The sequence below is a fragment of the Girardinichthys multiradiatus genome, chromosome 4 (assembly GCF_021462225.1).
Source record: "Girardinichthys multiradiatus isolate DD_20200921_A chromosome 4, DD_fGirMul_XY1, whole genome shotgun sequence".
Lineage (NCBI taxonomy): Eukaryota > Metazoa > Chordata > Actinopteri > Cyprinodontiformes > Goodeidae > Girardinichthys > Girardinichthys multiradiatus.
The window spans coordinates 31,646,983-31,935,340 of NC_061797.1; the positions used below are offsets into that span (position 1 = coordinate 31,646,983).

At 39.6% G+C, this 288,358-nt stretch overlaps 10 protein-coding genes across 21 annotated transcripts in view; 3 read left to right on the forward strand and 7 right to left on the reverse strand.

Annotated features, from left to right (window-relative positions):
- Positions 1 to 2,536: 2,536 nt before the first annotated feature.
- On the reverse strand, positions 2,537 to 88,091 carry kiaa1549lb (KIAA1549-like b). 2 transcript variants are annotated; one of them, XM_047362214.1, is made up of 22 exons: positions 87,379 to 88,091; positions 53,135 to 53,500; positions 49,792 to 50,268; positions 49,602 to 49,717; positions 38,123 to 38,342; positions 37,755 to 37,888; positions 36,063 to 36,231; positions 25,690 to 25,749; positions 21,887 to 22,038; positions 21,308 to 21,479; positions 20,635 to 20,798; positions 19,300 to 19,335; positions 17,708 to 17,898; positions 14,736 to 14,863; positions 13,655 to 13,779; positions 12,360 to 12,592; positions 9,545 to 9,677; positions 7,136 to 7,510; positions 6,956 to 7,050; positions 6,256 to 6,404; positions 5,993 to 6,144; positions 2,537 to 3,781 (listed from the first exon to the last, which is right to left on the reverse strand). In XM_047362214.1, the coding sequence occupies exons 1-22, from the start codon at positions 87,608 to 87,610 to the stop codon at positions 3,515 to 3,517; spliced, it is 4,146 nt and encodes a 1,381-aa protein (XP_047218170.1). In that variant the 5' UTR covers positions 87,611 to 88,091; the 3' UTR covers positions 2,537 to 3,514. The 2 variants fall into 2 exon arrangements, with proteins under 2 accessions (XP_047218170.1, XP_047218169.1); XM_047362213.1 differs by having other exon boundaries at positions 14,736 to 14,866; positions 87,379 to 88,090.
- A 911-nt stretch (positions 88,092 to 89,002) lies between these two features.
- Positions 89,003 to 133,306, reverse strand: hipk3b (homeodomain interacting protein kinase 3b). The gene is made up of 16 exons (XM_047362806.1): positions 133,234 to 133,306; positions 121,537 to 122,845; positions 112,385 to 112,508; positions 106,144 to 106,263; positions 105,588 to 105,674; positions 104,310 to 104,494; positions 104,070 to 104,229; positions 102,675 to 102,798; positions 102,454 to 102,575; positions 101,711 to 101,835; positions 101,324 to 101,491; positions 100,904 to 101,236; positions 100,674 to 100,820; positions 100,323 to 100,582; positions 98,206 to 98,339; positions 89,003 to 94,844 (listed from the first exon to the last, which is right to left on the reverse strand). The coding sequence occupies exons 1-16, from the start codon at positions 133,304 to 133,306 to the stop codon at positions 94,374 to 94,376; spliced, it is 3,942 nt and encodes a 1,313-aa protein (XP_047218762.1). The 3' UTR covers positions 89,003 to 94,373.
- A 2,822-nt stretch (positions 133,307 to 136,128) lies between these two features.
- cstf3 (cleavage stimulation factor, 3' pre-RNA, subunit 3) lies at positions 136,129 to 146,748 on the forward strand. The gene is made up of 20 exons (XM_047363280.1): positions 136,129 to 136,369; positions 136,944 to 137,048; positions 137,230 to 137,325; positions 141,181 to 141,213; positions 141,720 to 141,817; positions 141,896 to 141,962; positions 142,050 to 142,084; positions 142,196 to 142,322; positions 142,619 to 142,696; positions 142,784 to 142,946; positions 143,728 to 143,837; positions 143,923 to 144,039; positions 144,126 to 144,344; positions 144,449 to 144,551; positions 144,641 to 144,710; positions 144,804 to 144,999; positions 145,114 to 145,264; positions 145,404 to 145,498; positions 145,597 to 145,657; positions 146,203 to 146,748. The coding sequence occupies exons 1-20, from the start codon at positions 136,343 to 136,345 to the stop codon at positions 146,400 to 146,402; spliced, it is 2,151 nt and encodes a 716-aa protein (XP_047219236.1). The 5' UTR covers positions 136,129 to 136,342; the 3' UTR covers positions 146,403 to 146,748.
- Positions 146,749 to 147,160: 412 nt separating this feature from the next.
- Positions 147,161 to 158,656, reverse strand: depdc7a (DEP domain containing 7, paralog a). The gene is made up of 9 exons (XM_047363281.1): positions 158,505 to 158,656; positions 152,319 to 152,775; positions 151,258 to 151,388; positions 150,953 to 151,145; positions 149,585 to 149,805; positions 148,681 to 148,823; positions 148,481 to 148,606; positions 148,315 to 148,393; positions 147,161 to 148,222 (listed from the first exon to the last, which is right to left on the reverse strand). The coding sequence occupies exons 1-9, from the start codon at positions 158,641 to 158,643 to the stop codon at positions 147,999 to 148,001; spliced, it is 1,713 nt and encodes a 570-aa protein (XP_047219237.1). The 5' UTR covers positions 158,644 to 158,656; the 3' UTR covers positions 147,161 to 147,998.
- Positions 158,657 to 166,298: 7,642 nt separating this feature from the next.
- Positions 166,299 to 178,865, reverse strand: qser1 (glutamine and serine rich 1). The gene is made up of 13 exons (XM_047362757.1): positions 178,433 to 178,865; positions 176,477 to 176,586; positions 176,204 to 176,341; positions 172,824 to 176,036; positions 172,216 to 172,529; positions 170,620 to 170,736; positions 170,402 to 170,535; positions 170,158 to 170,330; positions 169,901 to 170,032; positions 169,728 to 169,825; positions 169,479 to 169,625; positions 167,436 to 167,531; positions 166,299 to 167,292 (listed from the first exon to the last, which is right to left on the reverse strand). The coding sequence occupies exons 1-13, from the start codon at positions 178,540 to 178,542 to the stop codon at positions 167,152 to 167,154; spliced, it is 4,923 nt and encodes a 1,640-aa protein (XP_047218713.1). The 5' UTR covers positions 178,543 to 178,865; the 3' UTR covers positions 166,299 to 167,151.
- A 1,242-nt stretch (positions 178,866 to 180,107) lies between these two features.
- On the reverse strand, positions 180,108 to 191,309 carry prrg4 (proline rich Gla (G-carboxyglutamic acid) 4 (transmembrane)). Its single transcript, XM_047362758.1, has 6 exons — positions 190,782 to 191,309; positions 190,524 to 190,687; positions 190,408 to 190,435; positions 186,615 to 186,756; positions 181,767 to 181,961; positions 180,108 to 181,672 (listed from the first exon to the last, which is right to left on the reverse strand). Exons 1-6 carry the CDS (start codon positions 190,885 to 190,887, stop codon positions 181,636 to 181,638), a joined length of 672 nt encoding a protein of 223 aa, XP_047218714.1. The 5' UTR covers positions 190,888 to 191,309; the 3' UTR covers positions 180,108 to 181,635.
- A 4,783-nt stretch (positions 191,310 to 196,092) lies between these two features.
- Positions 196,093 to 201,982, reverse strand: eif3m (eukaryotic translation initiation factor 3, subunit M). The gene is made up of 11 exons (XM_047364056.1): positions 201,826 to 201,982; positions 200,943 to 201,075; positions 200,665 to 200,803; positions 200,445 to 200,568; positions 200,266 to 200,360; positions 199,695 to 199,778; positions 199,514 to 199,613; positions 199,257 to 199,338; positions 198,756 to 198,899; positions 197,405 to 197,465; positions 196,093 to 196,309 (listed from the first exon to the last, which is right to left on the reverse strand). Exons 1-11 carry the CDS (start codon positions 201,865 to 201,867, stop codon positions 196,186 to 196,188), a joined length of 1,128 nt encoding a protein of 375 aa, XP_047220012.1. The 5' UTR covers positions 201,868 to 201,982; the 3' UTR covers positions 196,093 to 196,185.
- Positions 201,983 to 224,426: 22,444 nt separating this feature from the next.
- wt1b (WT1 transcription factor b) lies at positions 224,427 to 232,805 on the forward strand. 2 transcript variants are annotated; one of them, XM_047363917.1, is made up of 9 exons: positions 224,427 to 225,177; positions 226,213 to 226,335; positions 228,766 to 228,865; positions 229,967 to 230,047; positions 230,496 to 230,598; positions 230,693 to 230,840; positions 230,932 to 231,021; positions 231,890 to 231,973; positions 232,107 to 232,805. In XM_047363917.1, exons 1-9 carry the CDS (start codon positions 224,769 to 224,771, stop codon positions 232,226 to 232,228), a joined length of 1,260 nt encoding a protein of 419 aa, XP_047219873.1. In that variant the 5' UTR covers positions 224,427 to 224,768; the 3' UTR covers positions 232,229 to 232,805. The 2 variants fall into 2 exon arrangements, with proteins under 2 accessions (XP_047219873.1, XP_047219871.1); XM_047363915.1 differs by having other exon boundaries at positions 224,428 to 225,177; positions 231,890 to 231,982.
- Positions 232,806 to 246,582: 13,777 nt separating this feature from the next.
- Positions 246,583 to 251,870, reverse strand: rcn1 (reticulocalbin 1, EF-hand calcium binding domain). The gene is made up of 6 exons (XM_047363465.1): positions 251,377 to 251,870; positions 250,316 to 250,509; positions 249,623 to 249,801; positions 247,906 to 247,966; positions 247,103 to 247,302; positions 246,583 to 247,027 (listed from the first exon to the last, which is right to left on the reverse strand). Exons 1-6 carry the CDS (start codon positions 251,604 to 251,606, stop codon positions 246,920 to 246,922), a joined length of 972 nt encoding a protein of 323 aa, XP_047219421.1. The 5' UTR covers positions 251,607 to 251,870; the 3' UTR covers positions 246,583 to 246,919.
- A 23,187-nt stretch (positions 251,871 to 275,057) lies between these two features.
- pax6b (paired box 6b) overlaps positions 275,058 to 288,358 on the forward strand; it is a 20,269-nt gene continuing 6,968 nt past the window's right edge. The window contains exons 1-9 of one of the 10 annotated variants that reach the window (XM_047363448.1): positions 275,066 to 275,224; positions 280,463 to 280,649; positions 283,187 to 283,260; positions 283,535 to 283,588; positions 284,348 to 284,371; positions 286,659 to 286,789; positions 287,065 to 287,100; positions 287,185 to 287,400; positions 287,614 to 287,779. In XM_047363448.1, the coding sequence (XP_047219404.1) occupies positions 283,576 to 283,588; positions 284,348 to 284,371; positions 286,659 to 286,789; positions 287,065 to 287,100; positions 287,185 to 287,400; positions 287,614 to 287,779 (586 nt within the window). In that variant the 5' untranslated portion in view covers positions 275,066 to 275,224; positions 280,463 to 280,649; positions 283,187 to 283,260; positions 283,535 to 283,575. Of the gene's footprint in view, positions 275,225 to 279,888; positions 280,650 to 283,186; positions 283,261 to 283,534; positions 283,589 to 284,347; positions 284,372 to 286,658; positions 286,790 to 287,064; positions 287,101 to 287,184; positions 287,401 to 287,613; positions 287,780 to 288,358 lie in introns of those variants that run through there. The other 9 variants (XM_047363451.1, XM_047363443.1, XM_047363450.1 and 6 more) reach the window with 9 other exon arrangements.

Genomic DNA, 288,358 nt, shown 5'->3' on the forward strand with positions numbered 1-288,358 from the left:
AGAGCTCTTGATGAGACAAGGAAGCTTTATGTATCTACTTACACATGGAGTCTTATGAAGAAATAAACATTTACAGGAGTTCATCAAGGATTTGTTCAACAGTTAAAAGGCTAACTTTATCCAAGACTGCTAAAGAAGCAGCTTGCTGTTCTGTGAACAAAAAATATCCAAACTTTACTCATATATATCTCTCTGGTGTCACAGCTGACAACTTCCCAGCAATGATTATATAATAATCCATATTTTTAAGGTTCTTCGAAGTCATACAGTACAAGTTGGCAATCTCAGTGTAAAAGCAAATGAGACAACTCCTGCTACAGGCCTACACTGCGTGCACTTTTTTTGCAGTACATTTCTGAGGTTTTTCCAAAACTGAAATATTTTCATACACACACACACAAATACATCATGTTTGTATTGACTTTCTTATCTGTGCCTTACTTTACTTGAATAATTTCTGCAGCTGATTTGGGTCCCCATATTGTAACTTTATACTGGTTTGATGTCCAAGTCATAAAAAGAGGTTATCAAGGTCCTTCAGTGGACTTCTAAAAAAAGCTGACCTTCTTCCTCTGTGTCCCTGCTGAAAATGTTATGACCTCTAAAGAGCCTCTTTTATTTTCTAGGGAGAGAACTTGATCTTTAACAAAACATGAACTACAAGGACATTACACTAGAGAAAAATTGCACTCTGTCCAGTATTTTATGACTGGTAGTGAATCATTTTGTTTTCAGGTTTATGTCTGTCGCTTCTTATTAAATCTAGTGTTACATTTATGTTTTGGTGACCAGATAGGCCAAAGCTTCTGCTTAAAAAAAGATTTCAAGTACAGTTTTAAACAAATTCTAAATACAAACATTTTACTTTTCTTTGTAACTTCCAAACATATGCTCATTTCAAACATTAAGGGTTTAATACAAGTGTGTTAATTCTGCTCATAAAATAAAAGAAAATCCCCCGAACACAAAAGGCTCTTGAGAAACAGCAGCATATCACGATTTGAGTCAAATAAAGTGTTCCAACTTTTTACTGTACAGATGCATCTCTATAAATTAGAACATCAATAGTTAATTTATTATTTATTATTTAGTTATTTTGGTAATTCAGTCCAAAAAGTGAAACTCAGATATTATATCAAATTATTACATGCAGTCCAATAAATTAAGTTTATTTTTATGATTTGACTAACAGCAAATGAAAAACCTGAGTTCGGTTGTCAGAAGATTAAGGGTATCATATAAGACCAATAATAAAGAAATTTGTTTTATAACAGAGATCTGATTAGGGCTTATACAATATTAGGAAATATTTGAGAGTTGTCCAGCAGACAGTCTTTGACACCCTTCATATGGTGGATAAGCCACCAATGGTCATTGCTATAGAGGCTGGCTGTTTACAAAGTTCTGCATACAAGCATATTAATGGAAAGTTGAGTGGAAGTAAAAGTGTGAGTATTGAGTTCCAAAGTCCTCTTTACAGATAAAAAAAATTGCATCTGAAAGTCAAGGTCCCAGAGTCTGGGGAAAGAATGGAGAGTCACAGAGTGGCGTTCCAGTGTGAAGTTTTTACAGTCAGTGATGAATAAAGGAGTTATGTCATCTGCTCCTCATCTACTGAGTTGTATCAAGTTCAAAGTCAAGCCAGCTGTCTACTAGGACCTTTTCAGAACTTCATGCTTCTCTCTTCTGACCCACTTTATGGAGATGAAGATTTCATTTTACAGCCTTTCTTTTCATTTTATGGTAAATGGTAAATGAGCAATCTGGGCTTGCTGAGTAAATCAAAAGAGCCACAGGCTAAAAATCTCAATGTCATGCATTACGATATGCAAAGGGAGCCCAATCAAACATAAGTGCACGTACTGTACAGTACATGGACTTACTTTTCAGTAGGCTGAAATTTCTGCATTGAAAATATGTTTTTGTTATTGGACTCGTGATAATCAAACTTTCTGAGAAAAAAAATTGGGTTTTCAATAGCTGTAAGCTATATTCTTCAAACATTAAAGGCAAAAAAAAAAAAAAACACTTTAATCACTTTGTTTGTTATGAATTTAGAATGTATTAGTTTTGCTTTTTCAAATGAATTACTGAAATAAATTAATTTTCCAATGACTTTCTAATCTAAAGATCCACCTGTACATCTCACAAAGAATAATTTATTAGGTCAATATTTTATATGTTGTGTAGAATTGAGTTCTTGTGGCTATTACCATTTAGCAAATGTCTGACTTTACTATAAAGTGGCTGTAAAGATTAAATTGATGCATTCTAAAATCAGCAAGTAAAGCTAGTGACAAGGTTAAACTTGTAACAATACAATGCTTGACATAGTAAACCTAAATCCTAGTATTCCTTTGATCCCATTCTACAACCCAATGGGCCAGAAGGTTCTGCTGCAAGTCCAGGTACCAGACAACTCAACAAAGCCCAATAGGTTCTTTGTTTATACATTTGCTGATCAGAGGTGTTTAAATTTAGCACGTAGTCACAGAGTTATGATTGTGAGTAAAATAAATGCACTACAACCAGCATAGAAAAGGACTGGAATTTTTATTATTTTGGAGCTGTTTGCACACAAATCCTTTGCACTCCAAGAGGAGTAATTAAACAGCTGAACTGTGATGTACACCTTGCTGCTGATATAAGCTTACTGGAAGCTTTCTTGAAGTATTTGAACATTTAACATCTATCAGAATACTGTATTGTGTTGTATTCTGCATTCAAAGTATTGTATATTCACCAAATCTGCATTCTTTGTGCAGACCATAATAATTCATTTATAAATAGATAACCAAACCTTCCATCTAGACCTTACATTAAAAAATATAAATCTAAATAAGTCATGTTAGGTTGATTTTAACAGAAATAAAACATACATTTAAATTGTCCATTAGTTAATTCCCACTTTCTAAATCTTTAAAATAAAACCATCGGATTATCAAGGAGATGTAAACAAACAAACAAAAAGGATCACCAAAAATGGATGTGTTATTTTGTTCTGAGATGAATGTCAAAAAGAGCTGATCCTGATCTTGCCCATCTTGTTTAAGCTGATGCTTAATAATAGGCTTGGTTAGATACATGATGTCCTTAAACTGTACATGCTCATATACACTGTGAGTTATACTTACCCATCTGACAGGAAGAATTTGGTCCCATCAGTACAGGCTATTATGTAAATGTATTTTCTCTTGTCAGTCACATAAAAAGTCCTAATCTGGTACAGGAAAAATTATATATTTGACCTTTAGTTGCATCCTATTGACATATCTACATAGACATGTGCATAATTACCTGGGTCATAATCAACAGAGAATTGAATAATTGTTTTCTAAAATTAGATCTTTTCAGTTCCTTTAATTCACAAGCTGAAATACACCAGTTGTGTGCAAAACGAGGTGAATAATCAGCAGATAAAGATCAGTCTGTTGGACAGTACAAATATTAAAAATGGAGTTGAATAAGTGTCATCTTTGTGTGCCTCTGTTGAAGACCCAAGCACATCTGTTTATTAAAACTCAAATATGTCATTCTGTTTCTTCGCCAGCTTGGCCACCTCCTGTCTTATAGCCTGCACCAGTGCAGAGGTGGAGAGGCTGCTCAGAGGCATGCTGTCCATCTCCTTCAGCACCTGGGGCAGACTTTGCTCAGATAGTGTGCAGGGGGCAGTGGGTGGCGGCGGCTCCAGTGTCTGGCTATACTGCAGAGCAAGCCTGGTGGGACTTGCCTGTGGGTAACGAGGATTAGGGAAAGCTTCTGCATACCCAGGCAAGGGCACCTAAAAAAACGTAAGGCACGGGAATAAAAAGAAAAACCTTAATCTTTATAGGAAAGTAGTAGCACATACATAAATGTCCAAAGTAATGTATAATTGTAAATTTAAATAAAAACAATACAGGGTTTGAATATTTTACCAAGGATAATCTGTCGCATGCATTTGTATGCAGACACTTTACCATTAAATAAAATCCAGAGCAACCAACTGTCTTTAGAAATCACCTAATTAGTAAACGTAGTCATCTTGAATGTCATTTAGTCTCACTATAAATAAAGCTGTTCTGTAAAGGCCTCGGAGGTTTTTTAGAGCACATTAGTGCTGTCCACCTAATCTGACAGGCCAGCAGTCAGATTTTCCATGGTAACTTTGGAGGAGCTGCACCAAAGCTCATGTTTCTATTCTATTCTCCAAAAATCTATCCATTATGGAATAGTGGCAAGAAGAACGATTTTCTTCATCAGGGAAAAGGAAGCTCATCAGAAAAGGTGGGTAGATAAATGGAATGAAATATTGGGCACTTTGGAAGAAAACCAGTTAGAAGCTGCAAAATACATGAGGCTAAGGTGGAGATTCAACTTCCAACAGGACCAATACACCAAACAAACAGCCAGAGCTATACTATAATGGTTTGTATCAAAGTATATTCAGGTGTTAAGATGTCAAAGTCCAGACCTAAATTCAACTAAGAATCCTTAGCAAGACTTTAAAAAGTGTTTATAGGTGCTCTCTGTTTACTCTAACTGAACATGAACTATTTTGTTAAGAAGTATGTGCAAACGTATCAGTCTCTCGATGGGCAAAACGTGTAGAGACACTCAAAAGATTAGTCGCTATAATTGCAGCAAAAGGGGATGTTAATTCAGTGGGGACTGAATACATAAAAAAAGTCGCCACCTGGATTTAACTAAGCAAATAGGTACGAGCTTCCCATTGGATAATTACTGCATGGGCAATTATGTTTCACCTGGCAACATGTTATTTAACCCCAACTGGTGCAATGAGTAGCTTCTCATTTCTTAAACAACCATGTTGTGGTCGTGGAAAAGATGTCAGTCTGTTTCAGAAGGGTCAAATCATTGGCATGTTTCAAGCAGAGAAAACATCTACGGAGATTGCAGAAACCAAAATAGTGTTTAGAACTGTCCAACACATAATTAAAAACTGGAAGAATATTGGGGACCCATAGCCTTCAAGGAAGAAATGTGGCCAGAACAAAATCCTAAATGATCGTGATCGACGATAACTTAAACGTTTGATGAAATCAAAACGAAGAAAAACAACAGTAGAACTCTGGGTTATGTTTAATAGTGAAAGTAAGAGCACTTCCACACACATAATGCAAAGGGAACTCAAGGGATTGGGACTTAACAGCTGTGTAGCCTTAAGAAAACCACTAATCAGTGAGGCTAACTGGAAAAAAAAGGCTTTAATTTGTTAGGGAGCATAAAGATTGGACTCTGGAGCAATGGAAGAAGGTCATATGGTATGATGAGTCCAGATTTACCCTGTTCCAGAGTGATGGGCGAATCAGGGTTAGAAGAGAGGCAGGTGAAGTGATGCACCCATCATGCCTAGTGCCTACTGTACAATCCTGTGGGGGCAGTGCTATGGTCTGGGGTTGCTGCAGTTGGTCAGGTCTGGGTTCAGCAACAGTATGTGTTCAAAGAAGGAGGTCAGCTGACTACATGAATATAATGAATGACCAGTTTATTCCATCAATGGATTTTTTCTTCCCTGATGGCACGAGCATATTCCAAGATGACAATGCCAGAATTCATCGGGCTCAAATTGTGAAAGAGTGGTTCAGGGAGCATGAGACATCATTCTCACACATGGATTGGCCATCACAGAGTCAAGACTTTAAACCCATTGAGAATCTTTGGGATGTGCTGGAGAAGACTTTGTGCAGCAGTCAGACTCAATCATCACCATAATCAATGAAAAATCTTGGTTAAAAATTAATGCAACACTGGGTGGAAATAAATCTTGTGACATTGCAGAAGCTTATCGAAACAATGTCACAACGAATGCGTGTCGTAATCAAAGCTAAAGGCGGTCCAACGAAATATTAGAGTGTGTGACCTTTTTTTTCAGTGGCAACTTTTCTTTTGTCCTGACAGTGTACATTTTCAACATCTGATCATTTTATTCTTTCAATAGATCTTTTCTGAGCCTTGTTGCCACATAAACAGAATTAATTTGTTTCCTTACACAGTCTGTCCACTGCGGTTGGACATCCTCTGGTTCTGGTGGGTAGGACATCCAAGAGGGACTGTGATAGGATTTAGGGGATGTGGGAACAAAATACTCTGAGTACCCTGGCCTGGCGGCGGGGATGGCGTAGACAGCAGTTATAGGGTTTCCTATTTAAAAAAAGACAGTGATTTTCATTGTTTGTTTTTTTTTGTCAAAAGGTTCATTAAAAAAAATGAATGCAATCTTTTAAATGCTTAACCATCTCCTCATGTGCTTACCTGAGTAGTTTGGCACAGGCTGTTCTGCAGTGATAGATGGAAGTGCTGCTCTTGTGGTTGGCCCATATGGGTTCTTCTCACGTTTACTCCGCATTTCAGTGACAGATGTTTCTGAGCTCCTTCCCTTAGGCCCCAAGTCCGAAGTGGAACTAAGTCGAACAGAGATAGGAGAGGCATAAACAACAAGCTGCTGCAGCACGGCACCACTAGATGGCACACAGACTCCATGTGGAAAAGTGAACACCTCATTAGCATTCTTGCCATTCCTATATACACTAGTTCATTATAAAATTTTATACAAGACCTTAAATCACCCTCACCACAACGTATCTTCTTGTAGTCCCTGAATATGAATGTTAATGTGATTTTAAAAAAAGGAATACCAAAAGGTTTGCAAACAAGAGTATGGCCATCTGTCTCCACCAGTGTCTGGTTTTCTGTTACCCTTATTGCTAATTTTATATGTCTCTTAGCTCCAGTCTTCTTCTTCCAATTCTCATTAAGTGCTTCTTTAATGAAGGAGTGTCATGTTTTCTTTTTTAAAGGATGCCATAATTGACTTATCTGTAATTTGGTACATGCTATTCTTTAAGTTTCAAATGTCCATTTCATTATCTTTTTTATCAGCAAAGCATTTTCAAATTCTAGAAAGGAAATTTATTTTCCTTTCCTCTGCATTTATGAGTGTCTGCAGTTTTACCGTCTTAAGGAGGGTCTAGGAGGAGGTCCAGTGCGAGGTGGTAAAGGAGGCGGAGAACCCATGGCCATCTCAGGAAGCTGGGTGAAGCGAAAGGCCTTAGAAGATATTAAAAGCTCTTTTAATTTAAGAACTTGTTTTTGGATAGGTCACTTGAAAAGACCCAAAACCTTTCCAACTTACAGGTTTAGGCAGGCTGCACTGATAAATGTCCGCTCCATATGATGGTACCCAGTGCAGTCTAGCCCGCCCAGAGCTCATAGTGCCTGGAACACTGCTGACCACATCTGCATATGGGAGGGGAGGCGGTGCAGGGCTGTATTGGTCAGAAGGGGACTGCTGGTGGTGGCCGTGCCTTCCAGATGTGGACTGCCCCCCAGAAGCCAGGCTGAATGCCTCCTCCAGCAGCAGGTGCATCTGCTGTCGCACTTCATCAATGGATGGCTGTGAGCTCAGAGTGGATGTCTCTGAGTGGTTTTTGAGGCCCCGACCAAACACGTATCTTCGCTGCCCCAGAAGGTGATCAACATTTGTCTCCTCGATTAGCTCCGGCTCGGTCTGTAACACATGACACAAAACATGACAGAGACACTTTTCTTAGGTTAGACTCAAATGACTCTTTAAAGTGATGAGAACTAATTTAACAACATCAAATGTTACTGGAAAGGAAACATGGAATGGTTGCAAATAGAAAAACTGTGAAAAGGAAAGAAAAATTAAGCATATTTTTTTGTTGCATGTTCCTTTAGTTTTGGAGAACTTATTGTATGCTTTTGTCTCAAACGCTTTTTACCAACTGTAATCTATATACAGTGGATCCTAAAAGTATACACACTCCTGTTCAAATATTGTAAACTATAATGAATAACTTAGCCAGGACTGAGTGGTTTATTGGTATATTATGTTATGTTATGTATTACAGAATAAAATGCTTCTGTATTGTAACCGTACTTCTTTGTCTAGACAAAAAAGGGGATTGTATAAAACCCCCTCCAGTGCCCCACCAGTGCTAAGACGAAATTCCTGCAGTTCTTTCAGTGTTGCTGTCAGGCTCTTGGCAGCCTCTGTGAGCAATTTATGTATTCCTCCTCCTGACTGATACCTTTGTACAATTATTTCATTTTCTATTTCTTTTAAACCTCTTTGCAAACTTTGGATTCAACCAAACAGGCAAATGTCAGAAAGATTTTACTAGGTCTAGAACTTCATTTCTGATATAGCTGATTTACTAACTGGTGACAGATATGAACTCATGAAGACTTAATCTTTAAAATTAGTGAAGAAAAATGTGGCTCAGCAAAGTATTAGTTAAAGGGTGTGCACATGATATTTATTTATGTTCTTTTTGTTCCAAAATATTTGTTTCTTTTTAGGCTAAATGTCAAATTATAAGTGCAAAACATTTCGAAAAGATTCATCATGGTCTCATTTTGTTTACATAACAAAAACATTGCATTTTTAACAAGGGGTGTGTAAACATTTAAGAGCAGAATTTGTTCTCCTAATCAGTTTTTTATCTTTTAACATAAAATATTACCACCTTGTCCATCTATTCAGTAGTCCAGTACAGTGACAAAATTATACAATTTGAGGCTGCCCTACTTCCTGTGTGAAAAGAGGACAGCCACATTAGAGCCAGCACAGAGCACCTCATAAATCAGCCCTCCTGGAAAAGGGAAAAGAGACTTGAATCTGCAGCCATACCAGTTCCTTTTGTATTCAACAAGGCCAGGATTTATGCTTTTCCTTCAGGAACAGGAATTTAGAAAGATATTTCTAATTCCCACCCTTTGAGGCCTAAAATATTCTGACTTTAAGACCATAAAAGCTGTAAACAGAACCATAATGGAGGAATAACAAATTAAGAGATAATTCATCCATCTCCAGGAGTATTATATATCATACTGCAGAGCTTCGTAAATCTTTACTTTTAATTACAAGTGCCCCATTTATCTGCTGAATATATGCTGAACCACACCTGAGCAGAGGAGATTTGATGTATAGCTCTGCTTGTACACTGAGTCTCACAGTAAGAAGTGAGATGTATTTCACACAGAGTGCTCATAATCCTTATATCCCAGTTTCTGTTTAATTACTTATGTTATGATTGTGGAACCTACTTTCTTTAGTGTTGCTCAGTTAATTCATTTGTGAAATATGGTCAAAAAACAACAAAACTTGTACTTCATAATATCTATCAGCAATAAGAGTCTGCATTCACTAAACACTTTGGTATTTTCCATAGTTGCTGTATAATTGATCCAAAGTCCACCTGTTAGCTGTACCTCTGGACACATTTCTGTGCACACATCTTGAACAAAATGCAAACGTAAACACCAGCCTTTTAACCTAAATTGCCAGAGTGTTATTGTACAGTGGGCTTGGGGGAGGGTTAGACCTAGTGAGCAGAACTCCCCTATAGTTGGACCTCACATTGCCCATTAAAAAACTAATTTCTTTAATGTGATTTTTTTATCACCACCTGAGTTCTCCCTTAAACTGTAGCTCTTTAAAAAAAGAGATGTCTTTCAGTTGCTAACTGGCTGATTTGTTTGGGCTGAAATGGTTGGTGGGTGTTGACATGTGACTCACATCGTAGCCACTGTTACGGATGCCTCTTCTGGGCCTCTCTCTCATTACAAGGAGGTCCATCTCTGTTCCTCCGGGACTTGGACTGCTTAGGCTTTGTCTGCTGCGATAGGCCATCTGTCCGACCTGGGAATGTCTGCCAAATAGAGTAAATAAAGTGAGTGCAATACAAATCATATCTGCAGCAAAGCAATTCTTTATTCAAAGTATCCAGATTATTCGTTCAGTGTTTCTTGCACCCGCAGCAAAAAAGGTAGATGGAAAATCTGGTACAGTAAACCTTATTGATCCTTTACGTCCAGCGTGATGTACAAGGTAAGGAAAATAATTTGATTCTTTTTTAAAGGGCTTCTGGAAGTGGTGCAGACAACATAGGTGTTTCATTTCAAATGGACAAAAGATAAAACTAAAGAAGCGTTCACAAACTCCTGTTTCCAACTACATTATTCCTTTGGTGTCTTAACATCATCATCATCATTATACATTATAGTAAAACACCATGCTAAGGAAAATATTATTAACAGATGACAAGACACATGTATGTGAACACTTTAGCTATAGAAAGCGGCAATAATTTTCTGTCAGTAAAAAACTTCTTTTGATCATTAGGGTGGAATATGGTTTAAAAGTAATCCAACCTTCAACACACAGGTTAACATGCAAAACTTGATTTTCATCTAAAATCCACTTTGATCACATGGAACTCGGAGCGCACAGAACTAATTCAGATCATAGGAACTTCTTTTATGTGTTTGTTTGATCTTAATCTGGATTTAGTGTTTTGTTTTCCTGTCATACCAACTAATTTCCTCTTGGCTTCAAATGGCTCACTGCATGCTAAAGATCTCATCTTGGGCATATCAATCATCTGCAAACATCAAGCAATCAATGTGACGAAGCTACAGTGCCATGAAAACTACCCACGCATTGCAATACCACAACCACAATTATCAATGTATTTTGTTGGGATCTTCTGTCAAATACCAACACTATCGTTATGAAGTGGAAGAAACAGAAACCTAAATAGTGTCTTGTGCATTTGTATTCATCCCTCCAAGTCAATACTTTGCAGAAAAAACACAACTGCAAGCATTTTGGGAAATGTCTCAATAAGCTTTGCATATCTAGAAAAGGATGGTGTCTGTGAACATCCATTTTAAAGTCTTACCTGAAATTCTCAATTGGATTTGCATCCAGTATTTGACTGGGCCATTGAAACACAGGAATATACTTTAATCTTAACACCTTGCCAAAAACAATTATTTGCATGTAGGTCGAAAAGTTACATTTTGGTCTCATCTGACCAGGGCACCTTCATCCACATGTTCGAAGGTGGCTTTCCTCAGTCAACATTCTAATCTAACCCAGCTTCAAACTTCTTCACAAGTTTCTCCCTGACGTGTCTGGTGTGTTTCTTGTTCTTAATGATGCTGTTAATGATGATTGTTCACTAAAATTTGCTAACAGAAGGTTAAGACCTTCACAGAACAGCTGGATTTACACTGAGAATAAATGCACTCACTAATGAGCTGTGACTTCTAAGGGCACATGTTTACAATGATTTTATCTTATAGTAAAGGGTTTACAAATCTTTGTAAAAAGAATTGTGACAGCATTGTATAATTTTCATTCCAACACACAAACATGAGGCCATTGTGTTGGTCTATCATACAACATCCCAATAAAATCATTAAAGTCTGCAGCTGTAATGTGATAAATTGTGAAAAATGTTTAAGGGGCAAATAACCGTAGTTGCAGTTTTTCACCATTTGATCATGACTATAAACAATATGAACAGAATCCTTGTTGGCAGAGTTCATCAACCACCAGAACCAGTTTTGGCTCTGGTCGAAAAGGGATTGAATGGCCCAAAGCAAGGTCCCAATGCGCCACACATCCATTTCAGCAGTAAACTGGACAACTGGAAAGGATAGCAATTGCCTTTCCCAAGTTCAAAAAGCACAGAACACAACAGAAAGAATCCACTGATGCAGAAACTACAATTCAACCACTGTGCCAAACTGATGATGGTGAAGTGAAATTTGGTGTTTTATCTATAATATCATTATTAAGGTAAAAAATACTATAGGCAAGGTAATTTTTGCAAGTCCTGATGAGAGTCCACTCAAGAAAGAGTAAGGGAAGGTGCAAACAAGGTTTCTGAGTGAAAAAAGGAAAGTTTTAACAACAACAACAATATTTCTGGGAAAAAAAAACACGAGTAGGCTCAGGATAAGGATTTTGTATTCCCAGAAAGATAAACTGAATATTCAAGACAAATCCCTATTTAACCTGGTTGAACATATCTCTGCTCAGAAAAATGGAAAACATGCCTAGTTGAAGGTGCACAATTGTAGGATCATTTCGTGGGGGAAAGATATAAATACTTGTGAAAGTATAGCTCATTTGGAATGTATTTTTTGGAAAAATACTGATGTATTCTTAAAAAGCTTTTTTTTCCTCTCTGAATAATTGTGCGAAGATTAATGAAGCCCTTTGACATACACAGCTGGGTCTAGAAACATTCTGTCAACAACAGATATGAATCAAGCAATGTTAAAAGACATTCTAGAAATCTCTAGAATGTAACTATGGACTGTGCAAAGGAAACTCTGAGCAATAACTAAAACAATCTGAAATTCAAAACCATCCATAAAGACAGGAGAATATCAGAATAGAAACGGTAGTAAGAGTAAATACTGAGGTATGGGTAAAAATCATTATCAGCCCATCACCTACAGCACTTTGCAGCTGTGTATGGTAAGTCTCTCCAAACCCCTTTGGGAATTTCTCGTTCTGTTTTTATTTTTGCACTTACCTTCTGTGAGACTTAACAAATGTGGACCCTCGCTCATCGTCTGGCTCCAGAGGTCTGCCATCCTCACTGGCTTCCCTGTCGTAGTCGCATCGCTTTTTCTGCACCAGGGCTCGACCTCCGCCACTGCTGCCATCGGTGGATGGAAAATCATAATAACCTTTCTTCTTAGCTTTTAGCCTCAGCTTGTTTCTGTAGTGCTCAATGTCTGATTTCTGCTTCAGTGCCAAGTTGACCTGCAGAGCGGACATGCCAACAAATGCAACTAATGTATGCATAATGTAATGCATAACCCAAGTTTCCCTGAGCTGAAAGTCACAAACTGATGGTCAGACATAAACCTTAAGGGTTTTCTGCAAAAAAGGAGAATTTATGGTTCTAACAATTATGACAAATCTTCTGAATCATGAAGCTGTAAAGCAGCCCCAGATCATTCCAACACCACCACCACCATGTTTGACTGTCAGCATGATTTTAATTTTCTAAAATACTGTGTTGGGTTTATGAAAGATATGACACGGACGCCTTCCAAAATGTTTCCTGTGTGTCTCGTCAGTTAACAGAATATTTTCTCCAAAGGGATCATCAAAAGGTCTTTTGGCAAATGTGAGACTGGCCGTTGTGTTCCTTTAGGTCATCAGTGATTTTACCTTGGGACTCTTGCATAGATGCCACTTTTACCAAGTTTTTTTTAATTTTTATTATTGTTGAAACACTTTCCTCAACTGAGGCAAGTGAGGTCAGCAGTTCTTTAAATGTTGTTCCTGTTCTTTTGTGACTTCTTGGAAGAGTCATTAATGCACCATTGAATTGATTTTGATCCAGTCATGGGAAGGTTTGACACTTTATTTGTGGATAATCTTTCTTACTAGAGTTCAAAATACTTAAAAATGGCTTTGTAACCCTATCCAGGCTAACAGACTTCAATCACATGATGTATTACTTTTGCAATGTTTTAGCCTACTTCATGCCAGTCAGGCAGGTTCTACTTAAGTGGTTTCCTGATTTTTTAAGTGTGTCAGTAATCAGAACTGGCAGTGACCATTGATGCTAAACTAAAAAATATGGTTAACTACGGTTAATCATTCGATGGTGGAAGTGATTACTTTTTTCTATTAAATCAGGTTTTTGTATGATTTTAAAACCTTTCTGATGATCTGAAACAATTAAGTGTAACAAAAAGAAAAGGAAAAATCTGTAGGGTGGCAAGTACTGCTTTACAGCACTGTACCTGCAATTAACAGTCTTGCACAATGAAAACCAACATCTGTTTAAGTGCACATGTGGTTGTACCTCACCTCTCCATTGACGATGGCAGAGTCCTGGCTACGGTTGGAGGACGCAGGGTGGGAGCATTTAGTCTGTGCAGTTACAGGCTTTATGGAAATTAGCTGCAGAGAGCCAGAAGATGTGTCGTATGGATCTGAAGAATAGAGGAGTTCCCACACAAAGAGACAACAAATACCAATAATCATAACAGTATCAATCAAAGGGGGAAAAGTTGTCACCCTGCTTTTCTGTCTGAATGCAAACCACACCCCACTCCACCAAACAATGTCAACCACCAGTTTCAGGATTGTGTCAACTAAAAGTCTTCTGTCTCAGTAAATGAAGTTGTAGACAGAGACAATAGATCACAAGGACAGCTTTGGCTTCCAGTGTTGTGGCAATGCATCTGTGTGATGAATGAAAGAAACTGACTCTGCGCTTTTATTCTTTATCCAGCATCAGACAAAACTGGATTTAGTTCCAGTTTCACCAACTCAGCTGATGAATTATTCAAATCTAGCCGTTAGGAAAATCAGAATCTGACAATTTTTATCAAATTTACAAGCCGAGAGACAGAACTGGAGGAATTTAACTCACACCCACCACATTAACAGCAATTAGCCTCAGAAGATGGAACAGAACAAGATATTATTCAACATACTACAACATTTTGTGGGACACGAGTAGCGAGACTTCATAAGGTCTTTCTGCACTTTTAATGTTGAGTATAAGAGCATGTGTGTATGTGTGTGTGTAGGCATGTGTGTGTGTGTGTGTGTGTGTTTGTGTGTGCTCGTGGCACTTTATCACAGCACTGAGCAGTCTAACACACCGTATCATCTCAGCAAAGCGTCTGTATCATGCATATTAATGCGGTCCATCTCCAGCTACTGCTGGGAGTGGGGTTACCTTTATGACTACAAAAAAGCTGCAGTGCCAGTGTACTCATTTTAACTGACCCACTGTGTAATGGAAAACCTTAGACAGTGCAAGCATCTTAATGCAAAAATGAAAAGATATATATTTTTGGCTTTTGTGAGGCTCTTGACCTTGCAAACAAAGAAGATGTAGAATGAGTCATTTGTGTTTGCATCTACGTGCGACTCTCACCGTCCCTTCTGCGGGTCTCCTCCTTTGTCAGTTTCTGCTGCGCTGTGACTTTCAGCACCGTCAGGCCCCTCTTAGAATTCAGCTTCTCTGATTCGTCGCTGATGACGGAACCATCTTCACTTGGCAACCTGCTGCAAGTAACCATAGCAACAGGAAAGGCGGTAAGCTCTCAGGAAGCTGGGCTGGCAGCCAGGTTATGTCATCCATTCCTTTTTACAACCTCACCTTTTCCCTCCTATCCACTAAAGCTTGTTTTCATTAACTATGTCTTTAACCAAATTAAATGAATTACAAAGCTATTACCCCCGTCACTGCTTGTTTGAATAATAAGCATTGCATAGCCAAGTTCTGTCACTGGATTAGAGCTAAATAATAGTACTCAACAAGAAAATTCTGTTATTACACAACACACTTGTATGTTTGTTTGAAATCACGCTGTTGAAGCAAAATATAACTTCACTTGTTTCAGATTAATTTATTTTTATTTATGCTTTTACAAATGCAATGACAGAAACCTAAGCAAACTGCAGGAGAGCACCATTAGAAAATTGCAAAACAAGACAATTTATGATAAACACAAAACTGTTTTCATCAATAAAGGTGATTATTTTTAAACTTTTGTGGCCTTCATCAACACTTGTCAGGCAGGAAGCTGGTAAAGACAGAGAAGTGGGGATGCAGCAAAGGTCCTGAGGTCGGTATTCAAACCCTGGACGGCTGCTTGAGAACCATTAGCTTCTGTATGTGGGTCGCCCGCTCTATTTCTAAACCACACATGACCCCGAAGTGGCTTTTTAAAATGGAATGATTCATGCATTCATGCCACACAGCTGAAAGAAAAATCCTGGAATAAAAAATAGACGAAAAAGGTGCTAATTTCCAAAGAATTTTAGAAACCAAATTAAAGCGACTTCAAACTTTTCCCAAACCACAATATACGCATTATGTAGTAAATGGTAGAGCATGCATCCAGTATGTTTCAAACAATGTGCTTTCATGTCCAAAGTACAGTTTTTGTACAACCAGCTCCAGTGACTTGAAACACTGTACTGTTTGCTGGAATTAGAGCTGATCAGTCCGCAGCTCAGAGGCTGACTGTGAGATCAAAGAATCATGGTCTATCTCCTAATAGTCTGCTATAATTGATAACAGCAAAGAAAGACTCTAAAGCAGGCAGTGCTACAGAGAGACAGACACAAATACGTGTGATGAGTTTAAACTAATGGAGGTGTGTAGCTCACTTTCGCTGTATGAAATTAGAAAATGGGACAAGAAATGTGTAATTAGAAGAAAAATTAGAAGTGCATTGTATGCACTAAGCTTGAATATATAGATTTTTTACTAGTGGGTATCCAGGATTGCAGCCAAAATTCATTGTAATATTAAATAAAGTTAGAAAAAAGAGATTAATAAACTTTACAGTATCATCCCTGCAATTGTTTTATCTGGTATTTATCAACAGCTGTTTGAGAAACAGAAAATTGATAAGTATTGACTACAGAAGTCACTAAACACTTTTTATCTTTTAATAGGAATCAAAATAAATAAATAACTGTCTTATCTTTCTCTCAAGGTACCAAAGGGATCTAGTAGCTTCCATTTATTTCTGACTGAAAAAATATTGTGGTTTTAACAAATACTGAGCTCTCATTTTTATTACTAATCTTAAACAGGGGTGCCCCCTGTTGGAGGGTATTTACCAGCTGTATAAATTTGCTTAATCTACTTGGCCCACAAAACCTTTTTATTTGTTTATTTGTTCGTTCATGTCTAGATGCTTTAATTTCTCCTCTTTCATAGCACTCCTTTTCGGATATCTGTCACTCACTGCTAGCTTCTCCCAACAATACCAGAATCACATATTTAGGTCAAAGAATTAGGAGGCATGGAATATGTTCATGGAATATCATGAACATGAGATTTTGGGAGCCTCAAAGCATCTCTCAACTTATTTCAAGTTTGGTACCTGAAAACATGAACTTATACAAAATTCAGGTTTAAAATATCTTAGACAGGATCAACATTGTTTTTCATCAAACATAGATTTTACGTTGTAACGTTTGACTAAATGGCTTTTGACTTTAGTATGTCACCACAAGAATATTACAGACCCCCACCCCTAAAAGGCTGAATAACAAAATCCTAAACCTCCTACTCTTTAGTGCAAGATCCATGCATGTTGGTGTGTCTGCCTTTGTAGCTGTAGTTACAAGCATGCTATTCATAAAAGTATGTTGAATATTTTGATAGAAAACTCATGCAATTAATATGCATTTGTAAAGTTTTTGTACTGTTATGTTTTCTGGCCAGTATACTGTTGCAAAATATATATTTGTTTTTAATGAAGGTTTTCCACTGTAAATTAAAAACACTTGTCATACAAACATGTCATGCTTTCAATTTAATTTGATTGTCATGAAATAACACCATCCATCCATCCATCCATCCATCCATCCATCCATTTTCTATATACGCTTCTTCAATAATGGGCCACAGGGGAGTTGGTGCCTATCTCCAGCAGTCTACGGGCGAGAGGCGGGATACACAGGCCAACAGAGACACACAGGACAAAGAACCATGCACACACCCATTTACACTGAAGGGCAATTTAGAAAGACCAATTAACCTAACAGTCATGTTTTTGGACTGTGGGAGGAAGCGGGAGTACCCAGAGAGAACCCGGGAAGAACATGCAAACTCCATACAGAAAGATCCCTGGCTAGGAGTCAAACCCAGGACCTTCTTGCTGCAAGGCAACAGTGCTACCAACTGTTCCACCGTGCAGCCCATGAAATAACACAGATACATAATGTTATCTACTAGACCAGGGTATAGCTTTATCATTTTTGCATGAAGACAACGCAAAAGCTGTTCATATAAGATCCAACATTAGAGCTTTGTCACAGCTTTGAAAAAAGAAAACAGGTAACAAAGATCCTATCATGAAGAGGGTAACGGTAGGAGTATCTTACCTTTTGTGTTTGTCAGCAGTGAGACTTTTCTTGTTGGCTGTCCCGTCTTGTTTCAGTGCCTTTTCTAGTGACAGTGATGTGTCCCGAATTTGTCGGGACATCACTAAAGTATCCTGACTGACAGGCAGCGTCTCCTCATCTCCTCCCTGCTGGCCCAGGTGCTGCTTGGCATAGTCAAATCCCTGGACTGGCTGGTGGACATGTTAAGTAGGAATAGAGAGTGACAGAAGAGAGTGTTTAAAACTAATTTTGTCCTTCTTACTCAGAAAATGTAACTCAATATAAAAAAATGCAAAGATATGTATTAGTCTGGCAGAACATCCGTGCAGACAAGGATCTCAGCATAGTTACAAAGTGCATCTTCAAAGTTAGGAGGATTTAAAGAGCAGAACTGGGATTACTGCACTGTCATGCCTTTAAATAGATAAGCACAGATTTAAATGTGACTCGTCTTCATGTTCTTCCTGTTTCAGGTCAAATAAATGCCAAATGCAGATGAGATACACCAGTCTTTGTGAAAACTCAGTTTGTTAAGCAGAATACAATATAAGATAAAAGTGTTAAACCAAGTTTGTGTAAAATGCTATATCAGTATGCTTATAAGTAGAAGATCACTCACACAAGTATATGCTGAAAAATTCACGACTGCTGTCATCTCAGAGACATAAATTGTCTGACACACATCGCTGCTCGAGATCAGCTGGGCCAAACTGCAAAATCAATGTGTTATACTCCCCTAAACGTTTATCTTCTTTAGCAGGCACACACACTGAGGGAGTTTTATTGAAAGTGCTGCTACTGCTAGTCTTTAAAGAGGAGGCACTAACAAGTACGTATGATTAAACAGTTTGGTTTGCGCACGGTTAGTATTGCGGAGGAAAAAATGTGAGGGTCTTAATAAAAAATTTTAGGAGTCACTATTTTGAGCATTCCAAGCGCTTTCCTTTGCTTTTACATTACTCATTAGCAGGTTTTGTCAGTATACTACATAAAATATTATGTGTGGTCTTCTAGGACATTTAACATATTTCATATTCGATGAAAATGAGTTTACAAAATGAGATAGCAGAATCTTTGTCTCTGTGTGGTAACTGCTCTGTTGGTAGAACCTGAGTGCCTATTCAGTTTAATGCATAAGATTTTATTGCACGCTCTCTAATTAATGACTCAATAGATGAAGTGATGGGGTGTGTGGGAAGTTACACATTTTAATGGGTCAGCTCTGATGTATGCAATCAAAAAACAACATAAACAAGCATATCATTTCAAAATTTAAAAAATTTAAAAGCATGTTTCAGTCTTAGCTGTACGTAATAAGTATCTGCATGTACACAGGCAGAAGTGCACTTTTTGCTTTAAAAGTGCTGTATAACAACCTTCCTTTATCAGGCCTAATCACTTGCCAGAATATTACTTATTGCAAGCTTTGTTGCTGTTATATCCTTAGTTTTCCTTAGCACAGCTGGGTTTATTGAAATATATCAGCAGTGTTCTTTGCACAGAATCCCATTCAAATCCCATGAGTGGCTCAGCAGAGCCTTGGAAATGAAAACACAGATTACTAATGAGAGGAAATACAGAGCACTAGATACCTGGTGATAGTAGCTCACATCCCTCCGATACGCCATCTGAAAACACATAGGAATGTTTTTAAAAAATTGAATGCGGGATTTAAGTTTGTCTTCCAGATCACCTGAGATTTTTCAATAAAAAACAGAAGAAACGGTACAGTTTAGAAGGTGCACAAAAAAACCAAACTCCGAGAAGTACTGACTAATGATCTCTGCATTATACCCTGTCTTTCGTTTGTGTTTGGGTTTTTGGTTCAGAATATTTATATTAATGTTCATGTCTGACATGGAGAAATTCTAAAGGAAAAATTCTGAATGAAAAAAGCCAGAAAAATGCGGCGGATAATTCAACCAAAAGTTGCAGAAGAGGGATGACATTACATTTGGAACAGCAAACTGGTCATCAGTACATAACACAATGTCCACCCATGACATAATGAGTGATAGCAAAGTCACCAATTTGAGTTCATACAGTGAAAATGTATATGATGATTCATCAAGTGAGGAGGACAAAATCAGAAGAAATGTTGTGTGAGAGCAGTAGGAGACTTAACAAACTGCTACAGAGAGATTTATAAACATTCTGTGGTGAGCCCAGTCTGCTCATAATTGACAAAAAACTGACCAGCATTGTTTCTCTGATGTGCACGGCTGTCAGTATTGTCATTTTTTGCAGTTACTGTGCCATCAGAATAGCCTACATTATATTGAAGGATCATGGAGTGATTGTGCAGCTCAAACTTAGAATTTGAGCCTAAAAAGTCTCTTCAAACTAATGCTACACATGATGTGGATAGAGGGGAAGGTAAATTTGCATCTGCAGTCAAATGTTCTGCCTGTCATTTAGCTCAGACACAGAGGAAAAAATGACTCACTACCTTAGGTATTCATTGTTGGAAGGTTTGGAGAGATCAGTAAATGATCTGGCAATATGTATTTTTAACAGAAAGACGAGTTGCTTGTAAAAGATAAAATATTTATTCAACTTATTCCCGTAATATGGTCATTTTACAAGAAAATGAACATGAATGTAGTTCTAAACTTTTACAACTGTATTTTAACACTGCCCAGTTGCTTTGAAAAAACTACAAAAAATAAACATTGTGTTTCATACTTCCGAATGTTTAGGTTTTCTGGGTTTATATAATTATATTTGGCCTTTACTGCAATAAAATTCAAGATAAAATTGTGTATTGTACTATAACTATAAAATTGCTGCAAACTACAACAATTACTTTTAAGCAGAAAATTATATCAAACTAATAGTAACATTTTATTGTTTAGAAAGCATAAAAATTGTTGAAGCTCATCACATTACTAAAAATGTTACAGACTGATAAATAGAGGTACATTTACCTTGGCTCTGGGATTAAGGTTACCAATGGCATCAGCTTTAAAGTCGTTCTTGTTCTTTCTGCACAGCACAGCTGTGATGATGATAATAATGAGTGTTACCACTGAGATTGGGGCCAAGACTGCAGCGATTATCCAGAGGTTATTAGGAGGATTCTTGACCACAGCTGAAAAAAATAAAAAGAAACATTTCTTAATGAACCCACATTAAGACTTTTAAAATTTGGTGAAAACATTTAGTCCACAAGTGGATTAGTTGCAAAGACAATACAATGGTGGAGATGTTGAAGCAATAAGAAAAGACAGCATACTAAAACATGCAGAATCGTTAGTTACCCACGCCAAGTGACATTGTGCACAGCTCAGTCTGATATACAGGGGCCCTGATTCAGCTACTGTAGGCAACAATCTATAAGAAAATGCTGTGTGTGTTCAGGCTTTCTCCCTGTCTCTTTCCCTCTTAGCAGTGAGCAGGTCCACAGCCTAAACAAACACTGTCCTACTGGGAGCATTTCAGAGAGATTACAGAGCAACCCCTTTTTCTTGGGCCCTCTACTCCAACACCGGCTTTTCTTTCCAAACCGAAGGTGAATCGTGTGTTTTCATCTTTCTTACAGTGAGGTGTTTGTAAAAAAAATCTTTATGGTCAAGCACAGGAGAAAGAAGAATTGCTTACGTTCTGCTTGCACCTGAACAAAGTAGCCCAGGGTGAGTGCCATAGTTTGAGAGTCCACTGTGTTCAAGACCTTGGCAGCTGAAGTGCCCGACAGAGGAATGCCATTGTGCTGGACGTAGTAGGTCATCTCTGCTGGATTCTTTAATCCAGGCACTCTGTGTATGCTCACCATCTGGATGAATACAACAAGTCACAGTTTGTGTTTACCCACATGATCCTCAGAAATAATGTAGTGGGTTAAGGAGTAAATTACATTTTGGTGTAATTCTGCATAAAGAACCAAGCTGAACTGTTGAGGGCACTTGTTTAGTAAAGGGTCTTCGGCTTGTTTTGATGGGTAATTAGCAAATGATGAGTTGAGAAGCTCCTTTATAATGAGGGGCAGACTGCTTGTCATCATCCCAAGTGTTGCAAAAGTGTTTATCAAAGTGTACATCTTACGACATATTCATAACAATTGACAGAAGCCAGCATAAACAATTTCACTTTACTGACTTTTCATTAGCATGCAAGGGCAGTCTGATAAAAACCCGGAGAAAATAAATAATATGATAGTCTTCAAGGCTGCTGTTTGTGTACCTGGACAGTGAAGCTACCCACAGTAGTGGCTCGTCTGAAACGGGTGCCCTGCTGCCCCGCCAACACAAACAACTCTGCCAGCCGCTGCTCCATTAGACTGGCAAAGCTTTGGTACTGTCCCTCCAGGCTGGCATTATCGACATCCTGGATCACTACAAGTTCAGTCACAAGACCGAGGAAAGATGGTTGTTAAGACAGATAACAAACTGTTTTCATAGGAAAAAAGGAACAAAGAGAGGTAAGAAATGTGTATGCGTCTTTCACATTTATATCAAATGTGTAGAGAAAACCTCAAGGGAATCTTTTCAAATCTGTTGAGTGTTTTTATGTTTGGGAAATAAAACTGATTCTAAAAATGTTATGGCCCTGACAATTTACAATATTTAAACAATAATGTCACTGCAAAGAACCTATGAATTAGGAAATATGGCTGCTTCATAAAATTCTTCATCCCCACATTACGGAAGACAACAGCAAAACCCCTAACAGGTGTTCGGCTGGAAAACGAACAACCACCTTGAACCCCACACATAAAAGACTCCTTAATCCTCCCCAAAACACTGCCTATAAAGTGTCCTGTGAAATACTGCCAGTTTTTCACATAAAAGCTCCTGTCAGTGAAGGAAGGATACCTGTAGCCTCAAATTTTAACAGGCCAGGTTAACAGGTAGACTTGCCTTGCAAGTAGGACAAGGTTGGACCTAATTTTGCCTTCAGAGTTGCTTAGCTTCTTTGTTAGAAACATTCCTCAAAGATTTTGCTCCATATTGACATTATGCTATCAGAATTGGTGCAGATATGCCAGATACATATCTATGATACATTCCCATTCTATCATTTCCCAAAGGTGATATATTGCGGTGAGATCTGGTGACTGTGGAGGCCATTAGAGTACAGTGAACTTGTCATGCACAAAAAAACAGTTTGAGGTGGTTTGAAATTTGTTACATAGTACATTATCCTGCTGGAAGTAGCCATTTGAAGATGGGTACACTGTGGCCATAAAGGGATGGATATGATCAGAAACAATACTCAGGTTGACCGAGGCATTTAGATGCTCAATGCCTACTGTAGAGTCCATGGTGTGTCTGGAAAACATCCCCTGCAACATTACACCACAACCATCAGACTGAACTATAGATACAAGGAAGGATGGATCCACATTTTCATGTTATACCTGTGCATATTGTAACCTCAATATCCCATTATTAGCTGATAGGAGGGGCACCCAGTGTGAGCTACTGCTGCTGAAATCCATCTGCAGGTTTGACACTATGTGTATTTAGAGATGGTATACTGTCATGTATTGGTTGTAACGAGTGGTTATTGAAACTACCGTTGCCTTTTCTGAATCTCGCTCCAGTCATCTTCCTTTGACATCAACAGAGCATTTTGGTCCACACAAGTGCTGCTCCCTGGATATTTTCTCATATTCAGATTATTCAGTGTTGTGTGCCAAAATCCCCGCAGAGCATCAATTTTCAAAATAATCACACCAGTCGGTCTGGACTCACTGAGTTGGGGGAATCTAGTTAGCTGCAAGGCTCAGTTTGGCTGATCTAACAAGATGAAGCAGGATGTGACTTTCAGATGAAGACAGTCAGAGGCTAGACATATTCCTCTCGAACACCAGCTTAAACAGACTTCCTAGAGACAATGTTTTGGAGAAGAAACATAAAGCTTGGGAGTCCGGACACCGATAGTGGGGTGGGGTAGCGTGCTGACAATAAAACCACCTAAATCCCTTTTCTAATTTTGTTCCGTGGTGCAGTCGGGGCGCGGGTGAGATGGGGGTCATGCTATGGAATAACATTGGTCATCCACCCCAGTGACCCCCACCCACCACCACCCCCCCACCCCAATTGTGGCGAGTTGTTGGTTTAACAACTGAAGCTGAGTTGTCCACGTGTCAGTGAACACACCTGCCTTTTGTTCATGTAGTCATACTTTTAAGTGTGCAATGTATACTTTTAAATTTGTTTTAACTGTGTGATTGAAATTTGTCATAATGATTATTATTTTTAGTGTACACATTTTAAATCATTTTCTAAAATGAAACATATTATGTTATTTTAAAGAATAAAGACTTTTCAAGTTCATAAAACTTCAAATGCTAATTTCCAGTCAGTCTGAAATATAAATTTGTAAAAACAAAACAAAAGACAAATGGTCTATGAAAGGATTTTCTGCAGTCCCCCTTCAGGAGGTTTTTAATGGCCACATGTGAAAAATTTCTAAGGGCGCCACTAGTTCTGGTTCCCCATTCTAATGTTCAGTTGAACTTCAACAAGTCGTCTTGACCATGTTTAGATGATAATTGGCCCGGTGGCAACGATTGTATGGCAGCCCCCTTCTGTTAGTACATTGTAGTCTACCACTGTCAGTGTGTGAATGGGTGGATGACTGATTGTAGTGTAAAGCGCTTTGGGATCCTTGGACTTGATAAAGCACAATAAAAGTGCAGGCCATTTAAATTCAATCAAGGAGTTATACAGTAATTGAAAAAAATCCTTGAACCTGATTTCCATAGACCTTTAAGGCATCTACCATCATATTCTCCCAGACTCTCATACAGCAGCAAGTTTAAACAAATTTAAATTGGTGTAGACACTTACCATAATTAGAGTATGAATTTTAAAGTTATGAGCAAACATACAGTATATTTTGAGAGAATCAATTTTGATCTAATCTAATCCTTGAGTCCAAATAAGTCTGTTATGGGTAATGAATTTAAGGTGACCCTTACAGAGGTAGAAAAGGACAAGCTGGCACAGAAAAACAGTCCTTTGTTTTGCCTACCTACTAGTGATGAACAAATGGAAGAAAAAAATCTTCCACGCAAGTGCTTTACTTTATGGAGACCTGAAAAAGCATTTTTGCTGGTTGTATGTCTTGTGTAGTGGGAATAAATTTCATTATGAAAGAGCTGACCTTGTATTGACTCAGCCTTACATTGCAGCATGTGCAGGGTTAAGAGCCACAAAGTCTGCAAGACCCATGCCCACAGTCTAACTTCAAAGATGCATTCAAACATTGAGATTTATTCTGCGTTCAGCAAACAGTGTCATTGTAAAAGCTCATACAACAAAGAATTGCTACACAATTACAGTTATGCACAAATATGTTCCTAACCCTTGCAGATTTAGATTTAAATTTATTTATTTTTAACCAAGAAGTTTGTTTTTTACAGGAAATTAGACAGCCCTCACTCAGAAAATAAAAACACAATATCAAATAAGTAGCAATTTTGAAAAAAGTAATTTAGATGACTTTATTCACATTTTATAAAGAAACAAATAATATTAATAGAAATAATATTTTGGGGATTACAGCAATCAAGCCCTTCTTATTATTTCTAATCAGTTTTTGTATGCTCCCACTGGCAGTTTCATTAGCTTTGAGGTAGGTGGCTCTTAGAGGTAGGAGCATATCCCTGCCATCACCCTAATCTTTAGCTTCCACATATTCTCTATCACATTCAAGTCAGGATTCTGGTTGGGCCCCTCCAAACTTTTCATATTAGTTCCAGTAGGAAGAAACATGTTGGTAAAGTAAAATATTACTTTAAACCTAAATCTGCCACAGGTATAAATAATTATGGGCTTAACTGTAAGTGCTGATTTGAAAGATAAGCAGTTAAGATGAGAAACACAAGCAGACATTTTAAAGTTTCTACTTTAAAATGTGCTCTAATTCTATCAGATAATTACTGTAAATGCATCCCTGATAAAATGTGCATGCTTCAGAAAGTTTCAGTAGAAGATTTTATTTTCTTTAACCAATTAGAGCAATGACATCCCTACCTGTGACAACCCAGAAGTCTCTGGTTTCAACCGACGTGTTCAGATTGTGGTATTCAAGTGCTGCAAAGAAAGAAAAAATTGCAACAAAAATGTCACATACTCTTTTCAAACTGTAATCTTGTGCATGAGCCTTAACAAAGTTAGTTTTTTTTTTTATTTCAGAGTGAAACCTCTTTGATTTTAGAGATTAAAAAGAAACATTTTAAAAGCAATTTAAATGGTTTAGATTACTCTGTCTCTCAGCTGAGTTCTAGGCTGACACATATGGTGTTTTTCAAAAACAGGTTTTTTGTCAAAATGTGCAGAAACATCACAAGGGCAGGCAACAGTTTACAGTTTTTAACCTGTTTTCTTTTTTTGTGGTTGAGATCTCATTATCTCTGAATCTCAGACAAATGCAGAAGACACTATCGGCTTAAAGCTCTCTGAGTTCTGGTTGTCTCTGTATTCTCTTACATCTACTTCCTGCCTGATTAAGCTCCTGTGGCAGGGGCGTAGCAGCGTTTGAGGGGGATGCTGCATCAGTGGCCTGTGAAAGCCGACTTGCAGAAGTGTACACTCAGGCATGTCGGGGGGAGATGGGTGGGTGGCGAAAGGGTGAGAGGAAGAGCAATGGTAATAGATAGGTCAGAAACACTGCCAGCAAAATCTGCTTTAGACAGTCTTAGATTGAATCATGTGGTAAAGAAATCAGAAGGAAGGATTCAAGGGAACCTCTTGATAGTTTACAATAAGCGCCAGGTGAATAACCCATCAAAGCGATTTGGACAATTAAAAAAAGTTAAATAAATATAATTGGGCTCCATAAATATATTTTTTCTGTCTTATGTTTTTTGAGTGCAGTGTAAAATGTTTCGCACAGCTTCACTTATGTTCCACCTGAGAGAAATGGTTGAAGTCCAGTGGGGGAGTAAAGGAGCTGAACACTGCAGTCCAGCCTACACAAGAGCCACACAACAACACAGAGCTGCAAGCAGGCACTTTGGACCCGTGTTAGATCCCGGGTCTGTTCTGTAGGACCAGTGCCCAGGATGGTGGAAAATCACTAACTGTTATTTGTTTACTGCAATTATTGCTTTTGAAGTGAGGAAGCAATATCTTCTAGCTTATGCTTGCACCACCCATGTAAAGTATAATATTGTGAACAGTGAGGGTACAGCAAAAGCAGAAAAAAATGTCAGCTGCCTATAATATCTGAGGGTAGTATTTCACTCGTGTTTCAGTTTCTTCCTGTGTCAGTTTCTGCTCTTCTTTCAGGGGAATTTGCTTTCATCTCTTTCCTTGGAAAACAAATGGAATCTGCAGTTAAACAGATTTTCTAGCTTAATTTAATAAATAAAGTACAAAAAGAAATAAAAGAGACTTTATATTTGGGGTTTGCTTTCAGACATCCAATTTATCTTTATGCAAACAGCAAATAAACCTGCTTCTCAGCCATCCGCGAATACGTGACATATCTGCAGTGATGAAGAAGACACCACCAAGCCAGTAAATTGTCGTTTTTTAGTTAGATACTTTAAAGAATCGTACTAGTAATTAAGTAGAAATTTTTCTGCCAAGTACACACTAGAGCTAAATTAAGAAGTTACATGGTTTCAGGTAAACAGATTTTATTTAACCTAACAGTAGTTGAATAAAAATAAACTCTTGCTTCTCAATTCTGACAACTATTGTCTATCATTGTGCACTGTTGACTGTTACAGTAGATTATTAAACAGTACACAGAATAGTTTATGCTAGAAAAGTGAGATGTTTATACAATGAATCATTGGTTCTTTTAACTCAAATGATCCATATGTAAAGGTTTCATATTTTGCTTCCAATCTCTCCTAAAAGAGACTTACAGAGGCCTTAATATCCACAAAAACCTTTTTCATTATGACAGCAGTTCTTCTCACCTTCTATTTGAAACAACTACAGAATAAATTCATAAAGCCACTTGTTAGTCCTTGTTAGAGTTTATTAGTCCTTCTAATCCTGAAAGCCAGAGACAGATCTTCTCCTAAAATAGCCCAACCGAGCAAATGGCATAATAATAATGTAATAATGTACAAATTTGGGGGAAAGTCTACCAAGATTTCTGTATATTTATGTGACTTACAGACAGAACAAACATTTGCATTCTTAAAGAGCAGAGTTGTTCGCAATATGCATATTGTGCAAATTTAACTTTTCTTTTTTTATTGAAAATTACAGGATGTATTTTGATGAGTTTTATTGTTATTCTGATGTATGTAGTACATTTGTAAATCAAATTAATGCTTTTTATCTCCAAATTATTAAACTTCAAACCATTGAAATGGACACATTATGCAACAGTCCTTTATAATGTGCAGCATCACTATGTTGGAGTCATCCATTTTGGTCGCGCATTTTGACATGCGCAGCTCAACAGACGTCGCTGCTCTGAGGTCACCCGAGATTATAAATCAAAAAAATAATTGTTTCGTGGCCATTTCCCGCTTGTCTCACAGGACGACGCATCGGGGGCGCATATGTGGAGAGACAAAAGCTCGCAGGCAAACATTTGCTCCACAAGGCCATTCCCGGAAGAGCTTGAAAGCTGGAAATCTGTCTGATACAAGAAGGTCAGAAGATTAATACACCGATCGAAGACCACGCCGACACCCGGCGCAGGTGAAAAACCACAGAGGTTTTATTTCCAAGGAGATGAGTTTCCTCCTTGCTGATTCAGTCAACTAACAGTTCTTCATATTTTCCCCTCCTGGACGGATGAGAAGTTTACCGTTTTTTTTCTTTTTTCTTGAGGTGATCAGGGACGCGTGATTCCCCTCCCGCCTAATTTTTCTTCAGACCTGATCCATCCTCAACCAGAGAAGAGGAGGAATCAGCGTCAAAGTAATTTCGTTCTTTTTATAAACCGGATAGGTGCATTTAGAGGTCTGGGCAGGATGAAGCATAGTGAAGGTGATTTAGAATCACCAGTAGTTACTCTAAGGTGTTAACTTGTTGCATGCAATACTGATTTAAGTATTTTATGCTGAGCTGTGTTTTGATTTGCTGCGCAAGCGCTGCTGAATTGTGCATGTTCATGTTTTGCTCGGCTGATCCCAAATCAGCCAGGAGTTAAAAGTTGGACTTTTAAAAGTTTTCCTTTCAGAGCAACTGCGGTCTGTACCTCGTGGTCTGACCACTCTTTGTTCCAGTTTTATTGCTGGAGATTTTCCACTGAGAGCAGACCAGGAGGATTTCTCTTTCCATTTACCGTATTTTCCGCACTATAAGGCACACTTAAAAACCTTTAATTTTTTCAAAAAATGACAGTGCGCCTTGTAATCCGGAGCGCCTTATATATGGATCAATTGGTTAATTGATGGATCCATACTGGTTGTACACGGCGCTCTGTCAAATGTTTCAGGACGACTGGTAAACTACAAAGCCGCACCACTTGCAGCATTACGGCTACCGTAGTCAGGGGTGTCGCCAAAGTAATAGCGGTAAACACCTGTACTGTGCTTACTCCTAGTCCAACACCACTTGTGTGTATAACGTTTGAATGTACTGTTACAGGAATTGCCTGAACTATATGTGATTAGAAGCTCAGTGTGTGGGGTGTATGTTTCGTGTGTGTGTATGGAAGATGTTGACATTACTCCTCCGGACAGAGGTGGCGCTGTGTGCTGCCGTAGCTGAGAATCAAGACTGAAGGAGTGACTTCAGTATTATTGTGTGTGTGGGGTGGGTAGAGACGGCGACCGGAGCAGCGGTGTATGAGTCTGTAAGCCCTGTGTTTTTACGTGCTGCAAAGTCATTAAAAAGAACCCCGAATCTCGTCAACAACTCAGTGTTTTGATGCAGTTTCTTCATGCTCAACTCAGCAACGTATGAGTGAGGGAGTTAACCCTGAGGAAACTAGTAACTTCGGCCCTGGAGAAAGCGTCTCCCCTGTGTCATCAGACTACGGTCAGGGGACAGAAACAGGAAAGGTTAACAGTACTAACGTTTGATTTAGTGCATCAAACTGTTTCTTTTACGTGTTTACTGAATCAGGGAAAAGTTCCCTTTCACGTTTTAACTAACGTTTGATTTCAACTTCAACTTCATAGACTCCAATGCATTCCTAACGTGCGGTTGGCTCTATTCAATAGAATTCTATGTAGAGGAAACCTTACCATGAGAGTGAATGGAGTTATCAGAACGCTGGTTAAACCCCAGTCAAACGTTTGACTGCAGTAGCTTCTATTCTATGCGCCTTATAATCCGGTGCGCCCTATATATGAAAAAAGTTCGAAAATAGGCCATTCATTGAAGGTGCGCCTTATAATCCGGTGCGCCTTATAGTGCGGAAAATATGGTAACCCAAATTGCACATTTTGTCCATAAAACTGGTTTGATCTTCATAGACACTAAATGCATATATATATTTATTTTATTATTATTGTTAGGTAGTCATTTTTATTCCCTTTGGGTACAATAGTGCTTGTTAGTTAGGTAAAGGTTTTTGGACCAGAATAATGGTATATCAGAATTATTTGGCTTCAATAGATCTACATATATACAGGTCCTTCTCAAAATATTAGCATATTGTGATAAAGTTCATTATTTTCCATAATGTCATGATGAAAATTTAACATTCATATATTTTAGATTCATTGCACACTAACTGAAATATTGCAGGTCTTTTATTGTCTTAATACGGATGATTTTGGCATACAGCTCATGAAAACCCAAAATTCCTATCTCACAAAATTAGCATATCATTAAAAGGGTCTCTAAACGAGCTATGAACCTAATCATCTGAATCAACGAGTTAACTCTAAACACCTGCAAAAGATTCCTGAGGCCTTTAAAACTCCCAGCCTGGTTCTTCACTCAAAACCCCAATCATGGGTAAGACTGCCGACCTGACTGCTGTCCAGAAGGCCACTATTGTCACCCTCAAGCAAGAGGGTAAGACACAGAAAGAAATTTCTGAATGAATAGGTTGTTCCCAGAGTGCTGTATCAAGGCACCTCAGTGGGAAGTCTGTGGGAAGGAAAAAGTGTGGCAGAAAACGCTGCACAACGAGAAGAGGTGACCGGACCCTGAGGAGGATTGTGGAGAAGGGCCGATTCTAGACCTTGGGGGACCTGAGGAAGCAGTGGACTGAGTCTGGAGTAGAAACATTCAGAGCCACCGTGCACAGGCGTGTGCAGGAAATGGGCTACAGGTGCCGCATTCCCCAGGTCAAGCCACTTTTGAACCAGAAACAGCGGCAGAAGCGCCTGACCTGGGCTACAGAGAAGCAGCACTGGACTGTTGCTCAGTGGTCCAAAGTACTTTTTTCGGATGAAAGCAAATTCTGCATGTCATTCGGTAATCAAGGTGCCAGAGTCTGGAGGAAGACTGGGCAGAAGGAAATGCCAGAAGTCCAGTGTCAAGTACCCACAGTCAGTGATGGTCTGGGGTGCCGTGTCAGCTGCTGGTGTTGGTCCACTGTGTTTTATCAAGGGCAGGGTCAATGCAGCTAGCTATCAGGAGATTTTGGAGCACTTCATGCTTCCATCTGCTGAAAAGCTTTATGGAGATGAAGATTTCATTTTTCAGCACGACCTGGCACCTGCTCACAGTGCCAAAACCACTGGTAAATGGTTTACTGACCATGGTATCACTGTGCTCAATTGGCCTGCCAACTCTCCTGACCTGAACCCCATAGAGAATCTGTGGGATATTGTGAAGAGAACGTTGAGAGACTCAAGACCCAACACTCTGGATGAGCTAAAGGCCGCTATCGAAGCATCCTGGGCCTCCATAAGACCTCAGCAGTGCCACAGGCTGATTGCCTCCATGCCACGCCGCATTGAAGCAGTCATTTCTGCAAAAGGATTCCCGACCAAGTATTGAGTGCATAACTGTACATGATTATTTGAAGGTTGATGTTTTTCGTATTAAAAACACTTTTCTTTTATTGGTTGGATGAAATATGCTAATTTTGTGAGATAGGAATTTTGGGTTTTCATGAGCTGTATGCCACAATCATCCGTATTAAGACAATAAAAGACCTGAAATATTTCAGTTAGTGTGCAATGAATCTAAAATATATGAATGTTAAATTTTCATCATTACATTATGGAAAATAATGAACTTTATCACAATATGCTAATAATTTGAGAAGGACCTGTACATCAGTCAGTCAGTCATTTTCTATCGCTTATTCCATAGTGGGTCACGGGGGAGCTGGTGCCTATCTCCAGCATATATATATATATATATATATATATAATTAAGAGAAGCGTTTGTGTTTATTTTGTGCAAGAGTAATTTATCTGTTAAAACAAGGTCGAACTTCCGAAGGTGGGGCGGTTGAATAAACAGTGACACTTTGTGGTTTTGGTTAATAATTTATCAATTATTAATGATGAATAGCTCATTTTAATTATTAAAAAGCTTTGAGCCCATAATCACAACACCAGAGGACATCTCTGATTTCTATTCGTAAGTAATGATTTTTGATTAAGAAATTAATTTTTTCAAATTATGATTTTAAATTATAATTCTTGATAAATATTAATTAATCAATAATCATAATTCTTACAAGTAACTGCGTAAAATATATGATTCCAACAGGCAGATGTCCTTCAAAATCTGCAGTCCTGTGTTACTTAAAGAAATGATTAACATGTTTTTAAAAAACATTCACTGACTCTGCCTTGGTGGCTCAAGAGAGAACCGGATGTAAGGAATATGAGCTGGACTTGACTTGACTGATTCTGCATGTATTAAGAGCAATCTGTTTTGTGAATCCAGAGCAAAGAAAGCAAATAGCTTGTGCAAAAAAGAAAACTCAGCCTAAAGTATTTCAATTTTACATTCTTTAATTGCAGGATAATGTTGGTCTAGTATAGAAACTCTTTAATTTATTTTAGTGTTTGTAGAAGTTGCATCCAGAATTTTTCTTGTTCTGCTCTGAGGCACAAAGTTTCAAAGACTTTTTTATAGATTTTCTGCCTGGAGGCGAAATCAAGCATAAAAAGACAGGATCAGCTGTACATACAGAAACAGTTCTCCTTCAACCGAAGATTGTTGCAAGCCAATATCTGGCATTTACATCATGGTGAGTGTGAAGTGGGAAAAAAACTTAAGCGTTAAAAATTCTGATGTCGCAGATGTGTTTGCCCTTGACCTGACAAACAATTGGAGTGTTCACGGTTTCCTCCTGTTAGATGTTAACAACTTTGTTTTAACTGGACATAATTCAGAAGTTAAAGTGCATTATTTACAAATCTGTTCATGAGACCAAGTGAAATTGAGTCTCAGTTTTAAAGAAATAATTTTAGGGAATTTTTGAAATATCACATCTGTCACATTGCTTTTAGTGTTGGTTCCTGTCAGCAGCTGAAAATATGCTCTCAGGGTGTGTAGCCGCAAAGTATAACAGGAAAGCTAGTATAGGTTGTGACTCATGCGACTCAAATGTTTCAAGCATCAGGTCCTTCCTGATTTTGAGCTTTATTCTACATGAAGCAAAGGCCCAGTTTTATCAAGTACAATCTAGAGAAATACAGAAACAGTGGTAGCAGCAAGCTATTCTAAAACAAAACATTAAAAGCCACATAGACCTCTAGTCACTTACATTGTATCTTTACAACTCTATATTCTCTTGGGATATGTTTAAGTTTATTAGGAAAGCTTGTAAATACAGGATCACATTTTACAGGACACCAAGGCAATTGTGCATAAAATTGGAAAACTAACCACAAAACCACCTAAAACCAGAGAATGTCGATGGGTACACATTTTGGAGACAAAATGAGAAAACGAACAGCTGAAAAATGTGGTCAGTCCCGGTCAGTGTCACCATGCCAGTGTGCTTTCTATCTGGAAGTGTTTTCTTCCACTTTATCTATGCCTTTTGAGTAAATGCGCTGGGTTCAAGCTAGTTGAAGAAGCATATTAAAAAAAATGTATTTTATGTAGAGGATATAAACCTGTAAAGTCATATTTCTGTTACTATGAACCGGCTGTAATGACTGTGCTGAGTTAAATGGTATTTATGGAAAGCTCTGTATCAAGAAATGACATTTTCCCAACATGGTTGGATAATTTAGATGATTATGAAGGGTTTACTTACAGTAAACCTGCATTAAACCTTACATTTTGAATGTAACTGCATCGGTAAGGTTGGAAGAACCACAGCATGAAAGCATAGCTACAACAATCCACCTTCCACTAGACCAAAGTAGAAGTTCCTGCACATCATGATATTACTAATCATACAGGACCTTCTCAAAATATTAGCATAGTGTGATAAAGTTCATTATTTTCCATAATGTAATGATGAAAATTTAACATTCATATATTTTAGATTCATTGCACACTAACTGAAATATTTCAGGTCTTTTATTGTCTTAATACGGATGATTTTGGCATACAGCTCATGAAAACCCAAAATTCCTATCTCACAAAATTAGCATATTTCATCCGACCAATAAAAGAAATGTGTTTTTAATACAAAAAACGTCAACCTTCAAATAATCATGTACAGTTATGCATTCAATACTTGGTCGGGAATCCTTTAGCAGAAATGACTGCTTCAATGCGGCGTGGCATGGAGGCAATCAGCCTGTGGCACTGCTGAGGTCTTATGGAGGCCCAGGATGCTTCGATAGCGGCCTTTAGCTCATCCAGAGTGTTGGGTCTTGAGTCTCTCAACGTTCTCTTCACAATATCCCACAGATTCTCTATGGGGTTCAGGTCAGGAGAGTTGGCAGGCCAATTGAGCACAGTGATACCATGGTCAGTAAACCATTTACCAGTGGTTTTGGCACTGTGAGCAGGTGCCAGGTTGTGCTGAAAAATGAAATCTTCATCTCCATAAAGCTTTTCAGCAGATGGAAGCATGAAGTGCTCCAAAATCTCCTGATAGCTAGCTGCATTGACCCTGCCCTTGATAAAACACAGTGGACCAACAACAGCAGCTGACACGGCACCCCAGACCATCACTGACTGTGGGTACTTGACACTGGACTTCTGGCATTTTGGCATTTTTCCTTCTGCCCAGTCTTCCTCCAGACTCTGGCACCTTGATTTCCGAATGACATGCAGAATTTGCTTTCATCCGAAAAAAGTACTTTGGACCACTGAGCAACAGTCCAGTGCTGCTTCTCTGTAGCCCAGGTCAGGCGCTTCTGCCGCTGTTTCTGGTTCAAAAGAGGCTTGACCTGGGGAATGCGGCACCTGTAGCCCATTTCCTGCACACGCCTGTGCACGGTGGCTCTGGATGTTTCTACTCCAGACTCAGTCCACTGCTTCTGCAGGTCCCCCAAGGTCTGAAATCGGCCCTTCTCCACAATCTTCCTCAGGGTCCGGTCACTTCTTCTCGTTGTGCAGTGTTTTCTGCCACACTTTTTCCTTCCCACAGACTTCCCACTGAGGTGCCTTGATACAGCACTCTGGGAACAGCCTATTCGTTCAGAAATTTCTTTCTGTGTCTTACCCTCTTGCTTGAGGGTGTCAATAGTGGCCTTCTGGACAGCAGTCAGGTCGGCAGTCTTACCCATGATTGGGGTTTTGAGTGATGAACCAGGCTGGGAGTTTTAAAGGCCTCAGGAATCTTTTGCAGGTGTTTAGAGTTAACTCGTTGATTCAGATGATTAGGTTCATAGCTCGTTTAGAGACCCTTTTAATGATATGCTAATTTTGTGAGATAGGAATTTTGGGTTTTCATGAGCTTTATGCCAAAATCATCTGTATTAAGACAATAAAAGACCTGAAATATTTCAGTTAGTGTGCAATGAATCTAAAATATATGAATGTTAAATTTTCATCATGACATTATGGAAAATAATTAACTTTATCACAATATGCTAATATTTTGAGAAGGACCTGTATATGTTTATAAACTCACTCATCAAGCAAAATTTATTTAAATTGAATAACTTTTATTAATTTGTCAAACACTATTTGATACAAATGTGAACAATTGCAATGAATTCATTGCAAAGCCTCTAAATAATTAGATCTACTTTTTATCGCATACCACCACTACATGCTCTTTTTCTCTTAGTGTTTTGTCTTTCATATTTCTTTTTTGCAGAGACACAATGGACTCCCACTGGGACTGCTGTTTAGACTCCTACTAATTAATTTGCACATGTTATATACAGATGAAGGCTGAATATTTCTTCAAAACCTGCAGAACAGTTAGAAACATCAGATTACTTAGAGCATGGCTGTCATTTAGGCTGACAGTACCTTTACAATATGGACTCAGTGGCTTCATGTGTCCCAAAGCTCAGAAAAAAACTTTCTCTAAATTACTACAACAGAATCAATGCTCCCAAAGAAACGCTCACTAATGAAACACAAACTCTCTTTATAGCGACTGTTCTGTATTACCGCATGCATTTCAAACTATAAAAAATGTGACTTACGCTCAGCAATGACGAGGGGAGGATAGAAGAGGAAGTAGCCCACCAACTCAGCAGAGAGCTGACCGAGGAGGTTGGAGGCAACTGTTCCATTAAGAAACACAGTCCCATTCTTTACAGTGTAGACCAAAGACACAGCAGGAGAGCTTGGTGCCTGAGAGACACTCAGAATCTAGGGAAAGACAAAAAAACACAGAGATCAGTGTAGCAAGAAAACTGGATGCAGACATAAAAAACTACAAAACAGTTAGCTATAAAGGTGTTTAAAAAACTGCAGCATAAATGTGTAATTGTCAAATAGGCTTTAATACATGGTGCACTTTAATGTGGCAACTCATTAAAATTAATACAAACAGAGGCTCACTGGAATAATTACCTTGCATCTGAAAAGCAGCTCCTCAACAAAAGAAACACCCCAACTCACAAGGGGACAATTTTGCACAAATGCTGCAAAATTTGCATCTGTTTAAGGCTGCCAAATCTTTTAAATCGCCAGATGCCAATGATGTCAAAAAAGGATGGAGATTGATTTAAGTATGTTCTTATATGCTGCAAACACTATTTAGTAAACTTACTCCGAATCTCTGTTTTGATTCTGTCCAAAAAAGTAATAAAAAAATGTATTTAATGCACTTAAACAGGAACTAAACTTCAAATCAACTTTTTTTGCAGAAAGACTATCAATTGGGGGCTGCACATGGCGCAGTTGGTAGCACTGTTGCCTTGCAGCAAGAAGGTCCTGGGTTCAATTACCGGCCGGGGGTCTTTCTGCATGGAGTTTGCATGTTCTCCCCGTGCATGGGTGGGTTCTCACCAGGTACTCCAGCTTCCTCCCACAGTCCAAAAACATGACTGTTAGGTTAATTGGTCACTCTAAATTGCCCTTAGGTATGAATGAGTGTGTGCATGGTTGTTTGTGTGTTGCCCTGCAATGGACTGGCGACCTGTCCAGGGTGTACCCCGCCTCTTGCCCATAGACTGCTGGAGATAGGCACCAGCTCCCCCACTACCCACTATGGAATAAGCGGTAGAAAATGACTGACTGACTATCAATTGGGCCTTTAGGTGCCATCTTTATGTTACTGTGCAATTTTTTAAATTTTCATGTAAACTTGTTTAATTCTGCAATGTTTGTCCTAAAACCGTCTTGGTGCTGCCCTCTTTGGGTTTAGTGGTGGCTGCTGCAGTTGAATTTTGTTGAATTCTGTTGGTTCAAACAGTACAGTTTGGTACATCTCTTCGTCACATCCCCACATTCGGGTATTAAGCCATCTCACTCAGACACGCCCCAATTCTGTCCTCCACTGCCTCGGCTGAAGTCAGTGCCTTGAGCAAGTGGCTCAAACTGAAATGGCTAAGGGCCTTAACCTCCAGTATTGTGGGGGGGGGGGGGAATCCTCCCCCTCAAAATAAACTATAAGCGTCGCGCTGCTCACTCTCCATTTTTCAGTATGTCAAAAAAAGCTAGCTAGCTGCCACTTTCCCTCGTCCTCCTGACCACACCCACGATTAAACACCTTCGCTCATCCCCACACTTGGCCATGCCCCTTGATGTCTCTTGGCACTGCTCACTTTGGTGGCATCGTTCAAAATTTGTCTGGGGGCAAGCTTATGCTTTTATACCAGGTTTAGTTACATTTGAAATGCATTGATCCTGTCTGCTTCAGTTACAGAGATCAAAGATCATCACATTACCTGAACTGTGAGTGGGCTTTTAGTATTGAGAACTTTGGCCTGCGCCTCAGAAAAAACTTTCTCAAGCCTCTGCTCCATCATTTGTAAGAAGCGACAGGATCTGGGATCATCACCTGCCCCCACAAACTGCAACACTGCAAAAAAACAAGGGGCGAAGAACCAAGTCTTTATAGGCTGCAAGAGTTTGGTTTAGGTATAACATGTATGGTTACAAACTTTACAGTACGCACATGTCATGTGTCATTGATGTGGTGTGACAAACATGCATTTTTCTCTTTTGCAGCACAAAGTCAGCAGGGACAAACACCATCAAGTCTTAAGCTGATCTGTGACATGCCTGTTTTCACCCTGAATGAGAGTTGGCTGACCTGTTTTCAGCTGGAAGCCAGTGGCAGGGCTGGATCGCCACAAAGCACCCGGAAGAGGCAGAGCTGTCACCATGGGGAGGTACTGTCGCAGGTCTGCAATCAGCTTATCACGTCCGTAGGAATTCAAGCCCTCCACTACTACATACGGAGGGTAAACTGTATCCCCTCCTGTAACGTGATAAGCCACCGTCATGTTGGGGGAGCCAAAAACCGTCTCCACCTGAGAGGGTTGGGTAAAATAACAGGAAATAGATCGTTTACAGATATCTACCAGACACAATTCATGGCTCTACATAAAGCAAGTTATGTAAGCAATATGAGTTGGTGGAGAGTCCTTTGCTAAGGTTGAACAATAGCTCAGTAGTTAAGAAAATGCTTTGGCAGTATAGAAGGCATAACTGTGATCCAAACCTAAAATACTTCTTCTCTTACTGCTATCCATTATAGACATATTATGTTATTAAATGTAATTTGTCTCATGTTCTTCTTCTAGGTCAGTAAAATAGCTTAGAGGAAAGACCCGTAGGGAGAAAAAACTATTTTGATATTACTAAAACATACTAACAGACATCCAGCAGACAGCCAAGTAATGTCTTCAAAAGATTTTCCTGGGAATTGTGATTGTCTCCGGCAACTCATTAAATGCAAGTTGAGTACGATTTAAATTTTTTGAAAATATTATTATTTACAGTTCGATAATAATATACAAAAGGCTTTGTCAATTTCTTTTTAATAAAAATAAATGGACAGCTAAATAAAATCATGGACAAAAAAATTAAAATAGAAGAAAATAAAAATCAATAAGGTTATTAAAAAATGAATACATTAAAACATTATAAAACTGTTAAAAGAATGTTGAAGCAAAGTGACTGGTATTTTTAACTATTCATAATTTCATCAATCCCAACGAAAACCATAGCTTAATCTGAAGAAAAGAGTCTAGATCATGATGCAACTACTATCATCACTTGCTGTAGATATGCTGTTCCTTTGGTGACCCTCAGTGTGTTTTTACTACCAAATATACCACTTGGAATTATGGCTCAAAGGTTTACGTTGGGTTCTGAACTAAAACACATTCTCCCAATTGATTTACAAAGATTTTAGCCAGGTCCGGGTTTTTCATTTGGAAAAACCCAGACCTGAGAGATGTGTCTTGCAACTCTGCTCCTTAGGGTTGCAGGACAAATGAAGAATTCAGCACATAGTTGTCACATGTCATCCAACAATTTCTACAGTTATTGATGACTGTCTTCATTGCATACTTGTATGTTTCTAATGCTGAGGAATTTATTGTGTATCTTCTCCTGACTGATACTGATTCTGATTATTTTGCGACCAGGCTATTGCATATTTCAATTTGTACATTTGTTTTCTATGATAAATTTACTTGTTTTTCACTTAAATTCTTTTGAATTTGAATGATTTATCAAAACCTTGAGACTCCATTGTATTCTGCTGGTCTAATCTATATTTGCTTTAATTGTTAAGGGTTGTTGCCTATGTTGTGCAGTCTATATTATCATATGTTGTTTTTGAAGCTAATGCCAATTTTGGTTTGAAATAAATTGTTTCCTTTGAGAAAAAAACTTAATAATTCGTGAGATTTCTTATGCACGGACTTACATTTTGTGAATGCAGATACAGTTGGAAAATCATGGGTGTGACAAAATGAAATCGGGCCAAGTTTGCTGCTACACTAAAATGTATGCTTAATCTAATTTAAGACAGAAAATGGGAACACAAACCAAATCAAGCCTCCTAAATGTTAGCTAGTCCCAGTATGAATGTGTTTACCCGCAGTACTGCTGGCCCCTCTATTAATAACAAAATTCAGTTTTTATGCTAAGATACAAGCTCTAGTCAAATCAAAAACAAATGTAAATAAAAGCAAAAGCAGTTAGGTACAATAGCTAAAAATGATCAAATCTAATAAAAAGACAAAGATCTATTGAAAGACTATTCACTGATGGTCACAAATGATCACACAAGGAGAAGAGAGTAGATCTGGAATACATATATGTAACGAGACCCTATAGGAAGTGAGGGCCTGCAGAGAAGAGGAAACAGAACAAAACAAAAAAAACGATGAGGGAGAGACTGTTATTTCTGTAGGTTTTGCAGAGAAGGCTTTGTTAGGAAAACAGGTATCTCTATGTTGATGTTCTAAATGAAAATTAAATGACAAATTTGTGTGTTTTAACCTTTGTGCCTCCAGACACAAAAGAATGCATATGCTTTTAATCAGGAAGAGTTTGACTTTTTCCTGAATTTCTGATAAAAGCTGGGCTAGGAATGATGATGGAACTAGGTGTTTGTTTAGGAGAGGTGAAACGATTCAGATCTGTTATCGAAACCAAACCAAAGAGTCTGCACTGACGGCCAGGCCAAAACACTGAAAGCCTCTTGCCGCTACACAATTCAGCCTTGTTACGAGCTATGTGAATAGAGCTCTTTATTATCACTTCATCCTCTCAGCATCAACCCATGTGAAGGTGTTATTAAGAACAAACCTATTACTTCTATCTGGCATACAAAACTTCACAAATCGTTTTTTTCAAAATGCTTTTAGTCTTTAGTCTTGTGTCATTAAGTCTATTCATAATCATCTTTTCAGCATCAGTGTGGAAAATTTCCCTCCTCCCAACCTTTTTTGCCTATAATTAAATGCAAAGGCAATTTCCCTAGCTATCAGCTTGCTTCCCATTGGATGAAAAAGAAGTGCTGCTATAAAGGACCCATGCATTGTTGAAATGGGTGACCAAAGTGCACTGAAGCAAAATGCCTTTCAAGACTACTGAGAGACACTGAGGATGAACATAAGCTGCACATAGTCAGGAGCCAAAACAGGTAGCACTATTTGTTACTTTTAGGGTAAGAAATGCAAAATGAGGAGACATTACAACACTGCCCACACACTAACTGGAATTTACTGGAGATGGAGAGATACTGTTTTTACAGTTAACCCTGTTCCTTATTATATAAAGAATAAACTGTAGCAGTTATATTAAAGCTCAGTCTGTAGGTAAAATTGTTGGATAACAACATAAATATCCAATGGAAATGCAATGACACTCAGCCACTCATATCCCTGATGCTTAATGAAACCAGTCTACTAGTTAGATGTCAAGAAAGTCTTGAAGGCAAAAAGGCCAGAATGACTTTCAAATATTTGCTTATACAGGTCCTTCTCAAAATATTAGCATATTGTGATAAAGTTCATTATTTTCCATAATGTCATGATGAAAATTTAACATTCATATATGTTAGATTCATTACACACTAACTGAAATATTTCAGGTCTTTTATTGTCTTAATACGGATGATTTTGGCATACAGCTCATGAAAACCCAAAATTCCTATCTCACAAAATTAGCATATTTCATCCGACCAATAAAAGAAAAGTGCTTTTAATACAAAAAACGTCAACCTTCAAATAATCATGTACAGTTATGCACTCAATACTTGGTCGGGAATCCTTTGGCAGAAATTACTGCTTCAATGCGGCGTGGCATGGAGGCAATCAGCCTGTGGCACTGCTGAGGTCTTATGGAGGCCCAGGATGCTTCGAAAGCGGCCTTTAGCTCATCCAGAGTGTTGGGTCTTGAGTCTCTCAACGTTCTCTTCACAATATCCCACAGATTCTCTATGGGGTTCAGGTCAGGAGAGTTGGCAGGCCAATTGAGCACAGTGATACCATGGTCAGTAAACCATTTACCAGTGGTTGTGGCATTGTGAGCAGGTGCCAGGTCGTGCTAAAAAATGAAATCTTCATCTCCATAAAGCTTTTCAGCAGATGGAAGCATGAAGTGCTCCAAAATCTCCTGATAGCTAGCTGCATTGACCCTGCCCTTGATAAAACACAGTGGACCAACACCAGCAGCTGACACGGCACCCCAGACCATCACTGACTGTGGGAACTTGAAACTGGACTTCTGGCATTTCCTTCTCCCCAGTCTTCCTTCAGACTCTGGCACCTTGATTTCCGAATGACATGCAGAATTTGTTTCATCCGAAAAAAGTACTTTGGACCACTGAGCAACAGTCCAGTGCTGCTTCTCTGTAGCCCAGGTCAGGCGCTTCTGCCGCTGTTTCTGGTTCAAAAGAGGCTTGACCTGGGGAATGCGGCACCTGTAGCCCATTTCCTGCACACGCCTGTGCACGGTGGCTCTGGATGTTTCTACTCCAGACTCAGTCCACTGCTTCCGCAGGTCCCCCAAGGTCTGGAATCGGCCCTTCTCCACAATCTTCCTCAGGGTCCGGTCACCTCTTCTCGTTGTGCAGCATTTTCTGCCACACTTTTTCCTTCCCACAGACTTCCCACTGAGGTGCCTTGATACAGCACTCTGGGAACAGCCTATTTGTTCAGAAATTTCTTTCTGTGTCTTACCCTCTTGCTTGAGGGTGTCAATAGTGGCCTTCTGGACAGCAGTCAAGTCGCAGTCTTACCCATGATTGGGGTTTTGAGTGATGAACCAGGCTGGGAGTTTTAAAGGCCTCAGGAATCTTTTGCAGGTGTTTAGAGTTAACTCGTTGATTCAGATGATTAGGTTCATGGCTCGTTTAGAGACCCTTTTAATGATATGCTAATTTTGTGAGATAGGAATTTTGGGTTTTCATGAGCTGTATGCCAAAATCATCCGTATTAAGACAATAAAAGACCTGAAATATTTCAGTTAGTGTGCAATGAATCTAAAATATATGAATGTTAAATTTTCATCATGACATTATGGAAAATAATGAACTTTATCACAATATGCTAATATTTTGAGAAGGACTTGTGCATACAAACAAGACTGAGGTTGTTGTTTTTAGGCTTTAATGCCATAAAAAAACACAAGACTTCCCATTTTTTTTACTGTGGAAGGTATTATGTTGACCAATCACTGATTTGTGTATGTCATTTAAATATCAAATTAAGCCTGTTTCAATTGTTTCTCGTCCTCTACTAGCAAAACATCCCCAAACGTTTGAAGCATCCCCATTGATGCATTTGCATTGATATGGTCTGTATATTTGTTAGTTCTAAGAAAGACAAATATAATTCTTTATTTTCTGAATTATGAAAAAAAAAATCCCTGAAAAGCATAAAGCTCCATGAAAGTTTGGTAAAAAAAATTATTGGCATTCTGAGGTATTTTAACCTTTTAATACAAACCAACTGTGATGTAAAGCTAATTAGGACCAACCATACCATAAATCAGCTATTTAAGCTCTTTAATATTTGCTTAAACAGTTACAACTTAAAACGGAAGAATAGTGCCGAAAACATAAGGAACTTCTTGCAAAAACTAAAGAGGATGACAGTGAAACACCAATTTGCTTGTGCTCTTGTATATTGATGTTCTTGTTCCATGTTTAAAAATTTGTGGGATTTGATGATTGATATGACTAGGCTTAATTGCTATTAGCATTACAAGCTAAAAACAAAACTATACATGTAACATGTATCGTACTGTGTGTTATTGTGATACAGATTGTCAGCAGTGCAAATAAACACTTTTTCTACTGCAGATGTCATTGAATTTTAGGCAGCCAGATTGAATTTTGAGGTCAAGGTTCCTTAGAAATCTCACTTTCTCACCTGGACTTCCAACTTCAGGAGATCTTTCTGTTAATCTTTTTACATGAAACTTGAAAATCTTGTGAGTAAAAATGCAACACATAATTAAACTGGACCTTTCAAACAGTCATGCAGGGTATTCTTTTTCATTTTTCTTCCCCGTTTTTCTTTTTTGCTCTGTTTTGTTTGGTTCTTCGGGACACAACAGGACAAGCTGATAAAGAACAATTCCTGAATTACCAGAAGATATACTTTTTCAGTTTTAGCATCTCTAAATTACCTTTCTGTAAAATCTGGACTTTAGAAACATTCCCCTCAACATAAAGTTGTTGACTGCTTCATATTTTCCAGACTAGGAACTTTGTGTCCAGGTTACAAGAGTACATATAGTTACAGAATTGTGCATAAGAAAGACAAGAGTTTTTAGCTTTTGTGACCCACCCTTGTGAACCGCTAGACATCATCTCAAGTTCTGAGTAATAGGCCGAGGTCTTTTCTTATCTCTCAAAGAAAATAATTTAATAATAATTTAACAGGACCCCTCCTTGAACCGCCACCTTAACGTGGTGGAGGGGTTTGAGTGCTCGAATGATCCTTGAGGCTATGTTGTCTGGGGCTGAAATGCCCCTGGTTAGGGTCTCCCATGGCAAACAGGCTCTAGGTGATGGGTCAGACAAAGAGCGGTTCAAGAATCCTTCATGAGGACTAGTAGATCGAGGCACGTGACGTCGCCTGGTACCGCGGAGCCGGGGTCCCACACTAGAGCCAGGCCTGGGGTCGGGATTTGCCGGAGAGCGCCTGGTGGTCGGGTTGCTCCTCACGGGACCCGGCCGGTTCAAGCCCGAACGAGAGACGCGAGGCCATCACCCAGTGGGCCCACCACCTGCAGGGGGAACCGTGAGGGACCGGTGAAAAGAGGATTGGGCGGCGGACGAAGGTGGAGACCTCAGCGGCCCAATCCCCGGATGCTTAGGCTGCCTCTAGGGACGTGGAATGTCACCTCGTTGGGAGGGAAGGAGCCTGAGCTTATGGGAGAGGTTGAGAGATATTGACTAGAAATAGTCGGGCTCGCCTCCAAGCACAGTGTGGGCTCTGGAACCCATCTCCTCGAGAGGGGCTGGACTCTCTTCTCCTCTGGAGTGGCCCACGGGGAGAGGCGGCGGGCTGGGGTGGGTTTGCTTGTTCCCCCTCAGCTCAGGCGTCTTGTGTTGGGGTTTACCTCAGTGGGTGAGTGGGTCACATCCCTGCACTTTCGGGTTGGGGACAGGTCTCTGACTGTCGTTTCGGCCTACGGGCCAAGCGGTAGTGCGGAGTACCCAGTCTTCTTGGCGTCCCTGTTGGGGATGCTGGATAGTGTCCCTCCTGGGGACTCCATTATTCTGCTGGGGGACTTCAACGCCCACATGGGAAACAGTGCCTCTGGACTGGCAGACTGGGGTGTGGTCCCCCTTCATAAGAAGGGTGACTGGAGGGTGGGTTCCAACTACAGGGGGATCACACTACTCAGCCTCCCTGATAAGGCCTACCCCAGGGTATTGGAGAGGAGAGTCCGGCCAACAGTCGAACCTCGGCTTCAGGAGGAGCAGTGTGGTTTTCGTCCTGGCCGTGGAACACTGGACCAGCTCTATACACTCTACAGGGTACTTGAGGGTTCATGTGTGTTTTATGGACCTGGAGAAAGCATTCGACTGTGTCCCTCGTGATGCCCTGTGGGGGATGCTCCAGGAGTATGGAATCGGGGGCCCTTTATTAAGGGCCATCCAGTCCCTGTACAAGCGGAGCAGGAGTTTGGTCCGCATTGCCGGCACTAAGTCGGACCTGTTCCAGGTGCATGTTGGACTCCGGCAGGGCTGCCCTTTGTCACCAGTCCTGTTCATAACTTTTATGGACAGGATTTCTAGGCACAGCCAAGGGCCGGAGGGGTCTGGTTTGGGAACCAGTGGATTTCGTCTCTTCTTTTTGCAGATGATGTGGTCCTGCTGGCCCCCTCTAGCCAAGACCTACAGCATGCACTGGGGCGGTTCGCAGCCTAGTTTGAAGCTGCTGGGATGAAGATCAGCTCCTCCAAGTCCGAGGCCATGGTACTCGACCGGAAAAGGGTGGCTTGTCCTCTTCGGGTTGGAGGGGAGTTCCTGCCTCAAGTGGAGGAGTTCAAGTATCTCGGGGTCTTGTTCACGAGTGAGGGAAGAATGGAGCGGGAGATTGACAGACGGATCGGTGCGGCTGCCGCAGTAATGGGGGCACTGTGCTGGTCCGTTGTGGTGAAGAGAGAACTGAGCTGAAAAGCGAAGCTCTCAATTTATCGGTCGGTCTACGTTCCTACCCTCACCTATGGCCATGAACTTTGGGTCATGACCGAAAGAACGAGATCCCGGATACAAGTGGCTGGAATGAGCTTCCTCCGTAGGGTGGCCAGGCACTCCCTTAGAGACAGGAGCTCGGCCATCTAGGAGGGGCTCGGAGTAGAGCCGCTGCTCCTCCACATCGAGAGGAGCCAGTTGAGGTGGCTCGGGCATCTATACCGGATGCCTCCTGGACGCCTTCCTTGGGAGGTGTTCCAGGCACGTCGCAGGCCTGGGCCATCCCCTGGGCCTCCCCAGGGGACAGCACAGGACACGCTGGAGGGACTATGTCTCTCGGCTGGCCTGGGAACGCCTTGGGCTCCCCCCGGAGGACCTGGAGGAGGTGTCTGGGGAGAGGGTCGTCTGGGTGTCTCTGCTGAGTCTGCTGAGTCTGCTGCCCTTGCGACCCGGTCCCGGATAAAGCGGAAGACAACGAGTATGAGTATGAGTACGAGTACAAGTACGAATTTTACAGGACTACATATAAATAGATTTTAATTGAACCCTTACAATGTGTATTGTTAGCCTCATAGCAACAATATGCCGAAGTCTTATTTTTGGCTTACTGTTAAAAAATACAATGTGCTTGCTGAAAAATGTGTTTCTTTTCTTGTTTTCAGAAAACGTTCAAATATGACTTAGGCAATTATACTATGAGGCTAATGATATGTACAGCATTCTGAAGTGTCTTCACTTGTAAACTGGCACTACATAAATAAAAAAATGAATCATACTGATCTGCAAGAATATTTATGTCCTGTGAATGTACAAAAAAAAAACAAAAAAGAAAGAACCACTCTACGCCTATTGCAGAGTTTAGCTCTGCCTTTTCCAAATAATTTCTCACATGCTTCTGCCTGGCTGTGTTCAATAATAACCTCGCCTAGCCAAGAGGTGCTCTTAATATAAATTCACATCGAGTGGAGGTATTAGCAGGCTGCTGCAGAGAGGGGAGATAGGATGCTTTTTGGCACAATGGGAAACATGATTCCCTCCACAAAAAGCTAATCCGAACACACAAAGGTCATTTTGTACATGCATTGGATTTGTTTATTGGGGAATTGCTGAGAATGGCTCCATTGAAACTATTTTTTTCCTTTTTAACCAGATCCGATGTATCCAAAATGTTGCTGCAATAACAGCAATGTTGCTGCAGGTTGTCCATAAAGATGTGACTCTGGTCATCCATAAACCACATCATCTTCAATATTGGTGCAGTTTCTCAAATATGTGACACCACGCTGTGTCTTCTGGGACCCAGTCAGTCAACCTAATTTCTATATTGGTCCTTATCTCTTCTGTAATAGCCTACATGAGGGTACTTGGTTTGATTACACACATCCAGTTTTCTGGCGACTGCAAAATAAGGAACTATTCACCACTGATAAAAATTGCCTCATTGTACTACTGTTTCTAAAATAGTGAAAAAAGGTGTCAGTATAAGTTGATTTATTGATACATGCAAAGAACCTAAATAGGCTACATCATTAAAAATGACCCCATCAATCAGTATATAAACCTCCCTTTGCCAGTCCATGGAAGCTGTTTCTTTTCTATTAATTCAGCTGGTAAATCTCATGCATAGCTTTTTAGGTTGTTTCATCCTGTTGACCTTTGCTTCTACCTCCAGAGGTCACTGTTTAACCCCCTCCCATTCATCCCTGCTGCTCCCCCACAAATCTGCCTTAATCAGTGTCATATACATTAGTTATGTTGCTCTATCTGCTATTTAATGTTTTGTGGTGGTGGTGGAGGGGGGTTGTCTTCCTGCAGCTCTCCCTACCTCAGGCATTTACATTTGCATGCAGAAGGTCAGGGAGGTCCCTAAACAGGCTATCACCAAAAATAAAAAGCACTGTGGATGCACGAGGCTGGTGCAAGCACATAAGAATGCATGATAATAATGTAGGGGAAACAAATTATTTGTTTGATCATTTGTTTGATCATTTAATCAAATCACAGGTTCTTCCAATTCTTGTGTTGTCATTGAATGTGACAAATCTCTAAATGTCTGCAAACAAAGAATGTGAGGACGTTATGCAGTTTTCCACGTTGGGCAGTATTGTGCACTAACAAGTCCCGGATATCTGTTTTTTTACATGATGAACTAGAACTGAGCGCACCTCTTTGGCATCAATAAATGGTGCTCTATTTGGGAGAGAATGAAAGTTGCCACATGAGAAACTTTAACGACAAAGAAACTAATTTTTAGAGAAAAGAGTTGTTATATATACACTTAAAGGTGAGAGCTTGGTGACTGTTGTGTTTTTGTGCATGGGAAGAAGCGTGATTCATGGGCGAAATACACAATCAGAAATATAAAGCTGCAGCTTAATGCATTCTGTCACTTCTAACTTTCCTTTCTCTGACCATGATAGTGACAAATATAGCTGAAACACAGCTTTTGTCATTAAATTCCATCCGAGATTGGGTTGCAGAGGCAGCAGGTCCATGAAGGAACCCCAGACATCTCTCTCCCCAGCGACGTCCTCCAGTGAGAAAAGTTAAAAAACGTATCACTAAAGGGAACTACTTTTTATTAAAAATTCTAACTTTTTTATAAAGATTGAATGAAAAATAGTAGACTTAATGAGGCAAAAAGAGGAAATGGACCTCATTGTGGAAACTGTAATAGTTTTACCGAAAGACAGTGGTTTTTATGTAAGATAAACAGCTCTTAAATAAAGTGTTCACAAACTGATGGCTAGACATTCTCTTAGGATTTTCTGGTGGAAAGCTGAATTCATGGTCACAGCAGTTAGAGCTAGTCATCCAGGTCCCGAAGCAGCAAAACAACCCCAGACCATCACATTGCCACCGTCATGGCTGACTAAATTGCATTCCAAACTGATACTGATATCAATCACTAAGTTTCTCATCTGTTACTGAATTTCTTTAGATTGCAGTGTGAGGTATTGATTTTGAGATCTTTCAACTTACTTCATGGTATCAGACCGGTTCTGTTTGAGAGATGTCTTGTTTCTAAATGTCAGGCAGTATTTTCCCAAAAATGTGGTCACCCTTTATTCATGATATAACAAGAGTGGCAGTTACTTTATCACATAGTCTGTTTGGTTAAGATTACTTTTTTCAACCCTAATTAAATCATCATTGATAACTGCTTTTTGTTTTTCCTCAGGTTATCTTTCTCTCATATTAACATGTTTTCAATGATCTTAAACATTTAATTGTGACAAAAAATTGAAGAAATCTCTAAATGGTCAAATATCATTTTACAGCACTGTATATGCTGGACAGAATTACAGAGATGTCAGCAGATTTAATTCACAGTAGTTATGCCTGAGGTATCTCTTCTGTAGACAGTGTTTCAAGTTTGGATAGGCTGCTTGGTTTGTCCTCTCTTATCCATGCATGGACATCTGCTACTGAGTTTACATGTACCCTGTTCCTTAGATGATCACAAATTGCAGCTTATGTCATTGACCATGTGTTGTGAATCATTAAACATTAAAAATTAGGTTACTTTAATGCTGCCACCTCTTGCAGACACTTTTTTACACACACACATGCATGCACATTGTTACAGTATATACTGTAGAATAAGCATTCTGACCTGTGCTTGGGCCGATGTGTCATTCAAAGCTTTTCTAAGGCCTTGACTCAATCCCCTTCGCAGGTTCTGCCTCTGGATGCTATCCAGCCTATTCCGTCTAACGTAGATTGAAACAACTAAAGCAGACCAAAAAAGACATGTAGGAAACAAAGCATGGCAGAAAAGAATACACCTCATCTTCGTGGTTTACCTGTTTTCACCCATAACCTCTCAGTGATGTTGCACTGTGGCTGTGGAGCCTCTGTGGTCATGGTGAAAGGTGAAACGAAGACGGAAGGGATGCCCCTCGGGGAGCTTGCTTTCTGGTTGGGTGACGGTCTTCTGCTGGTGTAAGTCCTGATTGTTGTTGTGGTTCTTCTGGTAACAGGTTGGGGCTGTGGAGTGGCTGTGGTAGTTGAGTGAGTCGTTACTCTTAGAGAAAGCGTACTAGTGGTAGTGGTGGGGGTTTTTGTAGTTGACGATACAGTTGTTGCAGTGAGCTTCACAGAGGCGGTCGTGGTGTTGTGTTGCAGGGTCAGCAGTGATACCTGAGATGTGTTCTCGATGGGCCCAGCAGAAAGGATTATCCTGTCTGACTGAGAAGAGCTTAGACTAGCCTCTTTTTCTTTGGGGAAAGTGGACAGAACTGATTTAGATGTTCCGGTAGTAAGATCATTCATCTCTGGCTCTGCAAGAACAAATGCCTCAGTCACTTGTGAGTGATCAGAATCTAGTGTTAAGGTCAAAGATGGTGAAAACCAAGGGAATGATGCTTTATATGGATGTAAGGTTGGTCATGTTGACAACATATTAGTTTAATATAACACTGAAGAGGTCAGTTTCAATAATAATGACGACAACTAAGAGAATGAAGGTGATAAAAAAGTTACTGACTGCAATTAGGAATGAAATGAGAATAGCTACATCAGGTTAGCTTTTAAAGCTGACCTCTTTGGTTCAGCATTAAAGGTAATGTCTGAAAGTGTGACATCTGAGTCAAATGCACATTCAGACTAAAGATCAGCCAGAGGTGGTACATATATGCTCTTATACCCCAATGCAAGAGGAGTAGCTTGGGAGGATATTTCAGAGTCTGTAGTTATATAAGAGAGGGGCAGAGACACATCTGACTCTAAGACAGATGTAACAGCAGTTCTTAAAGTAACTCCTGGCAGTCCACTGTCAGATACATCAGATCTAGGATGTAAATAAGGATTTTGCTCATTATAGTTCAAATTCTTTTTAACAAAGGTAAAGAATGGATACTCCCCAAAGGTCAGATACTCTGGAAACAGACCACTGGTGACAACTATTGACTCATAGGAATTTAATAAACGTGCATTATGCTCTTGTCTGTCTTCCAGTTTTTGATGTGCATTTGATGAGCCATCTGCTGCTAAATTAGATTTTGCACTGTCAAAGCTGCTAGATGCACTTCCTGATTTAAAAGCACTGCTTTAAACCAGAATGGGCTTGGTGGCTTTCCACTTTGTATACAGAGCCATTAGTTTTGTGCCAAAGCTGAAAATAGCACTTGACGTCTCCACGCTGTTCTGTCCGTCACTAAAGGAGGTAGTTACTGCAGAGGGAGCGGCTGAGGCAATGTTTTTTTGCTGGCCCAAAATTGAATTTATTCATCTCTACTCACTGTAGCGATTGATCTCACAGCAGAGAAACTTGGCCTTCGTGTCAGCAGGGTTTCTGCTATAGAGGAAGGAGTAGAACTGGCATAGAGTTTGTGTGAAGGGATTCTAACAGGTTTTAACACACCATCAAAAGTTTCAGGAGAAGGAAATTTGGTAGAAGTCTTTTTGCTAGAACCTTTATTAAAACAAAAGTGCCTTTTGAAGACATAAAGGATGGGAGGTAGGCTGTGAGCTGCCCTGGTAAAATGCTTTATCTCTGATAAGGATAGACACTTTGATTGAAAAAAGAAGAAGGAACATAACTACTTTTGGTATTTTAGCAGAAATCTTTTGAAGACTGGTTTACATGTGACAGGCCTGACATTATGTGGTTTTCTGAACTTGTTTAGAAGTCAGCTTCTTCCTCTGATCTTTTAGAAGCAGATGTTTTTAGCAGGTGTATAAAATTTGTGTGGGATACTAAAAAAGGACCTTGTCTAAGGAGCTCTTTCTGAGGATGTTCACTGTGCTCCAGAATTACCCTCTCCACTTACATATATCTCAGTTAAATCAGTGTTATTCTGATTTTTTGAGTTATTTCTCCAAGTAATACTTTGATTTTCAGTTATATAGGTCGTTTTCTCTGCATCCACTCACTGCTCTAAAAGAGATTTTGGCCTAGTGTTGGAGGTAAATATCATTTCAGAGCTGTCCAGCCTGTGTGGGCTACATCCTTGAAAGTGCCAGTTAGTGTTACAAATTCCTCAACATCTCTGGGCGCATCTGACTTTGATCTGGACAAGGCTGCGGGGGCGGAAGCTCAGGTCTCAGCTGTGTAAGTGAAAGTGTGTTATTCAGGTGAGGTGGTGTGTAAGCAGATCCCAGCTCAGCTCCCAATATCTCTCCCTAGTTGTAATTTATATTGATAGCAGGAAGTCTGGCACTGCTTTGACTTGCTGCCATCAGTAAATCACCAGGGTTGGAAGCATCCTCTAAGGAGGCTTGGCGACTGTGGTTTGAGAGGCAGGCATTTGATCTGATGAAGGCTCGAAGGTGTAAAAAACAACTTGATGGTTGTGAAGGTTGTTGCTGGTGTTATAGCTGGATTACCAAAAATGTGAAATGACTGGTGACACGCCTACCTGCTTCTATGACCTAAAGTGTGACTATCAGCCATGGTCTTGTCTTGGTTTTTAATATACACTGTTCGGTGTAACATCTGCTGTCGGACTTGACTAGAAGGTGAATAGCCTTTACCACAGGCAGACAGCAGTGCTGATGTGGGATTATGTGAAGCTCCCTGCTGCCTCTGAACTGCGTGGCTTCTTTGATTGGATGAAATTGGAGAGCTGCTTTTAAGATTATCGGCAGATACAGAGTTTAAGCTTGTGTTCTGATTTTGATTGAGTCCATATAAAATAACTAAACGATTCAGACCATTGTTTATAGCATAATACAGAACAAAAGGGCTGGTTGCTGGGCCCAGCAAAATATTTAAGACTTTTGCCATTTTGTTGATATTTTCTCTAGTGGGTTTACTTGGAAAGTTTGATTGCTCGATTCTAGCATTTTGTGTTTACCATGTAATAACATGTAGGTCGCCAATTCATTGAGAGGTGGATTTTGCAAACCTAAGACAGTCTGTCTAACCCTGAGACTCAGCAGGTAATAATGTTGATGCCTCTATCTGAGAGGCAAGGTTGGAAGCACTCCCCTGACCCTGAGATGTAACAGGTTTGTATATCTGCTCAGTAGAAGATGACTGGGAAAAAAAAGATAACAAGGATTATGGTACAGAAGAGGTGGATTTTGCTGAAGTTGACATTGATGTCAGTGATAACAACTAAAATGATTTCCATCTATAAATGACACGTGATAACTTGGAGGCACAGTATATAGGGTATTTCTTAGAACTACTAAAAATCAGACCTGAGTGCGCTCTGAAGTTGTCTCCCACTGATGATGATGAGGAGGACATGTCTGAGCCTTGGCTGGAACTATGTGAAGGCCATTGGGTGGTGAGTGAATCATCCCTGCTGATAGCTGGCAAGGTTCTACTTTGATCAAGGCTCACTGGATGTTTGACAGTTCCTGCCATCACAGTTAGAATGGAGGAAAAGGCAGGCTGCCCCGATAAACCTTCACCCTCGGCGTCTGAGTCTCTGTCCGTAGGAAACACTTGAAAAGGCACCACCCCCGTAGCTGACAGCTCAGCCATTGGTTGAATAGGAGCACCTGTGAACGCGGAGCTCCTCGGTAAAGGTGAAGAGCCAGAGGCATCGTAGGTGGATTTTTCTGCAAAAAGAAGACAAAGAGATTACAGTTTATTTTTACATTCATATTGGGCCCATTTAGATGCCATTCATCTATTGAATGTTCTTGTCAATTATGGGTTAGCTTATCCACCACCAACACAAATGCATATGAAACAAGAATAGTAATCAGCAGAAATTACAGGTCCTTCTCAAAAAATTAGCATATTGTGATAAAGTTCATTATTTTCTATAATGTAATGATGAAAATTTAACATTCATATATTTTAGATTCATTGCACACTAACTGAAATATTTCAGGTCCTTTATTGTCTTAATACGGATTATTTTGGCATACAGCTCATGAAAACCCAAAATTCCTATCTCACAAAATTAGCCTATTTCATCTGACTAATGAAAGAAAAGTGTTTTTAATACAAAAAACGTCAACCTTCAATTAATCATGTACAGTTATGCACTCAATACTTGGTCGGGAATCCTTTGGCAGAAATGACTGCTTCAATGCGGCGTGGCATGGAGGCAATCAGCCTGTGGCACTGCTGAGGTCTTATGGAGGCCCAGGATGCTTCGATAGCGGCCTTTAGCTCATCCAGAGTGTTGGGTCTTGAGTCTCTCAACGTTCTCTTCACAATATCCCACAGATTCTCTATGGGGTTCAGGTCAGGAGAGTTGGCAGGCCAATTGAGCACAGTGATACCATGGTCAGTAAACCATTTACCAGTGGTTTTAGCACTGTGAGCAGGTGCCAGGTCGTGCTGAAAAATGAAATCTTCATCTTCATAAAGCTTTTCAGCAGATGGAAGCATGAAGTGCTCCAAAATCTCCTGATAGCTAGCTGCATTGACCCTGCCCTTGATAAAACACAGTGGACCAACACCAGCAGCTGACACGGCACCCCAGACCATCACTGACTGTGGGTACTTGACACTGGACTTCTGGCATTTTGGCATTTCCTTCTCCCTAGTCTTCCTCCAGACTCTGGCACCTTGATTTCCGAATGACATGCAGAATTTGCTTTCATCCGAAAAAAGTACTTTGGACCACTGAGCAACAGTCCAGTGCTGCTTCTCTGTAGCCCAGGTCAGGCGCTTCTGCCGCTGTTTCTGGTTCAAAAGTGGCTTGACCTGGGGAATGCGGCACCTGTACCTCATTTCCTGCACACGCCTGTGCACGGTGGCTCTGGATGTTTCTACTCCAGACTCAGTCCACTGCTTCCGCAGGTCCCCCAAGGTCTGGAATCGGCCCTTCTCCACTATCTTCCTCAGGGTCCGGTCACCTCTTCTCGTTGTGCAGCGTTTTCTGCCACACTTTTTCCTTCCCACAGACTTCCCACTGAGGTGCCTTGATACAGCACTCTGGGAACAGCCTATTCGTTCAGAAATTTCTTTCTGTGTCTTACCCTCTTGCTTGAGGGTGTCAATAGTGGCCTTCTGGACAGCAGTCAGGTCGGCAGTCTTACCCATGATTGGGGTTTTGAGTGATGAACCAGGCTGGGAGGTTTAAAGGCCTCAGGAATCTTTTGCAGGTGTTTAGAGTTAACTCGTTGATTCAGATGATTAGGTTCATAGCTCATTTAGAGACCCTTTTAATAATATGCTAATTTTGTGAGATAGGAATTTTGGGTTTTCATGAGCTGTATGCCAAAATCATCCTTATTAAGACAATAAAAGACCTGAAATATTTCAGTTAGTGTGCAATGAATCTAAAATATATGAATGTTAAATTTTCATCATGACATTATGGAAAATAATGAACTTTATCACAATATGCTAATTTCTTGAGAAGGACCTGTATTTCTACTTTAGTTAACAGATTTTTATAACTTCTGATTGCTAACGTAGGGTGCTGGATATTTTGAGTCTTCCTCGTTTATGCCATTGCAGTGTTTTGCATCAACTATTTTGGATACAAAAAGGACCTCTCTACTACGAGACTTTTTGCGCTGATTTATACCCACCAGAGAGGTTGTTTTCAACTTGCTTTTATAGCCAACAATGCAAAGTAATTTTCATTTGTTTATAGTTTATAGTAAACTGGCAGGAAATGTGGTTAGATGAATCTAATAAACAATACTTGGAGGTCCCTCCTTCTTGTTGAGTTATTTTGGTTTGATCAGAAGTTGTACTCTATGGTATTTCATAGGGGTCACCTGGCCCAAAACTGGATTGAAGCCATGGATAAATGCAAATGCGGTGTAATACAAAGTTTTCAAAAAATAATATATGATTGTATTAAATTAGAGATCAGATCTCAACATTTATATAACTGCTTATCTTCATGATTTGTGAAAATACTTAGACAGAATTTACAAAAAGATTACATGCAATTGTTTAGATATATATGTACCAAATGGTTTGTTTTGTGTTGCATGAAATGGAAATAAGAGGGGGCAAAATGACATCTTTTCTTTGGCCTGTAAATACATCAACAACAACATGGTCTTTGATGGACTTTTGAGTTTAGTAAAACTCAAATAAAGACGAGAAACATATATTTTGGTATGTTAATTGGAATAATATTGTAGTTCCCTCAAACAATTTTTCTCAATAACGTGAATTTTGAGCAGGATAAAAGCTAATCAAATTTAGTCTGTTTTTGTCATAGTCTTCAGAAAGAAAATCAGACTCGGCAGGTTAGACCTCAGAGAAAAAAGAAAATCACTATCCACCAGTAGATGCCTGATTGATATAACCTTCTTGATTATGGCAGCATAAAAGTTTATTTACATATATACCCACCATTTTGCCTAATATGATTTTCAGAGTAAGAGCAAGGGTTTCTGTATTACAGTGTCAGTGTGGAAAAAGCAAAAGCAGTTAATCCATACCCCTCCACAAACCCACCCATCCACCCACACAAACACACACATAAGCAGTGTACTGTGTAAAGCACATAATATGTTACTTGAGGCTAGGTATTTTGCTCAACCACTTCTATGATGAGGGAGGATTTGTGGTTTGACCAAGAACTAAAGCAACCACGAACAACTGAAATATTATTAATTTCACTGTGTTTTCTTCTATTAAGTATTATTTTCACTTTGTTACTCTATGTAGTTTTCTCTGGCGAACAATACAATCCAAATAAAACATTTTCCTTGTGCCAATGTTAAAACCTTTCAGAAACACCACTTAATACCATAGCCCTATTTTGGGGTGTAAATGCATTTTTCTGACATTCCCCGACAGCATACCAAGGGCAGACAGCGGTGCATTGCCAAAAGGAAAGAAAAAAGAGGCAATTCTCAAAGTAGAACAAATGGAATTATTCAGGAGATAGCAGCCATATGCTGACCTGAAATCTGACTTTCTTAAAAACACCAAAAGGACTCCCAGGGCTGTGCTGTTTGCTTTCGCTAAAATCACAGCTTAGAAAAAAGTAGAGAGATGGATGTGGATAGCAGTAACTATTAACAAGGTGAATGTGAAAAACACACTGAATTTGGCTGACGTGAATTTGTCTCTCATCCACTTCAGTCCTCTTAGCTGGCCTTATTGGTGGCTCTACCATACTGGGGTTCATTCTTCAATTTTTAAAACTTAGCAGTCCTGTCACATCTGCCGCCCCCTCAGCAAGTTTCCACCACTTAACTGCAGCAGCTCACACACTCATGTACGACTTTGCCATTGTTGGGTAGACATGAGAAAAGGTATTTGAGGGCACCTTGCAATGTTAATCATTAGCGCATCAGTTTGAGTCACTTTCTTTGTTTGACCCTTTTGTTTAGGTTAAAAGATACTTTCAAATTTTTCAACATCTTGTAAATTCTGGAGAAATGTGAGGATTCCAAGCAGGGGCGCAGTGCACCCTCCTGCGCAGCTGCTGTCATCAGTACTAGTACTACCACAATATTTATTGCTCGTTGTATGCAACAGTCTGCATACAGTTTGCAAGCCCTGATTTTTTTCTTAAATATGCCATCTGACAGCTATCACCGCCCTTGCTCAACCTGGCTCACAAAGGGTCCAGCGCTGAGCCCTGTTGCTAGCAAATTCATTGATCAAATCTTAGAAGTCTAGCTTTTTCTCTCACCATTTTAAAAAAACCTGATTTTATTATTTTTATGGGCAGCATGGTCATCACTGTCATTCTTCACTTCTGGGGAGTGGGGTCATTTAACTTTTACTGCCAAAAACAAGTAAAAACAAAGACATCCTTAACTTTATTATATGTGTGTACATATGCTTGATGATGCTTATTAATCTTAACCTATATTTGGGGCCACTGATTACAAATCAAAACTTTCTGAATTAAACTGTATTTTACTATTATAATTAACACAGATCATGACATTATATTTAAAATAATGTCCAAGTTGTGCACCATATGTTTAATTTGCTTCCTAAATGTTTGCAAGAGTTAGCCCAATGTTTTTAATAGTTTGTTTCCAAGGGATTTAATCATTGAATTTCATTAAGACCCTGTGAATGGGTTTTTGTTTTCACTTCATAATCCAATTTTATTTAATTTCTTTTGTAAATCCTTAATTAGCTAAAATGTAAGAAGCTAAATTTCTGCACAGAAATATTAAATATGTTACTGTTGATACAGAGAGAAATTACACTCCTGCACTCACAAAATCACTCCTAACTTACAAAGGACATGCATCCTGCTTCAAGGCCGCTAAGAGGTCATCGAGAGCTTCCACAGCCAATTAGTAAGCCCAGTGGTGACATAAGTGTGACTGTATGTAATTGATGCTAGTGCAAGTGGAGGTGTAGGGTTCACGTGTGGTTTGCCACCTACTCTGATGGGGCAGAGCATATGGGAAGATTTTCACCAATGTACAATAAAGGACAAGGTGTGCAGATGAATGGAGAAAGGAGAAGGTAAAGGATGAGCTGAGTTGTAGAGAATCATAGAGAACAAATTAAGGAGTGACATATGAATGAACTCTTGATCATTCAGGAAAAAAACATTTCCTCCAAGTTTGCAGGTAAGACAGATGAACACACAAGTTTAAAAAAACAGTGCACAACTACAAACTTAAATGAATGTTATTGAAGAGTATGAGACAACTACAAAACCACAAAGACATGGCTATCCACACAAAACATTAGGTTGGGCAAAGAGAGGATTAAAGCATCTGCTGACAGGACATCTATTAGTTGCAAATTCCATAAATCTCACCTTTATGGACAAGTGGTAAGATAAATCTCTTCATGAAGGAATGATAAAAGAAGTCCACAACCAATGTTGGGGACACAGCAACCATGGCAGGGAAGGTGTTATGTTCATATGATTCCAAAACTGAACTTTGTGCCCCACAGGCAAAAAGCAACTGTATGTGTGGTGGAAAACTAATAAAGCAAATCAACCTGAATGCACCATTTCTATGCCGAAACATGGTGAATTAATAACTTTCTAAGGAGCCATAAAGCTGAACTTTACAGTCACCTGCCCAGGATGCATTGAGATGAGTAAACATGGAACTAGAGCAGTTAAAGATTCAATGAGAATACAATTTAAAGATTTAATAAATTTTTTATGCACATAAAAACTAAAATTTGCTTACAGTAGTGCTTGCCTAGTGTTTAGTTTCGCACCAAATTCAAAGACTTTTTATGTAAACTGGTGATCATTGAAAAGTTTAATGAAACCTAAACGTAAAGTTTAAGTTTAATTTGCGCAGAGGCACATAAACTGTCTTTAGTTTTGATTTAATAATGCCTCTAAATGTCTTCTGTCAATCTTTCTTTTGAATATCAGCGGCACCCATTATGAAGTGTGTCAACATTTATCACAGTTTATCATAGTTTGAGCATTCAATTAAGCACAAACAATACCTATTTTGTCATTAGAAGGAAGAGTTGTAATATGCAGAAAATATTGGTCACCCTAAAATACAAGGATTTTTCCAACACCCAAGACAATGGGCTGCTAAAAAAAAATTAGTATCTGTTCAATGGGTCATTTATTCATTATAAAACATTTGATTTTAGTGTACTTTTTAAAATAAAAAGAAAGCTCTGTGATCCTTAAAAACCTTTTTCAACCAGTGGACCCAAAGCACAGACCTAATTTCCACACTGATTTTTTCCCCCTCTGCAGCCAACATTATCTTTGCGCTGCCAGGGCGCAGACGTAGCACTAGCGGGGCCTGCACTGCTCCACTCTTATTATACACATACTTTCTTCTTGCTTTGAGCTGTTTTTGTTCTCTCATGTGCAGAAAACAGTAAACAAGACAGTATAATTCAAATGGTAGCCTAACAGCACCCTGGGAGCATAGAAACACGTAGAAGAGGCCAGGCTGTTTCGGGTTTTTTTTTTTAAGGAAGTGCCTCAAAAGTGTCTTTTACACTTTGGCTGTTTATATAAAAGCTGTTGCACACACAACTGCTTTGAGCTGTTGTTCTTTTGAAATTCTAAACTAACGCTGCTGAACGTATGCATTTTCCTTTGTTTACTGGAGTGACAGGATAGATGTAAAGTCTGAAATTTTAAATTTTTTTGCTTATGTTTTTACAAATACCCTGTCAGTTTCAAAAAACCTGACAGTTGCTCCTTGAGACATTCACAACCTCGTGGAGAATTATGTTTCTGACCCATGCTTATTTTCGGTTGAAAGAAGAACAGTGTCTTGCAAAAGTATTCATACCCCAAAAACATTTCCACATTTTGTAACCTGAGTGAATTTTAATGAGATTTTATCTGATCGGTCAACACAAAGTAGAACATAATTGTAAAGAAGAAAGAAAATGACACATGCTTTTCTTATTTTCACAAATGAAAATCTGGAAAGTGTGTATTTTTATTCATCCTTTTTAGGACTACTTGTGTGATATGTCACTACCAGCTTTACACATCTAGAGACTGAAATACGTCCCCGTTATCCTTTGCCAAACAGTTCATTCTCAATATATTGCATAGACATCTATATGAATAGACTCTGACTGGGTCATTCTGACACAAAAATACAATTTGATTTAAACAAATCCAGTGTGACTTGGGCTGTGTTTAGGCTTGTTGTCCTGTTGCAAGGCGAGCATCGACCTAGGTCTCAAGTCTTTTGCAGTCTAAAACAAGTTTTCTTAAAGGTTTTCCTTGTTTTTAGCTCCATCCATCTTTACATCAAGAATTACCAACTTCCCTGTCTAATTTGAAGAAAAATATCAACCCAAATCTTTATTTTTCTGCCAATATGTTTCATCATGGGCATGGTGTGCTCAGGGTAATATGTTGTGTTGGTTTTCCTCTAAGCATTTGACATGTTGGTCAAAAAGTTGTTTTTGGTTTTATCTGACCAGAGCATCTTCTTCCACATGTTTGCTGGGTGAGACATTCAAGGCTTATGACATTGTTTTATAACCTAACCCTGCTTTAAACCTCTCCAGAACTGTAAGCCTGTTCTGCCTGCTGTGTTCCTTGGTCTTCATGATGTTGTTTGTTCAATAATGCTTAGCTCTGCTAAGGCCTTCTCAGCAGAGCTGGATTTGAACTGAAATATAATTACACACTCTATTTACTAATTTGGTGACTTCTCAGAGCAATTTTGCAAAGGATTTTGTTAAGGTATCAGAGTAAACAGTTTTCAATATGAATGCACACCACATTTTCATCAGAATTTTAATTAACTATCTATAATGTTCCTGCTACTTCACATGTTATATCTTGTCTTGGTGGTTCACAAAAAATCCCAGTAAAATACATTAAGGTTTGTGGTTGTAGCGTAAAAAAATTCAAAATGTTTCAGGGGTTTGAATACTTTTGTAAGGCACTGTACCAGCTTTTCCTTTTCTGAGCAAACATTTCATTTAATTTAGAAGCTAAGTGTCATACATTCAATGATTCAGCTAATACACTGTTACTTCATTTGGTATGACAGCTAATATGTAGCAGATAAAACGTAGCAAAGAAAAACATTTGGTCTGTAACTCATTGCTCCTTGCTCATGCTAAAGTGCATTTATGATTAAAACGTTCAATGCCCAGAACAAAGGCACAATACTGACTTGCTTTTAGTTATATCACAGAACAAAAGAATTATCACCAATGAAAGTGTACATAGAAAATGTAAATGTGTCTGTCTCTGTCTAACATTAACATATTTTGGATGGATTATTTTTATATATAAATGAAGGGATATAAGAAAAACACTGGTAGCAAACAGAACAGTGACTCAGAGGAAGCTGCTCTCACCATATTTCACTCTTTCTCCTGCCCCGTCTCCCTTTCCCTCCAGATGAACATGCAGCCACTATTTCAGTCTGACAAGTCAACAGAGTGACTCCTGTGCTGAAGCAGCTCAGAACACTGTAGTTATTAAAGCTTATATTGTTGCCCTCATGTCCACTCATATTACAGCTTATGTTATCTGCTGCCTATGTTTCAGTGTTACAACTAGGATTATTTTGGTTTGAGTGAAAAAATATTGCATCCTTGTCAGATTATGAACAACTCTACTTAGATATTTCAATAAAAGGAACCAAGTACCTGTTCTGGTTATGTAAAAAAATAACCATCTTAGCAGCCATAGTCATTTTAAGCAGGATGAGCCTGGTCATGAAATTATGGATGGTACATTGTGCTCTCTAAACTAAATGTTACAATCATTTCCTCTTATATTTGCACCTCTGAATGGTGCATTAGACCAATCATCCCATTGAGTGTCTCTTTTTGTTTGTCACTGCCGGAACTGGCTAAGCACAGAATACTCCTAGTGCCCTAATTCATGGCTTTTAGCAAGCTTTTTTGGAAACGACAGCATCCACATTCTCTCCGCTCTCAGATAAGCAATCACATATCAGCTTGCTCAGACTGTTTGGCAAATTCAGAGGAACAGAGGTCAGTACAAAGAGATGCCATTCCACAATCTCAGTCACCTGTCTAAAACCTAAAAACGAAATCAAACTGTTGTTTTTGTCTTTGTTGATGTTGTGTTTACAATTGTCTTATCTGAACAGTAGAAAAATCTTCTAAGCTGCTTATTTTTTTGTAACTTAACAGGCAGGGAGAGCATAGTCAAAGGGAAAGCCAGGTAAACGTCGATGCATCTGCCTCAAGCAATGTAGCACCACCTACAGATCAGAGTCTTCAACTAATGAGGTTGGAGTTAAATTAAGATCAGTTCAGCGCATGCAGCAATGGGAAATTTTAACCAAAGTAGATTTTATTTTTACAAAAAGGGAGTGAAACATCTACGTATTTTCACAAATCAAACCCAACCTAAGACAAAGCGTAGGAAAATTCAGTTTTTACATGGCATTACAGTTTTTATTTTTAAAATACTTGTGTTTTTCTTGTCTTTTGGTAGTGGTTACCTGAATCAATGTATTCTCTTGCCTGTCAGGGCTTCCTGGATCCACAGATGGTCAATAAAAATTATATATTATAGACTCAAATGAAAGGATTACTGATTGTTGCACATAGAGCGCTAATACTGTGTCTCTCAAAAACATACACATTAGTGGTAAAATGGTTTTTGTGATGAGATAACATGAATCATCTTAAACATGTTCTAAATGTATAATTCAAAGGAAACATACATGTATTTATTAGAGGAAAAACCTACAAAATAAAGGCAAAAATAGCTTAGCTGCATAAATATGCACACCCAAAAACTAATACTTTGTTAAAGCAGCTTTTGACTAGTTTCAGCGTTGTCTTCTTGAGTTCACTCCTTCTATCAATTAGAATGAATATAATTAACCACACATAAAGTACAGTAAGGAGTTTCCTAATTTTTGCATCATTTCGCTAAAGCAGAGATGATAAAAATTATTAAAAGGTTCATACTGTAAATCAGTCAGCGGAAGGGTGAAAAAAAAGCCTTATTGCACAGCATTATTTATGCACCATTGAACAGTGAAGACAGTCACTAATATAGAGAAAATAAGAGACAACAGCGACTGGGCCTGTACAATATCAGTAAAACATGCAGAATGTTGATGAATGTCTTGATAATGATATGATATAATTAAAAAATGTTAATGTCTTTCTGCTTTGGGTTAAATAAAAATATAATCCAGGTAGTAGTCTAGCCAGCCAATGGAAAAAAGGAATTCATTATTCCGCCGTCTCAAACAACAAGGTTTCATTGAAAATATTGCTTCTGGCTGGAGTCTGCCTTTTATGCAATTAAATAATTTTATTGATGATTCTTAATGACTTAACTACTTTGCCACCTCTTTATGAAATATTTTACGCTGCATTAAACAACAAGTGTACCCAAACATATTACTGACAGATAGAACCTGAATGCATGGTATTAAATAATTAGCCAACACTTAGCCAACACATATATTGTGCAGTCCTAAGTGTGCCATTACAAAAACTAAAGAATCCTTAAAAACTGATGAAAAGACAAGACAGAAACTGGTTTTGGAGGTTGCCAGAAGTCTGAGAGCAACATTTAAAGGAATTGAAGGAATTTTCAACAAGTGCCACTTTTCTTCTACGTGTGACAACCAGCTCCTGTATTCTCCGAATGTCTATATTAAGTAAGAGGGTTACAAGACAAAATGTACATTTTGTAAAGAAGACATCCAGGCCTGGCAAAAATCTCATAAAACTAGAGGCTAGAATGTGTTTTGGTCAGAACGAACCAAAATGGGAAATTTGGGAAATAATTCCTAAATGCAAAAGACATACTGGACATCACTGCAAGAATACCTTACTCAGTAAAATATGGAGGTCGCAGCATAATGTTCTGGATTTATTTATTTTCAGACAGAACTAAGATTTTGTGAAGGTGGGCTAGGGATAAAAACTTAATTAAACAGCTGACTACTAGTTGTAAAATATCCATATATTCTGTGCCTTTGTGCCATCATCCTTCAAGTCTATTTTCATAATAATTTTAGACGTATCTGAATGAACCTAGGAGGTGATACTACCTTTAGAGAACTCTTTAGTCTTCTGCTCTTAAAATACTTTAGATGACAGTCACCAACTGCATCGTATTGGTTAATACACATAGGAAATAGATTCTTCCATTGTTGTGTAAGGTTAATATAAAAGGCAGATGAACCTACAACAACTAGTTTCACTTTGGTTGTTTGTTCAACAGCTTGAGTAAACAGTTACGCAATCAAAGCCATGTGGGTAGTGTATCTCAGAGACCTCTGCTAAGCATCAACTTTGTTCCACCAGTGAAAGGTCCAGTCCTCGAGGACTAGGAACAATCCATCCCTGACAGTTTGTTTTAATTTCTGTAAAAACTCCCTGCTACTTTATGTGTGTAAGATGCTGTGTATCATCATGCATAGTATTAGACTGGAAACAGGAGCCTGAAATCTGCTCATGTAAAATCTATGAGGATAAAATTACTCCTCATCAATGAAATAAAAAGCTGGCTAGTTGCGGTGAATAAAACAAGCTGTGTCACTACAACACTCTGATCTGTGCAGATTTACAGTATATAAAGATGTAGGATTATGTCAGAGCTGAATATTCTTTTGATGGCTGAAGGGATCCAAAGGATCCTGCTGAACCAGACATGATGACTGAAAGTCAGAGGCCTCAGAGAGCTTCTTCAGGCAACTGCAGACCAGTAGAGATAAGCTTTCTGTACTTCCTACACCATGCCCAGAGGCAAACCTGGCCTATGAACCGAGAGATAAAAGGAAAGGTAGCAACTCACCAAGGAAATCTCACAAAAATGAAATCTATGCATTATACTTTCAGGTGTTCTTTGTGTTATCTAAATATCCTAATTCTAGTCCATTGCATGAAAAAGATGAACAAGCATAACAAATTTGTTCACAAAATGGGCTCCAAAGTAGATAGAAGATGTGTTTAATTGGTCAGCAGGATTTCCACATTCCCTAGAAATATTTTCTGAAATTCTTTGATAAACGGACAGAGTGGAGGCTGTATCAAACCAGGGCTGAGGGCCTTCTAATGGAGACATACGTATCAGAGCGAACAGGCGACAAGTGTAGAAGTGTTGCTACATGCTTGGGGCTATGATGGGCTGGGAAATTACAGCAGCCATTTCACATGCCAGGCTGTTGAGAACAGGCAACAGATAGTGAAAACAAATGATGAATAAGGCCAACACAAATTGCCCTTACTATAAACTACATTTTTGAATTTCTTATCCTAGAAAATTTGTATTATTGTGGTACCAGTAGAAGGAAAAATCTGAAAGACCAAAAAGTTAATATACTTGGATAAATAAAAACAGATCACTACAATGAACATGTGACAACTGTGTTGCTCTGTACAGTCTCATCGTATCAACCTGGCCTACATAGCAGGCACAGTTGTGACTGGTTTGGCCTCGGTGAGGACACGTGAAAGTGTGTTTAAACAGGGGGAGGTCCAGATTCATTCTGCCAGTAAACGTAGCATGAACTCTCAGATTTATTCGCTTCTCAGACCTACTGCTCAAATAAAATAAAGCCAAACTGTTGTAAAAAAAAAATGGGTTAATCTAAAAAAAAATGGGTCAGAGCCATTTCTTAGTTTTGCAAAAACTTTAAGCTGATAAAATATTTATATCAGTAACATATTTTCTAAAAAGTTTTAATTTGGCCTTTTCATCTACATTTGTTTAAGTTTTTGTCATAAACATATTTTTTATTGCATACTAGTATTAACATTATAATAAACTAACTGAAAAAAACATTAGAATGGTAGGAAATAGGAACAAAGCCCAATGACTGATATCCCGCAAAATGAAGACATTTGTGCTGCACAAAATACTTTAATTTTGATAAAATCAGCCAGGTAACCTAAACTTTTTCCTGAGTGGAAAGATAACTGAAGAAAATGCAGAACATACCCTAAATCAGTTGTCTCACCATGCTTCCTATGAATGTTGGAAATTTTAAGGTTTTATGCAGAGTTTTTACCGATCCTCACAGGTTTTAGTCTGATCATAGGCATTGATTTTGAGACTACTGAAAAACATGTGGCTCTTGATATGTCCTCACCTATGCTGTTTCTTCATATATAAGCTACATATTGACTGCTAAAAGGTGTTGGTTGATCTGGATTTTCCTTTTTTTTTTGCAACAGTTTTTTGCTAGTGAATAAATTGTTGAAATCTTACAAAACACATTTTGCTTGAGGGCTCTTAAATGCTGTTTATTTGGCAGAAAAAAAACGTTCACAGTAAAAACAAAAAGAATTCATGGCATCAATCAATAAGTTTAGATAAAAAACAGTGTTTGTAAAATATTTTTAATATTCATTTTAACAGCAGTGATCAGTTGCCACAGCATCTCGTTCAGAATTCAGTCCAGACTTTTAACGCTGTGCTTGAGCTTGAGGGCATAAAGTGACGGTCAAAGTTTTTGGATCAGGATTTTCTGCTAGAGGGCAAATTTTATGGTTAAATCAGCTACAGCAAGTCATCAGAATCCTGTAGCAGCAAAGCAACCCCAGACAGCGACACTGCCTCCACCCCATATAAGTACTGGTATGATGTTCTTTTCCAGAATTGCTTTAATAGTTTTCCACCAGATGTAACGGTACACCGTCCAAATAGTGGATTAGGACTCGGAACTATATCCCATGAATGGTATATTTGGTAGACCCTTTCTTATAATTGAATTGTGAACACTGACTTTAACTGAGGCAGGTGAGGCATGTGATGCTTTAGGACTTCTTCTTGGTTCTTTTATAACCTCCTATATGAGTCAAGGATGTGCTCTTAGAGTAAATTGGATAGGCCAGTCACCCTTGGGAAGGTTCACATCTGTTCAATATTTTCTCTGTTTGTGGATAATGGCTCTCACTCTGATTCACTGGAGTCCAAAAGCCTTGGTATTTTTTGTGACCCTTCCCAGACTGATATATGTCAACAAATCTGTTTCTCTTTAGTTCTTGAATTGAAGACTGGGGCATGACATGTTGTTATTTTAGCTGTTTTAGCCTACTTCATGTTGTCAGACATGTTCTAATAATGTGATTTCTTAACTCTACAGGTATGGCAATAATCAGGCCTGGGTGTGGTTGGTGAAATTGAATTCAGCATTCCAAATAATTGTGCTCTATAAGACTTAATTCATGATTTAACACAGGGGCAGTTACTTTTTCACATTGGTTGCTTTGGGTCATTTTTTGAACTCAATAAAAAGAATCATTATGTGAAATTGTTCTTTGTTTTAAATCAGGTTACCTTTGTCTAATATTAAAATTTCAGTGTGGGAGTGTGAGATATTTTGATTTGATTTAAAGTAAAACTGACAAATTGTATTTTAAAAACTATAACTCCAACTAAGAAGTTAGCTATTCCAAAATGTTTTATTGGGGAATATAAGAGATGTGATATTCAAATTAGACATGTTTTTTTAGGTTATATTTATTTATTAGAGGGGCACACTATAGATACCTCCTTACCCCTCACTCAAGGAAACCTAAGACAGACGAAAGACTCAACCAAGTCCTCTGTATTAAACAACTTAATCAAAACAAAGAATGCCTTCAGGTGACAGCCGAGAGATGTCAACGCATGAGTGCATCATCATAGCAGGTGGAGCTCAGCATGGTCAGCCTCTACTTCTCCTTTCTACTGTCACTGGTGAGAGGTTCCCCAGCTCCTGCGTCTGACCGTTTAATTGGGCCCTCGGAGAGTCTTCAAAGGAAATCAAAGCTCATCCATTGGTGTGGCAGAATGCTGACTGTACCTGTTGTGTTTGCATGCTCTGCACTGATCTCCCGTCTCTGTCCCTGTCAGACCAGTTGTGCTTCAGTGATGTAATCACACCGAGCTACAACTCTCTAAAACCCATTTTAAAGAGCATTGTTTATTTTAGTTAAATGTTGGTTAATATTATGACCTAATGATCCACCTCACTATTGTCGACAAGTGATTGTGACAATAAATGAAAATTAACATCTTTCAACTTTATATTTCTGCTTTGCTTTAATTTACAGGTAATTTTATTAGAAATTTTTTTCTTCTTTTTTAGCTAATGCAACCAAATCATTCATGCTAAATGTGCAAACATGGCACTTAGTTTATGTAGATTTAAAAAACCCACGCTGACAATTTACAAGCTAGTTAATAATGAAAATAAAGTGACTGTGCCTATTTTCTGAATGAATAATTAAAAATGGTATGTTTGTTTTCAATTCCGGTGGTGGATCCACTGAAAGCCCAAAGCAGTGATTATAAATGTTGAGACGGTTTCATACAGCAACATGCCAGCAGACATCAATCAGCACCTCACAAGCAAAAGCACAACAAACAAAGAAGTTGACAACCTAAAAAGAGAGATAAAATATTAATGATTTTCAAATCAACGAAGCACGGAACCTCACAACTGACTCACTATGGCTCCTATGTTGAAAACTATTAATGTGTGAGGGATGTTAAAACTGTGATCTTATTTATTGCCTGACAGTGTAGCAAAGAATAATGAGTCTGAGGCCTATAGAAGAAGGAGGACAACCATGACGGATAACAAGGTGGGATAAGTCTGTTAAGCCTCCAGGATCCCCCCCTGAACTCAACACTTGTGTCAAGCACAAGAATGTCAAAATCAGCTTGATACTGTCACAGCTTTGTAATCTGGGGTCACTACAGCAAAGGGCCACAAAGTAGCTTACGTCTGGCTAGGATTCGCAGGGATTTAGGCATCACAGTTTCCAAATTTCATCGATGGATTACACGTGACACCATACAGTGCCTTGCATAAGTATTACCACTTTGACTTTGTTTGATAGTCAAAGCAGTGCATAATTGTGAAGTGGAAGGAAATTATTCAGTACAGGCCTCGGAGGTTTCAGAACATTAATGAACAAAAAGCACCACAAAGAACAAGGAAAACACTTGTTTGCTACAAGTCATGTATGGGCCACAATAAACATGTGCAAGAAGGTGCTGTGGGTTTCCTTAGACAGAAAAACTTTTTATCCAATTTGAATAAATAACTCTGACTGTACTGTTCAATGGTTAGGACTAATTGGAATGTATGTACCTGACTGTTGTGAAGTGCCTTGAGACAACATGTGTTGTGAATTGGCGTTATATAAATAAAACTGAATTGAATTGAATTGAAATAAAACCAGAACTTTTTGGCCTATGTGCAAAATGTTGTTTGTAAAACACCAACACAGCATCATGATGTGGGTATTTTTACAGCAAGAACATGGAAGCTGGTCAGAGTTGATGGAAAAAAGGATGAAACTGAATACAGGCCAATCCTGGAGAAAAAATTTTAAAAGCTGCACAAACCTTTAAGTCAGACAATTGTTATAGAGATTATGTTGAGTATTTTTTAATGACAGACTATAAGAAGCCACCCTGGTATAGACAGATGAACACAATGTATCAGCTATACTGAGCCTTGGTTCTTTAAATACCTAAAGACTCAGGCATGACATGTGATGCGGTGAAAGTGAGGCTGCATTTATATCAGAAAAGAAACCCTACATAATTGTTTACAGACACAATGATACTGAGAGCAACATTTTACAACTACAGCAGTGATAATAAAAACATGAGAAGTTGCATTATTTAAACAATAGGTCAGGACTGTCTTCCAGGTCAAGCAACATGTTTGTGACACAACACAGACATCGCTCATGCTTCACATCAAAGTGATCCAACATTCAACCTGACCACCCTAAACAGACAAACCCAACAAAGAGATCACCACTCCTTCCAGCAGGCAGTGTGATAGATGAGTTCTCAGGGAAACACATCCTGAATTCAGCACATCACTGCAGGACAAACAATGTCACACTCCAGCAGCCACTGAGGATGCTGTGACAAAAAATAAGATCCCTTAAAAATGTTCAAAAAGCAAGTGTGGACCCGAATTTTGCAAATATTCACTGTGCCACAGAGTTGGGGAGAAATGTGCTTTGAATAGATAATCATGATTGCAGGGTCCCCTGTATTTGGAATGCACTCATTATTATAAGCTAATGCTTTTACTGCTACAACACATCAGCACTCGCACTGTGAAAAAGGTATTAATTTATTTCCCAGTGGTTATGAAAACCACTTGCTTGGAGGGCCTCTGTTAGTACATTCATACTGTTGCTGCAATACAATGCAGCTGTAATTGTAGATTTAAAACTGACATGCAATTAAATGACTTCGAATTCTGTAAGACTGCTTCAGCCTCCTAAACAACAAACAGTTAATTAAAAGCTCATTAATCATAAACACAGCCTAGAAAACAAAGGGCTTTTAAACAGCATATTGCAGAATTTAAAACCATAAATTTCCAATTTTTTGGCCTGTCACATCAGTTGCAAAACATGTTTCATGTAACTTGAACTGCGAAAGGTCTCATAATTACGCAGCATGAGGAAAGACAATTTTCAATCAACGGGTTTCTAGGATTTGTGTGAATTGCTATGGCAATATTGGTAGCAACTATCCAGTTTTTTTGTTACTTTTCTCTTTTCAATTGGTCCTCACAATGTTCCCATCGCTTTCTGTGACCTTTAGCATCTCGACCTCTATTATCTTCATCGGGTGGACATTAAGGGCACAGAGCGTTTGCAACTGTGATATTGCACACTCTGGTATTGTGATGACGTGCTGTGCAGATGTAGCTGCGTTCTATTTACCTTAGAAATCAGAACTCAGATGTAGCATTGACTTCTCATCCCATTTTATGCAAGTCAGAAGACCAATGGCTTATTCTCATGCTCAGTAACCAACACTTATTCGCAATATAGGTTTATACCAGTATATTTCTTAGCATATTATCCATTTAAACACTGTTGGGATTCTTACAACAGAAGATATTCAAGTTAAAATTGCCTACTATGAATTAATGCAGAATAAATAAATGCAGAATTACTCAAAATAATAAATGAACAGGTCATAAATTATGAGATTTTTCTTCTTTAAAGTAAAAAATTTACTTCTGATTTGATTGTTTATTTTTTAAAAAAAAAAAAAAAAAAAAACATATTTAAAAGTATTCATATCCAATGTATTTGTTTCTGACAGGAGATGACACCAGCATGTACAAAAGGTTTCATTTTTCAAAACAATAATTTATTTGTTTCTGTTTACATTGTAACAGAGAAAGGCATGCCCATAAATCATTTATACCCTTCTCAAACAGAAATGGAAAAACCTTTATTAGCGCTACTGCATCAGATGCGTCTCACAGTTGTTGACAAGCCTTTAGCATACCTCCACTGAATTAATCTTTTACAATCAACCTCAGGTTTTAATGTTGGAAGCCGTCTTTGCCATCCCCCCTATCTTAAGCTCCAATCAAAGATTATCTATCACATTTCAGTTGGCTCAGCCTCTCCAAAATGTTAACATTACTTCCAGCAAGAAGAAATATACATACTTTATATCTAAACCTGCCAGGGGTATAAATAATTTTTGGATTAACTGTATCTTCTTTAAAGTTGGACTTTCTTGCAGGATGTTTTCGGATGTCTGTGCATTGTGAGTTATGAGTGGTTTTGGTGCAGATAATTTTTAAAACTTGGGCTATGAGGCAGTAGAGCAGCATGGAAATGTGTAGCCATCATGCTGTTGTCATATTGGCAGCATGCAACATAACGACACTTGCTAGCAGCTGCTTTTTATGCTAACCAGCTCACTCAATGTGTTTTGATGTTTTGAAGAGACTTAAGGGAATGTTCAAAGTTTCCAGCCTTTTTCTGCCTATCCTTGGAAAACAAAATTTTTTGATAATGTGATTTTTCAACTACACAGTGTCTCTGTGTAAAAACACATTAGCTGTTTTTTTTTTACAGTTGTGAAGTAAATTTGATGTGGATTTTTGAAATCATATTTCACCTCAGAAGCGGGTCGACTTGGAGTTAATAAACTGGAATATGTATCACACACTGCAGAGCAGGTTATATTACACATGGTCCCAACAGAGTGAAAAGTAGTAAATCTACCATATCCTAAACTTGTCAAACTTAATCAAAAGAGAACATAAAGTTTTCTACACACTTAAAAAAACTTCTTTTTTTTCCCTATGTCTGTCATTTACATCTAGTCTTATAGAGAACTTCAAATTATACTTTAAAAGTGTGTCTGGAAATCTAACTATTATTTGCTTGTTTTCTTTCATAAGAAAACAGCATTTTTGGAAAGTAAAGACTTGAGTTTATCATAAAAAAGGTTGTAAATATAGACAAATGTCTCTACAAAAAATGTGCAATAAATTTAGATTTTACTTAATATACCTAATATAGGAGGATCATACCAAGTGTAATATGGTTGCTCTTTACAATTACCCTCAGTTTTTAAGAAAAGACTGGAATAGTGCTAAAAGGTGCTTTTAAAATCCAGACACCAAAAATGTGTGATTAAACCATCTAATGTAATTTTTGGCATCATCTTTATATCATCTTACAAAATCTTAGTGATTCCCATTTTGATTTTTTGCAGCACTAGTGGCCTTTGTTTTTCCCAGTATTTTTTGACAGTAGTTAGACAGGAAATGAGGGCAGAGAAAGAGGAAGACATGCGGCAAATATCACCGGGGTTCGAACCTGGGACCAACATTGCCTGCCCATTTTGATTCTTGACAAGATTTACACATACAGACTGTAGAATAGTTAGAAGGACAGATGCCTCCGTGGAATTCAGGGTGGTTTATTTAGCTCGGCTAAGATGTGTCTTTTGAACATGGTCCTTTCAGAATTAGAAATGGGACAGATCCGCAGGAGAATGGATATGTACCTACTGCATTATATAAATGCTGGTGCAAGCGCATAAAGGCAAAACTGTATGACCTGAGCCACTGAGATTTGTTTTGTTTATATGTAATGTATGATGAACATTTTTATAAAATAGGAAAAACATGATGCTTTGATTTTCCATTGATAAAGCAAACAACAGTCTTCCTCTGTCAGTTTGACTCTACTTTTAACCTTGAAATCCATAAATATTAAGCTGCAATCATTTGTCTTCTTTCACTACAAACACAATTTAAACTATGAATTTTATCTGATTGCATTTGTGCTCTTCCCAATGCCACCTGTAGTGCATTTACTATCCACATCCTACTGGATGTTGTCCATGTCTTATAATGGTGTCTGTTGACTCGGAGAAGCCTTTGAAAATAAAATTAGTGTGAATAAACCTGTTTCATGATCTTATCCTGAGGAGAGCTGCTTCACCTTCAATGATCGTCTAAAATGGTGCAGTGCTGCAGGCAGCAAAGACACATGGAGTACGAAGCACACAGTAGCCCTTTGAACAGAATCCTGTTCCTAATTGTTGGAAAAATTTATATAAGTTATCATTGCTTAGTTTAAACTATGTTTATGTTTGAAGTTCTACTATAATGAAGATGATTCCTGTGATTGGTTTTAGTGTGGAAAAAGAGTTTGTGGAAAGTTAAGGAATGTGGTCTGGAGTGGATCAATCCCTGGACATGACATGCTTATACCATATATGGGAATGACCACTCTTCTAACTTGAAATCTCTATAAGAATTGGCTGAACCAATTTACGCTTTTTGCTTGTTGGAATGTTGGTTGTAAATAAAAGGCTGCTGCAAGGATTTTCTCTTAGTGAGAAGGAAGTCGCTGTTTAGCAGAGGACTGTCTCTCCCTTGCTAGTCAAACTTACGTGGTCCATTTCTGCCTTATTTTTACACTTGTCTGTATTTATCAGCTTTCTAACTCTAACACTACTATACAGTAAACTGTTTGTTTCACGTCTGTGAAATTGTTATGGTGCTATAGGCCTCCTGAGCATGATATTAGATCACGTGCTGTGCTTTACCTTTAAACACACCGAGGAAATACAGGTAATATCAAGAAACTCAGGGAGAAGGTACTGACTATTCTCTGTTTCACTCAAATATCCATGAAGAAAAGAAGCAAACACATTTAAAAGCCTGCTAATTCTCAGACAAAGTTAAACAGTTTATCTTGTTAAAGGCAAATAATGTACTGTGGCATTCATATGGACGCCCAAATGGTGCTTGGACTTTCTTACAGAAGTAGAACTCGCTTCAAACAGGACAAATATAGGCTAGGCAAAAACTGCAATACTCAACTAAGACTCTGTTTGGAACCCATACTGAACAGGGCTCCAAACTCCATAGATGCCAGTGTGGTCTAATTGTAAATGTGGGAGGCAATTGCAATTGCAACCCAGAAAGATATTGACCCACTAAGTCATAGAGCTCAAAGGTTTGTCATGAAGTCCTTGTACAAGTTAAATTCAAAACACCCTAGGAAGTTCTTGGTTAATAAAGTGAGTGATCAGAGGTGCTTTATTGCCATAACATATTCAGAATTATTTCACAAGCACATGTACATTCTTTTCATTATTCCTTTTAAATTATGCAATAATGTATTCTCTCGTAGAGCTTAGTCAAAATTAAAACTTTCTAAAGAGTGCAAGGCTTTCAAAAGACATCCTATTCACCTATGTCTTTTTGCGCTGCAGATAACCTGATGACAATGCTGAACACGACTCCTCCTCTACAGTGGTGCTGAAACTGATAGTGGAGGTGCAGAAGCCTCCCATGCATACGGGTTAGTTCTGCAGATTGTGACAAGGTCATGGAAACAAACTAGTCAAGATGTGATACCTGTGACTGTAGATCATATAGCACCTGACCTAGTTTTATACATTTTAGATGTACCAGGGCCTAGGGCATGTTGCTTCAATGGATACATACATCAAACTAATATTGGGATAAGTGCTGCTGACATATAGAGTGTGTGCAGTATTTGGCAAATACTAAGAATGTAGCAGCACTATGACTGCCTTCACACTTAAAACAATTTTCCAAATTAGGTGCTGTTCAGTCACAACCTAATGGGTTATGTTGGTGGTATGTAGCACAAGTAAATGTGAAGGTCTTTTAGGTGTGCACATGCAGAAGGTAAATTCTCCAGAGGCAGCACAGCTACACACTCCTGGATTTTGTGAGCAGTGATTTGATTAAATGCCTCATGGAGAACAGCCTGTCTCATTTTAAGAATTAAAGAATGGCTCCACAGCTCTAAAGTGAGATATAAATCCATCAACTGCACCACAGATTAAAAAGTGCACTTAAGCATGGTTAAATTAAATGTGTTTGAGATAGTTGGTTGTGTTAAGGATTTAAAGAAGAATTGCAAGGAGTTTTTAAGTGTGTGACTTCTAAAGCCAGTATTAATTTTAAGTTCTAATAGGGTTTCATTGCTGAGTATGAATTTAATAATGTTCTAATATTCTTTTAATGCTCCTTGAGTTTAATTTACTCATTGATGCTGACATCTTTGTAGCAGGAAGACTGCCTTCAACCTGTTTTACTAAAGCTAAAAATCAGACGGAGTTATCTGAATCAGAGATTTGAGTGAGGTTCAGTATCAAAGGCTTTTCTATAAGCAGCAAATGAGAAACACTAATTTATTCAAAGCCAGAACCAGGGGCATTTCTTCTAATGAACATTAGACATTGGCTCACATCAGGTGGTGAATGATCTGTGTATATTCTCTTCAAATGTTAACGTTTTTAGCTATGACTGCCATCACATACCTGGGATTTGTTTGTGAAATCTAAAGGTTAAAAAATGCTTCTAAGGTCAAACAAAATCTAAAAACATATTACTACAATTAATATATTTCAAAGTTTTAGTTGGCTGGTTCTCTTTATTCTATAAGGTCCCTTTACGTTATAAAACACAAGACTTGCGCCTTGTACCACGATGTAATAATGTCAATGGTTGATTATCATGCCATTAAACCCGCAATTCTTTATAAACCAATTAGAGGACACAAAAGATTAAACAAAAGAACAAATTTACATTTACATGACAATACCAAAAAAATACGCTGATGGGTTGAGCCAACAAAAATTCCCAGCACCAAAAAGGGGTCACCAAGTAAGAATAAAGAACTGATTGATTATTTTCTAGAACAACTCTTAACGGGAAAATGTCAGCAAACCTTGGAGTGCTGTTTTACCTTCCTTTCCTTTTCTCAGTTCCTTGACTTTTTATGTGGGAAGTATTTCATGTTGCCTTTAATGTTTTTCTGTTTATTTCAAAGCATGTAAAATGTTGAATACATGATGTATAATAAAGTATTTATACCATTGTCAAGTATGCAAATGGTTTCCAACTACTGTTCTTTGACTGATACAGAAAACAATATATGATCCTCAAAACTCTGATTGAGTCAACTAGAAAATAATGTTAAATAATGTTTGAGTGTTTAGCCACTGCCAATACCATTTTATAGCATTTATCCATCATTACATACAGTATATAGTGCGAGTAATGTTCTATTTATCTGTTGTTTTATTCCTTCTGAAGGTACATTTGAAGGAGTTAATGTTTTAATACTATGAACTATGTTAAACAATGCTAATGTACAGGGGTTGGACAATGAAACTGAAACACCTGGTTTTAGACCACAATAATTTATTAGTATGTTGTAGGGCCTCCTTTTGCAGCCAATACAGCATCAATTTGTCTTGGGAATGACATACACAAGTCCTACACAGTGGTCAGAGGGATTTTAAGCCATTCTTCTTGCAGGATAGTGGCCAGGTCACTACGTGATACTGGTGGAGGAAAACGTTTCCTGACTCGCTCCTCCAAAACACCCCAAAGTGGCTCAATAATATTTAGATCTGGTGACTGTGCAGGCCATGGGAGATGTTCAACTTCACTTTCATGTTCATCAAACCAAGCTTTCACCAGTCTTGCTGTGTGTATTGGTGCACCGCCTTCAGGATACAATGTTTATACCATTGGATGCACATGGTCCTCAAGAATGGTTCGGTAGTCCTTGGCATTGACGTGCCCATCTAGCACAAGTATTGGGCCAAAGGAATGCCATGATATGGCGGCCCAAACCATCACTGATCCACCCCCATGCTTCACTCTGGGCATGCAACAGTCTGGGTGGTACGCTTCTTTGGGGCTTCTCCACAACATAACTCTCCCTGATGTGGGGAAAACAGTAAAGGTGGACTCATCAGAGAATAATACATGTTTTACCTTGTCCACATCCCAAGATTTGCGCTCCTTGCACCATTGAAACCAACGTTTGGCATGAGTGACCAAAGGTTTGGCTATAGCAGCCCGGCCGTGTATATTCACCCTGTGGAGCTCCTGACGGACAGTTCTGGTGGAAACAGGAGAGTTGAGGTGCACATTTAATTCTGCCGTGATTTGGGCAGCCATGGTTTTATGTTTTTTGGATACAATCCGGGTTAGCACCCGAACATCCCTTTCAGACAGCTTCCTCTTGCGTCCACAGTTAATCCTGTTGGATGTGGTTCATCCTTCTTGGTGGTATGCTGACATTACCCTGGATACCGTGGCTCTTGATACATCACAAAGACTTGCTGTCTTGGTCACAGATGCACCAGCAAGACGTGCACCAACAATTTGTCCTCTTTTGAACTCTGGTATGTCACTCAAATGTTGTGTGCATTTCAATATTTTGAGCAAAACTGTGCTCTTACCCTGCTAATTGAACCTTCACACTCTGCTCTTACTGGTGCAATGTGCAATCAATGAAGACTGGCTACCAGGCTGGTCCAATTTAGCCATGAAACCTCCCACACTAAAATGACAGGTGTTTCAGTTTCATTGTCCAACCCCTGTACATAACCTCTTAAACTTCTGACTGTTCAATTTTTCCCTATCAAAAATTTAAAGAAGCAAGAATATTCTGTATATTTCTCAGATTAATATTTAATTTACATCAATTAAACTAATTACACTAACATGTATTTCCTAATTATTTAATTAGGTAAAAAGAAACAAAAGCACAGATAAAGATAAAAACAAAAATACTAAGAGGAAGTCTACAGGCTACTCTGCAACCTACTACTATGGCTAAGCGGGGGAGATTTTATGAACAGAGAATATAACATAAATGTAATCTATGTTCATCAAAGTCTAACACTTAGCAAAGGTTTACTGGTCATTCTGGGTTTTAAAGAAAATAGTTTCATCTCCCAACCCCAACAGTGGTTGTGCCCACAGGTCACTCCTAAAAGGGCAAGAGTTGCTGGTCTCTCCAGGTACTGGCTCTATAAACGTCCAGCAGCTCCTCGCTTTGGGTCCGGAATCGAGTAACGCACATAAAGACATTTACTCCTGATTAAAAACACGTCCAAATTTTTACACAAATTAGATTGAAATAGTAAAACGGTTCAGTGCAAACAAATCACAGCCAAATCTAGCAGTTTTACTATTTTGTGCAGGTAGAACATCTTGTTTATTCTGGTTCTTGAAAGCATTGCAGGTTTCTGCCACATTTTTTAAATCATTTAGAGTTTAAAACATATTATTCTGTTAATTAAAGAATCTAATTCACTTCAGAGTTTCTGACATTATTCCATTTTAAAGTTAATTAATTGTGGATTATTTTAAGATTTCAGAATGGTTATGTAAGCAACAAAGATCATTCATAGAAAATATACTTTTATTGGCAAAGATTCACAACACACTGAAGTCATAAAAAATAAAAACATACTTTGAAGATCCAAGAGTGTGGGATAAAAGCTTAAGACTAATCTAAAAGATCCAACAAGGACATTTTAAAGGGCATTGAATCAGAGCAGTTAAAGTAAGTTAAAGGTCAGATAGGTTGTGTTTTGTTAGCAATGTGTACAATATTTTACAACTAAGTTGTTTTTACTTTGTTCACAAAAACATACAATATTTTTTAAAACCCCTGAATATTCTGCCAAATATAGTTTATCTCATCTAGTGTTTGCTGTTAGCAGTCAGTAGCCCTGAGACACTACACAGCTGCCTTCTGACCGTACTAAACTGTAAAAAGAAATAAATTGTATGGTTTAACTTTTAGTCTATTCCTAATTTGGTCAACATTACATAGAAGCAGTTGTGTTATAAAATCACGAAGGGGTTAGGTAATAAAGTGTCGTGTGAGCTAAAAACAAAGCAGACTAAAGTTATTAAGAACAGAGTGAAAAAAGTGAATGTTGAACATGAGTTTTTGAGGCTGACCACGACTTGAGGAAACATTAGGAAAAGGCTGTTTCACACCTGCTTGATTAACACCTAACAAGGCATTTTTAGGTCAAAACAACATTAATAAGGCATGTCAGTGTGTTATAGATGTTTCTCCTCCTTTCATTATAAATGTTATGCAGGCTGATTCTGTTGGAGCTTAAAATAAGAACAAAGTAGGTTTTTCTGGTAAGGGGACAAGGTACTAACAGTCTGCTCAAGATTACTTCTTTTCATAATGGTTGATGATTGTACTGCAACAAAAATGCCCTATATTCTGAATACATTCTTCAACCAATGCTACAATGATAAAACACTTCTTGTTTATAGAAACTACATTTTTCTACTTTTACTCTTAAAATCTGGATTGGTTTAGGAATGTATTTAAATTAGTTTTACCCATCAGGCCAGCAATTTACAAAAGGATCCAGTTCCTCCCAAGACATCCATGGTATTGCCTCCCATTTGCCTGCTAATAAATCTGTAACATTTTGAATGAATGTGTGATGAATCTGCTTGTATGTCTTACTAATCTCACATTCCCTCCTCCAGTGGTTCAAAGGGATTTGGTTAAATGCCAATGTCCACAGAGGCATCTGTGCTGAAATGCAAAGCAAAGCCTTTCACTACACTTAGTGCTTTCCATTTCTAATAGGCACGGCTTCCCATTAAAATTACTCAATAACTATGTCACTAACCACTTGTCCCTTTTGTTTTTGGACATTAAACATCTAAAATCTGGTCGGATCAAGCGAAAAAGGGCTTTAAATCTTTAATATCTGCAGCATCTGATTTCAGAAAGGAAGCTTAATGTTACACAATCAAGAACTGTTTTTAGAGATATATTCTTTTAATTTCATTTTTTAAAATAAGAATTAAATTATTATTCTCCCAGGTACTGAGATAAAATTTGAAAAGTTTGAAAACTACTGGGATTTATATTTAAACACAGTAGGAAAGTTTTAAGCAAGAATATAAAATTGGCAAAAGCTAAAGAAAAATCCTAGTCCTAAAGTTGATGTGCGTTTTGTGTAGAAAGTTAAGTCATTCATGCTCTTCTGCTTTTTATTAAGTGTCAGAAGAATCTGTCTGATGATGTCAACCAGTAGAGGAGTGGTTTAAAGGCAAAGGAAGTGTCTTCAGACCTTCGAGTCTGGATTATGTCAAAGTATAAATTTGGGGAAAGATACAAAAACCTTTCAGCAGCACTAAAGCACTGAGGTGTCCATTCTTTGGAGAAACAAAATACTCTGCACTGATAAAAGCAAAACAGTCAGTTTGGGTCAGTTTTGTCTAATACTGACCAAGAGCAGTGTCCTTGAGTCCTAAAAATGCCAACTTTTACTAAAGTGATAGGCCAGGGTTGATGCAGGTGTTGAGATATTTTGTTTGTTGTCATTTATTCACCCACAAAAAGGAAGGCAACTTATTACACTTTCTTTTTCAATTATGTTCTTAAGTCCTTGGGATCTTCTGCAGTAGTTCTGTGTGATGCTATGTGATTCACGACAGCTCTGTGCAGAGCAGCCTGCTGTAATATACGGTGTCCCAGTAAATCAGCCAGTCTGCTGCCCTTTCTCAACCAGCAGCAGTGCCAAGCCCTTCATCTGCCATCAGCCTCCGCCAAACAGGGGAACAAAAGAACGCAGAGGCTCAAAGGTACAGAGGGAAACATGGAGATAACCCATCGCACAATAACAATATTCCCTGATTGCACCAAACTATACATGGGATAATGCAAGGCAGATGGTACATGATGCTAATTAGGAGCCTTTCCTATCTTTACATCGATGTGTAGTAGAACTGCTGTCCGCTTTGTATATAGTCGTGTGGAAGATAAAATGCCTCCTGCTTTGACTTTTTACAACAGAAACTAACAGAGCCATGGGAGTGACATATAGCCAGAACGATAACATATGTCCTTAGACTCTCTGAATGATTGCCAACACAATTTTTTTATCATTTGATCATCTTGTTTATTCAGTGTTTCCCTTTCTTGCACTCAAATTTTTCCACAATGTTGAACAGAAGCCACATTGTCTTCCTCTCAAAACAAGTGTGTCCTATAAAGCAAAATAAACAGATAAAATAAAATGTGTATTTTAGGCACATCTTTTTATGAAAAAAGTATTGTTGGGCGTTATATTAACTTCTCAGTTTGAAAAGTCTTCACTAAGACAAATGTTTAAGCCTCCAGCGAATGCCAAATCAAACCCGCACAGCTGAATTCAAACCTGTGGGGGAAAAGGGGAAAAATCACAGACATACACAAGAGCCAGCACATACATCTCAATCAATAAGCTGAAACCAGCAAAACTAAACATTAAAACATCTTCAGGCAGGCAGGTCATCTGAGTGAGTAATGATTTTCTTGTTTTACTTGAACTTTAACTTTCTTGTGAGCCCTGAAATGTCTTATCTTCACATGGGAAAGGAAAAGCGAAACAGTAATGCTCTGCACAAACTCAGAAAAAAGCCCAGGCAGAGGTTTTAAAAGGAGACAAACCACAGAGCATGTCACAAACCACTTGATGCATTAACTGTCAATTCACAAGTAAGAAAGAGTAAAAAGTCCAGCTTGGCAGGGAAACAACTACTTCCAGTGAATCTCTGGACAGAAAGTGTTGATTTGCAACAACTCAGAGATGTTTTAAACCGAGTGATCTATGAGGTCATTCCCCGCCAAAGCTGTCAGCATTCATCAGAAACTGCAAGGTTCTGGTTATAAGAAATGGGCAGCCCCAACATCAGAGGAAGTTAGATAGCTTTCTCTGCTTCAAGTCGTCAAGCTGTTACTGAGCCTTATTCGGCCAACTTTGTGTGCGAGTAAGCCGTGTAAGGTGCAAATCAGTTTAACATCATTCATCCATTTTCTATACCCGCTTCTTCCATACAGGCTCGCTGGGGAGCTGGTGCCTATCTCCACCTCTACGGGCGAGGGACCGAGTTCACCTTGGATAGGTCGCAAGCCCATTGCACAGTAACACGAGACACACAGGACAAACAACCATGCATAAACCCATTCGCACCTAAGGGCAATTTAGAGAGACCAATAGGGGGGATATTCCTACCTCATAGCTCCAGTGGCTTGTTTTCACCAAGATGTAAGCAACTACTGTTCAATAGCTGCAACAGCAACCATTTTTTTACCGCACAAAACAAATTATGCAATGCAAACCAAAGTACAGGGGTTGGACAATGAAACTGAAACACCAGTCATTTTAGTGTGGGAGGTTTCATGGCTAAATTGGACCAGCCTGGTAGCCAGTCTTCATTGATTGCACATTGCACCAGTAAGAGCAGAGTGTTAAGGTTCAATTAGCAGGGTAAGAGCACAGTTTTGCTCAAAATATTGAAATGCACACAACATTATGGGTGACATACCAGAGTTCAAAAGAGGACAAATTGTTGGTGCACATCTTGCTGGCGCATCTGTGACCAAGACAGCATGTCTTTGTGATATATCAAGAGCCACGGTATCCAGGGTAATGTCAGCATACCACCAAGAAGGACGAACCACATCCAACAGGATTAACTGTGGACGCAAGAGGAAGCTGTCTGAAAGGGATGTTCGGGTGCTAACCTGGATTGTATCCAAAAAACATAAAACCACGGCTGCCCAAATCACGGCAGAATTAAATGTGCACCTCAACTCTCCTGTTTCCACCAAAACTGTCCGTTGGGAGCTCCACAGGATCATTATACACGGCCGGGCTGCTATAGCCAAACCTTTGGTCACTCATGCCAATGCCAAACGTCGGTTTCAATGGTGCAAGGAGCGCAAATCTTGGGCTGTGGACAATGTGAAACATGTATTATTCTCTGATGAGTCCACCTTTACTGTTTTCCCCACATCCAGGAGAGTTACGGTGTGGAGAAGACCCAAAGACGCGTACCACCCAGACTGTTGCATGCCCAGAGTGAAGCATGGGGGTGGATCAGTGATGGTTTGGGCTGCCATATCATGGCATTTCCTTGGCCCAATACTTGTGCTAGATGGGCGCGTCACTGCCAAGGACTACTGAACCATTCTTGAGGACCATGTGCATCTAATGGTTCAAACATTGTATCCTGAAGGCGGTGCCGTGTATCAGGATGACAATGCACCAATACACACAGCAAGACTGGTGAAAGATTGGTTTGATGAACATGAAAGTGAAGTTGAACATCTCCCATGGCCTGCGCAGTCACCAGATCTAAATATTATTGAGCCACTTTGGGTTGTTTTGGAGGAGCGAGTCAGGAAACGTTTTCCTCCACCAGTATCACGTAGTGACCTGGTCACTATCCTGCAAGAAGAATGGCTTAAAATCCCTCTGACCACTGTGCAGGACTTGTATATGTCATTCCCAAGATGAATTGACGCTGTATTGGCCGCAAAAGGAGGCCCTACACCATACTAATAAATGATTGTGGTCTAAAACCAGGTGTTTCAGTTTCATTGTCCAACCCCTGTATGTGAAAAGCTTTAATGTATTTGTGTTTGACGAACAAACCATGTAAAGAAGGTTTTAATGTTTTAATTTGCACTATAATGCCAAAAGTGTTGGGTCTCCCCTCCAAATAAATGAATTTAGGTGTTCCAACCTCTTCAGTGAGCACATGTGTATGAAATCAAGCACCTAAGCAGTTTCTAAAAAAAGTTAGGAATGAATGGATCGTTTTCAGGAGCTCACAGAAATCCACCCTTGCAGTAAGTACATCGTGACATTTCCTCACTACTAAATATTCCACAGTCAGCTGTTAGAGCCATAATAACTGAACCACGAAGTTGTGGGCCATGATTAGTCAAAGAGTGGTGTTAGGGGATGATGAGAAGCATCTTGTGCATAGGTTGCTAACTTTCTGCAGAGTTGATAACTATAGACCTCCAAACTTCATGCAACCTTCAGATTAGCTTAGGAACAGTTCACAGAGAGCTTCATGGAAAGAGTTTTCATGGCCAAGCAGCTGCATCCAAGCCTTACAGCACTAAGCACAATGCAAAGTGTTGGGTGCAGTGGTGTAAAGCATGCTGGGACTGGACTCTCAAGCAGTAGACGTGTTCTCTGTAAAGCTTAATCATGCCTCTCTGTTTGACAATCCAGTGCAAGACAGGTTTTGGCGGATGCAAAAAACTTGCTGCCTGTATTGTGTCATGTGTGATGGTTGGTGCAGAGCTGTGTGGGGCTGTTTTTTAGGGGTTGGGCTTGGCACTTTTTGTGAAAGGAACTCTTAATCCAGCAGCATGTCTATACATTTTGGACAGTTCCATGCTCCTGACTTCATGGGAACAGTTGGGGGGTGGGTCCTCCAGTGTCAACAGAACTGCGCACCAGCACACAAAGCACAGACCATAAGGACATGAATAAATGACTTTGGTGTGAAGAATTTGACTGATCTGCACAGAGTCCGTACCTCAACATAGCATAACTGTTATGGGATGAATTAGAGCAAAGACAAGCCTTCTCATCACTGCCTGACCTCACAAATGCGCTCCTGGAAGAATAGACAATAATTATCATAAACCTACATCTAAACCTTGCACACAACCTTCACAGAAGAGCTAAAGCTGTTATAACTGCAAAGGGTGGCCCTATAAAAGTATTTGTAATAAGAATCGGATGTCATCAAAGTTCATCAGTTTATAAAGGCAAGTGACAGAAACCATTGGAAAAATAGATTATATTTAATGTAGTTAAACTAATCTTGCAATTTCCTAAAGTATTTAGGCATCACCTTACAGCATTTGCAATTTTGGATGTTTATGATTAGATCTACAAGCTCTGCTTTCCTGGACAGTTTCATTCCTCTCTTCAAGGGAGGCTCTTCAGTCTTTACCGGACTGGATAAAGCATCTGTGAGCTGCCCCCTTCACACTTTTCTGTAGATGTTTAAGCCTGGTGTTTTTTCATCAGATCAGAAGGTAAATGTTTAGGTAAATGTATATTCTTTCTTCGGTTTTAGTCGCTGTACAGTTACTTACAGGCATGGCATTTTAATACTTTTTTTGAGAATGGCTTAAATTCTCAAAAAAACAGTACCTGGAAAAAAAACTTGAAACTGAGATGAGGAGGAGTTCAAGTAACTTGGTGATGAGTGATGGTAGGATGGAGCATGAGGAGGACAGAAGGACTACGGCCTTGCCTTCAATTAGGTGGGTAGTAATGTGAGCGCTGCTATGCTCTTTAGTTGTAAATGATAAACTTACCTGTTGCTTTTCTAGTTAAACTAACCACAAAAAGCTATTTCACACTTGAGCCACATTCATCCAGCCAGACTCACAAGTGCACACAGATACACTGACATGCAGATTGGTAGGCAACATGGAGGTAGGCATTCTGCCCAAGGTGCCCAGAATGCTGCTCCTCTGCATCAAAAATAGTCAGTTAAGGTGGTTTGGCCATTTCTTGAGGAGCACAACCCATTGGGAGGAGTCCCACCCAGGACAGACCCAGAACTCCATGGAGGGAATATATTTACCTTTTAGCCTGGGAACACATGTAATATAATACAAGTGGCAAAAAAGAGACCAAATATGAGTTGCAAAGAAAAACATAGAATATGTAGGAAAATCTTAGGTTTTGAGTACCTTCTCGTTTTTTCACCGGTAGACCTAGACTACCTGGCACACTTCAAGAAATGGATCTGTTACAGATCCACGAGAAACAAAAAATAAAAAAAGATTCTCAATGAGTCCTGATTTAATTAAATTTTTCAACTAAAGGAAATGTTTTTGTGTGCTTCTTGATGATGGCTTTGTTTTTCATCAACGTGAAAATTTCAATAATGCCTTTTTTTTTATTTGTTGCACAGACTCATACATCCTTGAATCTGAGTTAGGTGAATATAAAAAGGGCTTGTATGCTACTGTCACCAAATATTTAGCAGCTCAGGTGATGCTGCACTTGTGTTTAAGAATGGATGTGCTGACTGCAAGGAGGAGGAAGAGAAGGAAGTGGGAGGAGGAGGAGACTGTGCTACTGTAGCAGTGCTTCAGCAAGAGGTGAGTCTACAGCCCCGACAACACAGTGTGCAGCCCAGAGAAGGGTAAGAGAGCCACTGTTTGCTTAGCACCTGCAAACGAGCATCTTGTTTCGTTCTCCTTTCAGCTGTGGCTGCACACAGAGACCTTCAGGCCATCTGTGCTGAAGTGGCAGAAAGAATTGCATGAGCAAGGTGGAATACTGCCAAATCAGTGCACATGCACAGAGGAATTGTCTTTCACAGGAAAATATTTGCATAAAATGCTTAAGGATGAAGGGCAACAAAGTCTGCCTGACTTACCTCAGCTGTCTTGCGTGCTCAGTGAGACAAACAAACCCACTAAGGGCTTCAGTATGTGTGTCATTAGTGATGTCCCAGATGCTCTGAAAACAGACTCTGTAAACCCTGTAAATACACTGCCTTTCCAGAATAACTCTCTGCAGCTTATTACAAACAATGATACTGCCTAATAACCCCTGTAGTGGAAATGTAACTTCAATGGAAGTGGAACAAAAGTACAATGAGGTGGTGAAGTTGGACTGGGGTACAGTGATGAGGCTGAAATGGTTCTTACTGAGTGCAGCTTCTGGAGCTCTGTGCAGTGCAATCAGATCAGTGAGACAAAGGAGTTAAATGGCTGCAGGCGCAGGTGTAGGAGAGCTAGGCAGAATCAGAACCGAATCACCACAATCTGAAATATTATGTCATGTCTGTGTCGTTAGGATATTTTACCCAGCCAATAGGTCAGTCAGTGGCTGGAATAATTTTCAATGCAACAGCATCTTACAGCGTCTACTGAGATAGTTACATGGTAGAAGTTTTTTTTCTTTTTCTTTCCTATATAAAAAAATAATTTACCAAGCTATTCATCCAGTCGCAGCTCCATCCGCACATCCAGGGAATCATGCACCCTGCAGTAGATTACAAAACGCTGCCTGTGTAAAACAAAAGATCCATTTTCCACCCAGTATGCTCTTTTTTTCACCCCTTCACAGTAGATGGCCCATGCAGGGCAGGTTTAATGCAGAAATACGTTAGTGCAACAGATCAGCATGTGCCTCTGCGTGTTAGAGCGCATAGCTCGGCGGCGAGCTTACCCTCTGCGGCCACAGCGCACCGGACAAGGAGTGAAAGCAGAGCCACAGACAGCAGGCTGTTTTCGAGCATCCCCGCTGCTCCGACTCGCAATCCGCTCCTCAAACACCTCCTCCCCCTGTCTCCTCCGGCTATCCTCCTGCGCGGCGAGCATCCATCATCGGCGTCTCCCCCGCAGGCTCCCGGTACTTCGGGATGACCCACCCGCCCATCACTCCTCAAACCGGTAGCCATATCCGGTGGATAAGTTGCTGAAGTTTCGCTCGTAAATAATACATTGGATCAATCCTCGTGCGTGAACGGGGGGAGACACGGCCGTCACTGGGTCACGTCGTGTGTCCAGGGCTGAATAGATGGACTGGGGGGGAGGGGGAGACACGGCGTTGGGGGAAATTAAGGAATGCGCCCTTATCGCTCCGCTGCGTTTGGTCCACCCATCATCACCGTGTGGCGCAGAGTGGCGCTCTCACTTTCCCCAAAGGTTTGACATTTAGCCGCTGGAGGTGAAGTTGGTCCTTCAGACCTGCTGCTGATGGACGACGGTCACTGAGCTGCGTGCAGGGGACATTAAGTCACCGATGTAAGCATGTTTCCACGGAGCTGGGTAAGCGAGTGGATCATTTAGGTCGGCCACTCTTCTGGTCAGGCTGGAACAAAATAGCATCTGTATAAGGTCAATGCTGACCTGTCTGAAGTGCGCCCTCTGCTGGCTGTGTGTGAATTAAACAGCCAATTTATTTATTCACTGATTTCATTAATGGCCTCGTTCATTTATACAGTGAACCACTGACACAAAAGCCACATTTCTAGTAAAGAGGGCATTTTACAGTTTAGCTACTGTTAAACTTAAAGTTTACTGTTGGCATAATGAGAAGGTTCATATCACTGGCTGCTGTACCTCTTCAACTCCACAAGATGGCACCCTTTTGCCACGACGCGAGGTGCTTAAGTAATTTTGAAATAAAATTATTCTTTCTAAATACAAATATTACTACCACTTATTACAACTAATATTTTTTTCAAACAATTTATAATATTTACTAATATTACTACGATTGTATTGTATAAATAATAATTACTAATCAATGTCCAGGGATAGGGGACATTATAATAATTATAGTAATTAGTATTATTAATCATATATCTTTAATGCCATAATTTCAAACAATATTATTTTGAAAATAAGATAATACATTACTAACATTAGAAAGATTACTAACATTGTATACAAATAGAATTATGTGAATATTATTAAAGTACAATAATTTTAATTAGAAATTATTGCATATAGTTACCAAAGCTATCTGTTTTTGAGTCTTTCTTAAAATCCAAAGTAATTCACTTTGCTGGTGAAATCCTACTTCAAGTTTTATTAAAGCACTTGTACAGTGCTTTCTTGAGGGTTTAGTTCTAAACACTCATCCATGTGTACCTGTCTAAACTAAAAGTATACTTTGTAGATATTTTGATTCTTAACAAGGATAGAAATGCACTTCTCTGCCTCATCATACAAAAACAATTTAAATATATGAACAATTATATGATTTGTCTGGTCAACTTTATTGCTCCTAATAAAAGAAACCATGAAAGTGGGTGATGGAGTAACAATCAGGAGACAGAAAGAGGTGCATCAATAGATTTTTTTAATTCAAAGTGAATCTTAACAATAATACACCATAAAGTCTTATTTTGACACTCACCAAAAGAGTCACCTGGAAAACCCGCTTAATGTGACAAAGTAGAGAAGGCTTGGTCACACCTAAATCACTGAGAACTAGAGGAAACACTATCGCAAACTGTATAAGAGACATCACATCCATAGGGTTAGTTTTCCCAGTCCTCATACTGTAAATATTGCACAGTGCAATTGCTACATGGCAAACTAGTGTAGCACAAAATTAGGATAAGGAAAGAAAAAAAAAGCAAACAAAACATAAAAACAAAGCCACAAAAAAATCTACAGGTATTAAAACAGTAACAGTTCAGGTTTCATAATTGATGAGCGATCTAAACAGGTGATTCCATAACTTGCAGTGTGAATTAACTCTGAAATTGACAGAGATAACCAGAAGACTGAAAAGAACTTGAGGAAAACAACCATTTTTCTAACAAATCACAGATTTAGATTAATAAAAGACCCCAAAGAAAGATTTCTAAAGGACAATAACGCCAATATCAAAATCAGTAATTTTAACAACTGGAATTTTACAGATAGCTGTTGAATCTGCTGAACGTTAATAGAATCCTCCACAATTCGTAAACAAAGATTTCAATCATTTGAAATAAAATGCAAAAGAGTTTAGAGATTTCTCTCCTCTTGCATCGATTCTTTTGCGTGACAAATACGGGAGAGTTGATGCAGGCGTGTTGCTGGTGAAAAAGCTCTGAGGGAGTCAAAACACAGATTACATTTCACATGCTGATTATTGGGGACCTATCTCAAGCACTAATGTGTCAGGTTCATGCCTCATCCTCGTAAGATTTCTTTCCCAAAGTGACATTTGAATGTGGTCAGTAAAACATGCAGCTGAGAAAATAACAAATAGCTCCTAAAACATAAAGTTTTAGTCAGCATCGTTGAGAGGTTTCCATCAACACAAAATCAACACTTAGAAACAAAATCGCTCCTCTGATTTTAAAACACCAGTGCTGTCAGCTGTGCACTGGTTGCTCCAATTTAGCCCCAATCTGCATAACAGAAGCCAGACGTGAAGCAAAGTGAGCATGTATTCATGCAAGGTGATGTAAAGCGTGGAGATTATCTAAGAACACTTTGTGGTGCAATGACCGCACAATGGAAAGTATTGCATCTGCTGTTCAGCCAGAGTGACTATCTGAAGATCACCGTGCATCATATCATTCAAAGTCTAACTGTGGGTTTCTATCAGCCTGTTGTCACACAGAGGCTTTGTTGAAGACTTTCTGAGAGAGGAGCCGATTAGGAGTCAAATTCTCCGGAAAATGACTCCACAATGAAGCCCTACTTTGAATTTTTTTTCCCCTTCCTCTTCTGTGAAGCGGCCGCTAAAATAAAGACTGCCTACATGATCGTGGAGTTGGGTTCTCTGCCCTCTTCGTTTATTCACTTTCTGGATCTCAAGGCACAAACACAGTGCTGCTTACACTGTCTCAGTTTCAGTAAAGGACACATAACAACGGCCACCGCCTCACACTGACAAAACACTTTGATATGAGTCACTGATAAAGGGGAGAGCGATCTGAACGCAAGGCAGGTTAGAAGGTCAAACTGAAATTCTAGGCAGATAGAACATTGAACAGAGAAAAAAGGTCGCAGTAAATACTTGTAATCATTGTTGACAATAAAACGTGAAAACTGCTTTGGAACAAAAAGAGTGGGGGTAAAAATTTTAAGTTTCTTACTTTAGTCAAACATTTCCAAGCCTCACTTGCTGTGTAGGTGCTTAGCAAGAAGTGCGTTTGTGTGTCCAATGTGAACGGGGCACATTGGATTCATTTTTTGTTGTTGTTTGTTTTTTTGTGTTGTTTGTTTTCTGGCATCTCACAGTGCTCCCAAAAACTCACCAAAGTGAACTGCCAATACAAGGTGTTTGTGCAATGAGAAAGTTAAATCAATCCTGCAAGCTACAGCTTCAGATGTGTACAAAACATCGATATGAAAACATACAAAACTTAACTTACATCGATACATCATTTATATGCAGTGACGAGCCCGAGAGGTTAATAAGGATAAAATACTGATGCAGAAAAAACACGCACCCGAGGAACAACAAATGCAACTAATGTTCATCATCAGCAAATACAGTAGTTACAGCGACACTCCGAATATGAACGCAAACACGGAAATCAAAACCACTTCTATTTCAGATAATTAGACCTATACAAAACGCTAAGTTTAAACTCAGAGAGAAATCACCTAATTTCACAGCTATTGAAGTGGCAATTATCATATAGCAGCTTATCTATGATACATTCAAGAAAGAAATGATACGACTCGTTAATTGCCAAATAAGCTAGACAAAGCATCAGCTGTTTTTTCTTTTTTAAATATAAGGTTGTTGTTTTTTTTTAATCTTTGAAACAAGCCTCGTACTACCACTACAGTATAACCGAGGTCAATGCAAACAGAATAGCTACTTTGTTCAATAAACAAATTACAGTCTTTGGTGCTGCACAAGCAACTTCATTTAAAACAACAAAAGACTGAAGGAGAAAAAAAGTACACACAACAAATTAGTACATTGGCTCCCAAAAGAGTGTACATGTTAAAATGACAGGTTTTTGTGATGTAAGGATATATAAAGTGACATTTATGCCATACAATTCAATAAAAAAAAAACAACCGGCTTGCCTAAGTATCCACAACCTTGGACGAATATTTTGTTGAAACATCTTTGGATTCAATTTCAGCATTCAGTCTCTCTTTGTCCACAATACACCACATGTTGAATAAGCAATATATGCCCACTCTAGCATGCATAATCTCTCAGATTATGAAAACAACTCTTGTCCGCAGCCCTCTTCAGCTGACCTTCACAGATTATCTGTTAAACTTAGTTTTGTGTTCTGCACTAGGCCATTTTAAAATGCTATTTTTGTTCGGGGAAAGTCATTATTTTGTAATTGGATGTATGCTTGTGCTCACTCTGGTGCTCTTCATCTTTAGCTTCATCTTTAGCTTTCTGGCAGACAGCTGAATGTTTTGGGATTTTTATCCATGTATAATTTGATTCACTTTGCCAAAAACATCAGTTCCATCTATTGAGAAGTAACCCTAGAGCATGATGTTGCTACCCCGCTCTTTACTTTGGATACAGTGTGCTTTTGATGTCCTTGCTGTACCAAAAATACCGCCTAAGAGTTGAAGTTAAGTTTCATCAAACTATAACCTCCAACAAGGTATTGGAAGAATCCCTGCAGTTCCTTCAGTGTTGTTTGTTAGTCTCTTGACAGAGGCCAGTTGCAGTCTCTTCTTTAGGAGAATTTTCCAGTTTTTGTCATGTTCTCATTGTCCTATCTGTTCTCCAACCATTGGTGAGCACCTTCACAATGGTGAATATGGCGTATATATCATGCTCTGGAAATGTTTTGTAACCTACTCTGATCTGATACCTCTCTGCAAACTAAGGCTTTACCTAATGAATGCAAATGACCAAATACAAGGAAAATCAGACAGCTGAACTATTTTAGTATAATCCAATTCACCTGTGTAAACTAAGGAAGGCCGAACTCTGAAAATGACTCAAACGGTGCTTCAACAAAGTGTTAATTAAGGGGTGTGCACATCTATGCAACCGAGTTACAACAGTCTTTTCATCTGTCTTTCCTCACATACATTTGCCTGTTTTTCACTGTAACAGCACAGAATAAATGTCACATTAAAGGTGGTAAATGCTTAGAAGTTCTATATATATATATATATATATATATATATATATATATATAAAACCATCACACATATATGTATATATATCCTCCCTGACGGAATGTGTAAAATAAGTAGTTGACACTGATCAGCATTAAGCCTTCAACAGATGGTATTAATGTAAAGGGGAAAAGTTAACTTTGCCACACATGCATAAATGAGAGAATTGCACACAATTACCTCACACCTTAACAAGCATCTGTACTTAATATTCTAGCTCTATAATATATGTCATATATGTGTGTATATCAAATACTGCATGGTTTGCTCAGGCTTAGAAGATTCCATACCGTAAAATTAATTTGCTTTTTTTTTTTTAAATCTTACCTAATTCAAAGCCATGCCCGTCACACTTCTAAACATCTAAAAACAAAGTAAAAACACTCCAAATAAAATTAGAAAGACAAAAAAAAAAGTTATATATAATCGACAACTATTTAGATTGTATTGCAGTTTTTAAACAGTACAAACACTGTTAGTAGTAAGAGTTTCACTAAATAGAAAGTGATTATCAAATGTTAAGCAATACTCAGTACTTGCACTTTGTACACTAGTTCATTCGGAAACAGAGAGGAAAAAAAAAAATCAAACATTTTTAGGAAAACAGCAGGCATTCGCAACAGCAAAGCATGCCGTTCTTCTTGAACGAACAGAAAAAGGAACTCACTACACACTGAAATATACATAAACTCCGAAAAATAAGTACCGCTATCCGCGATATATCACATCCATGCAAGCTATGCATGAACATATACACATGTGCATATACATACTCACACATAGGATGCATCGACTGATTGGAATTTCAAGTGCTGCAGTCCAGTACATTAATATTCATGTATATAGTCATATATAAGTAGTAACATTAACAACCTCAAATATGTAAGGCACTATGGCTGGGGACAGTTATACAATGCAGCGGGTCTTGTGACACAAACAATAAGAGCAACGTCTATGCATCTTTCCGTTTACATTTTTGCTCATGCAAGACCACACATGCAGCGTGATGAACAACCCTATTAAAATTGGATAACTGACTTGACATTGCGAACACCAAAGACACCGAAACGGTACAAATACTTCAAACGCAGTACAACATACACCGTGGACAACATGTGCATCTGCCGACCTAGAGCTAGAGACTGGGATGGCTTTACAAATATGGATGTGTCTTGCACACATAAGAAGGCAATGTAGAAAAATAGCTGGGACCAGGGGGTTTCTAACTATTCAACAACACCCCAATTATTTACCTGTCTTGAGGAGTATTCGTAGAAGATCCAATGCAAAGATATATCAAATGTGCAAAACACATTAAGTGTGAGTTTAACTACTCATTCATTCTATCAGTCAATCATTCATACATTATTTCCTTCTTAATTTTTGCCAAATATTCTCCACCATTGGAACTCTTTTTTTTTTCTCTTTTTTTAAAGCTTAGAGTTCAATTACAACCAAGTCTAAGTTATTCAAAAAATAGCTTGTTTTCTCTGTGGTTGTGCCATGGTTTTTTATTAGAAATAAAAACCATGTTGTTTGTGGTTTAGGACTCTGCTTAGCCTCCAGGTGGCATGAAAGGTACCAGAGCCACACTTACATGTAGGGGTACTGGTTTAGTTTGGTAGGGCTGAGGGGGAAACTGCCATAAGCGGGCGAGGCAATGTAGGAGTGCGGGGGAAAGAGAGGTTTGAACTGGCCCTGGGGGTGCAAAGTGGGAGAGGGGAGCAGGCGGGGGTTGATGCCCACGGCCACTTGATGCACGATGCCTGCCGGGTGGGATATGCCATAGGTGGGCTGGAGGACGGGGCGGGAGGCGCCAGGGGAAGGCAGGAGGTGGGCCACGGGGGCCGCTGTAACCAGAGGACCAGACGGAGGGTATGACAGTAAGGTGGGCTGAGAGGGCGGATGCCCGCCAAGGTGGGGGTGGGGCCCCGTTGTGTGGTTTGGGCTGCTGTGAGAGAGTGTGAATGTGTGCCCGTGCATGGTGGGAGGGATGTAGGCCTGTGGTCGCCGGTTGGCAAAGTTCCCGTTCCATTCTTGGTGGCATGAACTGAAATGCTGGACCTGAAGGAGAGAAGAACAAACCTTAAGTCTTGCGCAAATACCCTTGACTTCTTTTTATCGTGTATGCTGATGACCTGGTGGTTTTCAATCCTAAAAGGGACAATTTTAAGGCAGCTCTTTAATATACAGTACAGACCAAAGGTTTGGACACACCTTCTCATTCAAAGAGTTTTCTTTATTTTCATGACTATGAATATTGTAGCTTCACACTGAAGGCATCAATACTATGAATTAACACATGTGGAATTATATACTGAACAAAAAAGTGTGAAACAACTGAAAATATGTCTTATATTCTAGGTTCTTCAAAGTAGCACCTTTTGCTTTGATTACTGCTCTGCACACTCTTGGCATTCTGTTGATGAGCTTCAAGAGGTAGTCACCTGAAATGGTTTTCCAACAGTCTTGAAGGAGTTCCCAGAGATACTTAGCACTTGTTGGCCCTTTCGCCTTCACTCTGCGTTCCAGCTCACCCCAAACCATCTCGATGGGGTTCAGGTCCAGTGACTGTGGAGGCCAGGTCTTGGCGCAGCACCCCATCACTCTCCTTCTTGGTCAGATAGCCCTTACACAGTCTGGAGGTGTGTTTGGGGTCATTTTCCTGTTGAAAAATAAATGATGGTCCAACTAAACAAAAACCGGATGGAATAGCATGCCGCTGCAAGATGCTGTGGTAGCCATGCTGGTTCAGTATGTCTTCAATTTTGAATAAATCCCCAACAGTGTCACCAGCAAAGCACCCCCACACCATCACACCTCCTCCTCCATGCTTCACGGTGGGAACCAGGCATGTAGAGTCCATCCGTTCACCTCTTCTGCGCCGCACAAAGACACGGTGGTTGGAACCAAAGATCTCAAACTTGGACTCATCAGACCAAAGCACAGATTTCCACTGGTCTAACATCCATTCCTTGTGTTCTTTAGCCTAAACAAGTCTCTTCTGCTTGTTGCCTGTCCTCGCAGTGGTTTCCTAGCAGCTATTTTACCATGAAGGCCTGATTCACACAGTCTCCTCTTAACAGTTGTTCTAGAGATGTGTCTGCTGCTAGAACTCTGTGTGGCATTGACCTGTTCTCTAATCTGAGCTGCTGTTAACCTGCGATTTCTGAGGCTGGAGACTCGGATGAACTTATTGTCCGCAGTAGAGGTGACTCTTGGTCATCCTTTCCTGGGGCGGTCCTCATGTGAGACAGTTTCTTTGTAGCGCTTGATGGTTTTTGCGACTGCACTTGGAGACACTTTGAAAGTTTTCCCAATTGTTCGGACTGACTGACCTTCATTTCTTAAAGTAATGATGGCCACTTGTTTTTCTTTACTTAGCTGCTTTTTTCTTGCCATTATACAAATTATAACAGTCTATTCAGTTGGACTATCAGCTGTGTACTGTATCCACCTCCTGCACAACACAACTGATGGTCCCAACCCCATTTATAAGTCTTGAAATCCCACTTATTATACCTGACAGGGCACACCTGTGAAGTGAAAACCATTTCAGGTGACTACCTCTTGAAGCTCATCAACAGAATGCCAAGAGTGTTCAGAGCAGTAATCAAAGCAAAAGGTGAAGAACCTAGAATATAAGACATATTTTCAGTTGTTTCACACTTTTTTGTTCAGTATATAATTCCACATGTGTTAATTCATAGTTTTGATGCCTTCAGTGTGAAGCTACAATATTCATAGTCATGAAAATAAAGAAAACTTTTGGTCTGTACTTTATGTATTGAAATTGTGTACAAATTGAAATAAAAGATAAGGCAATATGTAGAACCAAGCAGGACAAATGGGTACAATTTCCTGTGATCATTTTATAAATGATCAAATAAATAAATAAATAAATAAATAATGATGATGTATACAAACAATGTTGTAAGCTCTATGCTCAAGCAAATGACATTGCACATTAATTGACCTTCTGTTCAGTTCGAGTAAAGTTGCTTTGTTTAAAGCTTATTACGCATTACACTATATGGTTCAACTGTGGACATCTAAAACATACAGCATGCAAAAGTTGCTTTCTTACACTGAGGTAATGAGGACCTTCCTTAAAATACCCCGAGGGGGTCCTGCCAGCCAGATGTTTGTCACTGCAGGTGTTTGCATATATAAAGTTCTTTATAAAACATTTGATTTGTGCTGCAAACAGCATTATTGTAGTGATCACAAATCCTGCAACGCGTCCAGTTTGAGGATGCACTGTTTGTGTTTGTTTTTAAATGAATCACTTAAAATTATGCAACTGTGCTTATAAAGTTTGATTGGTGTATCATTGTAATGTTCTACTTTACAGGCTTTTGCCACTGATCCAAGATTCCAGTTTTTCTTTAAAGGTCTGACCTGCCAAATTTGACCAATACTGACCGATTTTTAAGGACACATTCATGAGCAAAAATGTGCAGAGCTTTGATTTCAGCAGAAAATGAAGGATTTACAGTATTACATGATATCACTATTTGTGTATTAAAGCAAATGTCAATAACCTTTATCTGACCTTTACTCAACTAAAAAAAGGTTAAATGAACAAAACAGTTTAATAGTCCATCAAAACACATGGATTTGGTTTTTGTGTTTTTAGACCAAAAATAGAAGGAGTTTTTGATGCATATAATGAACATTTAGAGTTTTCAATTTTTGACCTTATGATCACAGATAGCAAGGGAAAATTCACTTATTCCGTTGTCTGGTTAATTGATGTGTACATATCCACTAGTTTGCACTTAAAATAAACAAGAAACGGTGCTATACAGTGAAAATGTTCAGTAACTAGGAGTGCAGACGTAAGAACAGTTACTATGGTGGATAAAGTTCCAGATACAACATGACGTTGACCACTAATCACACGTGCTGCCATGCCACCAAAAGGAAACATTTGCAAATCAAATTTGGTCCTTATCACTCGATTCCCCAAATGTAGTCACAACTACCCGAGTATCTTTAGAAGTCACCCCTCATTACAAATTGACAGCTTCTTGTCAGGGTCAACGCTCCCCCTCAAGAAAACAGATGCTAAATGTAATACCCTAACTGGCAGCGGTATAAAAAAAGATACACGACAAGCAAAAATAAGCAGCACTTCTGCCAGGAACCAAAGCTGCTTTTGTGAGTGAGAGTATGTGTAACCCTCTCTTTGATCTCGTTAAGAAGGTGAAATATGCTTTCCTACCAAGAGATAATGAGCCCATCATAACAAAATTGTACGCAATTAAATCAAATTAACTCAGATCAGACGAATGCGTATGTTGCAAAATTACGCTTGACTGATGAAGCGCAAGATTTTGTGCATTCAATAACCCTTCAATTATGCAGAAGTGCAACAGTTACTCGCCTTTTGTATACTGATTTTCTTTGTGAGTTTACTCACCTGCCCAAAGCCTATAGGCTGCTGTTGCTGGGGCTGAAACATGGGGGGGATTTTCTGCGGTCTGTTGAGGAGCGGTGTGGAGTGGTGATGTTGTCGCCCAGGAATGCCTCGCCCTCTGGAGTGGCACGAAGACTCTTAAATTGAGGGAGGTCATGTAACAGGAGACAGAGATAGGGGTAACATGTGAATACAGAAATACTGGTGCCCAGGTCTTGCTGTCAGTCTGAATATAAAACAAGCAAACAGGTCTTGAGCTGGAGCATGTATCTAACTGCAACAACTGCAAATGCAGAACATATCTCTGTACCCACTTGGAAACATTTGCAGCTCTGTGGGCTTATCGGAGATTTCAGCTGTGTGGGATCAGTTCCAAAGTTTAAAACATAGATGGGTATAAATAGAAATATTATGAAAAGGAGGAGGTTTTTAACTAAGCTTGATCGTAAAGCCTATGGTGGGGTCAGATCATTTTCTATAAATAAATCTTTCAGCACTAAAATAGGAAGCTGTGGCCTTTTATGTTGGGCCTCAGTTGTAGTAGTTTGAAGGCGGGGGAGAGAGATGCCACTGGCATGAAGGATTTAAAGCTAAACCCTCCACTTTCTAAAGACATTTAAAAAAAGTCCTTCCTAAATGTTGGAACTAGTGTCCACTGATCACAGCAGTTACAAAGCCCACATAGATCATGCGTAACACCACATAATCCATATTTCAGACATTAGTTTGTTTAAGGTAGCCAGAAAACACAATTTTTCTGGTCAGTAGGTATTTCTTTAGCTATTTTGTTCAAAGCATTGAACATTTGATGGAATTACGCATGTAATATGCAGCTTTAAGAAGTGCAGATCCACACAGTTTTAGCAGATCTCAAATTTAGAGAAATATACTCCATGCAAGGGTTCACATCACAAATCAAAGCAGATTCATCAGCGCAGGAAACCCATAATCACCTGTGAGAGCCTCTGTGGCCAACTAACACTGCATAATCCCAGGCCATGTGACCTGTGGAGCAGACAGCAGCAGTGTTGACCGGACCTTTGAGCTGGCATAACATGCTTAAGCACTTGTTAGCTGTCTGACTGGATAACCCCACCAGAAACAACACAGCAACAAAAAAAGTCCTGCTATTTCACTTTTTGTCAGCTCTAACATATACTAGAGGGAAGGTATGTTTCTATCGTATTAGACTGATGCCTTCTGACAGTTTTAGAAGTTACAATTGAACCCTAATTCACATCACTGGACAAAGCCAAATTTAAAGGACATATATTGAATTTTATCCAGCAACCTAAAACTCTTGAAAGTATGAAACATAAATAAATAAAATTTACTTTTCCATAGGTTTTCAAAGCTTATAAAAAATGTTAAAGACACATTTTTCTAAAACAAGCAGAATCATGCCCCATAAAATATATGGGTTTGCGTTTTTGGATTCTGACATGTTGTCTGGGAAGGTTTCATGGAAGAAAACAAAAGTTGGGAGGATGGATTTATCTTTACCTAGCCAAAACCAGTCTCCTGGTTAAAAACACTTTTTGTCCAAGGATTCTAAAACAATTGGAATCTTGGATTTAATGGAAGAAACAACCCAAAGCTAATCAATGAAGATACTACAAAGTTTAACCCAGGACTACAAATGATAAGCAGAGTCAGCATCCGAATCACCAAGGGATTTAAAACTATAGGTTTATCAGCAAATTATTAGTTCAAGAAGCATCTTTTTCTTCGTCTGTGTCTGAGCCAAATGAAGGAGAGAACGTTTGACTGCAGATGCAGTTTGAGAACATCCAAAAGATGTGTCGCATTAGTCTCAAGGACCAAACAGCCAGCTGTTGGTAAGCTACCTGCAGACAGTCTTACAGAGTTTGAATGCTCTGACAGATGGCGTCCTTGGAATAATGTTTTAACAGCTCCATTACTGTGGTGTAGGAAAACCCTCATGTGGAAAAAAGTGAGACTTGCACAATTACTGATGACATTGTTCTTTGGAGAAATGGGCAGGCCAATGCCCTTGGGGATAAGAGTAACAATGCAGGTCAATGGTAAAGTGCAGAAAGATCAACCATAAAACATTAAAATGCATTTCTGTTTCAAAAGCCTTAAATTTCCATGTTTACCTGTGTTTCCATGTGTTTCAATGACAGAACAGTTGTTGTTATTGTTCTGCACCCGCATCGGAGGCACCACAACAGTGCGTACTGGTGGCTTGCTGGGCTCAGTCTCAGGGGCAACGCACGCCACACGCGGCTCACAGTTCTGGTTGCTGTCAGCAATGTAGCGCCGCTCTGTAAAGGGACTGTTGCTGTGGCCGGAGTTGTGCGAGGCAGGCGAGCTCTCCACCGTGTCACAACCACTCTCCTGTTCATCATCCGACATGCTGGAACAGGTTAACAAACCAAGTGGTTCTGTTAAATTCAAGAGCTGTAAATGCTCTGGCTGTGATTACATAGTCAAAATTAGTGCATTACCTGTTGGCCTGTTTGCATGGGGAGTTGTTGGACTGGGCTGAAGCTGAAGAGCTGGTGCTGAGCGTACTCTCTGGACTGCTGAGAGAACATACTCTCTCCATACTGACAGTGCTCTGACATGCTTCACAATTTGCAGTGCCCTTACACCTGTGTTTGAATACAGAAGAAAAATGAGATGGAAAACTTTTACAATGAAATATGTAAGATTGATCCTGATGCTCAGTACTTACTCCCCCATTGAGTGAATTTGTGCATCCTCCTCTTCATCACTACTGATACTGATAACACTAACAGTCGGGCTGGCAAGGCCAGAGATCACCATTTCTTGCCGCTGTTCCTGTGAAACCGAGAGCTCCTCGCAGTCTGGCTGCACTTTACAGCAGCTCTCCTCTTCGTCCTCCTCGACCTGATCTACTGCTTGCCCTTTTCCTATGGAGCGTCCTTTTTCTTGACATCTGGCTCCCTCCTCCTCAATGTCTTGCACATTCTTTGCTGTATCGGCCATCTTTGGGGACTGGCATGCCACATATTGGATGGTTGTGTTTTGGGAGGTGCTGCTGCCCCTGCAAAACAAACAGGGAGCAGGTTGTCACTTTCCCAAAGGTGTACATTTTTATGTATTTCTTGAGGATAAAAGCCATGTGAAGTACCTGTTCACACAAGGCTTTGCTCGCTTGTTTGCCGCTGGCTGTGGCCACACCACATGTGCGATGCCTATGTTGACTGGCTGGTGGGTGGACATGGTCATTTGGTTGGTTAAGAATGGCTGAGGGTGTGCAATCATGGAGGTGAAATGGTTACCATGGGGACGCACTTTCCTGCAATAAGACAGCACAATGACGAAAGCCTTCAGTACAAATTGTGAATGTCAAAGGACGTATTTGAGTCAGGGATCGTTAACATTTAAGGGGGAAAACAATACAGCTTCAGCCCACTACAGCCATTCCTGAAGTATAGCAACCAAAAGTAATAAATGTTACAGCTAAAAATAAAGTATGATACATCAAGAACATGTTATCCTATAATAGCATTCTCACCCCCAGTCACTCAATCTCTGTGTGCCAGTCACAGTGTCAGATGCCAATGTGGTTGGTGGCGGGGGCACAGATGTGACCTGCTGCCAAGTGGGCACCAAGATCTGTTGTGCATGGCTCGACCAGGCCTGTCAGTGTGTAAGAAAAAGCCTTTTAACACTTTGTCAGATCAACCATAAACCTCAATATTTTATATGAAGATTTTATGTGACAGACCAACACAAAGCAGCACACAACTAGGAAGTGGAAGGAAAAAGATGCCCTTCTGTAAATAAACGTCTGAGTTTGTGGCATGCACATCAGTCCAGCCTCTTTTAATTTAGTGTCTCTAAATAAAATTCAGTGCAAGGAAATGCCTTCAGACCTCACTTAATTGCAAAAATAGAGTCTGTGTTTAAGTTAACCACAGCATAAATATAGCTGTTCAGAGCATTACTGAACAGCTGGTAATGGCAAGCCTCAAAATATTTGAAGCTGCAGCTAATGGTAGTTCCACAAAGCTTTGACTCAGGGGAGCTGAATACATAATCATGGCACACTACTCAGATTTTATTTGCAAAAGAAATATTTTTAACTATCTATCCATGCCTTTCACTTTACAATTATGTATTACTTTACATTGTTATATTACAGTAAATAAAATGACATAGATACATGTCATGGCTTTTAATATGGTAAAAAAAAAAAGAAAACGTTAAGGGGTATGAATACTTTTGACATCAGTGTAATCTTCTTCAGGCCCCTACCTGTGTGATAACTCCAGGTCTGATCTGTAAGGGCTGGATTGATGGTGCTTGAGTAACCAGAGGTACAGAGGCCTCCATATGGACAGAGTAGCCAGCTGGTTTAGCGGTATTAGTAGGGATACCTGCAGATGCAATGCACAGGAAATCTGACCTCAAGAGAGTTGCCAAAAAAAGAAAACCTATTCAGAAAGTAAAATCAAGAATGACAGCCCACGTCCTACCTGGTATTGTCGGGGGACACAGAATGAGAGCCTGCTGAAATGACTCATTGCATCCAAACTGACCACTTCCTGTCTGCATTTGTATCCCAGGGTGCATCACTGACGGTGCAGATGGAACTAACCCCTTCAAAAAAGGGTAAAAGCAACATGATTGGTTTTTTGTCTACCAGTAGGTGGCGACAGCTCTTTGAACAGCACTTGTTTTTCAGTTGAACAGAATTAAGGAGAACATGTGGGAATTCGAATCCATGATGACTATAAAATCATTATTTTGACAAACTCATGGGTCAGACTAAAAACGCACCCAGGGCCCACTTCCTCAGAATGTAATTATAAAGTTAAGACTCTGCATTTTCTGTTGAGTCGTCATTGCATGCAATGCCAATTTATATGACCAAGCTAAAAAAAGGACCTGCAAATGACAGGCTGACAGTCTTTTTATGGGATTGATTTATCCAGGCTGGCCATCCGAGGTCACACTCGTTTGTTGAACCTGGATGCTTAACAGAAGAGCCAACCAGGCTGAACAGAAACAGGTCAGACCCTTTAAATAGTGAAGCATGTGCTTTTGCTTCTCTGCTAACCCAGCTCTCATGCCTGAGTATAATCACATTTAAAGGATAACGAGAACTAGGGCTATATTGTTCTGCTATTGCTACTGCATGTAGCCCAGCCCCCCATACATATGACAGTGAACACAAAGCAGTCGTATAAATGGGTGTTCTAAATCAGCCACGACCTACTCCTGTAAACGTCTTCTCAGCAGTAGTAGATACTGCTTGAATCGTAAATGATCAAGTCTATTCTGTAAAGCATGTCAACTGCAACATGAGAGACTCCTAACATTTTTAGCTGCAACCACTAATACGTAAATGTTTGCATTTTTCCAGTTTTGATCCTCAGCATGACTGCTTTCAGGTAGAGATGTTTAGAACTATAAAAATCCAAAACAAAACAGGTTGGGGGCCTTGTCTCATCCTTTCTTTTCAGCAACAACTCTGATTTGTACTGTTGCCATGACCTCAGAAACATGACGTGATTTTGTTGCCATGACAGCAGTGCTAGGACGCAATAAGATGGCAAGTCAGCATACAAAATGAACAATAAAAGCAAGAAATCAGTCTCTGTTGGAACAAATGAAAGGAACAGAACACTGGATGTCATGAATCTGCAGCATCTGTTATTCTGTTTCCCAGAATTGTTTTTTTTTTACTGATTTTTATGATCTACAAAAAAAATCAGGGGTCTTCTGAAAACATACTCAGGTTATTTATGTGGTTTATTTGTTGACATGCTTGTTGGCTGATCTAATAATTATTTTGCATGGGTATGGAAAACTCAAATGTGCATGCGCAAAAGTGTAAGATACTAGTACAAACACTCTGAACAACTTACTTGAGTATGAACAGCTGAGATCTTACTGAAGGGGAGGTTGGCTGAGGCAGCACTGGTTGTAGTTACAGGTCTAACGAAAGGACCTTTATTTCGATTGGCGGCCTCATACCCAGCGGGGCGAGTCCAACAAACGTCCATGATGTGGAAACATGACTTCACACTACAGACAAGAAAGTGGTATGTGAAACGTTCATAACAATCTGCAAACATGTCTTAAAATCTAAGACACGGGCGACGTACTGGTTGCTGTGGGGAAAGTCAAGCTGGTGCTGCATTGTCACAAAAGGGTGGATGAGAGCTTCGGCAGGGGAAATCCTCTGTTCTGCGTCGATCAACAACATCTTCTTCAGCAGGCCCACAAACTCCCAGCGGTCTGCCTTCTCCGCTAACAAGTCACAACCTTCCAGATTCATCATCAAGTTCACCTGCAATAAAAGGTTTTGTTATAAAGACCAAAATGGTGTTCATCACATGATTTATAAAAGGCTTTTTCTAGATTTTTTTGTTCTTATCCAATCTCAGGAAATTGGCTAATCATCGTAGCTGATTGTGGTTTCTATTAAAGAACACAATTTTAACAACAAACACAACGTTTTTTCAAAATACGTATTTTCTGCCTAGAAGAAGAGGTGATGTCAAACAGTGTGTGTAAAAAAGCAAATACTGTAAAACTGTGTTTTACAATTATTTTAAAACCTGTGTGTATTACCAGGAGTATACAGACCTCCGTCGTAACCAAATCTTTTTTTCAAAAGCTGCCAATATTTCAAAATCCGGATTTTTCCAGGACAGAAGTAGAAAGCTCAAACGGTTAAAAGAGCTCAACTTTAGTGTAAGTTCAGCCTTCCTGTTATGTGCTGAAAAGCTTACTCTCTCTTGCAGCATGAATGACACATGCTCAACATGTCAATAAAAATACAATGTCATTTCTCTGTCCTTTCTCTGACATTATTTTAAAAAAATTACTGATACTGGAAATAGTCTTGTTTGACTTTAAGTCTTGCTCACTCAGGCCATAGAGTGTTGGCAGTGTGAAATGGTAGAGCCTGGAATTGAGGCGCTCACTGATCTAAATAGGATCAGATTTTTGAGTTTCTAACCCACCAGTTATGGTTTAGGGCATAATTATGTTAAAAATCATGGGATTCTAGTCACCAGCTGATTCTTGGCTGATCTCTAGTAAGAATGTAACATTAAAATATGTTTTATGATGTGGAAGAATTTTAATAGAACCCCTTTTTTAAAATTTTACAAAATTCTCCTCTGACTCAGAAAAAAGCACACAAGTGAATAAGTGGGGGAATTTCCCTTTTCTATTTTTAGTGAGTACACTTCAATCTTAAGTTATAAACTTCAAACTTGGAATTTCACAGGGGAGAAGTGGTGGAAATTACCTCAAAAGTTTTGTTTTGTTGTTCCTTCAAAGTGATATCACCTGTTTTTTTTTCAATTATTTTCTTGATACTAACTAGCAGGAAATGTTACAATGGAAATTTCTTGCCAAATAGCTAAACGTACGTGCGCTATGTCATCCAAACAGCTGAAGATGTACTTCCTTGCTTCCTTTGATTTCATTGCCGTCTCCGTCTCGTGCTCGTCTGTTGACTGCGGAACAAGAAAGCATTAAGTGAGGACAACAGCTAATGTTAAAGTGGTGAAACAGTTCCATGCTTCTGGAAAATTTTGCATTTCATGTCCCCGTAAAATAGTATATTCTGAAGATAAAAAAATATATGTCTATTCACAATGAGCATCGTTGATTCAGACTAACAGAGATGATTTCAGACATGTCACTGCCGAATCCAAAACCAATAGGCAGCAATTGTGACAGACTGTGAACAAATGTTTCCTTAAAAAAAACGTATTTATGACTTGTATCTTGATGCCATAAAGTCCTTTTTTGTTGGAACTGCAAGTATTATTTGCCTATAGAAAGTAGAGTACAAGTGTAAAAGGAGGTAAAGTTTAACCTATGATATTTATGTTTAGTTTGACGTGTGAAGCAAACTGTGATCTGGTGCTTTGACTAAGAAATTATATTTTTCCATGTTTTGGCATGTGTGGCACTCCTCACCTTCAGTCTCCATGCTGCGTAAGGTGAGTCTGACTCTTTGCAAAAGAACCGTGCTGTCTTTGTCCCTGCATTCAACAAATGTTCTCCTGGTAAACCTTGCGTCTGAGAGATGTAGCGAATCTACACGACACAGAGAGAAGACAATCAAAGAAAATCTGCACAAAAAAAATTTGAAAGACCAAACATTTGGCAAAAAAGAACCATTAAATCACTTTGTTTGAGGTTTGATAGTGTTCATAGTAAACAATTAAGGTTTTTGTCATGGGTGTACTTTACAAACTCAAATACAGTGTCACCTATCTTTACACCCCCTTTGGGTTACTCTGAAGGGATGTTAGCATAGTAGAAATAACAAGACCTTTAAGATGCCCTTCTCCTGTGAAGAGTCTAAACCTTTCACGCAAAAAAAAACACCGCGGTAGTGACTGCAGCTTGTGCCGATAATAACTGAAAAATGTCAGGCAAACTCTGACATCAAGGCTCCCACAGTTTGAGTGCTTTCCAGAGCAACGACAGATAGCAGTCAGATGCTGTGGTGCAAGAATGTCACACGCAGATTTTTCAGATGAGAGTGGCGAAGAGCCTGGCTGACGTCAATCACACCCAAGTGTAGAGAACAACAATCATTAGAGATTCAGTGAAGCTTATTAGCAAGGAGACCAGAAGCACTTAAGAGAATTATGAAGGGTAGGAAAAAAGTCCTGTAAAACCCAATAATTCAAACTCAATTGACATTGAACATATGTGGGTTTTCATTTTACAAATGTTTCCTCATTAAAAATGTTGATTTGGCATCATTTAAAGTGTTGTTCTGTCACGCCTGCTGTACTGATTTCATGTCAGAATTTTCACTTTGCTGCAGAGGTATTAATACTGCAATGTGTTTTTGTATGGGTGGGGCAGTTTGTTCAGGTTGGTTTGTTGCAAACACGCTATATTACCAAAAGTATTGGGTCACTGCCCTTTACACCTTTAGGAACATTGCTGACATCCTGTAAAAAGGCTTTTGTATGGCTTTAATAAAGTGCTGGTCCACCCTTCACAGCTAAAACAATTTCAACACTTCTGGATGGCCTGTCAACAAGGTTTAGAAGTGTGTTTATGGGAATATCTGGCTATTCTTTCAGGAGTGAATTTGTGAGGTGAGACACTGATGTTGGATGAGAAGGTCTGTCTCTGCTATATGATACTAGGGCTGCGAAATATTAAGCAAACATGTGATAATGTTGGTGACTGTCGTGACAACAATCTGACTTTCTGCTTTGGGTTCATAACATAGATCCAAGAAAATATGTAGTCTGGCTAGCTACTGGGAAAAAATAATTATTATTTTCATCAACAGGGTTTTATTGAAAGAGCTGCTTCAGACACAAGTCTGCTGGTTTGCCAACAAACAGCTGAACTTTCTTTTTTTAGGGATTTTACCACCTCATCACCACTTTACCTTCCAAAACACATTCATGCTGCACAAAGGTATTCACCAACACTGTGACAGCCTAAACAAATCTCAGTTTCGAGGAAACTGTGATGGGATAGTGGAAATCCCCAGACTTCTAATGAACACTAACACTACATTTAACATTTTTTGCAAATTCCCATTTTTCATAATTTCCTCCAACAGAAGAGAATTTAAAACCAAAACTCAAGTCTTCCTTTTCACTTTCTGCACCACATATTATTTACTTCTATTGATTAAAAAAACCAACAAAAGAAAACAGAAACAAAGTATCCTTTTTATCACACATGATAGCTGCACAACAGCATTCAACTTGCTACAACAGCAACAACAGAAGATGGACGGTTGTGGATGGAAACTCTTGCGACAGGAAAACCCCAATTTTTCTTCGAAGGCCTATTTGCTCAGAAAGCTCACAGTTAAGTGAAATCATGGCACCAGGTTTCGACTTCACAAACCAGCTATCTGTTGGGCTTGGCCTGCTGCAAAACAGACAGTGAGCGCAGTCTTTACCTTTTGACTGTACAGACAGCAGTACATGCTAAATATATGCATTTGTAAGCACTTGTCCACAGAAAAGTATTATAATCGCAAACAGAGAATCACACAGCCGCTGTCCTTTACATGTCTGTTGTCAAACACATACATCATATGTGTAACATCAAGAGACAACTGTGACAGCCTCCAAAGAGGATAATTCCTTCTACAGCCTTTACACTCCTAACCCAGGTTACCCTAAATCTTTATGTTCACAAGATGAGTAGTGCCAAAGGCAAAATAAATAATTAGCTGCCACAGCTATGCCACTTGCTGTTTATCTTTTTAAGCTACGAGACAGAAAAGAGATCATGTCAAAGAAACAAGAAGCCTTGTATCCTTGTAAAGTATAAGATAGTGAGACTAGGAAATGAGGTAACCAGAGGTGGAGCGAAAGCAGGGGAAGAGCAAGTTATAAATACAATATGCTGCGTGGGATGGAACGAGACCCCGTAATGAAAGATTAGAAGAAAGGGGGAAGACATGTTGCAGCAACTTTATGAGTTACAGCCGAATCATCCGGTGACCCTGGGATGACACTTTGCACCAGCAGTCAGCTGCTTAGCAAATTAAAAGAAGAGGCAATTAATTATCATTCCTATGTTCATTCTTTTAGGATCATTTTATCACACTTAAAGAAGCACATACACAGTGCATTGAAAAGGTATTAACCCCCTTGATTTTTTTTTCGCACCTCATCAAACAAATGCCAATATAATACAAACATAACCTGGGTAAATACAAAATGCAGATTTCAAATTAAGGCCTGATCACCCCAAAAGAACCTGTCTGACAACACGAAGTAGGGAAAAAGGTTTTAAAAAGCAACACATCATGTCCGGATCGATAGAAATTAAACAACAAATGAGAAACAAAAATCATAAGACATCTGTTAGTCTGAAAAGGTTACAAAGCGTTCCACAGATGAAAAAAACACGAAACAGTCCTAAACCCTTTCAGGAGTCACTGGCCTACCACCATTACACCACAAGGTCTCATCCAGGAGCTTACTGCAGGCTTTATGTACCTCAATTAAGGTCAGTGCTCAGGATTCAACAATAAAAAAAAGAAAAATGCAAAAATGGCAGAGTTCCTAGATTAAAACAACTGCTGACCAATAAGAATACTAATGTTCCACCTTGATAATCCCCAAGACTTTTGGGAAAATATTCTGTGGACTGACAAGACAAATTGGAATTTTCAATTCAATTTAATTCAAATTCAAAAATACTTTATTAGTCCCAAAGGGAAATTAAATATTGTTATAGCTCATATTATGTAGGTTTCTTCAAAGAGCCGTTGTAGATGCTGATGGCTGTGGGCAGGAAGGATCTCCTGTAGCGCTCCGTCTTACAGCAGATCTGAAAAAGCCTCTGACTGAAGACACTCTGTTGTTGTAGGACAGTCTCATGAAGAGGATGCTCAGGGTTCTCCATAATGTTCTTCATTTTATGAAGAATCCGTCTTTCCACAATGATCTTCAGATGTTCCAGAGGAGTCCCCAGAAACGAGCCAGCCTTTTTTATCAACTTGTTGAGCTTTTTTAAGTCCCTGGCTCTGATGCTGCTTCCCCAGCAGATGATGGCAGAAGAGATCACACTCTCCACAACAGACTTATAGAAGATATGCAGCATCTTGCTTCAAACACCAAAGGACCTAAGCTTCCTCAAGAAGTACAGTCTGCTCTGTCCCTTCTTGTAGATGGCTTCACAGTTGCATCTCCACTCTAGTCTGCTCATGAGGGTCTGGTCCCATTACACCTGGTGTAAAACTAACATTATTTTAGAAAAACAACATTATAACTAGAGTCAAACATGGTGGTAATGGGATAGTCCGGGGCCGATTTGATTCTTAAAGACCTGGACAACTTGCCATCATTGATGGAACCATGAATTCTGAAGAAGAATGTCCAGCCATCAATTTCTGACCAAAGGTTCAAGCTAACTTGGGTTATGCAGAATGATAATGATCAGCAGCACACCAGCAAGTCAGTGTTTGAATGTTCCACAACATTAAGGTTCTAGAGAGGCCTATTCAAAGCCCAGAACTCGATCTGACTGTTACAATGTGACATGACTTTACAAGGGCCTCGTGGCAGTTGGCCATGGGCCAATTGTTGCTGCCAGTGGTGGCCCAATTGGTTGTTATTAATATTATTCTTTTTTGAACATTTATGTGACAAAAAAAGCAAAAACGAATGAAATCGAAATGTATAGTTCGTGATAACATTTAGAGATAACTGCTGGCTGGTTGTTACTTTGTAAATGCCCAGATTATGCCCGGTATGCGTGTGTTTAGAACTGATTGTAAACTTTTGCTGTTGGTTTTTAAATCTCTCAACGACCTCATACTGTATTTTTCTGAACTTTTAAGTGTTTGAGTGCCTGGCAGGTCCTTGAGGTCATCCAGTCAGCTTTTACTGGATGTTCCAAGGACTAAGACCAGACCTTTCAGTGATGGCACCCACACTCTGGAGCAAGCTTTCTTTAAATCTTCGTGCTATCACCGAACTGGGCCTTTTTAAAAGCAGATTTAAGATGCGTTTGTTCAGAAGAGCTTTTAATGTTTCTTAGCATAATTCTTTTTAGATAAATATTTTCGTTTTCTGTTTTAAAGTGCTTTATAAATCAATAAATGTATGAATGAATGCTTATCTCAATACCTTTCTTTTCAAAAGTGCAGGATCTTTTTGCAGCCTAACATTTGTCACTGAGAAATTGACCATGCGCAAAGATTGAATTTAAAAAACCATTTTGGTCTTTGATGGCTTTGACTGACCATTCCGTGCATATTTCCATAACCATTTACTGACCCTGCTTCATGATTGCAGTCAGGACTTGTGTCGCAGAGTTCATTACAGAACATTTCAACAAAAAAGGATAACAAGTAAGCTCACTGAAACCATGTCTCCAGTTTAAAATACACTGCAGCTTTCAAATGCTGCCAATGATCTACATATGATGGCCTTTGAGCTCTATCTTATAGATTTACACATTCCTTTCTCTAACTTCTATTACTTTCAGAGTCATTGTCTCTTACTGTCGCTCTATATTCCAGCTTCGTTGTAGAATTTTTTGATCACTCCTCATCTTATCAATTCCAGACAGTCCCATATTAAACTAAGAAGGTCCCCCACCGAGATATTTCCAAAGCAGCTTTGCCATCAGATTGACTTGTTCTTCCAAAAACAGATTAATCATCTTTAGACTTAGGTGCTGCTGTGCTCAAATCAAATCTCTTTTCGGAGATGTTGAGTTATATCTTCTGTCACGGTTCTGTGGCGGATGAAAAATGCTGCCGGGGCATAAAAATACATTGCTATGAGCGCAGTGTGGTGTCGTAATATAGGGTGCTGCAAGAGACAGAAGAGGATCTAACCGAGACTCTATTGGCAGGTTGTGAGTACACAGGGCTCTGCAGCAGGGGGGGAAAGCCGCCCAACATAAGCCCCGATCTGTCTAGTCCGAGGAAGATAGGATCAGGGCTCCAATGAGAGGGGGAGGCATCCAACAGCTACCAGTAGACATACCATCATTCACAAGAATGTGCTCTTCTGCTCACTGTAACAGACACCTGCTGACATATTCAGTTGGGTAGGTATGTCATCAAGAAACATGTTTACACTGTGCTTTATTTTTCCTACTGTAAGTCACATGATCAAAGGGTATTTTCTTTGCTTTATTAATCTATCACCAGGTTTGTTTTACAATAATTTCCTTGAGAAATAAATCAATATCTCACAGTGATTCTAGCATCTAAACTCTATAATGATCATTGTATAACATTTTAATGGCAACATGTTCTTTGGAAAGTGTAGCAGATGTATACAAGTATTTAATGGAGACTAGAAAACTTCAACAGAGAAAAAACGATGTAATTGGAAAGCTGCTTTGAAAGTGAACGCCTTCTTCTGTAGGTGAAAAGAAGGGATGAAAAAGTGAGAGAGGGGAGATGATGGACACTTCAGCTTCGCCTGTTCCAGGGTGGAATAGAAGGAGAGGCTGCAGATATGGGCGTAGCTTCAAAGGAAAGAAAGTCCACCTAAAAACATTAAAGCCCAGGAGAAAACAGAACTCAAAAGGAGACTGAGTCATGAAAGATGGATGCAAAAAAAGTAGAAAATGCTGAATGAGTCATATAACAACATACGCTCTGTGCAGAGATGACAAAAAACTAAAATCCTGAAAAATATTGTGGACAAAAGCTGTTTGGTGATGTGAGGTTACAGGTGAGAAGAAGGTTGTTTACCTGGTCATACTCCAGGGCCCCGGGGTAAAGTGGCCAACCCAGAAAAAGCTCCGCTATCACACAGCCTAGGGACCACATGTCTATGGCTTCACAAAACGGCAATCCCAAAATGATCTCTGGAGCCCTGTGGAACAAATAATACACACAACATTTAATCATAAAAATATCTACATGTTAAAAACCATGACAAATACAGTTATACATGTTTTTTTTTTTGGGAGAAAAACATTGTAGCCTGTTGTATTTGTGCCCGTTTTAACAAAACTGTGTGATTCCCGATGACGTCCGCTTTAATGGGATTGTCGTACAAGTGTAACAGAGCTAAATGACCCATAAGTCGGTGTGTGTGACAGAGCCAAGTCGGGGCCTGCAATGGCAGTGGGTTAGCAGGTCAGTCACAGTGGGATATAACTTTGACAGGCCTTCCTAACTGTCCTAGTCTGACAAAAAGGAAACAGAGTAAATACTTATGTGGCACCACAGTGTGACTTCGTAGTACATCGTTATATTACTTCACAGGAATGCAAGAAGCAGGCTCTTAGCACCAGTAAGATATGTATGCAAAGGTCACCCAACACCACTAATAAATACTAGAATAATGTTGGTTTTGCTAAATCATAATTACAAAAAAAGAGCAACACAGATATATTTATTTCAACTTCAGTATTTCTTTCTCATCTACACAATTGACAGTAATAGACAGAATAAGTGAGAAACTTGAGTGATGGAGATATGTTTAACTTCTGTTCCACACATAAACATGGCAAAGCCATAAACCCATTTACCAGCAAGAAACTATCCAGAGGGCATGAATGATCCAAAGAGCGATCCTGGATCTTCTGTTACTTCCTGTGTTTGATGTTCCACAAAGTTCAGCATCCCAACCAGGACAATCCTGCACTATCGTGTAAAATATTTAAAGAGATCCAGGAAATACCTCCTCCATGACGTCGTAGGGGCCCTATGGGGTTGAAGCATGCGAGGCATGCACACCAACAGCTAGCCTGAGGCCTGCTAAATAGGTTTTAGATAATTTTATCACACAAGGCCAAATGCAAGCAACAGTTGCCATGTTAGCTAACGCTGCTTCAGAAAAGCATTCAGGAAGTTATGCCAATGATTTCAGTCTTACAAGCATGTTTTCAATAAAGGAAAAGATGTTGTTTGAGAACAATCTTGTCATTTTAATTTTATAAAATGTCTCCTTGACAGTTCAGCTTGGCGTCACAAAGTACTTTTTCACATCATGATAAAATGAACATGTAGCATGTGTGTGGAAAAAATGTCAGTTGTCTTAACCATTTGCTAAGGATGACATCCCTTATCACACATTCAGGACTGTTTCTTAATCCCACTCCTGCTCAGTTTCTGACCCCTACCCTTCTTTGGCAGAGTGTACGTTCTTCTGCCTTCACCCACAAACACTAATTAAAACATCACCACATTATTTTAGAAGCAAGGAGGTCAAACTTGCAACAAAATAGGGAATGTGATATTATAAAAGACAGTCACAACAGTACACAGGTAATAAAGCTAATGAGGTCATAATAAATGTTGATAAAATGTTAATATGTAGTATTTGATGAGAGCTGCTGAGCCTTTTTAGTGAATGTATACTGTAGTGACAGATGTTTTGTAATCAGTTCCTAACATTGATTGTATTGCACTTTCCTCATTTCCTTATTGGAAAATCATGTCTGACTGAGAATGAATTGATCCACTTTTCTATGGTATGGTATAAAGCCGTGCTTAATCTTGAATTTATTTGCATTATTTTGTTCCTACCTCTCCAAGCTGAATGCACAGACTTAGTGTGACACTAAAACCAAAACTGAAACAAAAAAAATAACTAAATAGAAAACAGCACATGTCTGTTGTGCAGCCTGGAGGGATAAATGGATGTTGCCATGGTCGCAAGGATCCATCCAAATCAACCCAAGAAAGGCCTTGTCACACTCCTTTGAAACCAAACCTGTTTTTCATTCTAAGAATATGACGCAAAACCCCAGGAGCCAATGAGTGGCTAGAGGAGCAGAAACCTTGTGATGTTTCCACCACAGGCAAAAACCACAGAAAAGACAGATGCGTACAGCATCAAATGCCATTGTATCTTGTCTTTCTCAGGTGCTTCACAGAGTTATGTCATGTCAGATAATATAGTAGGAAAAAAAAAGAACACATAAGAATGGCTTCAACAGAGCTAGAAGATCCCTCGAAGCGACATCTAAAGGACGACTGATTCGACCCTCTGAAGGTTTGTAGACCAATAACACAAAAAACCGATGGATTAAATATCAAAACACTTTCACAGTCTCTTTCTTACAGTCAGGCTTATTCTATTGCTTTAGAGCGCAGCAAAATTACTAAGGCTTTACTAAATGAAAGGATGCATCCAATCAGGTCTGCTGACTAACATTACTGCAAGGGTTGACAATAATAAGAACCCGACATTAGTTCTCAGCAATGTTACTTTTTCCTGATGACCACAAAGGTTTCCGTCCAGCCTCGTGTGTTACATAAGAAACACTTTCAGCACCAATAAACAGCAATAATGTTTTTAAAGTCAGCAGTAAGCCCAGATCCAGTTCATGGTCTTTACGCAAGTATGATGCCAATCCCAAAATGAAACTAAAACAGTCTCAATTAACGGTAGCATGCTTTTGTTTCTCTTGGCAAAAACACAAAGTAGCTGAAAAAACTCCCTGGAAACACACCGTCTCCCCCCTGCTCGGTTCTTCCTGCATCAAACTGCTGCTACCCTACCATCTCCCTGCTCAGTTACAACGAGTAGGGAAATGTTTAGTTTGTAACACAATGCACTAAATGACTGACTGTGAAGTTTGGAGGAACAGATAAAATAATGTAAATGAGTCAGCTCCTCAATCCCAATATCCTGCCTCAGTACTCAGACATGTCTGCTGGCCTTAGTCTGCCTTTCTATGTCTTTATTAATAATACATTTATGTCTGATGAAGTCCAATATCTCATGTGGCTTTAGAGCAACATAGATAGGCTCTAAAACAAATTAGATTTGGTTGGATAAAAATCTGAGCAAAAAAATATATACCTCAAACTTTACTTGTTGAGCCAAGCAGATGAAACAAATGTGCCTTACTTTTTATGAAGTAAAGAAAAAACTTCGTCAGCATTAGCAGCCATGTTAGTGGACATAAATTAACTATCATCATTTTTTATTCATGGCCATTATATCAAAGTCCAGAAATAGCACTGTAACCCACCCTGTTCTGTCCTCAAAGGGAAGGGCAGAGTATAAACTGCCCACAGAACAGCAAACATGGCTGGCCACACCTTCAGAGCGGATCGGTGTTACTTTGTGCTCACACAGGTCTTTAGACGAAGCTGAGAATCAGAGAAACATAGCGTGCCCAGACACAAATATGGTTCCAAGCTCAGTCACAAAGAGAAACCGACAACATGGCTGCTTCATAATGAGAGAGCGGAGGCTTAAAGCATGCTTCTTCCAGGAACTGTAATTCCACACACTCTCGGGGCATCCTGCATTATTAAGTGTAACACAAAGGCAGCTTTGCAAATGGAGGAAGAGGCACATGCACTCTGATCCGCCCAGACGTTAGATTACAGACACCAAACTGTAGACACGTTGTACAGATTGAGAGCAAGCGATGGAGCAAGGGTATAAACTCGGCTCTGTTGTTTTGATGGTTAAGACAATTAACAGTTGAAGGCTTATTATACTAATTCTATTATTCAGGTCAATCTAAAGTAGAAAAGAGGTGAAAGAACATTCAATAATTTGTTTTCTTTGAGGCATGGAAATTGCTGCAAGGAGTGAACTTTGAATCTTCATATAATATGGAGATTTCCTGTATTTATAGTAGTTAAGCTGACATCTAGTGAAGGCAATAACAATAAAGTTATCTTAAAATTGATTTCCTTGAATGTAAAAGTATTATGGCCTCAGTCACAAAAGACACCATTGCAGATCATTTTATCTAATAACCTATAATGTCTGGAATGCATAGGAGAAGGCCCATTTTAATCTCTGAAAGCTGCGTTCATTTCTCTGTTTGTTATACTACCAGTTTCAAAAGGCTTTTTGAAAAGATTAGCTTTGATTGTAAAATAGCAGTTTAATAGCACTTAATGTTCTTGGACCTCAGCTTGCTGCTGTAATAATATCAATAAGAAATTGAAGTTTTCATTGAGCTCATATTTGTTCATTTTTAATTAAATTTAACATCCTACTTCTAGTTCCCAACAGCTGTCCAGGTTTTTATAAATTGACAACTTAAATTTTCTGTTATTTTACCAGTTAATGCACTTTTTTTTTTTTTACTGCAGCAGCACCATTAAATGGCATGCACAGAACTTCACTGTTTCCACAATACCAGCAGAGACATCTGTAGCTGGAATGATGAAGTAGGGAATGTGACATCAGCTGGCTGCTCAAAGCAATAAGAGAGCAATAAAATTCACAACAAACATATGCGCAAATAATCAAAGTGTTATACAAGCATTTGTTTCATCTCTTTTCCAAGTTCTGAACTATGCGCAGGAGTTTTAAATCAATCATACAAAAAGAGAGCAGTAAATGGTTTAGAAAATGCTTCTGTACTCTGTAAATTAACCAAAACACAAAACAAGTTTGTGAAACTGCCTGAAGAACTACTCAAACACAGACCTATTTTGCAAGGAAAGGTTTGACCAGTTGCAGAGCCAATACTTTCACAAATATCCAGATAAACACACTGATATCATCTTATTTTTTGAAAATAACATGAGCATATTCTAAATCAAAGAATACAGCATGCACTGATCCCAAAAAACAGGCAGTGTTTCCCCTGTCGTTATATTAGAGGGGCACACCACCGCTTCAACAATCCGCTAATAAACCCCTGGTTTTCATTCTCTAGATGTATCCTTTGTTTATTTAATACAAGTGAATTTCTTGCCCTTTTATTTTTCCTAGCCCTTTCACGTCTTTAATATGACCACCCAAATATATTAAAAACATGTTTTTTCCCCTAAAAAATATGTCATTTTTAAAATAATTTTACTGTCGTTTTAATTCTTACAGACTGATATACATTTTTTCACCAACAGATTTCCCTGAGTCCATTTATTTCCATCTTTCTTTTTTACATTCTCAGTCACTGTATTGTCTTTTACCATATTAATAATATTGTTAAAGTAAACTGTCAATCAAAGGTGATTTCTGTCTTGATTAAGAGTTCAGTGTTGATAAATGTCAATGTTTTGCTCATGTTTCATGTGGGATTTTTAAACTAAAGCTTCATAAACAAAGGACCTAAATCAGCATATTTTTAATAAACTCTTGAAAACAAAACTGATAATTTGACTTAGTACTAGAAATAAATTTGATCATCAGTCTGGGGTGTTTTATTTTTAGACTTCTAAGGGGAGAGTGATTTGGCCCTCTGAACTGTAGAAATTCCAATCTATCTAAAAATGAAAAATTAATATATTTTATGTATTTCTTTTCTGTCAACTAAAGCTCCTAGAAATAAATCGGAATTGTCCCAAATGTAAAAAAATACAAAAAACAAAAATATAAAACAAAAAATATATATAAGCACTACAAAGAACTAAATTATAACATAGGAAAATTAAACACAACAATATATTTAAATTAATGACAAAATGCAACATCATGCAAGGGGGAATTATGAATAAAATAAAACCAGATGAATCTGTTGAGCTGGTTGACCTTGAGCTAGTAAGTGGGAGCTCTCTAATGTTTCAAGCTGTCCGTTTTAGACCTTGGACACCGATGTGTTTCACCATCTATAGAAGTCAAAGAGCACTGGCCAGCAGCCCATAAACTATTTTAAGTCATCCTCTCCTCTCGGCCTCAGCAATGCTGTTCCTTCACGGTATGCTTTGCATATTCTTGCCAATAAAGTACAAGTTACACGGCAGCAAGTGTATTTGGTTTTGAGTCATTACTGCTACTGTGTCCTGACCTCGTCAAGTCAAGCCAAGATACATGCTATTCATAAAATCCATAATCTGTAAAAACATATGTTATTGTTGCTTAAATAGATCACTGATATATCAATGCTAGTCAAAAAGATTTTGTAAAAAATAATTAGTTCAGACATGAGTGTGGCAGATATGCACCAAACTGACTGGCAGATCATTGTTTGAGCTGAATACAAATCAAAAAAGGGCTGGCATACATAAAATAGCATAATCTTGTAATTGTATCCCATTCTGTTGGATTTAAAACCACTACCTACATCAAAAAAACTGCAGTTCCCTTATATGTGTTAAAGTCCTAAAAAAAAGGCTAATCTGAATCTGCAGGTCAGACTTCTATAATAATCATATCTTTATAATCATTATATGCACCTTAATAAGACAACCGCTGAGAAAAACAGAACTTTTACACAGTATTTCACAGTTTCTCAGAAGGTCTTGTTGTCCTACATTAGCAAGATGCATGTATGTAAACGACACACATGGTTCCCAAATAAGAACCCAGTAGTCTATAGAAGGGTTATAGAGATAGTTTTGCTTCTACGGACATTCAGACGGGTAGCAGCGCCAGCCACAACTGCTTTAAATCAATACTGAAAGAATCGTGTGTGAGATGAAGTCGTTTTAGCCGTAAAGTTTACTAAGCCATAAAAACTGGAATGCTGTTTTCCAGAAAAACGCTAATTGAAATGGCCTGTTTCTGATTAATTTTTACATAACATGGCACAATACAATACAATCTTTATGTTTTTAACCACGTCACAGTGGTGGCACATGCACGACTTACAGCAGGAAATTACTATCTCATCTGTGTGCGCATAATGTCTGCATGCCTAATGAATATATGAGAATGTTTGCTAACATGGAGTCTGAATTTACAGTTCTTTTTTTGCTCTCTGTTGACTGGAGGTAATCTCTGCAGCTGTTAGTGGTGATCATCACTACCAAACGTTTAAATTTATTTGTACAAAAAAGCTTGTCGCGAAATCATTCAGTCTTTGCTTCCTACTCGTAATTTGCTTTGAATCGAAAACATAGAAAAGCTGAATGATTTCTTACTACAGCGCATTTAGAGGCGGCTAGCGCCTGCAGTGGGAAATGCGCCAGGGAAGACGTGGGATGGTTTGAATTGTGTCGTACAGCATCACGTCATAAACAGCCAGCAGTAAATTAATTAGCAAAGCCTTGGCAACTCTTGTGTTGATCACATGGATTGGGTTTTTCCTGTCAAGCATAATCAGACAGAACATTCATCGACCTCAAACGGTTTCTATAAACTGTCAAATATCTCATCCTTTCGCAAATGTTTAGTCTTGCAATTACTTCTGTAAATTTTAACACTGGTTACCATGCGTATAAACAGCCACATCGCCTATGCAGCCCTTTTTATTTTATGTCAAACAAACTTCTGCACATCTCTTCGAGAACTTTCTCCGTGGATAAACGCTACAGTCCATCATTCAAAGAAAAGTTAAATAATATTTTTATGAGCATGTTTCCACTGCACATTATTGAACTCCAGTGAAGTCAGAAAGACCCCTGACTGCCAATATTAACAGGTCAATCAGAGGTATTGATGCATCAAAATACAGCGCCTCGCAAGATGTGTGAAAAACTGAGGCCCAAGGCTTGAGGTTGACAGCGCTGACAGAGCTGTTCACTTCCTCCGACCACAAAAGCACTGAAAAGTATGACAGCTCTATTTTGGGCGACCTCCTGAAATAAAGAACATTCACAACAACGCTAATAGCTTTCATAGAAACAGCTCGTTGAGTGAGAAAGGATTAACAATAATGTACCCGAGAAACATTTTTCCACACTTCACGTGTAACTGGTGCTCAATGAAAGTATTGTCTGCTCAGTTTGAACAATGAGAAAATCAACAGGAGATGCAAATGCAGACAGACATCAACTGCTTTCCGCATCGATTTTCATTGATAGTCTGAATTTCCAGCAAAGCATGCCGATTCGCTCCCTTAATGTGGAAGCAATGAAAATTATTCAATTATGTAAATGATGCTCACAATGACAGCTAGCACTATATGCCACTGTCTTCTTCCCAGGCTCAGAACCCACCAACCATATGTCAACGTAAAATGAACTTTCCACCACTGTCTCCAAGTTAGTGGAGGAGACCATACAATGTCACTGAGGACAGGTCTGATAGTACCTCACTAAGTTTAAATCTCTAGTGATCATAAAACATCCTACTGCATGCCAACTATCGATTATAGTTGTTTCCACTCAGTAAATAATCAATAATTCCCATGGCTACAAAGCCATAGAAATGGCATTTTACCATTAAGAAACAATACAATAGAATCCACTACCTGAATTTAAAATTTTATATAAAATTAAATGTAATGACATTTAAACAGAGTCTAAAGCTGTTTTTCTATTAGTCTGATTCTACATATCCGGAGTAAAGGTGCTTTAGTTTGTGTATTTCTTCGAAATCACAATACAACCACACAACCTGTTGACTTATTGACAAAAAAGCACAGAGGGATACGAGCAGTGATGCACTGGACAAACCAGAAAGCAACTGTGGTCTTTTTAAGTTGTGTCTTACACAGTATGACATGTTTATGTCTCCTTTACCTGAAAAACCTCCAGCTGTTTCATATGGGTGCATTTAAACATACTTCATACGTGGATTATTACAGCTCTGGTAGTGTTAAATGTTCAATCCAGCATGTTTCTATTTTTCACTCTTGTTTAGACTAACTAAAATGTGTGTAAGAGATGCATATCCTTCTTTGGTTCGATCCATGACGTGAGCAATAAGCATGAAGCAGACTGACACTTCTAACAGGTGTCTAAAACATAACTCACTTCAATAGACAGTTTGTATCTAACAGGACAGAAATTTAGCAACTATCCGAATGAGTTTTGTGCTTAATCATTGTTTAGCTGGTAAATTACAGCATAATTTCTATAAAGCCGACCGCCAACAGAAGAATGCATGAAAATGTTCACAAAATCTGTCAAGTAGGATTATTATTTTCATGAGACCCAGGGACATCAGAAATCAGTCACATATTTCTAGTCCAAGGCAGGCGTCTCCTAAATATGCAGGATGTTGTAAAGTGCATGGAAGGCATTTCCTTGGAGAGAACTGTGGAAATCTCCAAGTCTGAAATGTATTTCATCTTTATCCTTGTACTCACCTATAGTACCGAGACTGGAGGTACGTTGAACACACTGCTTTGGACACGTGACTCGCTGAGCCAAAATCTATGACCTTCACCCTGTAGGGCTGCCTCACTGGGTCCACCAGCATTATGTTCTCTGGCTTTAAGTCTGCATGAATCAGACCCATACTCTTCAGCTTTTTCAGAGCTGTAGCTACCTGCTCAAGCACCGGTCTGATCACCTTCAATGGGAGCGGGCTGAACTTATTCTGCTTCAGGAAATCATACAGATTCTGTTCGAGCATTTCAAATACGAGGCAAGTGTGGTTGCGGTGCTGGAAGCATTCAAAGGCCCGCACCAGGTTGTGCTCATCAGCGTTCTCCCCACTCAGGCGAGCGAGGATGCCTACTTCAATCTGACCCTGCCGTGCGTATGAAGGGTGGTTCTTCAGGATCTTCACAGCCACCACTTCACCGGTGCCCCTCTTCCAGCATTTTACGACCTGTCCGAATGTGCCGCGCCCCAAGAAATCCAGCACTTCATAAGTATTCTTCATGGAACACAGGACTTCGTGCTGTACTACCTGATAGTCCCCATCCGCTCCTCCTGTCCCTCCAGTTGCACATACACCTCCATGCCCTACACCCTGTTTGGAGGGGCCTCCTCCAGCCCCAACAGCTGTCGGCGCTGTAACGGCTGCATTCCCCACATTCGTCGTTTGCAACATGGCAGGCAACATTGACAGTTCCTCCACAATCTGCATGGTGCTCCCTCGGTTTTCCAGCTCCTCACTTTTACGTTTCAGCCCACATCGCTGAGAGCTGTCGGCTGAGTTCAAACCTCCACAGTTCTCTTCTCTGTCACCCTCCTCCTCTCCTCCTCCCTCGACTCCTCCACTGCAGCCCTCTCCCCTTCCTCCTCCTCCTGCCCTTGTTGCTCCACTGCTGCTCCTACTTTCTTCAACCGCCTGATGCTGCTGCTCCTTGCCCTGTGAGTGGACGACCCCTGCCTCCTGTTGCTGCTGGGCCGCAAGCGGGCCTGGTCCCGGTCTTCTAATACCAGGCTGCTGTCTTTGTACGCCACGAACCACAACCGTCTGCACCGGGTACTGCTGGCCTCCACGTGCTCTCAGGCCCACTACTAAGTCTCGGTTCACAAACGAGTGGGCTTGTTTGGTCGGGTGCACAATACCAAGGGTCCTGCTGTTCAGAAAAGTCCGTGGATGTGCCCCCTCATGGTACACACAGCTGCTGGGCTCAACTTTGAGTTTCTTCACACTGCTAAAGGCACTTGTCCGGGTTTGATAAATGTGTGGTGGGTAGACCAAGACTTGTGAGGCCATACCTGAAACAGAGAACAAAGCAACAGGTCATTAGTCCAGAATGTCATTAAAACACACCCAAAAACAAGCAACAGCATATGAAGGGTAATATATAATGCAAGAATTGAGTTACTGTTTTCAGGATGTAAAGGTCTCTTAGTTTCATTTTCTGTGTTTGTTTAATCAAGTTCAAATGTGAGTTTTGTTTCCAGTTCAGTCCTATCATATTTGGCGTATTAAACACTCAGGGTTGTTGGCTGTAGATGCAGACATAAATAATAACAGCCTTATCTATTTGTTCGTGCCGCAGTTGGCACTTTAAACATTTATGTCATACTTATTTCATTGAAGGAGTGCTTGTAGAGGAGAGCATGACACCTTCAGCAGTATGCCGTACCGACTGTATTCCCACCAACACCTCCACACAGCAGATGACTAACTTCACAAAGGTTTGTCTGACCTAATCCTGCCATTTTTCATGCATCCTACAACAGGTTTCTAGGCAACCGATGATGAGAGCATAAGAGGTAGACAAAGAGACTAATACAAACTTAAAATCATCATTAGGCCCACATGTCTAATTACATGAGGCATGCTTTATTCTTATACTCTTTTTTATAATCTGAGTGTGTGTGTGTGTGTTCTTGTACTTGTTGATGAGTGAGAACCAGTTTTCGTATTTGTATCGCAAAGTGAGGACATTTTGACAAAGTGAGGACATTTTCCTGGTCCTCACTTTTTCAAATTCCGTTCTTGGGACAGGGGTTAGGTTTAGGACTAGGGTATGAATTGAGTTATTGTTAGGGTTAGGGTTAGGTATTAACTGGTTAGGGTTAGGGTTAGACACTAAAAATCAAGGAAAATGAATGGAAGTCAATGGAAGTAACCGAAAAGTCCTCATGAAGACAGTAAAACACGGATGTGTGTGTGTGTGTGTGTGTGTGTTTGATCGAATAAAAAGCTCAATCTCAAATGTTATAAGAGCCAAGTTCAGGTTTGTGGGCAAACATGCACACATTCTACTGTCTTTCCTCAAAGGTTATACAAACACTGCGTCTGCGGTGACAGGTTCTCATTTATTGTTCAGCTCATTCAGCCCTTTTGTGGACACAGTAAAACTGACACAACTCTAAGTGTACTCGTATATAAAAGACAAACTCCTACAGAAGATGGACGAATGTATTTTTTGTTTTACTTTTAGAATACTTTATTTGTGACCCTCACCAATCCTGTTGAAGGTTTTACAATTTTGTTGGTTTAAAATCACCACTGAAAATGAACCAATCATGCGTTTCGTGACTGATATTGATTTCCATCTATTTTATTTTTTTTAAGTATAATCTGCTGATTGATTGATTTTGAAGTACTGCGACACATAAAAAGGAATCCCTAACCTTTCTATGATTTATTAAAAATGCTCAGGGTTGTTGTGTTTATAGACCAAAAATGGTGGGAGCCCTTAGTTTTGATACAAGGAATAAGGAAAAAAATTATTTAATATTTGACTTTCCAGTAACTAATCACAGCTGATCTACTGTACTTTGACAAACATCACCAACTTAAGCAAGTCGGGCCAGTTTGTTTGAAGCACCAGAATAATTTCCCTCAAACAAAATGTAAACTTGTGAATACATTTGGGGCTTAGGTCCTCATCAAGCACCCCCAGTAAATTGTAGGAAAAACATATGGCTGGTGGGGGCTGATGGGAAGGAATAAACACATGCTGATGAACGGTTTTAAACAGAATGCACCATTCTGATAGCATGTGCGAACTCTGCTTACATTTCATTGGTAATCAGCGAGCAGAAGTAGACTTGTTTAACAGTATAACTCCTTTTTTGGACTTTGTTGCACAAAGGAATAAAGTCATTACCCTTTCTTGTGAGCTCAGCTCCCCACAGTAGTTTTGAGCAATGACTGAATCTAATAGCACAGATACGTTTACAACTTGCTGCCAAAGAATAATGAGATCTTCAACCCTTTACTAAATATAAAGGTACTCAAGTAAGGCCTAAGAGTTTCCTGGCAGTACTGCAGCTATTATTATAAGAAGCAAAGAAGGGTAGTAAAGTTATTTACCAAGTTTCATGATAATAGTCTGGTTTGAAAATCGTATTTAAAAGAAGCAGCATTACTTTAATAAGCATCCTCTATGCGCTGTGCTGCACTGACCTACTTTCATCTGTGTGTGTGTGTGTGGGGAGGGGTTCAATTATACACAAGCTGCAGGGCTTCAGAAGCTTCCAAACTTTAATCAATACTATATTTACAGATCTATTTTTACTTTTCTCTTAGTCTTTCTGTAGAGTATCCTAAAATAAACCCATCAAGGAGGGCCCACTAGAGTTGTTAAAATGCACTGTGAACTATCTCTTTCACTCCATTCTGAGGAGTTTTGATAAGATACTGTCTGAACAGCACCGAGCGAAATGCACTAAACACTTCAAGTTATCCCAGGCACAGCTCAGGAAGGCAATCCAAAGAGACAAAATGATGATCCTGATTTCAGATGCTGACAGAGAAAGCCAATCAGCATCACAAATGTTTTTATTTATTTTACCATACAGTCTGAAGATGCTTTCTAAAATGCTTCTGATGTGATGGCAGGTTTATAGATTATAGCCTAGCAGAACCGGGTCCTCACCCTTCTACCTAATCAAGCTGGGACGCATTCCCTCTGCGAGTTATTGGTGTTGAGTCTGGCTTCTCTAGGCCCCACAGTTCTGTTTAAACCAAATGCACAAACATTTCTAAGAAATCAGCCCACTGCTTCACCACATTCAAAAGAAAGCATGTCTACAAATTAGAGAAGCTGAAAAGGAAGCCACATAAGAACATAAAGAATATTGTCAGATTCTAACACCAAAACCCCGCATGCAGATTAAAATGTTTGCAAAAAAAAAACTACATCAATACAGCTCAGATAATAAGCCATAAAAATATATATAACGAATGGTTACAAATTCACATTTGCAGACTGGTGGCTGGCTGAAATTTAACAAAAGCAAAAAGAAGGTGACAACCACTTTCATCACAAAGGTAAAGCCTAATAAACAATAGAAAACAAAAAAAAGAATGGGTTACCAGCCGCCATTTTTAAAAAATCCTAATTATTCCGATATTAATTAAAGCCCCTAGATGAAAAGCAGCCAACACAGCAGATTGTTCCACATATTCCTGGTGTAAACTGGGCCTAAGAAAATATTTGGCAGATGACTGCATTAAGGAAGTGCGCATTACAAATAAAGTTCAGCTAATCAGATTGCAAAATAATGGCATTTAAGACGTACAGAATCTTCCAGTTAAACGGTGTGACTGGCACTAAAACGTTCTCATGTAAATTTCATGTTCTCTTGAATCACACTGACATTTCATTGCAACAGTAACATCATTCGTTTTCCCTTCACAGTGGGACAAAGAGTCAGCTGCAAGCTGCCAACTGAAAGGTTAAGTGGATCCACTGCCTTTCTTTTGATCAGACTGTTGCTGTTTGTGTCTGTAACTGAGCCTCCATTGAGACTTGTCCTTTCAAAAACTTTAAATGGGTCTGGGCTCTGTTTCACAGCCTCTAGGTCAGAACACTGGGCAAGTATGTGTGTGTCCACGATGATGTCATGTTTACATCACAGATCTCAAAACTACCTCTGATCATTGAAGGAGAAATCCAGATAATATGGAAATTGAATAGGTTATAAATCAGAAAGATGAGCCTCCTGGGTGAAGTAATGGTTCATTTTTAAAAGCATTGATAAACAGCGAGATGTCAAGATAATGTAAATTGTTTTGCTTCTATTTTCCTGATTTCGTCTTGTGTACTACCTTTTCTATCAAATGGCATTATAGGCTTTTGCTTTAGTACGAAACTGTAATGATGACTCCTTTAACACAAACATGACAACAACTTTGGGTTGGTTAACAAAAAGTAACTGTGGTGGGTTGCAGTTATGTTTAGCAGGGAGATTTGCAATGAGCTTAAAAGTCACACAAAAGAACATCAAGCAGAGAGCATCAGGTACACAGGATACACCCAAAGAAACTGCAAGGCATTCAGAGTAGACTCTCCACACATGGAAGCCATTTTGCAAATCATTCTGAGAAGTTTAGACTGTGTACGCCATGGTGTAGATAAACTCTTAAAACCTACTTTTACTCAACCTCGAGTTCTAAATCAAGCTAAAAGCTAATTATAAATAAAATCTGTGGAACTTAGGGGACAGGAAATACTGAGAACTCTGTTTTCTTTTACATTACAGAGCAGCAAAAAGAAAAACAGCCGTACATAGGGCTGCAATGATTCCTCAAATGACTTGAATGATTTGATTAAAAGACAAAAGTCCTCAAAGCAAAATCTCTTGCCTCGATTCTTTGTTTATTTCATATAATTTCATACTGTTCAACACATACCTTTTTCCCCCCACGTGGTCACGTGTTTCTCAGGGGACAGTCATTACAGCTGCACAACATGCTTTTGTTTACATTAACTGTGATGGAAGGAGACGGGAGATAACGAGCGGAAAACCTGAGGAAACAGACCCAAAATGTAATAAGCTCAGCTCTCTATCAAAATAGAGAGACGCAAACAACCATACATGATATCTCTCTGACAATTAGCAATAATTTCACAGTTAAAAAGTTTCCTGATACTGTCCAACACTAGTTTTATGGCATTAACACAAAAATTTTAAATATAACTTTCTCTTATGATGTAATAGTTTTTTTATTTTTATAAAAAAAATCAACTATTCTTATTGCAGCATAAACAGTCTAATATAGATATATATCAGGGTTCGATATATGTTAGGCCGATACGCTCATAAAAAATGAGCGTATCGGCCCTTTGACTGACATCTGGGCTCCCTCCGTGCGGTTTTTATGTTGGCTAAGAGTCGCCGCTGAGTCTGTTCCCGCTTCTTTTCACCCTGTGTGACCGCTAACGGTAAAGCTTTCTAAAATCATGTCAGCTTCGGAGGGTTGGTATAAACAGCGTCATATCATAACGGGCCTGCAGAAGAAAACCCCCTAACCCAGTTTAATAATGGTATTAAAAATGTTGTTTGTGACTTTTATTTCTTATTATACATAGACTTCAGCCACATTCTAGCAATCAACACATCCAATGTCTATAAGCAGTTTTTCTTATTGCACAGAATATGATACTTCACTTGTTATTGCACACTGCCAGTCAGCTGGCTGAATGAAGACTAATACTTTTTCCCTTGCTTACAAGAGAAATTTGGCACAAACAGCCATGGTGTGGACTTCCTTACCTACTATAAGGTAAGGAAGTGTGGTCATACGACTCCTATTAATACTATTCATAAGAACAAGGTTGCTTAGAGTTATTTTGGTTTGATCATGGATCATGACCTGTCGTATTTCATAAGTGAATTGGCCCCCAATGGTAACAACCAAATGAAAAGGAAATTAGGTAAAATAAAATCAATTTAAATAATCTGTGAGGTTGGAGAATTTGTGTGTATTTATTTCTAAATATTAATCAAAATAGTTATATGCAAATAAAAGTAAAAGACAATTGCTGTATGGGAAAGAAATTGAGGAAGGAAGGGATGAAACGGAAATGTGTGGACACAAAATGAGAGTACAAATTGACAAAGGGGTGAATTGACCCAAAGCCAATAGAAATAATTATGAAAGGTTAAAGCCTACACATGTACATTCAAATATGTCCCACAGTATTCACACATAACATTTGTTTATACACTTTGCAGTTATTTTTGTTTTGCAAGAATGGGCAGATACTTAGTTTTTTTACCAGTTTACAAAGACAGTTACTAACATTTGTAAGCATTCAGGGCCACATATGCTTTACTTTATAGCTAAAAGCCAAACCAAGCTACTACGATCACAACAGCTTAGGTTCCACAAATCTGAGCTACAAATGTCTGCCATCTTACATCCCATTCAAACAGACTGATAAAGCTTTCGCACTTCTGTGTGATGCTTTGTCGTCGCACGTTCATCCAGTGTGCGTTCTGTTAGGCTACACTGCTTTCTACACCAAATTCTCACATAAAATGCAGTGAGGTATCTCTGGCTCCTGCTGACCTTAAATAATTAGGCCTAATGATGAAAGCCCTAATCCAGCCCAACGCTGTTCCCATGCTTTTAATACCCCACAAGAGTTACTGTCTTAGACAACATGGCCACAACCTATCTGTGGTGCTTTCCCTGAGTCTCGTGAACTCGGTTTGTCATACTCCTTAGATAAAAAGGCCCTTTATTTTCTTAAGCATGTGATCTCATGCTATCTTGACTGTGGAGCTCTGACCTTTTCTGTGCAGTTTTCTTCCAGAGTCATTAGCTACCGTTTACAGACAATATCTGTTAGCATAAAAGTACAAAATTGAGCAAATATAGTGAAGATAAAGTAATTTGATTATGGTTTAATTTCTACAATAAAATTACAACATTTCAAAGTGTCTTACCAGGACGTGTTACAAACTTAGCAAATATTGTTAGGTTGTCACTTCATAAAGTCATTTCATGCAGGACATGTTACTAAAACATAAGATTGTCACTATTAAAAGCCTCAACCCAATATAATTAAATTAGAAAAAATATAGGCTTCATGCCTTCTCATTAGTGGTCAGGCTTTCTGAAAAAACACCATAAGTACAACAGAAGTCCAAAGGAAGACTTCTAGACGCACATATGTTAGTCTTTAACATCCTACAACCACGTATGAATGACTGACTGAATGACGATGAAATATTATACCCCCATACAGGAATTATGATCGATCTGCAAAGCACTGATCACAGCACCACACTAACTGATGTCAAACAATTGGAGGACACAAGTGAGACAGCTTTTTTATCACATCTGTTTCTAAACAAAACCATCTTGTGTGAGAAATGAACAAATCACTGAACATATGGCAGTAATTAAGGATGTAAGTTGAAGTCATGAAATGGTTCAGGAGATAAAAGATCACCTTTTTGATCTTAGCTACTGCAAAACATCACCCATGCCACTCTCTCACTCTGTTTTGTTTACTGCCTTGCATCTGTAGGCGTACGACCAGATGACATCACTTGGATACCAGCTTTTTATGCCTGCCACAAAGCAACCGATGACCAAAGGTTCCAGGCAATAAAACGGCCAACACAAGTAAACCCATGCAAGCTGGAAAAGTACTGTGACAACAACAACTTTCTCAACCTTCTTTAATGTTTTTTAGGGGCAGAGCATAAATAAATTATTGTGCCTACAATTAAAGCTTATTTTGAAAATGACTTCATGCCTATATCCTCTGCCACATTAATTCCAGCAAAACCCAAACATATCAATTAAGCTAAGCATGTGTGATTACCTCGGCATTAGGCTTACGTTGTTTTTGTTTGGGATGTATGTATGTTTCCTAAGGTAGCAGGTTACAAAAAACAGCTTAGAAAAACTTTTTTTGTGTCGGTTTTGTTTAAAACGTTGTTGTGCAATGCAACTTAACTCAGAACTGAACAACTACAGTCAAATCTATATTTAAAGCTCAAACCAGCATTTAAAATGAGGATGTCAACATATCTTTTTTTTAACAGAAAGAGGCTAGCAAGCTCCACACTGGGTTTCAGATTTTATTTTGTTTTCTTACTGTAAAGTATATTTTCAAATTATTTAGCAATATTTCACATCTTGAGCAAGATTTTAGGCAAGTTAAAAACACATGTTTAATAAAGTGAACTCAGTCAAATGTGCTGTAATTTTTCTCTGATGTGTTAATAAGTGTGCTTTTATGCTTGTTTGCCAACGTAGATCAAATACTTTAACAGAAACAGGAACACTTTGCTCAAGTTATTGTTATGTCCAAGCTAAGCCCATAATTACTCACTCCCCTGACAGATTTAGGTTTTAAATCCTATAATTTTATCAACATGTTTCTTCTGATTAAGGGAAAATTAATGTTTTGTAGTGGCCCAGCCAGGAACCAGACATGAATCCAGTTGCCAATCTGTGGAGGGAGCTAAAGATTAGGGTGATGGCAAGAGGCCATTCCAATCTCAAAGTCCTGAACCTCGTCAACAAAGACGAATCTTCAAAATACCAGTTGAAGCATGCAAAAAGCTGGTCAGCAATTATAAGGAGCTGATTAATATAAAGGCAACAAAGAATTTTCCACTGATTGCTGAGATGGGAAAAAATATTTTTTGAAATGCAATTTCTTTTATATTCAATTCAATTAAGAAATACTTTATTAATCCCAAAGGGAAATTAAATGTTGGTGTAGCTTATATTATGCAGGTTTCTTCAAAGCGCCATTGTAGATGCTGATGGCTGTGGAAGGATCTCCTGTAGCGGTCTGTCTTACAGCAGATCTGAAGAAGCCTCTGACTGAAGAAACTCTGTTGTTGTAGGACAGTCTCATGAAGAGGATGCTTGGGGTTCTCCATTTTATGAAGAACCCTTCTTTCCACAATGACATCCAGAGGTTCCAGAGGAGTCCCCAGAACAGAACCGGACTTCTTTATCAGCTTGTTGAGCTTTTTTAAGTCCCTGGCTCTGATGCTGCCACCCCAGCAGATGATGGCAGACGAGATTACACTCTCCACAACAGACTTAAAGAAGATATGCAGCATCTTGCTGCAAACACTGAAGGTCCTACGCTTCCTCAAGAAGTACAGTCTGGTCTGTCCCTTCTTGTAGACGGCTTCACAGTTTCATTTCCACTCCTGCCTGCTGTCCAGGTGAACACCGAGAAATTATTAATCCTCCATCACCTCTACTTCTTCTCGTGATGGAAACAGTGTTTGATCTATTCTTGTTTCTCTTCAAATCTACAATCATCTCCTTTGTTTTATTCACGTTCAAGATGAGATGATTGTTTCTACACCATGCCACAAAGCGGTCCACCACCTTCCTGTAGTATTTAAGTACAATTCAATTCAATTCAAAGATACTTTATTGATCCCCGAGGGGAAATTAGAATTCCAGTATAACCCATCCAAACATACATCATGACACAAGACAAGGGGGGACGGGTGACCGAGGCTTTGCTGCCCACTCACAGGCGCTGCCCTTGCTAGATGAGAAAAGAGGCCACATTAGGTAAGTACAGGGGAAAAAAATCATATTTCACTTTATCCTTAGCAGGATACAGTTTGAGATTGCAAAAAACCTCAGCACAAAGAAGCAACAAGTTTACAAAACAACATCATCAATATAGAACTACCTGTTTATATAAATAAATAAATAAAAATTTTCAAAAATATTCCTTCGATTTAAATTCTTTTTAATGAGGTACCAGAAAAAGTGCCGGAGTGACAAGAGTTTATCCCTTTTTGTATGAAGCATAAGGTAAAGCAGCTCTTCCTGTTGAGACACTTGATAGAAAGATACTTTACCTTCTCTTACAAAGATTAACAAATTTGGCTGTTTTCAAACATTTCAAATCATGTAAAACACACAGTCATGGCGTAAAAACAAAGGGGGCCAAACAACACTCTCCGTCTCACCACAGCAGGTCTGCTAAGCAGCTGACTGCAGGCTCTACCTGAGCAGACAGCCCAACTAATTGACCAGCTAATATCAGCTTTATAAACTTGTCTTATACTCTATAAAGCTCATAAGAGCAAAAAGGTTTAAAATTAACTGCCATAGGTTTTTGAAAACTACTTTGAAATGTAGCATGCTTTTATTTATCCGTTTACTGTATCACAAGGACAATAAACAAATGTAGACAACATTGTTTTAGAAATATAAAATAGTAAACTGTAAAACCGTAGTACTTGTATTCAGGGTTATCATATCATGGAAATGTCTTAGCAACCCATGACTTATTAAACTCCCGTTTTTAAACTACAAGTAACACTGAAATGAGATGCTGCTGAATAATCCAAATAAATTTGTCATTTCAGATTGTGCTTGTGGCTGCAATATGCAATAGTGGTTAACAATCTTAAAAATAAAAATAAAACTATCTGCTCTAGCAACGCCTCTGTTAGGTTGAGTCTCCTCCGTGCCTCAGCCAAGCGATGATTAAAAAAAAAAAAAGTAGAACAGAACTTACCAGTAAAGTAAATCCATATTGCTCATTGGGATTACGTTAAAGTTAGTTTAATCCATGAAATAGCTGTGATGGGTATCAACACCAAATGTCCGACGTTAAATCTTGAAAACATCTCATCGCCGTGACAACGCTTGTGTTTTGAAAGCAAGTTGCCTTACAATTAATCACCATGGACGTCATCGCCATCACCGTTTGAGAGGAAAGGGAAAAAAAATACCTTAGCTAAACCGACTACTTACAGTGTGGACTGTGTTACTCGCGTATGATGCTGAAGAGACGTCCAAAATTGGCTAAGTTTACAGCTAAGTTATGACAGGGTAATACGTCACATCCAAACCTTCGTTTCAAAGGTTTAGCTTGGAAGGTGACAGCCTTCACTCCGCCACTTACCTTCACATAGAGTCACTTTAAGTATGATCCGAGGCTTCTCTGAACATGTTATGGACTTATAAATCCATACCATGCACAGTTCGCCTGCATTGCTGCCATCTTGTTCCAGACGACAGGAAGGAAGAGCTCGCCCTCGGTAACGCTACCATCTCCCACATTTCAAACATGAAATAACTCCTGCATATGGACGTCCGGGAGCAACACACCGAGTCCGGCTTGTAGCTTTCAGTTCAAATCCGTGTCCTTTCTCTTTGGGCGCCGTTGCCCATCTCTGAAAGGGTGCCCGTTACCCCTGTCTAGACGAGCGGCTCCGCGGCCCTGCCAGCCTCTAATATGTCTCTTCTCTCTATCTAGCAACTGGAAGCAAATGTTTGTGAACTGACGGCATCAGTCAGACCTGAGTAATCCATTGCAGAGCAGAAACCTTCTTAAAAATAGCGCTCAGACTTATTTGGAATACAACGGGAAAGCCCCAATGTACTGGAAATGTATTAAAAATATAAACCTATTACATTACGTTTTAGTGAACAGTGTGTATCGCATGTGTATAGAAATGGAAGATAGAAACAACTTGTTTTTTGCAGGGTATTTGTTAGATTTTATCAGATTACAAAGTGAAGCCCTCTATCCGTTAGTATGATCATCCTTTATTATGTTAGGGAAACAAATAGACAACCATGACGCAAATAAAAGTGCCTTCTATTATATAAACATGTTTTACAACTTTAAAAAATGCTTTCACATTTTAAAAAAATCGGATCCTTTTTAAGGTAATGATATGGTCTTTGTTCTCTTCATCTTATTAATATAAAGTTCATGACTATATATATTAGATCAGTGATTCTCAAAGTTTTTAAAACATAAAATGTGCCACCACTGCAAATACAAACTTTCCCAAATACCACCTCTTTTACGAACATTTAAAAAAATGCATCACAATGGGATTGGGAATTTAATGTGTATGTCAAAAAAAAAGGGGGGGACACAATCTATTTTATTCATTGGATTTTTTTTTTTTTTTTTTTTTGGTCGAAAGACAGTTTAGTTTCATTCAAACTACTATTAATTTCAAAATTTTAAATTGTTATCCAAATTTTCTTCAAAGAGTTGTATAGATGGCAATGGCTGTGGGCAGGAAGGTTATTCTATAGTGGTGCTACAGCATATCTGAGTAACCATCTGAGAACCACCAGACACGCTGTTGTTGTACTACTGTCTTGTGAAAAGGATAATTAGTGCTGTTTATTATGTTATTTATTTTATGAAGCATCCTTCTTTGCAGTAGAGACTCCAGAGCAGTCACCAGAACAGACTCAGCCCTCTTCGACAGTGTTTTCAGCTATTTTTTATTGATTAGGTTGTCCATTTAACCAAAAGTTGAAATTTAAGTTGAAGTTAAAAGGTGAAAGAAATCACTTAGAGGTCCATAGAGTTCAGAATTCTGTGTCAGAAGGGTCGAGGTTTCTCACCTGTTACCACTGCAAAATCATATGTGGTGATATGAGTTAAGATTAAAAACATAGTGATAGCTGCAGTTAAAAAATTATATTTATTTTCACTTCTTAATAAGATTTTCATTCAATCTTAAACATACAAAAATACAACATGTTATGTTTTGAGGCTGTAAAATAAAGAAAATTAGTTTGCTATTAGCTTGGATTGCCAGAAATAGTTAGTCTTGTCATTGAGAAAATCAATTTGTGAATTCCACTGGTTTTTGTACTTGAAACTAGAAGACGGTTATATTGGGTTTGAGATCCTCTAAACTCTGGTTTTCGACCACATTTCTTTTTTCTTTTTTTTTTTACATGGATACTGACTGCTTAGTTTAAAACATCCAAAACTGAAATACTAAAATCTTAAATATGGTGCCTTGAAAGCATTTAAGAAAAGGGATAATGTTTTCACATGAACACACTTACATTTGACAGGACTTGATATTAACATTGCTGCAACATGTGGGAATGTAAGAGCCATCAGATATCCCTAATTTATCAATATCACTGAGAAAGTTCAATTAATAATGTGAAAGGGGTTTGTTCTCTTTGTGGCATACAGCAACCTTTAAATTATATTAATTTAAATTGTGAAATGTACAAATTCCAAGTGTCAGTTTCAGAAACTGTTTTAAGAAAACACATACATCACTGTGAACAAACTAGCCAAGGGGCTCCCAGCAGACTGGGTATCAACTCTGCATTTTAAAAGACCAGTTACAATAATCCATCAAAATACAGTTGTGTCTTTATCTGGTTTACCTTTAATAACAAACAGCTAGACCTGGTCAACTGGAGTGGATGTGAGAATTACAAAAATCACTTTAGTTATGAAATATGATGCTTTCCTATGCTTTTGCATTTCCAAAGGCTCCATTACTTTAGAATATATGATTAACAAATATAGGCAAATATAGAATAGGTATATGTTTAACTGGTTGGTAGGACAGAAAAAGAAAAACAAAGTATGTTCGCATGTGAACGATAACTACTTCATTCTTCTATTCAGGTCTGTTGACCTGACTAGACAGACACTGTCAAGCGCGCACTCTCTCGGGCTATCATTTGCCTCCCCCTATTGGCCAGCAGAATTGTCGGTGTGTTATTCAGTGCAAAACAAACTGTTACTGCTTTTCTGCTGAAAATATTTAAGAAACGACATTACCTATAATGCATGTATTATATTTCACTTAGACCCGTTATTCGGATAGATCCATGATATGCTTTAATCTATAGTTAAATTGTGACTGAACTCGTGTATAGCTATAATGATGTCAGAATAGTAAAGTATCTCAGTGCACAACCTTGGTGTAATTTAACAAACATAATATTAAGGATGAAGACTTGCAAATGAGACTTTTATTTTGAAGGGGCCGTGCTGGCCGGAAGTAACTTTGTTATTCCCGCACGCGCGGCGGAACACTGGCTGCTTTCTCGCCATTTTAGTCATTGGCGAGTCCAGCCGTTGTGCAGTTAGTTGCTCGAAGGCAACGTGAAAAATCCCCCTAAAACTATGCCGATGACCTAGTAGTTTTAAAGAGAATTCCCGTCCCTTTCTTAGTTTGGTGTTAGTTGCTCTGGTTAGTAACTTTTGACGCAGATACTCTTCAGCCATGTCGACGGAGGGAACAGCCGAGCAGGTAGCAACACGCAGTTCTCTTTATGGCCAAGCTAGCGGGGCGTCTGTGTTTTAGCAAGCGTTTTACCTTATAACACCGCTGTGCACGTAATTTTGCTTGATATGTGCGCCGTTGCAGTTTATTTCGCGGAAATACACGCTTTGAAGTTATGCAGTTTGGTTTTTTTTTCGTGCTCGAGTCGTGCGCCATATTGATTCAGCCGCTTTGTCGCAACGTGAAGCTAGCTGTTACCAACACTGCGAGCTATCACTACTTTACAGTCGTGTTATTGTGCAGTTTCTGCTACTTAATAAATGGTTTTACTGTAGACATTGATGTGCAAGGCGCTGTTTAATGGCGCCAGCTAGAAAAACTAAGCTACGTTTTTTCTGTAGATTAAAACATTTGTTCTTGTGCTTTTTTTCGTGGCAGGACTGTTTTCTAATATTCGGAGTCTTGTAGTGATAAACATAGTCACGTTTGTGGGTGTCCAGTGCTACGTTGACCCCCCCCCCCCCACACACACACACACACACATCACTGCAAGTATTTTGAGTTCGCTAACAACGTTGCTTGTTGCTTTTTTATGTTGCAGGCCGCAGCTGAGTATATTCCCGAGAAGGTGAAGAAAGCAGAGAAGAAGTTGGAAGAAAACCCATATGACCTTGACGCATGGAGCATTCTGATTCGAGAAGCACAGGTTTAGTGACACCGAGTTGTATTACTGGGGATAAGGATATTGGGAATAAGGGTGGTGGGTTTGGGGGTATAATTTAGTCCAATACGAAATTTGAGATGTTGTCTTCCGCCACAGGATTGGCAAGACTGCCTTTTTATATGTTAAGTAGTGAGTGGAATGTAAATGCAATCTCCTCCTGTAGAATCAACCCATAGATAAAGCAAGGAAGACCCATGAGCGACTTGTCTCACAGTTCCCGAGTTCTGGCAGATTCTGGAAACTGTTCATTGAAGCTGAGGTTAATACTTTTTTATTCTTTTCCTCTGTGTGCATGGCTGAGACCTATTCTAACATAATCAACAATGTGATTTTCACACAATCAAAATGTATCTGACTTAAGTGAAGTTTAAAGTCACAATTCTTGTGTTGAGCCTGTTTGTATTAGTCAATTCTCTAGTGTTCTTCAAAAAGTGAAGAACGGTGTTTCCACAATTACCTGAAAAACTTAATGGACATTTTATGAAGAATGATACAAACTACTTTGCAATGGGGGCTCTACTAATGTTTATTATGAATTGTGCCTTTAAACAGAAAGGGGTTGTTATCTATAACCACTTTAAAGATAATTCCTCATGTTTCCAGGTTAAACGAAAGATTACATATCATCTGCGCCATATTAAAAATTGGGTAAAGTGCATTTGTTGCATGTTTGGTCTGCAACAGTATTAAAACTATTTTAATAGTATTGGAGTGCATTAGCCTTTTATTCACTTGTTGTGTCAATTTATTGCCTCCTGTGTCATTTCTTTTGGGTTATTTTCATAAAGAACAATCTTTATTGTGTGGCCCATTCTTTTCATGAGACCTTCCCCTTCCCACTCCTCCTGAACACATAATCTGTGATCCTTTTGTTGCCAAGAACAAGTTTTACTCTCATACAACCAGATTTTGACTGGATGGTTCAATTTCCCTTCCACCTGGTAATCAATTTTAACCACAAGAGCGATATTGATGCTCTTAATCTCAGCAGAATGTTTTATTTTTCTAAGTTTAAGTGATGGTGTCAATGTATTTAGATTCTAGGTTCTCCCCCAAATAAAGCTTCCTCATATTTTCCCGTCTTGTACTAACATTTTTGTGGCGTTACTCGATAAATTTGGAGAAACAAACGTCTTTGTCTTTTCCAATTTAGGCCCCTTGCCTTGGATAAGTGCATCAAGTTGTTAAAGCAGTAATAATACTAACAATGTTCACAGCAAATAGGATTATAATAAAGACAATAGTATGATCAAAGTCACTTCTTGTTTCCACATAGTGTTTATTTTGAAGACAGGTGTAGTTGTAATAGTCTCAAAGAAATGTGACTTTACTATGTTTTGTGTACCTTTATTATTATTACTGAGCTGAGATTCTTCACCAGATGGAAATAATTTTTAATAAAAGGAAGAAAAAAACCTTTAGCTGCTCTTGTTTGTATGTAGTATGCCTTTAAATGTTTTACTTTTAGAAAATTGATGAAACTCACAACTAGAGAAATAAAAAGGTTAAAATTAGCTGCAGACCAGCATCAAAATTGTTGGTCCATGTAATTGCAGTGCCTTGCAAAAGTATTAATACCTATGAAGTTTTCCCTATTTTGTGATGTTACAATTGCAAACGTTAATGTGTTTTCATAAGCCTTCGATGCAAAACACAAAGTAGCACATAATTGTGAAGTGCATAGAAAATGCATGGTTTTCAACACTTCTTGAAAATAAAAACCTGAAAGGTTTGTCATCAATAAGTATTGAACCCCTGTCGAACCACCTTTTGAGGTATTGGAACAGGAATTTATTTTTATCTAAACCATCTGTATGTTTTGAGTCACTGTTTGCTTTAAGATTAACCTGTGCCCCACTCTTATTTATTTTTTTTCCAGGTTTTCTGTTGCGCTATATTTAGATTCATCAAATTTCCTTTTAAACTGACCAGATTGCCTTTCTCTTGCTGCAGAAAAGTATCTCCACAGCATGATGCTTTGTCTGTCCCTCTTTTACCCCATAGTGTGTCCTTGGCATTTAAGAAGGCGTTCCACTCCCTTCAGTGTTCAATCATGCATGCTTTTCTCTTTTTCTATCCCATAAAATCCCAATAAAAATACTAAAGTTAGTTTATATTGTGACGAAATGTAAACAAGCTCAAGGTGCCAGGCACTGAAAAAGTATTTTTGCTCTCCGTTTAACTCCAAACCATTTAATTTCCTTAAATCCCTAACCTCAGATAACGTATCATAAAGGTTTGAGTTTTGAAACTGCACTTTTAAAAAGTCACTTACAGGATTATCATCAATGGCATAGCCAACAAAACAGTTGTGTAAATTCTAGTGTAACTGCGCCACCTTGTGGTAAGTATGTATATGTGCTGATTTCTTCAGCATTTTAAGAAGCAGCTTTGGACCACATTTCAAGTTCCCCAAATTTTGCAAAACAAAGCTGATGTGAAATTCGACCCCTTTTCTCTTTATGATTGCCGTTTTCCACGACGGTGTGTAAAGGCTGCTCAGCAGGCAAAACAAACAAAAAACCAGCTAGAGAGATGCTTCCCACACTATTGAACGCAAATGAGGTGAAGGTGGAAACGTGTCCTGTGAAAAATCACATTTTTAGCTGCCCAAGACTGGTGTTAAGTATACTTCTGCAGACACATAGTACCATATAGAATTGGGGTAGGGGGACTTCCCTAAACTAAGAATTTTTTAGGATTAACTCCATGTTCTTTTTATTAGTTTAACTTTGAAAAACAACATTGGAAAAAGTCTTAATTTTTTCTGTATGTTTTTATTTTTTCCAACTGTAATCCTATAGTAGTGTGTATAAGATTATATTCATCTAGAAGACCCTATCAAATGCTGTTGAGCTTGGGTGTTGGCAGCTGAACTGGAGCTTTACTGCACATCTCTGCAAGCCACTCACAGACTTAGGAGCCAGATGTAGCCATCGCCAAGGGTGGACTCGGAGAAACTGGAGCCCAGTCTTTGATTTTAAAGAAGTTAAAGATTTTTTTTTTTTGCTCAGATGACAAACCTTTTTATGTAGAAACAATTCCTTACATGAGAGCTTTTCAAAAATATTTTGACAAGAAGGTTTAAATATGTACGTTTTCTTCAAGTGTCCAGGTGGTATCGTCGTCTTAAATTGAATTTGAAATCTGTTAAGATAAATGTTAATAGAGCAAGATGGTGTTAGGTTTTGAACGTTCTGACTCCTATGACACATTTATGGCAAATAAGGTCACGTGTGATTTATGTTGCAAAACTTAAGTAGTTTTACAACAGATGTCTTTACCTCAAAACACATATATACTGTTAAATTCTTTATTAAAGCTTGACATTCCATGCTGCGTTATTTGCATGTTATGAAAAACTTACAAGTGAATAAATTTTTTTTGCAGGATGCGTTCAGTATTTTCTAATTCATATTTTAAATGCTTCTCGGGCCCTCCGTTCCTAGGTGTCACTTCACACACATTCATTTTTGCTATGCTCATTTGCAGATTTTATAAGGACGGGAGTTTAATCCGAGATTCACGTATATATTTCAAATATAGTGTCACATAGAAAACTATGATTTAAATATTGTTTGGCGTGAAGGATGTTACGGTTATACAAATATACAATACATTTATTGTTAGGCTTCCGGTGATACAATGATGATGCATTTCATTTTACTGTATTAAAAATTATGTATGTTGTTAAATTCTCTGTTGTGACGAGGAAAACCTTACAGATCAGAGTCTATGGAATATTTGCACCCTCGCCAGTTTTCACCAGTAGGGCTGGAGTGTTGATGCCTAAGGAATAATGGTCTCAAGTTGATGCTGGAGGCATGTTCTTTAAAAGCAAATGATAATCAGCGGCTGAAGCTTTTTAAAGACAGTCTTACAGCATGTAAATACATTAATCTTGAAATTGCTTGTTATGGTGTTTTCCTGGGTTATGTGGCGCAAGTGGAAAAAAAAATAAAACCCCTTTCTAAAAGTTAGTTGTCATTCTTGTGTGAATATCACCCTGTTGATCCTCAGGGTCATGTGTATGTGTGTATTTGAGTGATTGAAACTGCATGTATGCATGTTTCCTGTGAGCTTTGCATTTATACGTTTTACACTTTATTTGCAGATAAAGGCTAAAAACTATGACAAGGTAGAAAAGGTAAGTGCCCAAACTGAAAGCTTGTCTTTTTCTATGTTGTAGTTCTTGACTGTAGGCTAATTATTGTAGTCTTTATGAATGTTGCAAATTATGCTAATTTTAAAACTGGCTAGTGCTTTCACTGTGTTTCTATAAAGTTTGAACTACCATTGTTCTAATACAGTCATGAAAAGACTAAGAATTTTCAACACTTTCTGTTTCACATATTTCTGTCTAAAGGTCATATAGGGTTAATGTATGTATTTTTTTCCTGTTGCTTCACTTTAATAAAATCTTAAAATGTCTGCTTATTTCTGAATTTTTTTTTCCTGTATTTTAAGTCAGCACATCAAAGCAGCAACAATTTACCTAGATGAATGAAGCTTTAGAATGAAATGATTATAAACGGATTCCAACACGGGACACTAGACCAGCTGCTTGGTTGCTACACACGTCAACCTGTCTGTGATCTCTGGTTTTGTGGTCTAAGTGTGTTTTAGACGTGTTGTTCCAACATCTTGTTGCAGTTGTTTCAGAGATGCTTAATGAAAGTGTTGCACATTGACCTGTGGAAATGCTACCTTGCATATGTTCGAGAGACCAAAGGGAAGCTTCCTAGCTACAAGTAAGAAGACGTACTGTGTTATGACATCAACAATGTTAAGAGACAGTAAAAAGATTTAATTAATTCCCTTATTCCCAGAGAGAAGATGGCCCAGGCATATGACTTCGCCCTTGATAAAATTGGCATGGAAATTATGTCTTATCAGGTCTGCAAATATAACATTTTAATTAAAGTCGTGTTTTAGTTTCTGTTGAGCACTCTTACCTGACCTGCTGTTTAATTCCTTTCTCAGATTTGGGTGGACTACATAAATTTCCTAAAAGGAGTGTAAGTGTTGTTTTTTTTTTTTTTTTTTTTTTTCTTGGTTCCCTTAATTTTACCCCAACCTGCATTTAAGACTTAAATCCTGTGCATTTTTTTGTGTGCGTCTTCTATCAGCGAGGCAGTGGGCTCATACGCAGAGAACCAGAGAATCACGGCTGTTCGGAGGGTCTACCAAAGAGGTTGCGTGAACCCAATGATCAACATTGAACAGCTATGGAGAGATTATAGCAAATATGAAGAGGCAAGTGACACAATCACAAGCTTATGGTCTGTTCTCTTTAAGTTAATCCACACTTGCATGCAACTGGGTTTAGACATGCTAAATTTGACTTGTAGCTCAAGCAGTAGCAAAGGAGAACATACTGGCAATATACTTATCTATAAAATATTTCTTGGTGGTAAAGGTTAATGAACTGTGAGGATTAGAGTTAAATTTTAAAGTGAAATTGGATTTAAAAGTTTTCAATAAATGTGATGATCATCAATTTAAATGCAACAGTAACAAAACCAGGACTGATCTAAGGATTTTATCTACAGGGAATTAATGTGCATTTGGCCAAAAAGATGATCGAAGATCGAAGCAGGGATTACATGAATGCAAGGAGAGTGGCTAAGGTGAGAAATCAGATTCTTCTTGAATAATGTACCAAATACTTTTCTTGGTAAGTAACATGGGGTGTTGGGTGGTTTTTTGTAATGCAGGAGTATGAGACAGTAATGAAAGGACTAGACAGAAACGCACCTTCAGTCCCACCGCAGAACTCCCCTCAGGAGGCCCAGCAAGTGGAAATGTGGAAAAAGTACATTCAGTGGGAAAAAAGCAACCCGCTACGTACAGAAGACCAGACCCTCATCACTAAGAGAGGTAACACTTTGCCTTTAGGATATGTGTTATGTTAATCTAGCTGTTTTTGTCTAAAGTCAAGTTTATTTATACAGCGCTTTTCAGCAGCATGGCACTCAAAGCGCTGTACATGAGGAAAAACATTACAATGATACAGAAAATCAAACACAGAAAAATAAATCAATAATCCTTGGGAGTTTACTGGTAAGAGCTGGTTCTAATCCAGTCTTTCTAATAGAGGTAATTAGCTCATTAAGTCCTCTGTGGTAAGGAATTCATCCGGTGCTAGAAGAAAAATAATAATATTAAGCCTTGAGGTTCGTGGTATGAGGCAGCTGTGGTCGCATCATTCAAATAAGCTGGGTCACTGGTATAAAACAGTTTTAGTCCAAACGTCTTAAATACTAATAATGTTTGGCTGTCACTGGTATGATATAGTTGTAATACAATCCTTTTAAGAAATATAAAATTCTCTGGTCATTGCTCAAAAATCAGCTTTAGTCCAAATTTTCAAATACTAATAATATTTGGCTTTCGCTGGTAATCCTGAGAAATTTGGAAATCTATGAAAAGTAATGAAATCACACATTTAGGTAGATGAGAAAAGAGATCACATTAGGTAAGAAGAGGGGAAAAAAATCATTGTTTTATCTGATCATAAATAATTGAGTTCCCCCTAGTGGCTACGAATGCAGCCACTAGGGGGCATATTTTTACCCTTTTCTGAAATGCATCTCGTAATTTTCCTGTTGCATTGTGGGAATGTTTTGTTTGAATTGCTTTCCTTTTTGATTGGATGCAGTGATGTTCGCCTATGAGCAGTGCCTGCTGGTTCTGGGCCACCATCCTGACATTTGGTATGAGGCAGCACAGTATTTGGAGCAGTCCAGTAAGCTGCTGGCAGAGAAAGGAGTAAGACACACCTACACTTCAGAGATGTTAAATATCAGATAAAACTATCCATTCATTCCTATTATTTCTTTCTGTTTCTCTCAAGGACATGAATAATTCAAAGCTGTTCAGCGACGAGGCCGCTAACATCTATGAACGTGCCATTGGTACTCTCCTCAAGAAGAACATGCTTCTCTACTTTGCGTTTGCTGATTACGAAGAAGTGAGCTTCCGGTTACACATTCAGGACAAACTAGCCAAACCATTAAACACACCCCCATCAGCGTCATTTTTCTGTCGCCCTCTCAGAGTCGCATGAAGTACGAGAAAGTCCACAGCATCTATAACAAACTGCTTGCAATCGAGGACATCGACCCCACGCTGGTCTACACCCAGTACATGAAGTTTGCCAGGAGGGCGGAGGGCATCAAATCAGGACGCGCCATCTTCAAAAAGGCTCGAGAAGACCTACGCACACGTCACCATGTGTACGTGTCTGCAGCGCTGATGGAATACTACTGCAGCAAAGTAAGAGCACACAGCCAAAAGTTCAGTGTATGGACTGTGGAGTGGCTGGAGACACAGATGCTTCCAGGTGACGCTTCAAATCTTGTTTGCATTTTTCTTACCAGGATAAATCAGTGGCCTTTAAGATATTTGAGCTGGGTTTGAAGAAATATGGAGACATTCCAGAGTACATCCTTGCTTACATTGATTACCTCTCGCACCTTAATGGTTTGTTACCTCATCTACATTGTTTATCGTCTTGTATCTTACTGCCTGCTTTTACGAATCATGTTTTGTGTGTCTGATTCTCTTCTCAGAGGATAATAACACTAGGGTTTTGTTTGAACGGGTCCTCACTTCTGGAAGCTTATCCCCAGAAAAATCAGGGTAAAGTCCAGCATTTGGTTTCGTTGTCTGTGTATGTCTGTGTTTGAAATATCTGTCAAAGCTCATGAACTGCTATGTGCATTTGTTCCTCAGTGAGATCTGGGCTCGGTTCTTGGCATTCGAGAGCAACATCGGAGACCTGGCCAGTATTCTGAAAGTAGAACGCCGACGTTTCACAGCCTTCAAAGACGAATACGAGGGCAAAGAAACAGCCCTGCTTGTAGACAGATACAAGTTCATGGACCTATATCCCTGCTCTGCCAGTGAACTCAAAGCCCTTGGTTACAAGGTGTGTTTTTCCTGCTGTTCCTGTTAAATTGGCTTCAAACCTTTTTCTTTAGGTGTAGTTAAGCCAAGAAAAACTTTGCGATCCCGTGTAGTGACGTTTGTCGGTTGTTTGAAGGATGTGTCTCGTGCCAAACTGGCAGCACTTCTTCCTGAGGCTGTGGTGGCCCCCTCTGCGCCTGCACTAAAGGATGATCCTGATCGTAAACCAGAGTATCCCAAACCAGACACCAATCAGATGATCCCGTATCAGCCACGTCACCTCGCTCGTACGTAATCCCTAATAATTTATGCAGCATTAATCTTTCTATGCTTTTTTTCTGTGGCCTTCTGCTGTTGTCTCTCTAAACAGACCTGATGTGTAAATTGATTCATCTTTGATGTTACCTCTAATATTCCTCCCCACAGCACCAGGTCTACACCCAGTCCCTGGTGGAGTTTTCCCAGTCCCTCCAGCTGCTGTTGTCCTAATGAAGCTGCTCCCTCCGCCTACGTGCTTCACTGTAAGTTGCAGCAGATTAATGGTAGCAGGCTCATATTTAATGTCATTGACTTGAAGACGTCAGCAGTAGCAGTGTTAAGTCTCTGTTTCTGTCTGTAGGGTCCGTTTGTTCAAGTAGATGATCTCATGGAAACCTGTAGGAGATGCATACTTCCTGAGAGTAAGTTCAAACCTGTATGTTTGTTTGTTGTCACAGTTTGATACACAGCAAAAAATGCTGGTTGACCAATAATTCGCTGAACACTTCAAGTCTAAAGGGAAATGAAGTGTCACATTTGCCTTGCCTTGAATTTCACCTTTACTTTAGTTTGTTTGAATTGGAAAGTGGAAGTAAAATGATACATATACGAGGACTAACCTTTTACCTATTTTTGTCACTGCTCTCATTTCCTGGCCACCTAGTATACCTAGTATAGGTGTACTGCCATGTCTTGGTAGCTTTGCATTTGTCCCACATTCTTCCCATTTTTGAATGATAGAATAAATATTTGGTTGCACTCAGTTTTCATTAAGTACCATAAGAATAAATGGGCTCATATGCATGCCACACTTTTCAGATTTTTAGTTTTTAATGTTTTTGACTGTATCTGAATGTATCTGTTTCCTTCCAAGCTAGTGTCTGTTGCTCTAATTCCCTAAAATCCCGATAAAAGACACCAAACTTTATCTTCTCATTGTTTCTAATATGACTGTGATTCCCTGTAGGTGTTGATGCTGCTGTGGAGCTCATAACCGGCAGACAGCCTGAGGCAGTAGGGGAGGGCAACGGGTCCATGGAGAACCACGCTACTACCAAGTCACTCAAGAGGCCTAACGCGGACTCCGATGAGGAGGACGACAAGGGAGCTGTAGCTCCACCCATTCATGACATCTACCGTGCGCGTCAGCAGAAGAGGATTCGATAAACTGAAACACTTGCAAGAATGTAATCCTAACAGACTGTCATATAGAATAAATACACAGTTCCACAGGACTGCTTTTTACATGTACAAATAACCATATACACACTGACACCGATATGTTAGAACATGCAAGGGTTCTTGTGTTTTTTGTTTTCGTCAACATTTTTTATTTTTAAAGACTGATGATTATACTGTATAAATGTTTCATTTTACCATGGACTTCGGGATACACATCAGTGCTGATCCAACGATTCAGGTGTTCCGAGGATAACAAAGTGGAAGCTTTTTTTTTTTTTTTAGATATCTGGAGGAAACAGTTCCTTTCAATAAAATTGGAAAATAATTTGAACAAAGTTTTGTGTATTTATTGAGTATGAAATATTGCCTGATGCGTCACTGTTATTGACAGTCCATTTCAAAACTTTTCAACGAATCAGCTGTAAGTCACCAGTGTTTTATGTAACAGACTGGCCTCTCAATTTTAAAACTCGTGCCCCTAATGGCAGAATGGAAAGCTTCACAAGTGTTTACATTCTGGCATTTAAACCAGTTATACTGACGGCACCATCGTGTCTTGCAGGGAGTGTGTTTGTATCCTGCCTATGTTTCCCTGCGTCTTGGTGGGCAGTTTGAAGTAACGGATAACAGCTGGAGAGCAGTGGAAGCATATGAAGGGTTCTGTGGTTTTGTCTTGGAACAAAGGGATTTCTGTCCAAAAAAGGAACACAAGCTATTAGGAAATAAAACTTCGAACAGTTCTCTTATTTCACAGACAAGTTTAATTTTATTAACTTTACAAGCAGAAAGCTACTTTGTCTTTCACAATTCTGCTCTGAGTCAGTTTATAACTGGACAACCAGCACAGAGCACAAATTACCTAGCATACCAGATGCCATTTGTCTTTTTACTACATGCAAAAGAACATGCATGAAAGCTTCAATTCAATCCCAATTTACCTTAGACAGTAAAAAAACAAAGTGTTTTGCAGTTGCAAGCCAGTGGGAAACACTCCAGTCATTTTCTGAAACCAGTTAGAAGGCTTATTTGCACGTGATTTAAAACAATCCCAAAGAAACCACTAAAACGTGGCTGAGATTCCCATTTTAAAAAAAGCTCTCCAAACATCTGTTTTGACTTTTTGCAACAAAGAGAAGAAAAACCCAGAGTCATAAGTACCTCCTACTGCCACTAAAGCAGAATAAGATACTTTTAAGGTTTCCAGTTTCAAATATCCATTGCGTGAAACATTTTTATTGATGCTACTGCACAAGCACCAGATACGCATCCACTAGCAACCAACATGCAGGTTTGCTTTTGATGGAATCAGACCCATAATGTTGTCTAGGTCACTATGAGAACTTCTAAAATAACATTTTCCTCTTTAAGAGGAAGTATCAGTCTTTTCTTAATCAAAATATACATTCTGCCTTAGTGTCCCGCACCAAAGAAAATGGTTAAATAGTCATTAAATATTCCAACTCATAAAAGACAAATAAAAGTCACGGTTTTGCTCAGTCATCTGTTACCAACTACACAACTCCACTCCTTTGATCATTGTTTTTTAACTCTAGAATATAGAATTTGTTAACAATATAAATATTACTGCAACAACATGTTGATAGTAGATAATTTAGTTCCAAAGTACTGAACAAAAATCTCAGGATGAGCTTTATAAAACTGTCCCAGTAGCCTTCTCTTCTCCTTTATGGAGAATTTGGGGTCCTCGTGAACTGCCCGCAGCAGAGAAAGTATCTCCTCTTTAGTGGTTTTCTGTCCACTCTCTGAATATTCCTTAGCGCTAACCCTTGAGCAGTATGTTGTGCCTGCAGCGGAGGAACAGAGAGAAAAAAAAAAAGTCATATGATGCAGGGCAAATGATTTCTATACATCTTCAACAGTAGATAAACCTGCAAACCTGTAATCACGTCTGGATCTTTCCCCTTTACAATATTCCTCAGTCGTTCACTCACCATCTTGTGCAAGGAGATGGGAATCTGGTGGCAAACAAGGCACATATTAATGCATGAACTTTCTAGGTATCTTCACTACTAAAATGACCTTACACAGTCAAATTCGCTTACTTTAAACAGATCACGGTGGCTGTCCATCATGAACAGAACCATCAAGTCCACCTTGCCCTTCGAGAGCCTTCTGCTGTATACAATGGCGCTGGAGAAAGACCTCTTTACCGCCATTCGGTTCTCAATCTGGGAAGAGCATTCATGGTTAATGAGGATCAAAAGCAAACAGATAGCGGCACCCTGGATGCGGGAGCACCCACCTCTTTGTTGAGCTTCACCTCCTGTGGTTTGGCAGCAGTGGCCATGAATCTCAGGAGCCTTCGGAGCTCCTCTCGGCTGTGGGAGTCCTGCAGCGTCAGGCTCAGCTGCAGCGCCTCTAAAGCTAGTTCCAGCTTCCCATTAACTGATGACACAACAGGAAAAATAGTAAACTTCAAAACTGACTGAAAAGAACAGTTGTTTCACTACTAGGGTCTGGTTGGGCATGGGCCAATGAGGCATTCTTACAGTATGATAAAAATATGAAACTAAAATGTATAACATGATCTAATTGCTTTTATTTATAACAGACAGATTTAAAACAATTCCTCCTGCTGCTAAAATAGCCAAATGTATATAAGTTTTAATGACGCCCTTAATAAAGTTTATTTAATATTAATAACATATGTTGTATTGGAGCAAAAGTATAGTCTAAACACCTGCCAAATTTTGAAATACTTTTTAATTCAACGTGCTTCTTGTGCAGAATATTACGCTTTTTCCCGTTCTGCTCTTTATAGAGTAACACAAGTGTAAGCTATTAGCTGGTAAATAAGTCAGGACATCTGTTTGGCCAGCCTGAAAAACTTGTGTTAGATACATCAGCGTTATAGGCATCGTCTTAGGGGACCTTAGTCTCCACACCATGACTGTCTATGTTTTTTGCAACCAGAAATATTTCCAAACATCCAAATTTGTGTTTCTTGAAAGTTTGAAAGAAATTAGTGGCCTTCTTTAAGCCAGCTGACCATCAGTGTGCAGCAATACGTGGAGCAATACTCTATACTCAGGCACTTTCTCTGGCATCACAATAAAAAGCATTTTGTACTGTAGAAACTGTAGGAATGGCCCACGCCTAAATCTTCAAGAGTCTATTATGCAACAAATTGCCGCTTCACTGCTTACCGAGTAGTTCTGATATCCCAGAGTGGATATCAAAGAGACAGTTGTTAAGCAGAGGTGGCCGCTGCATCTGTCGGTAATGGCTAACCAGGACCTGGTAAAGCAGCCTCTTGCACTGGAGAAGGTCATCCACACCAGCAGCCAAACCACGACTGACCTCCACCACCAGCTCATCAGGCAGAAACTCCAGACAGTCCACTGCCACTGACATCCACTCATCAGCCCTGGGGGAGAGGGAGGGCAAGGAATTACTTTTACTCATGGATTTTATTTTCTGTACTTTAGCCCACTTTTTTTTATCTAAGTACAGGAGATATAAACAAGAAATAAAGACAGATGGCTGGGAGTTTAACTGTGGACGCTGCGATTTTTGCATATGGCCCTTAATCTACTTATCCCACCATGTGCAATTGTACTTTAATCACAGCTATCGATGTAAAGGATTTTAGGACACTTACATTTCATTAGAGAGCACAGACTTAGCCATTTGCAGGTTTAATCATGACAAAATTAAGAAAAATCTAAGTTTACAGATTTTAACATGTTTTTAATCAAAGGGACCCAAATAAAACAATAATGGTGAAAGATCACTGACCAAAAACTTTTAAAGTGTTGGACTCAAAGTGAGTCATAACGAAATGTAACTAATGGGTCTGAATATATTTCAGAATCTATGATAACGGGATTATTTGAATACCCATGGTTAATTGGTTACAATAGCTTTGAAAAACCTTTAATGTGTGCACATTTTGGGAAATTACCATTCAAAAGCAGTTAATTTAAGTTTTATTTAACGAGTTGTTTTCTTGAAAGGCAGGAAATTATAAAAGCACAAAAATTAGAAATGACTCATGCATGTTAAACATTTAAGTTTTGTTTTTTATAATTACACTTTTTCAACACAGATATACTCTTTCCAAATGTGACACCCAAAGGACTTCAGCAGTCATAACTGTAATCAGATGGCTCTTATAAATACTAAATGCATTTATCATAACTATGTATTTTTATACATTTCTGCACTGATGTCCAACATTAGTTAAAAAAATTAACTTTTTCAATAATGACTATAAAATGACTATTATTTTAAAACTGCAAGTTTTGAAATAAAAGGTACATTTCATTATATTATTGCCCACTTGATGTGGTTACTATATTGTTTTCAAAGAGGAGAAACCAGATGATCAAATTAATATACATTTTACATCCAAATATTGGGTGCATTTGATTATCTTAGCCCTTAGGTCTTTGAAGTATAAAGAAAATAGTTTCATAAACTTATAGATTATAACTCAAAGGTAAAGAAAAATTACAAACAAAAAGGTCAGTTTCTTTTTCCAGAAGTCACAGGACAGACTTTGGAGGACTTACTGTGCTTCACTGAAAGCTTTCAGAACTTCTCTGTCCAGGTAGCTTGTTGTACACAGCAGGTCCGGGTCACTCTCCATGCCATGCAGAGAGGATCGTGAAGTGACCTCGCCTTCTAACAAGCTCTCCAGCAGGGGGAGCTCTATGAGCTGCAGCAGTCTGGACACTGCCTGCTGGTGCCAAACTTCATGCAAACCTGCAAAAATAAAACACCCGAGTTTTACAGGCACGCATTTACCAATGAAGACGCATAATCAGATTAGTTTAAGTCATGGTCTGGTGTCTTGTCAGAAAGAAAATAAGCTTACACTCCTGCGAGAGGCCGAGATGGCTCATCTGGGGGGTGATGGTGGCGCTGAGGTTCAGGTTTCCCAGCACCTCCTCCAGTAACTTCTCTCTCTTCACTGGGGAGTGGGTGGAGTAGCTTGGTACTTCTTGGCTGATAGGTTACATAATGAGAGCAATCAGTGGAAATGATTTGGAAACTTGTTACAGGAACAGGCAGAATCAATAAGGCACAAAAGTTTCCTTGTACCTGTCATTCATTCACACACTGGTTCATAGAAAATGTTAACTTATTCTTCCAGAAATAAAAAAATTATTGTTTAAATAAAAGAGGATACTAAATGTTTTCATGATTGCTGCATCTGTGTGTTTAACGCCCATTAAAGGCCACCCATCCCAGGTGCAGAGACTCCTGGACATCCCTGAATCCAGCAAAAAGGTTCAACCCTACTCATAAAGCAAGGGAAAAGTTTAAACTATCCCCTTCATTGTATGTTTACAATGGATTTCCTGCCAATTGCCTTCCCACTCTTCCAGTTGAAACCCAACCCATAGCAACATCTCCTAATGTTTCCTTACTCACTGCCACAATGTTTATCTTCTGGGTTTCTTTTCAAATTTTTTTTACTGATTTCTGATGTTTCATAAAAGTAGTTATCAATCTCCTTTGTTTGTCTGTGTTTTTATCTTTTTGTAGTTGTTTTGTGCCATATTTGAAAAGTTTATTTTGTCCTTTCTGGAATTTTGCAGCTTTCTGGTCATATTGTGTTACTTCTTTAACATTTTATTTCATTTCACAGAAGAAACCTGACTATGCTGGGGTCCTTGGACCTGAACTCTTGATGACCTTTTTGATCTTTACAGTGTTGTGCTTATCAAATTAGTCTTCTTTTCATATAATTATTGTTTTTGGTTTTCAATCACATTTTGGCAAACTAGTCAGAGGATGTTAGCTGAAAATTAATAATAATTAATTAAGACACTGTTATTGTAAGTAAGGCTTCAGGCACCCAGTCTGGCACCATGCTGGATTTGGGAATAGCCTAAACTATCAGGAATAAGACGTTAGAGTATGATTTCATACCTTTCGCTTGTTAGCGTATAGCTGCTCTGGTTGATGTTCCGTGAGCCATAACAGCTCCCGATGGTACCAGTGGACTGAGAGCTAGTGTTGGTCAGAGCGGACGAGGAGCTGGTCACTGGAACCAAGAACCTGTACAAACTGACATTGCTGTCCTCAAACTTGTCTCTTTTCTTCTCCTTTCCAAACACTTTAACCCCCACTGATTCGAACACCTTAGAGTCCATGAGGGCCTGACAGAGGCGGACGGCCTTGTGACGAGGCACTGCTTCATCACCAAATAAGTGGCTGAGGGTGATATGTGACAGCACCACATCCACAGCTTCTGAGCCCAGGAAGCAGTCATTGTATGATTTCAGGTTGTGACGCCTGTGTTTCACCTCAACGTTGTTTTGAAGATTGGAAATGATGCTGTTCCAGATGTAGGTGGCCCGGAAAGGTTTCCCAGCCATGCTTTGTTCTAAAAGAAAAGAAATAGAGGATGGAAAAAATAAGGGACTGCCAGAGATGGAAAGGAGATAAGTTGTGAAATCAATGATGAAAAGCTGGAAGATGAAAGCAGTCTGGAGGCTCTGAAAAAATATGTTCTGTGCTGTAAGCTTTCCAGCTTGCAGTGTGTATGAAATAAAAAAAACACACACACACACCACCAAAACTTCTTAAATCCTTCCAAAACACACCTCTAGCAAGCTATGATGCACAAATCCTTATGTTAGACTAGATGGCAGGACGGAAACAATTGAAAAAGTGTCCAGCTGTATGAGACACAGTAGCAATCAGAGGTTATTGCTACTTTCCCAAACAAAACCCATTTTACAGGTTTTAAAAACAAGAATTACAATTGCAGCCATTTGAATTTGGGTGCAAATTCAAATGGGTGCAATTCTAGAAGGTAGAAAGGGTTACAATTTTACATAAAGGCTTAAATGTATATAGTGCCTTGCAAATGCATTAATACCTACTGAACTTGTTTTCATATTGTCAGTTGCAACCACACAAACTAAAATAGGTTTTATTAAGATTTTATAGATAGATCAACACAAGCAATTAAGTGGAAGAAAAATAATACACAGCCATCAATGTTTTATTTTCTGCAAATAAAAATGGTGTGCATTCATATATCAAGTCTCTTTGAATAAATACTTTGTAGAACCATCTTTCGCTGCAGCAGTTACAGCTGCAAGCCTTTTGGGGTATGACTCTACCTGCTTTGCATATCTAGAGACTAAAGATTTTGGTCATTCTCCTTAAAAAATAGCTCAAATTTAGTCAGACTGGATGGAGAGCACCTGTGGAGAAGCATTTTGAAGTGTTATCACTGATTCTCAGTTGACTTTAGGTCTGGACTTTGACTGGGACATTCCAACACATAAATATGCTTTGATCTAAACCATTTCATTGTAGCTCTGGCTGTATGCTTATAGGGTTGTTTTTCTATCCAAGATGAACCTTCCCACAAGGGTCAAGTCTTTTACAGCCTTTAACGGGTTTCACTCCAGGGTTCTAAATGTTTTCTTTCACATCTTTTATTTCAACAATGAATTTCTTCTTGCCACTCTTCCATAAAGACCAGATTTGATTACCACCCAACTAACCGATTCTTTCACCTAAAGTGTGTTTCTCTGCAGCTCCTCCAAAGCAATCAGTTCAGGTTAGTTCTTTATTGTCTAACAGAAGGAAATTTGGTGCATGGCAGCAGTCAAACACAGTCAAAGCCTATTCCATACATGTCAACACAATCTCCACATAATATTTAACCATATCAACAATAAACAGTTAAACATTCTGAAATGTGCCAAGCTTGGTCAAATTAGATTAAGAGCTTTAATTGCAATTGGGACAAAAGAATACTTGTCCCACTTGCACCTTATAGTTGGCAACCTGTACCTTCGGCCTGAAGGAAGGAGAACAAATTCCTCTAAAAGGGTTGGTATCTGCTGGCTAGGAAGGTTTTGGCCTTTTTCACAATCTGTTCCAGATATCAGACAGGGGGTGCTGTTAAATACCAATTATTTTGCTGGAAGTTTTTACAAGATTAAACAGACAGTTGTTATTTTTCAAGGACAAGTTGCCATACCAAAAAAAACAAAATCGTCTAAAAACATTATGTCGATTTTAAAGTGGCTACTTCTCCGGACAATGCCTTCAGGCTGGTCGGTCAATCTAAGACAGCCATGTCAATGCAGGTTTTGAGGGTGCCATGCTTTTTTCAATTTTCAGATGTATCGAAACGAGCTCTGTGAGATGTACAAAGCTTGGAAATTGTTCTATAACCTAACTCTGCTCTAAACATCTTCAAAATTGTCACCCTGAACTGTCAGCTGTGTTCCTTGGTTTCCATGATGCTTTTTGTTTTCTAATGTTCTTTGGCAAACCTCTGAGACCTTCATAAAGCAGCTTTATTTATAGAAAGATTTACTTACTCAGATATCTACATGCTAATTAGGAAACTTCTGAAGGCAATTGGTTGCACTCAAATTTTATTTAGGAGCATCACAGAAAAGGAAGCTAAAACATACATGCTGTACTTTTTTGATTTTTATTTGTAAAAGAATGATGAAAAGAACCAATTGGACAGCATGATGTCCCTCTCAGGTAAAAGACCATGATAGAAAGTAAGGAAAAAAACAACCAAATGCCTCAAATTGAACTCTGAAAGTACTTCAGAACACATTAAAACTACTGATGAAAGATCTTTTTAAAACATTACAAAAGATTCTGATTCATTGGTTGAAAGAGGAAATAAAATTCTTCAGTTAAATGATTCCTGAACCATTTTTATTTACGTATTGTATGTTTAAATAATCTATTCATCTTTCCAAAACTCGATTCTATTTTGTTAGTCCACAATTGAAGCATTGGTTTTTTAAAGCTCTGTTTAAGCCAAATTCTCAGAAACTTCTGTGAACTCTGCTTTCCTCTAGCTCTACCCTGCATACACTCCCTGTCCCCTGAGTTCCTGCATGTGGGTGTCCAGAATCAGGATGGAAGCTAAGCAACAGAGCCCTGAAATGATAGTTGCACTGAATAATGAACACTCAATGCAGGCTAAAAACATAGTACATGTCCCTGCACTGGTATTACATCAAATAATTCAAATGTAGATATGTTGATAATTATGCATTTGTGAGCCTTGATAGCTTGTGTCATCCCCCGGTGAGCCAGACTTATTAAAGAAAGCAGCGCAGGCCTTGGTGAGATCTTAGCATCTCACAACAGGAAGCTTTTAAAGCCTTCTGAACAAATGTTAGGGAGGGATGTGAGGGGCTCACTGAGGACATAAATCGGGCTCTGACAGACTCCGTGTTTTGATAATACAACATGACAAATGTAATTACAGACCCATCTGGGAAGCTTGAAGACAGAAAAAAAGAGCACTGGAACAGTGCAGCAGGAAAAGCAGATGTTCTTGTATCAAAGCTACAGAGGATGGTGATTGTGGGTGATCTGCTGATTAATGAGATGAGTCTACGTCAAACTGTGTCTTCCTCTGGGGGAGAAGAAACTGTCTTGGACTGAGGATTTGCATATTAGGAAAAAACATTTTGGACGGCAGCAGCTGTTCAAGGAAGAACACTTTGCAACAGTTTGCATAAGAAAACTAAAGCTGAGTGCAATAGGAAGGTGTTACAATGAATGAAAGAAACTCAAACTGAACCTGCTATAGGTTATGGCGAAGATAATCAGAAAAGACTCTAATTTGGAGTTAGGGAAAGACCATCTGCAGAAAGTCCAAAGGGGGTCTGGGGATTACTGTGCCGCTATAAATCCAGCTCTTATCAATATCTGATGAAGCTTGTTAAAAAAATACAGTCTTGCAGAAACTAAGTGTGTTTGAGTTCAGGTCACAGACTGATGGTCAGACCTTCACCTTTGAGATTTTCTGGTAAAAAAGCAAAATTCATAGTTCTATTAATTATTTTAAGTTGTCCAGGTCCTAAAGAAGCAAAGTAGCCTCAGACCATCACACTGCTACCCCTTTGTTTGACTGTTGGTTTTAGTTTTTTTAAAGGCTATGTTAATTTTACACCAGATATAAAGGGACACACACTTTCCAGAAATGTCCCATTTAATCCCGTCTACAGAATATTTTCAGAAAAGTATTGGGTATCATTGGATGGTTTTGGGTCATTGAAAGACTGACCTTTGTGTTCTTTTTGGCTAGCGGTGTATGCATCTTGGGACTCTCCCATTTAAGAATATTTTGCCCCGTCTGTTTCTTAATGTTGAATCATGAACACTAACATTAACTGAGGGAAGTCAGACCTGCAGTAATTTAGATGCTGTTCTGGGTTATTTTGTGACCTCCCGGACGCACTCTTGAAGTAATTATGGTATGTCAGCCACTGCTGAGATGGTTGACCACTGTTCCATGTTTTTGTCACTGTGGTTCATGGGAGTCTGAAAGCCTTAGAAATAGCTCTGTAACCCTTTCAAGACGGATGGATGTCAATGACTTTATTTCTCATCAGTTCTTGAATTTCTCTAAGTTGTGGCTGTGTTTTTAAGATTTTTTAGCCTACTTCATGCTGTCATACAGGTTCTATTTAAATGATTTCTTGATACAAGTCAAGCGGTAATTTTTGTTTCCACCTAATAAATAAAATCATCAGGTTTATTTGGGTTATCGTTTGTGATATTAAATTTCCTTTGATTATCTGCAACAGTCAAGTCTGACAGAAAAGCAAAAACAAGAAAAATATGGAGGAGGTCAAGTGGGTCAGAACAATTCTGGGAACTCTGCTCAGCTCTGTCACCTCCTGTCTGGCGCTAGGCTGACACTGAGCCCAGTTTGCATAGCAAAAGCCAGTTCTCCTTCAGTGTTGGGATTTCTCTTTTCTTTCCATACAAAAACAGGAGCACAGGACCAATCCGAGCAGACTATGCTGCGGATCGGCAAATGGCCCAACCTCTCATGCGACGTTCAGCGCGCCATGTGTTTGCACACATCAGCAGAGGTAAATAATCGCACAGGGAGCGGCATGCGTCCCATTAGGGGAATCCCATTGCTACCGCTTTGAATGTCTGCATTGCGACTGCCAACACTAATATGAGAATAAGTGAATCGACATATAGGAAGCAAATGAATCCTGGGGATAAAAACGCAGCGTGGCAATGTCTGATCACAGCCAGTGGAACATCTTCATTCCTTCAGCAAGTTAAAACCAGTCAGATGAACAGATCTGGCTTCAGGGCGCAGCTTGAACATCGCTGGGTTATTGGCCCACATGAATTTAAACCCCTATATCCTGTGCAGAGTATTATGCTAAATAACCTTTTTTTGTAGCCGTGTGACACAAACACGCCACAGACTGAGCCTGCTGAATTTGCGCAAAGCGAATGTCAAACAGACCATTTCTGAAAACAAATATTGCTCTTATGAAATGGATTCAGATCATTAGATAAACATTAAAATTATTTGCATTCATTGTAAAGCCTTTCTGGAGGACTCTTCTGTCGTGATCTCGAGGAGTGTCTCCATGGATTTGTTTCTTCCGTGTCTATGTTCTCTAGTTGTTATTGTAGTTCACTGATTGTAGAGATTCTTGTTTCATTTTTGAGTTTAGATATTCCAGCTACTTCCCTGACTTCTCCGTGACCCTGCTCATCTGTGTTAATTGGCCTCCATCCTTCTGTTCTGCAGTCTCCCTGCCACAGCTGCTCCTCATCTGATTAGATGGTCATTTAACCGGTCATTTCTCCACCCTGCCTCCATATATAAGCTATTTGGTTTTAATGGTTCGTCACGGGATTCTATTGTTTGCCTGCCTGCTCCATGCCAGTCTACCTGGTTTCCATGTCCGACGCCCTTTTCTGTAAGTTACAAGTTCTGTTATTAACCATTTCTACTTGAAATGCCGCTTCCAAGCTCCTTTGTCTTTTGATCCTACTAACAATCCACTCGACATGACATCTTCACACTTAAACGCTTTATGATTTAGATGAATCCGTTTATTCTACATACTCACATCAATATGTTTTAATTTCTAACATGTAAAATAACATTATGTGTGAGGAATAATAAGCGTCGACTGATTTTCGCTGTGCGTAAAAAGATTGGCTAAAATCCTCGCATTTACGCAACAGGTGATGACAGAAACAAGTCAAAATGCTCCATTACATTAAAACCCGAGAATAACAAATAAAACAGCGCATGATTCATGATCAAAACCAATAAATCGCGATTACCTGGTCGTCTTGTGGCCGTGCGGACAGCCATCCATCCACACCATGTCCCTGTGCTTACCAAATCAAGACGTGACGCAAGGATCCCGACAGCAGGCATCGCCGAAACTACTGCCCCTCCCTCCCCAACAATACCATGCATTATTCAAGTCCCAATCACAGTCCCTCCTCACAATAAGCCCTCCTACTGACCTCCAGAACTTTAACAAGAAGCGCATTTTGGGGCATCTCCCCCAGCTGAAACTGCTGAGGGCAGATTTTCAGACATTTTTACTGTAACAGGTAGAGCACGAATGAAGGAATTTGTCAGGGTTGAATTTCAATCATGACCACTGTCTTCTGAATTCTAAATTAGTCTAATTGGTTCTTATATTGAACTTGAAGAACGACAACAACAACAAAAAAAAAAGAAAAGAAAAACAGGAGTTTCTTTAGAGACTTTCATGCCCTTGAAGTCCCCAATCATGGAGACAAATTTGACCCGGTTAGACCCACATAAGGAGATCTTGTGGATCCACAAGAGAAGAAAAGGCAAACTTATTGATTCTGATTTCAGCTAAAAAGCACACAATGTAAACGAGACATGTTGGGAAAATGTTTTCCTTCCTCCTTCACCCAAGACAACTAAATGCGTCAGAGGAGAGGCTTGGAGCATGTGACTGAAGGTGCCTCAGTTGATATGTGTTGATGCTTCCATTTTAGATGGTCTACATAGTCTGAAAGAGCACAAAGGCGGCCATCTACTTTACAATCTGAAGCTCTTTAAGTGCAACAGTAAGATGAGACAGTAAAAGTCACTGAAAAGGAGGACTGAAGTTGTTACGAGGAGGAATGAGTTGAGGGTGCAAAGGGTGAGGCATGCAACTGGGACAAACCGGTTTGATCACAATCCTTCAGGCATTTTCAACGTAAACATATTAGCCTTCTTTTGTTTGTCATTCTTTGCAGTGAAAATATAAGGATTTCTTGTACATTAAAAGCACTTGAAACATAGCCATAGGAAAATTAATTTAAAATGCTGAGCAAAGCATTGAAGGAACCGTCTCAATGTATGGAAGCTCTGAAGCAAGGAGACTCTTTATTGGAATCTTTAAAAGGTGATTTCACAAATCTTACAGAAGAAACCTTGTTAAACTGTTTGCCTTTCTTTGGATTTCTGTGGTGTTTTGGAAATCTGTACACAGAAGCAAAAGTCTGATGTCTCTGCTACAGTTGACTGTTTTTTCAGATCTGAGCCTTGTCAGTTGATTGCCTGATTTAATAATCAGGCTTGTGTCATTGGAAGACAATTTTAAAGTATGCAGATCACAAACATCTTTATATTGCTGCATCTCCTGATTGTACAAGCTGGATGAGAAGCTTTATAACTCAATCTTATATCTCAATAACAACATTTTCTACCACTCAACATAGACTGAAATTTTTTTTTTCTCAAGCCAACACCAATGAATTAACCCTAGCTTTTGATAGATGTTGACTGGATTGTGGTGCTCTTTTGTCTGGCAATCCTTAAAACAAATCCCAATTGCAATTCCTCCAAAACTCAACAAGAACCAAAAAATTCATACCTACTTTCCACTCCCCTGTCCAGGGTGTACCCCGCCTCTCGCCCACAGATTGCTGGAGATAGGCACCAGCTCCCCCGCGACCCACTATGGAATAAGCAGTAGAAAATGACTGACTGACTGACTTTCCACTCCCTGAACATCAGGTTTTTAAATATTTTAATTTATTTCATGAATTATTTAGACCCCAGCCAGGGGTCTTTCTGCATGGAGTTTGCATGTTCTCCCTGTGCATGCATGGGTTCTCACCGGGTACTCTGGCTTTCCCCCACAGCCCAAAGCCATGCCTGTTAGGTTAATTGGTCTCTCTAAATTGCCCTTAGGTGTGTGTGTGTGTGAATGAGTGAGTGTGTGCGTGGTTGTTTGTGTGTTGCCCTGTGATGGATTGGCAACCTGTCCAGGGTGTACCCCGCCTCTCGCCCATAGACTGCTGGATATAGGCACCAGCTTCCCTGTGACCCACTATGGAAGAAGCGGTAGAAAATGACTGACTGACTTTTCAGTTTAAGAAATCTGATTTTATTTTGTTTCTGTATGTTTTATGTTCTCCATTGTTTTCTTGTAAACATGGGGGAGACAATTAATAGTGCTTTCTCCTCAACAGTTTGTTACAGTTGACAGATTCAATAGGTTTTAGTGCATATTAACCTCGTTTAAAATGTTTCTTTTAGGGCATGAGGGAGGGCACTGTTCCAATCCTGAAAAGCACAATTTGTTCCACAACATTTTACGGTGTTATACCTATTAAAGCCTGACTGAGAAACTGGATTTCAGTGCCATCGTTATTCCATGTGTGTAATCTTGCACCTCTAAGAAGAGGTGTCCCTCTGGTTTATGGGTCCAACTGCTGGCTTCTAATTACACAATTTGCATTTGACATTGTTGAAAAAGAAGATCTTCCCTAATTAATTAGTGTACATAATTAGAAGTTTTAATCTAGATGGATGAGAAGCAAATTAATAGTAACTTCGTTTTATGAGAGTCAAAAGTTACTAAAAATAAAAATTGTATTTACACGTAGAAACAAAGGGAACAGCTGAATACATCAAAGGTTTACTTTTATACAAAGAAAACCATTAATGGTTCATTGTGAAAATGAAAGTTGTTAACAGTATAAAATCCTGTTAAGCTGGTATATTATTGCTTTAGCTTTAAAAATGAGTAGAAAGCCTCAGACTTTTCTGTTGCTGTAGACTTCTTTCACACATTCTGGAGGAAATGGAAACCAGTTAATGCCAGGAATTGCAAGTTGGGGGTTGAACTGGTTTTACGGCTCTTCCTGTGAATGAGCTGCGGCATGATGTGCGGGTATTTTGTAAACAAGACAGGAAGAAAAAGACGGGATGCAATCGTCATTCTACTCCACAAGTTCAGCTCAATATTTACTCTTCTGCTGCTTTCATTGTGCCTGCAAGGATTTTCATACTTATTGTTTATACTATTTATTAGTCATAAAGTCAAGTTTTGCCTGTGATTAAGATGACAAATATCCTTGGAAATGTTTTGCAGAAGATGCCATTCAAATGCAAGGTACAGGAATTTTACTGAGCCTTTCTAGCCCATAAATATATTTTCATCTGTCCCATTTCAGTGCAGCTCTGGCTGTAAGCTGATAGTCTTTGACGTGCTGGAAGGCGAACTTCTGTCTTTTCAAGCCTCTAATAGGTTTTCTTCCATCTATATTCCCATTAACTCTGATGAGATTCCCTGTCTCAGCTGAACAAGAGTAACCTGACATCATGATGTAGTCAACACCACGTATCACTGTGGGGATGGTGTTTTCATGCTTGTTGCCACACATAACACTTTGCATGCAGCATTAAATAAGTTTAATTTTGGTCTTATCTGACCAGAGCACCTTCTTCTACAGGTCCTTCTCAAAATATTAGCATATTGTGATAAAGTTAATTATTTTCCATAATGTCATGATGAAAATTTAACATTCATATATTTTAGATTCATTGCACACTAACTGAAATATTTCAGGTCTTTTATTGTCTTAATACGGATGATTTTGGCATACAGCTCATGAAAACCATAAATTCCTATCTCACAAAATTAGCATATTTCATCCGACCAATAAAAGAAAAGTGTTTTTAATACAAAAAACATCAACCTTCAAATAATCATGTACAGTTATGCACTCAATACTTGGTCAGGAATCCTTTGGCAGAAATGACTGCTTCAATGCGGCGTGGCATGGAGGCAATCAGCCTGTGGCACTGCTGAGGTCTTATGGAGGCCCAGGATGCTTCGATAGCGGCCTTTAGCTCATCCAGAGTGTTGGGTCTTGAGTCTCTCAACGTTCTCTTCACAATATCCCACAGATTCTCTATGGGGTTCAGGTCAGGAGAGTTGGCAGGCCAATTGAGCACAGTGATACCATGGTCAGTAATCCATTTACCAGTGGTTTTGGCACTGTGAGCAGGTGCCAGGTCGTGTTGAAAAATGAAATCTTCATCTCCATAAAGCTTTTCAGCAGATGGAAGCATGAAGTGCTCCAAAATCTCCTGATAGCTAGCTGCATTGACCCTGCCCTTGATAAAACACAGTGGACCAACACCAGCAGCTGACACGGCACCCCAGACCATCACTGACTGTGGGTACTTGACACTGGACTTCTGGCATTTTGGCATTTCCTTCTCCCCAGTCTTCCTCCAGACTCTGGCACCTTGATTTCCGAATGACATGCAGAATTTGCTTTCATCCGAAAAAAGTACTTTGGACCACTGAGCAAAAGTCCAGTGCTGCTTCTCTGTAGCCCAGGTCAGGTGCTTCTGCCGCTGTTTCTGGTTCAAAAGTGGCTTGACCTGGGGAATGCGGCACCTTTAGCCCATTTCCTGCACACGCCTGTGCACGGTGGCTCTGGATGTTTCTACTCCAGACTCAGTCCACTGCTTCCGCAGGTCCCCCAAGGTCTGGAATCAGCCCTTCTCCACAATCTTCCTCAGGGTCCGGTCACCTCTTCTCGTTGTGCAGCGTTTTCTGCCACACTTTTTCCTTCCCACAGACTTCCCACTGAGGTGCCTTGATCAGCATTCTGGGAACAGCCTATTCGTTCAGAAATTTCTTTCTGTGTCTTACCCTCTTGCTTGAGGGTGTCAATAGTGGCCTTCTGGACAGCAGTCATGTCGGCAGTCTTACCCATGATTGGGGTTTTGAGTGATGAACCAGGCTGGGAGTTTTAAAGGCCTCAGGAATCTTTTGCAGGTGTTTAGAGTTAACTCGTTGATTCAGATGATTAGGTTCATAGCTCGTTTAGAGACCCTTTTAATGATATGCTAATTTTGTGAGATAAGAATTTTGGGTTTTCATGAGCTGTATGCCAAAATCATCCATATTAAGACAATAAAAGACCTGAAATATTTCAGTTAGTGTGCAATGAATCTAAAATATATGAATGTTAAATTTTCATCATGACATTATGGAAAATAATGAACTTTATCACAATATGCTAATATTTTGAGAAGGACCTGTATATGTTTGATGTTTCTGTGACATTTCATGGTTTTCTGGCCACTCCTCCATAAAGGCCAAATCTGTGACTTGTATTGTTGTTCTAACATCTTTTCCCATCTGAGCAATGGATCTCTGACCCTAACCCTAACCCTCCTTACCCTGCTTTGTCAGTTTAGTCATGTTTTAGTAGTGTTGCAGCTTCACTGTACTTGGGTTAATGAGCTGAACAATGCCTAAGGAAATTTTCCAAGCCTGGGATATTATTTTATAACCTCACACTGCTTCAAGGTCTCCACAACTTTCTGCCTGTCTGCTCTGTTCCTTGCTCTTCAAGCTCTTTTGTTCATTAATGTTCTCAAACAAACCTCTGAGGCCTTCACAGAGGAACGTAATTTATACTGAGAAGAAATTACTCACAGGTGGACATCTGAAGGCAATTGATAGCCCTGGATTTTTTTAGGAGTATTTGAGTAGTGGGGTCTGAATAAACATGCATGCCACATTTCTCAGATTTTTATTTGTACAAAGATGTGAAAACATGTATCCTTTTTCTGCCCTGCCCATTTATCTTGGCCTGTCACATCAGATCTCAGTAAAACAGTTAGGTTGTGGTTGTAACATGTCAAAATGTGAAAAATATAAAAGGTGTGACTCCTGCAAGGCACTAAATATATATATTAAAAAAACAAAACAACCGAGTTTAGCCTAATTTGAAAATTTTGAAACTATCAGCAGAAACTGATCTGTAGAAACCAATTTTACATTTAAAAACACTTTAACCACAGCTTCCAAATCAATCTGGCACAGCAAAGAGTATATTACGAAGAAGCAAATCTTTCAGTGTGTCACTACGGAGATGATGAAATATAAAACTACATCATCATCACTCAGCAGATAATGTCTCATCAGGAGACATTTCAAAGGCCAAGAATGGTTTGCACTCCAATGCAACAGAGAGCCATCTTGTTTTTGAGCCTTTCTTACATCGTCACTTAGCCTGAAGGGTCCCCTCAGTCTGTCTCCCACATATGGAACGCTGCAGAACATTAAAATTCATGTGATTTTCATCCGGAGAGCAGACTCTCAGAGTCCATCCCTTCCAGTTGTGCCCCTGCTGGAATCCAAAGTGCATGCCTAAGTGGACTGTCCTCCACCCCCAGTCCCTTCTCCAGCTCTAAAGGACAGAGGACAGCGCTGTAACTGCACCACAGAGACACTTTTGTCTTTTGCAGATTGACAGTAATTTTTTCCCACTGCATTGTTGCTGCTCAGTCATATTTTATTCAACAGCCCTTTTGAGTCAGCCAGCCATTTGCAGTTAGGTTATGAGAGTATGGTGGGCGAGCGTAACTGTTACTTTTTCTCCTTGCTGTGTCCCACTGAAGAGTGTAAGCCAATGTTAACATCAACACAATTTGATGAAGTTTGACTTTAACTGACCCCTCTGGGCTGTACTACAAGGGCAAAATAAGAATTATGGCTTGCTGACACAGTTTTGTTAGACCATGAGCCAAGGCGTTTGCTGAAAATGTACAGGCTATCTAGTATTTTCTGGGTAAAATAGTTCTAATGAATCTGTTTACACCACAGCTGACAATACTCAGAATCTCAATTTCCAGGAGTTCTCACTTCCCAAAGAGAATCAGTGAGGTGTAAATTTTCTGGTATAGCCCTGCTGACACAGAAAAAAGAGTTTTATTACTGTATGAAATAAAAGATAAATTATGAGCCCCTGTGTTATTCAATGATGCTGGTAATATAATCTTATTTTTAACCTTATAACGCACACTGATACTCCTGGCAAAGATGTGTACAAGGGCCTAAAATCCCACCATAGAAATATATCCTGTGGAGAAATAAAAAACAGCTTACGAATTGTTTAACAAACCACCAGCAGCAACTACTGGCACTCCCTTTTGCAAGTTGGATACCACCTATTCTATAAGATCTCACAATTTACTAGCATACATAGATAGGGATATTTAAGCATTCCCCGATGCAGAATCACACACTCCTCAGCCCTTTCTTATGTGGTTCCCTCTTCAGATCAACAAAGTGGTTTTCTCCAGGTTTATAGTGCATGGACTCAGTAGGCCATGAAAGATTGATATGGTCTGTTTACCCTTTTCTGTTTACATTAGCCATGCTTTGGATCATTATCCATGTGAAATATCCAATAATGACCCATATTTAGTTTCCTGGTATTTCAGAGTTCATGTCATCCAGGTTCCCAAAGACTTCAGAAGAGAAATTGACCCACAGTATCACAGATGCTCCACCAAACTTAGGGGAAAAAAGACTTTTTCCTGGCATGACCTCCAGACAACCAGCTGTCATGAAGACTTTGTGAACCCAAGATGCCTTGCTTTGCAGTGAAAATGTCCTAGATTAAAATCCAGATTTGGGATTTTCCTGCATGGCATTTGCATGTTCTCCTGTGTATGAGTGGCTCTTTAGCCTTACCTAACTGGCATGTTTTTTTTGTCTTTCCTATCTTGAAGAACGACAGAGAATCATTTATAGCCCAGTAAGGCAGGAAGCCATGGATTACAAATTGAGTTTCGAGATACTCTGAGATACTACATCATTATGACAATAGTTAAAAAAAAGAAGAAAAAAAAAGTACTCAAATACAGGATTTCTCTAAAAGATTCAGCATGGAAATATGCTACTATCATGAGATATTAATCTACTTGATGTAATCTTGTAACAAATATAACATTTTCTCAGACTTAAAATCTTGCTTGAACATTGCAAAACATACCAAAAAACATACAATATATGCACCGTTTTATTTACAAACTGCATCTGTAAGTAACGAGAATTAGTGATATCAACATTTCTGACTCAGTCTTTTGTGAGAACTGAAAAAGACAGCGAAAAAACAATGTCTTCCAAGAATAATTACTTCTGTGAAAAATATATATTTGTCATAAAATGTGGGTTTGTATATAAAACAATATAAAGACATTTTAGTCCTTTAATTTCACCCTAAAATAATTCAAGGTAATGATTTATGTCAAATAAAACCAGTAACTGGGCTGGTTCCTTTAAAAAGGCGCCTGATGCTCTAAAGCTGATCCTCAGGAGAACGCCTGCAGATCTCACCTCCCTCTTCTTTCTACAAAATGTACATTACACATGGTGAAGTTGGCAAACAGTACAGTAATACTTAATATATATATATATATATATTTTACAATATATCAACTCTGTATGTAAGCCTACTTAAATGATTGGTGAAGGCTTGTTAAAATGGTACATAATCAGATTTCTGTCTTTGTTCCACCTTACGTCCTTTAACGATAATTTTCTATCTAGAACACAATTAAGGGTTATCATATGGCATATAGCCAAAAATAGGATAGTAGAAAAGCAAACATAAAGCTATAAAAACTGCCCATAAAAAGTGGGCTTTAAAACCTATAAAAACCTACAAAGAGAAGGAGTCGAACTATGTGGAAGTCTCCTGTTAACCAAATTACAGCTTTGTGTTTACTCCTGACATCTCTGTAGCTGGAGGGGGTTATCCACTCCACACATGGTCTCTGCTGCCACGGTCACTTCAAGGCGTCCACCTTTTGTTTCCCCTTGTATTTTTTTAAACCAAGTCTGCCCAGGCTAAATCATCTGCAGACCTGCCGCACTTGACTGATTAGCTCTCCAAAGCGATCAAATAGCCCTTCGACCCAGGCTTCATTCTGCAGGCACTTATGGATGGTCTCCTCCTGCCCCAGGTTGCCGACCTGCACCCGCAGAGATGCAATCTAGATGAAGCAAACCAATAAAAACACTAAAGAGCACCATGCAGGAAAGTTTCCAGATCAATTTGTGTCTGTAAAATGGCAACCATAAAAAATGAAAAATGTTACAAAATCAGTACCAATATAAACTATGAGCGACTCCTTACCTCGTCCTTACATATGAGGTACGTGTGGTATTTGTAATGCTGCAAAGAGTGGTAGAGAGAGAACCACTGAGTTTTCTGCTGGTCCACTGTAAACTCCTGGAAGAGGAAATGGTGATGTAAGAAGTATCTACTGCCCTCCACAATGTTTCAGGATGTTTGAAGAGCATATGGGATTCTATGTTCAATAATCTAGAGCAGCGATTCTCAACTCAAAAGTTAGAACCACCTAGACAATCTCAATATAATTTCAAGCAGTTACCAAATACATGTGGATTTAAAAAGAACATTCATTCATCTTCGATACCGCTTATTCCATTGTGGGTCACGGGGAAGCTGGTGCCCATCTCCAGCAGTCTCTGGGCGAGAGGCGGGTTACACCCTGGACAGGTCGCCATTCCATCCCAGGGCAAAACACAGACATACAAGACAAACAATCATGCCCACACTCATTCACACCTAAGGGCAATTTAGACAGACCAATTTACCTAACAGTCATGTTTTTGGATTGTGGGAGGAAGCCAGAGTACCTGGAGAGAACCCACGCATGCACGGGGAGAACATGCAAACTCCATGTAGAAAGACCCCTGGCCGGGAGTTGAACCCAGAACCTTCTTGCTGCAAGGCCGCAGTGCTACCAACTGTGCCACCGTGCAGCCCACAGAACATAAAGAATAATAAAAGAAAACTGAAACTAGCCAACTGAATGTTATGGATATATCTGGACAAAGCCAGAAGCACCATGTGGATCATGTTCTTTGATTTCTCCAGTGCATTTAACACAATTTAACCTGATTTGCTTTGTCAGAAACTCAGAGAACTCAGGTGGAGCCCTCAACAATCTCCTGGATCAAAGACTACCTGACAAACAGACCACAGTTTGTGAGACTGAAGGGTTGTGAGTCTAACCAGGTAGTCAGCAGCACAGGAGCACCACAGGGAACTGTACTCTCACCATTCCTTTTCACTCTGTACACCTCAGACTTCCAGTACAAGACAGACTCCTGTCATCTGCAGAAATACTCAGATGATTCTACAGTCATGGGGTGGTCCAGATATGGTCTAGAAGCTGGGTACAGGGAGGCAGTGGACCACTTTGTGGCGTGGTGTGGAAACAATCATCTCATCTTGAACATGAATTAAACAAAGAAGGTAATTGTTAATTTGAAAAGGGAGACAGGAAGAGGTCAAACACTGTTTTCATCATGGGAGAACTGGAGGTGGTGGAGGAGTACAAATACCTCGGTGTTCACCTGGACAACAAACTGGAATGGAGATGCAACTGTAAAGCCATCTACAAGAAGGGACGGATCAGACAACTTCTTGGGACCGGCGGTGTTTGCACCAAGATGCTGCATATCTTCTATAAGTCTGTTGTGGAGAGTGTGATCTCTTCTGCCGTCATCTGCTAGAGAAGCAGCATGAGAGCTAAGGCCTTAAAAAGCTCAACAAGCTAATAAAGAAGACTGGCTCTGTTCTGGGGACTCCTCTGGAACCTCTGGAGATCATTGTGCAAAGAAGGATTCTTCATAAAATGAAGAACATTATGGGGAACCCTGAGAATCCTCTTCATGAGATGGTGTACAATAACAGTGTCTTCAATCAGAGGCTTCTTTAGATCAGCTCGAACAGCTGAATAAAGCTGCATAATATGAGCTACAACATTTAATTTCCCTTTGGATTAGTAAAGTATTTTTGAATTGAATTGAATCTTAAAAGGGTTGAGAATCGCTGCTTTACAGACAGTATTACCCAACCCGTACCTTTAGGGCATACTGTCCTGCAAATGTTAGATGTTTCGTTGCTCCAACCTACTTGTTCAAAGTTGACTAGCCATTAACAAGCCTGTTCAGACCTTTATAACAAACTGTTGAGGTGATTAATGAATAGGGTGTGTTAGAGCAGAGAAACCTCTGAAACATGGATCACAGTGTGCCCGAGGATAGGGGCTGGCTGACACATACAAAGGGGAAGCAGAACTGGTGACACTGCGCCCTCTTCTGGACAAATAACCCAATAACAATACATTTTCGTAACACATCTCACCTGAGGCACTTTGTTTGGCACCTTGTAGGGCTTCATGGTCTTCTTGTTGTAGGCCTTTCCACTGAGACGTACCTTAAAGGCGGGGGTTTCTCCATCCTTCTTCAGCTCAGTCACTACTGAGATCTCCGGGAAGCTGTCTAGAGCCGTCTGGAAAAAAACAAAACACCTAAGTTCGAAAGGGATAAGGTTTGCATCTATGCCTTTTTGCTCTCGTCCCTAAAGCACTTGTCAGGTGCATACAAAACTCACCTTTAAGACCTGCCCTATGTGCAGCTTGTTAAGCAAGCGTTTCCTGATGTCAGTGATCATCCCATCTACTTTCTTCATATGCGGCAGCAGCAACTCATCTGTTACAAGACACATGGAAAAGGTTCTAAACCCTTACTAAGAGCAGTCAAACATTGGAAATGTAGATCACAAACCATTTGCCCTCTCCAATGTGATCAACACATCTTCATCCAAAGCGACACTAATAAGAAGCTCAACAAAGCTTTTAAAAGTCTCCTTCATAGTTCGTGTGCTGAGGAGCCTTGAAGCAAGTGGAGGGTTTAACTCTGAGGGTGTAACAGAGAGATAACACATTCAGGGGACACCGAAGGGAAATGAAAGAATATAGATTCATATTAATAAGTTTAAAGATAATCCAAACATTTCTGTAATCTCAAATCCTCCTCAGCACCTTCTTCTGCGGAAGTTCCTGTGGGGGTGGATAAAAACTCCTCTTTCCATTTCTTCCTCTTCTTAGGCGGTGGTTCTGCCCGTGGCTTCCCTTGTTTGGGTCGGGGCTTTTGGTTCTGGGAAGCTGATGAGGGTGGGTCCGTCAGGCCCAGCAAAACTTTCATCTGAATGGCCCTATGAGACAGAGAGAGCGGTTACAACACTGGAAAGCCATTTTAATAAATGCATTAAATTAATCAACATACTTTAGTGAACTCATAGGCTTGCTGCGTGGCTTCCGACTGCAAACCCGCACGTACTCCCTTTTGTTAACCGTTTCCAAAAATTTCACATACACCCTCTTGTACATTGTCTTTGCATCACCAAAGTATCCAAGATACTGCAATGCACAGAAAAAGGGTTACACGCTGCCAGAAGATAAAGTATTTGAATTCTCATACATTAATAGACAGATTTAACTCACGCTGTTTGTGGCAGAAAAGACTCTCTTTGCATCTTTCAGCTCAGGCACAAATTTCTGCAGCAATGCTTTCTGGACCTTCCAAATAGCCGGAGGCTCAACTCCTGCCCTCATTGTGACCTGAAGACATGCATGAGATGCAACGCAAAATGGATTTCAGGATGTAGCAGCAGATCAGGTGTATGAAAATGAAAAATGATCACAGGCAGAAGCTGAAATGAGTGCATTTCCATACTTCTGCACTAATGCAACTCCCCCCCCCCGTCATTTTAATCTTCAGTCACTTACGACATCTCAAAGGTCTGCAAATCCCCGATAAGCCTGGTTGTGACAAATAATCTCAAACATTTTTCCACCATTATTATGACAAATATCCTGTATAATTCACATACAAAAAATCTATGCTGTTAGCGAGCAAAAAAACATTTAAAAAAAATTTGCAATAACCTGGTTGCATAGGTGTCTAAACCATCAAACTAATACTAATTTCAGCATTCATTCTTAAACTCAAACCTGACATCAATCCCACTAAATCTGATTAAACTTAAATCAAGGTCAGCCATAACTGTTGGATGCATCTATGCAGGATGTTATTTACTTTGTTACTGGTGCTTCATTTAGCACTCACCACTGCCATCTCTACTCCCAGTTCATTTTGGCTTCTCTCTATCACCGTAGGCTACTCCACTGATAGCGGTCCATTTATAAAACCCTGTTATCTACAGTCCCGTCTTAATTTCCGTTCTTACTTTGTATCTGCCTTGTCTGCTGAATTAGTTCTCAACCGACCTAGCTGGTTAAACTAATAAAAAATAAATCCAACATTTGCATCATTTAGCTAAAGCCATGATGGTAAAGAAAGTTACGAAGAATTAAAAAAATCTCCATGCATACTGTAGCACAGAGAAGAGCGTCAACAATATATATAATAATTTGGTACAACAGTGACGTTACATAAACTGGATATGTCTCCAACACCAATAAAAGATCAAGGTGGACACTGGTAAAATGGTCAAAGCAATAGAAGAAGCTAGTTATGTTTTACATGCAAGTAAATGGTGAAATTAAAAAATGCTTCAAAACAGTATTAGTTTAAGGGCATACACACTTATGCAAACATGCTAATGCTACTTTTTCATTTTCTACATTTTCCCCTACAGCAGATTTGTTTTTTTTTTTGTTGAACCATGGATCATATTTGTCACATAAAGGGTGGAAAAAGTTTATGATCTCACTTTTTCCATATGATCTAAACCTGCTATGTTATCAGGGGTGTGTACACTTTTGTGATCTAAATGTGCTACAATGCAAAATCTCGCTGTAGTTTATCAAGTGGGGTAAATTTAATGACTTTTCTTAAATATTCAGTGTTTGTGATTCTGTGATAAAATCCCACCATTAGAACCAGATGTTAGTCAGTCTGACATTTGGATACCGTTTTGGTTTGTGGAGATCTATTTTTACAAAGTCGGATCTCTGATTCGTGCTTTTAAGCAGAATTCACATGCATAGTTGTGACTCAGGATACCAAAACAGATGAAACGGCTTCTGAAACCGCATCACTTAAGCACACTCTGATTCTAAGGAAAACTCAAGTACCTTAAAAGTTTCAATATCCTCATTCCTGACGACAAACTCGTCTCTTTCTCGATACATCCCCTCTCCCCCACTGTCAGACGGCTCCTCGTCGGTCAGCCCCTCCATGGCCACGCTCATAAGCTGCATGGCCAACTGGCCTGACGGCATCTCTTTTAACTTCTCTTTGGTCACAAACTCCTTCCCTGCAGAGACTGTGGTTGGCACAGGGGCCACTGGTGCGGGGGCGGGAACTGGCGGCAAGTAAATCTGCGTGATGGTGAGTGGAATGGTGGGAAGCTGGACTGGCTTCATCACTGAAACCTGAATTAGGTTATCTGAAGAGAGAGTAGAAATGTATAATAATGAGGAGTCATTGCAGCCTGGTTGTATTATAAAACTGATTTTATAACGCTTTTCATGTCATGCTTTGTACAACTCCACTTCTGGAGAAACGGTTTTCTACTAACAGTGCTAGGCCATTAAATCCCAGAATTAAATATCTGACACTAAAAAAAAATAGTTAAATTGAAATGTGATAACAATCGTCAACTATTTTTATACAAAGCATGAAACAACCAATTATAGGCTGACTGATGGCCGTTTCTTGGGTTTAGGCAGGTTGCCATTACCTGTACTCATCTTACGATCTGAAGTCTCGTCCAGAGCCGAGAGAGCTGAGCTGATGCTGTTCCTCAGAGCCTGATTCTTCCCGGTGCTCTCCTCTTCGTCTGAGCTGAAAGACGGCAACGTCTCCAGGTTCTTATGCAGATCCTCTTCCAGAGGTTTCTGATGGGAGCTCACACCTGGACTCTCCTGGGGAAGCAACGGCCCGGGAAGAGTGGGTACTTTGGGTGGCAAAGGAGGCAAAGTGCACGGTTTGGAGGAGGAAGGTTTTCTTGGCCGACTGCTAGTTCTTGTAGAGCTTGGGGAATATTGTTGTTTGGGACCAGATTTGATAAAGTCTAGGAAGGAGCCAAGAAAGCCGGTTTTGACCTCTGGCTGCTTCTCTTCCACTTCGCGGATCTTCTGCCTGATTCTTTCATGCTGAGGACAACTGTCCTGTGTGCTATTTGAGGCAGATGGTGAACTGGCATCACTGCCCCGTGAGTTTTGACGCTTAGTTTGTCCACTGCGCTTGGACGGTCTATTCAGTCCCTCGCCCTCCTCGTGACCCCCTAGTTTGGTAGAGGACTTAGAGGGTGTTTTCTTTTTTGGCAAGTCTTCACCCCCTGGACATTCTTGTGTTTCTGCACATTTTGTATTCTCTTGGACTCCATTGTTAATACCTGGGGAGTTGAACACCTGTCTGCCAGATGTCATTCCATCTCCATTTAAGGCAAGATTGGTAGCCATCTGAACACCATTATGCGTCATGCTCATAGTCATGTGGGAGTGAGTGTTGGTGACAGCAGGATGTTGTGATGAGGAGAAACTGGGCGACATCTGGCTAATATCCACAGTCAGGAGGTGACCTTTGGAATCAACAGGACTTGCCATTGAAGTCATTTCAGCCTCAGCAGATGAAGTAGCTTTGACAAAATCTTGAGGTGTGACACCACAAGCTGCCACGGTGGCGGCCAAGATGTCGTCAACATTTGACAAAATATTTCTGTCATCCTCTAGGAGCATAGAGTCTGGAAAGCAAATGGAGTTAAGAGCATACTGGTTCTTGTCATCATTTGGCTGCTGACTTGCTGTCTGGCTGTAATGGTGTTTAGAGGAAGAAGAGCATTCTGAGCTCGGTTCTGATCTGACTATGGTCTGCTGACTCTGGTTTTCATTGACAACACTGGTGCAAAGCAGGCCTCGATCCATGTGGAGGTACTGGACGTGAACTGGGGCCAAACACTGTGCTGGTTGGACACCCTGGACTGAAACAAGCTTTGAAGTGTTCTGACTTTGGTGGATAAGCGGCTGCTGGACCAGAATCATCTGGTTGGGCTCGAGAAGTACCTGAGAGGTGGGGACTGGCATAAACTGAGAGTGGGCTGCTGGAATCTGACTATGGGACTCCGCGTGGGTTTGCTGGTTTTGTTGGTGTTGTTCAGGGGATCTGAGTTGTTGGTTAAGCTGCTCTGAAGTAAGGGGTCCATGTGAGGAAACAGAGGTGTTCGAAGCCACTGAGTTAGCAACTTCGTGACCATTGACACTGCCTAAACAAACCTGCCGCTGGGTCATGGCACCTACATGTCCATTCTTTACCTGTGCCAAACTTGCATGGCCAAGTACCAGGAATTGTTCATCAGAGCGAGAATTGCTTCGAATAACACTCTGTGGTTTGTGATCAGCCATTTTTGAAACCACATGGATGACATTGTTGTGAGAAGTTATGCTATTATCAGCAACAGAGACCATGGACACCTGCTGTAGAGTCTCAATGTCCTGGGGTGGAAGCTCTTCAATCTTCTGTTTGACATATGTTGGCTCAGTTTCCTGTTTGGAGGACCTTATGTTATTCTGTATGGGTTGAGCAGGTGAAGAGTATGTAGGCAAAGGTATGGATAAAACACTGTGAGACTGTGTTTGTTGGTGGGAAACCGTGCTATGTGCTTTACCTCCCACTGACTCCTGCATGAGGCTATAATCCACCATAGAATTAGATGTAGAAAGACTTTGCACACATGTGGACTGAAACACAGAGTTGAGGGGCTGTCCTGTGTTGTAGCTTTGGGAGTGTGTGGCCGAAGCTTGCTCCTGCGGCTGAGATGTAAACGTCAGATTTGGGGCACTTGGATAGTTCTCTGAAAAAGCTTCTTCACAGAATCTCTGAACCTGGGTTCCGTACTGGATCTGCTCTGGGCTCAACCCAGCAGTGGATGTATAAATAAGAGTTTGGCTAACGGCCGCCACGCTATCACAGTGGCTCGAGTGGGACGGCAAGGTAGTGTAAAGCGAGGAGAGCTTCTCTGAGGGGGAATGGGAGGCCTGTGACTGTGGGGCCATGAAACTTTGAGACAAACTGTCTGACATAAGGCCAGATATCTGGACTGCTTGTTGATTGGCAATGACAGAGTTCTGCTTCTGAGCAGGGGAGGGATAACGCTCAGGAGATCCTGTTCTCAAGTTCTGAGTGTGAATCTCTTCATCCCCTGCAGAGTGGGAATTTAGCCGGGAAGAACCGTCTTCACTTTTCAGCAAAGAATTGGATGAATAAGGTTGTGTTCCACAATCGCTTTTAGGCTGAGGGGACCCACTTACTCCTTGTGTGGAGTCTGTCCTCGAAGATGGGCTGCAGGACACTGGTGTGTGACGGGAGGGGTCCTGCTGATAAGACGTATCCGTTTCACTGCCAGAACCAAAATATCCCTGCAAGGAGTCCTCCGAGTTGGGCATATGCTCCGTGGCCATATGGCAACTTGAAGGCCTCTGGTGGTGCTTGATCACACTACATTCACGCTGTAGAGCTCTATCAATAGAGTCAGTGAAGACTGTAGCCCCATAGGGCTGGGGGGCACCATGAGGGGCAGGCAAAGCAGAAGGAAGAAGGCCAAACTGGGGCTGTAGTAGGTGGGGGGCTGACTCCTGGGCCGAGCGGTAAGTGGAGGACTGTACAGGCAGAGCTGAGCCCAGAGAAGGCGCAGAGAGGTGATTGAAGGCCAGGGCAGAGGAAAGCACAGCTTGGCTGGGTTTAAGATGACGCAGTGGGTCATGGTGAGAAAACAGGCCATTGGTGGCAGTGCTGAAGGCAAGATCTGGAAGTGTTAGGGACGTGTTAGTAGCATAGCTCCTGGATGTGTAGGCATCTGTGTGCTGAAAGGAGGACAGGGCAGCGGGAGAAGGGAAACTGGCTGTGGAAGGCAGGGCTCCAGACAGATACAGCTCTGTGGTGGAGGAGTTGGTACCTACACAGAAAAAAAGAAAACTTCATTATAAGCCCAGGATACACAAAACAAAGGGACAAGTTGTGCATAATTTGTATGCTTACAAAAAAGCACAATTTCTAAGACTGAAAAACATCATCAACAGGATTAGGACTGTTTATATGCAAACTAGGTTTCTGGGTTCTTACCAGTAGTCCAAGATGGAGGTCTAAAAGGAGGAAGCAACGAGGCACTAACAGGACCAGCCTGAAGACTTCTTGACTCCATGGCTGACAGGAAGCTCATGATTGAGGTCACGGGATTATTATTGGTAGACTCAAGTGTGCCTGACAGTCCAAAGGAAAAAGAATCCAGGCAAATAAAATTAAAATGATCCTCAAGGATTGAGGCCTTAAGACAATGTTAGTCATTCAGCTGACTGGGCCCTTGTATAAACAAAACCTGTAGCATCTAAAACTCACGTGCAGCAGCTGGGATGTGTGCTGTAGTGTAGGTGGGGAGCTGCTGCGTCGTAGTGTAGCTTTGCTGCTGGAGGAGCTCTCCATCAAGGTGTGGTGCAACATAATTGGGACTGCGTGCACAAAAGAAACAAAACAATTGCTTTTATTTTTCACAAGCAACCGTGAGCCACCCAGTGAATTTTAGAAAACCTATCCTTTAGAAATCTGGAATCGGTTTCTGAATGTTTTATACTTGTCTGTGCACCAACGCCAATTCAAATGGCCGGATTACTTCCTTAACATGCCATCAAGTTCTGCAGGAGCCTGCTAATGACACATATTTTTGATTGAGGTATGTTAAACCACAGTGGACCATCTAATACATGTAGGACACAAGCCCTTAACAACCAACTTTGGACACCACCGGTCCAGAATTTCTTTTAATGTAGTGGAAAAAAATATACAGTTTTTCCATTTATTCTCAAATGAATCCTTTTCCTGGCAACACTCAAGGCTTAGGAAAAAGATTAGCACTGTTGCAAAAATGTTGAGATGTTTTAGAAAAACATGCAAATGTGTTTGCCTTTTGCAATCTGGATTAAACATTTTATCTGCAGCTTGCCTCTGTCCAGATCAGTCCTGTATGACAAATTATTCAAACTACTTAAAGAACATCTTTAGTACTACCTGCAAGAGCTGATGACATTATTGGTGTTTTACAGCCGAACGAAAAGTCTGCTGCCGGTTTCCAAACAATGGAAAGCAATAATTTTAAAAGCTGCTTATCAATTTGTCAAGGAAAAGAACGTGACCGACCTGAGTTACTGGGTTCCTTTCTAAAAATGTTACCCTCCGTGTTCTTTTTGTTCTTGCAAGAATTATTTTGTAAACTGTCCACATAACAAAACCTGCTTCAAGGGGTGCTACATAAATAAAGGTTTCCGATGATTTTTACATCTGTCTGTCACACAGAAACGTGACGTCATACTCAAATTTAATTAAATCCAATCAGCCAGATTCAAAGTACTGACCTTCAGCCAGAAGGTAAACATCTGTGGATGGAGGGAGACCCCAAGTAAAATGACTTATTATGGCTCTTTACTGGTTCCCTTAACACAAAACACCAGAAATCCTGCAGATTTTCCTGACAACTCGGCTACAAAGGGTACATTTTACAAAGTAGATCACTAAATCATATAGATGGTGCATGACTACCTTAGATGTTTAAATGAAACACTACAACTGATCAGGAGCCAAAACCCAATGACACTAAGATCATTATAAAGAAATATGTACTATGCCTTCATGCTCTTGGTATTATTCAATTTACTCCATTAATTGGTCATTCTAAGTCAATGAACTAGTCTTTTTTTTTTTTTTCCTGCCGAGAACATTTGCTACAAACATAAACCTGATATATGAATATGAGATAAAGCTGTTTAGCCAGAAAAATACATTCCAAGATAAACAAATCAGCCAATAATCAGCAAGTTTGATCAGAAGAGCCTTCAAAGTTTCATTAATTTATTTTCATTGAATTACCAGTAACACTGGAGAAAGTCTACGCGAAACACCAGAACTGTCAGACAGTAACTAGCTCTGGCTGCACGTAGTCCAGCTTGCTTTGCTTTTGCTTTGGGTGGAGAAATACATTAAATAAATGGCAGCGATGAGCATAGCTGACCAGGTCATGACAGATGCAAAAACACTTTATTCTCTAACTAGCAAGAGTCCACGGCAATGCTTAGGGAGACTGTTTGCTAACGTAAACTAGCGAGGTGGGAGGCAACAACGCACGGCTAAAAAACCGCAACAAGTCAGACTCTACAGCTGTGTTTATGTCCCAAAATATATACAGATATCTCATTATTTCTCAGAACCAAAAGAACCTCTGCACTTCACACCGAAAGCAAACACTAGGCCCTCCATCACCGATATTTCCTTCGGAAGGTGACCGCCCTCTCCTTCATCTCCTACCTTGGCTTGATAGCGGCTGAGCCGCGCTCATAGGCCCATGAAGCTACGGTCTGTGGTGGTGCAGCCAGCGCGTCCGCAAAGCTGGAGCTCGGGTAGTTCCTGTCCATCATCCGGTGAAAGGTTCACTTCCACACAGGGGCTTCGGGAAGCAGCGGGCACACATCGTAGCTGCCCCGGGTCCTACCCACTGAAACCCGTGGAAAGCGGTGTGCGGTCCGCGGAGAAAAACAAACCCGACGCCAGGCTGTTCTGTGTCCCAGATAAAGCGTCTCGCCTCTCTGCGTGATTTATTTTTCCTCCATTTCCCGTCACGTTAGTTTGTTAGTTAGCGAGAAGTCTTGAGTGTTTGAGGCAGGGACACATGGCTGCACCTAGTGGACTACATGAAACTTCTTGTGTTTTACTGCAAACATAAAACACACACACAGCACGGTGTCAACATTTTAATCAGAAAAAATCGACTCCAGATGTCCCAAAAAAAAAAAAAAAAAAAAAAAAAGAAAGAAATCATGTGACCATTGAAAGTGAAAAAAATAAATAAAACGGGGGCATTTCTAAGATTCATTACACATTTTAAAATTCTGATATTATGGCTTAAAACCCAATATTTAGTTTCCCAAAATAAATGCAAATTTTACTTCGCTTAAAACTATTTGTACTATGTACTGTCCAGTATATACACCCAATACTTTGATTATGGCTTCTTTTGGAAGAATAACTTAATCGGAGCAGTGCTGCATTGAGATGATCGGTCCATAGCTATGCTGAAGGGTAAGAAAAGCCCAGGTTGGTTAAATATTTGCCTTTGGATAATTTAATTTTGGCAATACCCCGATGATTCTCTTCAAGGTTTAGGTAAGGCCAGAGACTGGACCAAACAGGATTTTGGATGACTGAGCAAATGTCCAGTCATTTTGTCCCCCTTAGCCCAGATGATATATTCTTCTGACGTCTCTACTGCAAGAGTGGCCCAAGAGAAGGAATGTGACAATTACATCCTACATTGATCTATGTGGTTGCGATTGAAGAATCAACTCTAGCTGTAGTTTCTAGCACAGCTTTTCCTTCCACTCAACTTTCCATTAATATACTTACTTTGAAATATTCTACCCAGTACTATGAACTGCCAGCTTCTATAAAAATACCATTTCGTTATTTGAGGAGGGAGTCAGTGACAGTCTTGAGTAATGTTGAGTCCTAAGTCCTTACCGTAGTAGGGCAATAACAGGACATTTCTGTATTAAGAATCCTTTTTTTTTGTGCTATTTAATTTAGATTTAATGAGAGCAATAATAATAAATGACAAAAAAAAAAAAAGCATAGCACCACCAGTTTCACTCTTTGAATTGAATTACTAAAATAAGTTCACTTTTAAATGATACTTTGAGATGCACCTGTACATCAGAACAGAAACACAGAACACAGCATCTAAGTAATAGCAACTGTAGTTTGTAGGGGTGAATCTTAGGGGAAAATGTCTTGGTTCAGATGTAATAAAATCCAAATGAAACCACCTCTAAAGCTACATTAATCAAAGGTCATGTTGATTAATGTAGTTTATTTTGCAAGTGCTGTTAAGGGAATTTTATTACATTTAGAATAAGTCAAATTAGGAAATTGTGCAATTTTTTATGACTGACAAAACCCTAAAATGTGGCACAAAATGAAACAGAAATAATTAAAATAGAATTTTATTTAAAAATACAGAAAAAAATATGTTTAAGGTACATCTGCTTTTAATACCCTTAATGACAGTTGTACATTTAAAACTTTTAGGTACTGAAGCTACAACTTTTGGTTAATTTCTTTTGTTAAACAGGTTTTAGTTGTACTTGTCAATTGCAGAAATGTTTTGAAATAATCTTAAAAGACTGAACATAAGTTAAAATGTCAAAAATCTGAAGCATACATTTAGATAATTTATTATCATATAAATTAAGAATAAATTTAATATTTCATCTAAGCATAAACTATGACAGGAAAACAGGGACTTCACATACGAGTGCATTGTTGGTGTACATTCCTCACATTGAAAGCCGGAAGAAAAAAATAAAATTTTTATAAAAGCAAAATGAAGAAATAAGTTGAAAATTAACAGTGAATTAGAGGCAAAGCTGGAAGACTAGTGTATAAAATACACTTAAAGCATTTCTTTAATGGCAGTTTTTACCCCCAAGGAAATTAAGGCAGTTTCAGGCTTTCACTTTGAGGAACTTCTACAACAACTCATGTTCGCCTCCTTCACAAAAACACACTGCATTCCTTGGTATGTGATCCATAAGAATCAGCACTTCTGGGGAACAATTAGCATTCCAGCGATTTAAAGCAAACACTCCACATCATCATTTGCATAAAGAGCAGCAAACTGGAACAACTGTATTATAAAGCTTATCGACATAGGAATGTGGGGAAATTAATGGCATAACCACACAATATTAATTACATATGCATAAATGTGTTGTGGCAAGAAGGGGAAACCAAGAACTAAGATTATATCTTAAATAAAACCTTAACAGAATGAAAGAAGCATGTAGTTTGGTCCACTTTGGTCTACTGGAAATGTAATAAACTGAAACGTTGTTTTAATTTTGGTATTTTATATGAAAAAAGCCAAGTCCAATTTTCTTTCTAAGCTTACACTGTCTCTTTGGTAACCATCCCAAAGTTTTGAAGTTTAAAAAAAAAAATTGGCCATGTCTCTGGCAGGTTCCAGATCCCACAAAAAGAAATCTGTGGAAGACACTAAAGATGATGTTAAGCAAACCGACCAACCTGGAAGCCAGAAGGATCATTGCAGAAAACATTTATATCGTTGCTGTCGGGCAAAAACCTGTTATCTCCAAAGACTGAACTGTTCAGGAAATGAAATGAGTATAATCTCATAGTGTTTGGTCAAAGTCACATGGTACTGTTGACAAAAAAGAATAAAATTGGAGATACAAGCTTTTTGCCTGACCGGAACGATATATTGTTTTTTTTTTTGTCATTTTCAGCTTGAAAATGGCAGAATTGACTATAAACAGGAAAATAAAGACAAATAATCAAAATCATGCTTTTGTACATTTTTGAACATCCATATTGTCCATTTAGGACAAATAGCTACATAAAGGCGATAATTAGAGGTATAAAGTCACCATCTGAAATCTCATGATGTAGACATCACTTAAAGTTTTACATTTTCATTCATTAACTTATGTTGAATTTTAAAGATTATTCCGTCGATCACTCCCAGATCTTGAACTGAAACCAAACAAAAAGAAAGTTATGCATTGAGACCAATTTTGTGAAAATGGTTCAGAAAGTTATAAGAAGTATCAATCCACATGCAAATTACCCAGGATAGGGAGGAGGTGGAGCGTCGTGCTGTCCACTTGAGGAGATTGCCTGCTCGTATGAGGGTAGGCCAGGAGGAGCTCCTACATCCAAAGTGGGCAGAGATGTTGGAGAGAGCACAGGTTGCCTGGAGACCTCATCCAGTCTTCGCATTATTAGGGAGGCATTGCTCCTCCTGGGACGTCCATGGGTGAAACTGTGAGGATAGGGGAAATGCTTACATTATGTCATACTTGATGCATCAGAGAACAAATGGGAGCGTCAAATTTAGTCATAACAGATGTTGGGACCACAGCATGTGGTACAGACTTTTCTGAAACTTTCACAAAAAGAAATTGCATTACAGATGTTGGTTGGCTTACCTTGTTGTATCAGCAGAAATCACAACTGGAAGCTAAAATATATTTTCAGTTACAGACTGCCCACCAGATGGCCCTTGAAAGAGAGAATGCTGCAAAGCTTGAGCTCTCAAAAGCTGAGGAGAGGACCAAGAAAGTTGAAGCACAGTTAAAGGACCTGAAGTCAGATGAGCTCAAGAAAGCTTCATCCCAAAAAGGGGGGCAGACCCCCACCTCTCAGGTACCTGATTTGCATTTTCACACACAGCAGCTGCAGCAGCCACAGCAGGAGGCAGACTCAGACAGCAGGCATCCAGTACCTAGGTCAGAGTCTCCCCTTCCTAAATTTAGTCAAAGTGTTCAACTTACTTCCACAGACCTTAACAGAAATGTTGGAAGTCAGATGGTCTCCAGTGGTTTCCTGCCAAATCCCATTGCAGTGAACAACCACCAAGATGACCAAGTGACGGACTCAGCGTGCACAAGTGGTCCAATTGGGTGGAAGGAGCACCCCTCTCCCTTCTGACTCTGTGTCGACCCTTAGGGGCCAGGAGATGCACATGGTTCTCAGGTGACTCAATCCAACCTGATCCAGCTCCACTTGCACAAGTCCATTCATTAGAAAGCTCTCATTTAAATCATGAGAAAACTTGTTTCCTTCCCCAGAGGTTAGGTCAGGATCTTCCACCATTTCATGAACCTAACCAACGTGAATTCTCAGATGGACGTGGTCCACCTTGGGAGCATGGTGTCCGTTTCAAACAGCTTGAATCCCTTGCTAAAGACATAGAAGTTTTTGATCCAGGTAGCCATGAGTCAAATATTGATGCTTACCTGCTTGAGGTTGAACATTGTCTTCTTGACTTGCGTTTTCCTTCTGATCGTGAGAAGCTGAGGCTTATTTGGAAAACAACAGCTAAGAGTGTTCATGTGTTCATAAAAACTCTTCCTCCAGAAATTAGTGACCGCTATCCAGCTCTCTGCCAGGCTCTTAGAGAGGAGTACTACAGGTACTTACAGAGATGTAGCTGCTGCCACTATTAATGCATTGACAGTTTTGCAAAAACACGATGAACCTCCCAGAGAATATTTCCACCGTTTGAAGACTGCTTATTTTCAGGGATGTTATGCTCCAGGTCGTGAAGAAAACAACACTTTTAAGTCTTTGTTTCTTCACAACCTCCACGTTAGTGTGCAGTATGAAGTGACCATGCATTGCATAATGGAGAATCTCTTTATGGAGGAGATTCGTAGATATGCACAGGTTGTGTGGGAAACACGTGTCCGTTCAGACAGAGCAGGAAAAGGCAAAGTTAGGGTGTTAAACATTCAAACTGAAAACAGGCTTAATAAGAAACGCAAAGTCGGTTCCTGATTGATGCAGCAGAACCAGGGGGGTGGTAACTGGCGTCAGCCAAAACCCAAGCCACCAGTTAAAAGACAAACACCTTTTCAAAGTGCAACATCGCACTGAAAGGTTGGTGGTAAAGAGTGGAGCCACTCCAAAGATGTCATCACAAAGAAGGAGTTTGAGATGATCTGAGGTTATAACTGAGGTAACGGCGTTCCTAAAAGACATGGCAAGCTGTTGCAGTCCAGAATCAACCCTGTAAAATCTATCAAACAAGGTATGAAGATGGTAAATAATTTCCAACACCCTATATTCTGTTTTAATCTTTTTCTTTCTTATGGTTTTGAACTTGAGAAATTATTAAGGTTTTAAAAGCAGTATTATTATGGTGTGAAAATTATTACAGGATTTTTCTTTTGTTTATTTTTTTACATTAATGTTAGCTTCTGCCCAAACCTGCCTCACTCCTGTCCTAACACTAACCTCTGAACCAAAAATGGGTAACAGCAAACTTCCCATGATGCCACTGCCCGTATAAAACCCCCACCTTTCCAATGGATCGATCTCTTCCACGACGGTGACGACCAGGACAGGAGAGGCACAGCGCGCTAATGTCTCTTTGCTGGCAAAAAGACATAACTCTTCAACTGGATCCACGGGTGTCATACGATCATCGATCATATGCGCTGAGTTAAGTACGAATGAATTACTGAATGTGTATCCGGTAGATTCATTCATGAACGGGGTGATCAAGGCACAAGCGTTGCTCGACTTTCTCTCTGAGATCTACAGAAAGCAAACTGTGTTCCAGAGAATTCCCTGCAGGGACCTCGTCTCTACGACGCTGAGTGGAGCAATTTCCCGTATCAACCGTATCAACGTGGTAACGTGCAGTTTTGGCCGGCCGACAGAACAGCCGCCACTCTCTGCAGCTAAGGAGGTTAGCTGTAGCTATCCGTTTGTTGACTGTGGACGTTTCTTCAAACTTCGTCGTCGCCTGGACACTTCTCCTCAGCAAGGTTCATGAGGTTAGGTTTGGGCAGAGTGATAGAAGTGATTTAGGATGAAATGATCTGAATGTTTTTCATTTTATGAAGTTTGGTTTTGTTTGTGAAACTCTGTATCTTAGTGCTAGCAGGCTATCTGCAGCACACGTGCTCAGTTTTGTGCTCTGCGTTTTTGTGTTTTGAAAGTTAAGAAAAACTTTATTTAAAGGGTGATTTAAACACAGGATTGATCATAACGCGCTTATGCATTTTAACCCTGTTATTAACGGTATTTTAAAGGTGTGTGTTTGATTCTGGTGCTAAGCTATCAGCTTCTTTGTTAGCTTTAACTGCTAACAGCTAAGAAAACGTGCCTGCATACGTAAGCCCATTTCTCCAGAAATATTTGGTTCTTTTCCAAAATATTTCCCAAAATATTTTACTATTTCCTTAATAATATTTCTTTAATAAACAAAGGTAGCTAATGAGACCCCGTTGAGAATTAGTCATCCAGAAGGTTGGTTTTATTTAGCAGATCATTCTTTAAAACATTATTTTAATAAAATAATATTTTATCTGATCTTGCATTGTGAAGGGTGGTCTAAACATTTGCTGATTGTTGCCTAAGTTGGTTCCAAGACTAACTTGACTTCACTTCCAGGTTCTTTAAGATAATCCTTGGTTCTCAAACATAAACATTGCATGGTAATGTTGCATCACTCTTTTGGTCATTGTTTTTCAACCATCTTTTATCAACTTGTTTATATTGTACATAGCCCATTAGTCTTCCTTATTATTTAATTCTGCTTGGTAGTTTAGTTGGATTGTTTTAGCAAAGAGTTTGTTGATTGAAATATGTTTGACTTTGAGTTGACTTATTTTTGTTAATAAATTCTTGTATTTTAAGAAATTGTGTGAATTAATTCCATGTGTGTGCAGAGTTTTGCTGTTCAATAATGTCAGAGTTTGGCTCATCCCATTTCGATTGTGTCCTATTACCACTGCCTTACTGGGCTGGTATTTACGGGACAACCCTTAACAGACCCAAATATTATTTGATAAAATATTAAAGTATTAATATTAAATATTAAATAACATATTCAGATTCATGGTCACAACACAGAACATACGAAAGGCATTCATGCCTCCTCACTGCAGTTGTTAGAAGCACAGATGCAGACAGAACTGCCAGTGACCATCCTGATTCCATCAATAAACTGATCTATAATGTGTGCAGTCCAACCCTTCTCTTTGCAAGCCAAAAGTCACCGCTTTCAGATTTAAAAAAAAAACGTGACTGCTTGAAGCTTTTCTGTTCCTCGTACAGGAGCAGTGAGACATCCGGAGCAGGTACTTTGATGTTGTGAACTACGTGAATATGTCAGTGTGTTGTGATTAAATTAGAAGATCCTTTAGATTAAGGATTTGGGAAAATCGGTTTTGAAACTTAATGTCAGCCTGCTTTTTCCATTTCAGTTTGTTCCTGATATGTTTGAGATCAGTGTTATTTGGATAACCCAATTGTGTCCAAATATTAACCAAATATCAAGAGAAATTGATCATGATGTTCAAAAAAGAAAACTGTTAAAACACCTGTTTAAAATAAAGCCAGTTTTTTTTTATTTCCGTTTTGTTTATTTACTGAGGTACATGTGCCTCATAAAAAAAAAATAATCTAGAACAAATTATACAAATGTGAAATGCAAACCTGTGCATAAAAATCATTGGTAAATTCTTCTAAAGCCTAGAGCAAATTCTTTGCATAGGACTGGAAATACTTGTTCAATGTGTAATTAGTCAAGAACAAAGTAATGATGTATATTTGCTCCTTAAACGAAATCTTGGATTAACAGAAGCAGTTCATTAATTTAAAATTTGCTGTGACATTTATGGTGTATCCTAATCTGCAAGACATATTACCTAGTCTTTGAAAAGATTCATCTAAGCTCAAGTTGGACATAATGTGGAACTGTTTGTTTTCCTTTAGAGTTTTTTAGGAAGTTGGAGTGTAGTCTGATTCTTCAGGCATTATATAGTTCAATCTTCCAAACTTGAACTTAAATTTGTTATTTCATTAAGTTGACATTTTCTGACAAATTAAGGAGTTTCTTTTCAAAATTAACTACTTGATCTTACCCCAAGTGTGCATGGAGAAGTTGGTTCCTCTGACTCACCTTGCATGACGGTTTAGGTCACCTTTGCATTTGGCTTGACACAAATACCAGATCAAGATGCCAAGGACAACAACCACCACTCCAGAACAAATGAGTCCCACCAGAATTGCCGTCACATCCACCTTTGATGTGTTGTCCTTGCCTGTAGATTGCCACAAACCCCATTAAGTAAGGTTAGCTGATCATTGTCAACAGAAACATCAGCAGATGTTTCTTATTAGTTATTCTGGTTTTTAAACGTAAAAAAAGAGGCTAATACAATGCTCAAATGCTGAACAGGAGAAAACTCATCTAACTTGTCTCTATATGCAACTGATATAGTTATTAGCATTTTTCCCAAATCAAGTAATGGAAATAATTATAGGACTGCTCAACCATAAGGTTTGTTAAAACAAATAACTCACACATCAAAACATGCAAAACGGTCTGCAGGTTTAAGAGCTGCTGGCAGATTGGCAGACCAACAGGAAACAAGGTTGCCAACACAAATGTTGTCAGTCAAAACAGGAATTGTACTTTTTTTGTTTTGTTTAAAAAAATATATATATAGGTAATTTAAAACGAAGTAAGGTAAACAGGTTTGCAGTTCCCTGGTAGTTGTGTTTTAAGTTTGAGAGGAGGCATAGAAAAAAAAACAGCTTGTAAAATAAAACCAAGGAAGATTCCAAAAAACAAAAGGCAATGAAAAAACAACCATTCTGTTAACCCTTTATGATATACATTATGACGCCCGTTGGGGGAAAAAACTGACCAAATAAACAGAATAAAACAATTTTGTTTTTTTGGGAATTTGTTGCCCATGGCAATGTTTCATCATAATTGCACATAGGGTATTTTTCTGGAACTTTTTTTTAAACCTCAGTGCATCCAGAAAGTAGTCACAGCGCTGCACTTTTTCTACATTTTATGTTCCTACAAAATGAATTAACTTATCTTTTCTCGTAAAAGTCTACACACAACACTACATAACGGCAACATGAAAAGAAGTTGAGATGTTTTAAACAGCTTAATTGGAGTCAACCTGTCCCACAGTTGAAAGTGCATGTCAGAGCACAACCAAGCATGAATTCAAAGACGGGTTTGCCAAGACAGGATTGTGTCAAGGCACCAATATGCAGAAAGGTACAGAAAACCTTCTGTTTTGAAGAAGTTTCCTATGAGCACAATGGCCTAAATTATCTGTAAAAGGAAGATGTTTTGCAACCCAATTTCATTCTTCCAAGAGAAGGGCCTTAGCATTGCTCTTAGGAGAGTGGAGAACCTTCCAGAAGGACAGCAATCTCTGCTGCAATCCAATCAATGAGGCCTGCATGGTAGAACTGCCAGACAGAAGCCACTCCATTGTAATAAGCAGGAACAGAGGGAAATATGAATACAGGAATGCACAGAGACATCCTGAAAGAAAACCTGCTCCAACTTTGTAAATGTCCATGTCCAATCTGATGGAGCATGAGAGGTTCTGCAAAGAGGTGTAGGTCAAACTGCCCAGAGATGGGTGTGACAAGCTACTAGCATCAAATTCCAAAAGACGTAAGGCTGTTATGGCAGCCAAAGGTGCATTAAAGTACTGAGCAAAGGCTGCAAATATTTACGTACATGTGATGTTGTAGTTTTGGATTTCTTTCCTTAATGGGATGCTGTTTGTAAAGTTTTGAAGGAAAAAATATAAATTTAAGACACAAAAACAAGACCGATGAGTAAGAAGAAAGAACTTCTTGGACAAACATATCAAGAATGTATTGACCTTTCTGCAGACTGTATGATGGAGGACAACAGGATAAACAGGTATGAGCATATTTGTGTGCATTTGTTTTTGCATTTCTCTTAAGGTCTCAAACTACAGCATTTCAATGAGTGATTGGGATTTTTGTCCTTCTGAAGACCCAGATTTATGTGAGGCCATCTGTCAAGTTTGAGGTTTTCATGATAAACACAATTAGACAACGATAAATCATTTCAGAAAGGTTTCCATCAATAAACTGATCTATAATGTGTGCAGTTCAATTTAAGCACAACCTGAAATATTTCAGGTATATAATGTAGCCTGCATAACTGTGCACAACCTTAAACTCATACTTTGCTGAAGCGCCTTTCAATTTTATAACAACAATGTTTATTTACGGTTCGGAGTCAGTCAGCATGACATTATTTTGTTGATTTGAATGTGGTTCTGGTCTTTATCGTGCTGGAGGATGACGTTCTTTATCTTCAGCTTTCCAGCAGAAGCCTGAATGTTTTGTTGCAACATTGACCGGTAACTGGAACTGTTCATAATTCTCTCCATCTTGACTACGGCTCCAGGTCCAACTGAAGAAAATAGCCCCAAACCATTACACTGCCTCTACCATGCTTTACTATTGTTCTGTTATTTTGGTGATGTGCAGCCAAGCAAACTTTTTTGTAATTAAGGCCAAAAGGTTTGACCTTGATTTTTATCTGACAATAATGCATTTTCTCCCATGATTTTGGCTTTTGGAGACTTCAAATCTCTTTTTCACAAAATTTAGCTGGCCTTTGATGTTTCTGTACGAAAGAAAAGACTTCCATCCTACTACGCTAGTCCAGACATTAAGAACATGGATTGTTGACACATATACCTATCAGCCAGCACTAGCCAGAAATTCCTGCAGCTCATTTTATGTTTATATTATGTAAGCATCTTGGCAGCCTCCATAACTAGGTTTTCCCTCAGTTTTCACTTGATGATGCCTGTCTTTACGGTGCGGTGCTGGTCCAATGCTATGAAAATTATTTTATACCCTTCTGTGAATTGATACCATTTGGGAACAAGATCACTTCGGTGCTTCAGAAACTCCTTGCTTTCAGATAAGAAAATGTGATGGGAAATTGAGATAAGAAAATGTGCAAGGCTTATGACAACAGCAGGACTTTACTAAAACAGGCACCTTATGGCGGCAGATGTGTAGCAACCCACTGTAAATGGTGCTATACAAATAAACAGGTTAGACCAAACTTATTTGTACCCCTGGCAGATTTGGATTTCCGGTAATCTTTTATTTAGACCAATATTTTTATTCTTACTTTAAGTAAAATGACGTTTTAGAGTCACCTAATCAGTCCCAATTAGAATCTGATAAGAGAATCTGTGGTGGGACCTAAAGATTAGGGCTATGGCAAAGAGGCTTTCCAACCTCTAAGCCTTGAAGCTCATCACCAAATATAAATGGTCAAAATACCAGTGGACAGAAAAAACTAGTCAGCTGTTATAAGAATGGTTTGATTGTTGTAATGCCAATAAAATGTATTTTTTCTCTGAATATCAAGAAGGGCATACATGATTTCCAACTTATTGTTTACGTACTATAAATAAAAACACAAAATTTTACATGGTTTTATTTTGTTTTGAGAAATTCCTGCCTTGTTCTGTTTCAGACACAAACTTCTTGGTTGAAAGGAAATCATTTAAAATCTAAAGCTTCTAGGAGTATGAATAGTTTTGAGGGTAACTGTACACTGCTTTACATTAAATGTCTTTATTTGCATTGTGAGTTGGCTAGAACCACTTGTAGACTAATTTTTACAAATCTGCCTCAACCCGCATACCAAGGAACAAAATGGAAGCATTTTGCTGCCTTTTAGTGGTCGAAGTTTTAGCCGATATGCATATTTAATGTTGTATGTCCTATATTCAAGTTAGCAATCTCTACCTAATTTACAATCTGTTTGAAAGCCAAAGTAGTTATTTTTACTTAATTGCATCTACATTCAGACAGTAACGGCTTAATATCCACAATAATTTATTATTTTAATTAATTGTATGTTTCTTTCTTACTTTTCGTGTATTCCTTCCAAAAGGCGTCCTATAAAGAAAGACACAAGCCATCAGAAACACTAACAAAGACAGGAGACACTTTGATAAACAAATAACCATGAGGCACAACACTTAACTGTTTGCGGGATGTTTTCAAAGACTTCCCTTGCTTCCTCATAATTGCAGATCTCTTCAATACACTCCCTCTCCAGGTTGCCTTGAACAAACATTTCAAAGTCGAAGCGATTGAGCAGCAGGTGGCGACCCAGGAACAAATTCGCGTCTGCCTCACCTACAAACACTTTCATTGGGTACAAACAGGTTCAGAAGGGACATATTTGGAGGTACCAAGCAACTTCTGTCTAAAACAGTTAGTAGCCTAAAACATATTTTACCTTCTTGGTCTTCTGGTGCTTCGTGTTGGGAGATTAACCTCTTCACAGAGGTCAGCTGTCCTGCGTTCAGCAGCTGAAGGAGTACGAACAGACCGAATAACATCATGTACACCTGCGCAATACCTGTCCGTAAACCAGGTGTTCTTTCTAACTCCAACCCCTACTCTAGAACCCTATTAGGGAAAATAATAGTCACCCTCGAGTTCCTTCATTCTAGATTACTATAAAGAAATGCGGCGCATAATATTGTCCAGAGTTCAACAACGAAATGAAAGCTATCCGAGGGAGCGGCGGGTGGCGTTCCTGACGCTGATAGAAGCGAAAGGAAAACGTCCGAATTTACTCACAAATCTCTATTGTGACTCTTTCCTGTAACGATATTTATTCCGACTCGTCACCTGTAGGAAAAAAACCGTAGTTTAAAGATGAAACCAGCGCCAGAGACGTAAGAAATAACTTTAGTTTCATCCCAGCAGGATACGGTGTTGTGGCTCCTCCTAAACTAGACGAACCTTCTGCAAGGCTTGATCAGTCGATCACCTTTACCTTGATTGCATTTCAACAAGGTGAACGCTAGATGGCAGCAGCAACACACCGAAGTGGGAATACATTTCGTGCTTAAATTCTAATGAAAACATAGGGTTAAAATGTGACCTCTGACTCAGAACCTTGTGATATACCCTAAGCTGCCACTACACCCTGTGACAAATCATTCTTAGGCCCTTAATCACACGATGGTGTTTTAATCTTATTTATCAGCCTGAATCCAATAATTTTCTGGCAACCTAAAAACCTGAATCAATATATATATATATATATATATATATATATATATATATATATATGTGTGTGTGTGTGTGTGAGAGTTTGATGGTGCAGTACACAGAATAATACAGTTTCAGGACTGTAAACTGCACTGTCATGCAAAACGAAGACATAAAAAAACAAATCCTCGACCAGTTTTCTATTTAACTAATTAAACGTTCTAAAACCTGTTCAGCCTGATCTCATGAAGGATCACTGTGTGGTTTTCTAGCAGTAATTCAGTGTGAATCATGAGCCCTGGTGTTTACAGTGACCTGATATCACCAACATGGAGATCTCAAGGAAGTTTTGGACTGCTGTGGTTCAGTATCACTAGGGTCATTGACATCCCTGGTAGAGATGAAAACCATCTATGATTGCAGTTGCATAAGCCAACATTTTAAAAACATCAAACCTTTCATTTGCTTAAACTTGTTCAGAAAGGTTTGCAGCTCCTTTGGAAGAGAAATGGGCCTACAGCATCAAAGATCCTCCACCATCCTTAACAGTCGGTATAGTGTACTGTTCCATATATTCATCCTTTTTTTAAACCAGACCCACATATGGTGTTTGTTCCTGTAAAGCTTGATTTTGTTCCCATCCAACCAAACAGTTCCAGTTAACGTCCCAGTTCCACAAAACCTGTTTATTTCCTTTTATGTTTGTTATATACACAGTCAAGAAACATGTTTCCCCATGTAATGAAATTCGTCCTTTTTCTGTACACTTTAAATTTAAATGGGAATACACAAGAACCAGCAATACACAAACATAGAAAAAATACACAAAATACAAAAATGGGTGGTGTTGAGTGATAAGGTGAGGTTCTTGCTGATGTTGACACCTAGATACTTGAAATTGCTTACCCTCTCCATCTTGATCTCCTGGATGAACAGTGGCTCACGAGAAATCCCCTTCCTCATGTCCACTATCATCTCCTTTGTCTTGTCGGTGTTGGAGGTGAAGTTGTTGCACCAGGTCTTTTTTTGAAGATAGGTCACAATAGGGTTTTTCTTGGCCCAACTCCAAACAACCACTTGGGATGTAGATAGCATCTCATTCTTTGTTATGGAGACTTGTTGTGATTTTCCTTACTGTGTGTGGTGCCAAGAGTAAATATGGTCCTCATCCAGTTTGGTGCCGACAACAAATATGGTGTTATATTTAAAGCTCAGGAAAACATAAAAGTTGTGGGTCACTAATTTGAAGTTCATAGAAAGTATTATTAATAAAAAAGTAAAGAAAAATCCTTAAAATCTATTTATTTTAAAGAGATTGTCAGTGATCCCAGCAACTGTACCACTGGAGATTTCTTTTTTTAAAACAATTATTTCTTTACATGAGATTGTTTCCTCCACATTGAATAAGTGTTCTCAAATGAAAAGTTAGCTTTTTAAAAAATTTTCAGTGTAATATTAAATTTCTCAAATAAAAGAGGATTTTATTTTAAGACATTGCAAGGATGTATCTGCTTGAACCAGGGTTCCATTGCTACCACATATTTTCCCCTCGTTTTAAGCTTGGTCTATGTTTTCCACATCACATCCTCAGGAGTCATCTTTGCATACATACATCTCTGGCTCATCTTTAAACAGTGCAAATCATTTACATCTAAAGGAGCCATCATGTTGTGTGAACCTTTTAAAGGACAAATGCATTAACTTTTCCCAACCACCCAAACGGTTTATGCCTTTTATATGCTGTAACACAGTGCTAACATTTGGGACCCTTCAGGTCTCATAAAAGCACCTCATCTACTTCTCTCTCTGTATTTCCAGAGCTGTGTTTGGGAAAATGTACAATTAAGAGCAACTATGGCAAAGCTGCCTACACAGAAAACTGTAAATCAACTAGAGATACAGTTAGCAGGGATAAAGGGAAGGAATTAACCCCTCCCCTATGTTGGATAAAAAATACATCTGGAGTAGTAGTCTCGTTGTTTAATTTGGTGTGTTACCATGGAGAGACTTGGCCCTCTTGGTTTTTGTTTACATACAGAAGTGAGAGCATGAAACATTATCTAGCAGCCTTCTGGTTGGTGCTAATTTAAGTGCAGTGGGAGCTGCAGCTCTGCAGTTATCTGCTTTTCTAAGATTTGCCCAGAAGATGGTTGATGCATATAATGTGGGATGTTTTACACTATTACAAGATGGGCTATAATAAGTTTTGAATGACCGATGGAGTCTTACTTCTCAGTAATTAATGTTGACAGCCAAAAGACTAAAAATTGGTTGATGGAAGAGCAATCTTTGTGCCTATTAAAGTTAGAAGTTTAGTTTTGAAGAAGAAAACTTTGGCTTTATTAGTATGTGAGCACAGAACTCACTTCTCGTAGCAGATGACCTCAGCTCTGAGCAAACAGGGGCCAATTAAGCAGAAATGTCTTTATCTGGCTGCGATAAGACAGGCTAATGCTGCTCCCACTGGATAAGTCAACTAAAGCACATAGCTTTCACTTCTGAGACAACAGATTACCCACCTAAAACACAAGTAGGAAAAAATGACAGATGTGATACGAATCAAAGCTGACAGTAACCCAATCTAAAGTTGATTTTTAAGTCTAATTAGTTTCAATCTGCTCTCTACCCCTCCTTGTAGGTTGCCGTGCTCCTGAGAATGTGTTTTGTGATTTACACCCCTGATAAGAGCTGGAGATGCTGCTCTGCTCTGGAAAGAAGTGTGATGTGAGGTTAGGCATCTGCTTTGATAGAAAAATTACATCACAGATTGCAGCAGTAAATAGGACTCCTATGACCTTATTGATCTAAATAAAAAGATTTCAGTGCATGTACTAAGAGGCTGAAATTGCAGATCTGTACAGAATTTCAAGAGGTTGAACACAGGTCTACATAGTTTAAGTTATACGTTTAATTGTCAAGGAAATAAGCACAATGGATTAGAGCTGAGGACCACCAGTAATCTGCACTTTGCAAATGTGTGCTTATTTCATCACCCATCCGGAGGAAGAAAACTGTAACAAATCCCTTTTACACCTAATCCCCAAACCATAAATCATGAGGTTAACATCCTAATCTGTCAGAGGCTGCCTGAAAACACATTACACTTTAGAAATTGCTATTCAATTTTCAAAAATGTAAAACAGATCCCTTAATTTTGTGTCATTTCACTGGCGTTCATATTTAAAACAGATGATGAAACATTTGTTTCTAGATGAGTCTTTTAACTCTCAAGGACGCACTAGGCAGCAAAATGAAGAAAGGGTTTGAAATAAAAGTAGCAAGATCTTTCCTGACCCCTTATTGCCAAACTGATCTCTATTGCCACTTTCTTTTACAGTCAAACATTTATTTTTCCCAACTTTTTATAGAAGGATGACACTTTTTTATGATTTGGAATGTCTGGTTAAATAAATGCATGAGCATGGATAGGAATGCATGCTATTGTAAGGATTTTAAGCTTCACCCAGTTCTATTGTTCTATTATTTTGATTTTTACCCATCCTCTATGAGTGCAGCAGCTTAATGCTTATTTAATAGCATCTCAGGTTATGAGAAAAACAATCTGTGTTGCTATGTTTCTCTACAGTAGATGACCACTTTCAAAGCAAATGCTGCTTAAGAAAATATATCAACAAATTCTTAGCGATTATTTAAGTATGAACCAAAGTTGCGTGTCTTCACCTTGTTTTTTTTTTACTATAAATTGGACGATAACTATAATTAAACATATTGTAGCTGTCTTGCAAAAACCTTGCATTTCCAAAAACTGAACTTTACAGGAAAGCAAAAAAACGTCTTTCTTCTAAAAGGTAATTCATACTGTTTGGTCAAAGTTGCATGTTGCTTTTGATCATTTTCAATGTCCATCAATGAAACCACATACAGATGTGATGGGTAATCAATATCATTGATTTTTACAAGAAAAAAACCAAACATTTAAATACAAGGTTTTCCCCTGACAATAAATAACATTTACACAATTACTCTTTAATGTTTCTGGCAACATGGTTTATAATATTTCTTCAAAATGTCCCGGATTTTAAAGTCACCGCTAAGCAGTGTTTTCAGTAACGTGTTTCTTTTTATTCTACATTTCAAAGAGCACGTAAAGCCTTGTTTTCTTTCAGTTTCAAGAGGTTAAAGACACTGAGTCATGCTGAATACAGCTGAGCAGACTGTGTCAACCCTGCTGAATGTTTCATGGTTGCAACAGCAGGGAAGGAGCCTTCAGCACAATGCAGCTTTAACCGTAACATGGAGGGTCATCTGAAGTTCAAATGAAAATTGTTATATCTCCATAGATGACAAAGTGACCTTCGTGCTGAAGGTTATTTCTCACCCCAGTCACAGCTCATCTACTATACTAGCAAGCTGTCTTGTAACTGGAACCAGATGTATAGAGCGGCTGGAGGAGACACTCCAATTAATGACACTGAATGTATTTGTGAAAAGACAAAAAAAAAAAAAATTTTTAAAATTAACCAAACACTATATTATTGCCCATTAGAACAAGATGTAATACCAATAAACAAAAAGGCCCTCACTGGTCACCTTCACTTTTCTTTTATTTGATGAATAGAAAAACTGATCTTTTCAGTTTGAGAATCTGTAAAGATTTGAGAGTCAGGTCTGTTTTGAAATTATGCAGAAGGTGACAAGGTCTGCAGACTGGTTTTGACGGTTGCTAGGTTTGCCTTCCAGGAGCTGAGGGTGTCGTACAGCTGCTGCCACTGCTGCTTGCCAAACGTGCGGTGCGTGCTGTGGCTGGGTGAAAGGAGACAGAAAAGCAAGGCCAAGGTCACACTTCATGGCAAGAGTAAGTTTAGCTATGAAAAACATGCAAGATCATCCCCATACACACCTGAGATCATTTGGGGACATAAACAGTTGTAAAAAAAAAAAAAAAAAAAAAGATTTATATTTAAAAATGTGCTCTATTTATTTATTTATTTATACCGACAATGTTTCTACTACAATATAAACCAAATTTCTTTAGAGACAGAACCAGAACACTTTGGTCAAATTCAAGACAGTAACAGTGTTTGGGGTTCATTCCTGCAGTCTACAAAAGTTATTTCAAAACACATTTATGAGCAGCAAAACAATTCTTAAGGAAAATATTTAAGAGGTTTACAAAAAGGTCTCTTATATGCAAACTTTTTTTGTACGAGAGAATGGATCCTTTCTTCATCATGTTTCATTTTAATAACAGTTTGAACCAGTGACAAGACTGTCAGTTACCAGAAAGCCCTGAGAAAACGAAAGGAATGCACAAGCACTGCAAAATTAGTGAAACAAGATAACGGATCTCTTATTCTGTAAAGCAGGTCTACTTTATTCTTATGATTTCCATACAATGAATTGGATCCGCACTGTAAAGTGCTTTGACACAACAATTGTAGTGAATTGGTGCTACATAAAGTGAAATGGATTAATTTGAAGGGAGGGATGGGCAAAGGGGTAGCTAGACAGACGGATGTATGGGTGGAGGAATATATGGGCAGCTGGATAAGATAATAACTAGGTGGGTGGGTGAATTTAGATAATAGACCAAGGAATAGTCTGTAAATACAAATATTTTCCATACCTATCCAGACCTGATAAATTTGTAAATCAAATTCCGTGCTTTTCCAGAAACTTTATCTGGTCTCTAAAAAGTAATCTGAGGCCAACACAGTTTTCTACAAACCAAAGTGTAGCATAAAAATCTTGTCCCTTTTTCCTTTGTATAGTTTGTATAACATGTATTGGTCAAAATGGATAATCTTAACTGTAGCCGACTTAAAATATTAGTCCGAATCGTCATCAGCTAACTATTCATGGTCAGTTTTAAACGAAAGTGTGTTAAAAGGCACCTACCTCACAACAACTTTCTGCTGTGTCTGGTCAATTTTACAATACACCATTTTGGTCCGAACAGCTAGAAAAACAAAAATGGAGACATGAAGAAAGATAAAGAGATCAAGAGGCTCTTTGCAACACAAGGAGTTTAACTGATTAGGATGGAAAGGTTGTTTCTCATGCAGAGTCACCTTCAAGGTTAGACACATCCAACTGTAGTTTCCATCATTTGTCTTTAGTGTCTATGGTAGATTTTATTGTATTTATGCGTTTCGTCTTTTTTTAGTACATTTTGTTTTGTTATATTTAGCAAAAACAACAATTGGCCATTACACTGACAATATTAGGGCTTGCAATAATGAGTTTTTTTCTCTGATGAATTTTTAATGAATTCACAAAAAATAACTTTCCCCAAAAATCAAATCCAAAGAAATTAATTTCATGCCACCTAAAGAACTTAAACAAAAACTTAAGACACATTAAAGTATGAAATAGCCTATTGTTGTAAAGTGCAAACTTCTGCATGAAAAAAACTAATTAAATTACGGCCTTTTTATCCATTTCTTTGAAAAAAAAAAAAAAAAAAAAGCCTGAATAATCAGCATTTTATGAATGTCCTGCATGTTTTATTCATGCATTTGTCTAGTTTAAATGTTATTCATTCCCATATTCAAATTACCCTCACAAGTGCTTAAAATAGGTAGAAGAAAAGCCGCTGAGGTCGGCCGGACTGCGGTTCTGTGTTAAACCAATAAACCTTCCAGAGCATCTAAACCCCATAGATCCTCGTTGAAGTAGCCCTAAACTTTAGTTTCCCTCTTCCTTCAGGAAGCTTTTAAAGGCTGAGGGGCTAATTTGTCACCGATACTGAAGCTATGATTATTTTCACTGTACAGTTTGACATCACAGGATGCCTGCAGACTGCAGCAGGGGGCTACCCCACGCACGCACGCACACACACACACACACACACACACACACACACACACACACACACACACACACACACACACACACACACACACACACACACACACACAGTGGAGAGGAAAGAAAATCGAGTTTTTTTTGAAAACTTTTTTTTTTTTAAATCAAGTAAAGATGGATCCCTAAAATCTATATGGTGATGGATGATTACAAACAAGCTGATTATGCTGACAAGTTGTGGCAACTCTAATAACATCTGTGCATTTGTGTGTGATAGATACCAGAAAATACGTTTTGAAATGGGGTTGTATTGCAAACTGATGAGACATCTAACAAATCAATCCTCACAACATTTAAATAGTCTGCAGTGCAGACAAATTAAATTGTGTTGAGAGTCTGAAGGGCATGAATAGAAAAGACTCATTTGGAGACAAGTTTTTACCGTCAATGACAAAAGCCTCAACGTCATCAGCTCCAATCTGCAGCTCCTGCTGTATGGTATCAAAGGAGATTTCTTTGAACTCCACCGCCATGCCCATGAACGTCAGCAGACGCATCTTGGACATGTTCTGCTCGTGAGAGAGGCCTAAGGACGAATACACAGGGATCATTAAGCACAAAACAGTCACAGTCAATTACTCCTTGCCCAGGGAGTTTCCCTGTAATAACGGCCCCAACGTTTAGGACCAGTCAGGGATTCTACTCGTTAACAAAAACATCTCTACATATTGTCTGTTTTGAGAGTCCATCCTACACATGTTTTAATTGAATCTCATTCCTGATGCAGTTAAAAAAAAAGATAGCGCTGATGCAAACATTCTTGTTCTGCATAAACACAGGGGACACTCCTTTAGGGTAAAAACTACCCCTAAAAAGTTCAGCTGTTTGCTACAAACATAAAACCTGCAATGGATAATTTACCCATTTAAATACAGGTACTTACCAAGAGAATCAATGAAGTCTTTGTTACTCTGGTAGAATTTGACATATGCAGCTAGTTTCGCACTCACAAAGATGGTTAATAGCTGAAAAGGCAGATGGGAGAAAAAGGACAACATGACAAAGTCCTGAATGTTCAGTCAGACAGATATCGGACTTATACAAACTCTAAGGTCAAATTAAAACCTATGCGATGTGATAACTCTTACAAAGGCAAAATGTAGCCAATTAGGGCAACACAGAGAATCTTTCAGCACTTACATCATGGATGAGCTCTCCCTCCAAAAAGCGAACAGGTTTCAGGATGAGCAGGTGGTCAAAGAGGAAGGTGTTTGGGTCTTTGAGAGCACGAACAATACATCTGAAATAGTTGCAACACAGGTTGGAAAGAGGGACACATTTTCAAATTCTAAAAAGTGTTAAACAAGTTTGAATGATGTACCTGTGGGCATCGACGCGTGCTTGTGAAGCATTGTCTTCTGTGTAACTTCCCAGCAGCTCAACCATCACTTTTGCTGCAGGTTCACTGCAAAACAGAAAATTAAAAAGTTAAACCCCTGAACAGAAACCGTCCAACACATTTAAACTACTTAACGACACAATGAGTTAAAACATACCAGTAATCCACTGAGTAATAAAGTACACAACTACATCGTAACACTGTTTCAGTGCAATGCTTTAGAGCGGCACAATATATCAAATCACAGTCATCATCTCAAAATCATTGTGTGCAATATTTCATATCAAGTGCCATGCATTCAAATTCTGCATGTCAATAATACTTTTGGACTAGTTGTAAGACTCCCACTGCTCCCAGTGCCCACTGTATTTGTAGTGGCCAAGATGCTACTTGTAATATTGGCATTACAATGTTCAGCAATAATATTACAATTACATGGTTTCCAGAAATCCTGCAGCCATAGATTAAATGAAAAATCTTTTGGCAATTTATACTTCTGTACCTGCTCATTCTGCAATAGTCATAATAAACAACAAATACAGTGTGCAGTTACCTTTTTTTGCAGTCCACCAATGCTTCATACACCAGCCTCAGAAGTGTGTGCTTCTTCTCTGTGTTCAGGTTCCAGTCAACAATCCACTTGCGTACCTAATCAGTAACACCCAACACGAGTCAAACCAAAGAAGTACATACTTTAACTGACACCGCTTTTAGGATGGGGAATGGAGATACCTGATCGAGGTCAGTGGGGATAAAAGAAATGGCATTGCAAGTTGCAGCCACCTTGACAAGGCTGCAGAAGACCGTGTATCTCACTGGAGTGTTCTCGTCCATGCCATGGAACAAGTTGCTCAGCCTGTAAAATCAGCAATATAAAATCAATACATCAAATGTATACGCAGATCGTTCTCTTTGAGTTATTGTAAATTGACACCTTTTTGACAGGACTCACAACTGCAGCCTAAGGGAGGGTCGCTCTCCTTCGCGGTACTTTATCAGCTTTTCACACAGACTTTCGATCAGAGCTTCTTGCTTCTCTGGCTCCAGGATCAACAGCAAAGACACAATGCTGTTCATTACGCTCTCAACATCTACAAAGAGGCATAGAGCAGACAGGTGACTTACACTGACTAACACTACCTACTTGCTAAAAGGAATCCATATCTATTAATGTCCTATTAACACCTCAGAATCTATGTGTAAGATACAGAGGTGTGTTTCCTCACCCACCTTTATCATCATCCTTCAGACAGACGTCAGAGGCCTCAATGATCTGAGCCAAATCAACATGAAGTCCACCTTCAGCGTTCTCTTCTGAGATATCAGCTCCTTTGGACTTGATGTAGGACCTCAGCTCTGAAGCCTGCAACAACGAACAGTGGGATTATTCAGGTTAATGATGTTGCCATTGCAGAAATGTTTAACTTTGATCGGACAAAAGCATCCTTTATTTTTCTTAAGAATTAGATAAACATCTGGTCAGTCTATTCAAGCTTTAGGATATCAAAATGCTGCAATATTTGTCACTTGTATCATCTTGAAGATTTCTCTGAAGTTAAAACTTTGCGTTGACATCCAACTTGTTTTTTGGAAGCTTTTAAGTAGTGTACATTATGTTACATGTAATTAAACATTGCAGTCAAAAAAGGCCCTGCTAAGGCATGGAAACTAAATATATCAAACTTTGGAGAATTAATTTAAAGAAACATGTAGACACATAATGTGCAACACAAAAATTTTAATTTTGTGGAATTAGTTCAGGCTAAATAAAGAGAATGCTTTTAATGCTGTGTTTTTTTTTAACTTTGTTTATGTCGACAGTTATCGCGGCGATTAGCATTATTTGCTAGTCGAGCGTTACTTTCCAGACAATAAACATTTTCCAACTAGAAGGAACCAAATGGAACAAAATCCCATATTATTTATCCAAAAGTTAAATGCATATTTTCTCTGGCTTTGCTGACATACACATATTTACCATCACCGGCCACTTGCTAAGTGAGGCGTTAGCATCTAGCTAGCTAACGAGCTAAATTATCTAGATGCTTAGCGTTAATTCTTCAGCTAAATTAGCAAACCTATTTTAAATGCCCTTAATACACTTATGTCACACCTGGTCTTCTTCTGTTATGTCGATAAACGCTGGGACGCTCATTTTGGTGATACTGTGAGCCTAGATGATGAAATCCACGCTCTCATCAACCCCGAGATCAGAGCGGAAAAGAAAGCACAGCAACGCCGGGTAGCAAAGAGGCTCATCCGGGTCATTTTCTTAAAGCCGCAGTAGACTCAAAAATTGGAACCTAAGTAAAAACAAAAAAACTCATTTAGGTAGTGAGTCTAGTTTCATCTTTCTATCAGGATCGGCTTTATTGCCATATTTGTGCACACAAACAAGGAATTTGACTCCGGTACACTTTGCACTCAGTGAAGATTTTTTTAAATATATAACAAATCAAAATAAAAAAGTATCTTTTCAAATGTTCATATATACACAATTGACTTTTACAGAAAATATGTGAGATCAACCAAGTATGCATGGTGTTGTTCTGGAACTCTGACTGTCAAGTGTTCATCAGAGAAACAGCCTGGGAAAAAAAAAAAAAAAGTATTTTTGATGATTTTAGCTGCCCTGTTCCTGACCCTAGACCTGTAAAAATCCTGGATGGAGGGAAGATCAGCCCTGATGATTCTCTCTGCCGACCTGATTGTTCTTTGCAGTCTGGACCTGTCTTGTTTTGTGGATGAGCCAAACCACACCGAGATGGACGAGGACAGAACAGATCAAATTATGGCAGTGTAGAAGATGACCAGCTCCTGTGGAAGTTTGTACTTCTCAAGTTGCCTCAGGGAGTACAGTCTCTGCTGGGCCTTCTTCTGAACATTGTCTATGTGTGAAGACCATCTCAGGTTTTGAGAAATGTCTTACTGTCAACAAAATGGGACAAACAAAGGCCACAAATGCGGCTAAATAAATAAAAACAAAATACAAAAACATAAAAAAAGGACTTGTATTTGTCTATAATTTCATCCACCTTGATAAAAACCCCAGTTCCATCTGAAGAAAAATAACCAACAGCATGATTCTGCCACCATTGTATTTTACTCTGTGCAGGGTGTTCTTTTGGTGACACTCAGTGTTTGTTTTTGTGCAAAACATTCCTTATGAGATTTTGGCCCAAAAGTTCCAGTTTGATTTAATCAGACTATAACACATTCTTACAAATGGTTTATGATACTTTAGTCATGTCTGGATGTTGCAAATTGGTTGCGTTTTCCAACTCTACTCCTTTGTTCAGACATATTGACATTGTTGTCAGAAGTTAAACACAACCAGAACTTCCTGGGAAAGTTTGGAGCTTTGTCAGTGTTGCCGAGGGCCTCTTGGCAGCCTACCTGACCTACCTGTCTTTTTATCAATTTTGAGATACATCTAGTTTTTGTCACTGTTGACTCATATTTGCTGAAAATCTTTAATGATTGTGTTCACTTGTGTATTTAAAATGTTGTGGAAGTATCTTAATACTCTTCTCCTGACTGACACCTTTTTAAATTGAGTTCTTTTTGTTCCTTTGTAAACTGTCTTCAAATTATGGCTTTAGTTAATGGTGCAAATTAGCAAATGTCTGAAAATTCCTACTAGGACAGCTAAAGTTTATTTTTGATTAATTTTAGTCACTATAATTGATTGTGGATATAAACTCAAGAGGAATGGAGGTTGAAGCTGAATCAAAAGGGGCTTCAACAAAGTAGTAGATCAAGAGTGTGCAGACCTATGCACCCATGTCATTGCAGCTTTTTTTGTTTTCACATTTTGCCCTGAGACAAATGTATTTGCTCTAATTTGAATTGCATAGAAAATTTTAAAGGTGGAAAAAGTTTTAATGGTGTCATGGACCATCCACAACTTATCTTTGGATACAAATGCACATGTTTTTAATTTAACTCCTAGACAGTTAACATCTGATTCAGAATGTCTGATGTCAGTTTGTTCTCACCACAACCAGTAACAACACCACGGCTGTTAGTCATAAATACCAATGTTATGGCAACTGTGCGGTTTACAAAGTTAAAGGAATTTATTACTAACATACACACACAATTTACAAGGAAACCTTTTTGAACAATTCCTAATTATTTCCGACATCTAACTCTTGTCAAGCTTAACAGAAAGATGTGTTGTGGCATCAGGATAGCAGACATCATGAGCTTCGATTCTACACTGGAAAACTAAGTGCTGACTATTTAAGTGAGAAAGAGGGTGTCTTGGCTCAACTATGACCAGATGCATGCGGAAAACCCCTTTGTACTCTTCAGTACTACAAAAATCCTCCTATTCTATATTAATCAGTCTTCCCTCAGCTTTAAGTCTTTTTTTTCTCTTAATGTCTCTTCTCTAGAAGACTAACCTTGGAAGTTATGGATTTAAGTAAAAGGTAATTCACTAAAGAGGTTATCCTTTTGTCCTCCAGTCCATCTTTGTGGACCAACACAGAAAGCCTGACCAAGTGATGTCCAATATGGACATATTGTTACTGTCAGAGGGAACTTCACCCCCACCACATACCCACTATGTGTACATGTGTTGGGCCTCTGCACCAATGGGGGTTCTGTGTATTGTTACTATGGCAGGTCACTCAGTGATTAAGATGAGCAGGGCAAGTGAAGCAAGAGGTCATCTTAAAACTAAGGAGTCGGGTTACTGATATTTGGGTGGCAAGCAGGCTTATCCCAGGAAAAGGATACTGTGGGGTGTTTTTCATTTCTCAGCTACACTACTCACAGTTCATCTGTCAGGAAAATATATGTATTTTGTGGATTCATGGTCTATGGAGACACCTCATGCCATGTCATAATTCCTTGAAAGTCCACTTGTCATATATTTATTTTAGCAGTTACAGAAAGGGAACTTAACTGTGTTAAATTCATCAGATTATACACTGAAAATAGTGTGCTGAGGGGAAATGTCTGATGAAGTGTTTCACCACAGAGCTTATTTGATGCGTCATTGTGTTGGGAAGGCAGGCTCCTGGTACCAAATCCCACCTTCACCCCCCCGCCCTTGTACACTGTCATTTCCAAAAATTTATAGATGTTTCTCCACAAGAGTGCTTGTGTAAATCTGAGACTTCTATTATCTGATTAACAGCTGTTGTCAAGTGTCTGGTGTATTTCAAGTCCTGAATAAGAGTTTTGCAGGCTTTGAAGCTCCAGGTGCATGTGAGACATCGTTCGTTGTTTGCTAGAATAGGTCTTCAGAATGTCGCAGAGCATTGGTATACACAGATCTATTTATGTCTAATGTCAATGTATGTTTACAGGTATGAAAACAATCTTCTGGTAGGTTTTGATCACTTTTTGAAGTAAAAGGTTTGTAATGAGGTTGGATGGGTGTGTTTTTTTATTCTGCTTTTATTAGGCATGCCATATCTTTTTGAATTTCTATTTATTCTAGCTCCAAGATTTGCAAATTGTGGTGAAAGTACCACTGGGGTTACCTGATGGTCTGTCAGTAACACTAAAAATAAATTTTGTCAATGACTGTTTACATGGTTAAAACAAAGCAAATTTGCTGCAACACAGAGCTAATAATCTTCATATAGCCAAAATGATTAGTACTTCATTCATGGGTCTAATGAGCCAGGGTTTTTGCTAACTCTAGTACATTTACATTTAACTAATTTCTATCAATCTACATTGTGTCTGTAAAAAACTTAAAATTAAACAGCTATCTAGCAAGCTATCCAAACCAACCTAGCCCTATATGTGAAAAAGTAATCACCCTACGTTGGTTAATCATTAATTAACTGGGATGAGCTGCATTTAAAAAAAAGCTGTGTATGATTTCAATAGCCACACCTAGATCTGATAACTTTTAGATTTGCAGTATCAAGAACTGACATAACCACAGCCTGGCTGATAACATGAAGTAGGCGAACATTATCTGAAAAAGAAATACATTATCCGAAGAAATTCAGTTAATGTCAGTGTTCAGGATTCAACAATAAGAAAGAGACTGTGCAAAAAGGCATCCATGGGAGAGTTCCAAGGCGAAAACCACCGCTGACTAGGAAGAACATAAAAGCCCCTCTTCACATTTTCCAAATTTTTTCCAAGCACACCAGGATGTCCACCTCTAACTGACTTTCCCCCTTAATAAATGAATTTATGATTTAAAAATGGCATTTTGCATTTACTCCGTTTATCTTTATCCCCTACTAATCTTTTGATGATCTAAAGCATGTAACTGTAAAAAAGCAAAAACAGAAAGAAATCAATAAAAGGGAAATACTTTTTTCTCAGCACTGTACAGTATATGTCTCTGCATTTTATGTATTCAAACACTAAAGTACACATTCACAAATAGAAGCTTTATAGTGTACATATTTTTGTGTGAAACATAAAATACCAAATATGCAAATAAACTGTTGATTTCTACAGTTAACATTATCTTTTAAACACACAGGAGCCATAATGGCTCCTGTGTGTTCAAAATTAAAGTTAGAGTTGACGAGAGTTTTCCATCTTTCCTTGTTGGAGTTCTGACTTTGGGGGCCTTCCTGATTTTCTATAAAACATGGAACTGGGAAGAGTTAAGTTCAAAAATACCTTGCAAACTAATGTTTATTTCTGTTTTGTGACTAAAAAACAACTCCTGTTGTAGTACCATTTTAAAATTAACTAACACTATGGTGGTAATTGAAAAATTGTGTATTTGGTAAGGTGGTATTTTATATAAAACGTTGGAGCACCGGTGCTCTAGTTTCATGGAGATTATAAAACATTGACTGATCTTTCTAAAAACAATTCATATCGTCTAAGCAGAGGAGTGTAATGTTTCGAAATTAAGATCTAACTTAATATGTTTTTATTTGGCTTATTACCACAGATTGTTATCTGAGTCGCAGAATACTGAGTATTTTCTCTTTATTGTAAAAATTGTAACTCTTGTATAATATATTTGCTATTCATTATATATTTACACATGCACTGTTTACATATTATTCAATATCTATGATTTTAGAATTTTTCTGCTGTGAATTTTCCAGATATTAATGTTTTTGGTCAGTTTGGCCTCAGTTACTTCATCTCTCTTTGTTTGAAGAGCACATGCTCTTCCTCAACTGCTGGCAAACTGCCTGATCAGCCTCCTCAAAGATAAATTACAGTGTGTTAGGAGCTGCTTGAACCCAGGTGTCGGGCTCTCTCCCTGTCAGTGGGCCAAGTGGTGAGTACTCATGTAAACTAGTCTCATGGTTGTCATCCAGCGTGGCTGCCTACCCTTCCTGCAAGGAATTTTCTGGTTCCCACAGTTCTGGCTGCCTTTACAATCTCAGAAAAATCCCCTCGCTCTTGCTCATCTATCAGCCGGTGACCTTGTCAGGGTGCAATGCATGAGTAACTTCCCCATTTCTCTAGGTGGAGCAAATTACTTGTTAATTACTTATAAGCTAACCCCCTTTAACACCCCAACCCCCATGATGTACTCTAATTAACAAATAAACAAATAAAGCCAATTGAGGTGTGTCCAAAATCTTTCAAATCCCATAGGGCCGCTTTTAATGAACCTTCATGGTCAGCAGCTACATAGAAATAGATTAATTCTATGCACGTCCATTTTTTGCAATCAAATAATGATAACGTGTTTTTGAATTGACAGGCCAAGTTGTCTATATTTTTGAAGTTTGTTTGCATCACCTGGGGCTTTGGAACTTGTTATAATTTGAGATAATTTATTTTTGTATTTAAAGGTGTATAAATCATTGTTTATTGTTTGTAAGAGTTGTGTTTCTGACCCTTACTGGCAAAATTTTCGTTTATACTACTTTAACAATTCAAACTCTCATTCCAGTCACAATGGACAAAAATGCTCTATTGAACCTGGTAGCACTGCATGTGAGAGTAATCACATTTTTTATCCTACCGAATGCCTATGGACCATATCTCTGTGGTTGCTGTGGTGACTGACCTTCTGCAGTCACCAATCATACAGCTCAGCCATAGTCAGATGTCTGGCTTGGAGAAATTAATAATCAATTTCGGGAATGCAGAAGATGCTTATTATCAAAACATTTGTCTGACAGACAATTTTGCAAATGTGTAGTATGAAAAATCCATGGCAAGATCACAGGATGAGCTTCATCTTGCCCTGAAATCTGCAGTGATGAAATCAAAGCAGGTTTATTGTTGTGAGCTTTCTAAAATACTTAAGAGTGGTCAAATCTGAACTGGATTATTTTTCACTGAGCAGAGATTCTTTAAAACACTGTTTGAGATTTCTGAAACCTTCTGTATATTTGGGAAAACTCACAAAAAAACATTTGTTCAGTGCCTCTTTTCTGGAGTCAATTCTACATTAAATTATTCTACACTGATTACAATTCCACGCCTACCTTCCCCCACCCACAGAGTGTTTACATTAACGACACTCAGAAGCTAGAGAAGTCATTCAAAGTTTAAGGATATGTTTCATGTGGGAATTTTCATCACATCCTTATTTGTGATACCCGCCAGTTTCATCACTTTTGTTAAAGTGATGTTCTTTATTTCATATGTTTCCATTTGATATCACCTGGCTTCCATCTCTTTCCTGTATTTATCCACAGTGCTTCAGATCTTGCTGCCCAGAGCCTTCTCTGCTCTGTTCTTTCATTCTGAGTCTGACAACAGCCATAAACAGAGAAGCAGTCAAGGCTGTTTTTGTGCTTTTTGTCTCTAAATCACATCACTTCGGACAATAGGGCCACCTTGCTATTAACCATCCTGCCCCCATTGAGATGGTATGCATTTGTGATGGAAAATAAATCAAACTGTTAAACTGACCTGATCCGACACTACCAACTACATTAGATAATTGTGAAAATGGGGCATTAGATGCATCCCTGCTCCAGCACACTTGAATCAAATACATGAGTAAATTTGCCCCCCTCCTACTTTATTTAAATCATACAAAATGGATGTCAAACGTTTGTGCTGGTTGACCTTTGGTGACCTCCAAAAACTTTTATTAATTAATACAATTAATATCTTAAAAAGGATAGTGGCACAAACAAAACTTTTGCTGCTCAAACGTAGCACAAACACCAATTTTGTTTGATTTAAAATAGGTGGTGGGGCTACTTCACTCAAGTGAATTAAATGGCTGAATTCCCTCTTCAGGATGTGATTCAGTGCTACCGAGACCTACAGAGAACCATTCATTTTATTCGCACGCGTTAGAAAAGGGATCCAAAGGCTGCAGGACGGTAGTTCTTGAGGACTTAGACATCTCTGATTGGGGGGGGGGGAATAGGATTGGTTTTACAGCTGGTCAGATTAGGGTCATGACCAAAGTAGGCGTCTGCTAAGTTTTTTTGATGAATGAAAGTGCACACTAAAAATAAATAGGGGTCATTTGAAATGCTTTTACAGTTTTAAGTTTTATGCCATTTACTGTTGTTTGTTCCATTTTATGGTACATGTTACGAAATGGAAGGTCACTATTGTGAATCAAAAAACACAATGGTCTTCATTCTAAATAAAAACAGATTTCTATATAGTCATGTAAAGTAAACATGACTGAGGTTTAAAGGTTTATAAAATATTGTTTGCATTAATCTTTAATGGGGCAGCACAGTGGCACAGTTGTTGGTAGTGTTGCCTTGCATCAAGAAGTACTCAGTATGAATCTTGGCTGAGGCCTTTCTCCCTACACATCCACAGGTTCCAGCATGCATTGTTTTTCTGTCCTGTGTGTCTGTATAGCCCTGTGATAGACTACGGACCTATTCAGGGTTTAGATCCCCACTTTCCCGTTGACCTGCTCTAGCTGTTAGCAGGAATTAATTTCTTCTGATGATAAAAATCCTTTAATCAGGCAGCATGTTGCTTTTTTAGCTCCTACGTAATAGTCTCAGAAATCTGGGTGTCATCTTTCACAGTTCTTTGTCTTTTGACAATCACTGTAAAATGTTAGTTTATCACTGCCTTTGTCAATTAAGGAACATTTCTAAGTTAAGATCATTTGTGTCACAGACTGACCGAGAGATGGTTGTTCCTGCTGTCATATTGTTCTTTATAGATCAGCGGCTCCTGGTGACTGGGATGTCCGGATGTTCAGGGCATGTTGCAGGAGTGAGGCCATTTGATCCAATTGTTGACTGGAGTGCCGTTGTTGTTCCAGGAGGGTATGAAGTTTAGATCCGTGTGATTGTGTTTGGAGGCTATGTTCGGTTAAAGTCCTCCTGAGTGTCTCTGCTGGGTCAGATTGGCCTGAGTCATATTGTTCTTTATAGATTTGACCCACATGCATAATGACACTCAGGAGGCAGGAGAAGTTTATTTGACAGGATATGTGAATTGGACTGGAACCGGAACTGGAGGCACAGCACTGTACGGTCGAGAAATTAATAACAACATGGTCACATGTGACTCACGTGAGTCTATATAGTCACATGACACCGGGAGTCCAGTCCCGACAATCTTCTCGCGAGCACGCGGAGACCGAGGGACCGAGCGCTCTGGTGGTCATCCGGGATTCATAGAACCGTAGTTACATACGTAACTTTCGTTCTATTTCATCCCTACTGACCGCCAGAGGCGGTGCTTCAAGCACTGGATGACGCATACCAACAGGGTCCCGAGGGATCCCACGGAGACCCCAAGGAACACAGCAACACCACTAACCTCAGCAGGACGCAGAAGGCGGTTGCTCCAGTATTCCTTGCAGGGGATGCGGCGTGGCGACGTTCACCCTGTAAAACCTGGCAAAGGTGCTTGGCGCCGTCCAGGAAGCAGCTTCACAAATGGCCTCCAGAGGCACCCCGGTCATGGCAGCCCATGAGGTGGAGAGGCTCCTAGTGGAGTGACAGCGCACGCCGCTCGGCAGGGGCTGATCCTGCAAGGAGTAAGCTACAGAGATCATCTCCACAATCCAACGTGCCAACTGCTGTCTAGAAAGGGCCTGACCTTTCCGAGAGCCAGCATAACAAACGAAGAGACAGTCAGTCCGACAAATGGGTGCCGTGGAGCGGACATACGCCTCAAGCGCTCGGACAGGGCAAAGAGGCTCAGAGGAGGCACCAGGATTAAATCGGGAAAGCCGGAGTGGCAGCACACTGCCAGCCACTGCAGGCACCTTTGGCACAAAGGAAGCATTAGTCCACAGTGTAACACCGGAGCCATCCGGGTTCCACCGACAGCATGGTTCAGACACAGACAGAGCATGCAATTCCCCCACCCGTTTGTCAGAAGCAATGGCCAACAGGAAGGCGGTTTTCAGGGAGAACCACTTGAGATCCGCCCCTGTAACGGACTCAAAGGGGGAGAACTGAACAGACGCTGCCGCGGCACTGGTAAATTGTCAGAATGATGGTGAGTACTTTCTGCGGAGGCTTTGGTGAGTATAGACAAAGTGCTGGTGAAGACAAGACTGGCAGGAAATCTGGGTGTCATCTTTCACAGTTCTTTGTCTTTTGACAATCACTGTAAAATGTTAGTTTATCACTGCCTTTGTCAATTAAGGAACATTTCTAAGTTAAGATAATTTGTGTCACAGACTGACCGAGAGATGGTTGTTCCTGCTGTCATATTGTTCTTTATAGATCAGCGGCTCCTGGTGACTGGGATGTCCGGATGTTCAGGGCGTGTTGCAGGAGTGAGGCCATTTGATCCAATTGTTGACTGGAGTGCCGTTGTTGTTCCAGGAGGGTATGAAGTTTAGATCCGTGTGATTGTGTTTGGAGGCTATGTTCGGTTAAAGTCCTCCTGAGTGTCTCTGCTGGGTCAGATTGGCCTGAGTGTTCTGTCATATTGTTCTTTATAGATATGACCCACATGCAGAATGACACTCAGGAGGCAGAAGAAAAGTTTAACAAGTTTATTTGACAGGATATGTGAATTGGTCTGGAACCGGAACTGGAGGCACAGCACTGTACGGGAAAGGAGGACAGGTAAGTTCTCTGAAGATAAACGGAGTACTGGGAATTAAATGAGACTTGAGCTTACTGTCTTTGATGAAAAGGGGATGGTGTGGAGGAATGATACGAAGCCTGGGAGGACTGAACAGACGCTGCTGCGGCACTGGTAAATTGTCCAGAATGATGGTGAGTACTTTCTGCGGAGGCTTTGGTGAGTATAGACAATGGATATCCATATTCATAAATTGGAGATGAATCTACCTGGTGAGTCTTTGGTGATTAGTTGGTGGAGGGTGAGCAGGGTTTGCTTGTCTGGAGGAATTGGTATTGAGCTGTCAGCTGGAGATTGAACCAAACTTGGATTCTTCTCAGATTTGATTAGGCTGAGGTGGGATCCAACACTAAGGACTTTGAGCCAGAGCTGAAGGTTGCAAGAGGATGAAATCAGGTCTTGAGAATCCTTAGGCTGAGGTGGGATCCAACACTAAGGACTTTGAGCCAGAGCTGAAGGTTGCAAGAGCATGAAATCAGGACTTGAGAATCCTTAGGATGAGGCAGGATCCAACACTGAGGACTTTGAGCCAGAGCTGAAGGTTGCAAGAGCATGATACCAGGACTTGAGGATTTCTAAGGAAGGAGCACAAAAAGGTAAGAGACTTTGAGCATAAATTTTGGACTGAGAATACAAGGCTTGGCCATTAGAAGTTACCACAGAGGTTAACACTCAGGCACTGGATTGCTGACAGCTCCACCTTCTTATACTCCAGCAGGTAATGGAAATGCGACACACCTGTTACCCTCCATACCAGGGGATATTGGCGGCATCTAGTGGTGAGTAAGTGTTAGCAGCAGGCAAAAACAATACATGAAACTCCCAGGCTCGGACACCTGTTATTATTTCCTCCTGTTTAGACTATTGTAATAGTCTTTTTACTTTGAATAAAACCTCCTTGGCTCACCTTCAGTCTTTGCAGAACGCTACATCGAGGCTGTTAACAAAAACTAATAGAAGAGCACAAATAAATCCTGTTCTGGCCTCCCTGCACTGGCTCCCTGTTCACTTCAGGATTAATTTCAAATTTTTGGTTTAACCTTCAGGGCAATTCATGGCCAGGCCCTTAAATACATTCTGGACCTTTTGTATCCTCTACCTCTGTCTATCACTCTGGGGCCTTTGAGTCAAATGTTGTTGGCAGTACCACGAACCTGTTTAAAAACTGTGGAAACTGCCCTTTTCAGGCGGTGGCTCCAAGGCTCTGGAACGCTCTCCCACTGTTCCTACGCTGCACAGACTCTTTTAAGAAACAAGTAAAGAAATTTTTATTCAGAAACTTTTGCTTAATGTGTTTTGTGTCTTATTTACTTTGCCCTTATGCAAAAGAGCTGTACAGCCTGTATGAGAAGCCCCTTCCAGCAGCAGCTAAGGTGTTTTTGGGTCATACCTTTATAAAAGAATCCTACCTCAACAAAACTAAACCATCCCTTCAAATGTATCAAAAGATATGTTCAAAGGAATAGATGTTTTTCATCTACAAAAAGATGCTCAACACACAGGAGTGTTGCGTCAAACTTGTAATCTAGAAAATGAGTGTTTACAACTTACTCAAGACAAAAGTGTATTGCTGCATCAAGACCTAAGAATAAGAGTCAGTAAAGCAACACTTCCTTCTGAGTTTAGCGTCAGATGTTACGGTCAACTTCTGTGATGATTGTGGTTATTTTTTTATTTTCCCAACACTACGCACATACCTCAGAGTCATACCAGTGACTTTTGCTCGCCTGGCTTCAAAATGAGGCTCAAGGGTATGACAACAGATATTAACCACTAGAGATATCTGAAATGTTTTCTGATGACTGTTTGCTCCCCAGCCACAGCTGTGGGGCGTGGCGGTGAGGAAGAGGCAGTGGTTTACTGTAAAGAACTGATAAGGGCCGGCCTTCATTCTGACACAAAGGCACCTGCTAGGATGAGAAATTGGTCATTCAGCAACAAGCAAATGTATTTTACCCTTAAGTGACCCAAGGAAAATGAACCACTCCCAAGAATGCAATGTTCTTGTATTTAACACAGCGTTTGGTCATTGCAAGTTTGATGGTGACAGTGTGTCATAGACCTTTGATAATAATAATAATAAAAACAACCTGCTGCTCAAAAATTCCCATTTAGCAATTGCTGCTCAGAAATATTATCTCAATGGGTAACAGCATCTGCATTTCGAAGTCCAGAAGAGAGGAGACACACAGCTAGAATCTGATATTCAATGAAATTTGCAATAAATATGGATTAATGAATGTTTCCGTAAGCTATTTGGTATATTTTATATGGAAGAGGTCGACTGTACTAATAATTCTGCTCAACAAATGGACAAGATTTTTTATGTTGCATTTTATGAGTCAAGATTATATAACAAATATAATTAAATGTTGAGAGGCATTCTCCCTTATTCATGCACAACACATGGTTTCTATGTCATGAATTTTGTCTAAGGGTTTTTTGTCTGAATATTTGTCTGCCTTTTACCAGATGGTAGTAGGCATAAATTTAGTTTTAATGTTCTTTGGGCTCTGTGCATACCTCTCTTCTCACTGATTTAACTGATATGTTGCTTGTTGATGCGCTCAGACTTTCATTCTTAGGCCATGGACATCCCATGCCAGGTTGTGATGGTTCCAATCAGGAGTAGCTACATGAAGTGTTGCAACGGACATAGCCGTCAATGTTACAGTGAGATATTAAAAACACGTCATCATAGCAATATGGAGTCCTTTACTACTCCTCAGGAAAGAAGAACTATGAAGTAATTCACAACTTAAACATAATTGGATTGAGTTTTAAAGGGCCATGCTTTGGTGTTTTAGCTACCAATTTGTCTTTGACAAGGTGTTCTGATTAAATTAACTCCAAATGAGAGGAGCTGTAGAATGCTGTAACAAAATGGTGAGATCTTATGAAACAAGGGGAACTAGCGCATCATTTATGAGACTCCAGTCTGAATCATCAGCATTGTTTGACCGGCTGCAACCTTTTTGTTCATTAGACTATGTGTGACAACCAAAATAAAAAGGTTCACAAATTCCGAGGTGCATTTCTGCTTTAAGTAGGAATAGATAACTTGGACACAAGTTAATGATCATTTTCAGTTTCTCAACAAATTTTGTGAGTTAAGTCAAATTTTATTATATGACTGCATTTTCTTTCACCAGGTTTTATCATACATTTGTTTTATAACTATCTTATGTATAACTATCTTGTGTTATAAGATGACAGGATGACTCATCAATGGAGCAATGCTCAGCATAATAAGTATTTCCTTGCCTCTCTCACACGTTTTAATTTTCTGTATTTTTTTCCATCCAGTTTGATATGCCACATGAAGAGTGCTCAGTACACCATGAGTGAGATGTCTAACACACATTTGATATGTGGTGTTAGGATTTTAAGGCACACCTTTTATGGTTCACTGCTTTGTTGTGTTAGGACACTTTCAGAAGAAGTAGCCAACTTCTTATGATAAAAACAGTGATTAACTAACATTTACAGTGATTGTCATTTGTGTGTTGTAAATAAAGGGTTTCATAATGAGGCGCTTGTTAAAAGGAATTTTTAAAAAATTGTGAAAAAGTAATATCCCCACATTGGTAACTAATACATTATGTGTGATTAGCCACTCTTTTTGGAACAGTTTTGCAACCCAAGCCTGATTAATTTTTGACCTGTAGAACAAATAAATTATTTAAACCTGTCTGACAATATGAAGTAGACTGAAAGATCTGATAAAAGCAACCTCATACCCTGTTCTAAAACGATGAACAGTTGGAAAACAATTTTATCGATTCAGTCTGCAAAGGATTACAAAACAATTTTGATGGCTTTGGGACTCCAGTAAACCACAAACAGAGCAATTATGAACAAAAAGAGAAAACACGGAACAGTGCTGAATTTCCCTAGAGGTGGCCTGCAAATAAAATTATTATTATAATTTTTTTTATTATTCATTTATTTATTGTCCTGTCTGGCAGAGTAGCTCTCAGAATTGTTGTCTGAGTAGCAAGAAAAATCCCAACAGATTTACTTTCACAAGTGGAGCATTACAGCTAACACTTTAAAACTCTGCTGGATATTTTCAAAAGAAACTTTATTAGAAACTGCTTTGGGATTATTTCAGTTGTTACAGACACGGAGACAGAAATGAAAAGGAAAAAAAAAGACGTGCAAAAGAGAGAGAGGTGAGGCCAAAAGGAAAAGGGGGGAGAAGGAGAAAAGAATAGAGGAGAGAAAGCAGGATGAAGAGAATACAAGATACTAGAAGACTGCTTCTTCACCTGCAGAAACATATACTGCATAACAACAGCAATGTTACCAAAAAGTGCACGGTACTAATGAATGCAAGATGTATTTGGTGGTAACTGTGGCGCAATATAGAACATCCGTGTATCTGTTAACACAGGAATCTAAACACCTGTGGGTCTGAGTGTGAGCGCGATTGTGTATACCATGTTTCTCCATAAAAATATGTAATAGCAAGTATGAGGAGCCACAGACCTGCCCCTCTGGACCTGGGACAGATACGGAGGAGATCCGATCCATAGACATCAAAAGGCCCCCCAGAGCACAGGAACCCCAGGAGACCCATCGACAGGACTACTGCAATCCCCCCAGAGAAGAGCAGGGGAGAGTCCTAGGGGAACCACCCATCAGCCACAGTACAGAAGCCCCAGGGAGCTGCAGTGATGTGCCTACAGGCCCTGCTGGCAGGCGTCTACGCCTGAGCAGATCCAGCCATGGACCCAGAGACGCGAGACCCCTAGGACTCGCGTCTGTGGACCCCAGGGGCCCGACAGAGCCCTGGGGTCCAGGCCCTGGCAGCCACCGGGAGTGAGCTGGCACACACCAAAACACCCAGCCCCCGGACACCGAGAACCACAAATACACCAACGGGCAGAGACACCAACCACTGGTGGGTAGTGTGGCGGGGAGGAAATAGGCCCCGCATTTGATGGGGGGCTTAAACTGATCCAGGAGAGGGAGCAGTCCAAGACCCAACCTGACACAAAAAACAGGCACACACTGTCACAATCACACATTCCCACCCTCATGCGTATATGGAAACATTCACACCCACGCACCCAACCTAAAGACAAACACAAATAGATGTCGTACGCTCACTCACCCATATGTACTTTATACTCCCAGGCCCAGGTGCCGATACCCCATAGGGGCAACCAGCCCCCGGACCCAGGAGGTGGTCCCCTTCCCTCCCCTTTGGTTGGGGTTTGTTTATCGGTTGAGGTCTGGGTTCATGAACAAAAGACTGGGTAAAAATGGCATCCATGAGATAAGACTGATGGAACCAAACATATTGTTTTCCACCAAAGCAATCCTGAAGGAGAATGACCGACCAATAGACTTTTAGCTCGAGGATGGAGCAACCATTTAGTAGGTTTAGAGAGCAATTACTTTTTCACACAATGCCAGGATAGTTTGGATTCCTTTTTTTATTTTAGTACATGAAATAATCAATTGAAAACCGTTTTTTGTATTAATCAGATTGTACTTTTCAGCTAATAAAATTAGTTTGATGATCTGAAACTTGTAAGGGAGACATACCTTTTTAAAAGCCTGTAGCTTAAGTATAATAGAGATGTTCTGGCCAACATTTGTTTTTAGTTCTATCCATTTTCCAGAGGTTAAGACGGATAGAGGGAAATGATGAAACATTATGACATCATGTTGTTGGGTTTGTTATCGGCTTGTTTCCATGCCCACAAAGAGCAGTGAAGGACTGGGCCTTTATTTATGCTGCTGTCAGCATATCCAAATGCCACCTGTTGCTCTAGTGCCTCGGTATACTACAAGTTGTTGTTACTTTAATTCTGGTTACCAGTGTTTTTAAAGTGGAAATAAATCCTGTTTTTGATTCAGCAAACAATAGCAGTAAACAGACCGTCTATCTTCAGATGCAGTAGCATGAATACAGATGTTTATTAAAATGGAAAAAAAGTTGTTCCCTTCTTGTGGCTCTGCCGGGTCCCATTTTTGTGTAGTTTATCATGCTTCTTCTTGGCTGAGCCGTACCCTTCTCAAATTCCCTCTTAGTCATCAAGCTGCTGAAAGCTCAGGCCTGTCTAGTTCTTGTTAAAGGTCAGAGGCGGTGTTGACCATTTCCCTTTTTCTTCCACTGAGTTGTTGTTTTAAACCCTGAGTTAACCAGAGATCGATCTGAAGGATGGGTGTATTTGGGGACTGCCATTCGTCATAGGGCCTGAAAGGTTGTTTTCTCCCCTGGCCCTGTCACCTTTGATGAATTGTGCTAAAGACTCCTCTGCTGAAGGCATGGCCTGCATTTGCCTTGGCTCAGATGCCCCTCGCTTTTTATCTCTCGCTCTGATTTTTTCGCAACACACTTTGAACTGCGACACAGCCTTTAGTCCATAAAGCACATTACTTTACTTTGTCTTTGATTGTGATGAGTGGACCACAGAGGGCTTTTTATAATTGTTCTGGGAGAAATTAATTTTCTAAGCAACAATTTTTTACATCTGTAATGTGAAACTGCTCTCCTCGGGGACGAGGGTTTGCCTTTGCACTTGTTTACTTCTGAGAAAAATGTCAGAGATCACTTAATTTTCCATGTGGTCTCAAAGCTACACAGAAGAACTGCTGTAAAGCTTTCAAAAGCATTTATTAGGTTATGTCAATTGGAATGGATGTCTTAAGCTAAAGCTCCACTAAGACAATTACTGCAATTTTACAAAAAGAACCAATGTTGAAACGTTTAAAATGTTTGAACAAAAACTGCACTATAGCAATGAAAACACTGCAAACCGAGCATTGGATATAAGAAAATATGTGATTAAAATTTTGTATTCATGGCTGAGAATCATATCTGTGAAGCGCAGCAGTTTGCTGAGCTGGCTGATTTGATCACTTTTACAGTGACTTCTCCTTCCATCCCCTTCCTTCCCAGCTCTTCCCTCACCCAGCACTTGTTTTTAAGTTGATTCCAGGGTCAGTGATATTCACTGGAACCTTAAGCCATATTCCAGATGGTGATGACAGACGCTGGTCAATACTGTTCACCTCTTCAACATCATACCCTGGTCCTCTGTCTCAAATCTGATGGGCCTTTTTGTCGTGTGTCCTCTGGAATAAAAGCCTGAACACTGAACACTGTTATTACTGTTATTACTGACCTGAGCATCTTAACGCCTTTTAACTGCAAGTAAACATTTAAGATTATTTTATGTGGTTAAAAAAGATTCACTAAAAAATGTGAGTATTTTATTAAAATACAGAGCTGCAGAAGAACAGTTTTTGTGTAGAAACAAAAACATAAGATGTGTGTGGCTGTGTTGTTTGCAGATATGACAGGTACAAAACAGATCTCAAACTCAGTGAAGAATATTTTTACACGTCGGCCAGCTGGAGCTTTCTGATCCTAAGGAACAAATGTTATTTTGAAATGTTTAATAATTTTCTGGGCTCAGGATATCCTGGACAAATTCATCAGTGCTTCTAAAACTGCAGCATAAAACCTTTTATTAAACAGCACAATATCCTTTTTATCATCTTCACATGAAAACAGAGCAAAGACCACTCTTCTTTGATTTCTTCCACTTAAAACATATTTTCTCTGAATAGCTAAGGCGTTTTTAGTTTTATAAGTTGAACGTTTTTAAAGACGTTTCCTTACTGGTTTTATTAATAGTTTAAACTGAGATATCAAAAAAACCTTTCATTTTTTATTGAAGCGTAGAGGCAACCCAAGGTTGTACGAGGCCCTAGGATTTCCTTTGAAGGTCCACCTTTTCAGTTTTTTAACATTTATTGTCCACAGTTTCCTATGAAGCTTTTCCTGACTTCAAAATATAGCACAGGTTGCTTAACACATGATTAAAATGATCACATTCGATAGTCCTTTTATTTCTTGTTATGAAATTGTTAATTAAAGAATTTTTTGAGTCTGGTGATTTACATAGTTTTGACTATTTTGTCCTACCTTCTACAGTTAAGCTGAGGAGAAAACGGCTTAAATGTTAATATTTAGTAGATTGTTTTAACTAATTCCAGATTGGTAATCCTAATCACTGACAAATTAACTCAGAATAAATGTAGTCTGTTACCTGGTCATGTGTTAAAAAGCGTGTTTCTTTATCAGGTTTAATGGGGCCAGGCTTTGCATTCACAAGCAACCACAGAAATAAAGATTAATATTTCATGAACTAGTAAGAAAATTTTTACAAAATGAGACACAGAAACAATTAATTAATAAATTGGCTTTGAATTTTGGCTCTGTGGAGATAACTATGAATGTTTACCTTAGTGTGTTTGCAACTGCTGTGTTTGTCAACCTTTCCTGTGTGAATTTACATTGTCTAAAGTTCCCCAGTACAGTCTTGTACATCCACTGGGACGGCTGATGGGTTGTGCTGGACCTGGGACCAGTCAGCCCAGCCCGGTCCAGTCCGGTTACCCAGCTGGTGCATGTTTCTCTCAAATGGACCGGCGGGCTAGGTCTACCGGATGGTTAGATAGGCTTGGCGGGCTGGAGGGTGGTGTGGAGGGGTTGCAGCGTGTGGGGAGTGGGGGGTTGTGGCCTCTATTTGGATGTGTGATTACCGGCATTTGGATTGGCTGAGTGGTGGCCAGGTGAGTTTGTCCCATCTTGGTGCGGCGTCAGGGGTCTGTTGTGAGTACGGTGCCCGGTGGTGTCTGCTCTGTTGTGCTTGTGGGCTGGGGCTTGACCTGGGGTGGCGTTGAGTGAGACCCTTGCCTTGCCGTTGTGGCGCGCTGTGTAGTGGGGGGCAGGATGCATGGGGATGCTTAGAGCGGGGCTGTGTGTGGAGCTTGCGCTGTGCGGATGTGTGCTTATCAGGTTTCTGGGGGTGGAGCTCATCGGTGGGGGTGTGCCCCTGTGGGGAGGGGTTCATGGCTTATGGTTCGGGGTTATGTGTTCAATATACAGGAGTTGGACAATGAAACTGAAACACCTGGTTTTAGACCACAATAATTTATTAGTGTGGTGTAGGGCCTCCTTTTGCAGCCAATTCATCTTGGGGATGACATATACAAGTCCAGCACAGTGGTCAGAGGGATTTTAAGCTATTCCTCTTGCAGGATAGTGGCCAGGTCACTACGTGATACTGGTGGAGGAAAACGTTTCCTGACTCGCTCCTCCAAAACACCCCAAAGTGGCTCAATAATATTTAGATCTGGTGACTGTGCAGGCCATGGGAGATGTTCAACTTCACTTTCATGTTCATCAAACCAATCTTTCACCAGTCTTGCTGTGTGTATTGGTGCATTGTTATCCTGATACACGGCACCGCCTTCAGGATACAATGTTTGAACCATTGGATGCACATGGTCCTCAAGAATGCTTCGGTAGTCCTTGGCAGTGACGTGCCCATCTAGCACAAGTATTGGGCCAAGGGAATGCCATGATATGGCAGCCCAAACCATCACTGATCCACCCCCATGCTTCACTCTGGGCATGCAACAGTCTGGGTGGTACGCTTCTTTGGGGCTTCTCCACACCGTAACTCTCCCGGATGTGGGGAAAACAGTAAAGGTGGACTCATCAGAGAACAATACATGTTTTACATTGTCCACATCCCAAGATTTGCACTCCTTGCACCATTGAAACCGACATTTGGCATTGGCATGAATGAGCAAAGGTTTGGCTATAGAAGCCCGGCCGTGTATATTGACCCTGTGGAGCTCCTGACGGACAGTTCTGGTGGAAACAGGAGAGTTGAGGTGCACATTTAATTCTGCCGTGATTTGGGCAGCCGTGGTTTTATATTTTTTGGATACAATCCGGGTTAGCACCCGAACATCCCTTTCAGACAGCTTCCTCTTGCATCCACAGTTAATCCTGTTGGATGTGGTTCGTCCTTCTTGGTGGTATACTGACATTACCCTGGATACCGTGGCTCTTGATACATCACAAAGACTTGCTGTCTTGGTCACAGATGCGCCAGCAAGACGTGCACCAACAATTTGTCCTCTTTTGAACTCTGGTATGTCACCCATAATGTTGTGTGCATTTCAATATTTTGAGCAAAACTGTGCTCTTACCCTGCTAATTGAACCTTCACACTATGCTCCTACTGGTGCAATGTACAATCAATGAAGACTGGCTACCAGGCTGGTCCAATTTAGCCATGAAACCTCCCACACTAAAATGACAGGTGTTTCAGTTTCATTGTCCAACCTCTGTATATATATATATATATATATATATATATATATATATATATATCAAGCAGAGCATTATAGCATTAGCTGTAATGCTCCACTTGTGAAAGTAAATCTGCTGGGCTTTTGACAACAATTCTGAGTGCTACCCTTCCAGACAGGACATACAATAAAGTGCTTGGAACAGTTCATAGACAGTATATAGTAAGTGAAAATAGTTACGGTTGCCGTCATAAGAGCAGAGATTACAAAAGAAACGTCCATCCATCATCTATTCCAACTTATCCTTGCGGACTCATAAGGGGAATGGTGCCTATCTCCAGCGGTCATTGGGCGAGGAACAGTCTTGATAGGTAACCAGTCCATCTCAGAGTAACACAGAGACACACAGGACAAACAACCATGCAAGCACACACTCTCTCCTAGGGCAGTTTATAGAGACCATACCTAAATTACATGTTTTTGGACTGTGGGAGGAATCCTGGTTGCCTGGAGAGAACCCACACAAGCATGGGGAGAACATGCAGACTCCATACAGAACGCCCCCAGGGCGGGATTCAAATGCAGGACCTCCTAACTGTAAGACAACAGTGCTACCAACTGCTCTATCATGGAGTACCCAAAATAACTACGTGGGTTAATCCACTTTTTTGTTTTTTGATTTGATGGAAACCTTTTGCACAATGCTTGTATTTATTAAGTAGTTCTGTCATGATTTGTGGGTGTTTTTGGGTTCTTCTTCTTCTTCTTATTATTATTATTGATAGGTTTTGAATCATGCTTCTGTTTATTATTTTCCTGGTCATGCTTTAGTTTTTGTCTTCTAGTTCATGTTTTGTCAAGTTAGGTTTTTTGGATCTGGTTATGCTTTAGTTTCATGGTTTACAAGTTGTGTTTCTATTAGTTTGTATTCAAGAGTTTTGCTCCAGCCATGTTTTGTTCTGTCCTGTCTGTCAATTAACTTTATTCGGTTCACCTGCACCTAGCATTCAGTCTCCTCGTTTCTCCTGGTTCTTGCTCCATATATACTCCTCTGTCGTGTTCATTCCTCATTAAGGATCATATCACCCTGGTTTCAGCCGGTAGTTATGGATCATGCCATGCCTGTCTTGCCTGCCTGTTTATTGTTTTGTTCCTGCCTCCTCTTGTGAGTGAGTTTTTTTGTTTTTCTAAGATTAAATCATATCACTCACCACCAATGCTTCCTGTCCGTCTGCATTCTAGGGTCCTCCGCCATACCAAGCCTGACAAGTTCCAATAAAAGTGGGAGCCTTTTCAAATCAAGTTAATTGAAGCAAAAGGAAGTCATGAAGGCTATTGTGCTGGACGTTACTGACCTAATAAATAAACGTCTTTTATATCTTTAATTTATTTAAGATGTCCACAATTGCAAATACAGTGTTTTTTTATTTATTGTTCAGTGTACAAAACCCCATCTTATGTTTTATGAATCTGCATTTTATTTTCATTTTCTGACCAAAAAGGTATGTTTTTTATTTTGCAATACTTTATATAATATTACTGTTCATCAATTCCAAAAAGTTTCTAAACAGTAAATCAAATATATATATATTTTATGTTATCCAAATTAAATCCCATTTGAATCATGTTTTAGTATGTCTAGGATGTCTATGAAGAATTTAAACCCTTAAAAGTATTTTTATATTGTGGGAATTTTACAAAAACTGCAACCACATATTTTTGTTACAATGAACATTTTTGTTTTTAATTAAATAAATAAACAGCAAAAACATTGATTTGTAACACTGATTCTTCTCAGCTTTTAAGGAAAGGAGGAACCCATGTGTTGGTTTGACAAATGTTACAATGTTAAAAGATCCACAGCAGCTGGCTACTTTTTGCAGGCTTATTGAAGCTCCTGCATTCCTGCGTAGTTTCACTTTAAGTAAAGTTAGAGTTAAAGCTGGAACCTCTGTGTCTGACACACACCCACACTGAACTCCCCCTCTCCTCTACTAATAAATAATTATCCTTTTGTGTGATGTGGCTTTGCTCCAAGGCCGTGCACTTTATGTGAGATGCTTTTAGCAAAGGAGTCCTAAAGGGGAGAATTCACAAAAAAATAGCTTTAACCGTTTAGAGCTTATATTACACTTTTAATATAGATGAAAAATGCAACACAGTTGTTTCAACACTGCGGTATTAGCAAGCAAATACACACCTCAGAGCTGATCTTTTCTGTATCATCTAACTGATTCATAACTTGTCTCGTCTTTGCTGTTTTCTGAGATTTTGGCGAATATAATTTGAACAAAGTGTACCGGAGTCAAATTCCTTGTTTGTATGCACAAACGTGGCAATAAAGCTGATTCTGATTTCAATATTTGCATTTTATTTGACAGTTTTACTGTTAATCACAATGCAACCACAAACATGGAGATGCTAAACATCTAATTAACTCACTTCCTCTCTCAAACCCTCAACACTTCAGCTTGAACAAAGAGCGTAGAGCAACACACTAGCAAATGTGAAATTAGTCAGAATCTACCCAAATGTACACTCTGTGGCTGCTGGGGCAAAGCAGAGGAGTCATCCTCTGATCAGGCTCCACCCCCTGCTCAGAGTTATGCAGTATTTCAGTCTTCAGGAGAATAAGGAAAGCCAGACAATCTAGAGACACGGCATCCAGACACTATTAACCCTACAGACTCACTTAATTCTCTACAGGTACCGGAGCAGCGTTAAATTTTTAATCCAGGATGTGTTATCAGTCAATTAAGTTTTATTTTTTTACTCCATCATAAGAGGCAGAAAAATGGCTTTGGAAGCGCATTGTGAGAACCTATGTTTGTTTCTTAAGAAGAGTAGGCTCCAAAATTCTTGTTTTTTCAGATTTTCTTGCTGATAACCTCTTGGGATCACCTGAGTCTTTACTTTGCTATTCTTTCCTGGACTACCATCTGTTCTTGTTTGGACTGTCCTAAACTGCATTCAGCAATGCTGACTGAACTGAACTGTGGAGGCATGTCATTGGGGTCAGATGTCTGCGATCTGACCCTTTTACCACCAGCACCCCCTGTGCCATCCTTACCAGGAGCTGGAGCGATACCTGTTGGCGGTGGCCAATGGACCCAGCTGCTGGACCTTCACCCTGGCTCTCCCTACACCTCCCTTAACTCCCACCACTCCCTCATAAAGCAGGAGCCCGGCTGGGGGTCCTGCGACCTAACAGAGGACCCTCATTGTGGACTTGGGGCGTTCACTGTGCACTTCTCTGGCCAGTTCACAGGCTCAGGCCCCTGTCAGGTCGGCACCTTTGGGGAGACAGCCGCGAGTCAAAGGATGTTTTCCACCGGGGCCTACCTACCTGGCTGTGTGGACAGCCCCCCTCTAACCAGGAACCAAGGTAAGGAACCAGTACCACCTCCGTCTTTAACAGAAACAGGTAAAGATAAAAAAGATGAAAACAGTAATTCTCTTCATGTTTAGAGGTTTTAGAGTAGAGTCTTAACAAGATGTTGCTGGGTCACAATGAACCATAACAGCTGTGAGTGGATCTGATTCCACAGTTCTGGACAATGCTCTCAATAAACAAATAAGGATGCATGCAGTCATGGTTGAAAACACAGCATGGTCTCTGTCGATTTCGGGGTTTTAATACATAAATGGTTTTATTAGGTTTTAAGATTATTTAAATCCAATTTGAATTGTACAAAACTATACAGCACAGATTATACTGTTGGGTGCGCACAGAACTGCTATTTTCTCTGTGTTCAATAAAAATAGTTTTTGATGAAGCCATAAAACAGAAAAAAAGTGTGCTCATGATGCTGAAGGGTTAAAGACTTAATGAGTAATTTTTCTAAGAAAGTATAAAACTTCCACTTTGGGCGTGACTCAGGATGTCCCTTACTTTCAGTGTGAGTATCAAATAAACATTTCACGAGCTTGTACAACAAGATTATTAAGCCTCTACTTCAAGCTGACATGGGATGTTGTAAAGATGCTCTGAACTAACTGCAAAACTGCTGCTGTTTATTATTATTACCAACTGTTCATGAGCTGGGATTGATATTGTTCATTTTCCTTCTACGGCGCTTATCCAACAGTAGCTTATTCTCAGACTGTCTCTTGTGCTTTTGCCAAATTTCTTTTTCCACCTGCCATAAATTTTGCAACCACAAGGCCAGAGATAGATGAGGGGAAAACGAATGTTTCTGAGGAAAGAGGATTTAGTTGTGTGATGAATGTCTCTCTGCGGTAACCCTGCCAGGGACTAAGAGCTGCTACTAGCAGGATATAGAAAAGTGACCAAACACTGGAACCTTCACAAGCTTTAAAACATCACAACCATTTGTCAGATTGTGATCTGTAATGGCTTGAGCAGAAGAAAACAAATTTTTTTTTTATTTCCATCACTATCTCTTGTTTCCCCTCTCAGGTTATGGAGCAGTTGGTGTAGACAGCAACCCCAGTTATGGTCACACACCCTCCCATCACACTCCTCAGCTCTCCAGCCTGTCCTTCAAGCACGAGGACACGCTGTCACCGCCGAACAGCATAGGTAAGTGTCTTCGTCTCGACGCGGCTTCACCAGACTGGAAAACCGCTGTGTCTCATCAAGGTTACATAAGAAGTCACCTATCATTTCTCATCTCACAAACACTATCGCTAATATCCACTTTCATTCAAGTGTTTCCAGTTCTGGCATGAGTAAACACAGTTTGCCTTAATGACTTTGGAAATCATAACCTAAAGGAAATAACTTAGTGAAACTCTGTAGGAATGTCAGAAGCTGTCTGGGGACCAGTATACTAAATGAAACTAAAAAGCACTGATTTGAACCTCTTGAAAAGAGGAGCTGTGCAAGCCATTTAAATTAACTATTATTTGTTTTGCAAATATATTTTAAAAGTGCATGCAGGTATAATAACTTTTCTATGATTTGTAATGGTCTCCAAGGATTGGATCTTTAGGTGTTTTATAACACACGAAATATTCAATGCTCATTCTTAATAAATACTCAAGCAATATCTTCACTAACCTCGTCTACCACAAATGCCACAATTAACTATTATCTGTTGCACAAATGTCGGTTTTTGCTCTCCTGCCATTTTGTTCTCATTTAAACAATATTAAAATTGTTGTGCCTTTTGAAACTATGCAACAGGAACTGCGGACTAAGGTTGAATCCCATTTCAGGTAGGGGTAAAATTGGGGAAATGGGAACCTCAAGAAGCGGATACATAAATACACACTTGTGCGTAAGCATATATGACATCACATGTTAGTAGCTGTCGTGTAAACAAATGTCATCCGTTATTTTTCATGCTTGCCAAGCAGGAACAAAAAGGTAATGCTATACACAAGTTACCAAAATATGAATCTCCTTTGATGTATTTAAACTGTATTTAGGTATTCAGTACTGCATTGCCAATATTATAACAAAAAGATACACCATATGTTGCTTAGCCTTTCTAAAAAACTGATCTCCAAATTCAATTCAATTCAATTCAAATTCAAAAATACTTTATTAATCCCAAAGGGAAATTAAATGTTGTTATAGCTCATATTATGTAGGTTTCTTCAAAGAGCCGTTGTAGATGCTGATGGCTGTGGGCAGGAAGGATCTCCTGTAGCGCTCCGTCTTACAGCAGATCTGAAGAAGCCTCTGACTGAAGACACTCTGTTGTTGTAGGACAGTCTCATGAAGAGGATGCTCAGGGTTCTCCATAATGTTCTTCATTTTATGAAGAATCCTTCTTTGCACAATGATCTCCAGAGGTTCCAGAGGAGTCCCCAGAACAGAGCCAGCCTTTTTTATCAGCTTGTTGAGCTTTTTTAAGTCCCTGGTTCTGATGCTGCTTCCCCAGGAGATGATGGTAGAAGAGATCACACTTTCCACAACAGACTTATAGAAGATATGCAGCATCTTGCTGCAAACACCAAAGAACCTAAGCTTCCTCAAGAAGTACAGTCTGCTCTGTCCCTTCTTGTAGACAGCTTCACAGTTGCATCTCCACTCTAGTCTGTTGTCCAGGTGAACACCGAGGTATTTATTCTCCTCCACCACCTCCACTTCTTCTCCTATGATAGAAATAGTTTTTGACTTATTCCTGTTTCTCTTAAAATCTACAATCATCTCCTGCAAATAGTAGTCAAATGATTAGTCTGACAACAAGTATATTTAATTATGTCAAAATGTTATATGCTTTAGTATGCTTTAGGTTTCTTTTTCCCGTTTTGGTTTCCTTGACAACATATTTTAAATAGAAAAATAACAGAAAAAATACACATTTTAATGGTTAAAATCTTAAAACATTTAAAATGAATAAATGTTTAATTGATTTTGATTTTCTGTGCTGTATAACATTTAACAGTCACACGTAAAATGTCATATATTGGAATAATTAACTGAGACCTGACACTGAATATTACTTTATGGAGTTATTTAAGAAAATATTTAAACCCCCGTCACCATTGCATGTCTACCATGTGCTGCATCAGCTTTGTCTTTCTACTACCTATCTCATAGCAAAGAATAATAACAATTACTTTTAGTTTTTGTTACTTGATCCTAATGCACACGCACCGCTAAGGTCTCAAAAGTGAGACACACACTTTAAAGACATGACAGGAGTTTATGCTCCAAAAAATTCAACTAAATTTCATCACATTTAGAACTGCACACATGCATTTTTCCATACAGCAACACACATTGCAAGATGTTTAATTGTGCGCTTCAGCTTTATATTTGTGAGTGCATCTGCAACAACATATACTACAATTTCCAAGCGATCTCAGAAAATGTTTTGTATTTTTAACGGTTAGAAAGTCCTGTTCCTTAGCCAGAAAGACGACTGAAACAGTCTTCACCTTAGGAAAATAGGATGAAGGTGTAAGAATTGTGGACAGGGAATTCAGCCTGTCTTATGTAAAGGACACGCAGTGCTGAACTATTTTAAATGAGCTTTTTACATTTTTATCTGTTCAGTTGAGCAGCAGTATCCCACACCAAATCCCATGTTTGGCTGTCACAGTCCTCCAGAATCTTGCCCAAGCAACCAAGCTCTACTGCTGAGAAACTACAACAGGTACAATTACCAACCTCTGCATGCATTTATTGTTCCTACTTTTAACTCTCTCTGTCTTCAATCATCCCTGGACACAGTTTCCCCTCGTACACCAACGTTTTAGGCTCCTCACTCATCTGTCCACCACAGATTCTTTCCACTGACACCCCTTGCTCATTTGTTGGTAATTTTTAGAAGTGTGAACTCTCTGTGATCCCACATGGAGCTCTGCATTGGCTTCTGTGCCGTCTGTTTCATGAATCCTCATTTGCTCTGAGTTTAAGTGCTGCCCACCGGTGCGCAGCAGGCCAAAACAAACACAGAGTGATCTACTGTTGATGTGTTCGAGTACACCCTGAGAGAAAAATGAGGAAGAAAGAACAAGAGACAAGTTCAGTGAAAGTGAGATGTTGGGTCAGCAGGAAATTTGCTAATTTCAGACGCTAAATGTGTCTTCAGCTTGTGTTCATTTTGATGTAAAGCATCTCAAGCAGCAAATTAGGAGGACATTCTTTAGATTCCGACTGGAGATGTTATTGGAAAAACGGAACATGTGCAACCCAAATACTGGGACAGCAGCAGATAAGCAGAAGGAAGAGTGTGCTGGTGTTAGAGCTCATGGCAGGAACTGGAAACCCTCAAGCAAACAGACAAGCGTGCAGATGCATGCACGTACTCATACACACAGCGAGTACATGTCAGATATCAACGAGCCTTTTCATAGTTTAACATAGCTCAGTGCTGATTAGCGAGCCATCGCGATCCTTCTCAAGGACTTCTCAAGGAATGCCGTCCAGAATTCCCCCGAAACTGTTTCCCGCCACTAATGATGCTGAGGACAGAGTGATGTCATGCTCTGGTCCAGGGTGTACTAGGCACGGAGGCATTCACTCCCACAGAGAGTGCAATTGCATCTTTAAAAGTGTGAGTGCCTGTGTGTGTGTAGTCGTGGGATCTGCCAAGGTAAAGATTGGCTCAGTGGAGCTGTTTTATAATGAGAGCACTGAGTGTGGTGGCTGGACCGGAGGTATTAATAAGCAAACCATCCTTTAACCACAAGATCTTCATCTAATCACATTCATATCATCTTATGATTGTATTTCCCTTTAATGTTTTGCTCAGTGATAACCTGTACAAAATGGCATCTCAGCTGGAATGCGTCACATGGAACCAAATGAACACCCTGACATCGACAATGAAGAGGTGGGCCCGTTTTGTAAATTACCATTGACCTGTTACCATAATTAAATCGGGGCGAGAAGAGTTTATAAATATTTTGTGTTGTACTTCCACTTCATATTTAGTGGTTAGAGTTTTACTATTTAATCTTTTGGGTATTATCACCATAGGATCCCTTCAACATGATCCTTTTTTGTTCATATGTATCTGTATGTATGCAAATGATATGTGATATTTATGTGACCAGATATCGTTTAGTCAGGTATAGCTCACATGACTAATAAGGTTTATTTTTCATATGATAACAGAAGTTGTAATTATTGTAAAAGGAAACAGAAATCTATTTAAAAGCTGTGTTTTTTTAATTAAATTACAATATGTTACAGTTAGGAGAAAAAAAACCTTTTTAAGCTTTAATTTGCTCACTAAGTTACATTCTATTAATCTGCAATTGGAACATCCATGCAATCAGCTATGACAGTGACCCTCCAGCTCCAGCTCCAGCCCCAGCCCCACCCATGCTCGTCAGTGCACAGTACCACATTCATACACATGGTGTCTTCAAAGGACTTCAGGTCAGCAAGCTAAATGAATGCATACATATACACATGCAATAAATTAGTAAGTTAATTAACAAGCCCTCCTGCTGTATTTGTCTTTCTATTCAAGGATGTTAGACGGGTGCCCGGTATTGCTCCTCCAGTGACAAAGTCCACAGATACCAGCGAGAAGCGCCCTTTCGTGTGCACTTATCCCAGCTGCAACAAGAGATACTTCAAGCTGTCCCATCTGCAGATGCATGGCCGAAAACATACAGGTGACAGTTACAGAAATATTTTCAGTTGAGGCCTGAAAGTGATAGTGATGAAGAAATACTAATGGTAGTGGAATCGTGGATTATTTTGCAGGTGAGAGGCCTTACCAGTGCGATTTCACAGAATGTGGCCGCAGATTCTCTCGCTCAGACCAGTTAAAGAGACACCAACGTAGGCACACAGGTACATTCACTTAATGTGTTTTCATGTTGCCCCAACAATCAGACTCATGCTTTAAAAGACTGCTATTTAAATACATAACAAGTCACTAATTGACACAAGCCATTCACCCTGCAGGCTTTTTCACATTTTTTTCTCCCCAGATACAAAACTGTCTAATCTACAGTGTTGTGCAGCTTTGCCATTTGATGCCACTAAGTCTTACAGTCTTTTAATTTATTTTTTTTTAACCTATTATAAGGTATTACTATTTTTAGGTAAATAAACCTAACCTGTTGGTGTTAATCAATGCAAAAACTGTTTTTAAACCTTTTCAAGATTTCCACCATGAATTACTGCTATTAATATTATTATAATTAGTTATTAAAGCATATCAGATACTATACTATACTGTTTGTAAATGTTTGTTATCCTCTTCCAATCTTCCCATTTAGTGTTTTGGCACTTTCAGGCTAGCAATGTAAATAAGATTTTGTTCTTAATGTTTTGTCTGGTGAAATAAAGGTTTAATAATGATAATGATAACGTGAGGACATTATATAATTAAATAGTAACGCATTTGAAACGAAACACACATTACAGAAAAATTTAATTTATGTATGGTCATGTTTTTTATTAAACAGAATGAAAGTAGATGTTTTTAGAATTCCAAAAATAAAACAAATTATAGAAATATCTGTAAAGTCATAAAATGCAAGGTCATTGTTTTAAACACATACGTGTTTTGAAATAGTGACCTCTCTAATATTGCTGTTTGCACCACAGCCAGTTCTAAGCAGTAATTGCTCCATCTAATTGTACATTCGCACTATGACTCCCAAGCCTCCCTCTTGACATTTTTTCACTGTGACTGTGATCATCACGTCTGCAGGAGTGAAGCCCTTTGAATGTGAGACGTGTCAGAGAAAGTTCTCACGGTCAGACCACCTTAAGACACACACTCGGACTCATACAGGTAAAACAAGTGCGTATACCTTTTATTTTCTTCCTCTCAATTGTTCTCAATTCAATATGCTAATAAATTCATCTCATGGAATACATTACATTCTAAAGCAATGTTTTTTTCCTCATTTGTCCCTCTTTGTCAGGTGAGAAGCCCTTTACCTGCCGTTGGCCAAACTGTCTAAAGAAGTTTGCCCGCTCTGACGAGCTGGTGCGCCACCACAGCATGCACCAAAGGAACCTGACCAAGCTGCAGCCTGCCATCTGAGCAGCAAGAGGCTGGGGAGTAAAATGAAGAAGAAGGTGACAATATGTTGCGCTAGCTCGCAGAGAAACACGCCTGGAGCCTGGTCAGCAGTTTAGGATGACCTGCCAGACTTGATGAAGCAGTGAGAACAGCTGACACCCGCATCAGTCAGACATATGATGCCAGAAGAACAGACTCACTAAAATCATCAGGATACTCCTCAGCTGGGGCTTGTAATGGTTGTATAGCATTAAAACTCAGCGATTGGGAGGATAGAGTACCACAGAAATTCTGAGCCAAGAATATTTCTGCTGTTAATAGGCGATGAGGAAAACACTTAATACACTATTATTCTTCCATATACTTGCACTGTTTTATATGACGTTTGATTTGTTTGATGTTGAAAATGTTTTGGACTTTGCATTAAGATTAAGAAAAAGGACTTTTCTACCCCACTTTTTTTATCAACATTTTTATATGCTTTAAAGTAGATGTTACTCACCAAAGCTGTATATATGGTATGTGGTGCCTTTTTTGTAACATTGTAGACATTCCTTAGGCAATATCTGTGTCATTTCATAAAGCAAAGTTCACATCAGTTTTCTGTGCAAAAGACTGTTTGTGGGAAAGACAGAGAGGAGTAAGAGTTGTCAGGTTAGGAGAGGCTGCCTTTGAGCAGTGGTGGTGTGAGATGAGGTTCAAAGACAGTAAAATGGCGCCCCTCTGTGACTCTGACAAGGTGCAGTTCTGACCCTCTTAAATCTCCGACACACCTCTTCATAACCAGAACCATCTAAAGCCCGGTAAATCCCATTAGAAAAACCTCCATGCTAGCAACATGAACATCCTAATCAGTACAGGTCCAATGTTTGTTTTTCAAAAGAGAAGTGTTTTGGCCATGTTTTGGCCTACATAATCATGGGAAAGTAACACAAAGAGTAATTGCTAGAAAGCTGGTAATTCAGAAAGTGGTATTTCCAAGTATAATGGAAAGTTAAGTGGAAGGAAAATGTGGAGTAGAAAGAAAGTGTACAAGCAACAGGGGTAACCACTGAATAGAGATTATTGTGAAACAAAGTCCAATAAGAGTTTGAAGGAGATTCATGTGTGTGTGGACTTCAGCCAGTTCTTGAGAACCAACCACACACAGACAGACAGAGCCACGACATGGTCTACAACTGCCACATTTCTCGAGTTAAACCACTCATGAACAAGAGAACCACACTGAACCTAAGGTTACTTTGCCATGGACTGATTGCATCCATGCAATGCTGTACTTATGCAGTATTTAGATAACAAAAGCCCAAACAAAGTACTGAGTGCAAATACTGTACAGTATATAGACATCATTTTCAGTAGGCTGACACTTCTGTCTTAAAAATCCTATTTATTGAACTTATTTAGCATTATAATTTTACCAGTTCCATTAACTGTAAGCTATAGTCAAATATATATATATATATATATATATACGACAATAGCTTTTTCCATTTCTGAGCCACATGGTGGCAGTGTCAGCCTGTTCAGTCCAGCAGATGGGATTTGCTCCTTACCACCTCAGGTTGTTCTTATTTGTTCTGCTCATGGCCTCATTGGTACTGAAAATCCACAATGCATTTGGTGAAGTCAGTGAAAGTGAGAAACAAGAGGGTCCATTCATAGTGTGCCAGCACCATCAAATATAAATGATGCGGATGGAGTTGTGTGTCAGCTTGTGTGCAAGAGATGAGATGATTCAGCCACTGCAGGTATGTTAATAAAACATGACCTAATGTGGGCAGAAAGAGCTGCTGCCCAGCTCTCCTGGCAAATTTTGTCATGTAACCAGAAAAACAATGTAAACACGCACATGCAAGCTTGCATACATTTAGTGCAGTGGTTTAACGTCTTTGATCCTTCAGTGCACACATATGTATTCTAAAAATATAAATTTGATCACAAAACAAAAAGTAGATAAAGAAGGACTTGAAATCAACAAAGAAAACAGAACTCTTGCACTACAAATTTATAATAATATAATTTACAACTTTATAATAAGGCAAGCAAAAACTCCAGCATGTCCACCTCTGAAAGAAGTTACAAAAACATTTCTAAATAGTTAAATCCCACAAGACCACAAATAGATTATGTCTAAATCAAAGTGCTCAATATATGAAATAAACATATGAAGTCAGCGTAATATCAGCATGATCACTATCCCAATTGCAATTGACTACTTGAATGCAACATTTGGTACATTATTGTGTTTCAAGCGCAGTGCATACACTCGCTGCACCCCAATCATTTATTTCAACAACTGCGTGGAGTTTCACTGCCCTTGATGCCCAGACCTTATTCAGATTTTGATGTCTAAGATAATAAAGCTCATGGGAAGTGCAGGAAACAAGTTAATGACAGAAAAAAGAAGAGTGGAGAATCTTAATCAATATGAATGGGAATGTTGGAGGAAAAAAAAAAGCAAAAAATATTTTCCTAATATCATGCAGTCCAAGTGCAAAGGGAGGACATCCAGACCACTGTTACTATCTGCAGGCACTGTCGAGAACCAAATGAGCCAAGACAACTTAATGCATTTTCTTCATCTACTTGTTGTTGTTTTATAGATTTTCTCACATGGACTGATAGTGATGTTTGTGAGTTTCATTAATTGAAACAACAATGTTGTGCATGGCAAGGCTGCAAATAGAGCACAAAATCAATAAAACAGACTTCTGCATTTCTGCACTTTACTAAAGATAATGGAGAGATCCTCCGCAGGTTTGTGAGTAAAGGTATTTTATAAATACCTAAAGGAAATAAAGGAAAGCTTCACTTACATTAAGCATAACCTTTCTGAAATTAGGTTGTTGTAACCTCATTGGAACTATTTTGCTGCTTCGGATCAGGGCAGCTTGCATTAATTAGGCAACCTGCAAAATTATGTCTTTCAGTGAAGTTGGATCATACCTAAAAACAAATGTTCAGGTAATTTCCCCTCCCTCGGATATCTTACTATGTATTTATCTAAATATAGAATATGTTTTACTGGATTCTCTTTCGCTCTATTTTTCTGCAGGGGTCTCAAACTCTCAGTCAACATTTTTAGGTGTTGAACATTGAACAGAAGTTCATTTTTAGTACAGTGTCTCCTATTCTTGCACCTACACTGGTTAATTCCTGCTGCAGAACTTTACAGTTGAGGAGCTAACAAAGATTAAAAGGTCTTTCTCCTGCTTCAGGGTCACATTCGACTCATTTTAGCCGTCCTTCACATTGTTTTCCAATCCGCATAATGGCTGTGAGGAACTATCTCTGTGATGTTCAGTTTTCTTTCCTGTTTCTTAATCCCATGCACTTTGATTAGGAAGGGCTGCTCTTTGTTCTGGCTCTGCAGGGGCATTGTGAATCATGGGAGAGATCACAGGGATGGCCGAGCTGAACATTTTACTCACTCCAGTTCACTCTTAACAGGAGACTGCAGATGAGTTGCCGATCCTTTAAACACCCTCAGTCATTACCGCCATCATTATCACACACTTTCAGAGAGACGCTGACCTTAACCGCTGTGCTGATCTACCTGATTCACTGCATTTCTCATGAATAAGATTTCTGACCGAACACTATGGTGGATTCCTACTATCCACCAACACAGTAAATATGCTCCATGATTCTATCCCATCCTGTGAAATGTTAGCTCCAATCTGAATGCATGAACACACTTGAACTTGCATGCACACACGCCACCAGATGCCCCCTCAGCTGTACTGCTGGCTGTTTGGCTTTAAGGGGTGTTGGCGTGGGTAATCTCAGGTGACGTACACCTGGTAATGCACAATCCAAGACATCTGTAGGAAAGCAGGCCTGCTAACTTCAAACATTCCTCAACCAAAGCCTCTTGAAGCTTTTTTTCGGGGAAAGTGTGTAAAAAGTTTCCTTCTTGCAGAAATAACCAAGAAAACAGGCAAAGCTTATTTGACAAATTCAAGTTCAAACCTTTATTTTCTTTGCAATGCAACAAATCAAGGACATAGTATATTGCTTCAGTTAAGCCCCATGTGCATCATGCATCAGCATCCTTCTCCTGTTGGGATGCTTTTGGTCGAAAAGATGTTCTCCAACCTCTGGGAGCTGGAAAGGTCAGTGCACATGTAGCTCACACAGGCCTCTATGAGCCTCAGGGGACTGGTAACAAGGTCAAGGCCCCAGAGAGGAAACTTCACGGAATTACAAGGAGGCCTGCGTGCAAAAACAACGCTACACCACCAGGAGGCGCTGTCAAGGGCTGTTCAACTGCTAAGTGAAGCATGTTCATAGTATTATTCCCAGGCAGCTTTTACCCTCCCCTCGGGCAATAGCGCTCTTGTGCAGAGCTGCTGCTTTGCAGTCTGAGAGGCCTTGGGGTTCTAGGGGGGGGAGTATTCCCTGTGGTCCTGCAGGGAGCCTGAGGGGCTCCTGTGTGCAGGGGGCTTTGGGAATGTGGAGGCCTTGGGGGGCCTGGAGCTCAGATGGGGCCTTGAGGGGAAAACTTTCTCATTCAGGGACCAGAGATGTAGCAAATACAGAAAGACAGCGAGGGGAAAACACCTTGAGAGGAGGCTGTCAGACATGCAGGCAGCAGCCGGAAAGATCCCACGAGGGTACACAGGCAAAAGAACACAAACACGTGTGCATAGGTACACTCTAAGCTAAAGGAAAAATGTGGGCCAGCAAATAAAGAAAAACATTCTGCTCCCTTCTCAAACATTGCAGCTTTCATCTCCCCCACCCTTCCTGTTGCCTCCTCTTTTCCACAGGAAGCAGGAGGATATTAAATCCTTACAGGATTAGATGTGTCTGTATCATGTGAGATAAAAGATCACAAACCAACTCAAGCTCATTAAAGAGCAGCGGAATGGGAATGGCCTCATCTCCTTACTTTCCACCTCTGTCCCAGAGGTATTCAGATGCTGGAACACAGGGAAAAGAACTTGAGAAACAGGGAGACAAACAATGACAAATGGAGCGAGAGAGTGGTTTTGTCCAAATATATGAAGTCTCTCTGGGACAGGTTTGTCACCACATTCTGTGTTGTACACTCCAAAAATGTTGGGAACAAGGCCTTTCCTTTAATTAAAACTTGAAAAGTTTCTCTGAGAGTAAATCAAATGAAATATGCATCAGCCTGTCAGAAGTGGATGACTGAAGCAGCCGTGTAAAAGCTGTTTGAAACTGATTTTGAGTCACTCTGACCTCATCTGAAAGGGCCCTCCATTTCTCAAGAGGCAGTTACAATTAGTTACCAACTCACTAAGTTTATGGTTCCTAAATTGAAACCTACTGCTCTTTAAAGCCTTCTCTCTAATTGTGTAGCCATTAATGAACGATTCCTTATCTACACCGTGTTGATGGCACATAAAAACTTATGATGATAGATGAGCACAAAGTGCGGTTGTTGAAAGGAAACAGATTTGTATTCTTGACCTTCTATCCACCACTAGGGGGAGTAAAGGCCTGTGGTGGGAAAAGATGAGGGGGGAAACCACTTTCCTGGGGATAACGTAAAAGATTGATGCCCTCCTTCAAGCTTCATTGTGCAGGAGTAGAAACATGCAAGGCACTGAATTAGCCTACATTCATGACATGCACATACAACCGCATACCTTGCATAAACCCAGGAGGAGGTCTGTGTATAATCAGGGGCTGCCTTTTAGCCAAATGTGGCTTAATATTGCTGCAGGGCAAGGTGGATTTTTCACATATATTTACACATTAAACTACCAAATGCTTTAGTGCGATTATGAATTCCCATTGAATTTCTGAGGACTCACACAACATTCTTCTTTCAATAACTTCCCTGCTAATATCCTGAAGTTTTTTTTTTTTTTTAAATCCCAAACAAAAAAATAAATATTTGTATTGTCTAATGAAGTAAAATTGGATACACTGTCACACTTATGTATAGCTGATCTGGTTGGTGCTTTTATTAACTATTTTGATAATTTGATCAGTTTAACATAAATAAATTACTACATTAAAAGTGCATAAAAAATGTCACTGTCTGACATGAAATCCAACAATTTTTTGTCCTGTTTCAGGTCAGATTACCTAAATTAGTTATATTAAGTAAATGACAGAATATAGAAAAGATGATTTGCTTAGACATTTTTATTTTAACTTAAAAGGTTACATTCACTAAAATCACTATACCCCTAATTTATTTGTTAAACCCTAAAAAAATGAGCCTCTGATAAGGAAAGCACACGTGGATGTAAAATTGTGGTATAACACATGTCTCATCCACCCTTGGGTTTAAGTTCCAGATGTCTGAGGTGCCACATTCATCTGTTTATGAAAATGCAGGTGTAAAGGCATGAGAGTCTCCAAACATAACACCGTTTTATTCACCGAGAGAGTTTTCCTCGTTTATAATAATTGGCTCATATTTTCCACCGCATGGCTGCACTTCTGCCGTGGAAAAACATCTCGCTGAGCCAATTACAACATGGAAAAAAAACACACGGACTCTTTCATCATAATACTGGGAGATTTTAACAGAGCAAACCTCTCCAATGAACTCCCCAAATACAGACAGCATATTAAGTGTCCCACCAGAGACAAAAACACACTGGACCATTGTTGCACAACTTTAAAGGACTCATATCATGCTGTTACCAGGGCTGCTCTGGGTTTTTCGGATCATTATCTAATCCACCTCATCCCAACCTACAGACAGAAACTAAGAGCTTCAAAACCCAAGGTTCACACTGTTAAGAAGTGGACTGAGGAATCAAAGCAGATGCTACAGGCCTGTTTTGAATGCACAGACTGGACTGTTTTTGAAACATCAGCCACTGACTTAAACCAACTAACTGATGTGGTGACATCATACATCAGTTTCTGTGAGGACATGTGTGTGCAGACCAAGACCTTCTGCACCTGTGGGAACAATAAGCCATGGTTTACTCCACACCTCAGGAATCTGCGCAAGGAAAAGGAAGAAGCTCACAGTGGTGGAGTTTGGGCCCGGTACAGGCAGGCCAGGAACAAACTAACAAAAGAGATCAAAGTAGCCAAGAGAAGCTACAGTCAAGAACAGCCTTTTTACTGGTGACACTTCAGCTGTATGGACTGGTCTGAGAAACCTGACTGCCTATAGGAGCCCCTCCACCCTTCCTGAACAGAATCCTTGCCTGGCAAACCGTCTGAATGGCTTCCATTGCAGACATGACAGGAAGCCGGTCATGCCTCAAATCATCTCCTCCACATCCCATTCAGGAACAAATTCGACCTGTAAAACAACCAAGCCCTTACCTTCAGATCCTCTGCCTGCACTAAAGATCTCAGAGGAAAATGTAAATAGGCTCTTTCAGCGCATGAAAACAAAGAAAGCTGGAGGATCTGATAACGTCTCCCCATCATGCCTGAAAGGCTGTGCAAATCAACTCGCTCCGATCTTCACAAGGATCTTCAACAAGTCACTGGAGACATGTGAGGTCCCCTCCTGCCTCAAACGATCCACCATCATCCTGGTGCCCAAGAAACTCACCATCCTAGGATTAAATGACTACAGGCCTGTGGCCCTGACGTCTGTGATCATGAAATCCTTTGAGCGGCTGGTGTTGAAGCACCTGAAAGACATCACAGGCCCCCTGCTGGACCCCCTGCAGTTTGCTTACCGAGCAAACAGGTCGGCAGATGATGCTGTTAACTTAGGTCTACACTTCATCCTGCAACACCTCGACCACCCAGGGACGTACGCCAGGATCCTGTTTGTAGACTTCAGCTCGGCCTTCAACACCATCATACCAGACATCCTCCACCAGAAGCTCACCCAGCTCAACGTCCCAGCCTCCACCTGTCAGTGGATCAACAGCTTCCTGACAGACAGACCGACAGCAGCAGGTGAGACTGGGGAGCATCTTCTCCCACAGCAGATCTACAAGTACTGGTGCCCCCCAGGGGTGTGTTCTATCCCCACTCCTCTTCTCTCTGTACAAAAATGACTGCACCTCATCAGACTCGTCCATGAAACTCCTGAAGTTTGCAGACAACACCACTGTTATCGGTCTGATCCAGGACGGTGATGAGTCTGCATACAGACATGAGGTGGATCGGCTGGTACACTGGTGTTGTCAGAACTTCCTGAAACTCAACCCACTCAAGACTGTGGAAATGGTGGTGGACTTTCGGAGAACACCACCCCCATACACCCCCCTCGCCATCCTCAACAACACCGTAGCAACTGTGGACCACTTCAGGTTCCCAGGATTCAATTCAATTCAATTCAGTTTATTTATATAGCGCCAATTCACAACACATGTCGTCTCAAGGCACTTCACAACAATCAGGTACACACATTACAATTAATCCTAATCATTGAACAGTGCAGTCAGATTCAGTTATTTATTCAAATTGAATAAAAAGTTTTTCTATCTAAGGAAACCCAGCAGATTGCATCAAGTCAGAGATTTGTAGCATTCACTCCTCCCGGATGAGCATGTAGAGACAGTGGACAGTCACTGGTGTTGACTTTGCAGCAATCCCTCATACTGAGCATGCATGTAGTGACAGTGGAGAAGAAAAACTCCCTTTTAACAGGAAGAAACCTCCAGCAGAACCAGGCTCAGTGTGAGCGGCCATCTGCCACGACCGACTGGGGGTTTGAGAGAACAGAGCAGAGACACAAAAAGAACAAAGAAGCACTGATCCAGGAGTACTTTCTATGGGAAGGAAAAGTAAATGTTAATGGATGTAGCTCCTTTAGTTGTTTCACCTAGAAAGAAAGAACAGAAACTCTGAGCCAGTTTTCAATGTTAGAGCCTGAAAGAGAGCACATTAAAAGCTCAGTCAATTGCCATGTCTAGGAGAGAGAAAGGGTTAAACACTGAAAGACAGGGCTATGTGGATCATCGATAGAGGGTGAGCATTAAGTTGTTGCCAGCAGAAGCTTGGACGATGCCCCCCTCCAGAAAGGTGTCACAGGTAGACACAGAGTCAGGCCAGGTGTAGCTTCTAGGAAGACAAAAGATGGAGAACATAAAGTTAAAAACTGAAATAACAGCAAATAATGCAGAATTAGAGAGTAGTGTGAGAATGTAGGAACCACCATCTCTGAGGACCTGAGATGGTCTTCACACATAGACACTGTTCAAAAGAAGGCCCAGCAGAGACTGTACTTCCTGAGGCAACTCAAGAAGTTCAACCTTCCACAGGAGCTGCTGGTTATCTTCTACACTGTCATCATTCAGTCTGTCCTGTCTTCATCCATCTCAGTGTGGTTTGGCTCATCCACAAAACAGGACAGGTCCAGACTGCAACGAATAATCAGGTCTGCAGAGAGAATAATCAGAACTGACCTTCCCTCCATCCAGGACTTATACAGGTCTAGGGTCAGAAAAAGAGCTGCAAAAATCTCTGCAGACCCCACACACCCTGCACATAAACTGTTTAGAGTTTTACCTTCAGGCCGCCGCTACAGAGCACTGTTCACTAAAACCAGCCGCCACAGAGACAGTTTCTTTCCCCAGGCTGTTTCTCTGATTAACATTCAATAGGGTACCAAACAGCATACAGATGTTGCAAATGAACCTTTTTATTTATATATGTATATATTGTATATATGTATATTCTGTAATGCAAAAACAAAAACCAGAGAGCAAAGTGTACCGGAGTCAAATTCCTTGTTTGTATGTACGAACTTGGCTATAAAGCCGATTCTGATTCTGAAACATAATGTGTCCCAAAGATTAAGGTGTTTTGGTACGAAATGTGCATATGAACTCCAGGACAAAGGCAAAAGACCTTGTAAAGATATTAGCTGAAGCTGGTAAGAGTAAAAAACGAAAAAGAGTAAAACAGGTCCTGTACCAACAGAGGCTGAAAAATCACTCGGCAAGGAAGAAGCCATTACTCTAAAACTACTATAAAAAGCCATATCACAATTAGCAAGAAAATAACTTTTCTGTGTGAGGAGGCCAGAGTACCCAAGGAGAACCCACACTTGCACAGGGAGAACATGCAAACTCCAAGCAGAAACATCCCAGGACCATCTTGCTGTAAGGCAAAAATGCTACCAAGCTCCATGCAGTGCTGCAAATAAAAATAACTTTGGATTCTAACTGACCTAAAACGGAAACATTCAGTTGTATATAACATTGGGCAGTGAGAAATAAAGGTTCTCCTTGTCCATGAAGGAGAAGGAAAAGCCATATCCTCTGCCTTCAGCTGTTATGTTGACATGGTATCTGAATCAAAACACCACAATAATGAACGTGTATTTTATACTTTTGCTGCTCTGCATGCTATTATATAATGGGCAGAAATCTTGTTATGAATGCCTCAGTGCAGGGTGGGCTTTATATGTCCCAAGGATCATTGCAAAAAACACACTGGGATATAAATCCACAACAGGCACATTTACAAGAGTTAAAAAAACAAATAGGACAGAGATTTAGATGAAAAATAGGGCATCATGAGAGGAGGCAAGGGACTCTGACAGCAGATTGGATGGATTGTGTAGTTTGTTATGCAGATTGTTTAATAGTCGTGGCAGTTTATAGTTCACTGCTGTTAATTAGTGATAAGGAAATGGAGGTAGAAAATGAGAAGAAGACGGTTGGTGGACAAGCCTAAGCTAAAATGATTCTTTGAGGTTGCTGAATGGTGCACTTTATGAACCTCTTCTCTGAGTGTCTCCAGCCCAGTCTTCTCCCAGAGGGCTCATTATTATTAGAGGGGCTGATCTACGCAGACACTCATACGAGCCCTGTCTGAAGGCATTACAATGCACACAATACCCCCCCCCCCCCCCCCCCCCCACAGTATGAATGGTTAGAACTCCAGCATAAACAGGAGGGGCAGACTGTTTAACATGGCTGCGAGGCAACTAGCCTGCGTGCCCTCCTGTCACATCTTTAAGCAAACACACATTTGGTTTGCTTACATCTCTGCACACCACTAATACTCATCCACCTTCAGTCACACATTGGTTCGGACACACAGATGAAATATGACATATGACAAACCCCATATGCTGTCTGGAGGAAGTACATTGAGGAACTTTGGAGGTTCAGGGCTCCCTATTATTCAAATGCATTAAACTAGAATGACCCCACATGCTTAAGCAAACCAAATGGAGACCAAAAATAGATTGTGACAATATGAGAAACACCTTGATGTTTCTGAACCTAGGAATAAAAGTACAAATTCTTTGAAACTTTCTTGGCATTCATAGAATATGAATGTCCTCCTCCTACGAAATAATCTAACTTTATCAAGTAAACAATAAAAACATTCAAACATGACATTACTAAGGTTTTTGGGGAAATTTGGCCTTTGCTCTGAGATTAAAGTAATGTCTTAGGTTATAACACAACACCACAACGCATCCATCGCTCCATCCCTTGTTCCTAATGGGCTTTATCGCATTGGTCCCGCTTGACTTGTCTTGCTAACTGGCACACATATATCTATATGTTCCACATGACCAAGCAGAGGGGACAGGCTGGGTGGCATAACAGCTTTCTCAGTTACATCCGAGAGTTTTACTGCAACAGCCAGCAGCAACAGCAAGTCATCTTAACTTCGTCTCCGCAGTGCATGTGGGCCGCAATTAGTCTCGAGAAGTGTTAACAGCATACGCTTGTTTATGTTCAATGAATCAGAAGGCAAAATAGAGGATTCAATGTCCAAGAGGCCTAGATTAGCTGTCTGAAACTGTAAGCAAATGTTACAACCTGCAAAAGCTCAAAAACGTCTCTTGGAACTATGTAAACAGTAGTATGAGTGTGGAGATTGATTACAGGAACTTAGGGGAAGAAGCTATGAGAAACTCAAAGACTAATTGTTTGTTGAATAGGTCCATTATGCCTTCTTGGCTGTGGTCCAGTCATTGAATGAGTTCTCCACTGTACAATACTCTCATCACAGGAAAACTAATCCATTTACCTCAGCTATCAATGACATTTCTCCCCAGCTACAAGATGGAAAACCTGTTTTGTCAACGGCCACGATAACTACAATTAGCCCCAAAAAAAAAAAAAAGACTCTGTTTATTAGGTACACAACACGACTGCACACAACAATGAAGCTTGTATTTAAGGGAAGCAAGCAGATAAGTGCTGCAGCAGTAAGCCACACCCCTTTGGTTCCACAACTCCAGCTGGATGATGTGAAAGCGTAGAAGACGCTAGATCTCTGCAAACTATATTTCGGGAGCTACTGTCACAGGACATGGCTGACTTGTGTGACTGATTAACAAAAGGCTGGGGCTTCCTAAAAAGGACCTCATCTTTGTTGCCATATTATGACAAAAGCGTAAAAAAACCACGTCTGTCTTAGACAAACAAATCCAACATTGCGGATTTAGGGAATGAGAGCAGAATGGTTTGTTTTATTTGAGTTCTGCCCATTTTACAACTTTTTGTAAACAAAAGCTCTGGACCCACCGCCCTTTTGCAGCTACAGGAAAATGTATGGACCCAACAACTAGGTAATGTAGTACAACAACGTAAAAACCAGGGATCTGACGCAAAGAAAAACACGAACATTTCTTTTTTATGCAGTTGGACAAAATTGAAGACTTGAACAGTTTTTATATCTCAGTGTTCCCCATTTCTCAAAAAAAGCTAGAAAAGGATTTCAGCAATGCTTTGATCACAATAAACATGACCATTAAGCTCTGTTCTTTCAGTTAACTTTTATGCTATACATTTCACAATCTCGCTGAAAGAAAAAAGTAACAAAACACCATGAAGTATATACTATGCTGAAAAACCAAAGTTTTTCCATTTTTTCCAATTCTATTTACTACATGTAAAAACTAAAATTTTAAATTCAATTGTGTTAAAGCCAACAAGTGTAAACGTAAAAAAACAATAGAAAAGTTAAAACTAACATATCTTTGCATATACTAATAAATACATTAAAAACTATATTGAGAATGAAAGAAAAGATGTTCACAGGCTACATTAAAACCAATGCGTGCAAAATCCATGCCATGTAACATCTATTAAGAAAAACAAAAACACAGCACTTCAAATAAACAAAAAACTGTTACTATTTAGTAAAACTGTATCTAGACTGCACAAAAAAAAGCAATATATATATATATATATATACATACAGGGGTTGGACAATGAAACACCTGTCATTTTAGTGTGGGAGGTTTCATGGCTAAATTGGACCAGCCTGGTAGCCAGTCTTCATTGATTGTACATTGCACCAGTAAGAGCAGAGTGTGAAGGTTCAATTAGCAGGGTAAGAGCACAGTTTTGCTCAAAATATTGAAATGCACACAACATTATGGATGACATACCAGAGTTCAAAAGAGGACAAATTATTGGTGCACGTCTTGCTGGTGCATCTGTGACCAAGACAGCAAGTCTTTGTGATGTATCAAGAGCCACGGTATCCAGGGTAATGTCAGCATACCACCAAGAAGGACGAACCACATCCAACAGGATTAACTGTGGACGCAAGAGGAAGCTGTCTGAAAGGGATGTTTGGTGCTAACCCAGATTGTATCCAAAAAACATAAAACCACGGCTGCCCAAATCACGGCAGAATTAAAAGTGCACCTCAACTCTCCTGTTTCCACCAGAACTGTCCGTCGGGAGCTCCACAGGGTCAATATACACGGCCGGGCTGCTTTAAACAAACCTTTGGTCACTCATGCCAATGCCAAACGTTGGTTTCAATGGTGCAAGGAGTGCAAATCTTGGGCTGTGGACAATGTGAAACATGTATTGTTCTCTGATGAGTCCACCTTTACTGTTTTCCCCACATCCAGGAGAGTTACGGTGTGGAGAAGCCCCAAAGAAGCGTACCACCCAGACTGTTGCATGCCCAGAGTGAAGCATGGGGGTGGATCAGTGATGGTTTGGGCTGCCATATCATGGCATTCCCTTGGCCCAATACTTGTGCTAGATGGGCTGCCAAGGACTACCGAAGCATTCTTGAGGACCATGTGCATCCAATGGTTCAAACATTGTATCCTGAAGGCGGTGCCTTGTATCAGGATAACAATGCACCAATACACACAGCAAGACTGGTGAAAGATTGGTTTGATGAACATGAAAGTGAAGTTGAACATCTCCCATGGCCTGCACAGTCACCAAATCTAAATATTATTGAGCCACTTTGGGGTGTTTTGGAGGAGCGAGTCAGGAAACGTTTTCCTCCACCAGTATCACGTAGTGACCTGGCCACTATCCTGCAAGAAGAATGGCTTAAAATCCCTCTGACCACTGTGCAGGACTTGTATATGTCATTCCCAAGACGAATTGACGCTGTATTGGCCGCAAAAGGAGGCCCTAAACCATAATAATAAATTATTGTGGTCTAAAACCAGGTGTTTCAGTTTCATTCTCCAACCCCTGTATATACACACACACACACATCACAATAAATGCTCCAAGTTAAAGTTTCACATTTTCATTGCTATCACAAACTATTCATATAACCGACGATGACTGGTTTGATTGAAAAACATTTATACAAATATTAGAGGCAGCACTGTTTGCTGCACCATGGCTGGAAGGCACCGCTCAGAATTACAGCAAGACCCCTCTGATTTCACTCCTGAATATCAGGAGCAAAACTATCTAACAAGAGGAGGGAAACCGTCCAAAAAAACTTTAGTAGGAACATCTATCCATTTTATTTGGCATCTAAAGTGTCTGTTTGAGAGGCGTCACTGTGAAGTCTGTCCCACTGATCCACTGACAGGAGGGAGTACATTTGAGTTTCTGGAGATCAGAGCTCATCATGGTTTCTGGTGAGGTCTTCGCCATAATTGGTGGCCTGACTTCCAACAAACATGTTCCAGTTGTCAAGAATCTCCTGTTTGGTCAGTCTCTGATCCTGATGAGACAGAAAAGAGAAGATAAATAATTTGGATATGTATTAAATCATATTGCAGCAGCTGAGGCGGCGTACCTTGTCCTGGTCGGACTCGTACACGAGGTGTCTGGCCTCAGCCTGGGCATGGTCATAGTCTTGTGGCATAATCCAGTGCCGGATTTCATCCTGATCCATCTTTCCATCTTTGTTCAGGTCTCGAAAGTCAGAAAACTGTTCCCTCTCAGTCCTGACCCAGTCAGGTTCAGGACCCCCGTCCTCGTGAGCAAACATGTCAGCTTCAGACAAAGAAACATTTGAGTTAGATTTTGGAGAGGAGTGTTTTTTGGTCCGTCTTTCTTAAGAAATTCCTTTAAATTACGACACAATTATAATAAAGTTATGAGTCTGAATAAACATAAAAGCACAAGCTCTTATTTTAAAATCAGTAGTAAATCCAGTTATAATTTTAAGTATGAGTTCCAGATCCAGACTAAAAAAACGACGTAAGAAAGAAACAAGATCAACCAAAAGAAAACCTAAAAACTTTTTATATCTTCTTCAAATTACTTCGGTAAAATATTTCTGGTTTAACTAACCTTTACACATTTTTGGCTGGAAGGAAGTGTGTTAAAATGTAGGAATGTGGACAGAAAGGTGTATAATTTGCAACTGTAGAAAATATAGTAATTTTAATCTCCTCATCAGCTGATTCTTCATCCCTAATAACTTTAATGCATATTATGGACACAAAAAAAAAAATCTTGATCTACAACTGCGAGACTCCACCCCTTGTCTTCAATTCCTTGTATTTTAATAGTTTGAGTAAACCACTCAGTGCTCATTTAAAAAAGAAAAAAACGTTTTAATTAATTTGATTTAGTATAACTCTCAAAACTCACCAATGTACTCGTCTTCATCCACATGTCCGTCGCCGTTCTTGTCGATGTCCTCCAGCGTTTCCTGCATTCACAATGAGTTAACAGCGTCATTAGAAGGAGACATGAGGGTCAAGTGTAGTGGGAGTTCCACTGCGAGTAGTTAAAAGAGAGACATGTTGGCCGTGCAAGTGAATAAATGTGTGAGGGTCGACTTATAGCCGAGCTGGCAGCCTGACACGACGATTACAGCGCTGCTGATGAGAAACGAATCCTCTTAATTAAAAAGATAAAAGTTATAAGAAAAAAAGGATTTCACGCAAAAAAAAATAAAAACAAATGTTATGCAAAATCGCAAGCTTACCATTTCTTATGAATACACAGCACAAATTTAAGTGGAGACGACCATTTTAATGTTTTAAATAAAAATTCAGTCTTATCTTTTTTCTAAATGTGACATATTTAAAAGAGAACAATGACATCTTCTTGGAAGGCAGGGGAAAATAGATCATCAGCCACAACAATAAAACCACCAGAATGCAAGTGAAAATTAATGATTAGTTAGATAGTCCTAATTACAAAAATCTGCTTCAGTTTTAACTGACACAACAGGGAGCTGCAGCGCCACCACCTGTTTACTTCATGGCACTTCACTTCTAATATGTAATTGTAACTATACAGAGGAAGATTCACCAACAGTGGGCTGTAATTGGCCCATTCTTTGCCTGATAATATTTTGGTCATCTTTGTCTGATTGGCTCTCCTTAATAAATTAAAGCAAACACTCGTTATATTTCTATAATTTATTGGATTTGCTCCAGATTTGCATCCTTACTAAAGAGGAATCTAGAGCGTGTTGTTCTGTAGATGTTCAGTAGGTACTCCTCTGAACATATCTGGTCTCTGAGAGCAGACAACGGGCAAAAATAATGAGATCTCAGCAGGTAGAAATGTGAAGCCGGACATTTTAACAGAGAGCTTTGTTATGTGAATGAGTGTGTGTGTGTATAGTTGGCACTCAGTGGGAAGACTGAATGTTCCTGCTTGAACCTGCACAACAAGCTCCATTAGTTCTCTGTCCTGCTACCCTACAGCGATGTTCTTCCAAAGCCGCAAAGTGCCTCCTTCTTATGTTTCTCCCTGTAACAACGTGTGCCATCAAAGACACCAAAAAGAAGAACCACACATCTATGCATCAGTTTTAGGGACTCCAATCTGAGACAATTGTGTTAACTAAAGCAAAGATCAGTTAAAACACCACAGCCTTGGTTAACATTCGGTGACATTGGAAAAATGAGAGATTAATTATTAACTTTGTCAAATGGGTGGTACAAGTTTTATGAACCGACAGCATGGTGCATTGCTGCTAACACTTGCCACGCCAATGTTCCACAAACCCAAATTTATATTTAAAGATCAAGGCCTAAATGGGACTGTCTGTTCGTTCCCATCGGGCCTGTTCCAAAAAAAAAAAGTATCTACAGTTGCAATGATTTCCAGAACTGGTAAAAATTTTATTAGGAAGTCCTCCGAAAGTGGCAAAATGATTTACCTAACAGGTTCAACTCAACTGTGTTCCTGAAGGATTTCTAATAGAACTTGTTAGGGAATTTCACTTCTTTCTGCAGGTATAACAGTGATTTCAGTTCATCTTTTTGAAGATCCTGATAGGAAAACTGATGGTGTGCTCTTACACGTTAATTATACTTAATTATCATGTGTCTACTGGGCGGGGGCTTACCAGAACCACAATATTCTTCATGTGTTCGAACTCCTCGGGGTGGAGGAAGGCCGTGAACTCTTCCTTTTCTGCTGCCAGGTCGCCATTTAGATCCGCCGCTTTGAACCTTCTCTCATCTCGAGGAAGCATCTTCTTAAAGCTGAACTGGTCTGTGGCATCCTCAAACTCCTCTGGGTTAGCTGAGAGCGCAGATTAAAATTAGGTTATTCTCTAGCATTGAAATAGCTTTTTAACATAGTGTTACTGAAAAGACTGGGAGGGGAGACAAACGGAGATGCACCTATCAGCTGGAGATGGGAGCCAGCCAATTTTCCCTTTATTGCCTTTGATCTGTGATCAGCGTTTTTTTTTTTTATTTGTACTCATGAAATTCATCCAAATGAACTCCTATTATTTTCATTCTATAAACAAATCAAGCAACATCAAGTCTGTCGATGCACCTTATTTTAAGTTCAAAAGAAAAGTGATAGGGATACATGCTTTGATGCTTAAATGTAATTTCTTCAATTTTCTGTTGATTTCAAATCTAAAATTTCAATAAAAAGGAGTCTGGAGCACATTTTTTCTATTCTATGATGTATAGTCCTCAGACAAAAAAAAAATTAACCAATCCAAATTGGCATCAGGGAGCAGAAGCCTAATCGGTGTATCTTTAGATAAATAATAGTGTGTCTACTACCAGAGGACACGTACCGAGATAATATCCGTAAGTGGCCTGCTTGTACTCATCCCAAGAGATCTTGTTGTCTTTGTTCAGATCGTAATCGACCCACACCTTTGCTACGTTCTCGTACACGTAGCGCTTCTGGACACGCTTTATCCAGGCCTTCAGTTCATCTGTTGTGATGTGCCCATCTGCATCTCCATCTATACGGTCCACAATTTTGCTGGGGTGGGGAGACGAAGATGATACAGGTTATTTTTTATTTAAATGGAGATCATTTCAACTCTGGCTGGTTAGTAATCTATGAAAACATCCAGCAGTAGCATAAGGGAAAAATTTTATTGTAAGAGTTTTACTGATGTACCTATTAGAAGGCCAGAGATTTTAATCTGACAATTTTCCCTTTAAAGACTAATCTGGGATCAGCAGGTTATCACAAAAAAAAAAAAAAAGAAAAGGAATTTAATTGGCTCAGTGTGTTTATGTGTCAGTAACCTGCAGGTCAGACCTTAAAGAAAAACAGAAATCAGTATAACATGGGAAAAACCTAACTGGTGAATCTCTATGTATCTACTAGAAAGGACACACCTTCAGTGAGAATACTCCAGTGGGTAGAGCAGGGCAGACCTAATTTTAGTCACACAAAAAAAAAACATGCACTGTGTGCTGTGGTACTGCCTTAAGACATATGTATTGCCACGTTGAGATGCTCCAACAGAGGTCCTCCCATTTTCAGCTCCACATCTCATACATATGTGGCACATAATACCAACTTGTCACCAAAGCTGAGCTGAAAACACCTTCCACAGTTGACGTCTGCACAATCTAGGAGCAAGTCACAGCTTTGAGACTGACTACACATGTACTACAACAACTGAGCAGCTCTTTAACGACCATTTCAATGTCTGCAGCAATGCAGTTAACACTGTCAGGCTGTCCTGTTGACATGTAGTAAACTGAACATGCTTGATTATTCTAAAGCACAAGTTTTTCATATCACCAATCTGTACTGCTGCACACTCCAGCATGAGAATGAGAGGTTTATAAAGACAGAAAATCAGAACTTATCACTCTGAGGGACCCATCTTACCTCAGCCTGTCCCTGCTCTCCTCGGGGGTGAGCTGGTCAAACGTCTTGGCCTCGTCCTTGCCCAGAAAGGCCTCATGGTCGTACTGGTAGCTCTTGCTGTCTTCGTGGGCTTGCCTCAGCTCTGGATCACGGAGAACCCTCTCTTTCCTAAGCGTGGGCTTCGCATTCACGACGCAGGCGCTCAGGAGCACAGCGCTCATAAAGCTAAAGCTACAACTAAAACCGGCCATCCGTCTCTGGGGCTGATGCTGACGTTAATCAGCAGCTGCACCACACAGCAAACAGGCCTAAAACACTAAAATGATCAGTTGGCAAAGCGTCAGCAGCAGTGTTGCTACTTTTACTTACTACACCTCTTCAAATGGAGCCCTTCCTCCTCCTTTCGCAGGAAACAAAGTCTGTAAAAACACCAGACACAGAAAACAGCTCCTCTAAAACACCTCTAGTTGCATAGCAGTCATGTCCTCTTTCTTGTGACAAGGATGCAACCAAGCCGGGAGTTCCTGCCGCTTTACGTACAACCAATCACGGTATCCGTTTCTCAGTGGGCTGCGCTTCGTCCAATCAAATGATCCCTACAATTCTCAGACGGGATTTTCGTAATATTAGAGTTCAGGCGCCACGTTGCAAGCTGACTATAGATGACTACAAATCCAGTGGGAAGCGTCTTAAAAAGAACAGGTTGTTCATGAACATGCGGTGTGTTTGTATGTAATGCGACATGTGTCAATTACAAGGATATTCAGGATGAAGTGCAGAACGTCAAACTTGGACTTGGATTCACCTACAGTGTTTTGCAAGAGTATTCATAGTCCCTGAACTGTTTCAGTTTTCCATACATTACAACTACAAACGTCATTCTATTTTAAAACAACACAAAATAGTGCCTAACTATTAAGTGAAATCAAAAGGAGGCAGTTTTAAAAATGTTTTACGAATAAAAATCTTTCAACTGTTCATTTGTATTCAGCCTCTTTTTGGAAGGTACACGTGTACGGTCGCTGACATTACAGTTGGAAGTTTTTTGGGGGTATGTCTCCACCAGCTTCGCACACCCAGATTCAATGAAAAATGTGTGATTTTGTTTACAAAACTGACCTCCATTTAGCATTAGACCAGCTTTCCTGTCCCTGATAAAGAAAAACATCCCCGCTGGATGATGCTGCCACCACCATGTCTAAAATTTGGAAGGATGTGATCAGGGTGACACCCAGTCTTCCTTTTTTTTTTACGACTCACAGTGTTTTGCATGCAGGTCAAAAAAGTTTAATTTTGGTCTTATCTGATCAGAAGAGAACACTGTTTTCATGTTTGCTGTGTCCCCTATGGCATTTGAAAACCTACAATTTGGACTTTATGTAGCTTTGTTCTTGTGATTATTACATGAAGGCCAAATCTGTGGCGTTGATCGATAGTTGTCCCGTCGATGGATTCTGCCACCTGAGATGTGAATCGGTGCAGGTCCTCTACAGTTACAGTGGATACCTTTAATGTTGTTCTTGCTTCTCCTGTAACTTTAGGTGCACAGCATACAATAGACACATGTATTTCTTTTACATCTGGTTTGAGTTCCCACATATTAAAATGACTGAAAAATATTTAGGTATTTAAAAAAAAACAACAACTTGATATTTAATGATGAGATAAACAGTACATTTTAATCTTGTATGGTCTTCCAATCTCATTTTATTATTACTGTTTATTTGTTTTCATGTATTTATTTCTAATGGAAACCTGTTTATTTATTTATTGTTGTGTTTTTGGCTTCTAGCCTTTCTGGTAAAATTCTTAGCATTCAGGTTTTAATGTTACTGTGTTAATGGAGCCAGCAGCATATACTCAGATATTTTTCAGTGACTGTTTCTTACTGTCTGGTAGAATGACTGTCTAGTCATTCAACTGAACTGATTCTCTGCAGAAAATGAACTCTGCTTTTTATTGGATGACATCTATAGCAATCCCACAGTGACTTAAAATGTTTAAGACTTCAAGCCTCTGTGCTAGTGAATGACCGTGGAAATTAAAGGTTTATTTTTTTGTATTTCTGATATTTTGCAGAAATTTGTTTTGCCAAAGTTACTGGTACAGTTTCTAGGTAATTTTAGTATTCCCATAAAATATATCATGACTATTAGAGAAAATTTGAAGAAAATATAAAAAATTGTCATCTTCCATTTAACATATTAACTTTTAATTTCAGAAACATATGAAACGAATATAAATGTATCTTTTATAGTTTTCATATATTTTCTTTAGTTTTTACACATTTTTCCTTTTAAATTGTATTGCTATATATTTTATGATCTCTTTTTTTCCCTATTGCCCGATTTTTTCCTGTCTAAGTACTCCCAACATGTAAAGCACTTTGAGCACCAGTTGAATTGTGTAAAGTTCTACACAAATAAACATTGATTGATTGATTGGTTAATTTGAGTTCCTAAGTGAGAAACATGAGTAGGAATCTCTTCAGAAATCACTGCTACTCTCCCTGAATCTTAGTCCAGTTTCAACTGATTAACATAAAAAATTAACTTTCAATCTTCTCCATTATTTTACTATTTATGTACTGCATTGATTTCAGTAAGAATTGCCATTATGTTTGGTTCTGTCATGATATCAAGTTTTGTTTAGACAATTAGATTTGCCTTTGAATAAGAATCTAAATGGTTTTCGTTCCATTAGTGTTGTCTTTTGCTGCTACTAGAATGAACACCATGCCCTTGTTTCGTAATCATCCCATTTGCTTTAATCTTGTCCCTCTGTATTTATCCCTTCTTACCTTGTTTCTTGCTAGATCCTTGCTACCATCTCTTTATCTGTGTAATCCTCTACACATTTATGCTGTGTCAAGTTCTCTTCCACTACCCTAGGCATTGTTAAATACAAAATCTAGAAAAATATAAAAACTTTCTTTGTGATTTTTTCATTAGTCTGCCTCCTTGTCCTGGGTTTGAATTTCTCACTCAATCTTCCTGATATGTCAGGTTCACTGGTACCTTTGCACAAAAACCCATATTGTGCTTTTATGAGGTTAATTTGAACTCTGTATGTAAGGGCTCTTTATGCTCTCTCAGTAGCTAAATCAGGAGCAATAGAGGGTTTAGTGCTATGCCCAAGGTTACTTTGATATGTGGCAAGCTAGTGATGAGACGCTGAACCATCTGACTCCAGCGATGAGTCATAGCTACACCAAAAGTAATAGGCATCTGATTTATGAAAAAAAAAGTGAGTTCTATTTTCAGTCAGCGCTGTCTGATGGATGTAGGGTAAAAAATATAAAGAAACCCGGCTTGAAGGCTGGCAGGCTAGATGGATGGACAGATGGGGGGGGGGTTTACTCTGGTGCGACACATAGACTCCTGAGAGCACTTAAATTTGGAAGCATAAAACAAGCTTGGCTTTCACATAGCAAGTCTACCCTGCGCATCTCTGTAGGTTCTATCACTGCAGAACAACATCCAACATATGGTATCGACCAGACATCTTATTCAGGAAAGTCTTTGCTTATAAGACCAAGACAACGCTGAAAATGTATTTTCACTAACTTGGACAGAAGCCGTTAAAATGTTTATTATTTATTTCAAACATCGAAAACTATTACAAATAACAATGCATCAGTTACCGTTGCTGTCTCTGAGAACTTGCAGCAGCCACTGCACAAAAAAATGACCTCTGCTACAACTTCCTGACATTAGTCAATTTGCATGCAGTCATTTATTGGACTACAGATAATGCAGGTTTTACAGAGTATGCTTACAGACTATAAACAATGAAGGAGTCTTGACTGTTGGACAGGCAGACACTGAGGGACATACCTAATCATATTTTCCTGCTTACAATAGTTATGTTTATTTCCATGTCCAAAATGGAGAAATATGTAACATAAGCATGAATGGAAAAAGAAAAACAGAGAGTGCAGGATTTGGTTGCAATCAAATCAAGACATTGCATTAGAAGTGGCAAACTTAGGTGACAACACATCAGACAATGGCCACCTATTAGACAAGAAAGTCTCCAGCTCCAATTAGATTTCTTAAAGCCAAGATTTTTATTGTGATTAATCCAATGAGGAAGGGGAAGTGAGGAGAAATGTTCTCTCGGGGCATAGGTTTGGCGACCTAACAAACTGGTATCCTACCCAAGGGTTTAAAATAACTCTGTGTGGGAACTCCATCAGCCTGTAATTTACAGTGGCAAACAACTACTTGTGACAAAACTGTTATTTTTAACACTAATACTCTGGTAATACATCATCAAAGGTACATTTTTCTATCTAGGCCAGTGTTAAATTTTTTCTTCAAGCAGATAAGTTTACTTATTTTGGTGAGACTGGTTATGGTAATAGATAGGTGGAATTGGGCCACAAGGTGTCATCCCCGGGCAGCCATACGCCATGCACACATGTGGGTCATCAGTGAAGAACAAGAGTAGCAGGCCATAGGCCAAAAAGGCACAAAGTTAGACGTAGGGCACTGAGCCCCCCGACCCGGCCCCACCGCCATTCCCCGCCCCCCTGGTGGCCCAGGCAGTATGATTGCCCAGCATTAAGAAAGAGAGACCCCATCCCCCACCCCCCCTCCAGCTGGCACCAGCCCACCGCAGCATCCAGAACTCAGAAAGACCAAGGTAAGGAGGGCACATTACCATCTCACCTGGTAATCTAGCCCCTGGGAGGTAAAGAGAGAGGGATTCCCACCAGAGCTCAATGTAGCCCATCTGGACCACAACTTGCCTGGCACCTCCAGGAGACATAGGTCACCCGACAGCAGCCCAGAACTCCGGGACGTGGCCTGAGCACCCACATAAACAACACCATACCGAGGGGGCAACCCCCTGCTGGCCCCCATGATGCTGCAAGAGACCCCTAGGCCGTCCCCACACCTCCAGTCCTTGTCAAACCAGCACAGGCGCAGGGGCCGGAGAAAGAGGACCACACCATACTCTCCGTGCCCAGCCTGTCCCTCCACGGTGTTTGCAGATGTGTCTGTGGTAATGTGAGATGCTTGTGTTAAATGTTTATGTTACTATAAATGAGTCAACTCCTACTAATTATTTAAATTTTCACATTCCTCGAATTACTGGGTGAGGAGGAGGAGTAGCAACCATCTTTCAGTCGGATTTATTGATTAGTCCCAGACCAATCAATAGCTACAACTCTTTTGAATATTTAATCATTTAATCCTTTGGTTTAAATCTTATCTGTCTGACAGATTCCAGTTTGTTCATGTAAATGATAAATTATCTTTAAACTCCAGGGTTAATTGTGGAGTACCACAGGGTTCAGTACTTGGGCCAATTCTCTTTACTATATATATGCTTCCAATAGGTCAAATTATCAGGCAGCATAGGATACATTTTCACTGTTACGCTGATACTACTCAGCTTTACTAATCCATAAATCCTGATGAACCCAAACAGTTAGATAGAATACAAGCATGTCTTGAAGATATAAAAACTTGGATGACTTTAAATTTTTTACTTCTAAATTCAGACAAGACAGAAGTTGTCGTCTTTGGACCGGAGTCTTTAAAAAAGAAACTGCTTAGTCAATCACTTATCCTGGATGGCATTAAATTGACCTCCAGTAATAAAGTAAAAAACCTTGGTGTTATTTTTGACCAGGACATATCATTTAAATCCTATATTAAACAGGTTTCTAGGATTTCCTTCGTTCACCTCCGGAACATTGCCAAAATTAGAAATATCCTATCCAGGAGTGACGCTGAAAAACTAGTCCATGCATTTGTTACTTCAAGGCTGGACTATTGTAATTCTTTACTATCAGGATGTCCACAAAATGCAGTTAAAAGCCATCAGCTGATTCAAAATGCTGCAGCAAGAGTTCTGATGAAAATTAAAAAGAGAGATCATATTTCCCCTATTTTAGCTTCCCTTCATTGGCTCCCTGTTCAATCCAGAATAGAATTTAAAATTCTCCTCCTCACATATAAAGCCCTTAATGATTTAGCTCCATCATACATCAGAGATGTGATTGTTCCATATGTTCCTAACAGGGCACTTCGTTCTCAGACTGCAGGTTTACTGGTGGTTCCTAGAGTCTCTAGAAGTAGAACCGGAGGCAGATCCTTTAGTTATCAGGCTCCTCTCCTGTGGAACCAGCTCCCAGTTTTAGTCCATGAGGCAGACACCCTGTCTACTTTTAAGGCTAGGCTTAAAACTTTCCTTTTTGATAAAGCTTATAGTTAGAGTGGCTTAGTTTATCCTGAGCTATCTTCCTTATTTTTTACCTCCGTCTTCTTCCCTCCCTGTTGGTTGGAGTAAGGGGGAGTCAGGTTTAGCCTAAACCGGCTCAGTTATGGTTGAGGTGCAAACACACCCTCCATTTCTGCTACCTGTGTGACCCCTTCTCTTTTCCGATGGTTGTGATAAGTCTGACAGAGAGAGGTATCCCAATCCTTGGGGTTTTTAGTTTAACAATAACCATCAGTGGGACCCTTTGTGGGGTTCCTTGAGACGACATTGTTGTAAATAAGCGCCGTTTAACTAAATAATCTGAACTGAAACTATCTGTGTAGTTATGCTGCTATAGGCTTAGGCTGCTGGAGGACATAACGACCACTTTCACCCTCTCACACTACTCTCCAATTTTGCATTATTTGCTGTTATTTCAGCTTTTAACTTTATGTTCTCTCTATTCTCTTCCTAGAAGCTACACCTGGCCTGGCTCTGTGTCTACCTGACACCTTTCTGGAGGGGGGCATCGTCTAAGCTTCTGCTGGCAACCACTTAATGCTCACCCTCTACCGATGATCCACATAGCCCTGTCTTTCAGTGTTTAACCCTTTCTCTCTCCTAGACATGGAAATTGACTGAGCTTAACTGTAACAAACTCTATGGCTCAGAGTTTATCTGTTCTTTCTTTTTAGGTGAAACGACTAAAGGAGCTACATCCATTAACATTTACTTTTCCTTCCCATAGAAAGTACTCCTGGATCAGTGCTTCTTTGTTCTTTTTGTGTCTCTGCTCTGTTCTCTCAAACCCCCAGTCGGTCGTGGCAGATGGCCGTTCATACTGAGCCTGGTTCTGCTGGAGGTTTCTTCATGTTGAAAGGGAGTTTTTCCTCTCCACTGTCGCTACATGCATGCTCAGTATGAGGGATTGCTGCAAAGTCAACGCCAGTGACTGTCCACTGTCTCTACATGCTCATCTGGGAGGAGGGAATGCTGCAAGTCACTGACTGGATGCAATCTGCTGGGTTTCCTTAGATAGAAAAACTTTTTATCCAATTTGAATAAATAACTGAATCTGTCTGCACTGTTCAATGGTTATGATTAATTGGAATGTATGTACCTGACTTTTGTGAAGTGCCTTGAGACAACATGTGTTGTGAATTGGCGCTATGTAAATAAAACTGAATTTAATTGAATTGTAAGAATGCAGATGTGTATGTCTAAAGTGCAATGACATAGGGGTTGTGGCTAGCATGTGCGAGACCTGAGTGCTTGCTGACAGCAGTCGCCCCCACCCCAGCCCCAAAACCATGAGTGTCTCTAGAGTATTAAAACTGAGGTGAAGAATGGGGCCAAATGGTGGCCCATGATGGGCTGCTGCCAGGGACTGCTGGTGTCCCTACCAGCCCCACCAGCGGGCCCTGGCAGGTGCCCCTTGCCTTCAAACCTCCAATGTTCACACAGGCATAACCCAAATCCCTTAGTATCTACCCTCCCAGGGCAGCAACCAATGCCTATTCGTGGTGCTAGCTTCACCCTATACTGCTAGTACCCCCACACCACTCGGCCCCCTATGCCAAGTTATTGGAGACCGAACCAATTTGAGTTTTCTCTGTTGTTTTTTTATACAACCAGACATTCTCTCTATGGAAAATAAATCTGCTAATGTTTTTTGAAATAGATTATGTTTAATATCTGCCAGTTCTTAAGTATTTTATTTTTCTGGAGGAAGTGTATGGCATCTGTTTGTTTCCAAATGGGCGAGGGGCAGACTGATTGTGTTAAGTTCTAATTTGTAACATAATGTTTTTTAAAAGGGAAAGAATGAGCAATAGCTGTGGAGGGGGCTGTGATCACATCTAGTCTTTATGATGAAGACAGGAAGAATCACATTACACAGCTACATCAATAGCAATATGTAGGCTCTATACACTGGAAACAACTTGCTGACGCTGCCATGCCTAATCCTCTTTTGTGGGCAGGAGAAACATGTATTTTGCCATTCACCATTAGCATAATAAGCCAGCACATGGCACTTTGCTGTTTTGCATGAGTAGTACACCCCAGTTTCTGATTATAAAGAGGCCTTAGGGCTAACTAGCCTCTTTATTCAATTAATGAATAGTTCATGTATTTAAATTAGTCCCGCCTGGTCAATTTGAATCAGTGTTTTGGGATAACAGTATGAAACACATATGTATTTTAGAGTCAGATACAGCTTCAGATTGTATAAAAAATATATACATTAATGGAAGCTTTATGAGTATAGTGTGCTATAAAATGCTATAAATGCACTTCCATACACTTTAATTTAACTGTCATTAAGATGTTTAAATTCAGCATGGCTTCCTAACTCACCAAAACAAAGATTTCAACACTTATCTTTATCTAAAATTAAACAATAGTGGCAGCTTTTGGAGAGGTTACACCCAAACAATGATGGCATGGTTGAGCAACTACGGGCAGGAACATGTTGGATGAAGAGAGTTGATGGGAATAGTAGCTTTCAACATGAATATTTTACCATGGGACAAGGAGGGGAGGTGGGGGTGGCTGCAGCTACGGGGGTGTTCAGTTAACCATGAGATTGCACACACTGCAGAGCGCATTTGGTTAATGTAATTAAGAAAACCCTATGGTGGGAGACACGGGGCATTAGTGTCCAGAATGGGCTCCTATTTTGTTGTGGCCTCTTGCTGCCCCATGAGAACTGTCACTTCCATATTTATGTGTTTCACAGATAATTTTTTCTTTGTGCAGCAAAGGCTTTCTAGTTTGTTGAAGTGTAGATAATTTATGGATGACAAGATATTGTTAAATAACTAACATTATGCATGTTTGAGGTAAAATTTGCAGTTAACAAAATCATATTATGTTTTTATTGTGTGTATGTGCTTAAAGGTATTGCATGTTCCCAGATTTCTTGCTATAGGTAATTTAGTATAGTTATAGATGTATCTTCTTAAAGATTTTCAGCAAGTTTGGTGCAGCTTTGGCTGAAATAAAAAAAAAAAATAACACAACATATTAGGGCCTTTGCTGCTTAAATTAAACTTTACGTGTGCTTGCTTTCTGTAAGATGTTATCTCACTCTTTGTTGTTTTATTGTAAGTTTGTATTGGAAGTTTCCTTTTTTCAGGGCCACCTAAAATACAGAAATACATAAGGAGCCTTATATGATGAATTAAATTTTTTAAAGTAAATACTCTTTCCAATTTACTTGAGATGTAAAACAGCAAAACACAAGATGAAGAACAACAATAGATAAAGAACAACAAGACAAAGAACTGGGTCAGTTTTCTCTTATGTGCACTATAAAAAAGGGAATTTTGAAGAACATTGAATATTAATCAATTAAAAAATTCACATTTTAATTATGCATATTCGTTTGTAAATGCAATGTTCTAACAAGATTAGCTTCTTTATTTAGGTACTAAATCCTGCATAAACATTTTCATTAGAATTTAACTGAAGATGTTTGTTCAATCAACTCTTCCTCTTCTCAGTTTATCATGGGTGGTGTTCACAAGAGGAATCAGAATCAGAATCAGAAAAGCTTTATTGCCAAGTACGTTTTTGGACATACAAGGAATTTGTTTTGGCGTAGTCGGTGCAAGGTCGGATGGTAAGGTTCGTATGTTTTTATGGGTTGTATTATGAATGAACATATCAATTTAATAAACAAATTAAGAACTGCTATAAGAGTTGTGGTTGAGAAAGTTTTTGTGCTGGAGCAAGAAATTAGGTTAGAGCCGGCTTTAACTAGTTTAGCAACAGAATTCGTGTCAAAATCAAATCTGCAAGCTGAGCTTCTGAACACTGAAGCCGTCATCATTAATCCTAGACGAAGGAAAAGTCTTACATGCCATAAGTTTATTGCATTTGATGCCTTAATCACAAAAAATTCTTATCATTTCTTATGAAGTAGATGAGCAAAATAATCTGAATAATCACAAATGTGACAGATATCATATGCTTTAAAAGATACTGTGTTTATGGCTCAGTCAGTTTAATTTGTCATGAAAAATCAAATCAGTCTTTCAATTTATCAATATTATTGATTCTGAAGCATGAGCTCTGCCTCTCTACTGAGTTAACAACTTCACGAAGGAGAAGACGACAAAGAAAACAAGATTTCTTTTGTTTTTAAGATGAATATTTATAGAAATAATTTACATGGGAAGTTAACCATTTAGTTTAAAGTTTGTGGAAGAATAATTGGTTTATTGCTAGTCAAGTAATTGTACTTCTGAAAACACATTACATTGGTCACAGCTGTTCACCTCTCATTTCTCCATGCCTAAGGTTCCACTTTCACTATTTATTTATCTATCTTCTGAATCAAAAAGCTGTTACTGAGAGATTGTATGTACAGCATTTGTCTTAAGTCAAAAAAACTGTCTGCTAAGTGTTGTATTAAACATTCAAGACATTTTAAATTTATAACCACTCCTGAAAAAATGTGTGAAACCACACTCAGAATTGTGATATCAAATATTAAACCTTATGATTATTCTTGAACTATTTCAACCTTCATGATCCATTGTTTAGTCTCATGTAAGAGTGTCCATTGCAGCTGCAAATGGCCTTGAAAGACACAAACAGGAAAGTCCTACCAGTACAATAACCCAGAGCTCTTCCCTTCTTAGATTCAAACAAAGCCTTCTTTCTTATAGCCTTCTTTCTTATTTTTAGTTTGCTTTTATTCTATTCTAATTTCATATTTGAATTCTCTTTAAAATTTGTTCACTCCTTTTACATTCCTCAATCATTTTAGGTTGGTACTTTGTACATTCTCTTTAGTTTTCTCATCACTTTTGTTTTTCTGTAATTGTTCCTGGTTTTGAGATAGGTTTTATGCTGGAATCAAGTAGATTACAGATTTCACTCAACAACAGCAGAGAGTTAAGTCTCTCATCACTAAATTACTCCACACAATTTCCCCGCTCTCTTGTGAAATTCTGCTGTTCTAATAACCCACCATGCGCTCTATTCTGGAGAGATTAATAAACTTCTCATTGCTGCCACACAAGAGAAAAGAAACCTTTGCTCTGTTTAATGACAACTGTAAAGTGGAGGCAATCATGGGATGCCTGCCATGACATTTCCCCATTCCCTGTCCGCTCCACTTATCTCAGACAAATGGCCGTGCCGGGCCACTATCGAGATGAAGCGTTTTCCCCGAGTCATTACGTCTGTCACCGGGGCCATTTCCATATTGAAAAATCTGAAACAATAAACGACGCCTGAGCTTTTAATAACCGCGAAGGAATCATATTTGGAAAATTGCATCAAAGCAATAACCTTTTCTCCCTGTAATTAGATGACAGAGAGGTCCTGGTTTTAATTAAGTCAGCAATTTATAGTCGCCCAGCCATACCTCAGCACGCTGATTAGTATAGGAGCGATCAAAGAACAACGTTGCTTCAGTTTGAACAGATTTGATCTAGTAATTATTGTGTTATATGGCAAAGGCTGCAGCAAGTCTCAGTCTCCAGGCTGGGCTGTTGCGGTGCTCTGTGAAGCATGGCCTCTTTTCCTTTACCATCGCCACTGGAGCTGAAAATATGCACCGAGCAAGTGTCTGTCTGAATGGTTTTTCTGAGGTGGTCATCAACAGAGGGCATAATGTTTGAGGAGGCACATTAAGGTAGAGCTGTGAATGCCAGTCCTCCTCTGTGTGTGTGTCTGCATGCAATATGATTTCGTACTGCATTGTAATTGATCCTCTTGGTCACTTTTAAATGTTAACATTCACACAAGAAGGGGGGAGCAGAAAAGAGGAGTTAAAAGATGCTGCTCTGGCTCCGTGTTAATAAACATGGCAATTTACCCTCAATTTATGTCCTGACAGGTCGTAATGAAGACCATGAAAAGAAGATTAGCTGGAGCTGTTATGGTAGACTATCTGGGGACCGTCATCATGAGACTGTGGGGACAGGCGCTTGTTGTGTGTAAGCTGGCAGCCTCCGGCCTGCTGCAGCCATCCACATGATTGGCAGTAATGGTCTGGTTTCAGGAGAAGCGAAGTGGATTGGTGTTCTCATTCGTCACATTATATACAGACATGCATCTATAGGCGATCAGAACAATAGCACATTTCAGTCACCCTTGATACATCATTAGTGACATCAAACAGATGCTTGTGATCTGTGCCACTAAATCCATTAGCTTCTGGGGCTAACCACTAAGGTGTCTTATAACAATGTTGTTAAGAAGAATCAATAGACTTAATCATAGACACAAAAATGATGTAATGCACAGAAAAAGGTTATGAGCCAAATCAAGAAGGAGTACCTATAGGTGTATCATGGTGTCTGTGAACACTAACAACGGTCCTTTGATGTATAATGGTCACTAGACCTACTTCTCAGGGGTCACCTGCCCCAGAATAAATCTCCTGTGCACCATTAAAACTCCCAACTGTTAAACAATATAGCACCAAAGATACAATTGAAAATATTGCAAGAAAGCCTCACTGCTCTGAGGAGAAATTTATGAAGGAAAGACTGCTGAAATATGCACAGTAACTTACTGTTAAAGCTGAAGAGATGACACATTAGTTCTGTTTAAAATGCACTAAAAAGTCCAGAACATTTTGATAATGTTGCACATGTCCAAACTTGGAAGGCATTGGTGGCTAAAATGTTTATTTCTTCTAGAAATGGGAATAGGGTTTTCCAAAAATGTAGTATTGTACTGAAGAAGCCAGTGATTTGACCACAAATTTCTTTGAAAAATTAAAAAAAGAGAAACTTTCACCAGATTTCTGCAACAATCCAGGTAACACAGACCGGTATAGCTGGTAAAATCAAGGAGACCATCACATAAAAGTCTTACTGCTCTATAACATACTAATGGCAATGGTTACAGCTGCATTTGTAACCTTCTGGATGATCCAGTAAGCAATGCTGGAGCCATTATCCAGATGTGGAAAAAACAAAATTTCACCATAAACCAGCCTTGGGCAGGTGCCCCTCAAAAAAATTTTTAAAGAGTTGTCCAAGAGCCAAGGAGCAATTGCAGAGAGCCTCAGAAAGACATTGAAATATGAGGAATATATTTTCCACAAAACAATAAGTAATGCTTTCAACCCCAATGACCTCTATGCACACTCACTGTGCAAGACTGTTAAAGGCTTGTTTAAAGTTTGCTGCAGAGGGTTTGGACAAGCCATTGAAATACTGGAAGACTATTGTCTGGCAAGATGGTACCAAAGCTGAATTCTATGGAGTTTTTCCATATTGAAGGTGATATTGCTGGGACATTCTTGAAAATAATCTGATGGTGGCTGAAGCAACACAATTGTCCCAAACACACAGCCAATGAAACTGATATTGCTTATATATAAATCTTGCGTATAAATTTAAATTTTGTGCACCAGTGGCTTTGTCTCTGACAATGCCCCTGAAATGGAATAATTTTGTTTCATACCTGAAAGAGGTCTGTTGAATGCTGCATGGAGATTCCCACAATATTTACCTCCCAATTTGATGCACAGTCCCAAAGGCCTAATGGAAGAATGGGGTTAATTAATCCCAGAGGACATCTCAGACTGGGTAGCAGGGCTCCTCAACCCCCTTGCCTCCTCGCTCTTCCCGCCATAAAGGTCACACTTCACAATGGGGGAACAATGCATGTGTTGCCCCTCTGAGGACTTATCTCTTCTCTCAAAACATCTAATTTGATCTCTTTCCTTCAATCAGCACAACTATATATGGCCTCAGAGCAGACCCTAGAACGCACTGGGAGATTAAGTGCCAACACTAAATGCCGTCCCCAGGCTCTGAATCATCCACAGATCTGTGACAAAGCATTCTCTGAGGCTATGGAGTCTGGTGCTAAACGTCCGCTGGCGGCTAAACGTCATTTGCACACTGACGTTAGATGCTAAAGAGTGTCTCTAGGCCTTGGCAGTGCAACCGTGGACTGTGATTTTTGGGTCATTGTTTAGGTGACAATTTCATCAGGTCCAGCATTCTGGTCAAATTTCTTTAGAATCGATTTTTTGCACCTTATCTGCATCACATTCAAGGAAAGCCTTAAATTAACTGTGTGGACAAATGAAAGAAAATGCAATCTTTGTTGCTAAAAGTTTAATTTTGACAACAGAGAACTTGATAGTTATTACAAAGACTGCCTGGTTTGAATTTAACGGTTTATATCTAGGAGGAGTTGTGATTACTCTCAGTGAATGTTACTGAGGAATCACTGGAATTTTAAATAAAACACTAACACGAAAATTATCCCTTTTGCACTCTTTAGGTTAATCAGTACCTGCTTACTTTTCCTTTAATTTGTCCCAACACCTTCTCATACAGCAGACACTTTGGTGGAGGGTTTTGGCTGCAGAAGGAATGACTCCCCTGGGCTGCAGAGAAGCTCCTGTCCCCCTTCTCTTTCTGCAGCTGGAGCTACCAAAGCCAGATGCTTCGCAGCTCCACCACCCTCTGTCCCCCCTCTCTCTCTTCCAGGAAGATGGTGCCCAGAGAGGAGGATGACAAACGCCTCTGCCTCCGCTTACTGACGGATTTGGACGACCTGACTCCAGCCCCGCACTGTTCCAACCGCCAGCACAAGATGTTGACTTAATGGAAGGGGGTTGGCTGTGGATGGGCCCATATGTGTTTATATTGGGAAAATATGGCAGAGCTGCGTGTCCATGTAGCTGTGTGTTCGATGGGACAGCGTTTCTGTGTGTGTGTGTGTGTGTGTCTTTTCACCTAGCCCAGACGGCCTACATCCATCATGCCATGACGCTCTGGCAAAGAGAGGGACTCAGACAGCTTCACTAACACACGGTCAGTTAAATTGTCTGTTAAATTGTCCTAGGCCGCAGCTACCTTAGGTGTAGATAAAAACACTGCACTTAAAGTGTGCACTTAAAGGCAGAAATTGTCAAGTAAATGCCAGCCTCCCTCCACACATTGGGAGAGAAAGAGAGCAAAGGAAGGAGAGACAAAAATCCCATGAGGCAAACATGATTCTGCAGCATCCTATGTGCATCTGTAGAATAGTCTACAAATACGTTTACAAATTCAATATCAGCAATCTTTGTATATGCATAAAAATATGGCAATCCACTCTAACGCCAATATTCTAAAGTCTAAAAGCTAATTTTTTGCACTTTTGAATATTAGTATAATTGTTTAAGAAACCTCTTCCAAGTGGCGGCGTGAGCTCGAAGCTCATCTGATCAATAGGCTAAATTATGCATGCACAGCAAAACCCTTATCCTTCCTTATCAACCTTAACCGTGATCCCTTAATGATTAAAACCACGGTCTCAATCCAATACATTTGACATTTCTCTCCATGCAACCAGATGGAAAATTAAGCCTCATTCTTTTTGCATTACTGAGATATTAAGGGTAATTGCATGCTTCTCTCTCACAAACTTGGAGACACAGACACAAAAAAAAAAGCTTTGCAGAGCAACTCTGTTGTAACAAGAGGTGGTGATACAAAAGAGCTAGTTATGGACACTGGTCAGTGTTTATAAGATGAGATATAAACAAATAGTGTAGAAACTCAAAAAGGAACAGCAAAATCTAATAATTTTCACAACATTACAGACATAAACTCCCCAACCTATGCGAATATAACAACAAAAATACAAAACATTACAAGCATAAATGGTTTAATACTGTCCTAAAACTAAAATCTGATCCCACTGTGTGCATTGATCACTTTTTAAAGACTAAATGTCATTCATAATTTGCACTGCTTATATAATTAATCATTTTATTATGTTTTATTTTGTATAGTAGATGCATGCATGCAACCTGCAACTATAAACAGTGAAGTGAAATTGGACAGGTCATTTTTTATTGACACAACAGGGGACTTTATGCATACATTAGCTGCATCAGCTGGCAATGTGTGACAGTGACTGCAGAAAACATCAATATATGTCAGTCGCTGTTGGGATAAAGCCATTATAATCTTTTTACAGCTCAGAGGTGTAACAAGGAGAAAAAATGTTTCCAAAGTGCCAGAGAATAAAATTAACTCCAATAAGGTCTCTGTGTTTATGATGACTAACAAAAACTGTCTTGGGTGATCATTAATTGATAATAATTGATTTTATAGGACAATTATAAACACACAATGTATTTCAAAGTCTGTCATGGAATTTCAAACAAATGAACTTCCTGAAAAATATGATTATTAGGTAGTTCTTCTATCTCAAAACAGTACGACTTTAATAAATAGTTAATAGTATTTCTTCTTTATTTCCTGTCAGGGCTTCTCACTTAAGTCTCTGCAGAATTCTCACTCGCCGCTAGGGGTCAGGAAAGCTCCACAATAGAGGAACAATGTTGCGCTCAGGGCAACCTCTCAACCGTTTACTGTTGTCTGAAAATGTTTCGGTTAAATTTAAACTATGGATTGCTGGAAGTTTTTCTAATATGAGGCTAGTTTAGTTTTGAGCAAAATAACCATTTATTTGAACAATTACAGGGAATTAACGTAGTAAATAACTTCTACTTGGTTTAAATTACATTACAAAGAAACTTTACCGGCAGCGGAAAAATAAACTTCCTGTTCCTGAAGTTATGTTCTAGCAGACGCAAAACTTTGCGCGAGATTTTGGCGGAACTTTGGCGGATCTAAAGTTATCCAAAACTTAACTTTTGCGGCACAAGTTAAGGGGTGCGCATGCCAATAAGGGATCAGTGAGAGTTTTATTGTGGAGGGATGAGATGTGATTTGACACATTTTACGCACGAAATAGGCTAAATAGACACAGGAAGATCCAAAGCAGTTGCGACCTAAAACACCGTTTTGATAATTCTAATATCAAAACAAGATCAGTTACATTTGAAAAAGATCTGAACGTTTAATTCTGATGGAGTCCCTGTTCAGCTCGTAACCTGCCGGGCTAATGCGCACACATCACCCTAATGCATGTTGACCGGAGACTCTATTCTGCGACAAAACCCACAGCTGTCTTCAAATCATTACATGTCAAAGCAATATGAAAATAAGACCCTGTACAACCATATCAGGTGTTTCATACTGCATATAATAGCCTATGAAGGAGCACAAAATCCATCTAAGTTTCATTATTTTGACTGACATCCCCAACAAGGTTTGATTTTAACCTGGTGCAAGTTAGAAAATTGCTTTTTTGGCTTAGTTCATTTAGTGTCTTAGTGTATTAAAATGAGCGGCAACCTTTAATCACAGTTCATCTGTCATTATTTACTGAATATTAAACATAAGCAACCATGCAATGCGCTTAGACTTGTGTGCGCTCTTCTTTTTTTTTGCTCAACGCAGGAGGAGGGTTGCATCTGTTAGGGTCCAATGTTAGTCTTAATTACTGGCCTTCATGTTCTTCATGGCCCTCAACCGTCTTTAATTAAAACCTTGATTAGGGGGGAGGAGGTCTCGGGCAAGACTATTACCAGATGGGTTTCCAGCAATAATAAAGACTTTATCCGCCGCCGCTCCTGCCGCCTGTATGCCATAAAGCGCGCAGCGCGCTGGCCGACCATATCAAAGCACAGCGAGCAGAAAGAGGCTGTTAATTACGCCGGTAATTACTTGTCTAATTACGGTTCGTTTGTGATTACATTTAGAAACGTTTCGTAGAGTACACAGAGGCTCTCCGTGGCCAGAATGCGGGCTTAACACTGCATTGACTGAAATGTGGTGTGTATCCACAGCGGGGTGCTGCTGAATAACCGGCCTGCAAGGGATGCACTGAATAAGATCAATAGTGAAGCACTGACCCGAAAATCATCTTTATTTCTCCTCGGAGAAGTCCTCAATAATCTATACGTTCAAGGAGAAACAAAGTGTGTCCAGAATGAGTCACAAAAAATGTCGTCAAACACAAAATTCGCTGCTTTCCTTTGGCGCTTTATATTTGTGTTGGATTCCTTGTTTTGTTGCCCCTTTATGCAGAATGTAAAAGGCTTTAGAGCTTTTAGTGAGCTCTGTTGAGCTTTCTTAAAAGCTGCAAAGAGGTCAGTTGGAGCTTTTGTGAACTTTCTGAGACTCAGTGTAATTCACAATTTATGTGTTAAAATAATATTTAGGATTTACAGAAACGACAGAGAATCCAAATCAGTAATGCATCCTGACATGTTCCTCAGAACTGCATATTAACGATTCAGGAGTCGCCCCATTATGAATATATCTTGCAAATGGTCTGAAAGTCATTACGAGTGCGCACAGGCATGCCACCGCTTTTATATTCAAGACGGCGAAACTTGCAAATAACAATCAGTTCAATTATCCTCAAAATATTTACTCCGGGATAGGATTTGTCATCCGGACACGGAGAAGAAGGGAGGGGAGGAAGAAGTGATTTGTTGCCGCACTATGTGCGTCCATTTTCCAGACGGTTTGCCGTCGTTATTGCCTGATTTACTCTGCGTTGCTTTACACAGGCCTGTTATCTGTGTGGGTTCGCGAAGCCTGTATTGCGCCGCCGCTTCCATTTACACGTATCACAAAGATCTGCGCCGCGTTTGTCACATTTGCTGTGTTATGTTCTCCTTGGTTGCTCGGAGCTATGTTCTTTGCGTCAGGCATTCATACTTGTCTATAGTGCCCTATATCTACAACCGTGCCATATATTCACACACTTTTGAATTTTTTTCAAATTTTACACAATTTTACGCGATAAGCTAACACTGAGCAGTGTCCTAAAAACATCCCTAAGTGAAACATGGTGGTGGCAGCATTATGATGTGGGGGCGTTTCTATCTATCTATCTATCTATCTATCTATCTATCTATCTATCTATCTATCTATCTATCTATCGATCTATCTATCTATCTATCTATCTATCTATCTATCTATCTATCTATCTATCTATCTATCTATCTATCTATCTATCTATCTATCTATCTATCTATCTATCTATCTATCTATCTATCTATCTATCTATCTATCTATCTATCTATCTATCTATCTATCTATCTATCTATCTATCTATCTATCTATCTATCTATCTATCTATCTATCTATCTATCTATCTATCTATCTATCTATCTATCTATCTATCTCCGCAGGTGCCAGAGGAATGATTACTTTTCTGCAGCAGGTGCTCCGGCCCCTCTGACCCTGCGCAGTAAAGCGCCACAGGCCAGGTGATGACATTAGCGAACTAATGTCTATTTTTAGATCCCGCCTACTCCATCAGGAGAAACAAACGGGGCTGAATTACAAGCTCACAGTTGTCATTCCGTCACATGTCACTCATCGTGCCTGCTGAATCTAGTGAGGCGGGCTTCTAATACCCAACATATGAAATTACTGCCACTGGTTTATTTAGGTTTGATAATATTACTTTGCTGATATTTTGGAATGCTCTGTTTTTTTTTTTTGTTTTTTTTTGTAGAGGCAGATTTGATTTTTGTTTTGAATATTTAAATATTTAATCTTGTGGTTCCTCCATTACATAAAATGGTTTTTAAATTGATCAAAATCTAGAACGGAATTCAGACAATGGATCTCATGCGTCTCATTGAAATAGACGAGACATCAAATTAACTACTAAATAGAAACAAGTTAGAAATGGTGCGCATCCCCGGATGGAGATCCTGTTTCATGACCACCAATGACAGAAAACGTGTTGGCTAAAATGCGCACCACAAATTACACAGGAGAACGCATAACGTCGATGCGTAGAATATTTCATTCCTCCACCCCTGGACCTCGACATTATTTAGCCGGTGGGTGTAGGAATAAAAGTAATTTAAACGCAATAAGGCGCCGTTTTTATTTAACACAACAAACAGATAAAGGTTTACCTCAACATGTAACCTGAAATTGTTGTTAAATAGGATCTATAACATACTTTCCACCCTTATTTTGCCCAACACAAATCGCAGGTTTCAATTAGCTGTTGAAAGTCAGAGGTCAAATTGCTATATTAGATCATATGTGTTATGTACGTAGTCTTTTTTGATGGTGCTGAATCCAGGCCAACTCCCTTTAGCTGATGCGTAATTTGCTGCACCGTGCGTAATTAACTTAGTCGCCATCAGAGCCCGGTATTAACAGCACTTTATTTTGAACGGTGCAATACGTTTCCATTAAATGTTATTAAAGCGCGCGGAGTGACGTGCTCTCATTTGTCTTGTCAGGACATCTGACAACCTCGTTAGCTCCCATTTTCCCCTGTCAGCTCACAGCGCGACACGGACACTGACTTCAGCCACTCCTGGCAAGTGAGTGATAAACTCGCCTGTTCAGCTCTGTGTAAAGCAGGAGCATTATTGTTGCAAGCACAAAGCATCAGAATCAATCATAGGGAAGCTTGGATGGCAGGTGTCAGTCTCGTGTATGTTTGTTTTTAATCCACGACACTGTCAGTCTTTAGTCTAATTTAAAGGATTTTACATTTGGGACATTAAATCCCCTCATTATGACTTTCTTTCTGCATTCTGACCATGTGCGGCTCCACATATTGCGCTGCTCACACAGGCCTCTTACGGGGATCAGATATTTGGCAAATAGACCAGTTTTGAATATTAGTCAGCAAAAAAAAAAAAAAAGGGGGGGGTGATTTTGTTGTCTCTAAAGGAAGAAAAGCCAAAAGAACACTTAATGGCACGGATATTTCCGCTCCCTGCGCTTTCAGATGAAATTCTAGATCGAAGTTCGGCTTGTCACGTTGAGCCAAAGTGAACTCCTAACATCCAGGGCGTGCCTGTCTGCTCCGGACAAATTGCATCCAATCACCCCGGGGGAATTCGGCTAATGTCTCGATCCGAGGCCGCAGAGCTCGGAGAGAAAACAAATCAAACTATGCGCACACCGAGCGCGCAGGACTTATTAAAGCATTTCGCAGAGGAGAAACAAGAGTGCGTGTGTGGGATGGGGGTAATTAGATTACATTACTCTTTCACAATCTATGGTAAATGGAAATTATCAGCTGACCCTTCTGATGCACGCCTGGTGCTTTGAGGCGGAATCACACTGACAATTTCCTCCATCAGGTATCGAGGGGCCAAACAACTGTTGCCCCTTTCTTTCATCATGCATTGCACACACAAAATAAGCATTTTGCAACGAAAAGTTTTGATTTGAGGCATCAAATGTGGATCCTATTTAAAATAACATTTAAGTTCAGAAACTTACCTTTGTGTCTTGTATGAAATTCCTCTCTTTGAAAGCTGCATAAACTGCATGCAGCCAAAGTGCTCGGTGCTCCTGGACATTTTTCTCTGTCTGCTACAGCGGCAGTAAACAAGCTCATGAGGCGTATGGCAGCATAATGTTCTGCATGGCTAGAGAGGGGAGGTCGATCATTGCACGATTTGTTTTAATTTTGATCAGACAGGGCGCGCAAGAGATTGGCATCTCCATGTAAGCCAAGGCGCGGCACCTGTAGTTTTTGCTCTAACTTTTAAACAGGACCACGAATACCTAACCTCTAGCTGCAAGTTATGTCTGATGTTTAACTTAGACTGAAATGTCTTGGTAAATATACATTGAGATTAAATAATTGAATCGCATGCAAATTTGGGCCAATATGATGAATATTTGAGTTGCAGTGTTTCCATACATCCATAAAACGCAAACACAACTGTCAGTGTGTTTTAGTGTGCAAATGTGTGCGTGTGTGTGCGTGGGAGAGAGACACAGAGAGGCAGGGAGGGAGGGAAAGGGGGAGGGAGGTGGCGTTGTGCAGCAGCAGCGTGGTGACGGCAGAGGGAAAACCGGCTGGACAGATTTGCCTTCACGCCTGATCTGCTTCTGGAGAGCGGGGCTGTGTGGGAAGGGAAAGGGAGCACCTGGTCCGACCGCTGCATCCCATCTCGTTTTATTGACAGCCTGATAAGCAGGGACCAAGCCGTGCGGTTTCCAGCGCCCATGTTGAGCACCCTGCTGCGTTGCACAGTATCGAGGCCACTTAATGGCAGCGCATCCAAATAATGGCCCGAACGCAGCCAGTCCTGGCTGGCCCATACCTGCCCTGGCCCCCTCCCCCCCTCCCCCTCGAACTCTTCCTGGGAGACGAGCGGCGGCGCGGTTGCCCATTAACTCACCGTCTTGTTCAAATTGACTCAAACATCAGAGGTTGTGAAAAAGGGTTTGAGGCTTTTAGCCCGCCTCAGTAAAAGGCAAGCAGAAGCCCAATTATGAGTCACTGATGACAATTTTATTGGACCAGAGGAATAAAACACAAAAACAGTGGATACGTCTGGTTACCTCGGCTTTATGACGAAAAAAACGTTTTATTCCTTTGGTTTCCAGGTGTGAGTTTATATCTGAGCTTTGAAAATATATCTATATCCATCGAGAGTGGTGGGGGAGGTCTTGAAGAGTTGCTTCCACATGGTCTGTGCGCACCTGTTGCGCTGAGCATGCTCAGACAGAAGAACACCTCGAAATAATGCTAGGCGTTAAGACATGAAAAGCATTATTTTGAGGTGTTTTTCTGTGTGAGCATGCTCAGTGCAACAGGTGCGGACAGAATGAACACTGTGTCTTAACACCACAACAACTAATTAAAATGTTCTTTGTCATGATTTAAATCAGCATCCTGTAATTTAACAGAGCCTCATGGGATATTAATATTTTTATATTAAAACTGCTATTATACCCAGATTTAAATTTTAATACCATTGAGGTTCAGAGAAACAATACCGAATCTGTCCATCGGTTGACCTTTTGTAATCACTGAGGGCACGCTGGCAGAACAGCAGGGGTGCATACAGAAAGTTTTGTAAGGGCTGTCTTGGGGCCACTAATATTGGGTTGGCACACTAAAACCAGAAGCCCCAACAGAAGTTATTGGAATTTTTTGGATATGCTGCTATAGTGGAACTTAAAGGGGAGAGATAAATAAATAACCTTTAACTATTTCTAAACCAAAAATTAGCTGACTTGATTTGGCACATGTTTTTAAACGCACCACAAACACACACAAACACTCCTCAAACTCCTAATTTCTTACTCAAATATGTGATCCTGGTAAAATTCTATGGAGGCACCATGAATAAGGGAAGACAATGAGCATTGTAGAGACCAGGAAAACACATATTACAATAACTGAAATAATCATTGATAAATCAATGAGTTTTGCAATTCATCAAATCTTCTCAGGTCTTCTTTAAAAATAATGCATCCAGAATGTGCATGAAAGATTGTCTGTCCAGTAGTAAATTTCTATGGGTGGTAAATGGTCCTTCTCGCCCTCCCTGTCTCTAGAGGAACCACAGAGAGGACACTTACATTGAAATATACCTGATTAAATAATAAGAAAAATACGCTTCATGAGGTAGCAGGGTCTCTGCAGAGTCAGTGGGTAGCTGCTAGCCTCAGCACACATGCAGCTCCCACAGCGCTGGGGCACAGGCCGGTGAGCTCCACATGGAGGCCACCTTGCGCACTTCCCAGTCCTGCGCTCCACTGCGTCCTGTCCAAGGTGTGACGTCGAGTCGTCGCTCCAGCCAATCACTGCCAACTTAAGGCTGATGCTGAAAGGGAAAGTTGCTGGTAAGAGCTGAATATTTTTTTCACCTCTCCTCACTCTCTTTGACATTTCAACTCCACGACGGATCCGAAGGTAGACAGATTTTTATTCGGGACCTACACGTTTCACAGGAGAAATCCGGCGGAGAGAAGAAGCGAACTTATATAAACACGCACAGGATACACGGTTGCACGCCGCTGCCTTCACTCCGGTGAGTTTCGTTGGATTACACTTATAAAGACGTTTTCTAACAAGTTAATCAATTCTAAAGTTGAAAAATGTAAGCGCCGCTGGAGAATATGCTTATATTTACAATTTTGTACAAAAGCCTGTTTGCAAGCCTGATGCATGTTTGGATAAACAAACAGAAAGTGCTTCGCATGTTGCTCCATAATCAACGAAACAACATAAAGCTGACCAGTGTGAACGGATTTCTTTTTGTTGTCACCAGTACTGCTTTTATTTAATTTCCACTTTAAGCGGACAGCTTTCCATTAACACGTCTGGCGACGTGAAAACTGTCCAGACTTTATTTATCACCGCGGCGAAGAAGTCGCCGTCCAGCAGCGGAATATTCTTCAGTTCTTGGGTCAATGTTTGCTCAGCTTGTTAAAGCTTTTGGAGATTTTGGACGGGCTGTTTAGTTGTAAATAACCCCATGAAGTTAGACCGCTTCTGTAAACATCTTGTAAAGGCGACGCAAGCCTTGATGAAGAAAATCAGTGGAATGATTTCTGATTTTTATAAGATTAGTCATATTTTTGCTTTTGAATGAGAAAATGGTTTACCCCTTATTCTCAATAAATGCGCCTCTATATCTAACAGTTTTTTTTTTTATAACACACAATCCACCTCCTCTGGTTGCCTCAGGTCCAGGTTTTTCTCTTTGGTCCCCCGTGTTTCTTCCTGTCACGCTTGTTGAGCTGCTCTGTGACACCAGTAAACCAGGAGAGGGCTTTCTCGGACTGCTCACGTTAAATGTACAGCAAAGCACCGAACCATCCTGTGGAGAAACATTAACATGTTGAACTGAGATACAGTGGCTTATAACACTGCGATAATCTATTCCAGACTTAAACAGACGGTAACGCAGAACAAAACATTTTATTTATTTATTTATTTCATTTTTTTCCCATAACAATTTCTGGAAAAAAAAAAAAAAAAAGCGCAATTAAAAGGAGACGAGCAACATTTAGACAACTGGACATTTTCTTCTGTCCTGTTTCCGAAAAACGACACGCCGTCAAAAGGACTTCTTCTGTTTCTGGTGCGCAGCCAGGCAAGGGAGAAAAAAATTGGTGAAATCTCAGAGCATAAGTCCAATTAATGCAGATAAAGCCCGAATCCTACTTATCCAGCGTGCCAATGCAATATGTAAATAAAACAACGGCGGTGTCCTCATGCATCTTCTTCAAGTGATTGACTGTGTGAGTCTGAGGCTGTTTGATGAATCACAGTGACAGGAACAAAACAGCCGAAGGTCTGCAAATATTTTAAAAACAGATTTATAAATGTATACAGTAGATATACTTCAACAACAACAATAATAGTAATAATAATAGTGTGATATCACCTGAATATTCTGGGTCAGGGTTACAAACCCAGAATATACCACTAATACTAGTAAAAGCTTAGTTTAAAAATGGTAGGTATGGTGATTCAATAATTCAAGTTAATACAAAACTTAAAAAAATATCTAATTATGTGAATGTATATAAATATTATTATGTATTTATCATATTAAAAAACATGGCATTATGTAACATGTAAAGTATTTTTTCTGCAATAATAAAATATTTTTATTTAATTGAAAATTATACTTTTTTCAGCTGATAGGCGTCTTTAAATAACAGACATAACAATAGATAAAATAAAATAAAATTGTGGCTGCAACCTCCTGAATCGTTGTCACTGTTTCTTTTCAATTATTATTTTTTTTATAATAATTAAAAAGAAACAATAAGATAATTTGTAATAGATTATTATGTTGTAGAAACCCTACATATTTTTCTCATAAAGTTGCAAATAAATAAAAAATGAAAACGGCACGTTTTCTGACAGACATGCTCTGATAAACTGTAACCCTTAGTAGGGGAGCAAACAACTATATTTAAAGAGCCCAAAAAAACGTTAAAAAAAGTGTAACCCTGTCCTGAGATGTGATCTGATTTATCTCTGAAAACTTCACCAGTAAGGGTGAGCTCACATATAAATCAAAAGGGTTAGTTTACCCTCCGTTTGTAACCAGATCCCTTTTCTCTCAGCAAAAAGATGTTTTCACTTCAGATCTCCCATTCCGTTTTTTTTTTATTTCATTCTTTTATTCATTCATTCTTTCTACTTTTTTGTATTTAAAAGTTTCTAGAGGGGTACAAATACAGCGTTGCCTCAGGGGGGAAATAGCGAGCAGATTAGACTTTCCTTTCAAGGCCTGTGACATTAGTTGCTTCTAATCCGAATTGGGCTAATTGCTTTCCCAACATCACCCCCACCCTCTTTTTTATTTCTTCATTTTATATACTGTTTAATTTACAGCAATTGTAGGAACTTCGGCTGTGAATCTTGAAACAAAAAAGATGATATAATCCAAAATATTTAGAAACAGCTTTAGTCCAACTAGGTTTTAAATAGTTTGGTGTATCTGGGAAGATTTAAAAATAATCATTAAAAAAAAAAGGAATACAGAAACCTCTTGAGAGTTGAGAGACAACGAATTAGTTCTTGGACCGGATTTACAGCTTAACCAAAAAGAAACCAACAACCTACTGGAGGCATTGTTTCCAAAGAAAACTACTTGACACTCTCATCGGGGAATCTGTCTGTCAAGCCAAGGCAGCCAGGTTAGTGGCGTGCATTTTTAGGGGGTTTTGTTTTGTTTGACAGCTGCAGTCTGTGACAAGTGAGTGGCAATAACATTTGCACAACAAAAGTGCGCCTTTGTGGCGAGTTTTGCAGAAGAATTCAATATTTCTGTGGCCCTTTGAAGAGTCCAATTAGAATTTTTAAACTGTTTCTCGCTTAATAAAATAAAATGTGTTTGCAACCATGCTTAAAGTTCTCCTGGAGCTTCTAGGGTTATAGAAAACTTTATGTGGCCCTTAACATCAATCTCACTCTAATACACTCAAGCAAGGCTTTATTAATATAAACTCTTGGAAAATGTTAATGATAAAGCAATATAGCTGAGTAAAACCTTAGTTCCTCTTACTGTTTCATTTGGAACCAAGTCGAGGTCTCCTAATGGCACAAACTCCTGACTAGGAGGAGGAACAGGATAAGCAGGAACGGAGTGGGGCGTAGAGGGGTGTTTGTGGTCTAATGCATGTCTAATAGGAGGGGTCATTGACGTAAAAATGTTAGGGAACCCCCCACCCCTCCTCCTCTTTAGATGATATAAGCTGCGGCCATTCACGGCAGGCCTATAGGCAGGGCCACCAGTCTGAGTAAGTAGAAACAAAGCAGGCAGGAGAAACAGATGAATGTGCTCGTTTAGTTTACGGGTTGTTTGATGAAGGAGCAGTGGCCGAAGTGTTGTTCCTCGCCGCGGGACCCTCGGTGACAGTTTGAGCCGGTCCTCTCAGCTCATTATCTCGCCGGCCCACTGTGGGCCCCATTCAGGCCGGGCAGTCCCTCACCTCCTTCCCTTCCATTCCCTTGCCTCCCTCTCTGTTCCTCTCTGCCTGCCTCTCTCTCTCTCGGGCAGTGTCGTTTGTCTACTCATTGAACCCGCAGTCAGGAATGCGATGGTTGTTAGGGAACCCTCTTTCACCTCCAAAGTGTTTTATAGATGAGCTCTAACTTCTCTTACTTTTACACATGTCAAAAACAGTCAAGTGTAGGCCTCAATGACTTCATTGGCCCCTATCCCTAAGAAGAAGAAGAAGTAGAGAAAGATTTCCTCCCCCTCCCCATGCTTATGCTCTTCCCCTCTCTCGTCTTTTGGCCCTCTCTGAGGCACCTCCATTTTTATTTTTTTTTTGCTTCAGTTTTGGCCTCAGCGTTCACCCCCTCTCCCTTTCCATTTTTTCTGGTGTGCCTTCCTCGCAAAGTGCGCATGGACACATGGCGCAGAGGGGTTGCTTTTGGGTGCGCTGAGGTGTGCGGTAATGGTCCAGTCATTCAGCCGGTGCAGTTACGGGGAGCGTGTGGTCATGGCTACGCAGTCGTTTGCTTTACTTTATTTACGCGCGTGCTCTTCGCTGTCAGGACGCAGGAGTGACGTCGCAAATACACCCCCCCCCCCCCCCCCCCCCCCCCCTTTCCATAAAGCGCAGCGGAGCTTGCCTAAAGGGCCGCGCTCTTTACGCATGGCGCTTCTTGTTGACAGGAGGGGTATGGCTGTTCGGGAGGGGAGACGGTGATGCTCAAAAAGAATAAACAAAAGCACGTGGTGGGATTTGTTTTTACAGATTCAAGGCTACGAGTTTTAAACTGCATTATTTCTATTTAAGCTAGAAAACGTTTGCCAATTAGGGAAGCTTCTAAAACTCTGAAACAATTAGGTTTCATTTAATTAGGAGATGCAGGGAGGGGAGAGGATGTATTTTAATGCACAGACAGAGCAGCAGACAGAATGAACTGTAATAAAACTATAGCTTGCTTGCGACTAGTACGCAACATACCGCAAAAATCAGCATGCGTCATTAACATTAATCGCATCTGCCGAGCATCGACTCCTTCAGAAAAGGCACGCTGCCGCTCTTTGTGATTAATTCACTGTTACGAGCTTCAACATTCACGTGTGCGCTGCTCCGCTGCTGTTGTGTCCGTCAGTGCCCACTTCTTCCCCTCCCACCTCTTTGCAGCACAGTCTATAGCAAGCCTCAGGTTGGAGTCGAGCATGCCTTAGATTCCCTGGAAGAGGAATAGACGTTATTCGCCTATACAGCTGCTTTTGCAGCAAGTGGGCGTAGGGTGTATTTGCATGCGTGGGCTGCAAAAATTAGTGGGCTGGGAGGACTCGAGACTTTCTCTCTGCCCTCCTTTCACTTTTTTTCTTCTGCTTCTTCTTCTTCGTCTCCTCTGTCAATGTGGCTCAGTCCTGTTTCCCGCTTTGGCTGTGGAGCAGGGGGAAGTGTTTATATGGGGGATGATGACAGAGGTCGGGTCGCGCTAATGGGCCAGTGAAGAGCGACGGAGGGAGGCGAGGAGAGGATAGGAGAGGATAGGCGAAGCGCACACAGCAGACCAGGAACACATACATTCATACACTTATTCCATCAACAATCAGCATAGGTGTGTTCATTCTCTTTACCCCCACCTCCTTTCCACCACAGCTCTCTCTCTCCCCTTCTCCTCCTCCCCTTCCACCCTCCCTCTGTCTCTCTCTTCCCCACTCTGCCTCATCCCGACTCTCTCATTCGCTCTCTCACACGCCAGCGCACATCCAGCGCCAAACTCCGTGCGTCCTGACATCTGAGTTCACTGTCAATCTCTGTCTCCTTCGCAGGGATATCCCCTCCGTCTCCGCCAAATACCACTGGAAACTAATTTTTCCTCTTCTAAACTTCCTGGGAGAGAGAGAGACAACCAGATCCTGGTCGGCTTTTTGCTGTTTTTTTCTCTTATTATTTTTGGTGTGGAGAACGGGGCTCTACAGCCTATAGTTTAACAAGGACGCAGGATGCCCCAAAAAGGTGAGCTTCTAACCAAATGTTTCTCAAAATTTCTCATTTATTTGTATTATTATTATTATAAAATACAATATTTTAGCTGTAGTTTGAAGATTAGTGGTAAACTTGTGGCAGTTTTCTTCTTCGGACTGCGCTGCCTGTTTTTTGACTGGACTCATTCAAAAAGTGCGAATCGCCTTCAGTGCCTCTGTCGGATTTTATCCGCTCCACTAGTTTTTTTTTTTTTCTTGTCCTGCTGTTGTTGCGTTTAGGTCCATGGATAGCTTACCGCTTATTTATGACAGCACATAGAGGGGAGAAGGAATGAAAAAAAAAATAAAAACACGTTGAACCAGGACACTGGTCATCATGGAGAATGGGGCGCAATGACCCGTTGAGGAAAGGTGTCAGATTGATTCATGCAGGCGAGTCAGCCAAGCGCCTACTTAAAAAAAAAAAAAAAATTGAAAGAAAGAAAGAAAAAGAAAAACATAGCTTATTGTGGTTGTATTCCAAAATAAAAACTTACAAAAATGTAATATCCTTGTATGCTCATTTGGTGACCATAATTATTGTATATAGTATTTTGTATATAATTATTTAAAATATTTGAAGTGTTTTTTTTTTTATTATATTTTATGACTTAGGAATCAAAAGCTGTCTCTTAGATGAGCTTATGAAATAATCAACGTCAGACAAATTCTTAAAAATCATTTTAAGAATTCATAATAGAAAATGTGGTCACATGCTGCTGCTGCTTTTAAAATGCTTTCTTCAAACATAGATGCCGATCATTAATAAAAGATGTGCTCTGATTTAGTTTATGGGCATATTTGTGATTATAAAAAAAATTTAATTAGAAAAAGAAACATTTTGAAGTATTAAATAATTAAAAACATGTCTGGTGCTTAATATTTGATTAAAAGGAGAGAAAAATATTTTTATTAATAGAAAAACAATTTTATGTTATATATTTTTTGCATGTTTGGCCTGAGGTTGGACCAGTGCAAGGCCTTACGTGGACCGCTAATGCATGAGAATGTTGTGAGCGCAGGATCCAGCAGCCAGAATAATGCGTGTTGAATTTAGACATTGTTGTTCCGGATTACTACAGGGAAAGAAATGCAGATTAAATCCTAGTTAACCCCCAGGAACAACAACAACGTTTGAGCTTTCGACCCTAAATAAATGAATAACTACTCGGGCCTATATTTGAAGAAGGCTGGCATCTACAGAGTGACTACAAGCGCATTTATAGGGCGACATAAAACCTCAACGAAACAATTTTATTTATATTTCTGTCTAGATGCAAGTCATTAAGTTGAAAATGTTCCAACTTGCATGCTTATTTATGTGATGTATATTTTATAAAATTGCATGCTGACTGATGCGTAATGTGGGTTAGTGTGGAGGAATCTGACTGTGATTAATGACCGAGCAGCTCATTTGTTAAAACATGCAATAATCTAAAAGTAATGGCAGCCCCTGCTTGCGTCTTCCCAAACTAGTCTCGGCCTCTACACGCACATCTATGAGAGACACGACTGTGGAGCCTCCTTTTTTCTTTTTCGTTCTTTCTCTCAACACAGCTCCGCACGGAGAAAGAAAATTAAAACTTCAGACTTCTCCCTCCCTGGCCCCCTTTTTTATCTGTTTCCCTCTCTCTCTTTTTCAATAGCTTCTTTACTGCATTTGTCTTTTCCAATTGAGCGCCCCACTGCGCTGTTGTGTCGTTAAAAACGTGCTTTACAACCCGCACCAGCAGCACCGAATAACCTCCAAATATTTATAACAAGAAATTACTTTAAAAAAAAACAACAACAAAAAACACATTTCTATCTTTTCATTCCTCTGTGAGAGCAGGGCAAACAAAACCAGCATTGACGCACCAGCGGCAGAGGGGTCACGGCCGCGTGTGTGTGTGTGAGAGAGAGAGAGAGAAAGGGAGACGGAGAAGAGTGTGTGAATGCTCCCGGAGGGGGTGGATTCATGCCTCCGGCTCTTTGTATTAATCTGAACTTGTTGGTGTGTTTTAGTTGCGTGTTTCTAGTCGCGAAGGCCGAGTTTTCACCCCGGAGTTGGAGGTATATACAGAGAGGAGGGGGTGCAGCATTGTTGGGGAGACCAGTAGGCTTTGTACACCAGCTCTGTACCCCCTCCTGCTCTGTACTTTTGCAGAGCAGTGAGGCGAGGTAGACAACGTGTGTCACTGTACAGTTTCTACATCAAGTAAAGAAAAAAACAAACAAAAAAACGGGTCTCTTTAAAGGCCTCTTGCTGGGACTATGAGAGCTGATTTCTTTGTTTAAAACCCCATAAAATAAAAAGTGCTGTAAAAGAGTTTTAGCCCCCACTGGTTGTTAGTTTGAGTTTATTTTGACTGTGCTGGCATGTATGTTGTCTCACGTCAATTATAAGTCATTTGGTTGGCAACCAGATTTAGGTTAATTGTAAATAAAGTTGGGTGGGTGGGAAAAGAGGGAGGGAATGTAGACTGATAGGTTTGAGCAGATCAGTGTAGCTGCTGCTGTGCTAATGTGTTGTTCTGCTCTGTCCTATAGGGAGACATTAAGTAGTGAAAGCGGCAGATGATTGACTAAATTGTTATAGAGTGGACAGTCAACTCTGTTTCCAGGCAAGTTTAATTAAAATCCACATATATGAATATATAAATATAAACATGCACTCAGGATGTTAAAAATAAATCACTTTTGCATCTGTATATGTAAAAACAGATAAAAGAGAACAAGAAAAGGCAGCTGCCAAATTCAAATCGAAAAACATGGGAACATATTTTTAAAAAATGCTGAAATAATTATAAACTTTAAAAAACAAGTAAAATGAACATATTTCTAGGAGATTGCTGAATTTGATGCTAATCAGTTTTGTTCTTTCCTTGTGACGCTTAGAATACCACAACCAAGCCACGTGGGAGTCTGGCGTAGCCTCAATGATGCAGAACAGTAAGTTGTTTTCATAAATCTCCATTTTATTATGAAAGTTCTCATTGCAACCATAGCTTCTTAATGGGGTTGCACCACCCACTGACATTTTGCACTCTTAAAAGAAAAAAGAAAAAAAAAACATGTGCATCCTTGCAGAAATTTGCATGAGGGAAGAAATATTCTTTACTATTTAATGCTCGTTTCATCGCAGTTCATTTATTATTTTTTATACCTATTTTGCAATGATATGTATAGGCAAAGTTATTATTGAACAAGTTAATCACACTCCGTGCCTCTCCAGAGAGAGAGAGGGAGAGAGAAAGGTGGGAGAGAATAGAGGGGGGTGGGTCGAGAGGGATATTTTTTGTTTCTGCTTGAGTTGGTATTAAATAATTGCACAGCCGTCTGCATTAGCGTTAGAGCTGGCTGCCAGGGCTGCATACGAGATGAGCTTCGCAGACAAGAAAGCCTCGCATGAAACACGGGGAATGACAATAATGTCTTATGTAGATTAGTCCATGTATTCCTGCTGCACAGACAGCATGAACTTGAAGAAGAAGAAGAAAGAAAAAGTAGAAATGCTCATATTTTAACCAGTGTAGGCTCAGAGACGATAAATAAAAAGTAAGAATATTGTCATGAGTAAGAGGGGGAAAAAAAGCAAAATGAAGTTGTTTAAAGTTTTATACCTGGTGTGTGTGTGTGTGTGTGTGTGTGTGTGTGTTGAAACATAAAAAGGATAAACATGAAACATTTTCTCTCTTGCTGCTGGACAAGAGGTGTATGACATCTGTGATGAAGGTGTGTGGAATAATTTTATTATATTATAAGCCATATACCTCGATGTCTGTGCTGTAATCTGTGCGCATCTTAATCCAAACATATTTGAATCCATGTGGATTGTTGATTTATCTGACAATAAGAAGAAGAAACAAAGCCACTGTTGTGGGATTTTTTGTTTTTGTTTGTTTGTTTGTTTTATTTTTCTTCCTTGTTTGCCACTTGTCTATTACGGAGGTGATGGGGGGCCTTATCAAAGCTGTGTACAACACCCCTGCGCTCCTGCTTTGCTGCGTATTGATGTTGATGGGATGCTCCCCTGGCTTGGCGTGTGATGTCTACTGCGAATTGCCGAGGAGATATCACTCGGCCCGGCCCTTTGGGTTGTCTAAAGGTCGCGGCGGCCTCGCCGGCTTTTGTGCTAATAACTCCTGGGTGTATATGGTGGGGAGCGTCCAAATTGACACCATATGTTTTCCTATTAGTCGACTTGCAATAGAATACAAGGGCGCGTAATCAGCGCCAGCGGGCGAGATCGACTGCGGCCACTTTAGGGAATTGCCGCCATGATTAAGACTTAACCTCAGAAGCACACAGAGTGAGTTTGGTTTTTATGTGACGTCCTTATCTGACGGTTTTATTGATCCGGAGGATTTATATGATAGGTATAAATCAGAGGTGATAGAGGGGTGGAGGAAAATCAGCGCTGCTTAATGTGGAATAGGCCAATTTCAGCGTAAGAAGTCTATTAATTCCACTTAATCCTGGAATTACCAAAGAGCAAGAGGGATGATAATGGATTTACCATCAATCAGATCCGCGCTGGAAGATTATTACACATTCCGGGCAAAAGGGATATGTTGCTCATTTAAACAGATTTACATCCAGTCAAGTATAAAAGGGATTATATTTATCATAATATAAATAACGTCTACACTCATTGCCTAGTGGATGTTGCACAGTGCAGAGTAGAGACACCCACCGATTGCACACAACAGGACTGCGGTGGCTCTGAGCATTTGTTGTCAAATACAAACAAGGGGGGGAAACTGCATGTCACTTTTAATATGTTCAGAAACCGAGGCGCGCCCTCGTTTGTGTGACCGCGCGTAGCCCCTGGCCACCTTAAAACGAAGTCTCCCTCGGAGGGTAAACGAGTAGCGTCCAATTTTGTCTGAGTGATATCCAAATGCAGACAGAAAGGGTCGTTTTATCATGCTACTATTTGTCGTGACGATGCGATTTTCAAAAGCGGAGCGGTGTCATAAAGTGACATGCCTGCCACAAGTGCTCCAACTGATCTTTTCAATTAGCCTCCCATGCATGATCCGAGGCGACTTCCGCCTATTTCCAGAAATTAAGCTCAAACTTGACGTGCAGCTAGCTTTATTTTAAAGACAAATGTCAGGCAGGCTCATCATATTTTCCCCCTCTTCTATATTTGGAGCTTATTTATTGCTAAGGAGCCTCTGCTCCCGGAGTCAATGCACCGGGCGGCAGCGCAGGGGAAGGGAGCGGAGAATCAGAGCGCAGCTCAGGCACTCCGGGGAGTCAGCTTTCCCATTTGGCTTCAGGTTTGCGGGTTTATTCTTTACAGCGATGTAATTGAAACAGTTTAAGGAGATTTTTTTTTTTTTCTAAAATAAACAATTTGTTTTATAGACGTTATAACAAAAAACAAATCGCTATTTTGGAGCTTGCAGACTATTGCTCATCGCCTTAATTGTGCTCTTTTTGTACGCCTTTTTACAGCAAATATTGCAGATTTAAGGCCTCTTTATAAAATCTGTCGCTTTTTAATTGGGTTTGAAGCTTTTCATAATTTCTAAACGAGATTGTCAGCGATGCCGGTTATCATTTGGAAGATTGTTATTGAGTGAGATACTGGTGTTGGTGAGAGGATGGAGAAGTTTGCAGGTTTGAGAAAAGGTTAGTTACATTTTCTCCAGGGAGATGATCGTGGAAATATATTTTCTATCGTGAAACAGCTAATTAAGATGTCTTGGCCTGGTTTTTGTTGATGCTGCTGTCCTTTGACTCTCGTTCTGCATGTGTCAGTTGCTGTATAACTGTGCTCTGTTTGTTATCAGAGGAGATTAGGCTTTTAAACACGTTATAAGGGGAAGTTTTTTGTTTCAGTTTGACCGTATGCTGCCTTCATGTTGCATCTTTACCTCGGTTATCCTGAACGCTTAAGCCACCCTGCTCACCATTACATGAAAATCACTGTGCTTTATCACAGTTTTACCTGCTTCAGTGCTATGCTGCGCTGTGATGTGATGACTCCGATGCTTTTGTCTCCATGTAGGTCACAGTGGCGTAAATCAGCTTGGTGGTGTGTTTGTTAATGGCAGACCGCTGCCGGATTCCACCAGGCAGAAAATAGTTGAACTTGCTCACAGTGGCGCTAGACCCTGCGACATCTCCAGGATATTGCAGGTGAGATTCTAGTTTATTTATTTTTAATTAAAACAAAAATCTTTTTGCAGACTGTGTTCACAACCTAATAATGATCTGTTGGAGCAAAATTGGAACGATGCAACTCCTAAAAGATCATTTGAAACGCAATTTTCGGGCAGTTTCAAGGCAGTAAAATGATCTAATTTCCTAATTGCAAATGTAATTAGACCGCGAACAAAAAAAAGTAGTCTACCTGCTATTATATAGAAAAAATGCCTAATGTACAATTGAAGGCATATTTTCTGTGTTTATAGACCCATGATGAAGTCCAAGTGCTGGACAGTGAAAAGGTGAAAATTATTTGAGCCATCATAGATATCCCATTAATAGTCATAAATAATGTATGTGAATTGTGTCTTTTGTTCCCCGTCCAGGTGTCCAACGGCTGCGTAAGCAAGATCCTGGGCAGATATTATGAAACTGGCTCCATAAGACCGAGAGCGATAGGCGGCAGCAAGCCCCGCGTTGCCACTCCGGAGGTGGTCGCCAAAATCGCGCAGTACAAGCGGGAGTGTCCGTCGATCTTCGCCTGGGAGATCCGCGACCGGCTGCTGTCGGAGGGGATCTGCACCAACGACAACATACCCAGCGTAAGTGCATTGACTGGAAGTTGTGTGCATGATTTAATTTACCACACGCAGGGACTTTTTCCCATGCAGTGGAGGAAAAAGAGATGGGCATCCAACCATTCAGTGTTATTAAATACTCTGCGTTTCGTGAACATCTTTATTACGGATAAATGCCGATGCAGCTCCTCATCTGATTCTGACCCTCAGTATGATCATATGCAATTTGCCATTCAGGTGTCATCAATAAACAGAGTCCTCCGCAACCTGGCGAGTGAAAAGCAACAGATGGGCGCAGATGGCATGTATGACAAGCTGAGAATGCTCAACGGTCAGACAGGAACTTGGGGGACCCGGCCAGGCTGGTACCCCGGAACATCGGTGCCAGGGCAGCCCAACCAAGGTGAGCCTCAATATCACGCAGTGGCGATAGAGACACCTTGACGAATGCGGCTGTTAGGCAGTTTCTATCTGATTATGATAAAACCGGGTACTCCATCTCTGACTGATGTAGACAATCACAAAGGTTTTTGGTTTGGTAGAACGTGTTGCCATGCTTCTCTGTCTGCTGACAGGTAGTATAACGCTGTTTTTCTTTGATGCCCCCTCCCTAACAAGACCCCTAATTAAGAGTTTTCGATTAGAACAAGCTGAAGGGCATGTTTGCAGTCTGAATGCCTGCACTGTCCCAGACATGGATGTGCGTGACAGCGGCTTGTCCTTTCAGCAGAGGTGTCCATCCAACAGCCTGTACTTCCTCCCCCTTCCTACTGATGAAGAGGAGGATGAGGCAGAGCCGAGGAGCGGTGTGCGGGAATATCAGTACAAAGGAATGTTTTCCTTCACACGCAATGATTGGTTATGGGAACGGCCCGCACTATGTGTAATTGCTCATTAGAGGGGGGCTTTGTGTCTCATTATGGCAACATGCAGGAGCGTGGAGATGGATGGTGGGACTGCTGTGGAAGTGCTCCACTCCGGA

Excerpts from the sequence above, each read along its gene's own strand:
- kiaa1549lb (XM_047362213.1), bottom strand. The coding sequence starts at position 87,610 with ATGGCTACCGGTTTGAGGAGTGATGGGCGGGTGGGTCATCCCGAAGTA. Across the intron at positions 6,145-6,255 it reads GCCTGTGCCAAACTACTCAG|GAAACCCTATAACTGCTGTC; the intron begins GTAAGCACATGA and ends TTTTTTAAATAG. Across the intron at positions 3,782-5,992 it reads AACCGCAGTGGACAGACTGT|GTGCCCTTGCCTGGGTATGC; the intron begins GTAAGGAAACAA and ends ACGTTTTTTTAG.
- hipk3b (XM_047362806.1), bottom strand. The coding sequence starts at position 133,306 with ATGGTATGGATTTATAAGTCCATAACATGTTCAGAGAAGCCTCGGATC. Across the intron at positions 104,495-105,587 it reads GTTTGGATGACATAGCGCAC|GTGAACTTGATGATGAATCT; the intron begins GTACGTTTAGCT and ends CTTTTATTGCAG. Across the intron at positions 98,340-100,322 it reads TGAAACACATGGAAACACAG|AGTCTTCGTGCCACTCCAGA; the intron begins GTAAACATGGAA and ends CCTCAATTTAAG.
- cstf3 (XM_047363280.1), top strand. The coding sequence starts at position 136,343 with ATGTCGACGGAGGGAACAGCCGAGCAG. Across the intron at positions 137,326-141,180 it reads AACTGTTCATTGAAGCTGAG|ATAAAGGCTAAAAACTATGA; the intron begins GTTAATACTTTT and ends CTTTATTTGCAG. Across the intron at positions 141,963-142,049 it reads TGGAAATTATGTCTTATCAG|ATTTGGGTGGACTACATAAA; the intron begins GTCTGCAAATAT and ends TTCCTTTCTCAG.
- depdc7a (XM_047363281.1), bottom strand. The coding sequence starts at position 158,643 with ATGCATGGTATTGTTGGGGAGGGAGGGGCAGTAGTTTCGGCGATGCCT. Across the intron at positions 151,389-152,318 it reads TATACGCTAACAAGCGAAAG|CCAAGAAGTACCAAGCTACT; the intron begins GTATGAAATCAT and ends GTAACCTATCAG. Across the intron at positions 148,394-148,480 it reads GCCACCGTGATCTGTTTAAA|ATTCCCATCTCCTTGCACAA; the intron begins GTAAGCGAATTT and ends GTTTGCCACCAG.
- qser1 (XM_047362757.1), bottom strand. The coding sequence starts at position 178,542 with ATGATGGACAGGAACTACCCGAGCTCCAGCTTTGCGGACGCGCTGGCT. Across the intron at positions 170,033-170,157 it reads AGGAACTTCCGCAGAAGAAG|AGTTAAACCCTCCACTTGCT; the intron begins GTGCTGAGGAGG and ends TTACACCCTCAG. Across the intron at positions 169,626-169,727 it reads ACATAGGGCAGGTCTTAAAG|ACGGCTCTAGACAGCTTCCC; the intron begins GTGAGTTTTGTA and ends GTTTTTTTCCAG.
- prrg4 (XM_047362758.1), bottom strand. The coding sequence starts at position 190,887 with ATGATGTTATTCGGTCTGTTCGTACTCCTTCAGCTGCTGAACGCAGGA. Across the intron at positions 190,436-190,523 it reads TTGAAAACATCCCGCAAACA|GACGCCTTTTGGAAGGAATA; the intron begins GTTAAGTGTTGT and ends CTTTCTTTATAG. Across the intron at positions 181,673-181,766 it reads CCACCTCCTCCCTATCCTGG|TTCAAGATCTGGGAGTGATC; the intron begins GTAATTTGCATG and ends GTTTGGTTTCAG.
- eif3m (XM_047364056.1), bottom strand. The coding sequence starts at position 201,867 with ATGAGCGTCCCAGCGTTTATCGACATAACAGAAGAAGACCAG. Across the intron at positions 200,361-200,444 it reads TCCCCACTGACCTCGATCAG|GTACGCAAGTGGATTGTTGA; the intron begins GTATCTCCATTC and ends GTTACTGATTAG. Across the intron at positions 199,614-199,694 it reads GCACGCGTCGATGCCCACAG|ATGTATTGTTCGTGCTCTCA; the intron begins GTACATCATTCA and ends CAACTATTTCAG.
- wt1b (XM_047363915.1), top strand. The coding sequence starts at position 224,769 with ATGCTGACTGAACTGAACTGTGGAGGCATGTCATTGGGGTCAGATGTC. Across the intron at positions 225,178-226,212 it reads CCCTCTAACCAGGAACCAAG|GTTATGGAGCAGTTGGTGTA; the intron begins GTAAGGAACCAG and ends TTCCCCTCTCAG. Across the intron at positions 231,983-232,106 it reads GACTCATACAGGTAAAACAA|GTGAGAAGCCCTTTACCTGC; the intron begins GTGCGTATACCT and ends CCTCTTTGTCAG.
- rcn1 (XM_047363465.1), bottom strand. The coding sequence starts at position 251,606 with ATGGCCGGTTTTAGTTGTAGCTTTAGCTTTATGAGCGCTGTGCTCCTG. Across the intron at positions 250,510-251,376 it reads GAGAGCAGGGACAGGCTGAG|CAAAATTGTGGACCGTATAG; the intron begins GTAAGATGGGTC and ends TCCCCACCCCAG. Across the intron at positions 247,028-247,102 it reads ACGAGTCCGACCAGGACAAG|GATCAGAGACTGACCAAACA; the intron begins GTACGCCGCCTC and ends CTGTCTCATCAG.